Genomic DNA, 250,299 nt, shown 5'->3' on the forward strand with positions numbered 1-250,299 from the left:
GCGGGGACCCAACATAGCTGATTGTGAACTTGGAAATAATGTGTGAAAACATTTTGATTGTAAATAGCAAGACTGAAAATTACACCTGCCTGATCCAGGAAACCGGGTGAATATACAACCTCAGCTACAGCAGCAGTCAACTCTACCTTCCCTGTTCAAGGCTGTATCACCTTTCCTGAACCTTCTGCTATAAAGAACAGAGCTTCATTCTGGAGGGGAATCTTTTGTCTGAAGTTACTCAGTAAATGACATTTGTGATTCAGTCTGATAACTGACTTGAGTCAGAGCCTACATACTCCTGGGGACTTATTCTTGGTGCCTTATGTGTGGTCTGTCCATCCCAAATTGCACTCCTACAAAAAAGAACTCAATTAGTAGTAAGCTTACCTATCACTTATCAGCTGACCATGTAAATAGCCTGCAAAATAGTAAAAAGGCAGGTGGTAATCCAATGGGATAATAGCTCAGGGAAAAAATATGCTATTAGCCCTGCTGGTCTCCACACGGCAAACAGCCTTTTCCACTCATAAAACCATGAATAGATCTGCTTCACAGCAAGAGCACAGCCACGTTCAGCAGCATGTGTCAAGGCAGGGAGGGAGTGAACCTGCTCTTGTGAGACAAAAGGCTACACTGTGTGAGATAAACAATGCTAAGACAGCATGATCAAAGAATATTTAAAAATAACCGTAATAAGGAAATGCAGAGGGGAAGAAAACGTTCAAACAGCCTGAGTGGAATTTCACTGAAAAATAAAATATTCTTCATGCCGAAAGGTTGAAACTACTTCCGTGGAGTCACACTTTGTATTTTTCTTCCTGCTGTTTCAAGGCCCTAGGCAAACCAATTTAGAAAGTGAGGGACAGAATTTTAATCCCAGCCAAGTCACCCCATGTTGGTACTGGAAGCTGGAAAGCAGGTATAGGTAACCACTGCTGAGATTCACCCATCCCTAGCTCTGGGAAAGTGCAGACGAAGAGGGTAGAGGTTCTGAATGACTAAAACACATGTCAGTTATTTTGCTACATCAAGCTTTCAGCTGTGAAACAACAGGCTAAGTGTTTAGAAACAAAACTATGTTATTGCAAACCAGTGTGGAATTCTTCGTGGCCTTGCCCCAGCTTTCCTGTTCACCTGTAGCAGGCGAACAGAGCCAGCACAGGCAATCTCATCATGAATAGTTGGGTCTGGAGCCAAAGGAACAGCTGGCTAACCCAAAACTTTCTGTCACCTTCAGGATGTCATTTAACTTACCTTTTTCTCCCTTGCCTACCTCATCTGTAAAATGGAGATAACAAGACTTACTCACTGGCTATTACACAGCCACATTAATATCTGCATGGCAGTTTGGGATCCTCAGGTAGTCAGACACGGACATCACAGCGAGGATGATTAGAAAGCGATGAGCTGCCTGCCTCTTGGCGTCAGGAGAAATGGTGTAGGCAGCCCAAAGCTGCAGGCAGCAGGTCACCAACACAATGATTAAATCAACAGTAGATTCTCAGTAAACCAGAGTATTTACTAGCATTAAAGTCCCGGTTTTATGCAAGAAACTGTTTGATGTGTTTCAAGGAACAGTAAGGTATAGTACAGGCTGTTTTCTTGATGGATTTGTTTTACTTATCTGTCTCACATTCACAATTTTTCAAAGCTCACATATGTACTTACTGTAGCAAATATAAAACATTTGAATTTTACTTCTTTGGCTCTGGGAATGATCTGTATTTAAATCTACTAATTCCTAGTGTCACTGGAAAACATGCACCTAGTTTATCTGCTTATGCACAGCTTGATGCAGCTCAGCAGCAAAGCAACAAAAGATTACTTTAAACACCTGAAATAGGATTTTCTGGGGTGCTGAGTGTCCAAACATCCATATGTCCAATAACAGCTGCAGAAGTTCAAAGCTACAGAAAATCTACCTCTTTATTTTCTTGTCTGATGTAAACTAACTTAATGAAGGAAGGAAGAGGGAGTATGGAATTCAAAGTTTACACTTTCAAGGCAGATTGTGCTCTTGGAGGCTGAACAAAGACTGGAAAACAGTGGTTGATGGAAGAATAAGCAAGAGCAAACATCAGGAGCAAATCTGGAATAAAAAACACCAGCTGTGTGCTTTTTCCTTCAGGCACATCTCTCTCCATACATACAGACCTTAATATGTCACTAAATGAGCATGCTGCCTCCGTACTATTGAAGAAGCATCATATACAGGTGCAGCAGGGTTTCAAAAAATCAGCAAAACTTTTTGACATTTCAGAATAAACCCAGGTACAAATTCCATTTGCCAGACCATGTATTCACTACCTGGAATAAGTTCTCTGTTACTGGAGGAAGGCCTAAGGACACGGCTTCCAGGAGTGCTCTTCCCATTCATCCTTCAGTTTTCCTGTAGCCTTCTTTTGACTCATTTCAAGGCCACTGGGCAACTGTATTGGACTTTTCCAACAGACTAAATATTGATGTAAAATCATGTCTAATGAAGAGCAGGATTATGCTAACAAATTCCAAACAAATGGACCTTCCCTAGTAATGCCAGTGACCTCTGAAAGGTTTGAGCTCTACTATTTCATGACATACACGTTGAGCCCTGAGGACAGAACGCTACTTTTTGAAACAACAGTTGGAACATCCCCAAAAGTAGTTTTAAGGGCTGGAATAACTCTTAAAACCTTTACCAATAGTCATCACACTGGGGAGCGTGAGGTTAGCTGAGGGTATGGACATTCACCCTGCAACACTGCAGGGCAAGTGGCAGCTCTCATCAGCATAACACCAGGTGGGCAACAGACGGTGCTTCCAGAGCCTAAATAGCTGGGTCGAGGCTCTCAGACCTAGTTCACAAATTTCACCAGTGCCCAGGCCAAGGCTCCCTGTCTTGGACAAAAGTAGGTTCTTTAGCCCTCTCCTCCAGCCAACTCAAAGTCTCTTGTTTTGTTGTGAATCGATGCCACCATCCCCCAAATGGTGCCATGCATTCATCAGTAGCTAACAGCTTATCTTTGAGGGCACCTCACCCTTCCCAGTGACAGTCAGCCATCACCACTGCCAGCCAGAATCCTGACAGTGAGGAGTCCCAACAAGGACAAGAGAAGACAGTTTTCAACCTTCTCTTCCTCACAGAAAAGGCAACACCATGTCAGGTCGTGTAACAAGGACACAGAGCAAGCATAACAGTCATTTTGCATAAAACAAGCCGTACCTGCAGCATCTGAGAATATATTTTAGACTGTATTGCGAGATTAGATTATAAAGCCAGAACTGAATTATTAAAGGTTCATGGAAAAACAACACTAAAACTCTGAGAAGCCAGCAAAATATAAAATAAGGAAGAATAAGAGTAAATTTTGTAATTAATTAATAAATTAAATCCAATGTACACATTTAAAAATCAGGAGACTGAAGCAACAATGTTACCCTCAATTTAGAAACAGGCAGGAAATGAGACTTTGCCACAGGTAACACCATTGCAGACAGAGAGGGAAAAAAGACCACTTTCAAGTTAAACTGGTACTTACTGGTTTTAGAAGAGATAAGACAGCAGAATGTGCCAAGTCCCAAAAAGATAAAGGGGAAAAGTTAAGGGAATGTTCTCATCTGCTTTGTTCCATGGGTAGGTTGGGCTGTTGGATCACATCAACTCAAGTGAGCCTGTTACACTGGCTCCACTATTAACCTAACTGCTCTGTAATTACAGTTTGCTGTGTAAGTGCTTTTCACAACAAACACATTTTACTTTGTCAAAACAGGCTTGAATCAGCTGTGCTTCTAGCTGGAGACCAAAACACCTTCTCAGTGCTACGCAGGCAGCAGGACCCAAGCATCCTCCCTAGAGCAGCATCAGCCCCAGCCTGGAGAATAGAAGGCTCTGGAGAGACCTTATTGTGGCCTTTCAGTACTTAAAAGGGGCCCATAAGAAAGATAGGGAAAGACTTTTTAGCAGGACCTGTTGCGACAGGGCAAGGGCTAATGGTTTTAAATTAAAAGAGGGGAGATTCAGGCTAGATAAAAGGACAAAACTTTTTACAGTGGCCGTGGTGAGACTGTCCCAGGTTGCCCAGAGAGGTGGTAGATGCCCCATCCCTGGAGACATTCCAGGCCAGGCTGGATGGGCTCTGAGCAACCTGATCTAGTTGCAGATGTCCCTGCTCATTGCAGGGGGTTGGATTGGTGACCTTTGAAGGCCCCTTCCAACCCAAACTATTATATGATTCCAGCTGCTGGGAACACAGCTGAGTGGGTACCACACAAGCAGGGAGCATCATGTCTGGCAGCTCTAATAGATATAAAAGCTGTCCTGGCAAGACCACTGGACTATGAAGGTACCTTTCTTTTTCCAGACCTTCTTAGGTTCTGTCTATATTGCTCTCCCCTCAAAGGCCCTAGTTCTGAAAGTGAAGTAGGGATGTACAGCCCTTATCAACACTGTGTATGGGAGTCAGTACAGAGCAGCTGATTCACTGTAAACTCGTGCTCCTGCACACCACATACAATCTTTCCTGTGTAAATAAACCATTTAAATATCACTCTTGTTATTTCACCAAGGTGTTTACTGTGAACACAACACTGACAGCATGAAATCTCTGCACTGAGACTTGCATTTTAGTCTTTTATACTTCTCCAAAACAAAAATGCCAGCCATTCAGATTTGGTAAAGTTCTGTGTGAGTTCATTTACTTACATGTCTAAGTATCTACACAAGATACTATTCATAAGTATATGATTTGGAAGCCTTCTTGAAGCACTTCCTGTCTTACACATTTTAGAAACCCCCATGTATGGAAGCAAGAAGGCTTTGTATGCTTTATAAAATAGTCTTTATAATTACTTTGACTTCATGAGGTAGCATCGTAATATTAATGTCTATCATGTCATGAAAACAAACGTGAGAAGAGGAGAATCAGAGACAGCATTTTTAAATGTTATTTAGGAGGGACACTCTACCTACGAACATGAAGTCAGTGTTCAAGGATCAGTGTTTACACTATAATGGAGCAATCTTACATTAAGCAATATCAATCCCTCTGTAGCTGATTGAAAGCTTCTGAACTCCTTAAAGTATGTTTCCATCCTGAGAAATACAGCCTTAAAGCTAGTTTTGTATATTCTTAGTGAGAACTGATCTTATTTTCTAAAAAGATGTAATCACCAAAAATGTAAGGTACATCCTGAGAATATAAATTACTCAGGAAACTGACATCAAATACAAGAGTCAAAAGTCAAAATGGATGCAACTTTTTGCTATTATCAAGTTTGCACCTTTGCAGTCTTAGTGTTGTGAGTTTTGAAGGACTCAAGTATTAAGGGAATTAAAAGCACTTGCAACGTTGTGTTAAGGGAACTTTCATACGTATGTATGTACATAAGTGAAAGTAGGTGTAAGATGCTGTAAAGTCATAAAGCAGGTCACGTGGACAAATCAGTTCACCTTTCAGAGACCCTGAAGTAAAAAGAGAGAGAGAGGAGCAAAGCACCCATGTTGTCAGAAGAACATTTACATTCTGCAGCCACCTATTCTGTCTCGCGTGGGAAATGCGTGTGCACAGCTTGCCACTCCATGGCTTATTGCTGCCCTGTTTACTCCACACTTCTTCTACAGCACAGCAAAAATGAATGGGCCTCATGTGACAACCAAGTCAAATGTCTGGCTTAGTTTACTAAATAAACACGTAAACAGACTATGCCTCAAAAGCTGATACTAATGAGTAAAGAACTGCACACAAAAAACCCTCTTTGCTTATGCAGGTTTTTGGCTGAGTTTCTGGGGAGGTTGTTTTGCTTTGGGAGTTGGTTTTTTTTTTGTTGCTGTTGGGTCTTTTGTTTCTTTTTTTAACTCCAAAGGCTTTGTTATATATTCAAATTTAGTCATCATAGTTGTAATCAGTATTTCATAATACCCCAACTTTGTGGGTAGCTTGGCTGGCCATTTTTCCAGTCCCTATTATCTTTATCTGTTTAATGGTCCAGATGTCAGAACAATAGAACATGTTAAATATTGACACTGGGGAAGCATCAAGAAAATTAATATTGCTTCTGTTTATTTTTATATACTACTAAATGCTTATTTTGGTGAGTGCTACCCTAAATACTCTGCACTGTTATAGAACCTCTTTCTAAAAGTAACTGCTATTCACAGGTTATACCAAATTCAGATACCACAGATATTAACTATTTAACATTTTAATAGTTTGATTAGCTTATTAATCCCATTGCTTGAGGCTATTCTTGTCAGCTGCATTGTGTGACAGATATTTACTCAGCTGAAGAGTGTATATTGCTTCTTTTTGCAGTGACCTTACCTCCGCTAGTCCATTTTTATTTACAGATACTTGTATCAACACTTGCCTGGCTTTATCCTCATTTCTAACATCTACAGCAATCATGATACAGCGTCTCTAACTACAGCAGCAGCTGCTGCAGATCTAGATACAGCCCAGGAACTCTGCAAGCATCTTGTCAGTGTCCTATAGAGCCTACTTCATGGAATACTTTATTTAAGGGCAAAACCTGCATTTTCACTAATGTCATGCTGCTATTTAAAACTTGAAAATACATTTGAGATTGTGCTGTCTCATTGGAGAATGTGATGAACAGGGAATATAAATATTCTAAACAGAGTTTAAGTTATTCCTAGGTTTTGAAATGGCTGGTGCAATTAATTCTGGTTTTAATGCACAGTGCAGGAGCTGTGAGGCTATTTTGTGCCCTGCTACATCATCCTGTTCCTGTGGGACAAGCCACCCTACTTTTAATATGACTTTCTCGTAGGAGCATTATTAGATGTATTAAATGTTTGTTTAATGCTTTTAGAGCTCCAGAAGACAGAAAATGCAGATGGACAATGCACTGGTTTTTGTTTAGCACTGATGATTTATTATATTAAAACATTTAGAAAGAATGGACTATGTGATGCCTTATTATGAAGGTAGCTGATGACAGAGTTTCTGTAATATCTCTTCAGAAAGATAGATAAACATGAAAGTAACTCATGGTTTACTTCAATTTACCATAGGAAGATATCTTTTACAGTGGTGTCATGGAATAGAAGACCTTTGGATACAAACACAGGCATTCTTTCTGGGACTAAAGTCTTTTTAACCCCAGAATAAATCCAATTTGACCCAGCAGGGCTGAATGACTCTGCTAGACAGTTGTGCTGCTTGCAGAGCATGGGCACCTTCTGCTCTAGAGATACCACTGGAGGGGTGAGGCTTTCATGAAAAGAGGGCTATGTGCTTTGGAGACCATCATTGCTTCAAGGCCATATTGCAATAAGCATGTTTTCAGTTCAGGATTGTAAAGAAACATTTCATTTTCAGCCTTAGACCTCCTTATGGGCTTGAACTTGTTTTGCCAACCTGATCTGAAACCTAAGAAATGTATCCCAGCTACACAGCTAATCTCAGCTGAGTTAGGCACCTTGGACTAAGAAATGAGCTGTGACAATAGACGTTTCCTTCAGCAGTGTGATGTGCTAAGAATTTGCCTCTTCTGTAAGGAAATATAGTTTAATGCCAAATGCAGGGAGCCAAGGAGCCTCAAATGTACCCCAACTGGCAATAAAAAGTGGAAATTTCAAGATCTCTTCAAAGTAAATCTGGTAAGGAATCTCATACTCTCAGGCTGAAGCAGGAGGCCCAAAAGATCTGAGGATATTCAAGGGCTGATGGTGGGACTCCCATCATTTCCCCGCTGCCTCCTGAAAATGGGCTCAGCTGGGCCTGAGGGGCTTCCAGCACCTCAGAGTGAGGGACCAGAAACCTTGTAACCCTCATCTATGGGAGGTCTGCACCACAGGAAGAACTTTGAATAGCGAAACCATAAAGTCTGCAAGTGTTTTTCACACCAGTTTCTTTTCTAAACAACTTTGCTCAAATCAACTTGTCCTGTCATTTTGGTCTTGATGAGTACAGTGTTTTTTCCTCACGTAAACCCTTTTTAATCTATTCTGCCTGCAATGCTCAGGAGTGAACACACAGATTCTGCATCTCAGCCCTCTCTGGGCCAAAGCATCACCCCCCCGCCACTGAGGTCCAAAAGCATCACTGAGCAGGTTTCTGGTTGTGCAACAGAAAGGAGATAAAAGGAATAGCTATCAGACTAGTTTCTAGCTCAAGAATGGGTTTTGGCACATTTTGCAAGGACAGCAAACCACCAAGCACTGCTGTTTGACAGTGCATGTTATGCAATTTAGTTATATCTTATTTCAAACAAAGACAAGTAAACATTCACCATACACCAGAGCACTGTGGAACCAAACACACAATAGCTGCAGGAGTGTATAATACTTCATTAAGAAGAAAAACAAAAAACATGTTAAAATAATGTTCAAACAGCCTACTTAAGCATCCAGAGAACAGAAAATACCCAATATAGGGCTGTTTATACAGTGAGCAGGCTGCCTGTACAGTGCTCTCCAGAAATTCACTGGCTCCAGCTGAAGCTTCATAGGCTTCCCCGGCCACCTCTGCTCCCAGGACACACGGGGGCTGAAGGAGGAGCCTCAGATGTCCTCCAGCACAGGTGACCCTGTGTGTCCAGGCACACCGATACCTGGGGGGAGGGGATGGGGGGGAGGCACAGACCTGCTCTCAGGAAGCTGTGATAGAGGCAGCTGCAGAAGGGGCAGTACCTGGTTGTGCTGCATCCAGCTATGGTGAAAGGTGACAGCTGAGCACCCTAAAATACCGTCAGCCACAGTCTTTCCACATGACATAACAGGATGTCATCAAGCCTCAAGTGACTTTTTGTTCTTTGTTTCTTTTTTTTTTTTAGTTAACTTTTTATAACAGGGAAATGCTGTTAACTAACAAAAAACAAAACAAACAAAACCCAAAAGCCCAGCAAACAAACAAAACCCCTCAACCAACCAAACAAAACAACAAAAAACCAAACAGCCAACCAAAACAACAACAAAAACAACCAAACAAACAAACAAAACCAAACCAAAACAACACCAACAAAACCACACATTAACATTTGCTTTTCAGGAGAAAGGAGGGGCAAGTTCAAATGGCACACAGTTTGGGACGCTGGTTCAAATCAGCTGAACATTAGAGCTGCAAGAAATTAATCCACTGCATTTTTTCCTACTTTCAACGTGACTGAGAGGGATAAGTCATATCCTGATGCATCAAGAATTAACCTTTTATTTAATTACATATCTTTGTCTCTGTTCACATGCAGTTTTACATATTAAAAAGACACATAACAAACATAAACTAATTTTTCTCTCATTTACACTTTTAAATATTAGCTCTTGATAGGAACCCGTAGAATAAAGCATATTATAGCAACTAAAAATGTTGAGCCTAGAGTTGCTCTTTGCTGTTACACAATTTTAAAGAACGTACTGCTTCTGATTTGCATTCTCTGTCTTGTTGGTTCAACTTGATTTTTTTTAAGAGAAAAATTTGACAAAAAAAGACACAAAAAACACCATGGCAAAAGTAACTGGAATTAAACACAAAACCTTAACACAACAGCGGCTTTCTCTGCTAAAGTGAATTGATCTGTTCTAACAGTAGCTCTGTGCCTATGTTTAGGTCAGAAGAATAAAAAAAATTAGGCAGGTAAAGGTGAGTTTTGTATCTGGAATTCCAGACTAATCCTGGTAAGGAAAATATAAAAGAACTGTTGATAAAAGCAGGATGTAGGGATCAGGTGGGATGAAATACTGTCTGAAAAGATAAGTACTAAAGAAGAAATAGAAAGTTATACATTGGAGATTGAGGATACTGAATTTGATTCCAGAAGAAGAAATAAGCAATTAAGGGAATTCAGGAGTTGAACAACATTGATTTAGCCACGGGGCTTAAGAACTTTAATGTCTATGGCCTTCTCCTTTCAGAACAAAAGTGGAGAAAGCAAAAGAATATTCCTTTAAAAATGCATTTTGATGCTCATGGCCAAGCAGAAGGGCAGTGGAGAATACAGCAGTTCGACAAAGAGCTTGTGTGTAGAGGCCCCTGAGGTATCAAGTGCTGTAGATGCGAGACCTTTGTGGCTCTCTGTTCCCTTAACCTTTTGTCACTGTGTCACTCGTTTGGTATCCTAACCCCTGTCTGAGCACAAAGTGATCAGAGTTGTATTAACCAAAATTACACGTATTTTATTCAAAGTCCGCTTTTTGGCTTTAGGCTCAAACAATTCCTGTATCCATTGCCTCAGCAAAGTCTACATGCAAATCGTGGATCTGCACGGACAAAACTTGCTGGAGAAACTGGACACCAGCTCATCCACTCTCCGTCCCAGCTTTTACCGCCGTGCAGCTGGCACCGAGGAACGTTTTCAAGCGAGAAGCGGAGCTTCTAAACCCACTGAAACCTCCTTATCCACGTTTTGTTCTGAGCCGAGTCGCAGAACGGGTCTAAAAGCCGCGTTTCCCCCGGCGCCCCGCGGCCGCTCCCGCCGCCCGTCCCGCCCGCGCGCTTTTCCGTAGGGATGCGAGCGACATCTGGTGGCGGCGGGAGGTAGCGCAGCGGCACCGAACTCCCGCCAAAAAAAAACCAAACTCGCAACGCTGCAACCCCGTGACAGCCAACTTGTCGGTGGGAAAGTGTTGAGGCGGCATCAGGGGAGACGGCAACCTGACTAGTGAAGAGCAGAAGGGTCTTGTCCAGCCCCAATGATTCTAGCAAATGAGGAGATAGGACAAGAGAGTTGGGGTTGTTCAGCCCGGAGAAGAGAAGGCTCTGGAGAGACCTTATTGTGGCCTTTCAGTATTTAAAAGAGACCTATAAGAAAGATGGGGACAGACTTTTTAGCAGGGCCTGTTGCCATAGGACAAGGAGTAATGGTTTAAAACTAAAAGAGGGAAAGATTCAGGCTAGTCACAAGGAAGAAATTTTTTCCAATGAGGGTGGTGAAACACTGGCCCAGGTTGCCCAGAGAGGTGGTAGATGCCCCATCCCTGGAGACATTCCAGGCCAGGCTGGACGGGGCTCTGAGCAACCTGATCTAGTTGCAGATGTCCCTGCTCGTTGCAGGGGGTTGGACTAGGTGACCTTTGGAGGTCCCTTCCAACCCAAACCATGATATGATTCTGTGATTCTGTGACATGGAAAAAGTCCTAAGCCTGAATAGTACTAGGCTGCTCCAGGCAAATTCAGCATCATAGGGACCTCTGGAGAAAAGACAGGAAGAATAATCACTTTGTAATATTTGTAATGCAGCCTCAGCAAAATAGAGATCTGAACCTGGACCTGAACTTCAGACTCTGTAACAGGCTTTCTGTCATCAGGATGAGTATCAAGATAAAGAAAGTCGTTCAATGTAGAAAGAATAGGTCTCAAAAAATTACTTAAGATTTTACTGGAAAGATAAATTCATAGAATCATAGAATCATAAAACAGTTTGGGTTGGAAGGGACCTTCAAAGGTCATCTAGTTCAACCCCCCTGCAATGAGCAGGAATGTTTAAGTATATTTCAAACATAGCAAGCTTTCAAGAATTTAAGACTTTCATGGAATTTTCATCCTGCTTCCAAAAAGAAGCAAAAGACTCAGTGATTTGGAGGAGACCTGAAGGAACAGCGATTAGTCATCTTTCCAGAACAACTTTTCAGCCTATTTTTTACAGTTTAAATACCATATCTGACTCACATGGATGCTGCAAAGGAAACCCCAGCCAAAATTTCTGAGTTTTACCTGTCAAAACCAATCCCTAACATTCTGTGATTCTGTGAAATTCACGTGAATCATTTGCCGGGCTCTAGATCACATCTAGTTTGTCTCTGACATCAGTAAGCCCATACACTGACTGCTTTGAAATCGTAAAACCTTTACCCTCAAAACTGATAGCCACTGGAGATAGTTAAGAACATAGGCATATACATTTCAAACATGAACTAGGTCCAGCGAACCCTTTCTTGTCCTGATTTATAACAAAGGCCAATTGACCTTCCATGGTCATGTTGAGGAAAATAGAAATTTTTGGCTCACAGCCTTCTCAGTTCTAGTTTTGCCTCCAGTTAGAAGTACTGTCAAAATCCCCATGCAGTAGCAGGCTTGAGCCTTTCTACCTTAGAGTCCTCAGAGGAATTTTTGGAAGAGCCGTAGTTACTTCATAACTGGTCACATCTGGATATTTCTTAGTTTTGAACATCAGAAATATTCAACTACATCTCTAGCCATCTGGATGCTTTAACTGAACCTGATGTAGAGTCCACAAAACAGCTGAAAATTGATGGCTATTTGGGATGAACCTTCCTGGTGCATTCAACACCTCTACCCAAAACTAGAACCATCTCATGAGAATACAGAGAAGAAAAAGTACAAGTGATATATAATCAGAGTTTGGATTTGGCTTGAGAAATGCCTGAGGAACGGACTATAACGTGGTTAAGCTCAAGGACAAATTCTTTGCCTGAATCATGTAAAGATATAGCCTGGAAAGAAAAGATAGGGTCCCTTGCTCCTCTGAACTACAAGAGAGGGGGCTTCTCGTCCAGGGTAGTTTAGGACTTTAGAATAGATATTCCTAGAGAATTATTTTATGTTTCCTATGTATATCAATGTACCATGTGTGTATTGCTTTTCAGGAATCACAGACACTACGAAGAGAGGGAAGTGCAGTTGGAAACTCGGGAACCACAGCGTTGATGTGTTTCCACTTTTCAAAGAAGGCAACAATGAGTCATCCTTAGATAATCACTGCAGCCTTGACTCCGGCTTACTCGTCTGTTGTGAACAATCTGTAGTTCGAAATCAAGGAGTACAACATACTTTTCTCTGCAGTGGTAGGTGCATTGCTGAGAGTGGGGGGAAAGAGGGGACATGACAAGGACTCTCTTGCATCTCAGCGAGTCTTGACTGCTGGCGTGGCCTATTGACACTGCTGGCAGCTGATACAGATTGAAGTACTTTGTGAGCTGCTCCATCTTGCCTCACGGGGACTTCAACTCTACTCAGCCTTGGTAAGGCAGCGGCAAGAGTGTGATGTCTAGTATTGGGCACAGCACTTCAAGGAAGACCGGAGTCAAATGGAGAGAGTCCAGAAAGGTAACAAGAGTAAAGAGAAGTGTAGAAAACATAACCTGGGGTAACAATTAAAGGAAATCTTCTACAAAAGAGAAAACAGGAAAAAGAGTCCATGAACTGCCTTTAAAAATGTAATCAGTTACCACAAAGCAACAGAGAATATAACCTTGGAGACCAGAAAAGCAATAAAAGAATTAAACTGCACCATCGGTACAGTACAGTACAATTAAGGGTTCTGGTTTTAGCTGGACATGAATCATTGCAACGCTTAAAAGTAATCTCAACCGTTTTATTTCTAATTTTCCTGCATGCATTTTTCTCTACTGCTTTGGAAAAGTAATATATCCGTTCAAAATATATCACTCCCTAAAATCTGTTTACCAATGTAAACATAACCTTAATTTCTGTATACCTCAGTTTACAACATTCCTGCCTACTTCACAAGGTTGTTGTGAGACCTACTCAAATGCCTGCTATGCTATCAGAAAAGTACAAGTGTGAATAACATTATTTTACTCATATATGACAATACTGTAAATATTTATTAATATCATATATTAATGTATGTTTAATAGTGCTTTTTATATATTATTAACAGACCGGATACAAAATGAGGGAAATGAGGCCCCAAACTGTGACCCTGCTTTCACCAGAAATTTTTCAGTCTGGAGTTTTTTCATCATCTATAATTACAGAAAGCTGAGAAAAAGGTAGTTGGGATGTATTTTAATAGCTGAGGAAAGAGCCAGGGTCAGCACAGAGTTAGCATGCAGCTGTCTCAACAGACCAGCATCAATAACCCATTTTTCCAAAAGGGAGATGTAGTCAATAAAACATAAAAGAAAAGCATTTAAAAATTTTAAAAGCTCTTTCAAATACAGAAAGTCCACATTACGACAGCAACTGGCCACTTCAGGATACACATTACCAAAGCATGAAAGTGCTGCCAAGGTGACTGAAGTCACCCTGCCTTTAGCCTCATGCCTCCCAGCACACCCAAACCACACATTAATGGCCTAATGTGTTATTGCTTAATTAAATGATTAAACGCTTAATATGTGAAAGACAATCTGTTAAGTGGTAGCTTCTGGCATGCCTCAGCCTGAAAACACATTAAAAGCTCTTGCCATCTGAAACAGAAAGAGTTGAGGATACAAACATTTGGCACTACACTACACAAAATGAATCCAACACAAAGTGCCAAAATTTAATTACAGTGACAGTGAGTGCACAAAAACATGAACTTTGCTTCCAATCTCTGTTAGAAGGGAATGAGGGGAAAAAAAAAAAGAAAAAAAAAAAAGAAAAAATATGGAATCATATGCAAACCAGGTGGCAAATCCCTCCTAAATCTCTTGTGGACAGTGCCTGAGATGTCTTGTAGAAATACATACCAGCACTGGAATACAACCTAACCTTTACGCCATGCACTTTAATGTGTGTATTTTCACTAATAAAATCATTATCTTCATGATTTTACTACACCTGCTACACAGAACATCAAATATACACTATAGCCATACCTCAGTGCAATTGCCTTTGCCCTTAAGGGCAAATAATCATTATCTAGAGATTGCTGAGGCTAAGAAAACCCCATTAGCTCCCCCTTTAATTCCAGAGAACCAAAATTCAGTCCACACCACAGCGGATTACTAAGAGTTGGTGTTTAAGACTGAGCTTAATCACGAAGAAAGAATGGCCCAGTTTGTCCTCTGTGTCTCCTAACTACCATAATTAAACTTCTTGTATTCCAGTGGCAAAAGTGAAATGGGATTGCGTGAAGCAGAGGACAGCCCTTAGTCTTGTCAACTCTACAGAAAGCAACTCAGCTACTGTTTTACCTCCCCTGGGAGCTTCAGAGAGTTACATACAGTGCCAAAAAGGAAGCCAGAGGGACCTATAGACCTGATCCAAGGCCACCAAAAACCACAGAATGAGCAGAAATCCAACCAGTGGCAAAAATTTGCCTTCAAAACAAAACTGCAAAGAGACAGAGTCCGAGATAAAAACACAAGTGTTTAGGCCAGACACTTAAAGCATATGAAGATTTTTTTTTCCAAGGGTTTTGTTTTTCTTTTTTTCTAAAGAGCAGAGGTGGGGGATGACAGAGAATGTAGGCAAACAGCTCCAAGAAAAAAGGACCGAGGTGCCCAGTCTCCACAGCGTAGCTCAGTTGTGTAAATCCCAACAGCCAAGCAGGATGCAAGCCAGCAGCTAACAGTATTCCATGGAAAAGTACATTTCTCCCAGTGTGAGGCTGGACTTCACAGCCAGAATTGCTGCTGTTTTGGCAATAAGAAGCAGTATGTTTCTGCTCAATGGCTCCCTCAGGCAGAGGGAGCTCAAACCCATGTGTCACACTTCAAGGGAAGACCCCAAGCCCCCAGCTGGAGATGGGGCTGGAACAGGAGACCCTTCTTCCTCTGTCTAAGCCCAATTCACTAACAAATCTAACATCATGGTAGCTTTGCTTTCCTTTATTATTTTGTAAGATAACATGGTACAGAAGACGGGTTGTTGCTCAGTGAGAAGAGGGGCATTGCAAAATTCTGAGTCTCATCTTTAAACACAATGCAAATCACATAAACATCTCAAATGTCAGACTTTGAGAGTTTAATGTGAAAAAACATTTATATGAAAGACTCTCTAGCTCTTTCAGATTCTGTTTTTAATGTATAAAAAGTCACCTTCTAACAGTTTCATTTATGACTGCTGTGAACTATAGCCTGAAGTTTCACTCTGAATAGCAAAGGCCAGGAATATGTGCCATGTTATACTCCTAGAAGGCATGCTATTGTCTGCATGTGACAGGAATGCCCTAACGTGACTTATCTTCACTGATCATGGCAATCAGTGAAAACTGCTAAATTTGGCAGGGATGAATAATTTTGCAGGCTATATATATGTAAAGAATTGATTGTCAGTCTTTGTATTCTCTTTGAGTTTAAAATCTTGAAACAATAGTGTGGTCTCTCAAGGAGATGCTGAGTTTACGGGGAAGGTGAAATATATGCTCTTACCTGAGAAGGTCACATATTCATGATGGAAAATAAGGGTAGGAGAAATTTAAAGGAGGTGGGTTTTTTTTTCCATTTTCACTCATCCCTTTCTTTAAGATCAGATATACCCACAGAATTCCTGATAGATTTTTTTCTGGTCTATTTTCAAAACTCTAGACTCCATTAGCTTCTGTCAGAATAGTCATACGTGCTAATATGTACCTATATATACTATTAGAAAAAAATGGGGTTTGTCTAACCTAAGTTTGATGTAGTTTAAATTAACAGTTTCTTTTTCTGTCTGTACAACATGTAGAAAACAGTATCTCCTATTTTAGCAACTTTTTCATCTATTTGAAGACTAGATCACATTTCAGTCTGTGTCCTGGTTTTGTTAAAAACAAGACCAGTTCTCTTTTAGTGAATTTTTCCTTTCAGCTAAATTCTTCTAAGTACCTTCAAGTAACTGCACTTTTCTGAATTTAGCTGCATGTTTTTTGAGACACTGCACTCCAAAGCTGATAAGATGACCAATCGAATGCCGAAGAGGCCCATGTTTAGATTTGTTGCTATGGCAACCGAGGTTAACTGATAAAATTTCACATGTCCCATAAGTGAGAGGGGCATATTTGCAAGGAGGGGCAGACAGAATAGGTGACTAAAACTCACCATCTGAGTATTCCATCCCATACACGTCATACACCCTATCAAAGAGGGAGATCACGAGGGTCTCGCTCTCTTTGACAATGGCTGGCATCTGAAGAGGACCCTGCCAGTTGTGCCTGTGAATCCGAGGCCTGGATCCAAACCCTGCATCCCTGAATCCAGTTCCTGTTTACTGTGAAGTCCCACCCAGGACTTCTGGGTCCCTGCCCTGCAGCTGCTGGAGTGACGGGAAATTCAAGATTGGTTTTGTATATTTTGTATTATTTTCTCTATTTATTAGTAGCATTAGTAAAGCATTTAAAACTTTTCCAACTTGCAAGTCTCTCTCCCTTTTCCTCCTATCAACCTTTCCTTAGCAGGGAGAGTGGGGGGTTAACAGAGAGCATCTGCCACAGTTTATTGTTGCCTTGCAGTAAACTTTGACAGTCTGTTGTAGACTAAATAATTTCAAATTCTTTGATATTTAGTCACAAAGCTTTATTCTATCATTGCCAGTCTCATGTTTTTTTGCTGAATTTCTTATATTGTGATGCCTCCCTAGTGCTATACTAGGCATTTCAACACTACAAGTAGTTACCATCAGCCCTTAGTCTTGTCAACTCTACAGAAAGCCACAAGTAACTACCATCACTTTCTCTTTCCTCTAGATTGCTATGCCATGATCCAGAAGAATCAGTATTATCTCCTAGTCATTTTTTTATCCTGCTTCTAGTCCTTCTCTAGCCTGTTACTTCCACATGTTGGGTTTTATGATTTTTTATCCCTGCCCTCTGCTGATATCCCATATTTGGTGCCACCAAGGTTCATCCTGTTGGCAGTTTCTTTTTTCACCCCAGAGTATCCAAATCATTAAAATAATTCCAAATTTCTCTTCTGTACTGCCATGTTCTGAGCATGCCTTCCAGATTGATACTGCCTGCAAACACTACATTTCCATCAGTATTGAAAATACAGAGTAGTACCAAAGCTAGAAGACATTGCCAATATAGAGGTTACTAGCCAGGCAGCAGCTGGAGACTTAAAATGTCCTTATGCCTTCCCAGAGATATTAAGAAACTGATGGCCTTTCACTTCGGTCGTTCAAGGCCACAAGCATGATTCATCAACCCAAAAACTCCAACAACTTCCTTAGTTGCAATTTGATGTTTGTTCAGTTGTTCTCATAAAGACTGCAGCATCAGTCCTTTTGCTGGATAGAATGGCTCCATTTGTCACTGATCTGCTCAAAAACTAGACTACTATTTCTCATTATTAGTAAAAAGACAATTTCCTTAGCTGACTTCCAGCAGAAAACAAAAGGAGAGGTCTGTTTCCATAAAAGCAGCTCCAAAAGACTTATTCCCTGTATCATACTTGAGCCTCTTGTTGACTTAGTAGCACTTAGCTTTGTCCCTGGTGTAATATTTAAACCAGATGATTGGGCAACAGGCCCTTTAGAACTGCAAGTCAGCTATAATAAACTTAGACTAGTGGTAGAAAACAGATTGAGTTTGATTGCTGTAATATGTGCTGCTGGCACAATTTCATTCAGGGAAATCAGAAGTCTAGTGGATTGGTCAAGGTCATTGTTGTGATGATGCTCTCTCCCTCATGCCCCTGCTGTTGAAGGGATGCATACTGAGATAATGAATCAGATTAAGTATCTTGATGACACTTTTGATTATGCTCCTTCCCAGAAAGGTCATCAGATTTTGGCTGGTAGGTGGCAATCAGCTTCAGAAAGGAAGCAAATTTCAGAGGCACAAGCTGCCCCTTTTTCACAACACAGTGACCTAGCAACAGTAACATACACCTGTGAGGCCAGAAGGCTTGTTTAATGTAAATGTCTTAGCAGGACATTTCTAGTGCCTGCAGCTTGCAGAGGGTTCAGAAGCATGTACGCACACTGGACTAAGTATTACAACCTTCATGTGAACTATAATTTTGCTAAGGCAATACCTTCACCTAAGTCAATGGAGCTGCTGCACAGTCACTTACCTGGGCCTCTTCATCTGAACTGAGACAGAGCTTGGGAAACAAAATCTTAAAGCTGTAAACTGGCCCTATCTCCATATATTCCTGTGTTAAACACTTGTTAAGGAGTCCCTTCTCCAGGATCCAACACACATGCTGGGACCCAGGACATGACCACATAGTCGGTTGGGTTAAATGGTAGAAGTACAGCCACTTGGTTCAGGATGGCCATGGTGAAAAGCTCCTCTGGGCGACTGCCAGCTGGAGCAGTACAGCCCCACGGCCTCTCTCCGGTTCCTCCGCATTCACCTGTGGGCACCACAGGTTGTGGGAGCATTGGGCAGACCAGCTTGTCACCTTGGGCACACCTCAAGATGGGAAAGAAGCTGTGGCTGTTTGTAGAGGCTGTCTGAGGTGCAGGTTTAGCAAGAAGAAATAGTGAAGCTAAGGCTATTGTGCATAATGTTTTGACTTGTACAGGCAAATGTGAGGTTTGGTTGTTGGCCCTTAAAGTTCCATCCATCTTCACTTCTGGCTGAGCTTGTCAATATTGGAAGTTTCTTTGAGCTACCACATGAAGCAGATACTTTGGCTCTCCTATCTGAATAATTCCAAGCCAACAACTGTTAGTCAAAGCCTGTCTTCCCCCACCACTGTGTTTTCTTCTCTGTCAAGCCGGTTGTAAAGGCATTTGTAAGAAACCACACAGACATAGGTGGGACCCAAGGAAGTGTGTCTACTAAAACACACCAGCAAACGTGCAGAAGTTACCTTTGTGGACACTGACCAGGTGTAGATGCTGTGTGCGCGGACCAGGTTCTCAGAGTTTCTAAAATATACAGATCTCGATGTAAGACTCCCTGAACCAGTTGCACACTGTTTTTCCCTTGTGTTCAGATGAGAGTGATTAGTTTTATAGAATTTTTAAGCCTAGATAAAACATTTGAGGACTGTTCACATTCTCAGTGACACAAAGTGCTCAAATAATTTGCTAAGCCAGGCACAAGAAATAGGTACATTTAGCTACATTTTTTAAATTTCTTAAATGAAAATGATGACACTGACCAAATGCTTCACAGTGGGACATTTCATAAAAGAGGATGTGCACTGTCCATTTTGTGTTCATGAGTAACATTTATTGTCCTGACTGTTGGAGTTTTATTCATACTTAAACTTCTGGGTTGACATTTTTACTTCAAACTGCACTCAAATGCTCCCAGTTACATGAATGCCCTGCTCTAGGACTGCAAGGGCAGCCCATAGGAACAAATATGCTGAGTCTCAGTAAGTCTCTCGTGTTAACTTATGTGCCACAAGACACACAAATTAAAAACCACTGGTTCAGGACACACCTAGTGTACGGAGTGAATACAGAGTTGGGAAAGACACTTGGAGTTTCGGTACCGTTTAGTTGTGAGCAACATCTTCAACATCTCATCACTAGATGGCGGCGACCTTCACAAATTTCTAATCAATGAGAGCTTTATTCTCAAAAGTGCTTGCTAAACCCTTGCCTTTTTCTCCTTAAAACCCACTAGCACCTCTTTCCCTTCTACTTTTACACTTTTCTGCAGAATGATTTTGCAAACAACAAAGTGAGTCTGTTGTTCAGTACAGGCATTTTGGAAAATAAAGGTGTTTTTTTGCTAAAACTGCATTATGTCTTTGAAAGACGTCTGGCTGCACAGAAAGCAATCATCCTGTCCTGAGCTTATATCCAATTTCCTTAGGAGACATCTGTTTTCATTTTCAAGTCTATATGGACAGAATGTTTGTAGCCTTATTGTGTTTCCCCTGTGTTATATTTATGGGACTATCCCATGAGGGATAGTAAAGTCATCTATTTCCTTTCGAGTTTCCATTAATTTTTCTAGGTAAAAAAAAAGGTGTCTCACTTAATTTGTAGAAAAATAGGGACACAATACACGAAGGGAGAACATCTGTGTAACAGGTCTCCCCCATCTCCTCAGAAGGTCCTTTGGCCCTGTCTAGCAGTCCTGCCATGTGTCACAATTTTGCATGATAGTCACCCCCTTGGGCCAGCTTCACATTCCCCCCTGCCCTCTCTCTGCAGGCCTGGGAAGTCTTGCACCTCGCATGCAGTATTGTCACATCTCTCCAGCGCCAAAAGCCTGCATTACCACTGGTATTTTGCTGATATGTCAGTCAGAGGTACAACACACGTGGGAACCTGGGGCTGAGAAGAGGCTGTAGCACTGCAGAAGACCAGCATTTAGCAGGGACATGGAGTCTAAGGAGCCTTGTTGGAAGATTTATGCATCCCAGTCGCAGGCTTGAACCACAACTCCCCCATCCGATCACCTGACCTAACTTAGAAAAGGTACATCATCCTCTTCATGTGGAAACTGTCATGAGTCTCATGAACTGCATAATGACTGCTGGGCATTTTATATGCATATATATACACATATGTATTTTTTTCCATGCTAAAGGTGAGGCAAACTGACACAGAACAATTCTCCACAAAGGGACTGAGCAGCCCACCAGGTTTGTCCACAGTACCGAGATCACATAACATCTGGAGCCAATTTGAAGTTCAGTCCTGGATACCACCATAATGACATCAGCCAGGGTGCAAAGGTACTTTAATCTGGTCCTTCTGAAGATCAGAGTGGAAAGAAAGCCTGTCTAGAAGAAATTCCACCTAAATCTGCATGTCATTTCAGAACAGATCTCAACGTGCTAAGCATGAAGCAAACACTGGAAATTTCCACTATTTAAGACTAACAAACTGAAAGAAATCATAGTGTTTGTTAAAATAAATATCTGTTGTATTTCTAAGAATTTTTTAGCATATTATGCAAAGTACACATAATAAAAATAAAGAATCATGTTTTCAAAAGTAAACCTTTTAACTACATATTTATAGTCTTGTAATGTCACAACTACCCCATGTTTAATTAAATTATAGTAAAATATGTACCTAATTCAAAGACACTATTAAGTAAATCTTTGTGATTACTAATAAAAACTGCTTACTGTCATATTATTTAGTATAAGGATAGATTTAGTGGTGTTTGTGACAAAAGGGTCCTTGATTATCTGAAGACCGAGACTTTTGAGACATTTCTCAAAGTTTGTCACCCAAGAATCCTCCCCACCTTAAATATCTACATACAGATCAGCTATAAACATTTATACATGTAAGAATGACCATTGCAAGTCAGAGGACAGGCCCAACCATGGGTGGCTGATGAGCTAATGAGGGAGTAGCCCAAGAACACATGGAGTAAAGGGCACAAAAATCAAGGCGAGTATGAAGTGATCCTCCACCGTCCATCAGCTGATGTAACATGGGTGTGTGCAAAGGATGGGCCGTGGACACAACTCACATTCAATGAGAGGGAAAGCTTACCAATGTCTTCCTAATGTTCCAGTTGCTGAAAGCTGACATAGTCGATATAGTGTAATGATATGATATTTCATATCTCTATTTATGAGGTCTTCCTTTCTCTCCACTTCACTGTAAAAGGCATCTAAAAGACTGCCTAGCCTGGGAAGACAATCATCTTGTTTGTTGGTGGAATAATTCTCCCTCTGAGAATGGCCTTTTCATTGACTACAGGGGCTGCTTCGGATGACTCATCATATGGGCACCTCTCTGAGAGCCTGAAGTTAGAAGACCTTGCTTAAACCCTTTCTGACAATTCACTTTGCCTTCAGTCTCTGTGAATAAACATGCATAATTTATGTACTTTCTTGTACTGTAAAGCAAATTCTAACAAATTTCAAGGGAAAATATTTGCTTACACTGAGCAGGAAAAGAGATGGGAACGCTATCTACAAGCCTCCTGTGTTACCTTGCTCTCATATTGGTAACTTGTCACAATGTAGGCAGCGTATTTTACTCAGCCACCTCTATTTAATATGTCAGTTCTGCTTATTTTTGAGAATGAGAAAGTTACAATAAGGCAGCAGCTAAGAAGAGACCACCCAGCGCAGAGGAGCGCACAGGAACTATGAACTATGCTGCTCCACACTAAAGCCTCCGCTTTCTTCTGACAGCCATGGACAGTTTCTTTCCAGCAATAAAAACTGTGCATATAGAGAAAACAAAATATTGCTCCTTTTTTTGGCAAGGTGCAGTACGATATTAATTTTTCCCCTTTTGATATACTAGCTTTCACAGTGGTCCTTTTTTCACTGTAGTCTAAAGTCTCAGCTTTTGCTCTTGTAGGTGCCAGCGAGGCCCTTGTAGATAAAGAGATGCAGATGCAAAACTCTTACCCATTAGGAAATTTAGGTGTGATTATGGTCTACATGGTAAAATATTTAGGCATCACAATAACCTTTAAATAATGTTACATAATCTCTCTAAAGTACAAAAATATTATTGTAGCCATGAAGTAAATTACCTCCAGAACTAAGTATTCTCTTTCTCCATCAGAAGTATCCAAATACCAATGACAGCTTGTATATGTTATAGCTCTCAAATATTTTTAGCTATATTTGTCATTTTACAACATGATACAATCATCAGATATCTGCTGTGATCAAAGCTGGATTGCTACCTGTCTGCTTAAGAAAAACTGAGCTTGCTAACCATAGTCTGAAAACAAGTGGAGCAAATTGAAAAATTTACTCAGGCAACTCTATGGAATGTCTCTCATCTCCAGATCGAGTGGAAGGGTGACAATTTTTAAAGTTTCAGTGTAGGTTCAATCATTCTTCTCCCACCCATCTCTGCTACTGTTTACTTCTTTTATGAGTACATTGAAATTAGCCACTTCTCTCAAAACTCATTTTGCAGGGACCCAAATGTGTGTTATTTTCATCTTCTTTCATAAAAAAGGTTCCCCAGTTTCTCAGCCAACTTCGTAGCCTCCTTCCTTACCAATTCCAGCTTGAATTCGTTATTTTCCTGAATGCTCTGAAACAATCCTATACAATCATGGCTTAAGAACAGTACATAGCTTTTCTATCTCATTATCTTCTTGGTCTGCCCATTCTGTAAGTTCTCTGTTTCAACATCATGATTAAGCTTTCCACCTCTCACTTTCTGACCTTAAGGAAGGATATGGATATAGGACCAATTATTCTTGAATACCAACACCAGTTTCTGCGTTGTCGGTTGTGTTGGCTGACGCTCTCTACTGACTCAGGCAAGGAGCGGACCACAGCACTGAGAAGCACCGGGTGGTCTGCGAGGTTTGTTAAGGTGAGCATGGGCCTCTTTTCTCTTCATCACTGATCAATCTGATAGCAAAAGGCGAGCAAAGGCCTGCAACCACCACAGCGAAGCTCACACTTAAAACGCAGTTCTTGTTGAAGCCCAGCAGAGAGACAGGCCAGCAGTACAGAAGTTATGTAGTACAGCAAAAGGAGGGAGAAATTAGACCTAATACCTATGTCTAGCATCTCACAAATCCTCCTTCCTGGACCTAATGTACTTGCATTGATTGAAAGGTTTATGATTGCTTGGGTGGTGCTATATAAATGGTGGCAGCATGCATAGAGCAATAGAGCCTCTATGAGCAACCTTCAACACCAAAAAGTGTGATCAGGAAGGAGGTGGGAGGCAGATGGGGTAAGGAATTAAGAAAGGTTAAACCATTTCCAGTTCAGGTCCAAGGAGAGAATGAAGAATTGACTCAGGGTAGGAAGAGTCACCGCAATAAGGTACCAATGAGGGAAGACCACATTTATCTGAGGTTCCAGGTCCTTGTTAAGCCTCGTCCACCTTCAACACACACACTGAATTGATGTGTATGCTGTAAAAGGATATGCTTTTTGCCAAATGTTGGACAAAATCAGAAAGGAAGAAGTATTTCTAGCTATCCTAGCAGTATTTCAAACATGAAAGTTACAAATTGTTACACATCCAAAAGATATTCTCAAAGTCTATTTTATTGGATCGGAGTACAGGCTTGAAGGTTTCTCTGATTTCCTCAGACAGGTAAAAAGCACCATCCCAAAGAACATCCTGACATAAGACAGCCAGAAAGCACAGCCCACAAGGTTACCAAGTTCTGATGGTCACACCAGCCTCAGCAGAGGATGAAAATAGTTGGATTGCTAATGCCATTTTATAAATCATAAAAAGATGCTATACCCACAGTGCTAAAATCTATGGCTCAAATGACTGAGTCAAATACACAGTAATTCTAAGGCTTTTAAGGAAAACAAGCTGTCCAGTCAAATCAGAATCAAATGGCAACATGGGAAATGGAAAACTCTTCTACAAGAGTTAACTCCTATTGCTTTCCAAACCAGTTGTTGGGTGAAGCTCTGGTAAGACAGTCTTAACCAGTTCAACCCCCCCTCTTCTTCCCACATAGGATGTCCCATAACATTCTCTGGAAAAACAAACCAAATCAAATGTTCAATTTGCAAATAAGACTGTTAGCAAAAGAACACAAAAACCTCAGAAAATCTTTTTGCAAAAGCTTCTTTCTTGGCTTGATCTCCCTGGACTTTATTTTCCCTGGAATGGTCTCAATATCTCAGACTCTAGATACTTAAATATACCTAAAACTGCATTTTCCTGAGTTTAAGTTACAGTCTTATCAATATATTTGTCATTTATATTTCAGAGCAAATTTACATTTGCTTTGAGCAATATAGTTTTTCAGGTGAACATCAGTACTTTCAAGACTGAAGCCTAGGAACTGTTGAAAAAAATGTACCTAAAGTAAGTTAATAGAAGAGCAAGACGTCGTGAAACAAAAAAGTTGATTAGATGAATCTGCTTTCCACATTTTGGTAGAAAACTGAAAGGTTAATCTTTGCATGGATTATTCACTGCCTGAAGAAAGTAGTTTTGTGGTTTCAGTCTCCCACTGGCAACTTCATCTTTTATAGTACACTGCAACCTTTCATGATTTATGGCTCTGGTCTCAAGAAAGAAAATCCATGCTGTATCAGAATTTTATCTCTAAATTAAGAACTCATCCTACAGGAAAAAATGGAAGCAGAATATACTTGATCTACCATTTTGTGAAGCATAGTCCAGGATTTTTCAGACCAAAATTTTCATCTTTTAATTGCAAGTTTTCTTATTGAATATATCGCCCTCCTGCATTTGCTGCCCAGAAATCACTTGGTCATAAACTGCCAGTTGCTTTGGCCAAACTATTCTGGTGCTACTGCAAACTCAAGATTGTTATTTTCAGCTGCTATCATCATAACACTCAGAGACATGAAGAAAACCCAGGTCATATGACCAAGCTAAAACAAAACTAGATAATACCATCTCAAATTGCAGTCTGGAAGCTTTTAATCTGTCTATATAATTACTTACTTGTTTTCTTCAAATCGATTCTGACATCCCGTACCTTGTAGCTGACAATTACTTACTCCAAAACTTTAACAGGTGCTAGACTTTCAGGCGGTTTAAGAGATCAGATTTAGCTCATTATGTGAATGGGAAAATCTTCTACTTTAACAGGAAATGGGACCTGTGCTGAAAAGCTGCTTTGACCAGCAATATAGGTTGAAATTTTAATTAATTTCTTTGATAAAATAAAAATAAAGAAAAGAAAAAAAAAAAAGGCTGAGAGGCAGGGCAGGGAGAATCCATGGTTTTAAAACCAACCAGCCAAATAAACGAAAGTCTCCATCGTTTCCAACGTTTGATTTTTCTGAAAACTCTTAAATTCTTTCTTTTTCACATATGCAAAGAAAAACTTTCAGAGACACAGTAGTGAAAGTGACACTATACTCCCCCCTCCAGTTACTCACTCAATATTCAACCCTAAAATAGACACAGCAAAGTTCAAAGTCGTTATAACTAATTCCATCTTTTTTATAAACTCAGGCTTTTTAACTTAATCAGCACCTATAACTGAGGCTTTTGCCATGTGCTGTCTCCTTGATTTTGAAACATTGTACTTGTCAAACGTATCAGAAATTAAACCCAGGCAAATTTGCCTCAGATGTAATTTGAATTATATTGAGCACTTGAATGTATATACATCTTTGAAATATATACATTTGAATTACTTGAAGTACTTGATACTTCTGCAAGTATAAAATTATAAAACTGTTAACAAAATAATATAATTGTCATGTGTTCGTGCTACTACCTGAATGCTTACACTGGCATATCAAGATATATTTAGCCTGTAGAAATACCCATCCAGAAGTATTAGAGAAGTAAATGCAGGCTAACAGGTAATCAAGCATATGCATGATACAGGGCACTGACTTCCTTCAGATAATATAAGGTGCTGCAGGAAAAGAAAAAGAGTCAGAAGACATTTCCACAATGCATCTCTGTCATGTTTCTACAGAAACATATTCAAAACTCCTTAAAACGTAACCAGTCACACCAAAGCTCTGCTAAAGAACACAAATAGTTTAACAGAAGGGTAATAGGTTTTAGCTATATATGTTTGAAAGCATATTTTTAACCTATCTCCATGAGTTACATATTCAGTAGTACTGGACTGCATCACTTTCATCTACATGCCCATGTATGGGAGCAGGTTATCCTAATTTTTGCAGACCTCTAGCACAAAAGCTATGGATGTATTCTTTCCTGTTCCAACAAAACCGAAACCCAAGGGTCTTCGCCAAACAGCTTCTGGAAATCTGGCATTAAGAACTCTAACAAGATGACATTGGATGCTGGGGAAGAACAGAAAGGTGAAGCAAAGTTTCCCAACTCCTAGATCTAACCACAGGCTCACCCTTTTGTGGGCACAAGGCCTGATTTTGAATCCACTCCAGTGCAAAGCAGGATAGCTGCTCTTGCATCAGTAGCATGAAATTCCTGTGAAGGGTAAAGGAGATCCTGTCCCCTCTCTCACCATCGGTTGACTTCACGCACACTCCAGGACTTTGCATCACAGTCAGGGTTGAACAAGTGTGCCATGCAGCACAGCATGCACAGCTCCTGCATCTCCCATTCACATCATGGCTGTGTCTCACCTTTCTCCTCTTCCTCTGTTACTACTCTGCAAAAGTCCACATTCAGCTGTACAGAGATACTGAAACATCAAGGCAATAAGCCCCCAAAATAAAATTGAATCACTGACGGAAAGAAGAGCAAACCTAAACTCAGTTGACACTGAGAATTACTCTCTACTTTCCAAAATATAACAAAATTTTTCTGGCCCTAATTAAGTGAGTAAGGAAATAGCAACTGAAAACAATTAAGCTATTTTATATTGAAGCTTTTAACTTTGTAAACAGACTTGAGAATATCAGAGACTATTATTTTAGTTTTAAAACAGTTGTAGCTACTCTAAATGCACTGACGCATAAAAGAATTATTTTGCACGTCCCTAACATTAACAATCAGTCCAAGAGTTCAAATTAAAGACAAATTTCTTCATTAAAGGCACACATAAAATAACTTCCAGTCTAACTCAGGGGTGTCAAAGTAATTTTTACCAGGACTCATGGTTGCCTTCAAAGGGCCAAAGGTAGTTTTAGGTCTGTATAAATATAGGCCTGATTGATCCTTCTCACTGCACCACCAACTTTCTTTGGCAGTTTGAAAGCTAGGGATGCAATCCAGTCTACCTTGCACTGCGATTTCTTTGAATCTGTACCCAGTATGAAATGAAATAAATACTTTTATGTATGACACAAAGATAATACTGTCTGCGGAGTTGCAATAGCTGCTACTCACACTCTTACTCCAAAGAGTGCTCTCTGACATATCTTTGGCCTCCACGTGAAAAAAACCCTACATCAGTTAAAGCCCTTGTTTTGGCTGAGGTTTGTCCATACAGGGTAGTCCATACAGGTGCTTCAAGCAGTGGTAGAAAGCAGCAAGAACCCAGCCTGTTCACCCTACACTCACATGAAATCTGGTCACAGAAGCTAAGCACATGCAAACAAGTTCTAATTCTCTCAACTACTTCGCCCACACAAACATTCGGTGCTTGGTCTGCCTCCCTTCTCTGACAATAGTTTTCTTGTCTAACAATTTCACACCTGAAAGTGTAACCACCATTCACTTTCAGAGCATTTTCTCTATGGATGACCTCCTCTCACTAACCGGGATCAGCTAATCTCTTGTTCCCGTTATATCAACTCTACCGAGAGCAATGGAGAAAACTGGGAGCTCACTCTCCTTGGAGCCGTTCTCAGCGCCTGCTGCAGCCCAAGCACACTCTGCCTTTCTGCTCCTCACCTTCACACAACATAAGAAATAATCTACCACTTGTAAAACAGATTAGAGGAAAAGATGTGTTTTATGTAAATTTCAGTAAAAGTCTTCAGAACTAATTGCTTGAAGTGATTGGGAAAGCTGATGGAATTAAATTGCTGCAGAGATTTTTTTTCCTGTTCTACAACAGAGAGACCCCTGAGTGCCTAGGCTTAGTACAATATTTTGCATATCAAATAGATACCAAATTGCTAGCACTAAAAGATTATGCAGTCCAGCTAAAGACATAATACTCTGTATGACAATTATATAGCACATCCAGGTAAGCACAGGTGAACTTTGTTTTCAGAGATACTCATTATCTTTTCAATACATGTAATAAGAAACCAACTTGACCTGAGCAAAACAAAGACTGCTCCTTCAGCTTTCTGAAGTCCTATGTAACGTAAAATATTGACAAATTCAGGGCATGCAAGTTCCCATAAACATTTCACCGTGCCTGTGGTATGCTAGATGTCAGCTTCCTATGGCACTAGAAAGTAATTACATTATTTGGATTTTCACAAGTGACACAATGTGTCACCATTGTGCCTGCAACTACATGCTGACTGTAACCAGACTAAGAGCTCTGGGTTCCCACTCTTTGGTTCTGTCTGATCAGAGCTGACAACTTCAGTAAAGATAAACAGAAAAGCTATATAATGCTTTTGACACTTCAGCATTGTCAATCAATAGCTTTCTCTTTCTGCTGCACAGTAGACCAATTCTTTTCTTGATATTTCTCTGTCGCTAGAGGTACATTTCTGATGTCTCTTGCTAGTTATATCTCATTTTGTTCCTTTGGCATTTCTGATGTTATCTTCACCTGCTTACGCTCTCCTTTTATGCTGTCCTTTACAATGAGACTCCGTCAGCCTGAACTGTGTGTTCCCTTCTGTATATCAGAAGACAGAGTTTTCATTGTCTGAGTTTTTCAATGAACCTTCATCTTTTTTTTGTCTTTCCATCTTTGTTCATTGTGACCATTATTTTTCTTATTCTTCTGTGTATAGCCATTAAGTTTTATCTGTGTTTTCCAGAAATCCTGACTCTGTTACCATATTTTAACTGCTTCACTTTTGCTCCAGCTTCCTCTATGTAACACCATTTTTTTGTGCTTACCTGTTTTACATTGATATACTCCAAAATCCTTTTGAGTAAACTTGTTTATTTTTATGCTGATCTTTTTCTCATCTAGGTGTATTTCTCTTTCCAGGTTTAGTTCTCTTTTCCCTATACAGAGCTCATGAGAAAACCAGAACTGTTCATTTTCTTTACTGGTAGGAATTAATTTTTGCCTCCCTATCTTGCATCTTAATTCATGCTACCGGGACAAACGATGCTTCAGAAGCTATTTTTCCAGCCATGGCTACTTTCATAGTTCCAAATACCAAGTGTATGATACATCGTTGCTGGACAAAATACAACATAGACTGTCAGTCCTTTAGAGCTTACCTTTTTATTGAAGTTTGTTGTGCAGGGGCTGTAAATGTGTGCCTTAGTGAGGTATAAGGTCAGAGGGTCCATGTATAGCACTGATATGAATCATGCAACTCATACACCCTTCTGTCTTCTATTTGGAAGAAATTATCTGTATAGAAGCCTATGTCTGCTGGACAAAACTGAGAAATAGCAGATGACCTATAATAACAGACAGAGAAACATTGATGTGGTCCAACAAAGACCTTTTCTGTACCATACCTTGAGCAACTGAGTCCGATCAGAATGCTTCTGGAGCATGTTGTCACTACCTGGAAAGGATGTGCCACACAGGGAATACAAACATTCTAAGGCTTCTTCAGATTTTCACTAGATGTAGCACTGCGTAGGTCACTGCTGGATTTGTTCATCTGCTTATCCGTTCCTTGGAGTGGACATGAAGCTTGAATTGTGAAATTCCCACTTCAAGCAGAGCTAACAACTTCTGCCTGCCTGTCCAACTCAGTGATTGCTTAGCAACCAGCTTGTCCTCAAGCACAGCACAAACTGGCAGTAAGCAAGTAATGCCACTGCTACTGAAGCTTATTCCCACCAATAAAGTCACTTCTCGTTTCCTGACAGTTCCTCTATCAAGCATTGGTATTACCAGTATTACCTGCTCCAGCACAGAAGCTCCAACTTTGGTCCCAAGTTCTTTCTTGTGCAGACTGGTGAAGTTGATTTCTTTAAATACTGTCAACAGCATAAACTGCATGGTGGCCATTGTCAAAAATATCTGCTATATGGTAGCTTCTTTTGCATTTAAGAAGTCCTATATGGTTTTACCTCTGAAAGCAAATTGCTTCAATATCTAAAAAAGTAAAACAAACAAACAAACAAACCAACCAAAACAAAAACAAGAACACCCACTACACAGAGACAAGGAATCTTATTTTTCCTAACAGTTTTCAGACCAGCTCTGGTTTTGTGACACTTACTGATGTGTCATGTCATATCAGCTGTTTGAGATTTATTCCTGGTAGCCATCGTAACTGGTGTTCCCCGTTCACAGTATTCTATTGTCACTATGGGGCGAAGTCAAGGAAATGGAGGGATGTTATGGCACAATACAGGGTACAGTTTAAATGGGAATCCCCTCTTATGGGACTCACATTTTTACGCAAATTCAATATGAGTTCTTCTTATGGAAACTACAGAAAGCAACGACAAAATCATATGGCTTATGTTTTGAACGGTAATCTTGAAATAACTGGATTTTCAGAGAGGAATGGGAGGCATGTGTTATTTGGAAAGCAGATATAATTGTTAGTTAAGGCCACAAAATCTCCGTTTATATATAATAGTTTCATACTTTCAAGATTTTCCAGCTACTTATTTGTACTGTTTTCTTTTTTTTTTTTTTCAGTTTATTTTAATACAAGTTAACAAAAAAAAAAAAATCCTGTATGAATCAGGAAATATCATTTCAATGGAAGTCTAAAAAAAAAATCCAAAAAATCTCAGAGAGTGAGAGAATAAGGATTTTGACACACTGCTGCAGCCATCTGCACATCTATCTCCCTTTTTAGGAAAAGGCTCTTAAAGGCAAAATGATTTTTTTTTCTATAGCTTATTATTTGATCAGTGAAATAAGATAAGCATCCACAATCTGTAGTGGAGTTTGGAATGAAAGCATCAAGCCTAAGCCTGAACAGTTATTAAAACAGATTGCTTAATTGCACTTGGTCAGTTTGCTATAAAGAAACAAAAATTTGGAAGCAGCCACACTTTAAATGTAACAGAGCTCATGACATTACCCAGCAGTCTGTAAGAAAATTGCCTGAAAGCTTTTCTAGCAGAGTGTTGTTAAATAAGGTGTTTTTCCATTTTGAACAAAAGCAAAAATTCATACAAGGTGCAGTGTGCAACAGTGGGGAGTTATTGCATACTAAACAATTTTCAAAGGAAAAAAGCCTGTCCTTAGCAAGATTTGTACATGCTATGAAGCCTATTTAAATTAATCCAGCTCAGTGTATCTTTAATATGGAAATAATGAAAATAGATACCTGGAAAAAAAAAGTGATGTGAAATTCCACAGTGACCTAGAAGTAGAAGTCAGAGCAGATGGGGATCCTGGGCTTTTTTTCACAATGCATAGAGAAAAGCAGACAGCAGTATCACTAAATTTTAAGTACCCCAAGACCTAGAGTAATAGCACAACATAAATGACACTTTAAAGGAATCTTTGTAAATGTTACATGTAGCTCAAGATATTTTTTTCAGGATAACAATTGGATACTTTCTGCTGAGTGGTGAAGTATCTGTAGTGCATAATAATATTTAATGACCTGTTTCAAAGCATTAATAGAATGAAATAGTAATTAAGCGTCACTACATTCTGATTCCTTAATGCTAGACCTGCAATACTTCATAGTGATGGGAAAGGTTTAATACTCCTGTCATTCAGAGTTACAAAGACTTCTATGGTTGCTGTGGGTCTTAATTAGAAGCCAAACATAATTCTGAAAACAAAGTTAATCATCACTAAAAAATTCCCCCCAAAATTCAGCGCATGTTTTGCACTTAAATTTGATGCAGGTCGAGTACTTACACACACTCGCCCTGTTTAATTTATTCCTACCAGCTTTTGCAATGTTTAAAAGACACTCTGTAGTCAGGGAATTTGAAGACAGATATTTGAACGTCAAACATCTTGCCCTATGGTTTTCTGTCTATTTGACACCACCTTAACAAATTAAGTGATCTCACTGTATTTGTAAATGAAGAAAAGCATTTAGTACCAAGCATATGAAAAGATCCTGAGCGCTTAGAATAGAGTTAAATACACATGTAGATATGTCCATCCAAGACTTTCTTCATTATTTTGGGAACACCTGCTCTCTGGAGATGGCTCGTTTCTCAAACAGCACGTTTCACAGGCACCTAAAACTCAACGTCCAGAAGAACACTCGCATATTAGAGGGTTGAGCAAGGCAGAAGGGTGTGTTGTCCCACCACCCCATACTTCTTGCACAACAGGTTTCTGGTCCAAAGAGGACCCTGTCCCCTGGGAGGGACACCAGCCCGTCACTCACTCCAGCCTCCTGAAAGTGCCATGATGATGGCAGGTGGCTGGCGGGCAGAGGGGCCATAAGTGAGCACTCTTAACTTTCCCCTTGGAAGCTGTTCCATTGACATAAAAGCACTAATGATAGATAGATGTGGAGAAGGAGGAAAACCAGCACAATTTGGCAGCCAGCTGGCTAGGGCACTGTTTGACAGGATGGGGGAGCCCCAGATTAATTTGAGAAAGGCCAGTGGCAAGAACCTGGTGCTGAGGCCCACCCTGGTAGTGCTGGGAAAGACCCCGAGAGAGAAAGGGTCTAAATGAGGGTGTTGAGGCAGACATATGGCCCTTCCTCCCTTGCCATGCTCCAAGCTGTCCATATACGAGACACCAACCCCTTTCATTCTCAGTTTGGAGACTACTGCTGCCAGGTGGAGTTGCTATGCCCTAATTTAGGCAACCAGAAAATGGACATCCTCTCAGCTCCTTCTGCAGTTAACAGAGAGAAGCAGGCATCTCTAGAAAATTATTCCTTTCATCCCCAAACTTACAGACAGAGTGAACTATTTTCTTATGTCTGTTTCTCCACAACGGTTTTAAGAAGCCCTGAGCAGTTAGCTCAGAGGTAGAACTCTAAGGTGGGGTGCGATGAACTCCATCTGTAATTATCTACAGAAACAATCCTGCCCATAACTACCATAAATCTATCATTACAAACCAAAAGTATCTCCCACCTTCTTTTTGTAAAGAGAAATGTACTGTATTTATTCTAATGCCCAATTGGCTGCTAGATAGCACTTAAATCAGCAGGTCTTCCCCAAAACAGGTATTTAATTCAGCATTGTGATGTTCACACATCTCCATAATGATGTATTTGCTGCAAAACACATTCAGATAAAGAGGAAAGCATTAATCTGTGCTGTGCAGCACCATCAAAAACCATTGACATCACCCTTCTTCCAGTGTGACTCAAAAGCTAAAGGAGGATAAACAAAAGGCTCCCACCAAACCTGATGTTGCCACGGCCTTTTATAGTTCCCCATAGTGACTAATGCTGCTTTTGAGAGCTGAGCAGAGAAGCAAGAGGAGCATTTCTAGTTCTGTGGCACCTCAGTGTCACTGCTTTGTTAATGTGCTTCCTTTTCAGGTAACTATTAAGTGGATATTTAATGTACTTCAATTATTCTGAACAAATAACTGAGGCCTCCTTTAGTTCATATAATTAAAACTGAAGTTAATTTTGGGGTTTAAAAGGGAATAGACCTGCAAGTATTTAATTACTGAAAATATTATTGATAAAATACAATCAACTAAAAGGTGAAGGAATACAAACAGAGGCACTATGTTTTCTGATCAGCAAGACTGCATGGAAGAGAGAGTCTAGAAGTATATTTAGTTTTAGGCTTTTGGGAGTATTATGGACCAGGTACAGAAGCAGATTCATCAGAAAGTTGTCCTACTACTAAAACACTGAAAACCATTAAATGGTATTATATCATGTTATTACAGTATGATTTTTTTGTTTTGTATCATAAATAATATACCTATACCTCTGTGAGAGTATATGGTGTTCTATTTTAGGTAATATACTCCAAAATACAGTTTTCTCGCCAGAAAAATCTGTTGGAAAAAAACCTATTTACAATAGCAGCAGTTCCCTCTGACATGAAAGACCAGCGACTATAGACGAGTTGAAGAAAAGTGAAGAATCTCTGTTTGATGACACAGAGAATAAACAATTTTTCATCTAATTTTTTCTGAATTTGTGGAAGCAGGGAAGGAATAACTTCTCCCAACTACATTTCTTCATTAAGAGTATTCACAACAGCCTGAGCAGGAAACACCACCACATACCATCATACTGTCCATGCTAAGGAACAACAGAGGCTGACAGAGTTGGGAAAGTTCAGCCTGGAGAAGAGAAGGTTCCAGGGAGAAATTATTGTGGCCTTTCAGTACTGAAAAGGGGCCTGTAAGAAAGATGAGGACAGACTTTTTAGCAGGGCCTGTTGCAACAGGACAAGAGGTAATGGCTTTAAACTAAAGGAGGGGAGATTCAGGCTAGACACGGGGAAGAAATTTTTCACAGTGAGGGTGGTAAAATGCTGGCCCAGGTTGCCCAGAGAGGTGGTAGATGCCCCATCGCTGGAGACATTCCAGGCCAGGCTGGACGGGGCTCTGAGCAACCTGATCTAGTTGCAGATGTCCCTGCTCATTGCAGGGGAGTTGGACTAGATGACCTTCGAAGGTCCCTTCCAACGTAAACTATTCTATGACTCTGTGATTCTGTGAACCCCTGATCCCTGAATTCATCAGGATAAAACAGTGATTACAGACCACCAGAACTTAAAATCCACCACCCTTCTGAACGCACAATGCATGTTTGCCAGGTCTTACAGAGCACTGATATATTTATTGCAAACTACTCGGTCCTTGCTGGGTTGAGATGTCCAAGTAACAAAGACACATCTGAATGAATTTTATATACTTACCTCAACCCAGATCAAAGCTGTGACACTTTTTTCTCTGCTCAGCATCCATGATAAAACAAAGGACTGCGAGTTACAAAATATAAGCTCTACTTTTTCTCTCCAGTTAGTGTCATTGCTTTCATAAATACACCTTTATAGGCTGGCAACAGTCTAAAAATGCTTATACATTGTTACAATGGAACTTATTCTATTACTGCTTAGTCTAAAAGTGGTATTCAAATGTGGATTGTGTATGAATTCTGTTGTAACTGGGTAAGAAAAATGTGAATTATTAAAGTTCCTTTGGACCTGCAGCCTTCTCAAGATAGAGTTGAATAGGTTGTCATAAATATGCCTGTGGAATAATATGAAAACATTCTCTAGTCAATGTGTATTCAGCAGGAATATTGCATTCATGTTATTTTCATTTTATTAATTTTAATATGAAAATCAGAGGTTCATTACAGTGCAACAAGAAATACATAATAATATAAAATTTCAAAGCACACAAAATTATGCCTTACCAGCTTTCATTTCCCCACAGCACTCTGCAAATAATATAAACAGAAGTTGTGTTTCAGGATCGGTGTGGCATAACCAATTTTGCTCAGGCAGAGAGCCAAGAAAGCACAAGTTCTAATCCCTACCCTTAGGCTCTCAATTCAGCAAGGCACTTACATCCCTATGTAACTTTAAGAAAAAGCAGTATTGTTCAAAGTCAATGAGTCTACTTCACCATTCATGCATTTCCCAAGTGCCCTGCTCAGCTGAGGTATTAAGCTCATTTTGGGGTTTTTTTTTTGCTTATAAAGGGAGCAATACTTAACTGTGTCATAGTGGTGCTGTGAGATTCCTCATTAGTATTTCTGATGGACTGACATAGCCCTTACACCACAGAACAGCAGCAACTCATGGTCTTTAATATGTTTACTTTTTTAACATAAATACCATTTTACTAACAAAACACCTCCTGATTTTAAGCAATGCTGAACACCTCTGTCTCTCTTTCACATTAGAGATATTGGAGTTATTATTTCAGGATTGCAACTCAGTTATCCTCCTACCCTATTAGGCTTTGGTGAGATCATGTGAACTCTGCTATAGTCTCTCTGCTGCTGCGAACACACCATTGCTGTCCTTCCGAGCTTTTATTTGAGGGGATGTCTGTTTATGCAGACACAGCACCATTCTAAAGTTGGACCATCCTCTCCCTTCTGACATTGACTGGGCAAAATATGAGCTGAAGACTTTGGTTTCCTGTAAAATTAATTGCTATTCTATGCTTTCATTCATTCCCACTTTCCTGTTTCGTCCTGTGCAGTCCACTTGTTTTGTGGGCTAAGATCTGTCTTCTTGGTTGCTCATCACCACAACAACATCCACAATGTATCTCCAAACCTCAATTAGCCTTTCTAAAGGCCTGTGAAAAGTCCACCATGATTTATTGGGTCCAAACCGTATGAACAACCTCTCTATTCTTCCCCAAGTGGGCATCCTCCGTTGGATGCTCCCTGGAAGCCAGCAGCTGCCCATGCTGTGCTTTGAGGAAACACTACTGTCCCATGATCTCAGGGTTCAGGATTTTATAGACACTGAGGAGCATCAGCAGGTTACTCCTCAGTGTCGCTTGGATTTTGTTATGTGCCTGTGTCTGCTGTATATATTTTATTTTGATAAAAATAAAGTGTTTCAAAAGCCTTTAGATCTGTAACTAAATGTAAAAGCCTGTAATGCCTGAGAGGCAAGGCTGGAATGGATTCAAACACATCCTAATGATGGCAACAACAGAAGAGTCCTGTCTGATTTTTTTTCAAATATTGCTTTGTTTATGTGCTTTAAGAGTTCAAAGCACTGCCAAACAACTTTCAAAATGTTGCCCTTCATCACATGATTGTAAATTACATTAGCTGCATATTCCAGTTTTGCACCAAAAGTGGCAAAACACTGTCAATAGAGTCAAGATCTATTTCACAAATAAACACCGGCCTTGTTTCACGGTTTCCCAGCATAGCAGTCTTAGTATACATCTACTTGGAGGTCGTTTTTCTTTCAATAGCAGTCCAGCTGTAATAATGAGGCCAGACATCTATGTTCTGATGAATCCAAAACTGTCTTTAGTGTCCCTGTGTTTGAGATAGCCTTACATTTAATAACAAGTGCTTAATTTGAGGAGGTAAGGCAGGCTGACTATAGCCCCTCAGTCCTACAATTCTGACAGCACTGGGTCTTGAAGGATGCTTTCAGTGGGAACTAAAGAACCAACTGAGCAACCTGCTGTTCTGTGATTCACACCCGGGTAACTCCATTGATTTCCTGAAAGTTTCACTGGTACAAAATCAGCACAGGAAAGTGAAAATCAAAATCACTGGCTTCTCTACCACACAGAGGAGTCTGAGGTAACCCACAAGATGCAATTGCTACACACTGACATAGCTTGCGCTCATGCCTTACTGTGTATAAACAGTGAAAGACAACCAGCTTTCTGCTTTTAGCACACTTTCCAGCCCAAGCACACCACATTCAGTTTATTGTAATATTTGCACCTAACGCTAATAAGCATCTGTACACAGGCTTGCGTAGCTGTATGCACCTGGAGGAGCAGCAGAGTACAAGAGCTTTTGAAGCCTCACTTCATTATAGTGATGAAAATATTTCACCCACTGGCAAGTGGTGAAGCAGTGGTTCAGGATCACTGTTTCTTCAGGAAATGAGAAAATATTCACATCCTGGGATGCACTAGGGAAAATGTTGTCAGCAGGTAATGACAGGTGATCCTTCCCCTCTACCTCACACCGGAGGGACACATTCTTTACGCTGGGTCTAGTGCTGGGCTCCACAGTGCAAAAAGGACATGGATTTACTGCAGTGAGTGCAGAAAAGAGTCACAAAGATGACAAAAGGCTTGGGTCATCTACCATATGAGGAGAGGCTGAGCACAGAGCTGTATCAGGCATTTCCTCAGATACAAATCCCAACATTTCAGCTATAGAAAGATTTCTAATGTATCTTATCTCGGACCAACCTTAGCATTGCATTTCTAAACAAAATCCTCTCAGAAAAACACAGACAACAGGAGTCAGGATCCCACTAACCGCTATAGTTCTAAACAATCCTTGCAAACCTCACTTTTCCACTGTGAAGCTGGGCGTGGGACAGAAGTGAGCCATGAAGGTTTAAGCATCATGGTGTCAAGTTGCCTTTCTACTGGTTTTCACCTTCCATCAGGTTCCTAGTTTGCTGGGCCCTCCCAGACCATCTAGGCAATAAATCTGTTGGGCTCATGCTCATACAGATCAGTCCAACACTTTCTCACACTAGGGCATTTTGTGTAGCTACATACTCAGCCACTGTGCTGGCCTTCTCGCATCTTGGATTCCCATGGGACTACCTGCCTGCCATCTCTTTGAGGACCCCACACAGTGGCTTACTACCCAAATTGCTTTTCAAACAGTCCTCAACAGCAAACATTCAACTCAAATATTATCAAAATCCACAAAGAGGGACTCATTGCATCAAGCCTTCAAGGCAGATAGAATTTAGTGCATTAAATAACATATTGTCCAAGCTCTTCTAGTTCTGGGAACACAGATGACATCTCAGCACAGCCTTCAGTTTTATCTTTAGTTAAGCCTTCTATAGTTTTACCTTTGATGCCTCAGAAACGGAATAACACCGCTTGCATGTTGTTTTTTCCTCTTTTTCCATGCAGTCCACTCCTGTGCAATCAGTATCCTCCAAGACTGAATCCTAGTCAATCACCCAACCTCTGACAAGTCTACCAGGAAAGCAGAGAACAAAGTAGAAAATGAAAAATGAGGTCTTAGATGCCTCTAAAGAGTTAAGTTTGAAAGCTCATGATTGGAGAGGATTTGGCCCATTTTGTGAAAGAACAGGGCAAACAATCTAGTAGAGTCTTACTTCAACCTGAAAGCAGGTGAAACAGTCTTCCAACACCGAAAAAAGCTGTGAAAACCTAGAAGGAGCAGTAGTTAACCAGGGGATCAGTCTTACAGTAAAATATGCTCCATCAGATCTCTTTCTTCATCACTACACAAGTTTCAAGCTTCTTTTCCTACTAAAATCAGCCGATGACCCTTCATGAGCCCTAAAACTAGTTCTCTAACCACACACAAAAGCAGTACATGCCTTGGTACAAGCACCTGGAGACAGCAGGGGAGCCTGCAGAGCTTTGTCATCCCACACACATCAGCAACTGACTGGATAGCCTCAGCAGCACAGTGGTAAGAGTTGTATCAATCTTTTATGTAAATTTTATTAAAATTTTAATTCATAGAGTTACATGGAAGTTCTGTACTGGATGTATAACTCCCTATTTATCAACTTTCAAACTTGCTCTGTTAAATGGAAAATGAGGAACATGAGAACATGGTCATAACCCAGTCTTGATTATGATATTCCTTCCATCTACAGTATTTCTGTGAAATATTTATGATAATTTGCATTCATCCGTTGAGTCCCAGTTTTCAAGATTAGTCCCAGGATACGCATGTGCAGCACCCTGATTGGCAATGCCTGCAATTGTCATTTGTTACTGAAGAGTTTGGGGGCAGATTTCTTGCTGTATTTTTTAAAAGTCCCACATGCATGGGACATCCCATTGCATTAGCCTCAGCAAGGGGTGATGGCTCAAGGGCTCATGGGATTTTGTCTATCGTGCTATATTTTGAAAATCCTTCACATCTGGAGACAACGATTTTGCTTGTAGGTGAACTCCACTTCGTGCTACAATGTGATGACAAGGAGACTTCCCATAAGAATGACTGAGAGAAAACTTTTGTATAAAAGAGGGACTGATACCTGAGAGAAATCTATGGATGGCTTACTAATCTTTACGACACACTGCATTTGCAGAAAAAAAATTAAGAACTTAAGATGGAAAAGAAAGCTTCAGCAGTCCTCAGTGAGCAAACTTTCTGCTGCCTTCAGCTGAGACATTAGAACAGGAAAGTAGGCCTTGGGCTGGCACACTGGTTCCTGTGCTGAACAAAGAGAAGTCATCACTCATCACAACTCTTCATGAGCTAAAAATCAAGCAAAGTGTTTGCAGACGCAGTAAGTCTAATGTAACTATTGAAATTACTCCTTTTGCTACTGAAAAAATAATTAAGACAAACAATTAAGCCATTTCCATTTTTAAATTAATACTGACTATGTAGGGGGAAGATTTTTACAAGTAATTTTCTAAATTTTAACAGCTGATGTTCATATAAGTCAAAACCAAATATTATTGAGCTAGACTGCAAAAGTAGAGAGCAGATATTACAAGCAATAATTCTCATTTCTTATCAAGATCAGAGTAAACCCAAATTTATAAGCAAAGATAATCTGTACAGAAACTCTACTGTATGTTTGAAATTATTTAAAAATTTGCCTACCACTATAAACCCAAGTTTTTCAGCAATTCTAGAACAGCAAATTATCAGCCTTCTAAACAAGTACTCACAGTGCTGGGATAATACTCTCAAATATCCATTTCCAGAATATGTTCACATTGCATTTTCAAATATTTATGAAAATGAAAACTTCATTTCTTATGCCTGAGTGTTTCAGCAGATATGAAATTCCATGTGGTTTTTCAAGTGTAAAAATGCAGATCCTGATGCAATTAAATGAAGACGTTTATAAAGATAGACCAAAAGAAATAAGACCCCAAATAGAGAGTTTCATATATTCCTCAATTTTTTTTAGTCTCATCTTACAGGTAGTGTAGATATTTTCTTTCTCAAAAAATTACAACAGAATATGGGATATTTATACTTCCCAAAGTACTATCTTTGCAAATAATATGTTACAACTCCTAATTATGTTAATCAATTGCTGATTTTTTTCTCCCTGATATCCAGTGACAGGATGTGTGAGAATGGTTCAAAAGTGCACCAGAGGAGGTTCAAGGCTTTGAGCAACCTGGTCTAATGGAAGGTGCCCCTGCCCATGGCAGGCAGGTTAGACTAGATGATCTTTAGAGGTCCCTTCCAGCCCAAACCATTCTGTGGTTCTGTGTGGTTATGAGGAAGTATTTATTTACCAAGAAGGTGGTGAAGCACTGGAACTGGCTTCCTGAAGAGCTGGTCAATGCCCCAAGCCTGTCAGTGTGTAAGAGGCATTTGGTTAATGCCATTAACAACATGCTTTAACCTCTGCTCAGCCCTGAAGTGGTCAGGCAGTTGGACTAGATGATTGTTGTAGGCCCCTTCCAACTGAAATAATTCTATTCTATTCTATTCTATTCTATTCTATTCTATTCTATTCTATTCTATTCTATTCTAGTCTATCAAAATTTGCTATCACTAATTAAAACATCTATTAAACTATCGTTATTGGGTCATATGGTTTATTCTGTTTAATCTTACACTGACTTCATGAAATAAGAACATTTCAGGAATATCCCTGTTGTTGACTGTAACACACCTCCATTTAAAAGCCATAGCTAATTGTTTCTACTATAACTGCTGCTGGATTTCATCGCATGTTTTTCATAGAGAAATTATTAGCCCTATCAGATTAATATATGTGAAAACATGGCAATACTACATAGCTTCAACGTACAGAGGAAAATTACATATAGATACTCCTTCTGATAGTATCTTCAGAATAAAGCTGGTGGGAGTCGCTTGCCCAAATCCATTTTCTTTCAAAAGCACAGGGTCACTAGAGCACCCAGTCTCAGTCAAGAGCAAGCCAGGAGATATGCAAGTTTATGCCCTTTAGCTGTTTACATCAGCTGTTTTTGATTACATGGTTTGTTGGAGAAAACATATTTCATTGATCAATGCACATTAATCAATAAAGAGAGATGAGCAGGTTTTACTCCTCAATGAAGTAAAAAGAAGTTACTGGCATAACATGAAACCTCCAAGGATATGATACTTCAGTTAGGATACTCTATTTACATACTTCACTTGATACAAATGACAAGACTATTCCCCAAAAAACAATTTTAAAGTTTTAATCTTGTCTTTCTTATATAGGTATCTTCAATAAGTTTATCAGCTCCCAACATATTCTCCATGTTAGTTACAGAGTAAGTATCCACAGATGCTTCACAAACCACATGGTAACATGGTAACCCAGGGTCAGGAGAAGACCAGTAATGAGCAAGAAGACTGACAGGCAACAAGATATTGGAGACCACATCTGTACCTGAGTGTGTCACATATCTATGTGTTGGTGCTGGAATCCAGTAATACTCATATACTCATTCACAATCCCTCCTATGCTCCTGAGTTCCAAATGAGTACAACATTTGTACTGGCATTACCAGCAGGTTGCCCTTTTGACACTAAGTTCACCCTCATCTGTATTTAAGTCCTCACAGTGTTTAGGGATTAACATGAATCTCTTACTAAGAAGTGAAAATAGGCATATGGGGAAAACATAACTTTCCCATTGCTTCTGTGGGCCTTGTGGTATGCCTGCTGGGCAGCTGGACAGAAATCCAAAGATGGTTCTGATGTTTAGACACATATTTTGTGAAAAGCATGCTTAAAGAAGGTATTGCAGGACTAGTAATTTAGAGATTTTGCCCAAGTGATCAATTTCTGACAGATATCACACGACAAACATCTGTTAAACTTTCTGCAGGTAACCCATTCATTTGCTTTGTTCATTTAAATGAGTATTGGCTAATATAATACATCACCTTTCCTATTTGAACTTACTTCAAAGCCCTGTGTGCCAGCAGATCTAGAAGATGCATCTGCTGAAACCTGCTTAGTATTTACTTTAAGTACTAAATTGTGCTCCAGCCTTAATAGCATCTTAATATGAGCCCAAAGTAGGCATGCTTAACCTGTAACTGCATTGAAACAAAGACCTTTGTGTCAAGTCAGTAAGCTAAAAATCCCAAACCTGATACCTCACAGGTTCATGGCCCTGTACAAGTCAGCTTTTGCAGAGCTCCATCCTTGTTGAGAGTACAAGTCAGTAACATGGAAAAGCTCTCGCTATCAATGAGCAGCTGAAGACACTCCAGAAGGTCACGACCACAAATATATCAAAGAAGCTAAAGATGCTCTCTGCCAGTGTGACCACAGATCCCCAAACTGCAGCATCTTCCTAGCAGGTTAGAGATGACAGCATGAGTTCTGAGTGGTACAAGATTGTCAATAGCCTAAGGGTCTAGAAAGACTTAGCAGGATTTAAAGGACAAAAAAACAATGTAGAGATTTGTCCTCCTCCTTTGCTAACAGCAAGAAGCTAGAGCATCAAAAGAAGCTAATCTCTGTGGAGATTAAAGGATCCCAAATCTTCCTTGCCAGCAACTAGAGTAAAGCCAGCAAGAGAAGAGACAGTGAAGGAAAAGGAGATAGTCCTGATTTAGAGAGGCGATCACTACTTTTTTGACCAGTTTCTATAAGCTTAGTGGCTTTTTCTTTCCCCAGAATGAAATTCAGGCAGGAAAAGAGAGAGACTCAGTGCTTTCCTTTTCTTCTTCAATATTAAAAAGACGTGAGACCTGACAGCATCATCTTCTCTTAATTTAAGGATCCAGCACAAACTAAATGAGCAGTAGTTTCCCTCCATATGCCACAGGGCAGGTCCTGTGTGGGGAGGGTGTTAGTGAGGAGGGGAGCACACCGTAGTGTTCTGCACAACCCACGCTTGTGTCAGCCTCCTCGGAAATAATAATTCCTGTGCAGCCAACTAGTCTCCTCTACCCACCCTGAACACAAAAGATGATGCAATGTCACTGCCACACAAGGTCAGCATCCACTTGACACGCTACCAAAAGGACCTGGCAAGCTCTCATTGCTGCTTTTGACAATCAGCTTCAACAGAGCACAAGGCATTAGCTGTTCGTCTACTGAGAGACACATTATTGGATAAAGCTAGAAGATATTTCTCCCTCTCACAAAATGGAAATCATGGGACACGTAATGTCCCCTGGACATTTAGAACAGAAATGTAGTTTCCAGATAACAGAGTCACTACAACACGTGACCGGTGCTAGAGCTTAGTAACTGAACAAATATCTTTCTATCTTTCATTTTCTAAGTCATATCCAGTCTAAAATGAGAGCAGCTATAAATTATTACCATGTATGATTGTGCCATGGGCTATCCCTGATGACCAGTTAGTCTCAAAGTATTTCTGTTTGTCAACATTACCTAGGAAAATAGTCACTGGTGAATTTCCATGATAAAATAGGAAAAGAACTCATAGGCTTTAGGTTCACATATATTTTTACAACACAAAAGATACAGCTAGATCCATCCTTCCAAACAACAAGCCTAATGGTCTCTTCAGAGATAAATCCACTAATACAAGGATTTCATTCTCTGACAGTTTTGTACAGCAACTACCACCCCCTCCCAGATATGTGGAAATTGAAAACAGCCAATCTATCACAAACAGAGCTGACACATCCCTCTCTGTGTTATAAAGCCCAGCCTTTCATGCTCTACTCAGTGGTATTTTGGAATTACCCCTTATCCCTTCCAGTGCCAGATCCAAGTCACAAACGGTACAGTGATAAGATGTCACTACCTGTCGAAGTCTTCACTACCTACCATATATTGATATGATGAATAAAGCAATGAAGAGTATTCTGTTTGAGCACGTCTGCCCCTGCCAGGTAGAAACAGCCTTTAGAATCATCCAGCACGTCCACAGAGTGATGTGTAATGCTCATCAAAAGACGTGTTCTCTAGTATATGACAGGAAGTTTGTAAGTTTGTAAAAGTTCACAGATTGTACAGCATTGCCAGCTTCTGGATGAAACTGTCAGCAGACTTTCATCAACGTATGTGTCCTTTGGTTCAGGTTCTCTGTACACAGCTACACCCCCACTTTCAGGCAGGCAATTATTGTGAAACCACAGACTCTTGCAGCTTAAAGACTCTTGGCTTCTTTGAACAATACTTCTCCTTTTGCTGCTCTGCCATCCAAGGCAGCCTTGACACACACAAAAGTTTGATCTCTAAGGACAATGGGAATTCAGTGTTCCAAATAGTAAGCTCCCCCACTAAATTGAATACTTTGTTTTTAGCTTTAAAAATAACTGCAAAGATCATCTTTCTAAGCTCTGCATTCAACATTGAGGAGCATACTGAAAGAGGATCAATGCCATCTTTTTCCAACTCATACAGGTCTCACTACAAATCACCAACCAGACAGAATTTCTATAAAGTGATGTACTGGTGCTACTCTGGAGTAGGTTGACATCAAAAAGTTGACTCAAGCACTGTTTTTCAGGAGGATAAAAATCCAAACATTTACGAAGTTGAATATTTTTTTCCACTTAGTACCCCAAAAATGCTGGTCTGTTCTGGATTAGGTTATCATTGAGATATTGAGGCAGAATCTTCAGAAAAAGGTGGTTTTGTAGCAAATAAAAGACAAAAAATTGTCTCCTCAAACTTAACCTTAAATGGCAAGTTTCCCACTAGATTAGAGATCTGTATCAACTGAACCGTTTTCTATATCCAGCCAACCCAGAACATCTGCACTCCAACTTCAAGATCAACAAGGATGCCATGTTAATGCAATTTTTTTGACTTTGCAATGTCAAAGTCTCTGTTCCATACCTGCAATTCTGAGTAGCTCAAGTCTCATGTTTTTATTCTACTAGACTAAGCAGAGTATTAGTTGCACTTTAGTACTGCATTATTTTGTTTAAGATAACAGGCAGTAGAGTCTCATTCCAATTACTGTTCTGGCTTGAAGACCTGTTAAAACTATGAAATTTGTTTTAAAAACTCATCAAAGTGTGTCTTCTTACAAACTTTTGAACTGTTTTCATGGTTTCTGTACAGTTATGTAAGCTTATGAATTGTTACTCAGTAGTCCATTACCCATTTTACATATTTGTGACACAGCCTAATAAAGCAAGTGTAGAATCCAATGACATTTTATCCTTTAACATTTATTGGCATGTTTGTATTGATTTTGTTAAAATTTTTAATTAAAGCAACACAATGTCACATTTTCAGTATGATTCAAAAGCAACATTTTCACATTTCCAATATGGTTTAAAAGTTCTATGAAAGGCCTTGATGAAAGATTAAGACCAGCTCCAAAGTGGCATTGGAGACCAGCTCTCAAACATATAAATCAAGATGTTTTACTAGCTGCTATGTGATATTAAGTATTTGATGTACTTTAAAAATGCTTTGCAGCTGGATGTTTCATTCTGCAGGGAGACTGAAATTACACTTTTGTAAATCTCTGTAAGTTTTGTGTCTTTGCTGATTGGTAGAAGTATAAGCTCTGTTCTTTCAATGTAAGCAGTGTACAGAAAAAAGCTATTGAAGTGTCTGTGGATGCCTGTTTAATACTTCAGATGTGCTATCAAGCCTAGACCATGAAGATGATGACCCATAACACTTTGAATAATGATTGATCTTAAAAGTTGTCCTTTTGCTATGGTACTATGTATTGGATGTATCAATTAATTCTTGCCCCAGCTATTCTGACATGGCTCCTATTTCATTGGTTTCAGTGTGGCTGCAGGAACACAATTTTTTATAGACTACCTTAACACGGGCAAATACAGCTGGCTTAAGGAGCAAAACAGAAAAGTTGTTCAACTTCAATGCTTTTATATTTGGCAATAAAAAAGGTGATCTGAAAAACTTTTTCAAAGCTAGCATTTTACTCTGAGAACAAATCCAGTTTCCCATCACTTTCACACTCCTATAGATGTGATTTTAAATTAGTTACAGAGATTTGTAAGTGATTGAATGCTCTGGGGAAATCAGGACCAGTGCTTTTAGCAATGATAAGTTAAAACTGAAAGAAGATTAAATTATTTTGCAGCAAAGTAAGAAAACCAGTGAGGAAAAGAAATTCCATGGACAAGGAAAAAAAAAATACAACAAAAAACAACAAAAACCCCACAACTGTATATCACAAAGGCACAAGTAAATTTAGTAAAAAAACTGACTGTTTCATGCTGTGTGGGAGTCTTCTTCAGATTCCAAAGAACTGCCAATTTCTATTTCCTCCCCTCAGCGCTGTACATGCTCAATATACCAAATAACTCTTGGTTGGATTTTGCAACCTCTATTCTCTCTGACCAGTGCCTTCAGAGATGATACTGGAAATATTTCGAGAGCTCATTTAACCAAAAAATTACTTCCTTAAATATCTGAGCCTGATTCTTCACAGCTGTGCAAAGTGATTTATTAATAAAACTCCTTATGGTTGGAGTGAGCACTTTTCTTACATTTACACCACTAGTGTTGTGGGGCTGTCTATGGCCCCAGAAACTTGCTGTGCCCAGCCACCATTTCCTCCACCCCAACCCCAATTTTGTAATCTAACCTGGAGGATACCCTGGTCTTTGAACTACAATGCCGCCATTTTTTACTGCTTTCTGGAACCACCAGAGAAAATGCAAAGTACTAGACAGTGGAAAGTTAGGACCTTGGTTTCCCATTTGTAACAGCAAATTAGAGCCATTTTGTTCCAGCTCACTGTTTAGTTAATATTTCCCTGCTTATTTCGAGCCCATTTTGAACCCCTAAAGGCTACTAAAGTGGGACCCCTACTTTCTTTCAGCTCCTGAAGCCCTTTAAGTAACCCATCTGCCTGCAAAATGTTTTATTTTTATTGGCTCATACTATATTTGAGAGTCTCAAAGCAGAAAGACGCTGTTTTAACCTTCTTTAAGAACAGTCTTAGTAAAATGAGCTTAATTACACTGTAAAATAACATTACCATCAGGGCATCAGACGCACGGAGAATACTTGAGGGACCAACTCTACTAATAAAGTAGAAGATTCCTATTTCAAGGCAAGATATTGGTATTAAATAGCATCACACACCTTAGAGACTTGCTCTTTTTCCTGGCAACATTTCAGAATGAGGAATTACAAGTGTGTTTATAGCAGCTGACAATTCAAAGCCTGAGCATTGGAAAGCAAAGCCTTGTTTACACAGATCTTCCTTGAACATCTTAATAAAAATACTTGAAGCTTTTCATTTTATATGCACCACATGGATTCAAGTACACTGATAAGGCAGACTGCATTGAAAGTTGAGAAGGCAATAAAAATTGGAATTTACTGATCTTGTATTTTAGTAGAAAATAAAAAGTCACCCGTATACAAGCTCTTAGTTTTCAAGGACTGAAGTAGAGAGACACATGAAAGTATCGAAACTTGATGCTGCTCTGAACTTTTTTCTATGCAATCTACATGAAGAAGTACAACATTTTACTAAAATCTACTAAAGGTTCAGCAAACAGAAGAATTAGAAGAGTAAAAGTAAGAAAATCCATGAAACAACACTCTACAGACAGATCTTCATCCAAATGATGTGAGTTACAATTTGTGACCTCCATTACCATGATTATTGATAAGGGTTCTGTAATACATATTTCTTCTTAAGTATTATTTTTACACACTCAAAAGTCATCAGGTCTTTTCTAACACCAGAATTCCAATATGAATAAATTATCCAGGTATGACTTCACTGAATACTCTTCTTTAAAAAAAACCAAACAAACAAACACTAGATGCAAACCCAGTCAAGGTGATCACAAACTACTTGAAAAAAAAGACTGAAAATTTTAAACACAGTTAGTACAGAGAAAGTAGATGTGCAAAAATACATTTAAAAGTTCTCCTATTTATACTAATCTTGAATCTTAATTCACCTTGTTTACCTTGTTAAAGGTCAGCTTTTTTCCCAGTCTTAGGATGCGTTCGTTAGGTACGATATGCCAAAACTGATCATATAAATGTTTTTTTGACTACAGAACTTCAGGGTTTTCCATTACCTTATTGTCTGCAATGGCTGGAACGTGCTTTTTATGGCACAATAATTATGATCAACTTGTTTGCTTTACATCTGTCGAGAAAACTGTACTCAGTAAAGAATTTATGCTCCACCATCAGCAGATACTTAAAATTTCAAGGGAAATGTACAGTACATAATTCAACTAACTTGGCCAATAGTGGACAACTTTGTGTGCTGTAATATGAACATGTAATCTATGACTGCTTAAAGTGGAAATGTGTTCATTTGTGAACTTGAAAATTCTAACTGCAATTGAAAACATCTACTTTTGTGAGTTACACTGGTACATAAAGTTAACATTGTTAAACATCACATTTCCTTATAGTCTAATATAGGCACCAAGAGATGAGTTTGGAGGTCTTAGAGTGATTCACTACTGGGTGATTTTTCATAATTCGTAATACTGTCAAATAACAGAGTAGTACTTGGACATGAGATGCAACAGCAGTTCTCTCACAGAAAGCTTATACTTTCCTTAGTATACAGCTGTCCCACTCTGGTGCCATCAGTATGGGAAATATCTAACGTTAGTGAAATTTGAAGACTGAGTTTGCCTTCATGGAGGTTTATGCACATACCAGAGCTTCATTAGAGCACCGTGTACCTAAGTGAAGCATCCTTTCTGCATGAATCCCAGAACAAAGCGTTCATTTCCATGACAAAGGTGAATCCAGTATAAGAGACATTAGGAAACATACCGCACTTCAAACGTGTTCACCAAATCTTATCTAAATATAGCAAGAGAAGCAAAACTGTTCTTTTGAAAGCTGTAGACAAGATGGATTCTTTGGAAAACTTGTGATACCTATTTGGCACTAGGATAACAGCACTGTCCAACTGCAACCTAAATCTTTGCTCCTAGACAACTCTGATAATACAACTTACCACAACTCTGCTAAGCCTATAATTACAAAACTAAAATCACCACCACAACTGTCAGTTAACCAGTCTCCCAATGAAACAAATGCCAACAACACATTGGTAGATAGTTTATTTTTCAACAAAACAAAAAGGGTGGTTCTACTGAATAGATTCTCTGTTGTCAGATTAGCAAGTACCAACAAATGCTCTATTATATGCTAACATACATTTCATTCAAATGCACTTGAAAACGTTGTATTATCATTCTTTTAAACACAAAGCAATATTATTCATCTCAATTCAACTCCGGATGCAACATAGAGCAGATTTTCCAGTTGTGAAGAAAATCAGAATTGAGTGCATGCTACATTTTGTCTAACCAGCATTTACACACAAAAACAATTTTTCAGTTTAAAAATTTTCTTCTAAACAGTGATAAGCCAATGAGCAACAAAGATATAAATACACGTAATGTGCAAATATATTACTCCAATTACAGCAGTAAAACACATACCAGTCTTAAAACACTTGGAGAAGTAAAACATTGTATTTCTGAGAGCCAAACACAGAGGTATGTTAAGTGAATAATAAAAACACACTTGTGTGTACTAATTGGATAATGACATATAGTGCTTTGACTGTCAGTTACCACTGTGCCTTTAAAAGTTCCTTTTGTTAAGCATGTAATTTCACTGTTAAAAATGAATAAAAACCTATGCAACTGCCTCAAGACAGCTTTGCATATGGTACAGATCTAACTTCAATGTTACTTATAAAATAATCTCCATTGTAAGTCTTTGCACTTTACATTCTCATTTACTTTTTATCTGCCTAGAGTATGTTCTGGTTTGTTTTTTTTAAACTTTTCTGAAGCCTTGGGAAAGTTTATAGGGAGAACAATACAGCTGGTATTAATCCATTCCTTATTTTGGTTAAAAAGAGTGGGGTTTGCAGATTCTGGATTACATACCCTTTCATTGTAAAAAAACCCCGTGCAAAGCTGCTACCGACTTGCCACCAAGACAGGGTCTGTCCTCTGGTCCTCCCTGCAATCCATGGGAATCCACAAGTAATGGCACAGTTTTGACATGCTACCACGTCTCACGCTGCATCTCCCCAGGCACTCTGATGAGGGGCTTTAGTACTACCCCAGGCAGGGAGACTAGTCAAAATTAAACTAAATCCTGAAGCAATCTCTCACCTCAGAGTTGGTGAGACTGATCAAGTCTGCATCTTACAAGTAAACAGACCCCCCCCAAATCAGCATTTTTGCATGCCTGTGTCTGCTTGCATTTTTTTTTCTTTTAAACACCACTCAGAGCTCAAGTCTATCAAAGCTACCAACAATTTAAAACCACACACTGATGGAGAGGAGGGGGAGGGAGGTAATTTCAGGTACTCAGTCTGAAGTTTACCCTCCACTCCCCATGAGCTGAGGCAAAGAAACAGAGTCACAACAGACAGGACACGCTCCCAGAGTTTTCTGCCAGCCTCTTGCCTTTGCTCACACAACCTATCTGAGGAGCATCCTCCACCTGTACCGAGACCTTCAACGTCGAGCCACAAAACACAGATGTGACAACAAACTGTGCCCCAAAACACCAACAAGCACCAGTGCCAGATGAAACCTCCAAAGGATCGCCTGGCTAGTTAGGAAAAAACACCGAAACCCGAAGCAACACTTCCAAGAGCACCTCGCCGTGCCCTTGGCAATCCTCACTCTTTGCCCCTCACCTCCTCCTCCAGCCCCTGCTCAGCTCCAAAGTGCCTGAGCCCCACACCGTCCTCCCTGGCGGGGGGTGGGCTGGGAGCCTGTTTCCCCACCAGCACTTGGAAAGAAAACACAAACCCAGCCAAGTTCACCCACCGCTCTCTCCGCAGCCCCGGCTTCACGTCTTGAAGCTTACCCCGGGGGGAGAGGGCAGGCAGCCTTCCTCCCCGCGCTCGGCAGTCCGGCTGCGTGCAGGGCGCGGAGTGATGGAGAGCGGGGAACTCTTCAGTGATAATCAGCGCTGAGAGGCTGCTCCTGTGAATAGTGTACATCCTGTAGCAGCAGGCTCTGCTTCTAGCAGCTGGCAGCAGCCTTCGCCGGAGCAGTGATGAGCACAGCTTGAGATCTTCCACAATTAACCAAATATTGTATAGCGGCAACAAATCAACAACTAAAAAAACCCCGGCTCGCAAATAAAAGCAAAGTACAATTTCAGATGGGAGCTGAAAGCTTAAGTCACCGAATGCTACATTTCTTCTTCAAGATTATTCCAGCAAGCTCCTTCTGCTATTTTTACTGTACCATAATGCACTAGGTCTGGCTTTTACCCTATTGAAAGAACATGAATATATTATTATCCACACAAAAGAGCAGGTTATTGTTTATGAATTACCAGCCTTCCCAGCAACAAAGGCTATTTTCATAAGAAAACTCAATTTCATTTTAGCTCCAATTTGATTACCAGCTGAAGAAAAGCAGCCCTGCGCCTAAACCTCAAAGGATTTTTATTCATACCATTGAATGGGCTTTATTGCTTCCTTTTCAAAACTGATGTAGAAAGCTTTTAGAGTAAAACATTGACAAAAAATTATTGCGCTGCTATTTTGTGCAATAACAGAGCTGAAGAGGGGCAATGATTTCTCAGTCATCCTTCACTGTACTTCAGAACAGTAAAGGCTGGAATTAATGACAGACCATAGAGAGGAGCTAAGCCAAGGTCTCACAATGCATGTCAAATCTAAATGATCACTATACATTGAAAAGACCCAAAAAAGCCTGCAGCTGATTGATTCATGGCTTTCACAAGAAAGACAGGCTTGAAGAGTTTATTGCACCACAATTTACTCTGAATTATCATAAAAATGAATGTAGAGGCTGAATGTCACCCCGGCACACTCCAAAAACACACATCCAGGGACAAAGTTCACCCAGGAATTATAGCAGTGCTGTTCATGCTACTATAGTTAAGGGTCTGTCACTTTTCTCCTATTATAGGGGGTTTTAGCTCAGCTGTAAAGCTGTGCTCCAGAATAAAACTTGGCACAAAGGTCTCATTTTGAGGGAATATAATTTTTTTAAACAAATGCAAAAGAAGGAAAAAAAAAGCAACCCTTCCTGGCTGTTTTTAAGTTAAACATTTCTAAAAGCTGCTTGCTAATTTCTGAGGCTTTTTAACAATTGTATAACTCAAGACTGGGTTTAGGATTTGATTATTTTTTCTCTTAAAGAAATAAAAAATTAAGCTGTCAGACTATGAAGGGCACAAACTGGTTTTGCTGTATTGGACAAAAAGAGTTTAAAATCATTGATTTTTAAAAATGGTTTCTAGACCACGTATGATAGAAGAGTGGAACTGAACTGTTAGTATGTAGACTTTGCCAAAGACACCTGGATGCTGCATTATGAAAGCAGCCTCTGTACCACTACGATTTGAATTGGCTCAGCCACTAAATTAAGAAGCATCCCAAAAAATTCACATCCAGCAGCTCAGAATGAGTCAAATGCAGCACATTTAAGACTACTGATTCTGAGACACTCTTTCTTTACACAGCTTCAGTAAAAATACAGCTTATTTGTTTTCATCTTCCAATGGTTTTGACATCAACTTCGGAAAAGCAAAAGAGGAAAATAAACTGCAGTTGCTACCATAGGTCCCATTTGGGGCTCTTTGACTAACACAGAAATTTTGAAATGTGAATTAGCTTCACAAGTAAATCAACAATTCTCTTTTCATTCTTTATTCCTACCTTTGAACTCATTGTGCATTTTTTAACTTTATCTTTCCTGAGCAAAAACACATATTTAGGACATTCCTTTCAATTTCATACACATTTTGTGGACAAAAATGCGGTCTTTGAGTGTTGGTCACTCATAACCATAGCGGACCCCACACTTGGAACTGCAGAATAATCCGAACTTTTCTGGTTCTCTTGCAGGATGGGCACAGTACACACTAAAGAGCTAGATGAGTTCAGCTCCTGCTCAAGGCAAATACTATTTCTAAGGTTTATATCTAGGTCCAAATCCATTAAAGGTTAAAGGGGTTTGGTTCTTGACACTAACTTCAGTGAGTTCAAGTTTCCGTACTGGGATGATCAGACTGCTAAAGTCCTTTGTGAAATTCAACTAAGAAAGAAAAGATGAATCTGTTCTTGTAAATTTTGATATGGAGTGATTTCACTGGAAAATATCAAGAAAGCTTATAAAAGCAAAGCCTGAAAACCCCTGCTTCAATGTCAGAGAAACAGCATGTACATTAAAAGAACTATATTTTGAGTAAAATAGTGCAGTTTGGCTTTGTCAGAGATATCTCTCAAAGTCAGGTAGCTCCCTACAAAACTCAGTGTGCACACAGACCACTGTCAACTCACGGAAGCTGAGTGGGAAGAGGTATTTTAAAATTCCACTGTATGGCTATACTTGCTACACAATCTCGTCCTACTCACATCTTCAAGTGTTCTCATTGTTTTTACTGTGTTTGAAATATCTCTGAAGAGTTGGTGGCAATGGCTATGCATTCCTTTGAGACGCAACCAAACATTGGCAAATTGATGTGGGAAACACGACCAAATTCTGTTTCCAAACCAAGTTAAAAAAAAAAAAAAAAAAAAGGAATGGTATAAACCATGAAAAAATAAGTTCCAATTCCATGCTGGTTTAACACCCATAAAACACTGAGAAAGTTGTATGCTTGTGTAGGTATGCCAGGGAGAAGAAGGATACAACTACTTGCATTCTGAAAACTAGTAGCATTTAGGGAAATATACTGTAACTAGTGAAAAATATTTGTTCAGATACAGCAATTCCATTTGGTATATCAAGGCATTAAGAGTATCTGTACAATAACACCACCAAGGGATACAAATTTTACCACAAATTCTTACATTCTTGCCAACATTTCTGTGTGAAAAAGCTGCTGAAGATCAGAAAAGTACTGAGCACCAAAAGAGACCTCATTCCATTGCATAAAGTGTTTAAATGTGTGTATGTGTGCACATGCAGCCTATGAAAGTGGTCTCCATATATACCCACACAGAAAATCTAGCCAGTTTTGCAGTACTCTCATAATTTGTTTGTGTGTATCTATTATATGCAGCCACGTGCACATGCACACTTTTGTTTATGGCAGATGCTTTCTGAAAATATCTTTTGTCTCTAATCCCACATTTTTAAAACATCGAGGATCTGACAGATTAAGGAAGTCTTACAAATAGGTGGTATTTAAATACATTACCATACGAGGCTGAGCTGATACAGAATTTGGACCCCCTTGGTAATGGCTGCACCCTGCTCCTTCTCCCACCTGTTAACGTTTACTGTCATAGGTCAGGACAGGTAGCATTCAGGGCAGGTGTGAAAAGCCCCTTCACACAAGGCACCATGCAAACCAACTGCAAACAGGCTGCTGCCTGTTACAAAGCCCAAGCTGCAGAGATGTGGCAATGTTTGACATGGAGCTAAACCAGCCGACAACTTACTTGTATAAAAGAGAGCCTGGGGGTGGAAATCCATGATGAATTTCAGTCCCTCCGCATACACAAGAGCCTGACATTGTGGAGCAAGGAACACGTCCTTTAACGCAAAGGTCATGGATGAGCATGAAGCGCTCTGATGACAGTAAGTACGAAAATAGCCCCAGGATTTGTCCACACTGTTTCGTTAGAGTGTTGCACAGGGAAAGCAAGGGAAGCTGCCAAGCCACCAGTTAAGTACAAGAGATGTTTGAAACAGAAGGACTTGCCTCTACCAGGTCTTCCGCATTAACCTTTCCACAAGATTGATACAGACTTGTCCTTCCCATGCCTTCATCCTTCAACAAAATATGATTGGCATGCCTTTAAGCACACAGAAGAGCAACAACTACCAGCAGAGCATTTCCAGCAGACACTATACTGCCTCAGGCCTCTTATTCCCCCCATTTCATGTTTCAACAAGCCTTTGTCACAGACCCGTTTGGTGTTTTCCCTCCTCATAAGGTCTAACTTCAGCAGCAGCCTCAAATCACCTCCTCCCCTCCAAGCAAAGGCTGTGCTTGGAGGTCCTGACCCTCCTCTTCCCTTCACCTGCTCTTACTTAAGTGTCTTTAGTGGGAGTGGAGTGCCCTTCCACAGGAGAGAGGGGAATCAGTATCTCTGGGTGCAAGCCTGGGGTGTGAAAGCTGACCATACCTCACAACAAAAATGCTGAAGTGCCTGATCTGTCAGAACTTGATTAGTAAATTCACTACTTGGCCAATATGGTGAAACTGTCCTTTTTCAAAAGGAGCTGACAGAATCTGTTTTAAGCTGTGTGAAGCAGACAGTACCAGGTGATCCCCATTGTTCTGAAGATGGACATGCTGTTTTCTCATTGCTTTACAAGTGCAGGCCAAAGCACTGCCAGTCACCTTTCTGGTCTCCCAGACTGCAGGTCACCTTGCACTTGAGTGCTCAGCAGGTAAGGAAAGCCTTAGAGAAGTTAAACACAAGAGACACCAGAGGCCTCCTACAGCTAAAGGTAAAGGGGCAGGCACTGCAGAACTTCAAACTACAACTTAGTTTGCTCTCTTTATACTGTCTCCACTTCAGCTATGATCAGATACATTTAATTCAGAATAATTCATGTATTGACTAATATTCCTTTTTTTTTTTTTCCTTTTGTCTGCTCCCTAAGAAAGGCCTTAGACTTACCTGTAGCCAAAACCAAACATCCTCTCAAATGTTTTATTCCTCCCCAGCTGAGCCTTCTAGCAACCTTTCAGCCAGCACAGCTGCTCCCTTGCTCACCAGTATGGGAATCTCAGGCAGAGATAAAAGACCTCTATTTGGTCTAAGTCCATGAAGGTAAGAGAAGAAGCAGTAGAAGCTGGTACACACTGGCTAAAGCACTAACATTGTGTGAGTGAGGGGGTAAGTGTGTGTTCATCAACACCCTATTTTTTCCTCCTCTGAGATGAGAGGCATTTGATGGGATCTTTGAAAAATTAGCTAAGTACCACCTTGTCATTGCTGTTTGCATTACTGTAGGATGTAGGAAACCTGTCAATGGACTTGGAGCCCATTATGTCAAACAGAAACTGCTCTCTGGCATGGGGAGTGAACAGCCCAAAGCAGATATCAATGGACATGGAAGCAGGAGGAGACAAGGCCATACTGTCAGTCCGTGTTATTGCCTGTAGTCTCCCAGGACATCAGGTCCTTAATCACACTCATGTTTTTATAAGCATTCCCAAAGACTCTGATTTTCAGGTGGAAAATGGATCATGTTTTGTTACTGGTATAAAGTAACCAGCTTTTCAATTAGAGTGGGACAGGGAAGAGCACATAACCCGCTATGCATTTTTGTTATCACAGAGATAATCAGATCATGTGAACCTAAAGCCCAGTTTCAGCCTTTGTAAGGATACAGGTAATTGTCTGCTCCTTGGTAGAAATCCCCTCTCCCTCACCAGAAAAGCAAGTATTTACTTTAGAAAAGTAAATACTATTTATTAGAAATAGTATTTAAAATCAGAGCCAGTTACCAGAAAAACCCACGCAAAGTAATGTAAAAAGAATGTAAAGAAAGATTAGTTGTTGGTGGGAGGAATATTTGAAGACAGCAAGGAAAAAAAAGTGAGCTCAGTTCAAAGGAAGGTTGTGATAAATGACTGCCTGAAGTAGATTTAAATGGAAGAAGGTGACTTAGAGACACCAAAAGAAACTAATACTGACAACAGCATCCATAAGCTATAGCCATGAACAGTAGCTAGGTAGTTAAGAATAGTTCCAAACAACAGCAGCAGCTTTGGACCAGTCCTACGTTTCTGACAGAAAAAGATCCGCAGAGAAAATAATCCTCAATAACTAGTCTTACTTGTGGCACAAGGCAGGCAGTTACATCTTGCTTATCTGGTTCTTCTCATTGTGTATTAACATGTTGAGAACAGGTATGTTAAAAAAAAAAAAATGCACTCACTATGCCAGTGGCTCACTCTTTTATCTTTCTTTGTAGTATTTCAGAAAGAACGGAACCAGGAATACCTTTTCTACTGATATTTCGAAATAAAAGATAGTCCTCTAAACGTCACGGATATTGTTTGTGACAGGATGTGGGGATATCTGGTACAGGGTCACTCGAAGGAATTAGTTTTGTTTGCAGTGGAGGGGTCTTTTTTGAAAATGAACAAGGAGAATTAAAAAGAAATGGAAAAGGAAGCTGATAGCAAAGGTTGAGGAAAACACAAAGGGCCTATTGGACAGCACTTCTATTCTTCTCTGTATGGTGCATTAAGTGCATTATAGTAAAAATGAAGGAGATTTCTTTCCTTCTCTTTAAAGTCCGACATTATTGAACTTGAAACCTTTAACTGTGAGCAAAGCTGTGGTTTTTCTTTAATACGATTCTGCTATTGATTTCTTCATGCATTTCATCAGAATGATTCTGACAGTTTAAAAAAAATACATTACCTTGATGAAAGATACAATTTTTCTCATGAAGAAAGGCACTTGAGTAGGTATGTGTGATGTACCAGGCATGTGAATCTTAAATGATGCTTTGAAGTACAAAGAAAAAGGAAAAGAAAAAGGAATGGGGAAAAAAAAAATAAAAAGAAGAAAAAAAAATAAAGAAAAGTGATCCACTTCTCTGTAGTGATTGAGACTCTGCACAAGAATGTCCCACACTGTATCAGAGATGTTCATCTTTTGCAAGCGCAGTCACCTCTTCTACCTTTCTACCCCTTTTCCTCTATGCTAAATCCCCTTCTTGTCTATGGACCTTTTTATTGCTTTTCTCCCTCTCCCTTTACTTGACATCTGTTCATTGCAGCATTACATTAGCTTCCTCTTTATGCAACTTGTGTAGTTTTGTCTTTTCTGATGGAGAAAGGTGTATTTTTAATGTATCTTAACATCCTTGCAAAGCCCAGATACTGTTTTACCACCTCATAAGCATTATGGAAAAGAGTCTTCCCACTTCCCCTCACAGTCTTCCTATTTGCACATGTGCTCACTTCAGATTTGCTACAGCTTCAGAACATACTAACAAGGCTCCTCTTTCTTGCAGACAGGAGCTACATGAAACCCACAGACTTGAAGGGCAAAAATTAATCGTCTAATCCAGGCTTGTGCATTATGGGCACTATAAGATTTTCCCTTTATGTGTTATTTCAAGTTCAAAAGCCTTTCTTGAACTGGAATGTATACCTGAATTCATATTGAGTTGAAATTCGTGCAATGAAGAGCATCGCTGTCCTGGATAAATTATAACAATGGTTAATTTTCTATACTGTTAGCTTCCTTTATCATGCCCTTAGTTTTAGTCTGAATTTGTCTTTCAGACATTGTGAAGAGCAAGACTCTACTCAAGCCTCTGCAGCAAGAATGTGTCCTGATTTTGGTCTCAATCTGAGGACAAATTAATGTGAACCAACAATGCTGCCATCACTGTTTTTTTCCACACAACACATATCCCCAGCACACTTGGATCAATCACTTGTCCCCCCAGCATGCTGTCAGCTGGTCAGGTGTAGGCCTCAAGTAGTCTAGTAAAAGCATGGTGTGATACCAGCAAAACTCAACATTGAGAAGAGGTATCTGGAATTTTTGCTTCTGCAAAGTTACCTCCATGAAGATGGCAAAGGAAAGGATTTCTCGAGCAGCTCTGGCCAGCCTGCTAAACCATGATGCTCCTAAGAACAAAGTTTGAATATTTTCCTAAGAATATTAAATCAAGTTATCCATCTCCCTATCTATTTTCAGGAAAAGAGCAGCTGTTTAGATGAACAGCACTCTATTGGGGGCCTGGATCACAAGTTTCCATTTTTATTCTGAGATGTTCACATACTCTGGTGTCAGAATTCTTTGTAATTCTGTTACTAGCAAAAAGGTCTTTGACCTGTCCTACTACACTTATAAAGTATGACCTATAGTACCCAGAGTCTGGAGAAGCTGGAACGTGGCAGCTGTAAAACAGATCTAGTCTTGAAGTTTGCAACTACCTTTGCCTTGCTGCAATGAATAATGTTAAAAAAAAAGAGCCTTTGTATTTTTTTTCTGTGACACAGAAAAGTGTTATGTTAGTTTATATCATAAAAGCTCCCACAAAGGAGAACAGAGTGACAATAGCAGGCAGCGATCTTGAGTTAAGGACTCCCAAGGAATGGACACCCTGTCCAGGCCCCCTCCAGGGTTAGCCCAGCAGAGCCACCAGCCCTGGTGGCCAGACATGGAGCCCACCAAGATGAGCATCAGGAGCAGCTCTCCACATCATCTTTGCTACTACTAAGGGGAGTTGCTGCCTAGGAGGGGGACGTATTAAGGGATGCAGGGAAAGAGCAGTTTGGAATTATCCAGAAAGGACTATGGGATGCTCATGGCAGGAACCAAAGGTGAAGGGAGGCATCTAGGTGATTTAGGGAGGAACAATGTGGGCAAACAGAGGCATAAGCAGATAAAAAGGACTAGATGCATTTGAATAGGGGTCTGGTTGGTACACTTTTTTGTCCATGACCTTGCCTGATCAGTGCAGCCCGTTTTATTCCCTAATCAAATTCCTTTCTCCTTTCCTGGGTGCAGGGTCTCTGTTTTGTGTGCACATGTGTGTTACAGGGTCTAGGTGCAGCAACCAAAGTGGGACATCAGGTCACAAAGGCCAATATGTCAGTGCTGGCAGCAGTTGCAGCAAGTGCTGGTGAGTGTGTGTGCAAAGCAAAAATACCTATGAGCACAATAATTGGTCTGGGACCTGACCCTGTGTGCATCTGTCTGTCCGTCTGTCCATCTCTAAGGGTGAGACCATAGGAAGCACAGGTTACTGGTGGCACCAAGGGAGTCCCACCAGCTGCCAGAGAGGTGGTGGGGTCTGGGGGTCTCTAGGAGTGAGACTCACGTGTGTGTGTTTGTGTCTAAGTGTGAGACTGTGGGCAGTGGCTGCTGGGGCACCAGAGGAGTCCCAGCCAGCCCGGGGTCGGGGTATGAGTAAGATGGTCTGTGCCAGCAACTACAGATGGGCTCCAGCCATGGGGGTTTGTACATTCAGGTGCCAGTAACTGGTGAGACTGGGATCCAGGGACCAGCTGTGGAGCAGACTGAGTGTCTGAGCCCATCTGCTGGAGGGATCCACCTTGTACATGTGTGTGGGTACACTCTCACTACTGACCTCCATCCTGCTCAGCCAGAGAAGAGAGCAGGATGAAGCCATTTGTGCTGCCTATGTTCATGCAAGTGCTCTGTCTGTCTGAGGTGATCTTGTGGCTGACCACACACACACAGATGTGGTATATATGTGCACTCTATGTGTGTGTGCCTACCAGGAGTACCTTTCCAGCCTCACTACCAACTGGACCTTGTCATACATAGCTGTAGCATCCTCACCTCCCTCAGATTCTTCCATCTAGCATGACATATTTTCTTCTAAGAGTATATATCAGAGGAGTCAAACTCATTTTCATTGGGACCTGCATCAGCCTTGCGGTTGCCTTCAAAGGGCAGTAGGAGTAGTTACATTTATACAGTCCTAAAATTACATTCAGCCCTTTGAAGGCAACCGCAAGGCTGATGTGGCCCCCGGTGAAAATTAGTTTGACACCCCTGGTGTAGATTATCAAACCATTCTGGGCTATGAAGACGATCAGGGGTCTGGAGCATCTTTCTTATGAGGAAAGACTGACAGAGCTGGGTCTATTCAGCCTGGAAAAGAGAAGACTGATAGGGGTTCTATCAATGCTTATAAATATCTCAAGGGTGGATATCAGGAGAACAGACTCCTTTCAGTGGTGCCCAACGATAGGATGAGGGGCAAAGGGCACAAACTTAAGCAGAGAAGGTTCCACCTGAATATGAGGAGAAACTTCTTTACTTTGAGAGTAACAGAGCACTGGAACAGGCTGCCCAGAGAGGCTGTGGAGTCTCCTTCTCTGGAGACATTCAAAACCCGCCTGGACACATGCCTGTGTGATCTGCTTTAGGTGAACCTGCTTTAGCAGGTGGGTTGGACTGGATGATCTCCAGAGGTCCCTTCCAACCCCAACCATTCTGTGATTCCATATGATTCTGTATCTCTCTATTCTGCATTACAGAAAAATAATTGCAAGCTTTTAATATATCTTTGATGGAGATTCAAATTAAAGATTAAATTTCCCTTGTCATCCATTTAGAAATATATAAAATACCAGCTGATGACTACTATTGTGTCTGATTAAATAAGAGAAATGCAAAGTTTCTTGTGATCTTTACTCAATATAAGCGATCCTACAGTCAACTACAATTTGTAAGTAGATGGACTTCACTGCAGAGCAGAGGCACAGGGTTGTTTGGGGTTTTTTTTGTGGGGGCACTGCATATATCATTACTGCTTCATAAGGATGCCCAGTGTAGGGTACCTGGCCCCTGAAGTGTGAGCCAGATTGCCTTGTTTGGCACTGCAGTTCCCTTTGGAGGACATAGGCTGAGCTAGGAGCCTCCAAGCAGCAATCCAAACAGCTCCGAAACAGCCCCTCAAGGCAGAATTTCTTGCTGTGGGTTTTCACATGGGGTTGAGTTCTCACAGCATGTGTTGCACAGGCTTGTTCCTTGAAGACTGGCTTCATCAAGGGCATGTACAGTAGCTGACTGACCTTCAGCTAATTGCCTGTCTGCTTGAACTGGGGAACTTCACAAGGAAATGGGAGACACCAGATAAACCTCCAGGTTGAGCAGGCAACTAAGAAGAGGGAGCTTGGGTTGCAACATTAGACTTCAATGCCTTAAGTCTGCCTACATTTCAGTTTATATATCCCAATGTGCTCTATTGAAGCTTCTCCTTAGTTACACTGATACTTCAGAAAATATTGTTTGTTTGAGCGTATTTTCTCCACGGAAGCAAAGGGCTGTCACTGCTGATCTGTGCGGATTGAGGAGACATTCTGCTGGGTGCAGAAACCCAAACTGATTAAGTCCATCCATGAAAACAGAGTTTGTAACAACAATATTAAGATTGGTGTGAATGGAGGGTGAATGAGCATGCCTGGTTGCAGAAACACCAAAAGAAAAATCAGATGCAGGGCTGTAAGAATGCCAGGTGTTGATAGCACCCAGGTTAGCAGATCTGCAAGTTCCTAGCACCCAGACACACAGTTTCCCAGGACACAAAGATGGAGAAAGCACCCAGACTTAAACAAAAGACAATCTGAATTATGAGAGGATGACAGATAGATAATGGACGGGACCAGAGTGGTAAGACACACACGGATAAGGAGCTGAAAGGAAATAAATCCTAATGACGCAGGCAAGTGGCTCAGGATGTCCCAAAAGACCACAACCACTGTCAGCTCTTAAACGGCAGATCTTGGTGACCTCATCTTGTTGACCACGTGTTGAAGAACACAGGAGATAAGAGGAAAGGGTACCCTGGTACCCCTCATCCTCTGTCCTAGCCAGACCCTCTGGACAAACAGCTCAGTACTTGTGAATGGGAAAGCATGAGTAGAATTAGCCTTTTACAATATGTTTGGTTTTTTTTCTTTTTTTAAAGTCTTGTGTCAAGCTCTGCTACAATATCTCCTGGACTCTGGAGACACCAACATGACCTTTGGGTTAGACTGCAACTCCTGTCTCAAATGGAGTCTCTGAAAATACTGAAGGTCATTTAGTCCCTGTGCCTCTGCATTTCAGCCCACATCCTTCCTAGGTAAATGTTGAAATGAGGGATGGAACTATTCACAAAGCCAGCCTGTCTCATGAAGGGAAGCAGATACCTCATGGAGGCACAAATCACGGAAATTATTCTTGACTGACAAACGTGCAGCTACCGAGTGTCCCATTTTGGAGATCAATTGCTGAGAATCTGGTACTCATTCAGAGTATTCACAGTAGATCTGCCAGCTGCTATTAAGGAATTTAGGGGTGTTGGATGCTTTACACTTGGGAGGATACAAAATCATTCTTGGTCATGAAGGATAGTCTCCCTGTGAGGTTAAACTCAATTACTGTCAGTCTGATGGAAACGAAGCCTTGGGACAGTTGGTAGCAACTGCCTTTGCTCTCAAGATGTTTACAAGTGTTACATTCACAATTCCTTCTCTGCAATTCGCCATGAGTGAGTTAAGTGCATTTGTGTACCTAGGCTGTATTTCAGATGAGAAGTGCTACATGCACAGGCTAATGGAAAAATAGTCCCTGAGCCTTCAAGTGTATTACCTGTGGTAAATTAATCATTTAATATAGGTATACATTTATGTAATATTTGCCTAAGAGTTGCTCTGAAATTCTCTTTGAATAATACACAATTAGATTTAAATGTTTTCCTCAGTTTTCCTTTCATGAGCGTATTTTCCAAATTTTCTCTGATAATTCATTCCATAGCTGCATTTCAACTGGTTTGTAAAATTTTACTAACTCACAAAGCTATAATTTGCATAGAAATGAAACACAGACAAAAATGCTGAAGAAAAGAGAAGGATATTTAAACTAAGTATAGCGTCACAAACAGTTTATTTCAAAGGTGCTTTCAAGTGCAGTTGGAAACAGACATTTAAAAGAATGCTATCGAAGAACATGCTGTACCAAGAAATGGTATATTATAAACCTGTTTCAAACAGCCACATCTAAATTCTACATTCATATGGACTGAATGATTGACTGATTATTACTGGCATTTATTTCACAGAAAGAGGGAAGCTTAATAAAAGTGTATTATTCAGTCAATGGTGTGCTATGATGGATAAAGAGGTGAAAATCACAAACATTTAAATCCAACAAAAGGAAGAAGCCAAGGTAAGTAGTGAAAAAGAGTGAAGATGATTCATTGCTAAGTGATCATCTTTTAGGCTACCCTGTTGATGGTCTACTCTAGCAAGCACTCTCAGAAAACAGAATCACAGCTTGACTGTAATCCAAGCCAGGAGAAAAAGCTAAAGCTAATTTCTAGTCAATAATAAGATATCACACCTCTCCCTGAGGAATCAAAGGGCAGAAGTATCATTTTTTTTTTAAATCTGTACTTCAAGGTTTAAAAAAAAGCACGTGGAAAATTATGCCTGGGACAGAATTTAAAAATAACTCTCGGGCAAAGAGGGAGCAACTGCTCATTCTCTTTATTTCTCTCTATTGTATATCTGCTCCCACTGGTCTTCATTTTACTGGCAAGACAGGTCTTTGTTGATTAAATCTTGTACACACTTCCTAAAAGCAAATAAAATTAGAACAAATGTTGGTCTTACGTGTGTGCATTAGCATATTGTATTATGCAAGCCAAAGGCAACCTTCAAAGAGCGCTTTTAAATTATTTTTCTCCACATGCAAAATTCTCTAGCTCACTTAAAAGGTGAATCCAGAGCCTGAGTTGTGCTCCTCTCAGATCGCTGTCACTGATTGCTGGTCCTGGTAGCTCACAAAATCTGTGGGGAGGTAAGTGAAGTCTCTCACCCAGACTACACCTTCATAACCCCTGGGGTTCACACAAGAAGCGGCCGACAGCCACAGCCATCCTCCTTCTCACAGCCAGTGAGTTGAAGTGTTTGGCAAACACCCTCCCCATGGATCCCTCCTTTTCCATCAGCTCAGCAGCAATCCAGGAGCTGAAATTCAAGTCCCTTGCAAAGCCCCATCACCCCTCTTTTGCTTCTACCTGCCCTCCTGCCCATGTCCCTGTGAGGCCCAGAACTGAGGCACACAAGACAGTGAGGGAACAAGATTTGCAAATAACTCTCCTCCCAGCCACTCTGTGCTAGTTCATCTCTTATACATACAAACAGTGCTGGTTCACACCAACTGAAACCATGTTCTGCAAAGGCATTTCAGGGGGTTCTTCCTAAGGGCACGCTATCCTGAAATATTTGCACATTTTAGATGTCTCTTGCTCTAAAAATTTTGAAAATATTTGTCAGAAGTCAGCCACAGAGGCAGGAGAGAGAAAGCAGCTTGCTGGCTTTAAACTACATGCTAGTAAAAAACTACATGCTAGTAAAAGCTTAGCATGAGGAAATACAAAATCTGCCCACAAGTTTTCAGTCTTCCATCATATACTAAGGAAGAGACCTAGCTCAATTGCCGAGAAACATCTTTGTGTAGAATTCACTACACACTTCTTTAGTTCAACCTGCCCTTGAAGCACAAAGAAAACAACTTCTATCTAGAACAAAAATACATGGAATTTGTATTTTGAACTGAATGCATTTTTATTTTTAACCTAAGGTTTCCAGATATGAAGAAATCTTCTTTCACACACAAAGAAGTTTCTGAACAGCAAACACTGATCTCTTCCCAGACCTCGAATTATATGTAAACTATGCTGACAGATCAGAGTAATTGAATAACCTGCAAAATGCAGTTCACATAAGTCCAAGAGTTTGCACAGTTCTCAGAATTTTCCTTAAAGAAGGATGGAAAAGATTTACTCTACTTTCTGCTTGCTGTTCCAGTACTTTCTGCTTGCTATTCCAGTACTTTCTCAAACAATTCTCACACAAAGGAAGTTTGGAGAGCCAGTTACCTGAACAATGCTTTATAAATCCTTCCTAAAAATGGCATCTTGCTCGTATAACATCCAGTTTCTACTCAAGAGACTTGTTTTAATGTCAAAATAAAGAGAGATGCTAGAATTACATAAGTGAGCAAAAAGCAGTATTCATCTTTATAGTTCCACTTTCCTCAGTCTTGAGTTTTAAAAAATATACTGCCATAATAAAAGCTTGTATTTAAAAAGAAAACCTATTACAGGACATTTCTCATGGTGAATGAATGGAGGATGGCAGAAACTGATAAAATTGGCTAACTCCATTGCTCAGGGTTGGGCTTCAAATGCTAACAGTCCCCAGTACTAAAAGATATCCTTTTGTGCATATTCTTGCAAAAATGAACCTTGCGAAGAAGTCCTGAAATGCATTGCCAGCTATTTGAATCCTTGAAATAGTCTATTCTTCCACCATTTTGTAGATGCAGGGCAAATACTTGGAGTTAACAAAGAATTTCCATTATGCTTTTTTTCCTTTGCACTGGAACAAAAGATTGGACTGGCTGATCTTTCGAGGTCTCTTCCAACCTGGACTATTCTATGATTCTGTGGTCATTTTATACTGATTTATTTTGCTGAAAAGATATTGATTTGTAAGTTGTTGCCCTCTGTAAGTCTCCTTTCAGGTGAAAATGAAAATTTGGTGCCCATTTGGTCCTCACTGGAATAGCAATTGCATGTCTCATTCTCCCATTCTACCCCTGCAGAGGGGTAGTGTTCAAACAAGTATTCTTCTGATTACACTATCAGTTAAGTCCATGATAATCTTTCACATTTGCTTTTCATGACAGCAGTGCCTAAGCAAATAGAAAAATAATTAAGACTCTATGCCACGGGGGTCCTTATAACCATAGCTAACATGCACAAACAAGGACACATTATTTCAGTCTCTTGAACGTTTTCCATGAAGACTGATGCTTTTATTATACTGATAACACACCTCAGTCCTGTATCTCATGGTCAAATGGTGAATCTGAAGCATCCAGAAACACCAGTGAAAAGGATTTATCATAATCTCTGCTTTTCATTCAGGAAGAATGTAAGATCTTGGATGGACCTGAAACAAAACCAGAGAAAGCAAGATTTGAGAAGAAGCTGGCCCATGCAGCCTTATCGGGAGAATGATGTAAGAACTGCTGCAGATAGAGCATTGATTGACTCTGCACAGTCTAAAGGGAATGTTATTACATACTGTAGTTTCCTATCTACCTTAATTTCCCCTTGTAGCTCACTACACTTACTCAATACAACAGACTGCTTTTGCAAGTAAAGCTACCGTAACTATGCTATTATCGCAGGACTCAAACAAATCATGAGCCAGGTTGTTTCCACACACTCAGAAGTACAGCAGCTTCTTGGTCAATTAGGTCCACAGTAGTAACTTGAGAGAAAAGGTACAGTCGAGGCTATGCTATTTACCCTTGCAGGTAAATGGAAACATGCAATGAATGCATTTTTGCTTAATAGAAGTTTTTAAATCATATATACACAGAATCACAGAATGTTAGAGATTGGAAGGGACCTTGAAAGATCATCTAGTCCAATCCCCCTGCTGGAGCATAAACACCTAGATGAGGTTACACAGGAATGTGTCCAGGCAGGTTTTGAATGTCTCCAGAGAAGGAGACTCCACAACCTAGCTTAAAATTATTCAGAATCTCTAAAAGTAGAATGCAATGCTCGTCTTCTTCTTGTGTTTTGTTATAACATAACATTGGGACTTCACCCTAGTCAATGGTATGTGAGCGATAACAAAGAAATGAAGAAATCTGGCAGCTTCAGAATGATAAGTTCCTATCACAATATATATAGATTTTGGGATAACATCACAAGAAATTACATTTCATTTTCTAACAATGACACACTGCAAAAGAGTCATTTAACATCACATTTAATATACCTTCAAAACTACTCAACTCTGGAAATTAAAAGCCACATCAGAAATAAGTACTACGGGAATCACCAGCCAGCAATACTTTAGAAAAAGCAGGAAACCCTATATGTACCTGAAAGCTTTCACATGCCAGCTGCCAACACACAAACTCCTTCAGGAAACAGTCAAGTGATAATGACAAACCTGTGATAGAGAGGCTAGGGGATACCCATAAGAAGAACTCTTAGTAGGAAGGGAAAAACTAATCATTCCCAACATCTGGCCTAACACTACAGGACAGGGTGGACAAAGTTAGTTTCTGCTCCTGGACAACATCGCTGGCCATTACCATCATTCTGTGCAGAGACAGGCAAGTAGCACACTGCAAGTAGGTAAGGTGAGAGCACTTTTATTTGAGCTACTGTTCTTAGCTAGGCTTTTGGAACAAATGCTCAGGAAAGAGGGTAAAATAACTCCTTCTCAATTTGCATCATAACACACCTCATGGAAGTGAGAAACGAGATTGGGAAGAAAAAAAAAAAGAGAGAAATGCGAGCTCATACACATAGAAAGCAAGAATGGTTCTTGAGATTATGGGTCTGGGACAAGGGATCAAAAAGAGAACCTTGGACCTACTGAACAAGGAATGTGTGGGAGAATGAGAAGACGAGAACAGGAGGGCCTGGGGAGTGCCAAAGGAAAGACTGGTACAACGAGAGATTAAAGATGTCATAGAAGAGTGTAGACAGAAGAGAACATGCTGCCCATGCCCAAAGCTGAAGTATCTCGCCATAACTCTGCTGCCAGCAATGCACATAAAACTCTCCTGCAATTCCCACACCCCACTCTGGTTCATTTAAAGAGCTACAGTCTGCTACTATTGCATAATACTTGGTTCGTTCAATGGAAGATGTTTGCATGGTGGATGTAATTGTTCCTGCTGATCTCTTATTGATGACAACTTAGCATCATATGGCACATTGCTGGAAGGCTTTTCGGGGGTGGTCAGTTTGGGCATTTTTTTAAGAGTCCCAGAAATCCTCCTCTCTCAGATATACATATACAGAATTAAAGTATGAGATTAGCAGTAAAGTTAAGCACATTATACTATGGGGGTGTTGCATTTGCCTGCAACACTGTTAAAAGGCCTCCTTGTGTGTAGGCACTATGATTCTTCCTTACATCATCATGACCCACATACCGTAGGGCCCAGGCACATGTTGCACCCACTCCATCGTACTCCATCTCGCATTTCTATGTTCAGCGTACTGAGATCTTCACTATGCCACACTCTCATGCCAGCCAGCTCCTTCTGAGACTGCCAGCTGCCCTACTACAAGCTAAAAGTATACATTTCATCTAACAGAAATGTCTAAGGAGTTAATCATCCACCTTTTATGGTCACTTTGTTTAAGACATTGAGAAATTTAATAAAGACAAAGAAAGTTTTCTAAAAGAGGAAGAACAACAGGTCATGAGTAGGCACGGTTTTAGCACAATCATTTTAGCCAAGCTGAAAGCTGTGCTCTTGTGCATATGGAGGCAAGGCCTGTTGTTTTTGGTCTAGAAATCAAATATTGGGAGCATACAGTATATTTCTGCGTTTCATGTTCTTCCAAGTTGGTCCAGTTCTTTTACTGAGGCCTTGACAACACTGTCAGTTATGAATGTTAGGCTTGGAAGGTCTTCAAGATCTGGTCCTCTCTGAATAAATGCAGATCCTAAGAAATTATGAGCAGCCTTCCCTGCCCACCCAAACCATCAGGAATAAATGGAGCAAAACCCACTTCCAGATGCAAGACCAATGCACCCTGCTAGTGACAAAGTGAGAAGAAACAGCTACCGCTTCCTGGGAGAATGGATGTTTCAGTACATTAAAAGCTCCAATTTCAGATGTGAGATCCCCTGCATAGCTAAGGGTCTCTTCACTACCCCCACACACCCTTTCCAGACAGCCAAGTTTGGCATGTTCCACACTGGGGTTTCTCTCTGCCATCCATTCTATAACACTCCACACCTGGGCAGTCCCTTAATTGATAATGTAATTATCAGCATAGTCATATTACTTCACACTAAGCATTTTCAACCATTTATCATAATGTTGATCTTTATTTTAAATATAAATCAGGCAATCATTTATGTCTTTTATGTTCTTTGTATTTATTCAAGAATATTTAACTGTAGACAAAAGGTGACTTATTCATTATTCATCCTGAACAAGGCAAGTATGGCAATTTGAAAAGCCTGACATTTGAGCTTTTTGCCAACACTAGCAAAATTATATCCTTCCCATTGTAAATCAATGAAGTAGAATCATTGTGCACAAAAGAATTAAATTGCCTTGTCACTTTAATAAGGCCACCTTATATACAACCTTCAACCAACGCCATTGTGCAGAAAAAGGGTGCATCCTTTGCCTCAGCTGCCTCAGATCTCAGTAGGCTTTCCAATTAAATGAACATCCTCTTAGTCTTTCACTCCACTCCACTCTTTCTCTTTTTTGAGAGGCGATGTCAGAATGTCATAGGCAGAACTTGCTATCAGTGGCATGCACACATCAATGCGAATTAACTTCCTCCAACTCATGCTTTCTTTTGGCAGCCTCTTTAACTTGTTTGTCAATTCCAAAATGATGGAACTCCAAGAAAGGGGATTTTTTTTTTAAATTGTTTACTGGGCTTGGATAAAAGCTGCAAATAGCTATCTGCAAAACAAGAAAACTATAGAAATGTGAGAATCCTTTGCCAGTAATGTAGATAATGTAAAATGGCAAAGAAACAACATGTCCAATCAGGCAGAACATAAGTGGCATACGCCAGAAAGAGAACAACTTTGTGTGTTCTCATTTCACAGGCTAAGACCCTATTATTACAATCAGACCTGATTTTTCCCATCTAACACCCCTTGGATGCGTTTTACTCTGAGAGTAGAAACCTTTAACCAGCCATTTCCAGGCTTTTAAATGACTATCCAGAACAGCTATTTCATCATCCAACAACAGACGGCTGTCTGTAATAGTCATACACCTGCCTCTTCATTTCAATCGTAGCATACAGAGGTTGAAATAGTAACTTCAGCATGGATTTTTCTCAGAATCAGAGAAATGAAAACAATGAAACAAAGCTGTGCATGCCAGCAGCAGAAACAAGGTAATGTGAGTGAATCCTGGTATTTCAAAACATGCTCAAAAGTCTGAAGCTTTACAATTGTTTTGGAGTCTCAATATTTTGTCCTGTTTTGATAGTTAAGTGAAAGGTACATAGGAAAGAAAAAACCCATCTAAGTGTAGAAACAATGACAATGTTCTTGATGTTGTTAACATTTCGAGTTTAGTCAGAAAATGTTAATAACAAATGACCTTTTTCTGAAGGGTATTTTAAGGAGACCAAGCAATTTTCTGTAATGTGGTTACCATAGTGATTTGCCCTCTAAAAAGACCAGGAAAAAAAAATTATGTACATCTGTAATCAACCAGCTACTGCAACAACAAATGGTCTGATAAAGCAACACTTTGAGTTTAATTCCAAGCCGGAAAGATACAGGCTTTTGAAGTTAAGTATAAAAGAAAGTATTTATGGGTGGAAAATAGGTCCTCTAGTAACTATTACAGCACATTTGTGATGACTCAAAAGGGATTTTCCTTGAAAAATACATTAGTGCACAATAGATCTTTTTTTTTTCTTGGAAACTACTTCACCATCTGTACTGTACTGAGTCATTCAGAAAAAGAGCCCAGCAAGCACCTGGGGATGGCAAATGGGAACCTCTGCCTTCTCCACTCACTGTCTCTTGCCTTTTCTGGAGCATACCTGGAAAACAAGCAGTTAAAATAAGTGCTACGGTTTTAAAAATTTCTGCATCTGGACTTACAAACTAATAGCACAAATGTTTCAGCCAACCTGTCTAGGTAAAGTTGGTAACACCACCGAGTATTTAAGGATATGAACTTCAAATCACCCATTACAGAACATACGATTTCACATTTAATCCCAAAATTAGATATTTAAAACTTCAGTCATCTTCCTAATTCTCTTCATTGCTGCTTACCTCCAGGCAAACATCATGGACATCCCTTTTTCCATTATGAAGTTCCCTGGAAGCCTAACATGACAAGCCTTCACTTACTCAGACAAGCCCTTGCCATGGCAAGATGATGCAGCATGAAACCATGTAATGCCCAGAACTAGATACCCTCCCTTTGTAATCTTCAGGGCTTGGGACGTGTTTAACAAACCCCAGCACAGCAGTGCCAATTATTAAGTGACTTTTTGCTTTGTTTTAAAACATCTTTAACCAAAGTAAAAAAGTGAAAGAGTGACCCTCTTCTAATAGTTGACAATACAGCATATAACAATAAACATAGCATAGCAGCTCACCCTCATGGACTGATGTTGGGCTAGTTCTCAAGCTGGGATGTCCCACACCAAGGGGGTAGGGCCAAGGGTCACCTTGGAAAGTCAATTCAACTCTTCCCTATGTTCAGCTGTAGGTGTTCTTGGGGCTACATTTTGGTCTGGGTCTCGTCCTGACAAACCACTGGATGATGGGCAGCCCAGAGGAATGTTCTTCTCACTTGGTCTGGAACCAAAAGTATCATGCTCAAATCTCTGTTGGACACCTCCAGCTTCCTTTATTACCAAGGATGATAGGCATGTACACAGAGCAATTTACCTGACTTGGCTTTTGCCAAGAAAAAGTTGGACCAGATGATCCGTAAGATCCCTTCCAACCTGGTCTCCTATGATTCTAGCATACTCTGAGATACAATTGGTTAGATTGTAAAGCTTCCCTACACACCCACAAAGAAGCACAGAGAGACAACAGTATTTTGAGGCACTCAAACTGTACCTTGCATGGCTACTCAGCGGCCGATCCCAGGAAGAACCAGCCCTTCAAATTCTCACATCCACAAGCCCAGAAAAGCCCAAAGGCACAACAGTGAGCAGAGAGTATTGAAGTAGGGACCCAGGAAAAGGAAAACCCTGTCCAGGACTCTCTCAGGACTGTCCCAGGAGACCCTCAGCCTCATTGTCCAGGAGTGAAACACAGCAACATGGGTCACTGCCTGAGCACCTTTTGAACTGAGGGGTAGTTGCTGCCTAGGAGTGGGATATATTAAGGGATGCAGGGAAAGGTCATTCTAGTATTTCCCAGGACTTACTATGAGAGGTTTTGGGCAGGAAAGGAAGAAACAAACATGGGAAAATAGAAGGATAAGCATATAAAAAGGGCTGGACACATGTAAATATGGAGCTGGGTTATACGCTTAGCTACCCATGCCCATTGCCTGATCAGTGCAGCCTGTCCTCTCTCCTTATCAAATTCCCTTCTAACTCTTTCTTGGGTGCAGGCTCTCTGTTGTGTGTGCACATTCGTGTTAGGGGATTCGAGTGCAGCAACCAGAGTGGGACCTCCAGCCACAGGGGCCCAGGTGTCATAGAATCATAGAAACATTTTGTTTGGAAGAGACCATTAAGATTATTGAGTCCAACCATAACCTAAATCTAGCACTAGACCATGTCCCTAAGAACCTCATCTCTATGTCTTTTAAATACCTCCAGGGATGGTGATTCCACCACTTCCCTGGGCAGCCTGTTCCAATACCTGACAATCCTTTCCATGAAGAAATGTTTCCTAAAAGCTAATCTGAACCTTAATGTGTCCGTGGTGGCAGCAGCTGCAGTAGGTGCTGGGGAGTGTGTGAGCAAAGCAAAGATCTCTGCGAGTACATGAAGTGATCTGGGACCCAGGCCTGTGTGTCTGTTTGTCCATGTCTAAGGGTGAGACCACAGGAGGAGCGGGTTATTGCTGGGACCAGGGGAGTCCCACCAGCTGCCAGAGAGGTGGTGGGGTCTGGGGGTCTCTAGGAGTGAGACCCACATGTGTGTGTTTGTGTCTAAGTGTGAGACTGTGGGCAGTGGCTGCTGGGGCACCAGAGGAGTCCCAGCCAGCCCGGGGTGGGGCTATGAGTAAGATGGTCCGTGCCAGCAACTAAAGATGGGCTCCAGCCATGGGGGTTTGTACATTCAGGTGCCAGTAACTGGTGAGACTGGGATCCAGGGAGAAGCTATGGGGCAGACTGAGTGTCTGAGCCCACCTGCTGGAGGGATCCACCTTGTACGTATATATATATGTATACCTATGCTTTAATATACATATATATTTATAGGTATACTCTTACTAGTGACCTCCGTCCTGCTCAGCCAGAGAAGGGAGGAGGATGAGGCAGCTGGGCCTGCCTGTTTTCATGTGAGTGTCTCCATTTGGGCTGACCTGCCTGGCCAGCTGTGTATGTGTGCTCTGTGTGTAGGTTTCTACTGGAAATGCTACTGTTCGAACCTGGGGGTATGGAGCTATTGCCACCTCACTTATATCAGACTCTAGTCTGATAGACCCTAGTTTCCTAAAAGAAAAATGTTACTTTCCTTGTTGTAGACCACACACCTACAAGTTAGAGCTGGGTCTTGCACTTAATTACAGGCACTTCAGAGAAGTACCCAAGTGGGTACCCATGGCCCAGAAAAGGTGAAAGCTCTCCCCTCCATGATGTCCTGTAGGCATTTCCTTGTTTATCTGCATATACTTAGGATGGGGCACTTTCTGTCCCGTTTTGTTGTTTACAAGGTCTCTCTTGTCCACATCACTCTGCACCCTTAGCCTGCCCACCCAGTCCACCACTTCCTCCCTTGAATGTGGTCATCACCTCCCTCTGCTTCGTAGGGCAATGAAGATGATTAAGGGAGTGGAGCACCTCCCTTATGAAGAAAGGCTGAGGGAGCTGGGTCTCTTTAGTTTGGAGAAGAGGAGACTAAGGGGGGACCTTATTAATGTTTATAAATATATAAAGGGTGAGTGCCACAAGGATGGAGCCAGGCTCTTCTCGGTGGCAAACAATGATAGGACAAGAGGTAATGGGATCAAGCTGGAACACAAAAGGTTCCACTTAAATTTGAGGAAAAATTTCTTCTCAGTAAGGGTGACAGAACACTGGAACAGACTGCCCAGGGGGGTTGTGGAGTCTCCTTCTCTGGAGACATTCAAAACCCGCCTGGACATGTTCCTGTGCGACCTCACCTAGGCGTTCCTGCTCCAGCAGGGGGATTGGACTAGATGATCTTTTGAGGTCCCTTCCAATCCCAAACATACTGTGATACTGTGATACTGTGACTGCTGTCTGTCATTCCTAGTTTAAAGGTCTTCACACCAGGTTAGCTAGTGTCTTGGCTAAGAAGCTTTTGCCCTCCTTCGTCAGGTGGATCCTCTTCCTAGCAGTTCTTGATCCTCAAATTGATCCTCCATTATAATAAAAAATTGATCCTCCATTATGATGAAACCCAAATCTTTGTTGTAGGTACCAGCTGAAGAACTGGAAGACTCAGAACTGGCTATGTCTCAGCTGGGTCCTGCTTTTAAGGAAACAAGGACCACCAAGTAGCTCCTAATCTTTCTTTCAGACCTGTTCATAGAAAAGCCCCTCCTTTTGTGGTTTCTCTCTATATTAGGGAAAATAAATATATGCTCTTTCTTTCCATACTACTGCTGATTCCACCCTTATCTTCTTAAGTGGCCTGCTTAGGTTTATTTGTCTAGGTAATAAAATTACATCATCCAGGTGTGATGTGACTCTACAGATAAGCATTCTGGGTAGACACGTAATGGAAAACATTTAGTTTAGGAAAGTATGAAATTAAAAAACCTTCTCTGATTTCCAGTGATAATAAATAAGTATTTTTGACTTCGGACATATTAACAGGAGTCTCTCTGTTGATATATCATCACCTCTTTAAGGAGCATGAGTTTCTTAAAGAAATAAAACAAAGAAACCCTGAAAAGCACCAGGCAGGTGAGAACCGTGATTGACATGGCTGTTAGCTCATGAATACAAGTTGGTGTTTAATAGCAATCGCATTATTTTATTTTCCAGCTATCATTTAACTGACTTTAAAAAAACCCTGTTTATTTGGATAAATGTTCAAAGTCTCTCTACATTACTTAATCAGGTACTAATGACCAGTTTATAATGAAAGCATATCATGCTGCCAAAGTTGCCGTATTAGTTTGATTTTGATCTGATCCTGCTCTAAGTTTGTCTGAATAATCTGATCATTTCAATAACAAAATATGTTTGGTGAAAGCATACCATAGGAATGATTGCTAAGGTCTACCTCTGTCAAATGAGTCTTGATTATGAATTTATGATCAACCACAAAACAAATCCCAGTAATTTTTTTTAATTCCCACATACATATTTTTTAACCAAAATACCACATTTTTCATTTTCCATAGGAATTTTCCACACACAGATGTAGTAAACAACAGTTTGTGGGTAGAAACTAAAAGGAAGGAGACTTTCAAAAGTAATGCTTTTGTCAGGAAGGACAAAGTTGAATTCAATCAATGCAGGTGAACTAGCTTCTTTAGACTCCTGCTGGATGACCAAGAAATCCTTTCTAGAAATACGTGACTTTACAGCATTAATAAACCACCCTGTAATGATCCTATCCAACTCTCAGTTTTCCCAGTCATTATACAAGCATTAGTAGCTTGCACCATCCAAGAAGAGTTTAGTTTTAGATCTATATCAACCATCATCTGTCATTCCACCTTCACAGTCTCTCCATCTCTGCTCCAGGCCAGCTCGGATCAGACAGCACAGTCCTGAGGTCAGGCTCACACACTCAGCCCTTCAGAACACATTAGAACAGTTAGAGCAATTCTACTTTATTATGCTTCATATTAGACCAGTTATAGCAATGCTTCTACTAGCGTTGCTCTAACTGCAGCCTTTGGAGGTAATAGTTTGGGGGACATTCAGTTCCAGAATGGAATGGATAAATTCAGGTGTCCATGTGTGCTTCACCTCCAAGATCCTCATTGCAGCCAACAGAGATCTAGTCAATACAGCCCTAACTATTTACCCTAAAGTAGTTGCCAAAGTATGGGTAACTGTTTGGGGCCCAAAGTGGAGCTTAGATAGCATCAAACTGACCAAACATGGGTGTCTACTTGTAGCAGAATAGTGGAAGCAATGGTCTTGAGCCACTTACAAATGCAACAGGCTGTGACCCAGCAAGACACCTGCCAGTCTTGTGACTTCACAGGAACATGGTTAGGGATGTGTCTGGGAGGTCTTTGCTAGGGGATACAAAGAATCTGAGTAAGTTGTTCACCTGCAGAAATGTGAAGTCACTTGAGATTTCTGAGGCATCTGTGCAGAGCAGATGGATGGGACATGTCCTGCAGAAGGCTCATTTACTTCTGCCCGATTCTGAACTGAAGGTCAGCAAGGATGTGGAGGCAACTGAGTTAAGCCTGTGTTTGCTTATGCCTCAGTGACTAGACTGGGAACTTAGACAGTAAGCTTACGTGGAGCAACCTGTCTGAACATGGAGCAAGCCTTGCCTTGGAGCTCAGAAGCCTGCAGAGATCCAGGATGCCACAGGAGCAAGGAAGGGATGGGTGACAGACTAATATTTCAGGTGGAAGATGACAGGATAGATGAATTCCACCCTTCGAAAGCAAGAAAAAAAAAGTCACTACACAGAGGTTTTTTTATTGTCTGAGACATTGTAAGGCCAGAATTTTAGGAAGCAAATCTGAAAGCTATCCTCCAGAATTATAATTTCAAGTCGTGCCTGGCCAGTCTCCAAAAGCATAGAAATACCTGATGTGCTAGATGAGGGGAGATCCCTTTGGACCTTGTGGACTAGGACTTCTGAACCTCCCCTATGTTTTTTTTTTTCCCCCTCTTAATGTCAGCACAAATATTTATAAAGATCAGAAGAAAAAGAGCATCCTGGGCTAGACTGCAAGGACACTAAAGGAAGAATAGGAGCATCAGGGAGACAGAGCGTAGTCAGTTCCAGCTTTATAGCAACAGAGAATCAACAGATTTACAGACAATGGATTGGCTTAAGGCGGGAAGCCTGGGGTTACAGATCATAAAAGTTATCCCTGTTGGCCCTAAATATGATGTGCAAGGAAAGGACAGTACTGGGGCCTCAGAAACAGCACAATTTACTTTTCTAGGAGGAGTTCAGTCTTCGAAGTACACTCTTAAACCTAATCTCCCTTTAACAGCCTTGGCAGGATTGAAGAGCCAACACACAGAAAAGGTGATTCACAAATCAGAAATGTGAAAAGTCAGTTTCTGCAGTGGTTCATAGAATGAAAAAATACATGGGAAAAAGATACACCTTTCACTGCTAATATTGAAAGAGTATCATGTGTCCAATAAATAGGAATATTGAGAATGAGAAGATATACAAAATGGAAGTTAAAGTAGCACAGCAATTGACAAAGCTTTCATTTAGCTTGTGTCTATGAATGTGTTTTCAAATATGCACAAAAGAGGAAAAAGAAAAATCTGTTTGACTCTAATGCCTGCGAACAAAAAGGTAGGTTGAGAACCTCTTAATTTTTTTACTAAGCTTAGTGTCATTAATGGTTATTGCAAATCTTTAGGCTTATTGGAAAAAGAGACAAAAAGACAATTCTTGAAATAAGTTGAGAGCTTTTTTGGTAGTTTTGCGGGGGGTGTTTGGTTTTTCTTTTGGGTGGTTTTTATGGTTTGTTTGTTGGGTTTTGTTTGCTTAAAAAAAGGAAAGAAGGCAGGAAGAACCTTCAGGAGACAAGAAGAAAGGGTGCCAGCACAGGAGGCAGCATGGGAGAAGGCACCAAAATATTAACCGTACCCCAGAAGCACATCTGAGCATGCAAGAACCACAATATCCCACTTCAGAATGTTTGGCCTAGCATTCAGAAAGTGAGCTTGGAGTGGCAGGAAATGTGACTGGCACACAACTAAGCCCTCTCTACCTGTGGTACTTTTGCCTTACGAAGCCTGGAATATATTCAATATTGTAAGATCACTATCTTGATCAACACAAAAGAGACCAAGCAGGCTTGAAGAGTAGATGTTTTCCAGAAAAGAGACACAATACTGAAATAGTATGTCTGACCTGAAGTCATTAGAGATACCATCAAACATGGGTTGCCCACTCTTGACATTCCATCAAGGTAAGATTTGTGGGGACAGTGTCTTTTTTAACACCATCTGATGTATTTGGAAGAGAAAGATAAGAGCTTTTAGGCACATAAACCCTTCTTCAGGTCTGGAAGAAGCAGCACGCTTTAGACTAAAGACAGAATGAGCACAACACCTGTGAGTTTAAATTAAATATGTTAATTAAATAGTTAGGAGGAGTTGGTGCCTGTGGAGCAGAGGGAGTTTGTTAGCAGGAGTGAAAGCCTAAGGCAAAGAGAGGAAAAAGAGGTAAATATTGCCTATAGAAAGCAGAGACCATAACAGTGATACAGTGCAGCAAAAACTACAACATGGAAAATCCCAATATTGTTGTCAATATCTGGTTTAAGCTGTGTAACAGGAATAATAACTTCAGTCACTGTTGAGTCACAACCAAACAGGAGAACACTCAGCCTTTCCACAGCCCCACACCTCACCCCACAAGCATTTCTAACACCAACAGATGATGTGATAACCAAGTTCAAAACTTCTTCCCTCCTCCAGGAATTCTCCAAAGCCTTTGCTGAAATAAATATCCATCTCACTCTGTATTGTCATAAATAAATAAACAAGCCACAGATTCTCTGCATTTATGAGTACCAGATGTCCATAAAGAAGATATGTGTTGCCACAGGTCCAAAATCATTAACACAATAGTGAAATTTCCTCACAAATTCCAGACAACTATATTTAATGGGATCACTTTAAAGTGGTGACCAGTACCTTACAGACAAATGCCTTTTATGAATGAATAAGGAATACAAGAATATTTCGAGTTTATTATATTGGTGTTAGGAATATTTTAGGATCTATGCAAATGGCAGTCAGTGTGACAGTCAGAAGAAGATTCCAATTGTTGGTGTCTGGTTTTGTGCTATGTGGAGCTGCAGGATTTAATCACCAGTGGAGTTCTTAATTTCATTTTTTATTCTTCCTACACCATCTTTCAACCTTCTGCAAAAAAAAAGACAGCATTGTTAGAGGAGTAAGAGCCTCCCCACTAACCTTCACCTTTCACTTCTAATACTTTAATGTGTAAGCAGACTGAAGAGAACTAGGATGGCTGTCTTCAGGCAAGACAAGAGCTGAAGACTGAGTGCACCAGACCCTTCACCAGCTACAAATAAAGGCCAAAACTAGAAAGAGAAATTGTCTCCCCATCTACACGGGAGGCAATGATGGGGCAGCAGTTGTACCTTCTACCATGAAGGTCTGACATTGAGAGCTGGAACTCTGTGTCCACCTCATATGGTCTTGAAAGGACATATTGGACTGCCCTTGCTCTATAAAACTTTGAAATCTAACTCATAGCTTATATAAACATAAACTTTAGCCTACTTAGAATATTATAAATTGCATGAATAGTGGCAAGGCAAGCCACTTCTTTGCTAGCTTGCCAGGGAGCAAGAGGTAGGCACTGAGAAAGAGAAGTCTAGTGGGGATTCAATTTGAGGTTCAGTCACCTGAATCTAGGTGCTGCCATGAGCTGCGTCCCAAAGGTGCCATCACAGCCGACAGAGAGATAGGGGTGGGTTCAGTTGCTTAAATGTGGGTATCTGGTATTGAGTTGGGTTTTCTGACCGGCCTCCAGCAGGGCAGAGATTTTCCATAGGTCCTATGAAACATCTGTGTGAGGCTGACAGATGTCTGAATACCCTGGGGTACCAGATTTGGCAAGATATGTCTCTATCTAAGTAACTAGATCAAATTCCACTAAAGAGAAAAGTGATGGGAGCCCAGGGCAAGGTTTGGTTCACCCCCTAAAGTAGACATCAGATGGCTGGATGGTTCTCTAGGCTGCACCGACTATACTGACTTGCTGCCAGGAGAGCCCGGACACCTGGCACACACAAAGGTGCCCACATTTAGGTGTCTTAATTGTAGCTGAACTGCACAGTCAGGGCAGGATCCAGCTGCCTAAGCAGCTCAGGCCCATCCAAAAGGGCACAAACCATTTTTTTCAAGCCCTCTCTTCAGAGGGATAAAGTTATATTCAGCCTGTCATACTTATTCCACAGCTCAATGGAATTACTCACATCAAATCACCATCCAAGCTTCTAGGGCAGGAGACTCAAAATGGCTTTGTTGTGTCTCACCGCTCAGGTTATTCTCATTCCTTGCCTTCATTCTGTATTCCCTCGGCAGGAAGCACAGACATTTCTGGGGATAGATGAAGTGCAATATCTGTGAAAGCCCCTATCAACTGGAAATTAAGTTATATACAATACTAATTCAATTTTGCCAAAGTCAATAGAACTACATTTTCTTTATAGAGTAAAAGCATTCACGTGCTGAACATAAATACAATGAAGATGACCAGGACAGGCATTATCAAGCTGGCGAGCACTTTCCGTAGGCTGAAAAACAATTACACTTTGTCATCTACAACTCCTCAACATTATTTTTTCCTCCTTCTTTAAATAATGGTGGCAGCAGCCTGTGGATTACATGCGGGAGTGGCAATGACAGCGCACATTTAGTGACACGATTAATATTGAGTATCACAGGAACAGCTTGTCTCTACTGACATGTGCCACCTTTTCACAAGTTAGAGAAACTCCAAGGGTACTGTTGGAACACATATTGGTAGTTTAAACCCTTAGCTGGGAGTTCCTTTTAGTTTTTCTTACATAAAGAGTCTGGTCTCCGCCTTTGACTTACAACACAGGAATTATCTTAAGCACAAAATTAAGAAGTGATGGATTCCTTTGAAATATACACAGAAACGAACATCCAGAGAAATCTTGCTTTCAGCTTTTATAAGATATTTCATTTTTCCTGCAATCTGAAAGATAATTCTACCTTTCAAACCATCCACAAAGTCATACTTTTCAGCCTTGCTCATTGGGGAAAAAGATTCATGAAAACTATGTGCCAAAAAGTAGGGTGCTAAAAGAAAAAGCCCCCAAGTGTTTCATTAGAAACAGTAATAATATTGCTGTCTTAACTACCATGACATTTAAAACAATAAATAAGAAATTATAAGGTTGGAGATTAACTGCTGGAACACTGGCAAGGTCACGAAGGCATCTAAAACACATTTTATTTACCACAAAGGAATTAAATATCTGAATATCTTTGTACTGGCATGTAAGTAAAATATGAAGCATTTCCATGTTCTATGTCTACTTACGGAGCCAAGGCAAAGGGCCATGGGGTTCCCATCCCTGCTTTACAGACTCACCTGAATCAGGCCAAGGAAGGTTTGAAACCCTGTATCCCCACCAAATTCCCAAGTTACCACCCAGGAGAGGAGAAAAGGACCAGCGCATCCTCCCTGGGCAGATGGCACCTGCATTTCTCCATGAACTCACCCTGAAACACTGGGATGTTTTACTCTGGGGCCATTTGAATCAAGCGCTTCTATATGTTGTATGTTTTTCCCTCTTTTGGCCAAAGCTCTTCACCCAGTTACATTGGGATGTGAAACTCTGAGCAGCCTCAACGAAGCAGCACTTTTTGGCAAATACGCTTGTATGAAAAACAATACCCGTTGCTCAGCAAAAGATTTTTTTCAGCAAAACCTCGTATTGAGTCTGAGTTCAAGGTGCCCTGTGCCAGAAGAAGCAATACCACACATCATCTTCACTGCACACAGCATGAATCTGCTGCATCGACACTGAGTCAACAAAAACAAACGGGGAAATGTAGAGAAGTGAATTTTACACAACGTGAAATCATCCAGTTCTCAGAAAAAGTTATTGAAGGCCATGCACACTCATATGTGTGTGTTTCACACTGGTTTCCCAAAGAAAAAGGAGTTAGAGCGAGAAAAAATAAACTATGAGGGGCAGGGACGCTTATAATACCTTAATCTGAAGATGAAAACATGACCATGCGGTTTACTTTGACTGCTGTTCCTGGACTACCCTCAACTGTATGTCAGATGCCTTTTTCTCCACTCTTTAATAATAATCTGTCTAGCAAAGGTGAGCTCCTCACTTGCACAGTTCTTCAGGTTAGATAATTATAGGTCAGGAATTTTCCTGGTTTAGAGTTTCATTTTGTCCCATTACCTACTTCCACACATACTGTTTTAATTTTAATATATTTTTTTAAATGTTCTTTCCTATGGCATTACACCATTTTTTAAATTCTTCATTACCATTTTTGTAAGACACTTACACCAATCTGTTTTAATTGTCATCTGTTCGGCCAGCCCAGGTAACCTTTTTACTTGAAAACCACATGTTTTTAACCACAAGATTTTAAGAGAACAGCATTCCAAGTATCACAGAATTGTAGAAACACAGATTGAAATTATATGCATATGACGCATACAAAAAGGCAAAGGAAAAATTGTCCATCTCACTTCTCTCTGAAAGAGCTCTTTTGCAGATTTCTGTTCTCCATCATAGAGAAAGTATGCCTGCTTTACATTTTTACAAACTTCTTCCATAATTTTTCTGAGTATATTTATTTCTGCTTCTTTATTCATAAAGATCTGCTTCTCTAACGTGTCTTCTTCTTGTCGTATGGGTCTACAAGAGGAAGCCGAAACCTCTGAAATGCAACTACAAGTGAACCGATGAACATGCACTTAAGTTTTGGACAGAGCTGAAACACTAGTCAGTCTTTAGTTGTCTACAAATAGGTTGATTCCTCAAATATTAACACACACAGCCTGTCCTGAGCATTTTTATAATGAACTTCTAAATAAATTTTAATTGGAATCTGTGTATTATTCCTGCCAATTCTCCTCCCATATTAACCGCATGGTTGAAGAAAGTTCTCTTGGTTCATTTAGTATCAACAATGTGATGTCAGTCATTGGAGGAGGACAAAGGGACATCAGGGCATCGACCAGCTCAAAATGAGAACAGGAGGACTGTGCTATAGGCCCATCTCTTCCTGCCTAAGACCAGAAACACGGTCCACAAAAAGGCCTTAACTCCAAAATTAGAAGCAAAGTCTGAGATCTGAACAATGCTATCCTATAGTTTTAAATGCTCTCATGGCATAGGTTTTGGATAATTATCTTGCCCATAGAAGGAGCAGTCTGTGGTTACATACACCTCTCCTGGCATTTTTTCATGATGGATTTCAGAAACCCGATGCTCACAAACTACAAAATAGGAAAACAAAAACAAAAATACCCCACAGAAATAAAAGGCAGCAACTTTAATGTTAGCTTTTCATTTAATTCCACTGAGAGCAGTTGCTTTATTTTCATAATCACTGAAAGTGAAATCTGTAATTCATATCTAGAATAAATTAAAGTTTGAAGCAAACAAAATAAAAGTAGAATTGACTATTCATAGCGACACAGTCTTCAAGTCGTAATCCACTTCAGTGGAAGGCTCTTGCTGATGCCAGTCTGAATAGTCCAGCAGAACACCAGGCTGAAGACAATAGAAATTCTGAGACTCGATTAGTAACATATAATTATTCCATATTTTAATGTATTATAAGTTTAAATTATGCACATCAGAGGACGTTAGGATTTCAAGTCTGTGAAATGGAATAGAAATTTTTACTCCCATTTTGACAGGGAGAAAGATAATGAATATGTACTACAGAATAAGATTAAAGAAAAGTACCAATTCTGTGACTGACCGTTTTCAATATATTTACAAGTAGTTCAACATTTTAATCAAGAAAGCTTCTTATAACATAAAGTGGAAATGGAAATACAAAATTATTACAACCAGAAAAAAATAAAAAAGAAAGTGAGAAAGCTATATGCAGGCACATCCAGGGGCTCACACAAGACACTGCATGTGACAGAAAAGGGCACGTGGAACCTGCAGTAGGATATATCTCCCAGATGCAGAGCTGATATTAATGGAACACAAACATTAATAAGTCAAAATTTTAAAAGGATTTTTGTCTCAGCAGAAGCCCTTTGGCAGCTGCACCTTTGAAGGTGTCAGTGGCCCAGGACCGTAGGCATGAGCTGCCTCCCCTCAGCCACTGAGAAGGGAAAGTCCATTGCCCATTTCAGCTGTCAGCGGCACCACAGTTCTCAAAACCAGCTTCAGAACAACTCTACGCCAACCATTCCCATTAGCCCTGTCTTACACAGCATTTTAAAAACTATAGATAAATTACAGAAGTACAGGCATTATAGTGCACCGCCATCTGAGAGTACTTTAATGCTGCAGTACACAATGTGATTATGATACAGAATCACAGAATGTCTGGGGTTGGAGGGGACCTCTGGAGATCATCTACTCCAACCCACCTGCTGAAGCAGGTTCACCCAGAGCAGATCACAAGGAATTCAAAACCCAGGAGGGTTTTGAATGTCTCCAGAGGAGACTCCACAGTCTCTCTGGGCAGCCTGTTCCAGTGCTCTGGCACCCTCAATATAAAGAAGTTTCTCCTTGTGTTTGGATGGAAACTCCCATGCTTAAGTCTGTGCCTGTTGCCCCTCAACCTGTTGTTGGATGTACGGGAGCACGTGCCCTGATGCTCAGCATGAAGCACGTGAAGGATAGGGCAAGTAGCTGACTGCAGAGAGTACTATGTTGTTATTTGAGCTAGGACCCATACCAGTTCCATGGTAGCCTTGGAGACCTGCCCAGCCTACCTTTTGAGTAAAGTTCCTTCAACAGCATCAGCAGTCCATCAGCAGGGTTTCTCTGCTTAATTTTCCACCCTGAAGGGTTTTCAAGACCAAGCTGGACAAAGCCCTTCTTTTCCTTAGTTGTTACTGCATTCAGTGAGATTAAGAAAAAGTCCCCCTGTGGGTATGTAACTAGCAGAGGATCCGAAGAATGCACAAGTTCCCAAATTTCAAAGTAACTTCTCAAGTACCAAACAGATGTACGTATCTGTCAGTGCACCAGAGCCAGGATTCACCTAGATATACCAAAATGAACATCTGCTCTGCTTTCTCCTGAACTATAACCCTTTCCTCACATCTCTGCCCTGAATCCTACCATGAACTGTAGCCCTGAAACACCCACGCAAGCACCAAGACCCAGGAGGCTCAGTTTGGTACAGATGAATAGCGAGTCCCTCCCTCTCTGAGCAGTCCCACATAACTTACCTGGGGGTCAAAAAAAACCCAAACAACAAAACTGAAGATTATGACACCCAGCCCTCCTTCTGATCCAGCAGATGAGATGCGGGATGGGACTTATTCTTGGTGTCCCAGTTGCCTGTGAACTGCCATATCTCAGAAGCAAGATTCCTGCACAGAGTTTGACAGAAGAGTGAAGGAAAGTGAGACACAGCAGCACATGTCAGAGAACTCCATGTTTAGATGGTGCCCATTTTGTTTTCTTTCCTCAAGTCAACTATCTCCTCCTCCAGATAGTGGTCCCTCACCAACACCACTATCAGGTGGGAGTTGGGGAATCCTTTACACTAACCTTGAACGTGCACAAGAGCACATCTTGCCTTGTAGTCCAAGTATCAAGGTCACTGCAGCAATGGGATGATGAGACAGTAGGCGCATGTCCTCCATGACTACCTCAGCTTCCCAGGTGCCCTTGTACCACACACATGAGCCTCTGCAAGGAGAACCAAAGAACGATGAGGACAATGGTCCATCTAGGTTGGAGATGTTGCCAAGGTTAAGCTGGCCCTGCATCGAAACCACATCCATTAAGAACAAAGCCAGGTTATTGTCTTAGGAGATGCTCTTATGAGGAGAACAGAAGGCCAAATATGCTGATGAGACATACTTCTTAGGGAAGTCTGCTGCTTCCCTGGGGTCTGGGGTAAAGATGCTACAAGAAAACTTCTCACTCTGGTACGGCCCTTGAATTATTATCCATTATTGTTTTTTCAAGTAGGCAGTGCAAAGTTGCAATAAGTCCAAGGGTGTGGTGGGTTGACCCAGATTTAGTGCCAGGTGCCCACCAAAGCTGCTCTATCGCTCCCCTCCTCAGTTGGACAAAGGACAGAAAATACAGCAAAAGGCTCATGGGTCGAGATAAGGACAGAGATCACTCACTAATTACTATCACAAGCAAAACAGACTTGACTCACAGAAATTAATTTATTGCCAGTCAAATCAGAGTAGAGTAAACAAGAAGCAAAACTAAATCTTGAAACACCTTTCCCGCATTCCTCCCTTCTTTCCAGCTTAACTTTACTCCTGATTTCTCTACCTCCTTCCCTATCTGCAGCTCTGAAAAGCCTAGAGAATGTGCTTTTCTGTTCATAATGGCAGCAAAGTAAGTGAGACAGTCAGCAGATACAGGGAACCAGGTTTAAATGCTGAGGCAGAAATCCTTCTGAAGATCTGGTGGCCAAAGCAGGGTCACTTTCCTGAACCTGTATTTTCAAATGCTTAACTTCAAGTCCAAGGTCATCACCATTCTCCCTCTCTGCCACCAGGAAAGAGCACATTGCTCTCTCCCATTCCCAGCACAGATGAAACAGTCCTGTATCTTACATTCTCGGCAGAAATCTCCTGTGGTAAAGTAGACAGTAATGATAGAGTGCAGCGGATGGAACATGCATTGCATCATCCCAGTGTTTTCACAACTCAACCTCAGAATGGCGACTTCTTGTGGGAACTTGTAAGATCAGTCCTGTAGCAGTGGATGTTTCTCAGTTCCTCTGAAAGTTCTGCCTGCCTTAGTGTAAGGCCTGAAATGAAATGAGCTGGTGATCACAACCAAATTCCTTGCTTAGTTTTGCCTCACGATAAACCTGATCCTGTGTTACCTTCACATAGCACTGTGCTGAAAGAGCCCTTGTGATGCTGAACGTACAGACACTGGGATAAGTCACATGTGCTGCGGGGAAGTGCTAAAACCCCCATACAAATCCCGTAGGTTAAATGCTATGTGAACACTTCCAACTGTGGCTGCCTACTTTTGTTCTACAGGACAAAAGGTTAATAGACTGTATTGCCTGGAGCTCGAAAAGCAGCTCAAAAATATACAAAAAGCTAAGTCCAGGCACTTACAAAAGCATACAAAAGTACAAATATTAACAAATTCAGGGAAATGGTGAATAGTTTCTGACAAAGCAGAAGCTAACACAGTCCCCTGCTGGAAAAATACTGTAAAAACATGCTATTTCTGTATCGCTCATCTATGTCTATAGCAAATACAGAGCTATTATAGGCTGTTTGACAGGCAAGAGAGGTCTAACAAAACCTGAGTGGTACACTGGCTTAAAAAAATTGTTTGGGGAATCTCACCAGGCCTACACATACCATCAGATCAAACGTTAGGGAAAGGTTCTTCACCGAGAGGGTGGATGGTTACTGAAACAGGCTCACCAGGGCTGTGGTCACGGGACCAAGCCTGTCACAGTTCAAGGAGCATCTTAGACAATGCTCTCAAGTCCTGTGGTTTAGTTGTAGGCAGCCCTGCAAGGAACGGGGAGTTGGATTTGATGATCCTCGTTAGTCCTCTCCAATGCGAGATATTCTATGATCCTATTGTATCCTAGATGTTACATACAGCGCACTACATTCCTGGCAATGGTGCATTGCCGTAGGTAAAAGCTTTCTTGCTGTATCAGCCTCCTCACGATCAGACTCACTGTTTACTCGGAGGAAAGTCAGAAGGATGGGGTGAGAGCTGCCCAGAGCATCACCTGCCCAGGCTTGTTATGATTAACCCTAGTCCATGCTAATTGGAAAGCCAGTAGACGTACCTGCATGTGGACAGGAGACAGCCAGGCACATGGGGGACAGGACAGATGCGTGGCTGCATGATGGGGTAAAAGCATAGAAGTCAGCTCTGCCATGCGTAAAGGAGGGCCTGTGCACATCCAACAGAAGAAGGGAAGGAAATCAGTGAGAATATTCAGGAGCTAAGAGGAGCATCTGAGCGAATTTTGGACGGCTAAGATCTGCACTGCATAAACAGCCACAGAGTTGTGACTGCTCACAGTAACGCTCTGAACTGTAGCTCTCATTTCCTTCTGACAACACAAGAATTAGATTTGGGCCTGAACAGTGGGTTGAGGGCAGCCACTCCAATGAAGGAAAAGCTAGGGAAGCTAATTTGGTTCCAAACCCAGGCTTAGCTCCCCTTCTAAGTTGATATTTGATTCACATGAAGACAAAGCTCAAGTGTAGAGCAAGCAGGTGAAATATGGCAAGCCGACACCACTTTTCCAGTTTATGAAGCATGCCTTGCAATTTCATTTCAAATTCCACCTCAGCATTTCTTCTAAGTGCCAAATTCCGCATTTCCTTGGATCCTTCAGCAACAGGACTGCGGGACTCATGGCGTATACACAGATACATACCCCTTTCACCCACAGCTCCCCTGACTATTTTAGGCCTCTCATTCCCATAATCAATAGTTGTTACATGCTCCCTCCTTTCCCATCTCTTGTCTGTCACAGCAAGCAAAGGTGCATGCTGCGATTGGGTTCTGCAGATGGATTTCTCAGCCTACCAGGTGCAGAAGCTCCAACAGGGTGTAAATCAGTTCCCCCCTAGACAAGCAGCAGCAGCAGCTCAGAGAGGCATAACCCTGAACGGAAAACGCTGGTGGTTGCAGTCACATGTAGAGAAAAGCATCTCAAGATCTACTCAGACTGCTTCCTCGGAAACCCATCCCACCATGAGCAGATACTTGCAGCCCATGGAGAACATGGGGAAGCAGGTTGCTCCCCTGCAGCCCATAGAGGACCACACCAGAGCAGATACCCCCAGTACAGCACATGGAGGACCCCACGCAGCAGGAGCAGGTGCCTTGCAGAAAGCTGCAGCCCTTGTAGAACCCACACTGGAGCAGGAACCACGGCCCATGAGGGACCCACAATGGAGCAGGTTTACTCTACAGGACTGCAGCCCATGGACAGGACCCACACTGGAGCAGGAAAATTCATGAGGGGGAAGGAACAGCAGTGGTGAACCGCTATGGACAGACCACAACACCCCATTCCCCATCTCCCTTTGCTGCTTGGGGTGCTGGGAACGAAGGAGTGAAGTTGAGTCTGGAGAAGGAGCAGCTAGAAAGGTGGTTTATTTTTTTGTCTTGGGTCCTCCCCCTGCAACTCTTAATTGGCAAGAAATTAATTTTCCCCCAGTCAAGTCTGTCTTGCCTGTGACAGTAACTGACAAATCACCTCCATGTATCTCAACCCATGGGCTTCTCCATCTTATTCTCTCCCCTCCTCCTGTTGCTAAGAGAGCGGCTGGGTGGGCACCTGGCGGCCAGCCAAGGCCAACCCACTGCAATAAAACACACCCAGAAATAAAATCTGCAAAATATTTCTTACTGCAAAAGGCAAATGAGGATTTTTTAACTGTGGGGAAAACCTGTCTTCACAATGATGAGCCGAGAGAAAATTTGGAAGATATGAGATTTCTTCTGACTGAAGTTATAAAAAGTTATGATTTTTGTAAGTATACCTCCCAAGCCAACATAAATAAATAAATAAAAAGCACATATCTAAGCTCAGTTATTAATCCCTTCAAATGCCTTGTCCAAAGACTGAAGCCATCTTTCCAAATAAATTACTCCCTTCACTTTCCATTACCCATCCCATCATCCTGCATTAAGCAATACCGATGATGCTCCTACCATAAAAATCACTCCCCGCTATTCCATGTGGCACCAGCCAAGTCTCTATAATACGCACCACAAATCTCAGGTCTATCCAGATAAATCACGCATGCAGACAAGTATTTATTTATGCTGCAGTTTGATTCTCTGATATTTCTTGCTTTCTCCCCTTTCTTCTGTCTCTGACCTCCTGCATCTCTTACATCTCTCTAGCAGGTCAGGTTGCCGAAGTCAAAATTCCTCAGCGCAAGACACTTAAAATCCTCCTTTTCACCCCTCTAAACAAATCTTGCTTTGATTTATTTTCCAGGCATCAATTTTATTATTATAAAAGACCAATAAAAGGCCCTTTAATACAGTATATCAATTGTTAAATACATTATTTATATGAAAGAAAAAAACCCCTAAAGCAATTTTCCTTCTTAAACTCATAGCCCACGTATTAGATGAAATGCATTAATAACACTTCATAGGGTAGGGGAAAAAAAAATCATGGTTTAATTGCAACAGTGTAGCATAAACACTTCAGTAGTCGATCCCATGATATTGTCGCGATGTCTAAACTAAACTTGAGTTCTCCACAGATACCACAAACAGACGCTAAATTCCCTAAATGATTGGCATTCAGAAGGTTTATACAAAGGCGGTCAGTTGTTTAATCTTTAAGGTGTCAGGACACGGTGAGACAAACACGCGTACATCAGTAAGTACAGAGAAATGTTATGCTACATTTTGGACAGTACAGAACTGAAAGTGCTTCACATCTACAGGATAAGAAATGGCTTCATCTCCTCATCCCTAAATGATGAGAGCAAAGAAATAACCTTTTAATAGGTTAAATAAACAGTGCCCCATTTATCCATGCTTATATAAAGTTTCCAACAATTCAGAAGGTCCATGGTGAAATTTACAGTCTATATACAGTATAACAAATTGTCAAAGAAAAAGGTTCAGATATTCCTTGGTTCCCAAAAGCCTGAAGCTCGCTCTCCACACTAGAGACAAAAGATACCTACAATATTAGGTGGGCTTTTCCTTCTTTTTTAATTTTTATTTTTGTAAAAATTAGTCATCCCAATCCACCTTGAATCAAATCAGTCCTTAAATCCTGGTCGTATTTAACAACTGCTTAACCCCAGTGTTTAAAGCATGTTCATTAGATGTCAGTATAGGGGTACTGTCAGAAATTGTAATAATCACAGGTACTAAGAGCCAGCAAATTTACACAGCGGTGCTACTCTTTACAATATAGTGTAAAACAAATTGTTATGATGGAAGTTGTTCCTGAGTTAAAACTTGCTAAATACCGCAAAGATCCATGTTTTCCTTTTGTATTTCTTCCTCTGGAATGTCCTTTCACATATGCTCAATTGAAAATTAAAATTCACTCCGAAAACAGCCTGGATGTCAGAAAGTAAAAATGTTAGCGAAATTCTATCGGCATTCCCAAATCTAAATTTAGCCAAGATGCTATAAATTTGCAGGGTTTACCATCGCTCAGCTTTTAGCAAGAGTATTTTCTAAATATCAAGATAATCATAAATGTCAGGCCACATATTTGTGCAACTGCAAACAACAGGAAAAGATTTTGGTATCATGAATTATCAGAAAGTTCTGTGAATATATGTAACTCTGATATTGCAGATATTTTTAGTGTTCTTATCCAGCTTGCTCCTTTAAAGATATTTTTAAACTGTAAGAACAGAAATTAAAATACCTACAGACATATTCAGCTTTTTACACTGGACAACTAATTGTCTATTCAGATTCTTAAGTATCTATTCTCACAGAGTTGTTTCTGTAATCATTGTCATTCTTCCCTATTTAAAAAAGCTGTTCTTGGCTGACAAAAGTGGCCGGCTTTAAAAATAGATTTTTTCATTCGATTCAAAATGCGCACGACAATTCCTACCACCCTAATCATCCTGGCTCCAACTCATTAAAGTTTGTATAAACATTTGCTCAAGTCTGAGCACTTGATTTAATAGGAGTTAAAAAAATCTGGATGACAGAAGGTGCGACCCAGCCTGTGCTGTTATACCTGCATTTCTGACTGCCAGCTGAAGAAAAACCCCCTCAGAAAATTGCACTGTCTGGAGTCTGATGCAAAGTTTGCTGAAGACATTGAAACACAAATGAGCTTTAATGGGATTAGTGTTCTAAGTGCTCCAACTGAAGCTCAGCACTTGCAGTGACGCAGCATCTCCTACTTTAAATACAAGGAAGGATTGCAGTAATTGCACCTATCAGACTAGGGAATAAACGTTCATTTATGTATTTTCAAATCTGCCAGCAGTGCAAGTAATGAATCACAATATGATTTAAAAAACCAAAATCGTATTTCCAGATTTGTTTCCATTTAAATCCCAGCAGGACAGAAACCAGCAACATGTTGAGAAAACAGGGTGGGAAAGGAGTGACTCTGCTTCCACAGCCTGGGAATTCCAAACAGAGTCTTACATAGTGGTATAAAAACAAAGCTCTGGATGAAGTTTGGCCTAGCCCACGTGTCTTATGAACACAGGTTAGGTAAAATGTAATTGTTGTGACCATAAAATATAAATAGCAACAATTTATTCACAAAATTCTGGATTAGATTGGGGTTTTTTTGCTTTAACAAACGGTGCGATCCATCAATCAGCCAGCTGTATGTTTAAGCACGACAATAGAAAAAGTAGTACATAAACACCTAAAAATCACAGTCATAAAAAGCAGGCAAGTACATCAGTCTTTTGGTGGCCAAAGCACAAGAGATTAGTCTGCCAAACAAGTGAACGTGAATGTAGATCATGGGCATTAGCATTGTTAAAAATTGTTTCTACTGCCAATAGAGAGCTTTCTGTGTTTTAATACTGTTCTTAAAGAATTGTAAACTGTTTAAAAAGGTATGCACAGACATAAATAACAGTAAAGGATTTAAATACAGTGGTCAATAGGAAAAATGGTTTTAAATTTGCATGTGTGATGAGCGGGTCATTTGGAACAAATCCATAATTATCCAGAAAGAAGTCTGACCTTTCTTATGTAAGACAGTACTGCCGTCATTTCTAACACTTGTGACCATTATAATAACAAGAGAAAAAAAATAACATCGGCCCTGATACATCAATCACATATGCATTCAAAATTACAGATATTTACAAGAAAAATACATATTCAATTAAAAAGCCACTGAAAAACATGGACTTTTAGTCAGGTGCTGCACTTTCTGCAAAATGAGGTAATTTAGATGCAAACAAATTAAGTTTAGTAGAGTTCAGGATCCACGGTCTCCATACTTTAAGTACAGATTGCTTCAGTAAATGGCTTGACTTTTCTGTTCAGAGCAAGAAATCACTAGATCCAGTTAAGTCCTGTTTTTTGTAGTGCTCTTGATGCAACACTGACTAATGTCAGAAGGCTTCCCAGCTCAGTTTTACAACTGGTCTTTCAATAGAAAGAAAAAAGGAGAAAAAAAAAGGTTATAAGTTGGTTTCATCCCAAGATGGATCATTCATGTTCTTTAGAACTTTTCTAACAAGCTTCTCCAAGTCCTTGCGAGCTCTTTGTTCTTCTTCTAAGGATTTCTTCATCTTTTTGTTATCCTGTTTAACAGAGACACAAATATTATTATTGGTTTGGTTGTTGTGGGGGGGTTGTGTGTTTTGGTTTTTTTTTTAAACAGATCTTTTCTGATCACACATACACTGTCAATTACAAAATCTGAAGTCTCTTCTCAGTAAGACTGTTACTAGCTGCTCAAAAGCAAGTTACAAACAGTTACTCCACACAATGTAACAAAACCCATCAAATGGAAAATGAGCTATTTCCTATTTATACCTAGAGGTCCTTTATAATGCAAGTGCTAGTAACAGATGGCCAATAATCTCAAATTCTTCTGCTGAAATCTGATCAATGAACAGGAGAATGTATTTGTTGTTAATGGAGAAGGGAAATGGAGCACTAAGTAGGTTAAATATCCCCTCTAAGAGCCTCCTGTGATTGCAAGTAGTTTCACAATCTCAGGAAAGCTGCTTAAAACTTAATGCAAATTAACTTGCTTCATTAGGAAAGTAAATAGTCAAAAGAAGTATCTTGAAAACCATTGTGTTCTCTGGAAAGTGCTTTGTGACTAAATATTAAACCAGACAGATGACTACCAACAGGAGTCTGAATTTCAAGGAACACCACCACTCTGTATGGACAATTATGACTCAGTTCTCAATATTTAGCACCATCAGGCAATACTGAAATACCATGAATGACAGGACCATAAGGATTTCACTGACCAAACCAGAGTAATGCCCACATTGTTTAATCCAGTACAGGCCAAGGCAACACTGGAAACAGTGGGGAAGCAACTGGAAGACAAGAGAAAATTGTATGACAGTCCCAAGACAGCAAGTCTAGGGGTGTTAAACACAGGTCTGCAATCCAGGGGTCCCACCGGACTCTCACAGGCTGTCATTTACAGACATTTCTAGAAACAGGATGGGATCAAGAGCTGCCATCTCCTTAACTCCATTCCTTCCTCACATCTGTAGAGAAACTCAGAAATTTCATTCTTTTCTTTCAGGTACAGACTTAATTTCTTATCCTTTTCATTTATTCCTCTATCACCTGCCAATTCAGGACTGTATTATTCAAGTTTAGCACCTGTGGAGCAACAGCCATGGGTAACCTATGGAAGCTGCTACGGGAGGGATCCCACTTTGCGTGGTAAGTCCCACCATCAGGCATTCTGGTGTCTACACCCGCCAGTGCAGCGTGTGGTCCCAGAGAGCCTTCATCCATAAAGCCCTCAGTCACTTGGGACCTTCCCAGCTCAGAAAATGAGTTCTGCCACTTCTCGAGCTGGCAGCATCACAGCAGCAGACCAATAAATGCTTGTACGCTGAGACTCATGATATACAAGAAAATGACCTTTCATAGGTCTTGGCTTTGAAAATGTGATATTCTTAAAAGACCATCTACTTGGAAAGGCATAAGAAAAGAGGGCTGTTCTTTGAAGCTCAGGAGAAGGTGCCTTTTTTGGGTTTTTTTAGGGTCACGCTGAGATCTGCAGGACCTCAGTGATGCAGCATGTTTACCCTTTGTGTAAAAGCAGCCAGGCCACAGGAATACTAGTGGGTTATTATTGCTGCTTGTATTAAGTAAATTGTGTTTTAAAAAAGATCGTCAAATTTGCATCAAATGTGGGGTGCATGTGCTTCACATGTTGAAAACAGCAGAATTTAAGTATTTAAGACATCAACTGTCCTATTTCAAGGAACATGTACAACACCCTTACAAATACTGGGCACACTGACAGATGGGCAGAGAATTCTGATTCACATTTAAAGCCCAAAACCTAAAGTAATTTGAATACAAATCCTTTTTAAATTAACACAGGAGGTATTATCCAGCTTCCTGAGTCAGAACTGTTAAGGCCAGTTAGCAAATTCACACACTGGAGAGTGAGGATAATCGAACGCTTTTCCATCTCCACACTAAGCAATGACTACGTGCAGCAGCAGTAACATGTTTTGAACAGGCCATGTCCTGACAAGATATTCTTAAAACACCTCATTTTGGATATTTAAAACAAGCTTTAATCAGCTGCAACTTCCACAGCAGCAACTCAGGTGAGATCTTGCACAATTTCCCCATATGACAAACCAGCACCCTAAGCTAAGCTGAAGCCCTCATTAAAAAAAAAGCCATGTGACAGACACTGAAAAGGACTCTCATCCCTGGAAATGAGAGGTTTTAAGAAGTTATTTTAAGTCCAGGTTACTGAAAGAGCGTCAATAAAGGCCTAAATAGATCCAGACATTTATACTAGTAAAATTATACATCCTAGAGCAAATACTATTTCACAGTTTCTATAAGCTTATTTTGCTGGTGATACAGCAGAACTGAATTTGCTTAATGCTTTCAACATTTCACGAGTTGCAACATTCAAAAAGAAATCAACCACAGCTTAGCATGTCACTTCAGAGAGAGGATATTTAACACTATTCTCAAAGGCTGGTGCTCCAAGGACTGATGACAACCACAAAAGAGGGTGCTTTTTTGTCAAATCAGTATGTTTTATTCTTAGAAGTCAATCTAGTCCAAAATTCAAGTTCAATCCTGTCAAAGTGAATCAACTTACAAGCCCTATTTTTTTTTTTTACAATAAGCCTTCCATCTTTCCATTCTCCATGTTGCTATAAATGTAGCAAGTTACCAACCTGTCTCAACTCCTGTACTTCATCCTTTAACGCATATACTGTGTCAACAAGGCTTCTAAAATAAAGAAAAATACGATCCGTTACAACAGTTTGCAGAAATATGTGTCTAAATCTATTATTAGACAAAACTGTTACATGAAATGCATTTAAAAAAACCCCAAGCCCCACAGCTAACAGCTAATTTCAACTTGTGTTAAAAAAAACACCTGTCTCTTATCCAGATTCATATTCAGTAAGGCAAGGTCCTGTTACCAGTTTCTGTCACAGGATACACCTCTCAAGCATATACAGACCTATACCAGTTTCTATATTACAGTTCTGCAATAGAACTGTATTTCATTTCCAACATACACCTTACAAAAAAAAAAAAACAGAATGACACCACACACTAACTAGAAAGATGATGCCAATTTAATACTGGAATCCTACAGCACTTGGAAAAAAATATTGGCAAGGAAGCAATAAGCTGCATGGTATATATAAAGAAACCAGGCTATTAGCATTCAAGTGAAGGCCAGCTGCACTTGAAGGACTGGCAGCACACTCCAAACAGTTCTGTTCCCCACTGCACGCACTACTATTAACGGGAGAAGGAAGAAGAGTGCAAAGTTTACTGGCTTAATCTGTCATTCATTAAATGTTTTCTTACTTCTCTTCTATAACAGTCTGACCATTACTTTTAGTTTCTTCTACAATAATTTTTTCTTCTTCTGGAAGCAGGACTTGAGGAGCGGATTCTTTACGGGAACCTGTTGTAAAAATAAATTACAAAGTGAGCAATTAACAGATACTGTTGGGGCATCTTAAAGATTATTATTTCACTGATTACACGATACACCTGCATGACCAAGGTATATCACCTTCCATTTCCCCCTTCCCTCCACACACACGTTACTGACACATTTTTTACATCTGAAACCACAGCCTTACAACAACAACAAAAATCATCTGACATTCCTATCTTGCTGCTGACGTAACTCCTGTGTCATCTATGGGGATGCTACACCATTCCATGAACAATGCACCGGTCAACCATCAGTAAAAGCTCTACAAATTCACCACAGCTGACTTAGAAAGGGACAGATGTCTTTAAGTAACAGTGATTTAAGCCTCAAGGACAGATTCTGATCTCACACTGACACAAATCCAAGAAAAAATTCCACTCTAAACCAATTACTCCATCAGGAAGGAGCAGAATAGTGGTATCAAATGACACTGCGATAGAAGAAAAAAAATTAAAACCCCTCTCCCTTTAAACACTATAAACAACATAACTGTGTGCACACATATACATACAGTTGCAGACAGCCTTTTAGTCCTATAATAGATTCCTAACAAATGAAATACATACATTGAATGTAATGTTTTAAAAAGCACTTAACAGTTTGACAATAAAAATTCAAAACATTCCAACATCTTCAAAACATTCTGCACCATCATTACAATTTATAAGATCAAGATATAGATTCTAAAAAAGTAGCTCTGAAAGAAAAAAAACTACAGCTCAGAGATTTGCATCCATTCATATATAATGTATGTATTCTAGAAATGTTATTTAATTAAGCTGCAACAAATTACAAGCATTTTTTTTTTTTGAAGTCTGTGAATAAATTGCTGTCTAAGCATTTGTTCAGAATTCAAACCCAGCAGGTAAGGCATTAAAGTTCTTGCATATTTTAACCTAGACATCAGTTTTAACAAACAAGGTACACTTGCCTACCAATTCATTGCCATGAACTTTTATTAGCCAGGAATGTCTTATGTTTGAACTCAACTGGGTACCACAGAGTGTATGACGTCAGGAGAAACTAGTTAGCTCCTGCTGAACAGCTGCTTTGTGATAACAGTGCTTCTCTTCTATGGTTCATGATAAAACACATAATTTAAACACAAAAAAAAAATTAAAGAAATCAAGCTCAGAAAAATAATGACTTCCTTAACAGCTGTGGTATTGAGTTCTGAACAATGAGTTTGTAGGGATTGTACTTTAGCAGCACATGTTCAGCTATTTAAACTATTTTAGCAAACAATGACAAACATCTTGTAATGAAGAAAACAGTTTCCTTACGCTGACAGTAAAGATCTAATGTATCAGTATGTGACGGTCAAAATTTTTTGGAATAAAGATAACTGCAGATTTGAGAACAGAATCTTGTCCTTGAAAGCTGTAAGTTCTTCATCTTACAGAGTGAAGAAATCTTTTAAGGGTTAATGCTCTTCCACTCCCGCCTATTTTCCAGGGAAGGAACAACCTATAAAACAAGCACATCCACACTCTGTATGAAGCTCAAGGACATTTCCCTGTTTGCGCTGTCAGTCTCTAATTGTAAAAAGTTGTCTTATGTGTAGTTCAGTTAATTAGTTACTGCTCTGCTTTATTAGCTCAGGAAGTAACACAGAACACCGAGCTAAATATTATTTCAGGAATTAGTTGGCAGCAGCTGCCAGATCACTGCATTTCGGGTCTCTGTACCCACGCTGAGCAACTCAGCCCAGCACACGCTGTGACTCCCAGCATGTTACATTTATCTCTATATAGAGCTGCATCCAATTGTCTTTGCATGGTCAGAGTAACGCAAGTCCTCGCAAAGCAGAAATAGCATGGAGTAGACAGCTTTAAATAAAAAAATGTCCCGGCTGTACAGTTATATACACACATGCATATAAGACAGATGTCTACGCCAACATAGCTTGATGCACGTACAGCATAGCACAGTAAACAATACTACTGAGACACAGAATGCAGTTTCATTAAAAACAAAAATGTTCACCAACATAACACACAGAAGGAGACCACACAGTACACATCCACGATGCAAAAGTGTTGCTGTGAACACCAACCTTCCTGTGCAACAAAACACATTAACTACCGTGGGATTCAGGACATCACAAGTTTCACCCTCGCCTTCATTGCTCCGATACCCTCGGTCATGCAACTTTTTTATTTGCATCTCAGAACCCGTGCTGCTCTTGTGGTTTGTACTTACACAAAAAAAAACCCCACCCAACAAAAAAAGAAAACAAAAAAGAAACCCTACTTTTTCCTTTATCTTGGTTTGCTTTTTGTGAGTTTCGGTGCGTTTTTTTTTCCTTTGTTGTGGAGGTTTGTTCGTTTGTTTTTTTTCCTAAACCCCACAAGCACTTGCTAAGCCTCTAAGGTACAAAAACACAGCACATATACCCTTCAGCAAAGAACCCTATCATCAAATGAGTATGTGCACAGTAACATCAGACTAGATAAGTCAAATTCTAAAGAGAAAACGAAGCTACATCACTGTGCTGCTTTTCTGCACCATTTATGCCAGAAGCTTTTTTTTATTAAGATACATTTTTCTCGCAATTATACATCTAGAAGAAACTTCAAGCAGAGTCACCTCATTATCGGCACTCAGCAATACTCCCTATACTGCACCTTGTGCCTCCACCAGGTCCTCCATGTCTACTCTTTATGTAACTATTTCTTTCCAGAAGTTTACAAGCTACAGCTTTAGGACATGAACAGAGGGTTTTGTGGGTATTTCAGCTAAAAGGACAGTCCAAGAAGTTGCTGCAAGTTTGGTAAACCTAAGCGCCTCTTTGAGACATATTCCACATATTTTCATGAAGTAGTGTAGAAAAATCAAAAGCTACTTCAGTTTGTCATATCTGCCATTCCTCAATCCTAAATGTGTAAGTTTCATGCTGAATTTTATTAAGAGACACTACTCAGTCTCATTCGAATTCAAACAAGCAGAAAGACAATGCTTAAACTGACTTCCAGCAGCTCTGGCCCCAAATCACCTTGAGACAATATGAAGTACTAATTAAAACAACAACAACCTGGAACACCCCCTACCAAAAGCTTTATAAATCAGAGTTTTGTTTTCTTGTCCTTTTTTTGGGGTATTCAGGGAAGCAGGTGGATGGGAGAAGAAAATATATTTGGCAAACCCAGACATTTATTCAAGATTAGTGCACAAATGTTAAGGTTGAGAAAGCTGCTATCACTCTTTAATGGGGAACTCCTAAATTCAGGGTCATGGAAGAATGAAATACTCCAGTGTTTAGAAATCTGTTGTGTAACTGAAGAAAAGCCCAAACAACTGATCACTGAGATCAGAATTCAACTAAGTTTCCATCAATTAAATGCTGTCAAAAAAAAAAAAAGGTATCTGTTCAATATCAGTATCTCCCAGCCCTAGAGTGGTGAACGGAGCATTACAATGTTTTTTGCCAATACCATACCCTAAACTGTAGGTTTAGCAAATTCAGCCTCCAGAGTAAAGCAAATAATAATAAAGCCCAGCTGGCATTCAGATCAGGGCTAAAGAGTTTAGACAGGGGGATACAATTCAGATGGCTTTTCACTTTAACCAGATATTATGTCCCCGCCAACGTTCAAAGACCTTGCTTGTCCAGGACCCGTTTAAGCCAAGAGTAAAATGGAGGTGGGTATTCACATCTACTACTTAAAATTAGCTAACCTTGGGGCCTCGGTTAAATGCCAGCTCTCCCCAGTCAGTCAAGAACAGGGTTCCTTCCTTCAGCTGGGCATCTGGAGGAGAAGACTCAACATAGGTACTTCCCCGTAGTTACACTCTGCAAAGACTTTGCCTTCTTCCAGTGACTGTGAGGGTCCTAATTTAAGCCACGGAAGTTAGACCCATGGTGATGGTGGTTAATTTTTTTCATACCTTCGTTGGGTGATTGGGAGAAGTAAGGAGTGGAATGAGGCACAATAAAGCTCAAAAATTAGAAACGGTACTTGTAAGTATACAACTCTGGTTTTCACCAACTTTCCTAGGCGTTCTCCATAAGCTAAGAAGCTCTTCAAAATTATTTGCTTGAGTTTCAAAGACAGGAGTCTGACTTGCCACTGCGAAACAAGTACATGCATACACAACTGTTTAGATCTACCATTAACCACTGGTATGTACAGATGTGTAAAATTTCCTGGAGAAGCAAACATTAGACAGAAAATAAGAATTACTTGTCATTTAAAATGATCAGTGTTTCATTGCATCAGTTGTATTAAATATGTGAAAGTGGATGAGGAGACCTCCCAAATCAACCTTCTCTTTCTCAGTGAATCTTTGATGAGATCCTAGTATGAAGAACCTTAAAGACCGTACCCTCAGACTCTGCATGTGTTGAGATTAAAGCATTGAAAAAAACCAAATCCTTCATGCTACAGATGTGCCAAAATCAAAAGGGAGCCCTTTACTATCTTCTACTGATAAAGACAAATCAGAATCCAAACATCAGGCCCACCTTAAGTTCACTGTATAAAATACACCATTTTTTTTCCAAATTCTTGGGAGTAACAAAAAAAAGGTTTTGGCATAAAGTGGGTTGTTTTGTTTGTTTTTAACTAATAGTGATACACAAATAGAAAAGAAACCCCACATGACTCAGATCACAGATTTACACAGCTTACAGCAAAATGTTTTGATAAGTAAAATGAAAATAATTAAAGTGGACTGAAATACACACAACCCTATATGTCTGAAAGACACCATCTGCAGAAGTGGGATATTTCTAAGACAGCATTTAAAAAGAGCTGTCCCACTAAACTTATACTTCACTAACCAATACAAAAACTTCCACCGAGAGCTGCAGGGCTAAAACTAGAGTTGCTACAACCAAAGCAGAAAACATTAGGACCTTTTAACAAAAGCAGGCAATTCATTTATTCTGATGTAAAAATTTCAGTATGTATATCAGGTTATCATTTTATTTAAATTCACTCCTATACAAGCACCTTTTAAGTAGAAACACTAAAGATAAGTCTTGTTTTAAAGAGAAAAATGTTGTAATATTAAACTTTGAAAAATATATAAGGTTATAGAAACCAATATCACATTAATAAAATTTCTCTCTGGAACAGGACCTGCAGAAGTAGGTTTTAGATTGTTCCAACAACGCAGCCCATGCTTTTATGGAGAACACACCAGTTCAAAAAGGAAAAAGAAGAAAATATCAATTAAGGGAGAAGGTGGCAACAGAAAAACATTCTATAGATGGTGGCATCTCTGAATAGTTATTTTTTAAAAAGACAATACAGAAGGATACATACTTCACATTACATTGAACTTCCTGTAGTTGTCAACTACACTGAACAAAGGTTACGCACTTATGTCAAAAAAGCTTTAACTTCAGCATTTTATTCCTCCGGGAAAAAGGGAGGGAGAGAAAGGAGGCATAGGGGGAAGAGGGAATTAAGTGTTAACTCTGAAATTATGCTGTCCTTTCCCCCGTGTAATAATTAAATATTAAAGTCACAGTCTAGCAAATGCAAAATTTATTTCAACTGTACATAACAGATGTCCTTTTTATATAAAACAAAACACTTAATTGATATATGCAACCACAAACAATATGCATACTGTACAGTACAATGCAACATTCAGATATACATCCATTTCGTATTTTCAAAAGGCAGTCACCTACTAAAGATGGCTTCTCCCATTCACAAATGAAGTGCACAATATATATTTTTTTCTATGTTTTACGTCACTATATACACATTACTGTGTTTTGGCAAGATTATGCAAAACACCCAATTAATATTGGTTTGTTTCAATTTATGGCAATTACTAATATATGGAAACACTGCATAAGCCATGTGAAGAGGGGACGACAATGGCTTGAACCTACCTTCTAATTCAGATTCTCCATCCTTCCGGTGTGTTTGTAACTGTATACATATAATTTACAGAATTGCATAAACATAAGGTACTAGTGTTACCATGACTAAAGTTCCACAAAAATAGAAACACTGAACCTTTGGACTGAATACCACCATTTCCACATTTGCCTTTTTTTGTTTGTTTGTTTTTGTTAAGTATGTTGCATTAATACTCCTGATCAGTTCACAGTAGCTTATGGCCTGTAACACTGAAGACATGGAATGATTTTGAATGTACGTTGATGTTAACATGAGACACTAGTTAATGACTTAAATGCTACAGTAATTAATGGTGGTAAACTGTCAAAGCTTTGGTGCATAGAAAGTCAATAAAGTCTTCAGATCTGGATAACAAAACGTTCTGTGCGATAAGGAAAGTTCAAGTGCAACAACTGTATTTCAAACTCATATTTACACTATACAACATGAAACAGACATAAAGGAATTATTATTTATCCAATGCAGAAAACATTATCCAACAAGAACACCACAGCTTAATAAACAGGAAAAAAACAAAAAAACAAAAACAAAACAAAAAACCCCAACAATCCATACTTTCCATTTGTCAAAAAAAAAAAAAGAAACAACCCAAAACTGACTGAAAGGAATAGGGGAGTGAAGTGGGTTACAAATGCGCTGTGGAATGGTATGGAGCACATGTAATTATCTCATTTCTCTAAGCAACACTTCTCCACTTTGAAAAAAGTTCAACATACACAAGTTCCTGGTCATTGTGTTAATAGATGACTAGCAGTAAAATGTATGCCTGAAAACCCTCCTCAGTAAGCACTGCTGCTTTGCGTAGTCACATTTTCGAATTGCCAGCAACAGTGAGAGGATAAAGTGGGTGATCAAACAAGACTGAATGCAAATCTGCAGACATGAACCGCTTTGAAATAGCTTCTCCACGCTGACCACCTTCTGGAATCATGCACGTGTAGTGACTACTAACTTTCTGATCATGTAACCTGCAGAAAGGTATTGATTATTTTTTAAACACTGTGATCAAGATCTCAGTCGGCAGTTAATTGCATCATGATTATTCTGAACTCGTTCACAGAGTAATACCCGAACACTGGATAACATGCTTACTTGAAAAGGGGTAAGGGAATTACACCTAGGGACCCTGGTGAAAATAAGAACCATTTCTGTCCTCCTATGACATTTTCTAAATCTTTCTTAGCGTTAGGGAAAAGCATGTCAGTTTTGTTTGATGCCAATTACGTTATCCACAAGACAGAACAGACGCGCTTCACCCCAGCGGTGCCCCAGGTGCAGGTTGGAGCTGTGCACAGCATGTCACAGTTCTCTGAAAAGCCAACGCGGCTGCAAGGGAAAAGCTGCTGCTGAAAACAAATCTGCTCGTGAGAGAAGTTACAAGACACAATAAAATCCATCACAGACACGCTCCAAACAGTACAACCCAAAAGCCAAGCATTCTATTATTCAGAACTTCAGACAAGCCAACGTGATCGCAGTTGTACCTAGAGTTTCAGATGCTGAACACTCCAGCCTCCATCAGGGGAACCATTTTCATCTCGTCTTTTCAAGAAGAATGGTCAATTGAGAGTTGTCAGCTGTGTATTTTAACAGGCAAGTAAACATCTAGACCCTTGCTTTCTGCCACACTACTGCATACAGTACAGTGACAGTATGACCGTAGGTAACATGAGATTATCAAAACACTGCATGTGATGAGCATGGGCGGCCAGGATTTCATGACAACTGCCAGACTGGGGTGGCGGGGGAGCAGTGCGGTCCTTCATATAAACATCAAAGCAATGAGGAAAAGACAGCAGTATAAAACCAGAAATTTCTGTGGATTAGCAAATGCTCTTCCAAACGAATGGGCCAGAGCTGTGAATATCTGAATGATTTCGGAGCTCTTGTACTGCGTATTTTTAAGCTGCATCTTCCTTACTCTACCAGCTTTGTATTTTGTTAGTAACATGTAGAAAATCCAACCACTACGGCTAAGGTATTTCCATATTGCTGGCACTTGGCTCACAAACCAGTATGGTTTCAGTACAAAATACAAAAATGTGCTGTATCAAAAAAAAAGGACCTGTTGCTACACTGATCAAGTAAAAAGAAAAAAAAACAACAAACCATTCAGAGCTACAAAGTAACATCTGTCAGTTAAAAAAAACCCTCAAGAAATATAATCCTTAACAGGATATACTCTTTTTAGAATGACTTTTTTGTTGTACGTGTATTGAATTGGCAATAGAGCCTTCCACCAGGTATAACTGAAGTTTCAGAAGCTCCCTCAGAAGTTGTTAAAATATCACATTAAAGAGACAAGGAACAGCAAGAAAACATCTAAGAAAAGCAGGCTGTGATACAACAAGCATTTGTTAAGAAAAAGCTCAGAAGTGCATTAGTTCTGGTGAGAGATATATGAGCAACAGCTCTTACGAGATGTAGACCCCATTCTGTAACTATGGGCTGTCCATATACTGTCATAGTCAGAGTCTTCTGAGAGGTCTGAAGGCTCCAAACGAGAAAGACTACTGCGACGACCCAAGGAGTCTAGACTTGATTGGTCATCATCAGCCAAGACGTGATTATGCATCAGGTCAGTGCCTTGCCATGCTAAGGATGTATAGGTGAAATGAAATGGTGGATGTGGATAGGCAGAGGTGGGATGAGGAGGAGAACGTAAGGAATAGCCACAACCAAACACATGAAATAAAAGCAAAAAGGTGATGGGAAGAGAAGGAAAAGAGAAAATATTGTTAAAAAGGCACCAAAGTTTTTTTCTTTTTTTTTTTTTTTTTTTTTTTTTAGTTTGTTTGGGGTTTAAGTATAAATTACACTCAGCATGTAATAACGTTTGAACTGTTACAACACAATTTTTGAAGTGGTTTTTAAGCTTCTAAGCAGCCTCAGTTGAGAATTTTGAATAACCAAAATCTTGTTTGAAAGTAGATTTTTTTTTTTTCGGAAGAGGGAGTTAGGTTCTTTTGAAATATGGAGTCAGTTCTGGTCTGGGGGGATTTGACTGGGGCCAGAGCAATAAACACAGTAAGCCAGCGTGATCCAGTGCTGATGGGAAAAGCAGCAGCTCCTTCCCCACCACACATCTGAACCTCCATCCCTTCCTTCCCTTGCAATGACACAGGCATTTGTACGGCTGCTTGGTGAACTGGGTCAGAGAACACTTTCAGATGAAAACTAACCCTGCAAAAGATTATTTTTCAAGCAGGTAATTTCTCCACCAGCTCACAACACAGCCCCAAAAGTGTCTGTGGCACCACTGGAAAGAGGAAAATGCAGGGGAAAAAGCAAAGGTTCTCATGCAGAGCAGGGCTGCTGACTTCCTAAATCAGCAGCAACAATTTGCACCCACTCAAGGAGACTGTCAAACTACAGCTTTTCTGTGTCTGTACTCATTATTTGATTAACCATGTAGTAAATTAAGACATTGAAAAACAGGGCCAAGGGGCTAACAACAACACAGTCTGGTCCGCTCCAGCCTCTCACAGGCCTCTTCTACATGCATCTATCTAAATCTGTCTTCCCCAATTAAATACTTTAAGATGTCTAAGGTAGTGGGTCAAACATAGCTAAGGACTAAATATATCAATATCCCAAGACTGAAAACCATGCGGGTGGCCATGCTATGAGCCACCATACACATGGTTTGCAAAAGATTTTAAGCCTTCATTTGGAGCAGAAATGCAAAATCAACTCAGTATATAAGAAGCAGAAGAAAGCAAAACTGTTCTTTTATTTGCATTCATCTCCTCAAATTAAACCCCACATCTTCCTCATCCAAAAAAAACAAAAAAAGGGGGAAAAAAAGTTGCTCTGCTACCTTCTAATGCCACTCCCTGCCAGTTTGCACCAGTGCCATAGCTCTGCTGAGCTGACACTGCCAAAAGCAGCACCCCTTGGGCTTTGGGTTGAGGGGCAGGTAGGAGAATTGCCAAATGAGTGCTGTGAGGGACAGGCAGAATATTAACACAGAGTTAAGAAAGGAGCATGTAAAAAAAGGGTGTACTTCAGGGACGGAGGGGAACTCTTTCTTTCTATTGTTCTACACTGACTACTGCTCCCATGGAAGCAATTCCAGCGTGATTTTTCTCCCCCCCTGCCCAGTTCCATATCCAGTCTACAAATGGATCTTCTGAAACCTGAAGTCTTAGATGACAATGCCATTATTTCCGAACAGAGCAGCTGCATACCTAATCAATAAAAAATACGTTTCTCGCTGCAATTAGAAGCAAATAAAAGCTGCTGACTTCTGATGTATGCAATGATACCCACAGCACTATGTATATTTTTAAATATACATAGAAAAGAAAATATAGGCAAAAAAGCAAAAAAAAAAATCCATTTTATATCTGCGCACACACACTACTGTGCAAGTGCAAATGTTTTCCCAACCATTTCTTGTCACATTATGCTTGCAAGTAATCAACAGATCACAGTCGAGGCACTTAAACAGCAATCATCTCATCTAATTTTGTTTGGAACAACAGTATATCTTCAGAATTTTGAACAAATTCATTGCCTTTTATCCAATTAAATACACTACTGTTATGACTGTAGGGCTATAAAATAGATTAATATTATTTAAAATATATGTAATAGTGGATAATTTATGAAATTAATAGTATTATCACCTTGGAGACATAAAGTTCATTAAGACAAAAAATAAAATGAAGATTTTGCTGTTTCTACAGTCTAATACAAGGGCTACATTCCCATTTCGAAGTACATACAACTACAAAGTAGTTGGGTTTTTTTCAAGGTGATAATAGTAAGTAAAGACATATTAGAAAAATCCATAAACCAATGTGAACCAAAAGTTCACAACTGCATTTTGAGACTTCTCAACTGTCAGCATTGAATTGCTTTTGCTTGGAAGCAAAACAGGCACAGGCACTGTGGGTAGCAGTAACAGTGATTAATGCTGCAAATTTAAACAGCTTAAGTGAACAAGGAGTAAGTTATAATGTCCACTCTTCTAGTTCCTGACAACAGCAAAACCAAACAAGTACGTCAGGATCATTAATTATACTGTGTTCCAAGGATCGAAGAACAGTGCAAAACTGTGCAAAGTGGAACAAAGGCAACAGCATTTTCTCCTTCCTTGTGTAAATATAACACATGCTGGTGGACTCCCCTGCTTTGCACAATGTTTTACTTACAAGACAGAGGGACCTCCACATGGCAACCTTGATTTGGGTTAAATGAAGTAGGACCCCAGAGGCATGTTACAGGTTTGCAATATGCTTGGTATTGATCTGAGAAGCTAAAAATGGCTTTAAACAACACACAGATCTGAGAACAATTTCTCCTAGAATTATGAGATAGGATGAAAATCTGTAATTAATACTAAAAGCACCTAGTGGCAATAAAAGAAGAAGTTTTTATAGGTCTAGGTTACTTTTTCACAGCAAAAATCTTTGTTGAACAGAACAAGACATATAAACTCCTCCAAAATTAAGACTTGTTCTTCATTCATCCTCATTACTTACCAGCTTCTTTAACTTTATCAAAAAGCAGAGTGATCAACTGTCATATTCAGTTCAGTCACCTCTCCTTTATCAGTGAAGGTTTTAAACCATGAGAAGTAGTTACTGTTGTTTTGGTGTTTTGTTTTGGTTTTGTTTGTTTGTTTTGTTGTTGTTTTGGGGGTGGGGTTTTTTTGGTTGTGTTTTTGGTTGTTTGGTTTTGTTTTTCTTTTTTTAAATACTGAAAGAATTATTGTCTCTAACCAGGGACCTTGATGTCCAATTCTTAAACACTCAGCACTGATATTAAGCCAGAAGCATGTTATTACTTCTTCCTGGTCCAACTTGCTACTTGCAAATGCCTGAGAACCTCTCACTTTTTTGCAAACTATCTCATTTGTGTTTTAGTTAGCCACATCAGTATTTTCTAACTTACTTGAATTTAGTGTTTGACGTGTTTTGGCACTTGTGCAATATGCTTCAATGACTTTAAGAATTTGAGCATCTTCTTCTAAAGCAGCTGTACCTAGAATCAATGGGAAAAACAGAATTTTAAACATAATGTTTCTTAACACAGAAAAGCCTTTGTAAATCACTATGTTTCAATGGAGAACAAAGTTCAGTCTAATAAAAAAATGATATTAATCATCCCATTTTAAAGAAAACTTTGACGAGCAAAAGTAAAAGTTTAAAAAGGAAAAAAATACTACTTTGAAATGCTTGAAAAAATGCTTGGAAGAGAACTCCAAGTCAGAGTAATTACGCACACATTCAAGAAATTTTCTGAGCATCTGAAGTTGCAAAGAACATGTTTTAAAGCGTGATCTCTCCAGTTCTAAACCAAACCACCACTAAACCTAAAAAAACCACCCCGTATACCCTAGTTATTATAGACATTCATTATTTAATCAAAGAAATCAAGGAACAGAATATTACAGTATCACAGTATGTTTGGGATTGGAAGGGACCTCAAAAGATCATCTAGTCCAATCCCCCTGCTGGAGCAGGAACGCCTAGGTGAGGTCGCACAGGAACATGTCCAGGCGGGTTTTGAATGTCTCCAGAGAAGGAGACTCCACAACCCCCCTGGGCAGCCTGTTCCCGTGTCTGTCACCCTCACTGAGAAGAAGTTTCTTCTCAAATTTAAGCGCACCTCTTGTGTTCCAGCTTGATCCCATAACCCCTTGTCCTATCATTGTTTGCCACCAAGAAGAGCCTGGCTCTGTCCTCGTGACACTCACCCTTTATATATTTATAAACATTAATAAGGTCACCCCTCAGTCTCCTCTTCTCCAAACTAAAGAGACCCAGCCCCCTCAGCCTTTCTTCATAAGGGAGATGCTCCAATCCCTTAATCATCTTTGTTGCCCTACGCTGGACCCTCTCCAGCAGTTCCCTGTCCTTCTGTCCTTTCAAGACTCACTGAAATCTTGAAAACTTTTAGATTTTGTATATGTATCAGATTTAACTCTTTTAACATTTTTCTCTGCAAACCTTGAAGAAAAAAAAACAGTCTCTAAGATGTTCTGCTTCATGAATCTGAGCTGCCTTCAACATAAAAAGGTAGTAGTATTCTCTGTCAGCCAATGCATCCTGTTAGTTTTTGTGATTTGTTATCACCAGAACAAAGCCAACTGTCCAAACATTTGTCAGGATCAGCTGACAAGCTCACTGTTGAAGAAATTCTCTTGACCCAATACATTTTCCTCACAGTTTAAGAGATTCAGGTACTCCAAAGTACAGGCTATTTCTCTTTCAAGTTAGGAAAAATAATTGGATTTCATTGTGGCTAGAATGCAGCACTGTATTATTACAGTAGCAGCACAAATATTTAACTTCTGAAATTAGTATCCTGAGAATACTCAGTTGAAATACCTTCCTTATTTTGGTTTGCTCTTATAATGCTACTTTGACATAACAGTTTTCAAAACATAGCCCATAAATCCCCATTCCAGAGAAGTCAAATAATAAACCCAAAACTTGTTTATCAATAAGCTTTATGTTCAATAGAAGTTCCTCAGTGGAAAACTTTTACAGGTCCACAAGATGGAAAAGGTTGAAGGAGCGCTAGCACATAACAAAAGCTTCTACTTACTGACACAAGAGGGAACAAAATAAAGAGATATATACAAGAATCAGTATTTCTGTTATGTAACACACTTTGACTTACAGCCACCAAAAATCCCATTTATTAAGAGTTCTCTCGTACATACAAAATCCTGAAAAGTGTTAATTTAATAGGAGTAAACTAATGAACCTGCAAGCTATAAGAGCCCCTCCTTCCCAAAATACGAAGTCACCTCTTCTCACTAGGTGTTCTTTAACAATTTCTAAATCTGCAAGTTGACAGCTTTACTGCTGTCATTACAACTACTGAATCTCCATCGTCCAAAATCTGAAATTATACGGTATTGCAGTACTTCAATTTTTCCTGAACATACACCTTCCTGTAAGGAGACAGAACATCATGGATGTGCAAGGGGATGTTTCAGTTCAAGAACACAGGACTGCTCTGCCATACAAAATCCACATCACACTCAGAAGAACCTCTACCTTAGACAAACCAAGAGTGCCCTTAGGAAAAGCTTTTTCTCTCCAACCCTACATAAACCAGTAAGAGGCAATGCTCATGATAACACACTTCAGGCATTGAACACTCAAGGCACAGTCTCTATCTTTTTTTAAAAAGCCCACGAGCAAAAGACAGAAACTGCAAAATTTGCAGTAAAATAATCTGGCCTTCATATTAAATACCCTGTCTTTTACCAAGTAAGTGGATTATTCATTCAAAGTTATAAGGAAGAATTAGCGTGACAATGACAACTAAATGAATATTGTGTTTACTTGATAACATTAATATTCCCCCCATCCCAAATTACCCCAACATCCAGATTTTGACCCTTGTGCTTTTTATACATTAATCAATCACAGTTCAGTGCTGCTCTTCAGACTTCAAGCAATTTACAGCTCTGCAATTTATCTGGACACAGGCACTAGCAAATAACCTTATTTCTAAATTAGAGCAGACTGATCTCAGAAAGAGTGGCTATGGAAGCAACTAGTCTTAGAAGCAGCAGCACTACCCAGCTTTCCAACGCCCAGCTCAGCTGAAGCTCCTACCAGGATCAATTTAAGAACACAGCCACTAAGCATTCTGAAAAAATGGGATATTCTCTTCAAATTGTTTTTTACAGTCTTAAAAGACAGATTTACCTTACTGAACTTTACATGGCTCTATAGTCAACTTCACTTCCCTGTCTAGCATAGGACCTTCAGAAAAAAACATCCACTAGAGTCAACAGCAAAACTCTAGAAAGCAACTAATCCCATCATGACATAAGCACCCAATATTGAATAAAACCATCCTCTGCAGATACGTCCCCCCCCGACTCCCCTGAGAGAGGAAACCAGATGACTGGGTTACACCATACATTTAACTTTCACAGACTTTAAACTGATGTTAATTCCAGCCTTTATATTATGCAGACATTTGTGAAGTCTCTCTTACTTTTTCTCAGTGCAAACTCTTCATCTGATGGCTTCCGTTCTGGCTTGCGTTTGGGAAGCAGCTTTTTCATGGTTTTAGGGCTTTTACTGAGATCCTGTGTGGGGAAAATAAAGAGAGTAGAGCTTCTCTACAATATTTCAAAAGTTCAACCTCTGAGATGTACACAGTTACTAACTAGAAATCTTTTTTACAGCACCAAAATTCAGTTTACTATTTGTTGGCACATCTGATTTGCCCGAACTGGCTGATTTCCTCTGTACCCTTCCTCTGAGTATACATAAAGTCAGATATTTTATCTGTTCTACTAACAGAAATATACAGAAAAGTTGCTGCAAAAGCATGCAGGCTGTTTGGGAGCTAGAGCGAAGGGAAGAGGCAGGCACATATTAACACAGGTCTTTTTTCCTTAACTTTTGAAGGGACAACCCATTTCACTTGTGTACTCAGAAGCAGTTAAAAAAGAACCTAACAAGGAAGCTTGGCAGGTGGTATATTCTTCAAAGCCAGAATCTGTAAATATTTAGGTCTGTTCTTACAAAGCTCTACAGCAAAAAACAAAAAAAAAAATACAGCAACAAATACAGCATTTCTGCTCAAAACGTGGTCATGCTAATTCACAGGAACAATGCTAGGTTACAGGAACAGAAGGAATATACTGGTCTACCCCTTACCTTAAGGATATAAGACATCCTCTATAAAAATACAGAACAAGAAAGTAAAAAGGTGAATGAGCGGGACTGACCAAAGAAGATGAAGATAGGTTTTGAACATTATTGTATGCTAAACATTGGAGAATTTAGTGTCCTACACATGAAAGGCATTTAACTTAAATTACAAAATGACCATAGGGTACAGCCAAACAGAACCTTTTGTAGCAACTGAGCCTAAATACTAACCTTCCAATTGCAAATCAGCTATCACTTTTTCCCTGTTGTCTAGGGTATTTATAGAAGAAAACGAAGAGACACCACACACAGCCACCACAAAAGAAAAAAAAAAAAAACCACAGCCAGGCCACACTGAGGCACAGTTTTTAGGCTACAGTTTCTAAGAACCTGCAATTTACATGTGTGAAATAAAATCTTTCTGTCAATGTCTCACGCATGCAGAATAAAATATTCTTAGGCACAACTGCATGACTCTTTCTGGGCCTTGTTGCTTCACACTAAATCAGTATCATGAGCATGTATGACAAAGATACGGAAACAGGAGATATCATCAAGCCACAGAGCATTCAATATTCTCCTCCTTGCGCACACGCAGACTTCCAACGCAAATCTAACGTTTTCTTACTATTTACAAAACCACATAAAATGAAGGGGCAGAACCAAATTAACCTACCACCACACGTGTTTAAAACCATATGTTATTTATCTTGGAACAGATTCCTGTTTAATACCATATGCTAATTAAAAACTACAATGGCATCTTAAAATCTAAGCTTTTTCTTTTTTTTGCTAATAGTAACACTAGCCATCAGATTCTTTTGAGTACAAAAACATTATGTATCTTTGATAGTTACCTTTTTTTTTTAAATATGCTATTGTTACCTAGTAACAGTGGTAAATACTAAACCCAAGAGTCAATTATACCGCCACAGCTGTTTAGAATCATTTGCTGCAGCACTTTGAAGCACCCTTACCCTAGATACTTTGCAATGTGCTTAGCAAATAACTCACTTTGCAATAAGCATAGATGAACAACATAACAAACGAATTGCTAGTTTGAAAAAAATAATAATAATGAAAAAGTTTTATTTATTAACTGTATAAAGAGTGGAAATAAGTGGAAGCACTTGGGGGAGGCAGTTCCTTCTGAGCTGCAAGACTAAATCCCTGCATAAAATAACAAGCATACACTAGTCTATTACTACTGGTTCAGCATTGGCTGTTAAATCATCTTTATATAAAAACACGCACAAAGCTGTAAAACGGTGGTGTGTGAAAAAGAAAGTTAAACTCCCCATTATAGGCCTGCTACAGAGTCACATTTCTTGGCTGCTGCCTCTCACCTCTTTATAGCAAAGAGCTGCTGAAGGCCGTAATGGGGGCGCAGGCCGTAAGCAGCTCAGACTCCAAGGCTTGGGGGTTTTTGGAGGTTCCAGAGGTCCCCAGTTTATCGTGGTGTGTGGAGTCCCATGATGCGACGGATGAGGGAGAGTATGGTACGCAGGAGTCAGCGGTATCGGCTTGCTGTCTGAATGCTTGCTGGAGGGTGTTACTGGATGGGAAGGAAGCTGTCAAAAGACACAAAGGTGACAGGAGTTATTATTGTAATAAAGACAAAATATCATCAAGGATTGGTGAAATAATCTTGCTCGCCAGCTAGTGCTTCTGTTTATTACAGCTGACCTTTGAAAATTTCGACACTAAATTATTATTTTGAAAAATGGAGCTTAAAGGAATTTTTAATTGTCTACCACAGACAAGCAAACACTAAATGAGAAACAGTTATGAGCAGCCCTGCTCCCACTTCTCTCACAGCTAAGGACAGAGCTAAATTTAGATCCGTTCACATCCAACAACTCAAGTGTAGAACCCAAAAGAAGGTACTTAAGGCAATTTTTTCTCCACAGCCTGCCAAATACATACATAAACTATGGTGACATATTACTTGGTCAAAATAGAAAAAGTAATGATAATTAGTTTTCTTTTTATGCTGTTAAACTGTTATAAGAAGATGTAAGCATTTTATTCTTTGTTCACACAATTAAAAATCAGAATCATCTTTTGACCCACTAAATGGCTTTAAGAATGCTTTACATAGTGGTATATTTGCCAGATAGCCTAATTCTGCATATGCTGCTTATTTGCTTCAATGCAGAAGCTATTCCTTACTGTGTGAGATGGCACAGAGTGAGGTTTAATCGTGGGATTCCCGACAGTTGTGACTTTGGTTTGCTTCTGCAGGTGATCCACCCATTCATGTAAATCTTGTTGGTTGTTACAAGACACTAGTATCCTTTCAATCATATTTCCTAGGTGACAGAAAACAGGAGACATAAGAAAACACAGAAAAACAATTTAGTCAACCTGACATGATTATAAAGACATTAATTTCCTAAACCATTATATCCCCCTAGGTATTGAGCAAAAATTTTAACGTGTATTTTCAGTACAACAGCATCTCACTTTTCCAGATTATAATAATAGACGTTTCCTCCATGTATTTGTTCCTGTGCCAAGCACAGGAGTTCCACCTTTTTTCCCCACCTCTAATAATGAAACACAACCTTTAATGATAAGAAATAGATGTAAGAGACAGGCTGATCTAGCAGCCTTATGGTTCTCCATGTTCCCAAGAAAAGCAATCATATAGCCTAAAATGCCATTCTGGAGTCTATAAGCTACAATGTAAAAAGTTATAAAATCTCTCAGGAAAAAAAAGTATAAGGTTGGTCTGAATCTAATACTAAAGCTCAGACAAATGTCACTCGGGAAAACAATCTTAACTAAAAATTACTTTAATTTCTGCAGTTAACTCCATTTTAACCCATCACATTCCTCATGTGAAACCAGCTTTATAGATATAATCTCAGAAGAAAATGCACCATCGACAGTGTTTTCTCCTCTGCCTCACAGCACTGACGTGTGACACTGCCTGCTGCTTGAGAGGGTCAAAAATTACTTCACTTAAATGCAACTTGCTTGCTGGCAGAATTGATCCAAGAAACAAATGAAGACATGAAGTTTCACTGTGTGGACCCTGCTCCCACTGTCCTTTAAATCCCCCATGGAAATAAGGTACAAGCTGGAACAAATGACTTGACAGAAATTACCCAAAGTGAGCACAACTGCAACCATCATTAGCAGATATGCTAAAGGTCTCAGGAAAGAGGTGGACAATTTCTAAAATAAATCTCTTGCTTAAAGCCTTTCCAGAGTCTCTAGAATTTCTCTTCAACTGAGCAGCATACTTGGAACTGCTTCATTATAAAGGACCTTCTCCAAGGCTACTGTCTCCATTCATTAAAATACAGAAATACAGGGGAGAATCCCACACAAGGACCACTTGTTAACTGCCTAAGACAAGCAGTAAAAAGCAGCTTTCAAGCCAGAGCTTGGTCACCCTCACAATGAAAGTTTTTCCATCTGTTCAGATATAGCATTCAATGTTCAAAATGGCATATCCTGGAGAAAGTAGTAAAAAAAAAATATTTATGGTCAATACCTGATATTTCAAATGCATTTTTATGGTTTTCACTGTCTTCTAGCTTTGTGATAGTCATTCCTGTCGTTGGCAGTTTTCCCTAAATAAAAAAAAAAGGCAAAAAAAAAGCAGTAACACTGAAGTTAAATCCAAAATACACAAAAATATTACCAAGTAAAGAATACATACATTCAAAACACTGAACAAAAACATAAACACATGCATACTGATAGGCCTTTTTTAAAAAAAGAAAAGCTACACAAACACCTCATAATGGAAGTTTTTAATATGCCAAACTTTTGCAAATGACACCTGTGACTATGCAAGCTATGAAATCCATACAAATGTTAACAGTAGTCAGTAATCATTGCCACAGGTTCTTGGAACCGAGACCTTCAGGGTCATCCATATTACATGATTAGAGGCAATGGTGACTCATCTTTAAGCACATTTGTTTGCAAACAGTTTGATTAGCTCTCAAAATAAGGTTTGTGGTGCAAGTAGATTTAGAAAAGAAGATTTCACTAAACAAATGCATCAGTTACTTTGTGAAGATTTATGTCTCTAAAAACCCCACAACTAAATTCACTCACAGAAATATTTGGGGAAAGAAAGCAAAAGACGTAAAACCACTTTTGAATTTGTAAAGTTTCAGGAGAACATATTAATTTTGAACAAGATAACCTTTCATTTTAAACCCAGTCAAGCTGGAAAAAAAAATGTCAGTTTAGGCTAACTCTCTGAACCTTTAGAAACACAAAAAAATAAATAAGACTGAATACTGTCAGGATGAAAGGGTTTACCAAAAACGCAACTTTAATAATAAAGTTCTTTAAGACAGATCCTGTATTCTCCTGCACAGATACACTATTCAGCACACACTGGCAAAAGCGCAAATACTATGTACTGTGGAATTTTGGCTCCAATGGAGAGGGAAAAAAACCCCTACAACTTTTTTTTTCTTTCCTAATGACTGCAGAATAGACAAAGGTTTCTTAGAAGCTTGGAAACTAAAAATATCGGAAAGTTGATATTCTGTATGCACAGAACATGCTCAAGCCCAAGATGCCAAAGAGAAAAGACAAATTTTCTTGCAACAGCCTCCCCGCTGAAGGAAACATGGTGGTGTTGTGTGCTACAAGACAGCCTAAAACTGTCTCTTCTGGTTTCCTGTGTTTGCTGGTTCATGAAGAACACAACATACAGCCGCAATGAAAGAGAGGTGCGAGGACTGCTAACGGAGGTGAAGAGGGAATACGGGGATACACTAAGCAAAAGACTAGTGACAGAAAACAAAGATCACCTGAGCCACATGCAGAGGAAAAAGTACCAAGTCAGCGTAACACAGAGAAAATGGAACTGAACTCATGAATCATTTATATTCCCTTGCTTTCAACAAAACTGTGAAGCCATTTTGTATGGCTTGTGCACCTTGTGGCTTCGGTTTACCACTGCTCAAAGTTCTTCCAATGAGCTCATGCGGCAGATACCAGCACTATACACCAGAACATCTGAAGGCTGCTGATAAATGGAATATTCAGGAACACAGGGAGTATGTGCTGTGGGATGCTGCCAGCAGTTGCATCGTTTCCCTGGGAATGACTGAGGGAGCTGCATCATCTTCTGTGCCTATCCATCCCACTTCTGAGACAAGAACCCCAGAAGACGAGGTGGCCCACTTTCAACAATACAGACAGACACAAACAGTGATGAAATTACTTTGCCTGGCTATGAATCATTAATATCTGAGAAGTTCTCAGTGTTGGGAAAAATCATGTGAGAGGTTATGAGGAAATTAAGAGTTTTGCATTCCAGAGGGATGGACAAAAAACACTACGAAAGGGCTGTGGCTATAATGAACAATGCTGTGTGTCTGGGGGACAAAGTGGGAGTGAGGAGGAAGAAATCCAAGTGATGTCCAATAGTAGAGCAAAATTTTAGCCTAACAGATTCATTCTTTAACAGACTACATTTTGTTAACACACTACATTTCCAGCTGGTTGTCTTTGTAACCAGTAGAAAAGAATCTTCTTCTGTCAGAATTCTGGATGTGTCACCTGAGACAGAGGGCTCACCTGCCTTTTCCAATATCTTTTTTCCATCCATGTTGGGATAAAGCACTGCCCAAAATTTCTGAAGAGCAGCACAAACCTAAGACAAGCCTTATTGTGCGTTTCAACCACCTAATGCAACACAGTCTCAGACAAATCCCGCTCCTACCATGGCAGGTTAAGATATGAATCCAAACATGAATTTTGGAATTTAGCTTTTAAAAAGTTTGTGACTAGATGCAGCCAATCACATAGGAACCCCAAATGACTACTTGTCAGCATTCCTTCATGGCAGATGAATCACTGCTCAGGAGAAAGGAACAAACTGCTCAAGAGCCTGACTGACAGAAGTACTTACAGCAGGTGAAATCTCAGGGCTCCTTTTAGAACTTTTGGTGTTTTACTGCAATGCCTGGAAACCACATGACAATACTTGAAGAACATACATAAAGATTCCAGAAACTCATCAACTGTGCATTTAACTTCACCTCTCAGGGTTCTTTGAAACTGCACACCCAGAATGCAGATGCTTCTGCAAAACATGTCCTAGAGGTACAGGGGAGCCAACCTGATTGGCACTGACCTTCCCGCACTACAGCAGAGCTGCTCTGTTTCTGTAGTGGGGAAACAGGTGAGAAGAATTAAGCTGGGAAACTTGCTAGAGAGCCCAAAGACCATGTCTACCAACAGGAAGCAGTGGATTTGTGAAGTGAAACATGGTGCTAAGGACCTGAAGGGCACATTGTTATGTATTTCTGGTGGTGCCACACTGGGCTAAGCTCTAGGCTGGATCTTGATCTGTGCCAGTAGTTGGAGCAGATCAGGTGTATCTGAGGACCATACCTTCCAGTTCAGCTTCACCCAGAAGGAGACTAGCCTGAGAGCCCTGAGACTAATTCTACACTGTGACACACGTATCAGTCAACAATGAAAACCAGAAGATTCATTTCAAAAGTGCTCTGCTGATTCAAACATCGAATGCTCACGAAGACACGCAGTCTATGTAACTGTGTAAGACTGGAGCAGCCATTGGAAGGGCACGAACAAACCCACCTCACAACAGCATCATCTTCCTACATAGATCTGAAAAGTCACCAATACCTCCTCTTATTAGGTGCTACTAACAAGCTAGAAAAAAAAAAACCTTGCTGACAGCCACAGCTACAAAAATCGTACCCAGGCTTCTAGCCCAGAATTTTATAAAACTGACGACCAGTTCTTATTGCAGAAATTACCTTTTATCTTTATAACTGCAGATTTTTAATAATTTTTCCAAGTTTCTGTGAAATACCATTTAGAAGAAAGCCACCCCCCAACACATTTATACACATATATACATGTTATTACTTTACCTGATAGATAAACCCACTCATTCTCGGGCTGGCAGACAACATTAGCAAAATGTTAGGGAAGAGAAGAAGATACCTTTCATTCTTTTCCTTATCAAAAGAAGAAAATGAAAAAGTAAATACAACATCACAAGCCCCCTCCCCCCCTTTTTCTGCTTTATATTGCTAAAAACTACCATCAATGTTACAACTCCGTAATTACTCCACAAATATTTGGCTACAGAATTATTTGGTTTTCTATTTGAGAAGTGTTAGTAGCACAGGCCTATACTTCTTCCTGAAGAGTACAGTCTAATATTTTAAAACAGAAATTTTACAGTCTGGGTGAAATACTGACCTTATTTAACATGATAACAAATGTTTTGCTGATTTCAGCATGACCAAAATTACACATTGTATATATTTCTTAATATAATTTAGATGGATGCTGTTACAGACTGTGCTGTCAAGACTGTGGTCTCTCAAATTGGAGAGATCAGGTTTTTTGTTTGATGTTACATTATACCCCAAAGAAGAAAATGAAGATAAAAGTATTAATGCTTATATTTGCAACAAAAACACTCATTACTTTGTTCTGGTTTTAACTGCTGGTTTCACTTATGAAGCTGTCCTTTGTTTTTTGTTTTGAGAGTGTTTTTATGGAAGAAAGAAAAAGTTTACTCAATCTACTGCTATAGACAAACAATGAAACAGAGAAGCATTAAGGTATAATGTTCTAATTTTAATGACAAAACAAATATATCCATTGACAAAGCCATCATCTCAATTTCAAGTATCTTTGCAAAACAATGCAAGTCCTTACCGAGTTTTAATGTTTCTATCTGTTTTTCAGTAAACCTTTACAAATATAGATGTGATTTTTAAAAAGTCAAAACTAAAACAAATTGCTTTTACACAAACACTCTTCTGTATGTAGTCAAAACGTTGTAATATTAGGCAAAAACTTCTAGAAATCCCTTGCATTTGACATGTTAGCTCCTGATGAGAATGGGGGATGGGGTGGTATTTTGGTTTTAAGACTACAAAAAGAGACATGACTGCAGAAGATGCACTACCAGCTCTACTGAATCTTATTTAACAGCTAACAAAATATCTGAGAGATAAATACCAGGTGACAAATTTTGAGATATTCAGTTCCATAAACACTTTACTCTTTCTTCTTATTTATGCACATCTTTGTTCTAAGGGAGGAAACTGACTGAATGAGGTCGCAATTCAAAAGCCCCCACCAAGTTCAAAGCTTCATTGATTATCCAGGGGAAGAACTTACAGAACAAAAATGTCACCAATCTGTGTAACACTTCCTATAGCACTTGCTTTTAAGATTATTTTAACATTATTTCTGGTCAGACAACATTTTATTTGTGTTTGAAGTGTCACTTTCGACTTTTTAATGTCTGTTCTTATTCTGTTTTTCCAAAACCAGTTGGTTCTCAATCTTGTATTTCAAAATTTACTACTTGAGAAATATGCCCAATAAAGCAAGGAAAAAGTGTGCCTCGGACAACTGAAACTTTTAAGTTTTTGCTATTTAAAAACGCGCAATAATAACTGCTATGCAAAATGATCCTGTAACGTAACTGCATATGGAGAATCCTGTTTAACTATGCACTTTGAAAACAGTCCTGCAAAATCATCTTATGATGTTTATAACAGTTATATTTGGTTGCGTTTCAGTTAATTTTACAGACGAGACCATCCATCTTCAAGAAAATTTATTTCATTCTTTGTAATAAAAGCCTTGAATCAGCAAAGGTTTTAGTCCAGATTAGTATCTCTGAAGCACTTTGTTTATTTCTGCTGTATAATGATTACAATTAATTTTATTATACACAAAACAGAAAGAGAGAGCAAACATGAAAAGGACATTACCTCGCTTCCAGCGCACTGAATCATGACCTGGGACATGTAAATCACGTTGCCAAGTGTTTTAATATCCTCTCCCTCCCAACAACGGATTGCTTCTGTCAGTATCTGTAGTTCAAGTTCTTTCCGTTTCCGCACTTCTTGACATTGTGCCTAACAAACGTAGGGAAAAACACCATGTCCATCAAAGCCATCAATTTGGAGCAGGTTAAGGGTAGAAATACCACTACAGTTGCATTTACTGTAGTGCAGAGAAGACAGCATCTAACCTGAAGCATTTTCATTTAGGTGACTATTACCAATATTTCTTATAAAACTAGTTTTGCTAACTTCAACATTATTACTTTCCCTTTCAATACACTGGCTTCAATGACCACCCAAATTCACAGTCATATCTCCGTTTCTCAAATTTCTTCTTCCTTTACAATTTAGATGTCTGTACTTCCAACCAGAAAGGGCTGGGCTCAGCAGAAAAGAATAACACAGTTGTCGCAAATACACTTGACTACACAACAAAGCACCTTTCTTCAATAAAAAGAGCCACACGAATTGTGCAAACTATGAGTGTGTATAAGCCTGTGTTCCTATTTTTATTAAACGTCTCCAACCCGCTCTACTAGCTATACACACATTCATTTGAATTTTTCTCAAAAAGAATTGTTTCCTCTTGTTTGTCAAGAATGGGATCCCCAAAACTCTTCTGAACAGATAACACCAAATTTTCTGCTTTAAAAAATAAAAAAATAGATGTCAGCTTACCACCAGCACACACTCCTAACAAGAAGCACAAAACATTAAGTTTATTGTAACTGAGAGCACATTAAGTACACACTTGTAGCTGCCGCGTGGGGGCTTTTTCTGTCTGGTTTTTTTGTTGTTTGCTTGGTTTGCTTTTTACAGACAATAACAGACAGCTCATCTGTCCAAATTAGGCTTCCTGCTCCAATTACTACTAGAAGTTTTGTATCTTCTGAACTTCACTAGCACCTTCCCCCTCATCCTCTCTCCCCCAGCTCCACCATTCCCTAGACAAAACCCACTACAGAAAAAACAAAGAAAATATATTCAAGCTTTGCAAAGAAGCCCTTCTTCGTGACACCAGTTATGCTAACTCTAGTAGAGAGGGAGATGAAGCACAAGCGAGAGGACAGACCAAGAGGTGCAGAACACTTGTGTGGCTCTTAAATCAGTCTGTTTGCCATAACTCCCCAGCAAATTACCATCCTTACTTTGCCCACAAACAGCATCAATTTCCGGGCTTTCAAAAATTGCTTATACAAGCATTTATAAAAAAGCTTAAGTTTTTTAAAGCAATAGGAGGGGGATGATATTAGAAAGAATTCTACTTATAATGCATAATCTATATTTTATCACTCTTACTGAAAGATTTTTGAAGGCAGTCATGGATTTTTGAATATCTGGACGATCCGGATGATAATCCTAAAAACAAGAGAGAAAACACACAAAAACTTTAGTTCTAGTAATATTAATAAAAAATTTGTAGAGGCTTAACTAAAAACAAATAAACAATGCCGTAAAATAGAAGGTGTAGATCTATCTGCTCTCTTTTCAGAGCCTTCTTATTCTTGTATACTGGTGGCTTGCAGTAAAATTGAAGAGCCACTTATAACATTCCTACTTATGCTTGAAATAGAGCCAAGAAAGTTTGACAAGACCTAGTGGATAAGAGATTTTGAAATCCTAAAAGGAAAGTGCTTATTTTAAAGAATTTTATTAGGCATGTTAGCTTTGTGAAATTAGATTCCTTACAGACTAGTATGTACCATCATCACTGACTGACAAACCAAATTGTGTGACAAGAAAAGACACAAGAGCTTTCTGTTTCTATCCCTCCTTCACACTCCAAAGAAAATCTAACCTATAAAATGCCAAGGCGGAAAGCGTAGCTCCTCAAACATCTTCCTGTATTGGGAAGACAATTTTTGGATGGTGTTCAGTAGAAGTCAAAGTGACTGTTTGGGTGACATGCTTGACACACTGAGGTCCTGAGAAGCAGCACTCCTTCCAGAAGACAGAGTAGCCTCAAGCAGCATGCAGGAGACACATTCAATGTCAAGTAAATAAAAGATCCCGCACAACTGTTTTAGGAGTGAAAATTAGCTCCTCTGGCTAGTTTTACCTTAAACATTTAGCTTTTACAGGAATTTTTACCGAGTTTTAAACCATTGCAGCCCATATTTTTGATGGCTGACGGAAGAGCAAATAAATGTAATTTTGGGTCCCATCATGTTTGACATGTACCTTTAAAATAATTGTTGTCAAATCATCATTAAGCTGGAACATAAATGCTGATAAGATATACCTCCATGTGCCTTTCAAGTTCTTTGAGTAACGTGGGGTATTTATCCAGACGCATAAAAGGTTTGCTGAGGCCTGTGGTCAGTACAAGGATCCCAGGGCTGCTGGCACCTTTCATCTCCATGAATTCTCCTAGCTCCTCACTGCGTACACAAGATATTTGAGCAAATTAATATCAAATTACTAAGACAATGAAAACTACATTGGATACTTCATTTCAGTCTTTCATTCACAATGAAATCTGCCAACAAAACAAAAAGCCAAAGAAATCAAAAAGTAATTCAAGTACAAATTAAGCACTGTGAGCAGTTTCTGCATTAAATAAAATATGTGAACAAAGACATTTGCAGATTTGGGGTCCATCCAGGGAACAAGAGACATAGGATAAAACCCACCATTCTAGGCAACTGATGTTCAAAAACAGCTCCGAACAACAATTACAGAGTAAAGCCATTTGAACTATGTAGTATTACTGAGCCCTTTCTTCTAGTAAAATGACATGTAACCTTAGAGGTGGTTTACACAGGTAATACACAAGCATAAATGTGCTTATGGCTTCATACTTAACCAAGTATCAATATTTTTAAGGTCTCAAGGCACTAATAGGAAGACACAGAATGTTTCTGAACCTTTTCTCCTCCTACAGTTACACGTTTAATGAACTCATCTCACACACCCAAGGTGTGACTGCAACATGACCAACTAACCAGTAGCCACACAAATGGCACGGCACAGTAGAAATAATTACTGGGCAATCTATTATAAAACAAGTTCGGGTTTCACTGGGGGTGTACTTACACAACACATTTGTTTTGACAACAAAGCTGCTGTAAGAAATCCATGCTCTCCAAATACCATGAACTGCTACTTCCCCTGTCCACACAGTTTTTCATATTGGAATAATTTCCAAGAACTGGCCCAGCCCTTCAACTTTTTACATTAACTCACTTAAAAAAGCAGATCATTCTGGGAATTTCAAGTCACTTTGCTAACAAGGAAACTTAAAGTAGCTACATCTTCTGCTTCCTTATGAAGCAGAGGTTTCGGAGAACTATGGTGAGGGACAAGCTTTTCTTGAGAATAAATTACTGGAAATAAAATGAGTCCTCTCTGTGGGGAAACTAAGGTATGGCAGCATCTGGGCTGATTTCCAGGCTTCAGAAAATACAAGTTGCAGAAAAACTTGGGATTCTAAAGACAAAATCTAAATAAAGGAAATTCAGAAAGCTGCTCATTAAAAAGATAACATCTTCTTGCATTCAAGCTGTGTCATTCTAGATGTCTGCAGATGGAGCTGCTCATGTTTTAAGCCCGTGTTGTAGTAAATTAACTAGTTCTCCAGAAATCCCACAATAAAACGACTATTCTCATGTGACAGTCCTGTAAATTCTACTCTGAGGTATCCTGAAAGAACTTACTTTCTACTGACTAACAGCATTACACTCCTGTAAGTCAGAATTACTACTTAGAAGTTTTCTTCCCCATCTTGGTTATTGGCATAGTCTCATTTTTCAAAGGAAGCCTTAGCCAGCTACCAGATTCAGTACTTTTAGAATGTGTAAAAACAGCACCAAACAACAAACAGCAATAAAGGACATCATGGTCACATTAACGAAAAGGGAAGGGCAAGGATCTCCAAACCTAGGGTATAGTGTTTTCATGCAAAAGTAAAAGCAAATCTTGACCTGCTCAATTTCCCTAGTTAAAAAAGGGCCAATAAGACACTGCCATAATACACTCAATTATCTGTGAGTCATGCTATATAAAATCATTACACAAAGACAAAACAGACCTCCCTGCCTCCCTCTGAAGACACACACACACTCCTTGCCATGTCAGAAGTGACACTTAGCTTATTAACATCATTTGTCCAAACAGATGAAGAGAGGAGAATAAGAACATGAACCACGACCTTCCCATCCCAAAGTAGGTGCTTTACCCATCGTCCCACCCAGACCTCTCTCCTCCCAGCTGCTAAAATTCCCCAAGTTCACAGAATGCGCTTTTCCATACAGTTTACTTCAACGTCAACTTGACTTCAGATTAGTTAACTGGTATTTACTTACACTACACTACTTAAATACATTAAGCACCATTTCTGAATTATCATCACACCACCTGCTTCAGAGTACTTCACCCCCATTCTGACCAGGCCCAGGCACTCCTCAGTGCACAGATTTCTGCAATTCCTGCTGTACTCAACTGCAGAGTCAAGAAAGCAAGTGAGGGGACTTCCCAACACCCATTTTGCGTTTTAAAGACGGAAAGAGAGGGGCTGGGCACCCTTGGGAATGCCCACAGCTCCACCAGGCAGCCCTTGCTACAGCCCTCTCAAGAGAGACATGTCAGCAGCTCCAGGCCTCCTAAATTCAGCTTGCGACATGGTCAGGTTTTAGCCAAACTTAAAACCCATTGGAAAACCTTCTATAGTACCTTGCATGGAAAAAAATACAATAATGCAACACAGATAAACGTGAATACTTTCTAAGCTTAAATTCAGACTTAAGAAGTTGGCCAACTCTGAATACCTAGAACCTGAAGACCCACTTTGCCTTATGCTTTCTCAGTCACAGCCCTTACTCAGCACAAAAATCACACCAACTTCAGAACTTGACAACTGATTTGGTGGCACCCTAAACAAGACTCAGGATTTTGACTCATGTTTCAGTTTTACAGCTTTACCAGCTACTTAGTCACTGAGGATTCAGGGTAATTCACTGGAACACTAAGCTCAATGGTGACACATCCTCTTCTCCTGACTCACCTGGAAGCAGCTGTTTCCAGCAAGGTGATGGGGTGGACAAAAGAGGGTATGGCACCCAGTTTCCACAGGAAGCTTTACCACAGCTCACTTGAGAAAGCCCATTGGTCTTAGGGCACTCAGGGGTTTTAAATTTCAACTCACCGTGTATATGACACTGATCACATGTACACTACTGCTTTTGTTTCATCCATCAATTCTCTCTGTAAGCACCTCCAGCATGCCAGCATCCAAGTACCTGTCCTACTTGATATGCATCTTCAAGTCAACATTTAAACTCATTCTTTGCATCTTGTTTGCTCCAGCCAGATGCACAGCCTCTGCCGCCTAAGTTGATCAACTATTCCCTTTACACATAATCTGCTCTTCTTCCCTATTTCAGGCAGCACAATCCATGTGCATGTTTACGCAGCTTTTCTTTTCTCCCCAACAAACCAGCATGTTCTACTGGATGTGCCAATCGTGAATACCACAGGCCATTCAATTTAACATTTTTCTGAACAGCGCTGATTTTTGCCTTTAGATCTGCAAAGACACAAAAATCCTCATTCCTAATTACTTTGTCCATCTCCACATTGCTGGGTGCATACAAATGCACTATATAAATGGTATTCGCTGAGCTATCCATTAACACAATGCCTTTTTTTAACTTAATGTCTCTACAGTAGAATGAACACTGGCTACCATTTCACCCACATTCACATTTTTAATTTTCATTATCACTGTTCCCATGATTCTATGATTTCTTTGTGATTTAAGCATTATGAAACAGATGTGCCTGAAAACAGGAAAACACTCACTGTAGCCCAAATTCAAACTGACTACCTGGAAACCTGAAATAAAGACCTGGTATTATCTTGTTTTCACTGTCTACTCTGCAATCCCTTTAAGTAAAGGCAGTCTGTGGTTACACAATGTAGCAGCAGTTTCCAGGCCATTCACTGCTCCTTGACACAAATTACTTGGCTGTTTTATCACCTCCCTTTTACTTAGTCACAGTATAGGAACTTATATAGCAAGCTTAAACCTCAGCTCACTTGAAACAGACACAAAGTCCTGAAAAACACACTTAGCAATGGCATCATCAGGAAGCCTTTTTCACTGAGCAGTCTTTATAGGTGTAATTAAAACTGAATGATGTAGTTTTCCTCCCAACGTTCTCAAGAGGACAATGTTTTCTTTCATACGCTCCAGTGCTTCCTTCTGACAAGTTCTGACATGCCAGCTTGTTTTAACTCTGGTACAAATACACATGTACGGATTCTTTTGATACAATTGTACCCCAAATTTTGCCCGAGCGGTTCCATCACACAGACGCCATTAGCAGTCTGCTCAGGCTATATCAACCTGCTACCTCTACAGTTTCATGGACATCACACATTTGGCAAAATGCACATTATTTTAGCTCAGAGCTTAAAGCAAGCATCCTTTATTTACTGGCAAAAACCAAATACAATACAGAACATAACAGGAAGGTTTACCTTCAATGAAATATGGGTGGGCAAAAATACTGTTTGAATATGACAATAGTTCACAACTGGTTTTTTTAATTAACAGCAGCTTAAAAGCCAATGTTGTTGGCTTAAGAGCACAGCTGCTTTGCCAAAGACAAAGGCTCTTTCATGTCATAATTTCAATTGATGCCTGCAAGTACCACACTCTCCTAGGCAGTATATGCTAAATAAAACTCTGGCCCAGAGCTAAGCAGTTTTTTATTTTTTAAAGCATTATTTATCTGAACAGGAAAAAATTTTGAACAGTGAAATCATCAACTTAGTCTCAACTGCCTAAATAAGCAGCTTTTCAGAAAGAGGCAGCTGAGATTTGAATTCACTACTTGAGCCATTTCACAGAATAAAATGCAGAGCAGCATACAGAAGTGCCGTGCCTCATTTATCCTGAAATCTCAAGCTGAAGAGTTCTCTCCCCAGTCTGCGACGGAGTTAGTTCCCAACTTCAAATATTGTAAAGTTCACCATGAAAAGTGTCTCTGAGCCCTATTAATATAGGCAAATCTTCCCTAGTACAGCTGCCTCAAAAGCTGCAAATCAGACTGGGGGGAGGGAAGAAAACAAGTTCAGATGTGCCTACAGTAACAGAAGAAGGAAAAAAAAAAAAAAGCCATTTAACCTGGCAACTAAAAACATTTATGTTTAAAATTACAACTTACACTTCCGAAGCAGGTCTCTGTTTGTAATAGATGGAGCAGGAGCTGTCGCTGCTGATGGGTCTGAGGACTGCACACAGGCACCGCATTTTGCCAGCACGGTGGCACCGTTCAGCTCAGCAACCCCTCAAACCCGCTTTTCACCTCCCAGTGCTCAACCTCTCAGCCCAGCTCCTCTCCCTGGGACTGTTCTCGGTGTCTGACATCAGCCCACAACCCTCGCAGCCTCCGGGATGCGCCCAAGCGGGGGAGGCACAAAGGGGTTTCCAACCGGAGTCGATCGCTATTTCTACGCTCCAGTAATTTCTACGCTTGGAGTAATTGTGATGTTTCAGCTCCGCAAATTTTATCGAGACTGCTCAGTCTGTGATGCAAGCGTAGAATATGCTTGGGATATGTTATCAAAGAACAGGAGAATCCAGCCAAATTAATGCTTGAGCAAGCAAAGATTTGTGAATAGCTTGCTTTCAGCTGAAAACTGGCTTGATGCTTGCCACTTCGCAAAAATTTAAAATAAAAAAAGGCAGCCAAAAAACAGTAATATATGCCTATGTTTTAATCAAATTCATTTTTCTTTTGGAAACATTTTTCTTCCCTTTGTTTCAAAAAAATAAATGGTGTTGTTTAAACCCTCCCCCCAATAATTACATACTTTATGCTGATTACATTGGGTCTGTACTCTCCATATTTCCTCAAAAGAGTTTTATGTCCACTGAGCAGTGGGGCACATTAAGATTTTCTTTTTTTTATTATGTTATCCACCCTTCAGTGAGTTCTATACTCAAATATCTTTCCTCTTGTCGTTTTGGACAAAGTCCACATAAAATCCCAGCCCTAGCTCCTGCCTTGTCTTTTGCTTTGCTGGAGTTTCTCCTTGCACTGAACTTTGTGGCTTGTGATCTTCCGCAAACAGTAGGGAACTCCTGGGACTCCTTACTCAACTACCCATTTCTGGACTCTGCATCCAATTGGGTTTTTTAATTTGAGAGAAATTCATTTTTCATGCCTTAAGTTGCTGAGCCTATTTCTTTTACTGGAAGGCAAGCATTATATTTATGAGCAGAAGCGCACACAAAGGAAGCAATGCTATTTTGAATAAACACTATGCCCTCAAGGAAGTCCTGCTCTCACCAGCTAGAAAAATTCTCTCCTAAAAAAATAATACTGTATTATATTGGATCACCTGCCCTTGGACACGAACTGCGATTTTTTCAAACAAAACTATGGGATATTAGAAACTGACAGCTCATAAAATGGAGCTAAAGAGGTATGACTGTTATGAAATAAAGTAAATAAAATAGGGATCACGTACAGTTGCGCTATAGGAACTATGAGAGAAAGGAATAAGGAGAATGAGCCAGTGGAAACATGCAAAAGACCGAGCTCCGTCAGAGCCACCACCCAGCGCTACAAGGCAAATGCCAGCTCTAGCCAGTGGCTTAAGACACAATTAGAATACACGATGACAGACCTAAGGAAAAATGACTTAGTTCTTAAAATTCTTGGTTCATTACACAGAAAGAATTTTAATTCTGGGGAGGAGGGGATAAAAAATGCAATGGTTTGGAAACAATTCCCAAGACAAAAAGTACCCACCAAATTTCAAGACTGTATAAAATTGGAGAAATTATGTTGAATACCAACTCCTACACCTGAATAAAACTTACAGTGCCACAAGTGGAACCAAGAGGAGAACCTGTTCCCAAACTTAGATTTTTTTTGTTGTTGTTGTTCTTATTGTGATTATCAGAGGCAAATACAACCTCAGAAACATGCCGTTCTGGAACCTGAACTCCTGTATGGGCTGTATTAGGTTTTACTCCCATTTCTGCATATTCACGTACACTCAGGTCTCTGATGCTATTCATTTCAATAGCTTGACTACTAATAATTAACATACGGAAATGAAATATGTTTGCAGCTTTGAAGACTGGAACATGAAAAATATTTTATTCATTAAGTAATATAATTAATCCCCTTTACCTCCAACTGTGTATTTGTATAAACACACACACGTATGAACACATAGATGCACACATCCCCTTATTTTGTACTAATTGAATTAAAAACCCCCATGTTGCTGCAACAACTGATCACGAAGCAAATGACAAAGAAGTAAAAGAGGAGACACAGGCTGGCATTCATACTGAATGGCATTTAAAAAAAACCCACAACAGTCACATTCCAATTGAATGCCCCTTTTAAATCTCCAGTACTGTCATTTAGCATTGACTTCAGAAAAATGCTATTAAAAAAAGAAGCTTTTGACTAGAAGTCCAAAATAATTCTAAGTTAACATCAACTGGTTTTATCTATACATATGCATACACACACCATCTTTACCAGGTGTCAACAACATTTTAACAGGCACTACAAAATTGCTGTTACAGTGATCCAAGTGGTCAAAGAAACAATATAGCTAATGCTTCAAAATACAGCTGTTTTCATTTAAGTTGCTTTTAGACAGTGTCAGTAAAAATACAACAATAAAACTAGTATGTTTTACAGAATGTAAAAAAAAACCAAAATAGAGATAAAGTTTCATCTCAGGCAATTACATAGGAAATATTTTGTTTCTTTTTTGTTGGTACAGTTCCCAACAAAAGCAAGTGAACTTAATAAACTGCAGAAAATGCTGACTTTGTGACATAAGAATCTGACTTAAAATTATCTGCTATGCTTTTTTTTTTTAAAAAGGCTTCAGAAGTATAGTTAATGCCTATCTGTTGAGTTTATGAAGCACACAGAGTTCACAGCAAGAAATAATCTGCTGTAGACAGTAAGAGTTCACGTTTCAAATCAAACCACTCCAGACTGCTCCTTCTTCTCTCTCTAAAACACTACTGAATAGCACAGCTGTTACAACCATGATACTTAACTCCAACAATTCAGCAAACACCTATTTCTCTGCCGTATTTTTGCTGGTATTAAAACACATGTAATGCTTTTGGACCTTCTGGTAAAACTACACTGCAAAACCAGCCAACGAATCACTGCTGTTTCTTAAAACTCTTCAACCTCGGTCTCTGACATCTCTGAAAAGATCCAGTTCAATATTAATCTAGTATTCACTGCAGTATAGTTGTTTCATTATTATTATTACAATCATGACTATCCCCAACCCTCACAGTAAATTTTACATCATTTGCTAATGATGCTTTTACACAATAAAAGTGTTTCGACTAAGTAGACAAGGAGACAGTTCTTAGTATTTCCATTTTCTTTACGCCTTCAATCGGTTTGTTATTCCTGACAGAGGTTTTGATTTTTCCTACCTTTAAAACAACGTAATTAAAAGTTTTCCTGTATTCTGAGAGGAAAAGGTTCAGAACTGCTTAAAGCCACTGGCTGATTTCTTCATGGTAGCTGTCTCAAGCAGAATTTTTACTCAAGCCACTTGGTACCAACAGCAACGGTGTTCAACAGAAATGAAGTGCTTAGAATAAAAAGCTGGGGTAATTAAAAAAACCCCAGCATTTACTTCTGTTGACTCATGCCTGGCAACACAATAGCATTAAACAGAAAGCCGTTTATCACAACTTAACTCCACTTGAGCTATCTCTTACGAACCATACAATTGCTTTGAACCTACTTCCATATTTGTATTACTTAACTGCTCTATGACATAATACTTATATTGACTTCACACCAGGATTTGATATCAGGGCAACTTTACAGACCAGAAGCCAATATTTTTAAGACAACCCATGCTAAAAGCAACACAGAAGAGAAGAAATTTTACTCTTCACCATCTGCAGAACAAATAGCTTTCCTTCCATGCATTTCTATCACTGTTTCTCAGAAATGGCTATTCCCTCTTTTTTCCAAGAGTTCTCAAAGTTGCGATAATATTACATAAATATCTCCAAATCTTAAGAGATGTAGATGATCACTTTGCTACTACTTGCCATATTCCATCTATAGATTAAATCCCAGACCTCTGTATAGAAAGAACATAAAGGCACAAACAAGTCTAAGATTATTAAAAACTCCATAGGCATGGATCACCTAAATATTTTACCATTTACAGAAAGCGGTACTAGAAGTAGGCCATCTGAAAGAAAACAAACACTAAGGGGTTTCATCAGGGCATTTTAAACATATTCTGTCTTGTTTAATTTTAATTTGTCATTGCTTCTGACAAAGAAAAATCCTTCTGCTTAAATTGCAACATCAATATGCAGCTTGATTTTTCGAAGTGGGGTTGGAATACAGTTGCATGTGTTACTAGCAAAAGCAATAGCTCAGACTATTTGGTGGCTAGAAATTTTTTTATTTACGCTGTTATGAGTAAAGGTCACGAATTGTCACATATTGTTGCTGTTAAAACAAAATGCGACCTTTTAGGAGAAGCTAACACTTTAGAAAACAACTCAATTATGCTGCTCTTCGTTTAGGAAGACCTAAGAATACGCAAAATACATTTACTTTGGTCCATCACAAGAAGACAAAAAAAGGACGGGAAAAAAGCAAAAAGAACAGATATTCTGCATTTGTCCTATGTATAACGTTTAAGAAAAGGTCATGGTTCTATCCTGCACCACAAGCAAACATAAATAGCCCCAAATTAACAGTTGCTGCATCAAGTACTCATCAGGAGAATAGATAGAACAGGTCTGTGAAAGCGAAGTTATTCAATCAAATTCTGGTCTCTACTCTCTTCCCTCAAGGCAATATAAGGCATCTTCCATGCAAATTCAAGGTCAGTCCCAAAGCTGAGCAACTTACAACATCTTAAATCAGCATTCTACTTCTGACAAACAGGAAATACAAATTTTGTAAACCTGAAAAGCTCACACTCCTTCTATATCACTTGAAAGTAAAGCAAAGTGTATATCTTTATAACATTAAGTACATGCAAACATACAGGCTTTTACAGGGCTAAGTTACAGTTCACTAACTGTCCACTAGTAATCATGTCAACTATGCTGTAATCCCACAAACTTGTTTTGATCTTGACATTTTTTTAAACAAAGATGACAGTCAGTACAGTCTGTACTCAGAGTCCAGCATGCAGTATTCTTTAAATGAGAAAATGCTCTGAAATCATTGATATGTTGATAACACACTGACAAAAGTGACGAGCTGGTCCTGATCACGTGGAATAGCTTTGTGTTGTGAGGTTTTGTTGGTTTGTTTGTTTTTGTTTTGTTTGGTGTGTGTGGGTTTTTTTTTTAAATACACATTTTTTTTCTTGAACAAGCTCTAACCATACCAAACACACGTCAAAAGAGACATCGCAGCTTTACAACAAGTGTATTTTATGCAGTTTTTTTCTATCAGACTTAAAAGACTGCAAAGTAAACATACCTGTGTTCTGTGAGAACATTTACTGCTGATGGATGGTTGGCACAGTAGGCAAGGTATAAGCTTTTCATTTGTGGCATCAAATTTAGAAAACACCCTCCAACTCTCTGCTGAGCTTCAGGCAACCTAGAAAGAGAGTAATAGAGATGGAATTACTGTGGTAATTCTATTAATCTAATACCGAACAGACACAGAAATAAAGCCTGGAAAAGCAGTCTATGCTGTTTTGGTTTTGTTATGGTGGTGGTGTTGTCTGCTTGTCTTTTAAATACAATCAACTGATAGTTTTATGTTGTCACTGACCAGCAACAATACCTTTCTCTTCCTTCTTTACAGCTACAACCCTGTAACAGTCAAGCCTGATTATGCAAAACAGGATGGGCCGCATAAGGTACATATCTGTAAGATGGTCATTAAGCAAATTTTTTTCAAGAATTAGTGGCAATTACCAATTCTATTGGAGTCTGGTTTTCTATCAACTTACCAATCTGTCCGAACAGTTTACTATCCACTTATATATGTCATACCAAATCTTAGAAGCAGTATTTCAGCACTTGGACAAAAACTGGATGAAACAGCAACAGGATTCTCTTCCTCTACCATACACCAGAGAGGATAGGCTTAAAATATTCATTAAAAGATCTAAGTACCATATTAAGTTCTTATAGCACAAATAGAAGCCAGTGCTGTAACAGGCTGTTTTTAGACAATCGTCACTCATCTTGGTTTTTTTTAAGGACCATAAAGCATTTTTATGTTGGTTCATAACCAAGGTAAGAGTGCTACTTTACCACCAACAGTACAGAAATACTTCCTGTAACTCCTACTTTCTTCATCTTTCACGCTTAAATGAAACAAATTTACTAAGCAGTTAAGGAAAAACTCACAATTCTGTTCAGAAGAGGTTATTTTGTCTAGCATAAAATGGTTCTTAAATAACAGCAGTATCAGTGACTTCAGAAAAAAAGGTGACTCAGCAAGAGAAACGGCATTTAGCAGAAAAGCTTACTTTCACACAGTCTTGGTGAACCTAATCAGTTTTGATCAGGTTTGTCAGCAGAATATACACACGTTTATTCACATAAATAAGGGAGGATTGGGTATGAAGAAAGCTAAGATGAATATACACAGTGTATTTTTCGAAAGGTTGTAGCAGGAACTGTCATCTCAAATTGCAGTAAGAAAATATTTAGAGTATAAATAGCTGAAATTGGTTGTGTGGCACCAGCTTAGAACTGGTACAATCAGCAAAAAGTAGATGTCCGACTTCTGATTTTGCATCTCTATGGGGGGGGCGGGGGGAAGAACAAGAAAAATGCAACTTTTCCAGTCTTATTCTTAGTATCTTCTTAACCTGCAGACTTCAGATGCAAATAAAAGCACACTTTTTTTAGATCTAAAATAATTTTCAAGTTAAACACAAGCTGATGGAAAGAAGAACATACTCTAAGCAGCCACGCTTCCTTACTGCTGCCATAGCACCATTCTCAGAACTCAGAATGGTTCCTATGTGAGAAAGAAAAAATTGGACAATCAAGCAAACAGTATCGTAAGGGTGTCAGAAAGGATGAAACCCTATTATTTTCTACAGAGCAACTCCCACTTGAGGGGCTAAGCCTCTTCAGCACTATATGGCCAACTGCCAGCTGTATAACCCACGCTGAAGTTAACCAGAAGAAGCGACACCGTTTTCAGCAGTCCTAGAATACAAGCTTGTCCTTGATGCCTTTTCTAAACCTATTGTACAAAATGTGCAAGGAGATGAAATGTTTCAATTTCACCATATATTTCTTCTCCTTGCATAAAGATTGCGTCTCCCAACACAAATATGTCTAGTCTTTGCTTCAGTCTGTTTGCAAAACAAGATGAACTGAGGATTTTGTTTTGTTATCACCCATTTGACAATGCTCTTAAAACCAGTATTCCACACTGCTCTAAAGCCAGATGAGTCCTCAGTAAGTACTCAACAGATATACTGCCAGCACAGTCAAAGGGTTTCATGCTAACACTGGTTCCAATAATCCTCACTGGAAGAATATTATTTTTATTAAAAAATACATATTTTTTTAAAAAGTCAAGATTTTCTGCAATTGTCCTGAACATGTGCATGAAGTCTCTAAACATCAATATTCACTGTATTCCCTCTGAAAAAGTGAGATATGCTCCAGTGAACTTCATTAGAAAGAACAGTTCAGCTTTCCAGGACAGCCGCTCCCCCAGGCAGGGGATGTTTTCATCTTGCTCAAGCACAGTCCTCTTGTCCCACTCCATTGGCTTGCTCACAGGGATTAATTTCAAATGTCAAAACAATAAATCTGTCTCTTACTAAGCTGTTCAGCCCCCCCGTACAGCGTGGGAAGATCTACCCAGTATGAAACCAAAACTGATTGTACAGGTGTTCAGAACACCAGGCAGAGGTAACACGCTTCCATATTTGAAGGTAACAATCGTTACAGACACACAGAAAACAGCAGCTGAATCCCCAGCTAGCACATCATGGCAGACAGAATCATACAATCATTTTGGTTGGAAGAGACCCTCAGGATCACCGAGTCCAACCATAACCTAACTCTAGCACTAAAACACGTCCCTAAGATCCTTGTCTAAACACCTTCTAAACCCCTCCAGGGATGGTGACTCCACCACTTCCCTGGGCAGCCTGTTCCAAGATACACTCTGATCACATTATCAGTGCTCCTTACATTCAAGTCTAGGGCCCGTATTTTATTGTCTGCATCCTTCTTTCTCTTTCCAGAAAAGCTGAAATTCTGAAATCAATAGAGTGGCTGCTCTAGCAGGTTTTTAGGGGAAAACCAGGAGCAATCCCCAGCATACGATTCTTACAGCCTTGCAAGCAGTATTTCCCGCCCAGCAGCTGGTCCCCTTCAATAAATCCTAAGCATGAGCTAATAATACATTCTTTAAGGAAGAGATGCAGCAAAATTCTCGAACTTTGAAGACATACTCAAGGCATACAACTCAGTATTAAGTAATAAGAGAGGCCAATAAGCAGTTGCTGAAAATGGTTAAATTGTGTTTTCATGCTGTAGTGCTGAGAGTGAATTTTGGCTGTTTGCACCAAGCAGACATCTGTGTCTTCTCAGTCTGCTGTTCTTTTAGCAGAATGAAAGACTGACATTATTCTCTTTTACATGTTGCACACTCACTTCAACTTTATACTGCACATTCTTTGTTGAATTAAGATAATTAAAAGACTTCATGAGGGGGTGGCAACTCATTCGCTTTGACTTTTCTAATCCATGTATTAGTTGCAAGTGTTATACTATTTTTAGAGGAGGCATTAATAAATTATCTACTTCCTTTTAACTGTTGAAAAAGAAAAAAAAAACACACACCAAACAAAACAATTTAAAGTCTATCAGCACACTGCATAAACCTTTCAGTAGTTAACGTGTTCTGTAAAAAGCATAGTTATTTTACAATTTATTCTGAAATTGTCATCCCAGTATTGCTTTCATATTTTATACTTTAATTAAAAAGGAATTGCACATTAGTATTATATTTATACTTATATAAATGATAATAACTTCAGTTATAACAAGGCCAAAGCCATGTTTTGATTCCATTTACAGAATTAGAGAACCATAACAAAGCGTCTGCTGTTGTACACATGCTAGAGGCATCATCACACGACTGCATCTCAACTACCTAACATTATCTGCTTGTTGGAGCTACATCCAACAGCTATCAGTCCTGTTTCTCCAGACTTAAAACAAGTTCTCACTGTATGACAATTTGTGAAAAGAAGGAAAAAAACTTGTTGCTCAATCATGCTTACTTTAAGATTCTAATCAAAACCATCGATCAGAACTGAACTAAAGCTAGACTAGCAGTTGACCGAGAAATAATGACATTACAGAATATCTATTTATGTCCTGCAAGTTCTAAAGAAATGTGCCTTAGTTTTGGTATCAGTGGGCATTATAATATCCTAAGAAAGGCTGTGGAAAATGTGATGAATCCAGACAAATTTAAACACAGACTAACAGAAGCAATTTTAAAAGAAAACTAGATAACAAAATGTAATCAGCATTTTATGTTTTGTTTTTTAAGGAAAAGATCAGGTGTCCATAAATTTCACTTGACTGTGAGGTTACCACAAGAGTGTCATGTAGCAACATATGTCCCTGTATATATTTGTGTATATATAAACACACACCTGCAGAACCTGCCACAAACTGGAAACTTTCTGTTATCTGGGTGGCATTTTCTGCTCTTCCTCATCTCCTCCCACAGAAAACAGAATCTCCTGCCCCTCTCTCAGCCTCCTGAAGAAGCTGGAGCATCAATGACAAATTTACTATGTTTGCAGGAGGTCAGTACAGAGAAATGGCTTGAACATAAAAGCTGATGGCAGAAAAGACCCAGAACAAGTGAAGGTCTGAAAAATTATAAAGGGATAATTGTGATTAACAACTCTGCACAAATGGAGGCACTATGCAACTTATTCACAATCCATTGCTCTAATTTTCAGTTCTCTCTTCACAGCCATATCTTTCAGTATTTGTCTGTTTGCCTTCCCTCTCAAACAACAGTTAATACGTGTGCTTGTTTCAGACAATCTGAAGACACTATGTTCAAATTCACTTATGCTGATAGCCTCATTTCTGTTGATACAATAACCAAAACCAAGGGGTAATACCAAGATAAAACCTTAACAGACTTAATTAGCATTTGCACTCCAAAACCAGTCTTGAAACACTGATTAGTTTTGGATTACATTTAAGCAATCTCTGTTTCACACCCTGACCTCCTCCCCCCCTTTTCTTTTTTTAAATTCCCATTGCACTCCAGGATCATCCCAGAACATGAAGCATCTGTTTGCACTCCAACACAAAAGATACACAATACAGTTACTGTGACTGCAAGAGCAGGGACGTGAGGGAAAGAGAGAGCAAAACCCAGCTATGGCTGTTATGGCACAGAAAGAAGTCTGTGATACTCCCTAAAAGACAGACAGTGCCCCCAGTTTGCCATAGAGGGAATGATACCCAAGCAGTTCATGCAGGTTGGTGTCACCAGCCAGCCTGTGTTGTATGTGTGTCCCCTTACTGAGGAGCACAGCCATTGACTGGCAGCTTCTATTCCCAGGTGAACAGAAAAATTTTTTCTTGGAGCAGGAGACATCTGTTCCATCTCCTACTATTATACAATAATACCTAAAGAGCAAAATTTCCAACAGAGATCATCTAGAGCAGCCCAGAGATGACCTGACGGACACTGACTTTGTTGGTTCAAAGATTCCTCTGCTGCGTGTACCATGGAAGAGCTGAGCTTTGGCACTGGATCACAGATCTGGAAAGAGACCTAGAGGACCAGATCACTTCCCGTCTTCGAGAGACCAGAGCATGGAGTGCTCTTGCTCTGTTTACTGTCAGAAATCCACCCTTTTGCAACTGAAGACACTGGCAGCATCCCCCTGCCTTGTCAGTTACAGCTTTTCCTCATGCATCAAAGCGCATTTGATCAGTCAAAAGCCACACTTTTGAGGCAGACCAGCAGAAGACTCTCACTCACTGCTAGTTAGACTCCTTTCATATGCCACTTCTGTTTGGTGAATAAAGAAGTCACAAAGGCAGCAGTCAACCCCAAGCAAACCTGTGGGGTGGTGCCCGGCATCCAGAGAAGTGTCATCCCAGGGCTGTGACAGATGGAGCAGCCCACAGGAGCACCACAGGGACAACGCGACTGAGGCCAACCCTGACACGTTCACAGCGGACAAACCTTCAGCAACGCACCAGGAGAGTTTTAAGGCTGGGGGTGCCGGTGGGAGGGTGGCACGCCATCAAAACCAAACCACATCCCCAAACAACTCCTTCCCCCAAAACACACAAAAATCCCACTACAGCATTATGTGTTCTGAAAACAAAACAAAAAACCCACAACATTTGACATCATGAGGATTAAACAAGCCAACACGGCATAAAAAGTTTTTGTCAATGAAGTACATGCCTCTTAACTTGTACATTTGTCAAGAGAAAAATCAATTGACAAACTGACTCGAGTGGGGTGTGGAATTCAAAAAACATTCAAGTCTCACACTCAAGAAGAGGAATTTGTCAAGCAGTGTCAGCTGGCAGCACCACAATTGGCATTTGGTCATCCTGACACGTCAGGTTAGAAAAAATACCACATTGGCTGCTGCAGTATGAAGTGCTGAATGATGGAACTATAAGCCCTCTGCCAAAAATAAAATAAAATGATAAATCTATTTGCAGCCTGGGTGCTACTCTGAGTTTACAGAACAGGTTCAGCAGCCAAAAAAACATGGCAAAATGACAAAAAACAAGGCACCAGGGGAAGCATTCTTCTACATGATGGGAATTATGATGCATTAGATTCAAAACAGGAGGAAGGTGGACAATCAATTCAATATGCTATTATGAAAATTAAACTGAAAATACAACTTGGCATGACCAGCATATTTATAAAAAGAAAATAACACAAAACATTTGCAGCAACACTTCAATAACCCTGGGGCATCACTTCCTCTGCCCACCTACTAGCATCCATTATGTTCCTAAAGTATTACACAGCAATATTCCACTTGCCAGGAAGAAGAAATAAAGGACATGATGATGAGGTGCTCTAATACAGTTTAAATCAAGGAATAAATTCTAAATAAGCTTTCTGAGCTTGAAGCTACATTATGGTATCAATTAATCTACATACCAAGTTAAAAAGCTTGCATTAATATTTGTTTGAAGGCATGCACTCTTCCACTCTTGTTTTTAAGATCACCTTAATCAAAATTTTTTACAGATAACAGGTACTTACTTCATTTCCCAAACTTCTGATTCACAAGAACGAAATAATGGTAAGAAGACAGTGAGACAATAAAATGCAGTGACAAGAGAAGAAAGGAAACTTCTAAGCATGTGAATGAATGGTCATTCTCAGGGATTTAGACACCTAACTGATCAAGTCTAATTTGCCAGAAAGAATATCCTTCTTTCTCAAATGGTGTGGAAGAAAGGCCATTTCAAGAACACTTCCATTCCACTGCTGAATATTCATCTAAACTACACTGCCCTCCTTCCCATTCTCTCCAGTCCAAGTTGTCTACAGGCAGAAGAAAGGGTGAGAAGCCAAGTGGCAGAAGGACATAGGATCCAAATTCAGCTACAGACCCAGGCACACATTGCTGCCTCAGTAAAGACGCAGCTCATACTTTGTCATGACAAAGCTTCCTCTTCACACAGAGCAGCTCAGAGGAAAAGAGGAGGGAGAAGTCAAAATAAGACACACTGAGCTGATCCAAAGTCCACTGGTGCCAAAAGAGGTATTTTCTCCTCCACCCAAGACTTTCATTCCCTCTCACAGCCACATACTCCCAGCAGACTGAATCTCATCTAAACCCTCCATAGCAATTCAAATTACTAACTTGGCAGAACACAAGCAAATTTGGATTAGCAAGTTGCCTTAGCTCAACATGTGGTCAGACAAAACCAGAACACAGGCAAGGGAAAGGATGCAACTGAGTTCAAGAACGGGAACTACACTTTCAGTAGAGTTTAAACACTAGGCAACTGTTACAACAACTCAAACATGATATGGTCACCTTCTTACTTAGACCCCCAATTGCTGAGGTATAAGCTGAAAAATATCCAGGTACCACTTCAGCCTAACCTACGGAAGGAGGATGCGTGTCTTTATCCCCCTCATTCTGTGCTTCATGCTTCCTATATGGTACAATATAGGCATCAAGGCTTTTTTTTTATTCAGATTGCTCTTTCTGACTATCCTGCATGCTACTCCCAGCACATTTGGATGCCCACCATTGTTCAAGACAGATGAATACTAAGCTCAAGCATTCTCATACACCATCCTTCATCCAAGTCACCCCCTCCTCCACTGTTACACTACAACATAAGGTCCCTTCATTCTTTCTCTAAGAAAATAATTGAAATTCATGCTTCTAAAACAAAAAAACACCACTTTACTACGACTTCCCCAGTGCTATGGAATTGCACCTGGGAAATTCAGAAAGCTGTTTTCAAGCTACATTAAAATTCCTACATCTGCAATTGCATCTTAGAGCCAATACCTATCTGTGCAAGCAGTCGATGCATTATCCAAAAATCTATTACTGCACTGCTGTAGCAAATATCCTTTAAGTGAGAGGAACAAAAATTATGTCAAACAACATACATGACAAGTAAGATAGTAAAATATTTGCTTGTTAGAATTTTACATTATCTGGTATGCATAATACTTACTTGGTGCATTCTTCTAAAGACTGTACAAGCATTTGCTGGAAAGAACTTATTTCTTCCAGGTTTCCCATTAAGTATGAAGTATTTGTTGAGTTTAACCTAGAGCCAAAGTAAATAAAAGGTGTTTAGGTCTGCAGTTATTGACTAATTGTGCTGTAATAAAACCTACAACCTTAAAAGAAAATGCTTACGGGTTCTTAGATCAAGAACCAGACTATTTTAGTCAGCAAACAATCTGCATAAAAAGTAAGCCCTGTCTCAAGAATCTCACAATCCGCAGAAGAAAAGAGACATTGACATTGAAATTTTGACCATGTAAACCCTCCCCAATATAAGAAACATCTCAAACTTAATTTTAAAACAACAACAACAACAAAATCTCAAAACAAACTCACTTTTCACTGGCTTGCAATGATCGCAGGTAGTTTGAAAGCATTGTTTGTAGCTCCTTAGCATATTCGTTTTCTGTTTCTAGTATATTTTGTAGCACCTACAAAAAATGACAGTTGCTAATTGGTACTTTTAAGAGATACTTCAAAATGTTCAAATCAACACCAGTTTTAAAGCATGCTAAAGTTTACTTAGCACTAGGAAGACTTAAATGAGCGCTCCTACATTAAAAGTTTAAATATTAGCAAGAAAGCTTTGAATGCTATACATCTATGAAATTCACAGGAAAAACCCCACCACCCATACACAATAAGCCATTCTTTAGCCATATACCAAAACAAGTGGTAAGCTAACAGGGATTTCACTGCACTTACAACTTTTACTGTAAAATTTGAAAGCTATAAAGAACGTTCTTCTAAAGCTAGGGGCAATTATTTCTCCTATGTACTTCAGAACAGCCAAAGATCAGAGATTGGTAAAGCACAACAGAAGTTGTAAGAGAAATGAACAATTAGTGTCTTTTTCTCAGTCTCAATTACAACACATTACAACTAATCTCACTAGCAAAGTGTTTACTTATTCAGATGAGCCATTCTATCTAGAAGGTCTGAAAATTAACAGATTTATAAGTATCAAGTAACTGCCAACTTTATTTGGCAATATGATTAGCATTATTGCATTATTTTTAAATGGGGCTGGCTAACCTTCCACTGGGAGTGCAATATACACTACCAGGAGAAAATTGCAACAGACTGATGCAAAGCCAAGAATTGATAAAATATAGCACACACTTCGTGTTTTTGGTTTTGTTTGTTTTTTTTCACTGAATATAAATGAAACAACTGGAATACCCCCAAATATGTACAACAAAACATTTTACTGGGTCCTGTCCCAAGGAGCCCACTTTAGGATATCCTCCAACATATTCACATCAAGTTCTACTGTGCTTCTAAGCCAGCAACATATTTTTTTTGCCTCCAAAAAGTTAACGATTTAGCAAGAGAATCATCAGAATTAAATGTAGTTCAATGAATGTAGCTGAGCTTTGAAAACTTTTTGCTGTTCGCTGGTCGTAAGCCACACCACAAACCTCCTCAATTTGCTACATGCCATATTTGTTAAGTCTACAGTAATATCTCATTTCAGCATTTATAGTAACGACTGTAATCGAGTCCATTATGCACTGTTGTAGTCAATACTCTTTCTTAGGAAATAAAAAAAGCCATTCATTCCTAAATGCAAACCTGATGAAATAACTTTAAATAGTTCAGTATGTCAATGAAGAATTCACTGTTCCTTTCATTGGTGTCATTGATTCTGCTTACTCCTTGAATGCTGCTATTCATTTGGAGAGAGGGAGAGAGACCCCTTTTGAGTTCATTCTTTTGTTGGAAATCTGAATCCTGAACTGAAGATTAAAATGTCTCCATTCTCTGCTAAACACTGTGACAGAAGAATGTCACAGGGAAAGTTATGGCTTCTAACTAGGAAACTACAGCATAAAGTACTATATAAGCACACAGATTTTAGAAAAGCCAAGGTTTTCTTGACCACCTAGACCGAGGCAGGGGGGGAAAAAATTCCACTGATCACAGCACTAATTAAACCCCATACTCTCTTACATATATATAAACCAAAAAAAGTCACTGGTTGAAATGAAAATGTAAGAGTACTTAGGATCCATGACATCCAAAACTGAATGCAAGACCAATCTTTTCTAATATGGCTTTTCCTACAAAAATCTCCCAGCTCAAAGTCATTACACAGCCATTAGTAAAGAAAAGGAGATTGAAAGCTGAGAACAAAATCGCAGCATCCTGATGAAGCACTGAACAGCATTAAAAGACATTCAAAGATAAAAATCAACAGATTTCCTAGAGATCTTGAAAAGCTGCAGCACCGCTCCGTTTTCCTGAAGAGTATTTCCATTTTTTGCTATAAACATCTGTCTGAAAAGCTTGGAAAAAAAACTAGTTTCATATTGGACACAATTCCATTATTTTTCTCTGCTAGTTTGGATTTTTGAGGATCCTCTTTGCAATACAGAGAATGTGGGATTGGAGAAAAAAAGACTTAAAGGAGGGGAAAAACAAAACAAAATCAGGAAAGCTTAAAAACTAGAATTACCGACCTGGTAAATTACTGGAAAAAGAAAAGAAACGCAACTATAAATAAAACTATGCTACAAAGCCTATGCCGAGTACTAGATACACTTTATAGTGCTTTATGTTATTGTAGTTCAGCGTTACAAAATACTTTAGATATACACAGTTTTAAACACCTCCCAAAATACATTAAATCTATTTCTTTTTTTCTTCCACTGCATACAGCACATACAGCATTCTTTTGCTTTGAATATCTTTTTAAAAAAAATAATCTTGATAACATAGCTCTAAAACATGAGTGCTGTGAAATCTCACATCCTTCCACAGCTTGACTCACCCACCTCACCAAGAAGCTACGAGGATTAAACGCTTGGACTGTCCCTTGAAGTGCTAAGTAGTCAGTATCGCAACTCACTATTTTGGCACCAGAGCACCCTTACGTTCCTCACATCCACGTCTCGCCCGCATGCTCTAATAATCACCTTTCTTCCCTTCCCTGCTTTCTGTGCGTTCTGGCTGCTGCAAGACCCCATGAGACCTCGAAGACCTTGTTTCCACAACTGCACCACAACATTTGCACAGATGACAGCGGGTACCCAAAGAGCAGCATTGAAGTGGCAGCTTTTGCAACCCGTAGCGCTGATGAATGGCAGGCACAGACAACTGAGCTCATACAGCACGAGCTCCCTCAATCACACGGCGTGGAGAATTCAAGCGTGGTTAACAATTCCGTCACACAAAACGCCAGCCGCCTCCCTAAGGCAAAAAACTACCACCCGAAAATGTATTTTAAAAATGACCTACATGAAGCTGATCGCCTTCCAAATCAGAGGGAGAAAAGGCAGGTTTCACAGCTACAAAATCACAGAATGGTTAGGGCTGGAAGGGACCTCTAGAGATCATCTAGTCCAACCCACCTGCTAAAGCAGGTTCACCCAGAGCAGATCACACAGGAATGTGTCCAGGAGGGTTTTGAATGTCTCCAGAGAAGGAGACTCCACAGCCTCTCTGGGCAGCCTGTTCCAGTGCTCTGGCACCTTCAAAGTAAAGAAGTTTCTCCTCATGTTTAGATGGAACCTCCTGTGCTTCAGTCCGTGCCCGCTGCCCCTCATCCTATTGTTGGGCACCACTGAAAGGAGTCTGGTCCCATCCTCTTGACACCCACCCTTGAGATATTTAGAAACACTGATGAGATCCCCTCTCAGCCTTCGCCAGGCTGAACAGACCCAGCTCTCTCAGTCTCCCATAAGAAAGGTGCTCTAGGCCCCTAATCATTTTCGTAGTCCGCCACTGGACTCCCTCCAGTAATTCCTTGTCCTTCTTGAACTGGGGAGCCTAGAACTGGATGCAGTTCTCCAGATGCAGCCTCGCCAGGGCAGAGTAGAAGGGGAGGAGAACCTCCCTTGACTGGCTGGTCACACTTTTCTTAATGCACCCCAAGACACCATTGGCCTTCATGGCCACAAGGGACATTGTTGACTCATGGTCAACCTTTAGTCAACCAGAAGTCTCAAGTCCTTCTCTTCTACACCTGAGCATGATCCTGTAGCACACTACTGTTTCATGGGAGTAGAATGGCACTCAACTGAAACATCACATACTCCAGCAAAATGGTGATCCATGTCTCATTTCCCTAGATCATGAGAAACTGAGACATGAACCCCTTAAAACAGGCCCTCAAGAGGGGCAATGTAAGGCACCATACAAGTATACCATATTTCAAGGATCCTCAAAAACTTTCATGAACTTCAGTAAACACAAACTCTTGGTCCAGCTTCTAAAGTGTGGCCTCAAAAGGAGTACTTATTTTCTATCAGTTCTCAAACACTTAAAAGAAAAATGAGGTCATACAAACACTCACACTATGGAGAAATTTGCCAATTCCTTTTCCTGCTTTTAGAGTAGCTACCTAATCTCCAGACAATTGTCTTGTAAGTGGAGATAACCTAATTTTATTTTGTGGCACAAAGTTTTAAAATCTCAGTGGATCTCAAGTTAAAACAAAACTCAGAATAATGCCTGTTCTGTCTTCAGGGAATAACCTGCAATAATATTAACACTTCTTCAGTAACAAGTTACTAAATTACTTCTACATGCAAAATGCTTCACACTTGATCACAAATCTGGTTCATATTAGACACTGCTGTTAAGACCATCACCATTTTATGGAGGACAGGACCCTGCAGCACTAGTCATTCTCTACTAACCTGCATTCCCAAGCCAGGCAAAATATAAGCATATTTGGCCTCAAGTTGCACCAGGGTAGGTTTAGATTAGATATTAGGAAAAAATTTGTCACAGAAAGGGTTGTCAGGCACTGGAACAGGCTGCCCAGGGCTGTGGTGGAGTCACCATCCTTGGAGGTGTTTAAAAGGCATTTAGACAAGGTTCTTAGGGACATGGTTTATTGCCAGAGTTAGGTTGGGTTATGGTTGGACTCAATGATCCTGAGGGTCTCTTCCAACCCAAATGACTCTGTGATTCTGTATACCAAATGTGCTCTGTCTTCTCAGCAACACCTAATGCAAGGTGCAGCTAATGAAGCACACTGAGATCAGAAGGTATGTGATTTGTGTTATGAACTTCAGATGGAGTTCTGTGAATCCATAAAAATAAAGAACACATTTATAAGGGGGTGAAGAATGGAGGAAAGTGGTGAAAGCAGTCTCGTCTGTATATTAAGCACCTTTCCCTCAGCCTGTCCCAGCCCTTCCTCCAGAAAGGGAGACAGATCAGCAGAGCCTCTCCCACCATTTGCTGAACCTCCTCTGAGCTGCCCTTTGATTTTGCCCTCAGTCTGACAAGGGCACCCACAGGTGCTGCCGGCACAAATCCTTCCCTAGGAAAAACAGCAATAAAATATCAGGAGGTTTACAGGGTCTCAGTACATACCTATATGGTCGAAGACAGCCATAGCTTTAAAAATAGCAAGCTGTCCCACAGTACCAGCCTCAAGTGATGCTTGCTAGTCAAGAGAGCCTTTAACACAGATTTTAATGCTCACTCTTTAACCTGGGCTACATCCTTTTAGCTACCAGTAGTCAAATGTTTATTTGGAGCTGCTCTGGTTTTCCCTTAGCGTGAGCTCAACTTTGTTACCAGCGCAGACTGATGACAAGACTTCTAGCACGGGGAAGTCCGTGCATGTCTGCAGCTTATGAATTAAAATACAACAAAAACTCAACTCACAGATTAAACTGCTTACTCTTCAGTGAATAGGTTTGCTATCTGTCTTATCTACATGTAAAAATCATTATATATTTAATAATTATTTAAAATATTATATTGCCATAAAGCACTGTATTTTTCAATAAAACACAGATGCTAGCTAGTCTAATCTAGGATTTAGGCACAGCAGTAAAGTCTTACTTCTCTGAAACAAAGTGCATGCTACAGCACAGCCTCTCATTCTTCAAACAAAAATAATAAAACAATGAGCTTAAAAAAAAGGTGTGGGAGGTTACCACACTGTGGAATAAAGTGAAAATAAAACAATTATCCAAGTCACTGCAGGCAGACTGAAGAACAGCACTCTAGGGCCAGTGCTTTGATTTACTATAGATTATTAACTGGTCATTTCTGCTGCCCACAATGTATCATAAACAGTTAATGCATGCGAGCAGTCACAACAGTGGAAAATCTTATTACATCAGTTTAGTGCACCAAGAAGTTACATCTGAGCAAGATTAAAAATAATCTAATGCCAAGAGTAGGTATGATAGTTACCAGTTTCACAATTTGCTTTTTTTTTTTTTTTAATTAATCTACTTTAAAAGCCAGCTATGTCTGTTTTCCAAAGTATAGTAGCTTGAGTCTCCACGATTATGATAGTACGTTATCCAGGGAAAAAGTATAAAAAGCACACAAGCCAAATGTGACAATTCAAAATTGCATGGCCTTTTATAACTTAGCCACTTTACCTATGGTTTTAGGCAAATTCAAACATTTACTTCCTATAATTTTCACTGAAATACACTACCACCCCCCGAAACAGCCTGTATTACTCTTCCAAAGTAAAATATGCAAACACAAGATTCATTTCAGTTTGGACACAGTCAAACTGGTGTTTTAGGTAAGCCCAAATTAAGCAGCTGCAACCTGTACTTTTCACCACATTATGATCTACCAGGGAAAAGATAATACAAGATTATATATGAGGCATGTATTTACCATTGACTAAGAAAAAAACAAACAAACAAACAAAATCCACAGCCCACCAAACCCAAATCTAAAGGGTTGGCGTTCAAGAGAGCTGCCAATTTATTTTGATTAAAAATTCGATAGATATAAACATAGATTAAACAATATGAGCAGTCTTCTGCCTAGTGAAGGAACTAAATCTTTTCTTCGCTGCATTCACTTCAGTGTACTTCTATTGAAAAACACAGGTTTTAACATGACAACAACAATAGCGAAGACATATTTTGCTACTACACACTCCAATAACTTCGAAAAAGAAAATACTATGGGGTTATAGTGAAAAGCAAAAATAAAAAGGAAAACTATCTGATATTTTGTTGCTGGATGTACCTCAGTAAGATCATTACTTCCTGCAATTTGCAATACCTGTGCCTGCAGGGGTACTTTCCACTGTGGCTAGCAAGTGTGGGATACAGTAGCCAAAGAACTGCATCCCTCTCTTTACCACGGCACCAGGGCTACCAAGAGAGGCACCAGGTAAGCCAGGGGAAGGAGTAAGAGGCTACTCAATTAGAGGACTTTAGGCAAAATTGTTCCGTTCTTCCAGGTGGCTGGTGTTATTCATGACACAACCTCAAGAGATGAAAGCATAAAACGATGCCTTATGATCCCTGATAAAAAGTGACAACAATGACGGCTGCTTCAAAGAAAAGGGAAAGAAACCTTGTGGTTTGGTTTTACACCAGCAGGGAGCAGTGGTTAACAAAAACAGTAAGATGCTTTTCACTTCCCAATGTATACGTTAGTAAATAAAGGATTCTCAAAATGGTTACAACAACACTTTTGAAGACAGAGTTTGCTATGTTCCATACATCTACTAAAGATGTTCCCTACATCTACTAAATCTACTAAAGAATTCTGAATACTAGGTTAAGAATTCCTGGGAATGCCTGGCTATACTGCTTTTGCTATGAAATCTATTCACCAGTGCAAGGGAGACATTCCCAAAGTTAATAATTGAGCTGATTTATAAGCATGAATATAGAGGAGGCAAATTCATCAAAACTGTTCAATCTCTTGTTAAACAAAAAGGACAAAAATATTCATTTTAACACAGCAGAATTTCATTAATTCATAGAGACTGGGGAAGAATGATTGCATATTTAGGGGATGGGGGAGAGAAGGAAAATAAACAACTAGCAAAGCATATAAAATGAGCATGATATATTACATCAATGCCTATTATTAATTTAGTTTAGACTATAATTTTGCATCATGCTTAAGAATCCATATGTGTGATATTCTATTAAACTAATAATGATCTTGTTTATATGATCTTGTTCACTAAACCCCCTATCTAGTTTTGGCACTAAGGCTCTGACAAGACTGCCAAAATTTGTGCGGACAGAACATTTAGTTAAATGACGTTCTACTGTACATAACAGCTCACATGGAGGAAAAAGGATCACTCACCACATTGTAATAGCTTTTGTTAATTGCAGACGTATCAAAGCCTTTAGGTGGACTCTTCAATGTACCTGATTTGGGGGAGACCGGTTTTTCTGAAATGCAAGATATTTGTGTTTCAATGGGGTGCAATTTCATAGCTCAACACTAGAGGTCAAACAAACTGCTTTAAAATATTAATCATAAGATAGAGTGAAAACACTGCTTCACTGGCAAATGTGCATGCTTGTGCTCGAAATTACTGGTAAAGAATCAAAATGGTTCATATGTTTACAATTAATAAAACTCTGCCCTCAGTGAAGGCAAGTAGAAAAATTCCCATTCTTTCTCCTGAAACCAGAAAGTCAGTTAACAAACTCAGCTTTTCCAAAATTATGTTTTAAAACCAAAATATTATCACAGACTGGAATTTAAAAATAATCAAACAACAAACAAACAACAACAACAACAAAAAAAAGCCACGCACCACAACAGACATTTCCAAACACTACACACACTTTCAAACAAAAGTAGTATTAAGTTTTAATGTCAATTTAATGAACTTGGTAAAAGCAAATGAGCAATCAAAGACTGAACATACCAGAGGTGGGACATTACACTCAGTCTGGTTGAAACTGAGAATCAAAACACTATACAGATAACAGAGTTACTTACCAGATGCCTATCCCAGAATAAGCTCTTTTAAAACAAATTATCTTTTACTCTTAATGAAGTAAAAAATAAACATGCTTATGCACTTAAGAACAGAGTCCATTGTAACAATAAATGCAGTCCTTCCTATCATCCCATGGTGAATTTACCCCTCAGTAATGCATGTTCTTCCTGGAAAGACAACATAAGTCTGCAAGATCAAAACGACAGTCCTGAGAGTTAATTTGAGTGCTAACTCCCAGAATGGAGAGGCACAGAAAACACTCCTAAAGCCTCCCACCTCTACCATTCCTCTAAATCCATCACAGAGGAGTGAAGATGAGGGAAAAGACAATCAAAAGCATCATGCTACATGCTGAAGAAAGGGCAAGTAAGATTTATAGCCTCTCTTTTTGACCTCTCACACTTGACTCTGCACACAACCAAGAATGCTTGTGAGACTGTATTTATCAAATCATTAAAGACATTACAGTGTTTTGGTTTGTAATAAGCAGGCTTGTCTAATAGGAAAATTTCAAGTAAGTATTTGAGTCATTTGTATCCAACCAGTAAAATGGCAGATTGCCAAAAAAAGGCATCATCAAAATGTACCCACTGGAAGTTTTACATTTATTTTAACAGCAAGCTCCTGTTCCAATCACATTTTAATGAAGATATATGAATAATTTAACTCTAGTTTACCTGATACCTCAGGTCACTAAGAATAAATTACGCGAGCCTCAAATGCAGACTTGTCTTGCCAGGAGAAGCCCAGTCAGCCACGCTAAGGGCCAGCTATGGGAAATTGCCATGGACAGTAAAGCTGACCAGGGAAACACTGCCTGAAGCGGAACAGCCCATGCAGTCCCAGCCTTTGCTAGATTGTATCCTGGGTAATTTCAGGCTTCACCCTCAGCAAGTTTGCAGGCAACACTAAGTTGGTCGGGAGTGTTGATCAGCTGGAGGGTAGAAAGGCCATAGAGAGGGATCTGGACTGGCTGGATTGCTGGGCTGAGGCCAATTTTATGAGGTTTAACAAGGCCAAGTGCCAGGTCCTGCACTTGGGTCACAACAACCCCAGGCAGCCCTACAGGCTCAGGGACAACTGGCTGGAAAGTTGCTTGGTGAAAAAGGATCTGGGGCTGTTGATTGACAACAGCTGGATATGAGCCAGCAGTGTGCCCAGGTGGCCAAAAAGGCCAACAGCATCCTGGCTTGTATCAGAAATGGTGTGGCCAGGAGGACTAGGGCAGTGGTCATCCCCCTGTACTTGGTGCTGGTGAGGCCGCATCTCAAATTCTGTGTTCAGCTCTGGGCCCCTCACTACAAGAAAGACATTGAGGTGCTGGAGCGAGTTCAGAGAAGGGCAATGAAGCTGGTGAGGGGTCTGGAGCACAAGTCTGATGAGGAGTGGCTGAGGGAACTGGGGCTGTTCAGCCTGGAGAAAAGGAGGCTGAGGGGAGACCATATCACTCTCTGCAACCACCTGAAAGGAGCCTGTGGCTCCTGAGTAGCAAGCGACAGGATGAGAGGAAATGGCCTCAAATTGCACCAGGGGAGGTTCAGATTGGATATTAGGAAAAATTTCTTCACAGAAAGGGTTGTCAGGCATTGGAACAGACTGCCCAGGGAAGTGGTTGAGTCACCATCTGTGGAGGTGTTTAAAAGGCATGTAGATTAGGTTGTTAGGGACATGGTTTAGAGGTAGACTTGGCAGTGTTTGGTTAATGATTGGACGTGATGATCTTAACAATCTTTTCCAACCAAAATGATTCTATGACTCTTCAGGCTGCCCAGTTGCAGCCCCACAGATGCTGCTATCTCAGGCAAGCTGACTAGAGCTGCAGGCCACCTTTTCGCCTCCAGTGCCAGGAGCACCAGGCAGATCAGCAGGACCTGAAGCTTTAGCCAACAGCCCCCAAGGAGCAGCTCAGGCCCCACGAGCAGACAAGTGGTGTTATCCTTAACGGGATTTTCTCTGTATTGCATTGGGATTCTCCTCAAATAAGCTATTCTAAAAATAAAATATGGTCTTAAAACTGCCAAACATGGGCAAAACATTTCTCCTTACCATGTTCAGAGATGACATTAAAACTCTCTTGGTTAATATCCCCCGCCCACCCCTGCAAGCCAGCTATAAGCTGACAGACAGCACACAAACCATTAGCCCCAGCAGTTATCCAGCTGGGAACACTGATGCTGTCAGCCACCAGCCCTGCAGTATGTACGTGCTCTGCTATACAGCCAAGTAATTCCAAATGACAGGGCTCCTCCCACCCCTTTCAACCAAAACCATAACCCCAAGCAGATTTGTCATTAATCACTGAATGTGGAAAAAGAACTTAAAGTCATGTTGTATGTACAGCTACTCATTTATATATCTATATGTATTTTTATATATTGACACTCATTACAACTTGTTTCTTTGTACTGAATGACAAAAAAATGACATAGTTTGTTTAAACTTGGCAAATTGCTTTCATTTTCTGTGGAAACTCTTGACTTATCCTAAAATATTCAGTGACCTTCAGGTTCACCAAATACCTAAAGGTTTATTAATCATGCACCAAAAAGCATGAAAGGAGAAACAAGAGTTAAAGAAAAAGATAAATATTTGTTACTCATTTTATCATAATGCAGATGTCTGACCCTTGTTAATCTGGAGAAAGTTGGCTGGCCATAGAAATGGGGCTCTTCTTCCAGCTATTTTTTTATCTTAAAGGGTGTAAAAATACATTTCTTATGACTTTTTCTTCTCCTAAGCTGCTGTAGAAAGTGGGAGATTTTTTGCTGAATTATATAGTCACTTATATTACCAGCTGTTCAGCTGATTCAGTTATCCATCAGAGACACAAGAACAGATTCAGATTTAAACACAGGACACAAAAAAGAATCACACATTCAAATCATTTTGCCTGAGCAGCTATAATCAGCATTCAGCTTTTAGAATGCAAAGGCCATTTCTATTGTAGAAACACAGAATTAGACACAGCAAATTGATTCAGCTGTCTATCACGTCTAATATTCTGCCTTCAAGCACTGCCTTGCTTCATAAGGAGGAATAAGAAAGTCTTGTTGCAATTAGCTTATTGCACAATGCATTACACAGAAGAAAATCTAGATCTGGCACATAAGAAATCAATTTCTTAGCATAAACAAAGATAAGTGTTATTATCCTTCATGAGAGAATATCAGAGTACTTTTGCAAACATACAGCATAATTCATTAAACATTTCAAGCAGGTGGCACCCCAGTTCAGCATACTGGGAACACATAAAGGTCCAGCTCAAGTACTGGAAGAGACCGTATCCACCTGATAATTGAAACCAAGAGGTAAGTTACCTCTTTCAATTTCTTTCCTAACCAAAGCATTACATTCAGTTGCATCCAGTTACACTTGATAATGCTTTGAAGTGTCTAGTGTCTAGTGATAAATCAGATAGAATTCACTTAACAGATCATCTTTGGGTGGAGAATGAAGTTGGCACAGGTTTGTTAATATTATTCTTACAGTAAATAATTCTTCTCAGTGGAACCAAAACAACTTAGAGCAGCTGCTTCTGTAACCTTTCCCTAAGCAGTACCTATGATTCCACAAACTGTCTAAAATGAAGTTATCCTTTACAAACATGTACCTAAGTAACTGTAAAAGGACAATTTAACCAATCTTTCCCAATGTTCTGTTTCATTCTGTTTTCATTAATATGCAAGTAGTTCTTTTACTTGCCTCCAAATTACTTGTCATTCTCACATTTGTTCCTATCTCTCTGCTGTCATGTCTCCAGTTTATGTCATATTCATTTTCATGCAACAGTCTACCTCACGCTGCTCCACAGAACATTCCTCCAGGACATACTTTACTGAAGCATCTCAACTGTACTGCTGGCAAGATCAGCACCATGTGTTTCTATTACTAGGCTATGGTGTGTGTAATCTAGATGTAAATATCTGACTTGGGCTATTTCACCCTGCAGAATGTGAGAAAATAACAGCTTTTGGTGTCCCAATTGGCATATGTGGTTGCTATTAGTGAAGTGCCACAAGCAAGTTCCATCTCTCAGGACTACTCGGTTCCAAGTGCAACACCAGGAAGGTACACCTAAATTTGTTCCCAGTTCTCAAGCTGGTTTACCATCACTGTAACTCTACTCTGCAACATCGACACTACAAACAATTCTTCCCTAGTAGTATTCACTTGTCCCAAACTCTATTCTATTTATGCCTGTAGACTAACACTCAACAAGAGAACAAAATAGCCCCCAAATTGTACACAACTGGGCAGAGGAAAGCTTGGTAGGCTTATTTCTTTTTTAAATTTTATTTTATTTTTTCCCTCCCCCTGCAAAGCTAAAAGTGTCTCTCTCCTTCCCTCATGCACCACAGGATGGGAATAGGAGATACTCTACCCTTCCACTATACACTGGCCTTTTTCCATACTCTGATTTATTATTTTTTATTATTAACTTCTAACTAGAAGAACCATTAACACTGTAATTTGTGCTAGGCCTGATACTAACATAACTGTCAAGAAAGCATAACAGAAGAGAGGCCAGGACAGTAATAAGTGACACATTAATTTCTGTGAAGAATTAGAACAAAGTTTGTGACATAGCAAATGTTATTTTTCAAAGTTACAGTCTCTTCCGCATAATCTCATGCCATTTAAATGGATTACACTTTGATAAAACCCAGCAAGTGACCATGTGATTTTTTTTTTTAAAAAAATCTGCTTAACATCCGACAGCAGCTAAGCAAGCATATCCTATTCTGGCTAACCCATATTCTCTTCATGACAAGAGAATTCTCAAAACTAAGTCTCCAAATCACAGAATCTCTCCGGTGTGCAAGACTGTAGGTGGAATCTTGTCTCTTAAACCTTCACCCCTCCTGCTTTGTTTTATGTAAGAAAAAAAAAAAAAAAACAAACCTCAATAAGGCCATGCTGTCAAATATCTAACAAGCTTACACAGTGTAAATCTTTTACCCTCTGTCACGTATAACAGTACAGCAGGATGAAATAAAGTCCTCTCATTTCAAAGTACTTCCTGACTAGTGATCAAAGAACGTTAAAAAAAAAGGCAAGATGTTACAGGGTTTAAAAAGGGAAATGAAAACACGCATGCAGGGAAGGAGGGAAAGAGAAATGGACCATCCTTTTGATCCTTACAGTGTTGGCATATACCTGAAAATAAACTACTCAATTTTTTAATGGCAAGTTTTATCACAAGCACCAGAATTTCAAACAAATCCTCCTTTTCCCCTTGCTGGGGCAGCGGGAATGAAAACACACTCAAAAAACACACTCAGCCGAATTTCCTTCTCCCAAAACACAGAGTCATTGTCTGGCCTAAGGAAACTAAAGGCTGTGCCTTGCTCAACAGTCTCAATATCTGTCCTACAACCAATTCACAGCTCACCTCATACATGTATTAGCAATCTCTGCGAACACTAATCATTCTGGAGTAGCTTAGCAAACAAGTTACAAGGTAGTAAACGTGAGCACAGCTTTGTGATGCTTTAGCTGCTCTGAGATACCTTATCATGTAACATGCTCTGCTCGTGCAATATACGTAATGTAGTTTACTTTTCTTCCAAAGTCTTTAAGAAAGCAATGTGAGTAAAGGCAGCTGCCATTACTGAGCAGCTATTTATTCCTTTCCTTGACTATCTAACTTCAAAGCACCTGTACAAGCTAAGATTACAAATCTACAGTTATCTGACATTAGAGGATTTTAATTTAGAACAAAAACCCATTTATCGAAACATCTAATGCTAAGGAATTTTGTGAGAATTAAAACACACATGCATAAAAAACTATTTTCCTTTCTTCTGTTACCCAGTTTGCTGAAGTCAGGTTCCAGCAGATTGAAGGGATTTATTTAATCAAACCCACCATTCCCAGGAGCTCTCCAAATAATGAATCATCAAAAATGATAACAAACAGTGTTGCCTGTACAGAATTTCTAACTAGTTGCAGTATTTTTCAGCCACATTTGAGTGAAGAAAGGTGGAGTCATACTGTCAATGACAGAATATTTTACACACTATTCTGAAAACCTATTAAGTGTCCAGGATGAACATTTTGTTCATAAAGAGACCTTAATCAAAAGCAAGTATTTTCTTTTTTTTTTTTTTTAATAAATTCATTGTGACACTGACAGAAAACACATTTTGAATTTGAGCTTGCAAGAAAGCAAGTTCTGCTAATTTGTTTTAAAATACATCAGGAAAAAAAAAGCACTTTTGTGTTTCAGCCTCATGTTTAAAGCATGAGGGCACTTAAAATATTTTTGAATTAGGAAAATATTAAAGTGGGGTACATATAGTTGCCAGGAATCCAAGAAAAATGGGCAGTGAAACACTATCAACTCAAGAAATGTAAGCCAGCCTAATGAAGACTAGCAAAAAGAACAGGGGCACAGGAGTGCAACAGAGATTATCAACCCATGTGTATAACCTAGATGAAACTTTTCATGAACACCCACCAGAGCCATCCATGTAGCTTCAGAGCTCTGTGCTAGATGGCACTAAATTCTTGTTTCAACAAGGACAGCAGAACAAAGGAGGTCCAACCTCAGGATGCAGTGGCCATGCACTTTGATACAGAATGGAGAAGAATGATAGAAAAGTCCTCTCTAGCACCTCCAACAATACCCACAAAGCAGAAATCAGTTGAGAATAAAAATGTTGGTAACAAATTCCATAGAAGCAACTAAGAAATGGGAAAAAAAGAGACAGTAGCAAAATGAGAATAATGAACTTAAAGTAAGAAATAAGTAAACTTAAAAATACAGGTAAAAAAAGGATCTCCACTAGTGACAATGTAAGGGGAAAAAGCTTATGAGAATGACAAGTCCCTTAAAAATCTGGCATCTCAAAGGAAGAACAGGAAAAGTAGATGCAAACTGACATGATCAAATGTCACGACTACTACAGTGACCTCAAACATACAAAAAGAAGCAAATGTAACCAGAAAAATTCAGGTCACCAGTTGAAATACAATGAACACGGACAAAAAGGCAGTAGCAACAAAACATTCCATAGCGTACATACATCGGAGGGAAGCCAATCTGCAACTTAAGAAAAGTTATTGACATCAAGCAGCTCTTAGTATGTCACACTTCCTTCTACCACGCCTCCATGCTCATTATAAAAAGCTCAACTTCAGATACGTCAAACACAGACCAGAAAGGCATAAAAGCAGGTTAAGAGTAGTATTTGGATAAATTAAACAGTACCTGCTGTGCTCATTTGTCGGTAAGAGACCTAGCTATATCCATGTTTGAAACCACATAGGACAAGTGAAGTTCCATAAAGCACTGGAAAGGGCCAACCAAACACAGTAACCATCTTCAAGAGGAGAACGGAGAGAGCTACAGGTCATTTTAACTTTGTAAATGAACAGAAAACAAAGCAGTGGCCTCAACTTGCTGAGAAAGAGAAAAGTGCAGGCACACACTCCCTTCCAAAGAAGCACCTGAGCGAGTGCTCCAGCAACTCAAGAAGTCTCACAGAAGCCAGAAGAAACAAGTCCTTGTAGCACAGGGAACACTCCCGTACAGCAAGGGGGGAAAGAAGAGCTCAGCAGAAAACTTTTCTGATGGTAAGTGAATTTTAAGGCAGGAACTGGAAGCAGCTCATCTCAGCCTCCAGGAATCAGATGGGGTTGTGAGGACTGGCATGAATCAAACAGCACTTGGTACCAATCTCAGCCCCACAGCTTGTTGGTTTTCTTATTTAGGGGAGTTAGTTCACTCAAAGTGAATTATTCTTAAAATAGAAGAACAACCTTAATTTAGTTGCTGGTAACTCCTGGTTCTCACATGTTCACTGTTAAAAGCTACTTCCATTCTGGAGCGTAACTGCTGACCCAGGTTCCAGTCTCAGGAGCTGGAAGAGATCGAAACTGATGAAATCCAAACAAGACCTCTGCAGCAATGTTTTAGATGAATAACAATGGGACAGGACAGTCACCATGACTGAAAGAGACTGCTACAACACTACAGATGAGAAAAAACAGGCTTCAGGAGTTGCTTTTCAGGATAAGATGCATCTGAGAGATGTCTGAGGAACATTAAAGTTAATTCTTACATTGTGACTATGCCTAAGAGGATCTAGTTGAAAATAACAACGAAATTACAGATCTGAGATTCTAGTAGCCTGCAAAAATAGACGGTAGATAGAAAAAGAAGGGGGGGGGAAAGAGAACGTAATTGGAGGAGAAAGAACATGCTTAGAAATGCAATTTTACCCTCACAACTTCACTTTGCAATCATACATCTCTGTGGCTGCCTAAAAAAAAAATAGAAGGTAATGCCAATGATTTTAACGCAGCCTAGACAACATTGCCACTGGAGCTGTGACAAGGGAAAGAGTGGTCAAGCCTCTCAGAGTGTCCCTAGGTAGTTTTATCCTACCAGGTTTATCACTAATCTCTGGAAGTAAGCAGAGACAGGAAATAAATTAAAAAGTCACCCACATCAAGGTTCTAGTGGATTAAAAAGCAATGTTAGTTCTAGCATTCAGTCATGAAGATGACATTCACAGAAGGCGCTTTCCCTGTATGAAGTTAAAAATAAAACTTTAGTTTTATTTATTTTATTTAGTATTTTATTTATTTATTTAGTATTTTATTTATTTAGTAAAGTCTGTATGAAGAAAAGTTGAAGGCACACGAACAATAAAGAAAAAAAAAAACCACACAAATACATTATCTTTCAAAAACTGCCTCTAACTTAGTATATTTGATAGAGTTGGGGATTTTTCCTGCAGTTGTTTGCTGCTAAGTAATGGGACATGTTTAGAGATTTTTTTGGTGTAGTTTTTCGGTTGGGTTGGGGAGGATTGTTTTAGTTTGGTTTTGTTGTTTTTCAAGAGATTTGTAGGAAATCTCTCACTATGCAAACCCAGAGCCCAATTCAAAGTATGTCGGCACCAGAGCCAGAATCCAGCATTCTAGGAATTAGGACCAAGGAAGTCAGAGCAGCCCAACCATGACAGGACAGACAGAGAAGCAAGCAGAATGCAGGAGTTTTCTGCATGTTTACTCTTAATTCAAAAGTTTTAGAGCACTCTATATAGCAAAGTGGTGTGGGGGAGTATGAGTTTCTGAGCAATCATTGCTGTGAATGAAGTTCAGTAAATACAGACAAGCTTGAACAAAAAGCATTACGATTTGTAATGAATCAACCAACTATCAACCTCTACCCAAAGCAAGAATTTGTGCAAATACGCTCTCCTTCAAAACTCACCATTTGATTTTATTTCTCGTACGTAGTTACTTGGAAACCACCCTGTTTTGCCATTTAGAGTTCCTTCCCACCAGCCTCCTTCTTCCACTCTTGTAACGTGAATAATATCTCCTTTTGAAAAAGAAAGTTCATCTTCATTTGTCTGCTGAAAATTAAATTTCGCTCTCACCACCAACTGATGGTTGCTGTTATCTGTCATGTCCTAGGAAGTGAGAATACAAAGAACAAAAAGATCACATTAGAGATGTAAACAATTAATCCATGAACAAAACAGAAGTATCCGTAAAATGGAAATAGCCTCTCCTGCACACACAACACTCCGCACACGTTTTTACTGTAAGCTTTTGTAGGGGATTACTTCCACTTTTCTGTCATTTTTAATCTATGGATTTGTATCAGTCCAGGGAGCATATTGTCTTATTGTAGCCCTTTCAAATCAGAAGGGGTTAACAGAGCTAAAATTAGAATAAGTCTTACTCCCCCAAAAAACTCAAATTCTATTTTATATATATATTATAAATTGGAACTGCCTTTGGCAGCTACAAAGAAACAATGGCTTTATATTACAGAGTTGGTTTGCTTGTTTTGTTTTGTTTCTAAAACTTTTCAGGCTGCAAAGAAGGCAGAACTGAGTGGATTTAATTTAATTGTGGATATAAATAGTTTACAGCTTAAACTTTTTTTTTCCCCTCCTGTAACAGATCAGGTTGGAAGGTTCCACACTTGAATATGCAAGTCTCCATGGTCTGCCAACAGAGAAGGACAATGCTCTTCCACAAAACCTACAACACAGTTATGCAGTTTACCTTGAATAAGTACTCACAAATCGTTTTCCTCAAGGTCAGCAAAGCTGCAAGTCTGCAATGTCAGACTTCCAGCTGTCCATGTATATATGTCTATCTACACTCATCCCCTATCACAGATGTGAAGGCAGATTACCACTCTATTGTAGCATCTAAATGTTAATAGCGACTTCTAAGAAGTCTTTCATATTCAAATTCTCCATTTTGTTCTTGGATGTCCATTTTTAATATCTGCATCACATAACCATTTTCACAAGAGTTAGGACAAACTTTTATGCTAAAAAAAATGCTAAATAATGGCACAGTTTTAAATAACCCAAATAATCCATTGCATTGGAGCTGATAGAGCAGGACTATAAATCATGTCTCTCTCTATCATAAAGGATAAATACCTCTATTACTAAAAAAGTAACTTAGCGAGGAAATGACTCTGTGAGCAATCCCAGTCAGCTCTCCAGGTAGCAGAATTTCACATACATGTTGTCTATATAGTTGAGATTGTTAAAAGACGTATTACATAATGTCACTGGGATCATATAACAATGTCAGCTTAATTCCTATCCACAGCAATCACCTTATTTTATCACAACTCAATAATCAGACTTCTAGTGACTGACTAACTGGAGGAAAACGAGGGCAAACACAACTTTGAAAACATGCAGAAAGCCCCAAGATGCTGAAAGACACAATGTTCAACAATTAGATCAGACCATTTTCAAACAAGTGTGTCTGCCTGAGCCCTCTGCTTGTACATCATGAGCTTTCACCTGCTATGGCTGCTCAGTACAAGTTTTGCCTTGGTAAACAGTAAAAAGACAAAATAAGCAGCAACACTGCACAGTGACATCAATAACAGTCTCTTCACTCTGACAGGAAGGGTCTCCAGTAGAGGAAACTGAGTACAAATTCGGTGAGAACAGTTCCACACTGATCATCTACATCAGTAAAACCAAGCTTAGAATTTTCCAGGTCTGGCCACTAGCTCTCTTTCCCTCCTTGCACTTCTCTGCCCCTTTGCAACTTTCCGCAGAGCTGCCCAGCTCAAAGTGATAGAAATACTTAAGACTCTGTTTACTTCAGTAATCCAGCTAACAGCCAGTCCCACAAACAGTTGCATCAGCAAAACCGAGTGGGTGGTGAACCGCAGAGTGGGAGCTGGAATTAGCAGCCCAGGGCAAGAACTTGCAAGGGCTCTGCTACCAGAGAAAACATAAACCACACCTAAGAAAGCTTAAGCAGAGCACTGTGTTTAAGTTTCACATCACAATCATCACACAGTTCAAAACAGCCTCCTTCAAGCATGGAAAAAGTGGCTCACAGTAGGGATATGAACTGTCCTCACAAACCTTTTAGTCACTAAAAGTACCTTTCAGCACAGCTTCAATACAGTTCCCCAACCTGATTTTGGCTTAACTGTAAAACACCTGCTGACACCATTTAGTTACCTGAAGGCTAGCTGAAGGATTTATCTTGAAACATAACAGAAAACAGGAATAATTACTGACACTGCCAACATTAAAAGTACCACCTCTGCTGAGGTTTGAATATCCTTCAACCATCATCCCTAAACTCACAGACACAGAGAAAATGTGATTTTTGCGTTTGAAAAAGCAAGCCCAGAAAAATGCTGCATATGTATATATAGCATGGAGTGGTGAGGAAAAAAAAATAGTTGGAAGTTCACAGAAAGCTGCGTGTATTTTAGAACTTCACAAGAAACGCTGCAAAAATAGAATGTCACAGGCTTGAAATACAGAGGTGAAAGAGAAGAAACAGTTACTTTGCAATACTATTGTTTTCTTAGAAATCTTGTCAAAAGAGAAAAAAAAAAAAAAATCACAGCACAGCATGTTTCATTTCTTCGAGAACTTACCAAACTCCGATACTGTCCCTGAAAGAGTTTTGAAGTCCTACTGTGTAAAGACTGCGATCCCAGAGAATCAAAAGATTTTATCCGATGAGACGAGGGACGAGCACATACAGAGTCACTGCCCAGCCCTATGTCTGTGGGAGGGAAAAAGAAAAAAAAAGTACATATTAAAATTTGAGAAATCTGCATAAAACTTCTGCTTACTTCTGCAAAACTCACATGCTTAAAGCAGATTTGATGTATCTGTAAATCGCTCAATAACTCAAGATTTTTATAAAATCGTAGTAATAAATGATCTGAAATCCTGAGACACTAGCAGTTTCTTCCCCACACAGACAGGGAAACAATTTGAGCTGTTTAGGAAGAGAAGGGTTAGGGTTGTATTTCTCCATTCCTACTCACTACCAGTCTATTTGAAGGTAATTAAGCAGCATCACTTTAGATAGTGGCCAAGAATTTTGAATGCATAGAACGTGCTTGAAGTAAAGCCAGCCACATCTGTTTCTTAGCTCTCCCCCCCCATATCCTTCTCAATTAAAGCATTCCTTCCACTGTCTTTTCTCCTACGTTCCTTTGTCTCATCTCTTTTTGCCAACTAAGCTATTTCTTCTTCTTTGGAGGGAGGGGGAGGGATAGGAGGAGTAGAAAGGAAGAAAGCTGCTTGCTCAAAAAAAACAACATCCCCCCAAAACCTCTTTCCTTCGCCTCTGCTCTGAGAAGCACACCCATTTGCGAGATGTTCACCTGAAGGGCAGCGTTACGTGCTGTCAGCGTGCTGCTGGGGTCCCTGTGGTCCTGGAGTCACCAATGGGGCAGCCAGACAGGGTTCATCCCACCACTCCAGCCAGGAGAGGGGCAGCAGGGGCACCTGGGCAGCCTCAGATGTGAGGCACCTCCCTGGGGATGGGGTGTCAGCCCACCTGTGGGTGGGACATCCTGGTGCAGATTAGCAAGTTACAGCCAGGTCTGTGCTCGGCTGCACCCAAATTGGCTCCTAAGGGCTGTGGTCGGTGCTGGCCATGCATGGCCTCCCCAGAGTTATGGTGTGATGGGACAGGGTGCTGCTGGTTGCACCAGCTCCCCCAGCCCTCACAGCCAGCAGGGGGATGCTCCCAGGGCCCTTGCACAGTGACATGTTAATAGCAGACAAAAATTGCTCTTTTCATAGAATCACAGAATGTCCCAAATTGGAAAAGACCCACAGGGATCATCGAGTCCAACTCCTGCCCCTGCACAGGACATCCCCACAGTTCACACCATGTGTCTGAGGGCATTGTCCATTCTCTTCTTGAACACTGTCAGGCTTGGGGCCGTGACACCTCCCTGGGGAGCCTGTTCCTGTGCTCCACCACCCTCTGGGGGAGGAACCTTTTCCTAAAGTCCAACGTGAATCTCCCTGGCATATCTTCCTCACACTCTATTTTGCATGAGTATGGCAAGTCATTCCTTTTCCTCACATTTTCCCACATGCAAGAATATCATTCAGTGAGCATCTGAGCTTCAAGGAGCCCTGAAGGCAATGCAGTATTTTCTGTCCCAAACTTAGACATTTTTACCAGACTAACCCAACTGCTCTCCTGGTTTTTATGCCCCTGTTATTCTCTTTCCTAGGCATTTGTTTTGCCTCCAACACTTGACCTCCACATCAGGGGTACACACACACACAACTGCAGTCTCATACTAGTCACTGTCAGACTAAAGCAGACCATGATGATTATGCAAATCCAAGTTATTTTTGGTCCAAGGGAAATACACAGACAGGTGCAGTTCTATGAGGGGACTAGTGAACAAAGCATTTTGTGGTGTTCCAAGTCAAACATGAAGGGACAACTTGATTCATCTTAACTGGAAAGATTTTCAACTTCAGCATGGCACCTAACAGCAGCCAAGACACAGGAGGAGAACAAGGGCTTTAGATGGACAATGAGCATGAAAGGGTTGGCAAAGGATAGCAGAAAACAATCATTGAAGCTTAAAAAACATTTTTAAAATAAGTATCAAGGCCTCACATTTGTTCTAAAACTTTGTTTTATTTTCAGGGAATACTGTTTAATTTAATTGTCTTAATTCTGTTCCAAGTCTTCAGAGACTGAGCAAAAACCAACTTCCTTGAGTGCATCTTTTTTAAACAAGTCCTTGTCATCCTTCAAAAAAACCTACAGACTCTCAAGTAGTGCAATATTAGAACGATCCATATTAAGTTGCATATTTTGTATGGACAGTATCAGTACACACTGAAGTCACAAAAGACCTCATGCTTGCTGAACCTGCTTTCGTAAAAGTACTTGAAGGCCATCGTATAAACACTGATAATTACTGTCTGATTACAGAAAGAGCATACATCTTTGTTTTCACAGACTGCTGGGAGAGAAACAGGACTAGATCACGGTTAATTCTAATGCACCCAAAAACTATAAAGTTACCATAATCATCAGTTACTAATAGAACTTAAGGGTTATAAGTATCCTAAAGCATCTCCATGTCCATGTTTCCTATCTGCAGTTGAGTAGAAGAACAGATGCATCACATAATCCAGCATTATACCTTGACACAGTTCACCAGAAAAAGCAGGATCAGGTTTATTCATGGCAGTGTGTTCCAGCCTCTGGGCAACCCTAAAAAAACCTACCTAGGAATTCTTTTAGCAGGGCCTGATTCCCAAAGTTTCCTAGTTCACAACAGCAGAGCTAAGACACAACACAGGTGCCCTTTTTGAGGCTTGAATTAGAAACTGCATGTGTCTGAGATGAAAAGAAGGAAAATTCTTACAAACAAACCACATGCAAATTGCAAGTATTTTTACCAATATCTGAATACTTTAAAATTAATTTGAACTTTTTATAGACTTAAATGGTTTGCAGACCCCATGTGTCCATTAAAGTTTCCACTAAAATACCAAATAAACATGTTCAATGAATTTCTCAATGGGGTCATTGTGAGAAAATAATTCAGCTCTGCTGCTAAAAGCTCAAAAATCTTGAATGGTAACAGAACATGCATGTTTGACAAATATCAGTTTGGTACATTTTACAGAAGCTTCACACATCCATTCATCCAAAGATTTCCAGGGTTTGTAACAGCCTTTCTCCTCCACCATTATCTCAGCTTCCCTATCCCAGTTCCTCTCTTCTTACCTGTCTACAAATACCAACTGGTACCTTGATTCTATCCCTTCTGAACTTAAAGAATTTGTTGGAGTTTCTATCCATACGAGCCTTTTGCCAGTTCTCAAACTCATTACTCACACTCCTTCCACTGCAGTAAGACCCATCTCAGAAGAACACGTGTATACCTGAAATTCTTGCAGAAGCAGATGAGGATCTGAAAGCTATCTCCCAGTCCTAGTGTATGGAGATAGAGCCCAAAATGCCTCCTACAGTCACCCATTTAAAGAAAATTGTTTGGAAGAACAGTTGGTCAGGAATATTTATTAATAACAGGTAGTTCTGCTTGTTCCTAGCAATGAGGCAACACCACAGTTCACATCTGGTTTTGATTTTTGGTTTCCATGCCACCACCACTCCCTCCGTGAAAGGGATCAGCCTGTGTCCTTTCTGAGGCCAACTACAATTGTGGCTTTTTGATGTGGGTATTAATCTACTGACATCTGGACCAAACAGCCACACTTTTTTCCCCCTTTCAACACAGCTATAGTCAGCCTACAGTAAGCTTTAAAGATGTACTGAAACAATTTATATTTGTACTTGCAGTTAGAATGAAAGGCAGGATCTTCAACTTGTATAAGTAGCACCAAAGTCATCAATGGTATTACCCCATGCCCATTCACTAGAACTAAGGATTTGGTTGTAAAACTCACTCCCACAGGGTGTTATCTGATACAAGGAGAGAAAAAATCCACTAAAAAAAAAAAAAATATATATATATATATATATATATAAAAATCCCTGTTGTAATGGACCAGAGGAGTATTAGAAAAGTGACAAGCTAGTTACCATATTACTATTTAACAAAATTACAGTGATTCACCACTGAAATTTTCCATCAGCTTCCTTTTCCTCCCCACATAAAAACTGACACGCACGGTCTATTTTTTAATAACTTCTCTCACCAGACTCTAAACTGATGACCATTATTGGAACTTGCTGCTGACAATGTAAAATCCCAGCATGCAGCAGCAAAAAGAGCCACCAATCTTAATGTGTGGCTCCCGAGGCCCATTCTCCCGAGGCCCAGGTGACAGCATGCAGTACAGCCTTGCCCTACAACAAAGCACGGACACCTCTCACCTGTGCGCTATTTCTACAGCTCTCTCTTGCCCCCAAAGAACTTGAGGTAGATAGTTTGTGACTTCTAGCTACTAACTAAATGAAACACATGTGGATTAAGGGATCAGAGATGTTGGCCATCTTCTTCTTACTGTCAAGAAAGGATGGTAGTGGAGAATGGGGGGGACACGGGAACAATAAAAACATTGACAAAAGTGTTCAAACATGGAAAACGATAGTGGGGCAAAAGTCAACTTTTAGTTCTTCACACTGAGGGGAAAAAAAAAAAAAAAAGAAAAGTAGAGCCTTTTTCTAAGAATTCTTGTCAGCTTTAAAGGCTCAGCCTTAGCTCTGCTGCAAAGCATCCATCTTCAAGAAGAGACAAGAGAACCCAGAGAAGCCACTGCCAAAATCCTAACAACAAACTACAACAAATAAGCTCTTCTGAAACACTGTGCATGTTCATTTTATCATAATTATAGCAACAGGTATAAATACACATTGATTGATGCAAGTTGAAAGTAAGGTAACCAAGCACCAGGACAGAGAAGAGCCTACTTACCTGCAGTCACCTTATTTAAAGCCACAAGAGAGCTGAGAACTTTGCTGAAATTCTGTCCCTGATACAGGTCATTTGCATCAAAAGTCTGAAAACAAAAGAACATACAATAAGTTGTAAAAACAAGCCTTTAAACTAAGCATTCACGTAAACCATGACTGCAGAAGCTATTGGCCTGACTAACGTGTCAGACTTTCAGCTGCTGTCACAGACCAGTAAAAAACTGTGGAGTTTTTCCCCCTCCCCCTTAAAAAACAAAAACAACCAAAAAACAACTAATTTTTAAATAGAGAATACAGAAACAGCTCCATTTGAGAAAAAAAATGAAGAACATACGAAGAACACAAAGTGTTATTTAAGTTACAGGAAAGTTGAATAAAACATGTTATCAAAAGAGAGCAGCTTTCCTTAGGCAGTTTGGCCCAAAAAGTTACAGGGTACCAGTACTATTGGCATACTCTTCTTTTTTGGTAGCAGTTCACAGGCACTGTACCCGATTGTTCACAAAACATTTTCAAAATTACTAGAAATAGTTTATTTAAAAGTACTACAACAATGTGCATGCTATGTCTTCATTCTACAAGACAGAGGAAAGCAACATTCCTGAAAATGCATAAATTTTACGAAGAGTGAAGTTGCTGGGTAGGTTAGATGAGAATGAAGTTTGGGAAGGGGAGAGATGAAGGCTGAGGGTTATTTTATTTTTTAAACTGTGGGAAAGAGATCCAAACCTCTAACTATCCTGTAGAAAACACTCCAGTGACTTTCAAGCTCTGGGTGATGACATTAAACATCTGGATTTTCATGGGGGAAAGAAGAGATTAAAGAAAGAGACCCATAATATTTGCCTGAGGTAATGGAAACACTTGTCCAAAGCCTCACGAAAACAGCTCTCACAACAGACTCTGCATAGGTTGAAAGGAGTCGCAGTATTCCCTTGTGCAAGAATAGAAGGAGGACAATAAAAGACAACTATTGCAGTTGTTCCAACTGATTTAAGAAACAGAAAGAGATTCAGTTTCCTGCAGCGTAGCAGCTTTTACCTAAAAAGTCAACAAAAACCTGTTTATTCTTTTGATAAAAGACACATCCCACAGGCACTATCAGAAAGTCTGTACCCCAGAAATCAGCCTTCAGAGGCAGGAGCAGGGGAAAAAACAGAACAAAACACCACTACCACCCCCCCACACACATTCCCAGGGGAGAAGAGAGAAAGGGACAAAGAAACACTAGTTGAACCCAAGAGAAGTGAAAATTTTCATGAAAGCCACCTAGAGTTGTGACCAGTTATGTGATATACTGCCAAAGGCACAGCAGATTTGGGAAACATTTAATGACAGCGTTATTCAGTAAGGGAAAATAAAAAATATTCCAAAGCATTTAAAATATCCAAGGTACTTGCATATTTTGACATCCACATTTTTTCCCCTCAGACTGAGGGTCATCTCTGGTCCCAGTGAGCAGCAGCTCCACCTTGGCTGCACATCCCTCAAGCTCAGGTAGCTCGTAAGCAGCTCAGAAGACCAAAGCCACAAAACAGATACAAAATTCAAGCAAACACTAATATACTCCAAGCAGTTATCACTCGCTTAAGTCACGTAAGTACTTCACCAAGCTACACTGCACTACAGAAAATGTAAATAGCTACTTTTATTTATTTGAAATTGTAAAGAGTAAGGAGAGGAACCAGGGAATTGCCCAGATGTGTATTTTGTAGGGTTCATCCTGAAACGTGAGGAAATATTTAAAAACTATGTACGCAATAAAAGACATTAAGCAAATAAGAAGTTATCCGATTTGACACAAACTAAAGATACGTTACGTTTTATTAACAGCATAATTTATAACAGAGATAAAAGATACCAATAAGGTGACAGCAGGATACATAAAAGCAAAACCAGACTGGAGATAGCTTAACCACTGCTCAAATTGGGGAGGAGTAAAAAGCAACCAAACAACAACAACAAAAAAGCCCTGTTATGGAATAAGGAAGCATCAGGAGCGTAAAATTTTCATTGCTAGCTATATGCTTATTGTGGTACCTTTCAAACAAGCAAATGAAAACTATAAACAGAATCCTAAATCCACTTTAAGCTCACCTTCATTCTGGATTCTGCCAGAGCCAAGCACCCTCCAAAGTCAGGCTAACTGGAAAACAACAGGATGCAAGGAAGCCTCGTTTCCTGCTACACGGACACTATAGGGGATACCAGGAATGATTTGATTGGACCATCCCAACACCTATAGTGCTATAAAAAAAGCCTGTATCCAGGACATGCATCCAGTCTGCCACTCCACGGGAAATAACACAATGGGAGGATACGAGAAAAGTTTGCTTCCTTGCGATTTTAGAAAAAGCAATTCCAACAGGAAGCCATTTATGGTCAGTATGTTCATTAGCAGCGTTTGATAGAGGGGGAGGGCAACATGACACCCTTCAGAGAGACTTTTTTTTCCTAATTTAACAAATGTTTAAGAATAATCTAACCTACCAAGATAAAAATTCCATCTTAGGAGGCTCATCCCCATATGCCTCTTATGATCTTACTGTTCTTTCAGCATCTCCCTCACATCTTCTCTCCTGGATTTCAACATCCGACATCAATACCCCGAGGACACATCCATATACCAGGCAGATGCTGTATTCCAGAAGCAGACCAGACCAAACTGTCCAGTAACAAGGGGTCTTATGTGATCTACAGCACTACACATACACCCTGGCCCTTTTGGTCACAGGACACTCCAAAGCCCCACTGATTGCCTGCCCTGACCCACAGATTCTGGCTTCCCTTTCCGTAACCCCCACCAAGTCCCTGTATACAAGCCCAGCTTTCCATAACTACCCTGTCATTTTTTACCCTTAGGTTTTCAATTGGATGCAAACTCTATTGATAACAATGCTATGAACCCTTCCAGGTCATTAATGAATTGTTAAATAACATGGTTGAGTACCAATGGCAGCAAATCCCCTATAGCAAGGTGTACATTGGATGGTCATTCCACATTTGTAATTGTATTAAAGCCTATTAATTAGCAAGTTTTTTCATTCATTTCATATGAACCATACTTATTTTTCTACCACTAACATTTCTTAAATGCCAAATGCCTTAGAGATGCATTTCATCCACATATTTGTTGTTCAACTACCAAATCCATCCTCTTGTTTTAAAACAAGACTGACCCCTGCATGCATCTGTTTAAACTCCATCAGATTCCAGTGGTTACAGTAATACATTCAGGTCATTTTAAGTCATCTAAAACATTAACCTTGAGTGGATGGAGACTTCTGCTCAAATGGTGTTTATGACCTAATAATAAGAAGAAAATAAAACTAATATAGCAATTTCATCCCTCATATCCCTGCAACAACCAGTACCTACTGAAACTGGAAAAACATTAACTGAGGAATTAGTGAAGAGAAAATCAGAAAATAATGTTAAGCATATATGTGGCGAGAGCAGACTAAGGCACACAGGAAGCATGCAGCAGCACTCTTTTATTCAAATCAGTTCCAAGGCCTCAGGCATCCTTTATACTATTTTATTGCCCCCTTCTAGCCCATTAAGTCAGATGGCAGTTATGGAGGAAACAGATTTAAAAATAAGATAAGGCAAGGTCTTTAACCAGGGAGAGGAAAAAAATTGGGGCTGGTTCAGACAAGTTTCCAGACATACACTTCTACCAATCTTAACTTACTCATATTCTTAAACAATCAGAGAAACAATAAGGCTGTATCTAACAGTCACAGCAAGAAAACTTCATGTACTGGTTAAGAATAAAGTAGAAATGTTTTCCTTAGTAAGTATTTATTTGCTAGACAGGTACCGCATTCCCAGTGAATATTAATGTTTTAAGCATCTGACAAAAATAGACAACAACTTGCTTTCCAGCACTGCACCATCAACTGCAGCAGCTGAGGAGCTGACTTAGGAGCAGCCCAAGCATCTGTGCAGCACAGATAGGGCTGCCACTGCTAACCTCGCCAGCCAGCCCTAAAATAAGCTGTAACCCCCTAGGCTGTGTGTACTAAACTGGCAGGACACTTTCCGGCTCAGCTCGGTGGCCTGGGGCCCGTAGTGCAAAAGATTACAAGAACATTGGCTCGCTCAGCCAGAGGAAATGAGAGGAAATGAGCAGGGCGGCTTGGCAAAGCACAGCGTGACCACATACAACGTGTCGCACCACCTGCTCCTAGCGCACAGGCTGCGGCGTTTTTGGCCACAGGAGCATGAATAAACAAGTGGTAGGGAAGGAAGGAAAGAAAGAAAGAAAGAAAGAAAGGAAGAAAGAAGAGGAAAAAAAAACCCACGCAACTCACAGTTAGGAACGGTGACCTTCTTGAAATTACTAAGAACCTCCAACACCTCACTCTGTTGCACCACCAGTGTATTTCTACCCTGAGAGCTGATGGCAAGGGGAAGCTACAGAGACCATCCAGGGTCCACCTTGCTGTGGTGACACCTAGTGCGCCCAAGCTGGAAAAAAAAAACCCGTAGGTCAGCCTACATGTGAAGCCCAAATTTCTTCATTTGTCCTCAGACTAGGTCAGCTGCAAGCCGTGCTGAGTCTCATTCAGCTATTATGCAGCAGCTGCTCCTTGAGCCGTGGATTATCATCTGAAAGCTGCGGCAGTAAAAGGAGAGATAAGAAAAGCAGGGAACTATGACAACTGATAGAGGAAGGGAAGGGGGGGAAGAAGAGATGATTACAAATGTTCTGGAAATCTCTGTGAAGCATAATGTTGCCCAAATCCTGTATGCACAGCACAAGAGAAGGGGAAAAAAAAAAAAAAGATTAGGTTCTGTTTCAATGATTAAAGAGTTAGACAAGAGGAAAAGTTTCAAAGCAACTGAGACAACAGACCTGCAGTGCAGGATTTCTATGTGATTTGGTAACAGTTCACAAGAAAAATTAAAACTCAGTAGTAAAGAAGATATAAACTTAAGAGACCTGGAATAAATTCTGCTGCTTATAAAAACCTGTTCCTCAAAAGGCTTAATTGTGTAAGAACACCACATCACGTAGAAAGCAGTAATTAATTCCTACAACTCATAATACTTTTAAGACCTACATGTTATCTACAAAAGCAGGCACAACCAGGACCAAAAATGTGTAAGGAAGTTTTTAGTGTGTGTGTGTATCCAAATATGCATTTATAACAAATCAGAAAAGCAGAAAGAATTTTTTTTTTTTAAAAAAAAAAGGTAGTTTAGAGTCCCTGAAGATGTACTAAAGTTTTCCAGCTCCAAAAATTTTTTACCCAAACCAGCTGCAAAGGACTAATGATTCCGCAGAGTATCAGTTTCAAATACTATATAACATTTTACCTAACCCACTGCTTCAAAGTCGAAGTCTAATCATTGCAAAACTAAGCACATACAACTTACTTTTCACCAACTCCAGCAAAAATGGCTTGAAAAGAAAATTTACACAAAGAAATACTAAGTTCCATATTGGAAAGGAACTGTACAATTTCTGAAGCTTTCCGAATCTGTTTTTAGAATGTGACACGGCAAGTTACTATCCCCAAATGAATTCTTTAGTAAGGAAGTCATAGAATTTGGTATTTTTAGCCATAAACTTCTAGCAGTAGCAAACTAAGATGTACTTTAAAAATAGAAGTAAAAAGGTTAGCACTGCCTATATTTCACAGTATCACAGTATGTTTGGGATTAGAAGGGACCTCAAAAGATCATCTAGTCCAATCCCCCTGCTGGAGCAGGAACACCTAGGTGAGGTCGCACAGGAACATGTTCAGGCGGGTTTTGAATGTCTCCAGAGAAGGAGACTCCACAACCTCCCTGGGCAGCCTGTTCCAGTGCTCTGGCACCCTCACTGAGAAGTTTCTTCTCAAATTTAAGTGGAACCTCTTGTGTTCCAGCATATTTGTAAAAGCACATAAGAAAACTCGAGTCTGTTCCAAATTTGTACCTGCACAGCAAAACAAGAACAACATCTATCACACCCTCATCCTAAATCACTTTCAAATTGCTTTGTAGGTTTTGAATCTTACATATGATACCACACAGTGATAATCTCAGCTGTCACTGAAAGAGACATCAGTGGCATCCCATCCTCATAGCCTTTTATGAGAATGTAACAAGGTGGATGGGTGATGGCAGAGCGGTGGATGTGGTCTACCTTGACTTCGGTAAAGCCTTTGACACAGTCTCCCACAGCATCCTCACAGCTAAGTTGAGGAGGTGTGGTCTAGACAATAGAGTAGTGAGATGGGTTGCAAACTGGCTTAGGGAGAGAAGCCAGAGAGTGGTAGTCAATGGTGCGGAGTCTAGTTGGAGGCCAGTACCTAGTGGAGTGCCTCAGGGGTCAGTGCTGGGGCCAATATTATTCAATATATTCATTAACGATTTGGACGAGGGAATTGAGTGTACTATCAGCAAGTTTGCTGATGACACCAAGCTGGGAGGAGTGGCTGACACGCCGGAGGGCTGTGCTGCCATCCAGCGGGACCTGGACAGGCTGGAGAGTTGGGCAGGGAATAATCTAATGAAATTTAACAAGGGCAAGTGTAGAGTCCTGCATCTGGGCAGGAACAACCCCAGGTTCCAGTATAGGTTGGGAGATTACATATTAGAGAGCAGTGTAGGGGAAAGGGACCTGGGGGTCCTGGTGGACAACAGGATGACCATGAGCCAGCACTGTGCCCTTGTGGCCAGGAAGGCCAATGGCATCCTGGGGTGTATTAGAAGGGGGGTGGTTAGTAGATCGAGAGAGGTCCTCCTTCCCCTCTACTCCACCCTGGTGAGACCACACCTGGAATATTGTGTCCAGTTCTGGGCCCCTCAGTTCAAGAAGGACAGGGAACTGCTGGAGAGGGTCCAGCGTAGGGCAACCAAGATGATGAAGGGAGTGGAGCACCTCCCTTATGAAGAAAGGCTGAGGGAGCTGGGTCTCTTTAGTTTGGAGAAGAGGAGACTGAGGGGTGACCTTATTAATGTTTATAAATATATAAAGGGTGAGTGCCACAAGGATGGAGCCAGGCTCTTCTCGGTGGCAAACAATGATAGGACAAGGGGTAATGGGATCAAGCTGGAACACAAGAGGTTCCACTTAAATTTGAGAAGAAACTTCTTCTCAGTGAGGGTGACAGAGCACTGGAACAGGCTGCCCAGGGAAGTGGTGGAGTCTCCTACTCTGGAGACATTCAAAACCCGCCTGGACATGTTCCTGTGCGACCTCACCTAGGTGTTCCTGCTCCAGCAGGGGGATTGGACTAGATGATCTTTTGAGGTCCCTTCCAATCCCAAACATACTGTGATACTGTGATACTGTGATATTAATACATGATGGAGTACTAAGGCTTAAGGAAGCTCACACTCCTGGAACTACCAGCAAAAATAAAAGTTGTTGGAATTAAATTATCAAGGATAAAATTTGATCAGGACACTGAAGCTGATGTGCCTCAGTACTTGCCAATGCAACAGGTTATACCTACTTGTTTAGCCAAAATAAAGCAATTGCATAAGGAGCACCTTCTAGTGTCCATGAAGAGGAACTTCAAGAGGGAAACTTGGCCAGAAACATACCCTGAGGAAGATTCGGCCCAGTAAAAGGCACCTCTCTTTCTGATATGCACAGACAAGAACTATGTAAACTACTCTCCTAAAATAAGTTAGGAAACAGCTGTGGAAATCCAGGCCAAAATGCACGGGGAATACCATATGCAAGTAAAAAAACACATAGGACCAAAAAAAAAAAAAAAAACAAAAAACAAAAAAAAAACAAAAAAAAACCCACCACTCAACAAACAAACAAAAAACCACCACACACCACACACACCAAAACACACGCTCACACAAAACCAACACCAAGCACACACTTGGAAGGAAACAGAGACAGCTCTGCTATGAAGTAGCACAAGCACTCAGTGACAAAAATGGTAATTAGTTTGGGGTTTTTTTTTGCTACTAAGCACACAAGGCACAGACTACCAGCACATCCGATAAACAACGACATGGTTAAATAGTCCTATGTTCTGGGGAAAACCACAAGAGAAAGGTGAAGGATATCCTACTGAACCATAACTAGTTTTCTTCCTAAAAATAAGAACTGAAAACTCCACCTTACCCTTCTCCCAACGCCACAATTTCTAAGAATGGAAGACCCAAAGGCATTTGAATAAGAAGTACAAATTAGACGCAAGCACTTCACTCAGTTTGAAGTATGTCTACCTGCTCAGATAAAGGCCTGCTGTACAGAATAAAAATGATACGTTCAGATGATCAGGACTAGGTGCTCAGTTAACTACAAATTACATTAATGGGTTCTATTTAATCTTCTGCGCTCTACTAAGCCACCTGTGTATCCTAGCAATGTTCCAGAAGCCAAAGCTCTCAAGTCTCTGCGTTGACAAAAGTACCTCGCAAGAAATCAGCAAGAAGTTTAAGATTGTCACAAAGTATTTTGCTTCCTGGAAATGATTGTGTCAAATGACCCTGTTATGAGAAAACACATATACATCTGCAGTGCTTATCAGCAGAGATATAACAGAAAAGCGGCAATGTGTCAGTTACCTTTTGCTAGAAAGAAGACTCCTGTTCTCATAGCGTTTCTTTTGGACGCCACAGAGGACAAACTTCCTCAGGACTACAGGGTGTGATTGGACTATAAGCCAAAACTGCTGTGGGGACTGGATACAGTGCCACAGCTAATAAAAAGGCTGGCCAAAATTTCAGAAACAAAAGCAAACAGCAGCAAAACCAACACAGCCAACAGGAGACTTTACCAAAAGAAAACAGGCTGCAGAGAAGGAATGCAGCTTCTAGGTCCTGCTTTTCCCCCCTCCAGAACAACGTTAGTATCTACTCCAAGGTTAGGACTCTGAGAGCAGATGACTATACTTAATGAAACCAGTTTCTTCTTGTACAAATAGTTCATTAAAGATCAATGCAGCAGGAGAAAGCCTGCAAAGTCTGTTTTTAGGCCTTTCTGTGAGACAGATGCTAAAAAGTAGTTTGAATTAGTTTGTCAATAACTTGCAATTTCAAAACAAAACAAAAAGTAAAGGCAAATTTTGGTCTTCCAAATTCATGTCTGTAACAGTATCAGCTGGTCACACTCTGCAAGCCTACAAGATCCCTGTTAGATGTGAACAACTGCATGTGATGTGAAAAACTGGTCGGTTGAGTGGCTGTCCTTTTCTTCTTTTTCTAAAATCACAGTAGTAGATCCTGATTTTGGGAAGCTACTCCTTCATCCCACAGCTTCTGCTACTTCAGACCCTGCTGGGCCCTATCCTGGCACTAACCCCAATCAACACCACCAAGACAGAGCAGCATGGAAACAAAAGCCTTCTTGAGTTCCAGTTCATAGGATGTCTATCATGCCCTGAAGCATTAGGCAAAGTTCACAGGCAGATATCCACCTTCTCCTCTGAAATTTATAGATAAATGTCATACTTGCAAGCAAAGTTACTGCAATGGAATCTGCAAACTGTTGCCCATCTTAAAGTATAAACATGCATTATGGCTTCATAATTTTCATACATCTACAGTTTCTTCTTGACTTTTCTTTTTTTTCCGCCAGTAATAAGTCAGAAACAAGTCAGGAAAAAGCCTTAATGAAAGAACACCACAAAAAATGGCTCTGCACAGACACCGAACAACTCTTCATGCTAACTGAAATGAGAGCACTGAAAATGAAGACCAATCTCAAGCAGGTGACACATAGTCACAGCAGAAATCAGAATGACAGGACAGCAACAATGACAGTCACTTAAGACTACTGAAAACAGGCTGCCCAGCTGGCCGGGCCAGGATCTGAAAGCTGATCCTGAACATAAACATTCAGAACCAAACCACCTCTGTGCAAGGTTTTACAAACTGCCAATGGCTGAACTCAGTAGTGACGCACAGAATTTTTTAAGGCTCCAAATAAACCAGCTCCTAAGGGAGAAAGAGTTGATATATTCAGGAGACTAGCAACGAGATTACAAACATTAAGAAAGGAGATGTCTCCTTTTGGAATACTTGAATTTTAGATTTATTTTCTAAAATAATGAAGTATACATCAACTAAACTGTGAACGTCTCCATAGTCTTACCTAGAAACACAGGAAGGATGGCTTGCCATAACTGATTTCAGATGCCTTCTGTCTAGATACATGTTCTGCCAACATTTCTCAACTCATTTCTAAAGTATCAGCTTAGTTTCAAAAGCCATGCTGTAGGGAGTGAGAAGAAGTCAATACAATGATGCAAAAAGTATAATTTATATCATTAAAAATTTTGAAAAAAAAAATTAAGTAGGAAAATCAACTTCTCTGGGTCCAAAATAGGTAACATTACCTGCAATCCAGCTCTCCATTTGCAAAACAGGGAAAACAGCAGCTAAATACCAGTTTAGGTCATTACCACCAAATCGAAGTATCACAGACACATAGTAAGAGATGGACTTTCTGTTTTAAAACAGCAGTGTTCATAGACACACACATTTCCAGAGCATGCCAGAGAGTAAGAGCTGGGGGCAAGGGGGAGGAGTCATCTTACTGCAAAAGATTTTGTACTACATGAGGTTATCATCTGCCCTCTTAAAATAGCCTGCTGGCTGTTTTACTACATTACCATGTGCTCTAACCACAACTTAAGCACTATCACATGCTCACGTTTCATCTGGAACAAATACATACAGCCAGAGTAATCAGATGATGCACAGATTCAGCATCAATGGAGAATGAACCACAGACAAAGCACGAGCCACAAAAACAGCCCCACTGACCTTAAAAACGCTATTTTACCTACTCCTCATCATCATGCTTAGGAGTCTCACTTTATTGTGCACACACACTTTTTAAAACAAAGGTATCAACAGGAGAAACAGGAAAATGCTTGTAGCATTAAATATGTATTATTAGCTGGAGGAAAAAGACCGAAGGGGAATTGATATTTTGGGATTTCTGGCATTGGTCATAATTTGACTAAGCATGATTAGACAGATGGGGAAAAAATAAGTGAGAAAGGGAAAAAGAAAACTTAGAAATGCAAGAAATAAGAAAGAAAAAAATAAAAGAAAGGGCTGTTACACCCTTCTGGTAAGAAAGGATTTATCAGAAATCTCCATTGCTTCCTGAATATGCTATGGAAAGTGCCAAAAATGAAGGTATAGCGAATTTCCACATAACTTGTTGAAGCTTTGATTTAAAATCACCCACTGGAAAAAGTAATTTCAAAATACTTAGGAGAATTGAATAAGCCCCCAAAAGCAAGATTTCAGGTTTCAACTATATCCAAGTGAATTCATTTCATTACTTCCATTTTAAAAATTCCCTGAGGAGCACAAAACTGCACACTCCCCGAGCTACAGCTCCTCCCAAGCGAACACTTTTCGATTCACAGCTTACCATTTTTATTTCAGCCAATACAAATACTGTTAAAAGGGAGATACAGGCTGCATATTTCCCAGGCACCTACAATAATAATATGATCCAGGATCCTCCATCATTTATAAAACCTATCTTGAAAGAGCAGGCACAGGACTTTACCCGGGCAGCAGGGACAAGCTTCACCACCAGCAGCTCTGGTCACCACTCCTGTGTTGGGGCTGGTGGAGCTGTCTGAGCTCACACTTAGGCAGACACTAAACCCCCACAGCAACCCAGTTCTAGCAGCCAAACTGGCAGAAAATTAATCCATCAAGAATCGTGAAGTTTGCTGCAAGTTTCACAAGCTAAACCAGTTCAGTACCAGATGAGATTAGCACCCGAGCCAATGCATGGGAGAGAAACATCTGTCAAGGGAAGAAGATTCACTTCAGGTGCTGGGAAACATCACAGTTGTTCAGATACTTTCCAACAGAAAAAAGAAAAAAAAAAAAAAGAAAAGAAAAGAACCCACACAGCTTAGCTACAATCTACCTCCACCCCCACCCCAATCATCCAGCATCATGCTGATTTTCAGTAATAAGCTTCTGTAAGAAATTCAAACTTAGGGTTTATGGGAATATCTATAAAAATTTCCACATTCCAAATATTAATAAAAAATGGCCTCTAGCACGTCAGAAGCAACAACAAAAAATGAAATCCACGCCAATTCTGCTTATTCATAGTAATGCCTGGGGACACAATCTGAAAGAAATAAAGATAACTTTTCCAATAAACTCGCTATTGCAGAAATTTTATAGTTCAGATTCATCGGCTGACAGGCTACATGATGGGCTTGGGTAGCAAAGCTGGCAAGGGCAGCCAGAAGTGTTATGATGAGCATCCACGGCCTAACAGCCTATCTCAATTCCTCCTCTTCTCCTAAGTATTCTCATCTCCACAGCCTGGGATCCTTCTGGCCTCACGCCACCACCTTCCCCGTTGCAGATACCCTGGCTCCAAAGCCGTCTCTAAAACACAACCGCTCACACCCCAGCCTTCCCCAGAGTTCAGTGACTGGCAAAGATCGTTTCACTGTGATCTCTTTTGCCAATATAACCGCTGCTCATGCAGCAGAACCCGGGAGTTAAAGTTGCTCCTCTTGACAACAGATATTTCTAGCAGAGGGACTCCTCCAAGCAGCACCCAGGGATGCCATCTGTGGAATCAGGATGAGCACTCAAGGAAAAACAACAAAACAAAACAAATCAATGACAGCCTATCCAGCCCCAAAATCTGCATCTAAGAGGCGCCAATAAGGAAGAATATAGAAAGGCAAATATTACCTAGCAATACTTAACCGAGATGTTCTTCTAACATTTTGTCTCAGGGACTACTTGCATTTAAAAGCTTTAAATGGATTTTTTAGACTTCTACAAAAACCCACAGAAATCACTTGCACCACTCAGTTACAGTGTGAAGAATCGGTTTTCATTTGTTATGACTTTGCCAATTGCTTGCTTTTTCTGAGTAGCTCTTAGCTCCTGTGCAAGGAGAAACAGAAAACAAGCTTCCTATCTTCTCCATGCCACCCGTTAGTAAGACCCTATCAACCTCAGATACTCATCTCTTCTGTGGACAAAAGAGCTGATATATTTATCTGCAACTCACATGGACTCTGTTCCTTCCTCTTCTTGTAACAACTTCTGGTATGTCTTGAAATGGCAAACTATTCCATTTTCTTTAAATACAGCATTTCTCTTGGGCATTGCGATAAATATAAATCACCTCGATGCTACAACTCACAGAATAGTCAGAGAGAACAACCAAGCACAGTATCTTGGTGATTTGCCAGGACTACATTATACCTGTCAGTTCAAAGAACTCAGATACTAAATTGAAATTTTAACTATAGCGTGCAACATAATACTTGGCACAGCCTCACTAGCAGAGGAATGGAAGGCAGCAAACACGAACCAAGCCTTTAAAGTTCAATGAAAGAAAGAAGGGAAGAGATCCAGAAAACTAACTACAGACCAATAAAGCAAATGCCTAAGCCTAGTAAATTGATAAAAGCTACAATGAAGAATTGGTGGGGTTTGCGTAAATATGGAAACAGAAAGGAATTAACATTGCTTTGGTAGAAGGAAGTAAGCTTTCCAAAAATGCATCCATGCTCCTTGAAGCAATTATATATAAACATAAGGTAGTCTCGTTAACACACCATATCTGAACATCCTTTGAAAAGACACCTCATCAAGGGATGTGGGGTTTTTTTTGTTGTTTTAAGCAAAGGTAATATAAGCTAGGAGACTCTTCTTGACTCAGGACTCACACTCGCAACACACACACAATTTCACAAAAGGCATGAAAAGTGAACTTTCTTTGTTGATGATACAAAATTATTTAAGGTAGTCAAAACTTGAACTCACAGCAAACAGCTACCGTATGATCTCGTAAATGCCCAAATGTTAAAGCAGCAGGTGAAATTTAGTGCTAATAAATGCAAAAACCACCTTCGGTCAAAATAATAAAAACCCCAAACCTCGTCATTATACTTGCATGAATATGAGTTCTAAATTAGCTATTCCCACTAACAAGTAAAAGACTACAATCAGCTAACAGCTTCAGATCAAAGATCATCCATGTCAAAAGACATAATTCTGGAGAATTAGAAAAGACAGAAGCAACAAACAGATGGCTTTCATTATTTCCATAGTATCTCTCTAACGCAAATACAGCTCTGGTCCACCACAATACTATAAAACATGCAAGTGTACAGAGACGTATGTTGTTTAAATCAACTAAATTAATGCAATGGTTTTCATACAGGAAAGACCAAACAAAGTGTTAGTCTTGGAAAGACAATAAGGGACCTAGCAAAGTCTACTAGTGCTGTATGAAGTCACGAATAGCATGGAGAAGATCCATAACGTAAGAACAAAGTCACCCGCTGTCGCCAGCTGCAGCAGCTGAACAAACAAAAGGAAGTTTCTATAAGATGTATAATTTAACCCTGGAACTTAACCATAGGATACTGTGAAGGTAGAAATCTCAAAATAGCTTTGGAAAGCTACTTAAAAATACCAGCCATAGAAGGAGGACCAGGGAGCTGCTAAATACACAGCGATACAGGTATCACCCTGACTCTTCAAAAAGCTCCTCAGCTATGGACTGTCAGAAGCTGGGAAGATTTAACAGAAGGTGTCATGCTGTATTTTCACTGGTTTTTTTACACCTTTTCTCACAGGCATCTACTGCAGACCCTTATCTCACAGGATAAGAAGGTTAACTTGCATAGTTTACTGCCTTTAAGGACCTAAGGATGATTATTTGATCTTTACATGATTATTTCCTACATTTTTAAACTCTAAAGCCAAGTAAGACAAAAGAAGTTTGTTATGCTAACTTAGTCACTGCAGAAAACCCCTCAGTAAAACACTGTTTGAGCAATGATAATAGCTTTTATTCCCCAAATTCTCAAAACCATGCATCAGACTTCATTTTACAACTAACGCAGGATTTTAAAGTGGAGTTAGGCAACTGAATAGTCACATTGCAAAGATGCAGAAACATTATAATGACAGAATTACCTTTCAAAAATTTGAGAAAACATTTACCTAGACCAGTGCAACTGCATCCCGTTACCCAAAGGGGCAATGCTGACTCAACGCCACCCACAGACATACCCCACACACCTCCCCAGCGCAGGATCTGCCCACAGGGAAATCGAGGGGCTGAGTCACTTCAGCTGCGGAAAGTGACTCAGCCTTAGCTTTCCTTCTCTGGAAACATTAAAGACCCACCTGGACACATTCCTGTGTGATCTGCTCTGGGTGAACCTGCTTTAGCAGGTGGGTTGGACTGGATGATCTCCAGAGGTCCCTTCCAACCCCAAACATTCTGTGATTCTGTAAGATCAGCTCACTGAAACAACTCGCTGGGCAACGGCACAGCCTGTAGATCTGACACCCGGGAAGTGGCAGGACTGCGTGTAGAACTGTGGACTATTGGGATTTCTCTTCACAAGGGTAGCCCACAGCTACAGCAGATGTGCAACAAACCACATTCACCATGAAGAGATGCAAACACAGCAACGTTAATAGCGCTAAATGCACCACTTAAACACTGACGTGAACTTCACACTACTTCAAAATTAGCTAATTAATAATTATGTCTGGGTTTAAATGATAGCAAGGAGACTAGCAAGAAGAAACAGCTCCACGTATTACTATACCAATGTGTTAAAGTTATAGCACAGAACAAGAATAACGCTTATAAAAATTTCATGGGGTATATTAATACGTGAGGTTTTTTCCTCCCCCAACTTAATATTTGCTATTGAAATACAACAAAAATCAGCCTCAGTCTAGAAGAACAAGTTATGGATTACTATACTGACCCTTCTTCACATTTGGTACTAATAGAACTTCTGCAGGAGGCTCACAATTTTCTCAGATGCATCAGAGTTAAATATGTTAAGGATGAGGCTTCAAGCACAACTGAAACCCCTACAGGTAAGCGCTTAAACCTGAAACTGTCATTTACATAACACTTTCAGAAGAAATTATACCAACTGAATCACATGGAGCTACAGCATCCTCAGAAACACAACTCATAATAGGCACCACTGTAAAGGAATAAATGTCTGTAACACTCTGTCACTTAGCACAAGTCTCAGAACAAGCTGAAGTCAGGGCACATACAAACCCTTTTCGGACTGTGATCTCCATTACAACACATGTGAAACTCCTGCTGAGGTCACTGATGTGACTCACACGGGTCTTAAGACTTCAACCTTCTAGCTGTGAGATCAGAGTAGATATCCTGTTATTACCAGAGTAATACCGCACTGGAAACACTAATTCTACAAGAGATGAAGTCTGCAAAATATACCACTATATTAACACAGAAAATGCTAACACAGTGTAAAGTTCCCAACTGAATAAAAGAAACAGAAAAATAAGAGGTCACGCATTAAAAGCGGTAACTAGGGCAGTGATCGTAAAGATCCAGCCTCAGTGGAGTTCAATACACGCAAGGAAAGCCACCAAGGTGCTCTGCAGACGGTAAAGCAGGTATCCCATCAAGCAATTCCCAAAGTGGCGCCCTCTCATTTCACTTGCTTCTTAAAGTAAAGGCACATAATGGCTCCTTATACCTAACCTGGCTGGCAAAAGAAGCGAAAGCTTTCCTGTGTCCAACCACAAAGTGCAGCCTGTGACCTAAGGGTAAGAGGTTGCCAGGTACCACACTCTACCAAGCACCTAGTACAGATAGTTTCTTGAACTGCTAAAAGCAAAGGCCTCTCCCTTGCCTGTGAATGAGAAACAGTGGAAGTGCTCCAAAGCCACCAGGCTGTCACAGAGAGCTGTTTGTGCACGGTGGGATTGCTGTTGGAGCAGAGGTCAGCTGTCGCAGTTTCATCCAGGCCAGGACTGGAACAACACAGAGCAACATGACATACAAAGCAATTACAGCAAGACTTTGTTCTTAGGAAACACAGTAGCTAAAAAGCTGTCGATACCTGTTCAGAAGCACAACTTCCATGTGCAATACCAGGTTTGTTCCCTGCATCTGAACAGTGATGACAATACTTGTTATCTGTAATGCATCTTACACATCCCTGGCTAATTCAAATCTCTCCTGGAAGGTGTATCTTTCCTCTTTCTCAATCAACAAATGATTGCAAATCCTTGCAAACTGACTGTTTTCCAAAGTTACTCCGTTTCCTCCAGTGAAAAAAACAAGTGACACTAGATGCTACGAGCAGGGAAAAATGAAATTAAAAGAAAATATAATGGAGTGGAATGTGCTGTTCCAGAAGTGGGTCAAAACATTAAGCAAATCTTTCCAATCGAATGCTCCAGAAGCACTTCAGGAAATAAAGATGTGGTTCTAATACAGCAGAATTGCTTAGAAGTCTCCAGCAATGTTCTCTCACAAAGCTGGTGCCACAAGCACCATCTTTATGGAAGACAACATCAAGAAGGTGACTTGTGTTCCAGTGTCCTGGTTTTGTTAAAAAACAGGTTTCTCTTTTAGTGAATGTGCCTGTCAGCTGAAGCTTTTATATTAGCTGCATTTTCCTGGAGCACCAGATACATGTTTTGGTAAACATAGCAATGGAATGCAAACTTATTGATAACGAATGGATACAGCTCTCGCGAGAGGGGCAACGAGAAACAGGTGACCAAGAAACCGACCAACGAAGTATAATATCCCATTCATGCGAATACTTCATATAAAAGTGGGAGATCACAAGGATCTCATCCCTTTTTTCCCTTCTGCTTATGGCCGACATTAGGAGAGGACCTTGCCAGTCATCCCTGTGAACTGAGGCCTAGTGAGAGACTGAATCCAGCTCCAGTTGGCTGCAGAGTCCAATCCAGGACTTTGGTTGCCGGCTCTGCAGTTGCTGACACTTTCAAGATTGGTTTTGTATATTTTGTATTATTTTCTCTATTCTTATTAGTAGCATTAGTAAAACAATTTTTCCAACTCTCTTCTCTCTGCCCTTCTTTCCCTCCCAATCGCCTGTCCTGAGTGGGAAGGGGGGAGAGGGAGGGGCAAAAGGGAGAAAGGGGCAGGGGAGAGGGGGTTAACAATACATCTGCCAGGGTTTTATTGTCACCCCGCAATCAAAACCCACGACATCCAAAATGAAAAAAAATAAGTTTTCCTACAGGTGAGAAACCCTTTCAGATACATTGCAATAAACGTAACACAAAGATAACAAATTAGGACAATATTGCAGTTTTCCAACAGATCACAGTTCCTAGCAAACAATTCCAAGTGAATACACTTTTTAAACTATTAGAAGTAACAACAGTAACTCTGAAAGCAAACATATAACTTTTAGACAAATCTGACCCATACAGTAACTATTAAAAAACATTTCTTGTTTGTTTTTAAGAACAGATTGAAAATGCTTATTTTGTACAATCAGTCTGTCAAGCCAAATTTGTTTACACAAGCCTCTGCAAAGCTTCTAGAAAAGTCTGCTTTATTTTGTACAAAGATTGGCATGGTGCACAATCCCACATGCACAGTACATACTCCTCATATTTAGTGCCCTGCAACATAATCAGTTTTAGGGTACCTAGGCAATAAATCCAGCTATGAAGATTTTTCTTAGAGCATGCAGCAGTAGCTTCCACAACACCTTTTACCACCTATAAAAGCAGCTCCTTCCAGACAGACATTTGCACCATAATCTCTAACATCATACCATCTTTTGAAATGGAGTTACTACAACACACTTCAAATAAAGCCATGATGTAGCATCTGGATCATACCAAAGCAATGCAAGTTTTCCTCCACGGCAACTCACCACCCTAAACTCCACGAGCCTTGTACTTTCCCAACAATTTAACCTACATGGACCTATGCAAAGCAGTTGTGGCTTTCAACACAAGGACATCCCCTTCCCAGTGTCATCCTGTCACCCCCACTACTGGCCGAGGTTTTCTGTCCAAACCTCTGTCAAGTCAAGACAGCAGGTGACCAGCTGAGCCCCCTGCAAGCTGCTCGACCAAGAAGTTCTCCGACTGTCACACACTCCACAGCTCGGTGCCTCAAAAGGCAGAATGCGTCTGCTCGCATAAATTCCCTTGGAGAGACTGTTTGAAAATGGCAGGAAAACAAAGGAGGAGAGAGTTCCATGTTGTGAGGGGAATTTCATGCCCTTCATTAACTCACATGAAGGGCACCTGAGGCTGCTTCTTTGAGACTACAAAGCCTTCATATTCTACAGAAGAAAAAGAAACGCACAAAGATGAAAAAAGTTGTTTTAATATTAAAATAAGGATTATTTCAACCAAACCTCAACGTACCTCACTTCAAGCATTGCTATAGTTACCTGAGGGTAGACGCTGCCATGAAAATAAAATTATTTCACTTGGGTAGCTTATCTAGTGAAACTATTAGTATTCAGTAGGGAGGGAGGACACTCCTTAATGAGACCTGCCTTTACTACCAAGAACCGACTCAAACTTCAGAGCAATTACAGACAGCAATTAGGTGGAATTCAAACCAGCTTCAGGACTTCCAGTAGCGAAGCAAAACCACCAAGGCCCTATTTGAAGCACTGAGCACTGCAGTACAACATCACCCCAACAGTTAAAGTCTCCTCAGGAGACACCAATAGATATCTGACAGGCTTTACTGCACATCAGAAGCCTGCAGGACCAGGAGCTGGTAGCCCTGTCAACACTAATATTTTCCATTATCAGATCTTACATTTTCTCTTAAGCTTTCCTAAACTGTAAACATTTGGACTAGTATTTTTCACGTAGTGCATGTACCTCATGCTTCACTTCATCATTATCAGTATTTTGTACAGAACTTCCCTATTCTGTCATTACCAGAAATGACACCAAGAAAATAATGTTTGCCAGAATTCAACTTTGGGAAATCCACACCTTGAAATAATTCAGCTCCTTTTGCTTTGGAATAGAATTTTTAAAGGCTCTCTGCCCTTTCTATCAACATTTCTTTCAAAAATGCACCAAAAAGCACCAGAAAATTTCTTTTCAAAATGCACCATGAATTGTCCCATAGAAAAAAAAAAATTAAAATCCATCCAATTTTGAAAAGCTTTTTGAAAGGCCTTGAGGTTTGTTTTGTTCATTTCTTCTTTAAACTAGTCTATATGCATGCTTAGTACAGACTGAGCCTGTCAGATTCAACACAATTCAGATGCTAACACTAAAAGAAGGAGCTGCCAAGAGAAAGCAACTGCCCAGTTCAAATGCCATGAAACAAAAGCTACATCCAGAACTGAGTAGCTGGGGGTGGAAGAATGACAACACCAAGACTAAGTTTAACCTAATTTTAGGAAACTTGCTTTCAGATGCCTAGGTTTGTGCTGCCTCCTTTTGTATCTCCAGAGGAACATGTATCTCATCCACTGTAGGTCATCCTCTGGAGAGGCTTCTGTTGTTGACTATAAAAATGAAGCCTCCAGAACTAAGTTTAGCTGTGTTCTAGGAGACAGGGCTGAAAGCAAGGGAAGGGAACGACAACGTTAGAGAGAACTGCAGTCTTTGGAAATCCTACTCCTCCCTAACTACGCTCTGAGCTACAAAGCTGCACCCTCCCTTTCCCATCAGTTTTTGAGACCATCACACCCTTCACGGTAACAAACCAAATCTAAAGACACCAATGGACTTTTTTGCTAGGATAGTTCTCTGCTGCTTCAGAAGCCTGACCAGCACCAGAGCTGGTCTACAGTAAGTAGCATGAACAGAAAAAACACTTTTCTCTTTGAGCAGAGATGACACTGACTTACTTGTCATGGAGACCTGGGAGACCAGGGCTAAAGGGCTGATGCTAAGCTAGGAATGAAAGACAAGAGAGAGAGAAAAAAGCGAGGCAGATCACTTGTGAAAATGTGCAGAAGTGAAGATCAAGACTAAAAACCCAAGTGGGAAAACAAAGCCAACAAGAAAGAGATAACAGGAGAGGAGAAACAGAAACAGTTGTCGAGAGATTGGTGTAGAAGCCAAGACACATCATCCCTCTGCTATCAACAAATACTCAGAAAATGCAGCAGTTGAGAACGAGCCCATCTCTTCCCAGCTTGGCAGAAATAAGCAGCATGAGTTTACCACCGTTAGTAAGTGTGCTGACTGCCCAGGTACAGAGGCTGAGCAGAGGAAACAGCAGCTCCGCTCCCACACTGAGATTTTTCTTATTAGTTTTTCCCTCTCCCTTTTTTTAAAATCTAGAATCACCTAAAGATGATCTGCATATTCAAGGTACAAACCCCACTATTACCATGTCCCTCAACATCTCTGTCCCCATTCAGTATGTAGGGCAAGGCTGGTCAAAAGATGGATGAGGAAGCCTTAAAAAAGGATTTGCCTGTAAGGACATTTTCCCAGGCCTCAAATCCCTCCCATACGAGATGTTCTCCTACCTACCACGTTCTACACATTACTCAAGCAAATAATTTCACTTACCTGAAACTTCACAAAATGGGTCCCGGTTTGAAATCTAGCTCCAAAATGAGTTGAGCCTGTAAAACAAGGAGGCTGGTGCAGTGGTGTGTAGTGCTATTGCCACTGAGCCAGAAGCTCCCAAAACCTACGCCTTCAGGTGCCCATGTAATTTACCGCAGAAATCAGAAGGCATGGTATGACACCAGCAAAGTGCATGTCTCATAGTGAAGCCAGCTGACAGCTACAGCAGAGAAATTAATTCCTTCTATCTGCAACAACACTGCTATATCACTACAAAAAAGTCATCGCTTCATTCAAGTTGATTTGTTGCTTATATCAGCTGCTCAGAAACCAGGGCTTTGAATTAAACAAGAGTTTAAATTAATTTAGAATCATAGAACGTCCTGAGTCTGAAGGAACCCACAAGGATCAGAGTCCAACTCCTGTCCCTGCACAGGACAACCCCCACAGTTCACACCATGTGTCTGAGGGTGCTGTCCAGTCTCTTCTTGAACACTGTCAGGCTTGGGGCCGTGACACCTCCCTGGGGAGCCTGTTCCAGTGCTGCACCATCCTCTGGGGGAAGAACCTTTTCCTAATGTTCAACCTAAACTTCCCCTGGCACATCTTCCTGACATTCCCTTGGGTCCTATCACTGGTCACCAGAGAGAAGAGATCAGCACCTGCCCCTCCTCCTCCCCTTGTGAGGAAGCTGTAGCCGCCATGAGGTCTCCCCTCAGTCTCCTCTTCTCCAGGCTGAACAAACCAAGTGACTTTAGCTGCTCCTCGTACAGCATCCTCTCCAAACCCTTCACCAGCTTCATAGCCCTCTTCTGGACACTCTCCAGTAGCTTTATATCCTTTTTATCCTGTGGTGCCCAGAACTGCACACAGGGCTCCAGGTGAGGCTGCACCAGTGTAGAGCAAAGCAGGACAATCACCTCTCTCGCTCGGCTGGCCATGCTGTGCTTGATGCACCCACGACACAGGTGGCCCTCTTGGCTGCCAGGGCACACTGCTGGCTCATGTTCAACTTGCCCTCAGATCCCTCTCTGAGGAGCTGCTTTCCAGCATCTCATCCCTGAGTCTGCATGTACAGCCAGGGTTGTCGTGTCCCAGGCGCAAGATCCCAAGAACCTGAGGCAGCACTGCAAGCATCCCCTCACTTTGTGCCAGCCCCAGCTCCCTCCTGACCACACAGTGAGCCAATTCAGTGGGAAAAAGCAGGTTAGTGCAGGTTACCTCTACCAGCCCATCTCACCTTGGAGCTCGCCAAGCACTTGCGCTAGAAGAATGAACGGCAAGGAATATGCATTCAATAGCGTGAGTCGCTGCTGCTGCACTGCTGCAACAGGTTTTGTAGAGTACCGGGTAGGAATGGACCACAAGGATCATTTGGTCCGGGCTTTCTTGGCACAAGCGTGACCTGGGTTTAAGCTACCCTAGGACCAAAGCCTGGCTTCAGTCCACTCTGCGGCACATTCAGCACTTGCAGCTACAACTGAGTCCGCGGGAGCTGTGTCCAACTACAGGCACCTCAGCCTGCAGCTCAAGCACTGTGAAACAGGCATAATACTACTCCTTCATCAACAGTCTTAAAACCATACCAAAATAAAAAAGTGTAAATATCTGACACTGTTGTGGAAAGTAACACAGAACATCCATGCAGAAGCTAATAATTCTGTCCCTAAACTAAGACTTATATCCAAGAAAAGCCTGAGACCACCCAGTGAACACAGGAGGAGCACTGAACAGCCTTCCAGCTGAAACCAAGCAAGGTTCATACAGGAAACCAAGCAGCTACCTGTTATTACAATGAACACACAGAGGGGGCCCAATAAAGCTTATTCATTTTGGTGTAACAATTTTTCTTTGGTCAAAGCCCTAGTAGCATCCACAACAAAAATGGATTTGAGGAAAGTGTGATACGCAGAAAGTTAGTCTATGGTTGTTCTAGCCCCGAAAAGCTTTTACAATATAGACAAAGATAAGTACCCCACTTACCTACTTATCAGCTGTACTAATAAAACACCTGATTTATTTACATCTATACACAAGGCCAAATTACATTCTCTTGAACGTGTAAGTTAGGAAAAACAGCCTGCAGCATTTTAAGTTACAATATACTCTCATTTCTATCTCCAAGAGTACTTCCCTGAGATGTGAGATTTTTGGACTGCTCGAAAGGCACAGTTACATTTTCTTCTGCATTTGCTGACAACAGCTATAAATAAAATCACAATCATTCACTTAATTAGGAATGATATATTGGCACTGGAAAATGAGCTACTTCTAGCAAGCAGCATTAACAACAACAAAAAAAAAGATAAGCCACCTTAACAAACAAGTACAGGCAGGAAAGAAAGAAACAAGCTGACAGGCATCTTCGAAACTGCAAAGCCCTCCAAGCCATCTAATTAACTTAGGCCAAAAATAATACCTAGATGCAGTCAATTTAACTATCAGCAGTTTACAATATCAAAGTTAGCTAATTACAACAACTTTGTATCTTAACAATGAAGAATCGCTCTTTCAGTATCACTGCCAAGTACAGAAAATACTTTACCTGTATTAATACATGAAAGTTATCTTTGGCAAAACATTCACGTGACACCAGGGTGAAGAACTAGCCTAAGGCAAAGGGTGTGAAAATAATGCATTTTCTTGTAATTTACGCTGCTCAAAAGCCTGCAGGGTGGATGGATTTAAATGGCCTATTTGAATAATGATTACAATAGTATAGATGAGCATCCATATTTGTAGTCCAAGAACTTTCCTAAACATTGGGTATCAATCTTCAGGGAAAAAGAAAAAAAAAGTGGGAGATTACCCTATTTTCACACACTTAAATACTTGAACATGTATGAGAACAAAGAATTTGATCGAGTAACAGAAAATTATTAACTATGTTGTGATTTCTGCACTGAAGCTGCCTTTAGAAAGAATATGGTAATCAGCTAAAGTGTACATTTTGAAGGCACTCTATGTAGCTAATAAACATACAGAACCTGCAAGAAAAAAGTGTTTCAACATGTTCTGCAAGGAAAACCAGTTAATTTAACAAATAATAAGTGTTTGTGCCTGCTGATTTAAAACAAACTGCTTCTAGGCACTTTCTGCTGGCAGATATTACAATTATGAATTGTCTTTTTCTTAAACCTCTTTTTTATTCATTAAGTGAATAAGTGGGGTGGCGTGGGGCATGATGAATTTCACCCCTTCTCCCAGTACCTCTGCTTTGTACTGACTGAATGAACTCAAACATTTGGAGAACAGACCAAACCAGCTGAAAATTAAGTAAAGGTCTATTTATTTTAGGTTGGGTTGCTGCTGCCCAAAGAAGAGGTCAGTCCCCTCCTTTCTCCGCTGTGTCCTTTGGGCCACAGTCACTCAACTTATCCACTCTGATCCAGCTCAGGGTGGGCAGTTACACTGGCAGAACAAAAGAAAAAAAAAAAAAAAAAAAAAAAAGGAAAAATTCAAACCCACCAGAGACCCTCAGGGAAGCAAAAATCAACTGGGAATCTGGCACTTCATCTAAAAATAAAGCAAGGGGTGTTTCTGCTCATATTTCACTAGAAATAAGCATGAAACACAGCATGAACCCATCCAGATGAAGTAAAAATAATACTCGAGCAGTATGTGCTTGCTGCCAGAGTTGTAAGGAAAGCCAAACGCAGAATTGGTGGATGCCTGGCTAGGGGTGTTTCCACTGCAGCTCACATTAATCTAAACAGCCCAACACTCCATCCCACTCCCCGACCAACCAAATCATCCCCTGCCCTCTACACAGACAGATGCTTGAGCAATTGCCCAACAACGGGATTCTCAAAAAGATTACTTATTTTGTTTGAAAACGAGAGCAGGATTTCAAATTCCACCCAGACATCTGCTGAAAGACACAGTCTGGCTCCTCACATGTGTCCCTAACACCACCCTTGCACAAGCCAGGCACTGGGACCCCACGCTGAGGCAGCCTGGATCACCACCCCATCAGCAAAGGCACTGGGGAAAGCACCATTTCCCGTTGTTGTTGGGTTGGTGGGGTTTCTTTTTTGGGGGGTAGGGAGAGGAAGGTTGGATTTTTACAGATTTACTCAGCCAGGTGGCTCCTGAAGGCAGTTGGCACATGTGAGAACCAGCATAAGATGAAATGGCCATGGCACGGAGGGCAAGAGAAGACAAACGCGGGCAGCAGACCCCCTTTTTTGGCAGCGGGGACCAGTTAAATTGGTTCATGTTGTTACACATAAATTTCACCACCAGTTACTGTCACACTGAACCACCAACAATCCCACCATCAAATACCTTTGTGCTATTTCAATTCCATTTCATTCCCCTGGCTTCAGAGAAAGGAGCCCACAGCACAGCTACGCACAGAGCCACTCATCACAAGTTCTGCTCAGTCGCTGCTGGGCAGGTGGGCAAGGGGAAAGCATTTTAACCAGCACTCACACCCCGCCCTGGGACACCCAGAGTCCCCACTCTTAAAATTTTTCAGAAGGAAACTCAATACAAAAAAAAAAGAAAAAAAGTGCTTTCAGCACGGAGACCAGAGCCCTATTTAGACAAATAGCAACACACTTAAGTCACCCTAAAAAATGGAGGACTATTTAATTTGTTCCAATAGTGCAAATGCCATTAAAACAAAAATGCTCCTCACACACCCCCCTTCCATTCATCTGCTGAGTGATCTGCATGAAGGAATCGAACCAGTTAAGGCCCCTTTTTGGCGACATGGGAGAAGAAAAAAGGGAGGGATAATTTGAATAATTTAATTAAAGCTAAGGCAGTGGTTCGTTTGTCAGCAGTGTCAATCTAAGAGCACAAGAGCTACTGTTTTTGCTGGCACCTCCAGCTAATAAGCCCCCGAAATCATCATGCAAAACAGCCTAGGAGTTCTTGTGAAGCAAGAGTGGACATCACAGGGAGAAGACTTGATCAGGCAGGAATTTCACAAGATATCTAGCAAATATAAATATCTCCAGAAAAAGCTATTAAGCATGTCATCACCACATTCTCACCAACCATCACTAGTCCTTTCTCTGATAACCACTCTAACACTCTCCTCTTTAAGGAAAAGAAGTCAGGGGTAGGGAGTAGAAAATAAGACAGTGCCAGGAGGGGAATAAAACTTTATATATATATTTAAAATTATTCAGCACTACCAGGAGGGGACCTGTGAAAGTGTCCTTCACAATCAAGAAATACACCCGCTAGTAATGGCATACATTTGTTGCTGGTTTTCCCCTCCCACCATCTGTTTTTTCCTTTATTAGTTCACCACCTAAGGCAATTGCACTACTAAACTCTAGGTTTCATCAGGCTGGTGAAGCAAGTAGCATTGAGGATTTGTATTGGAGCAGGGGCTTGGCTCAGTTTTTAATGTTTTGTTTCTAAATTGGACTCAAAAGCAACTACTACTTAATAGTTTCTAAATACTTCATTCAAAGAAGTGCAGCCAACTGGATGATGAAACAGAGCAACACTCTACACTGTGCAAAATACACTCCAGTCAAAAAAAAAAAAAAAAGAAAGTTATGAGTCTTTTGACTTTAACTGAAGTTTAGGGGGGAGAAGCAGCAGTCAGGATTTCATCTGCTAAATATGAGCCTCTATCCGCAGCCCTTCAGGAAGCGCAGGGTGCTCTGAGAACACCTCACCCCCTTCCCCACTGGCCCCAAAGGTGAAGCCGGCAGCTGCTACACTGCCCACACAGGCTCCCCCCAGCAAAGGCTGCCCGAGCCACCTCCAGACACCACCCAGGCAGTCCACCCTATGCCAGAAGGGACACCCCTGTTCTTGCCAGGTCACCAGTGCTCAGGCTCGTGTCTTTGTGCTTGGCCCACAAGATGGCACTGACAGAAAGGCTTTGCTCCCTCCACTGGCTCTGGACAGACCGACACAGAGAAGGACTGCCACCTACTGAAACCATCACACTGGCTTCCCACACAGCTGGCTTTCCCTCCTCACCTGCCCTCCCGTTACCCACCCAGATACAATAGATCCTGCTGGCTCCATCAGACAGGTAGGCAACGAACTGAGGTAGCACAGCTGAAGACAGCTTATTTTCAGTAACAAGAGTCTGAGCTTCTCAGCACTACAATTTTCTCTTTTACCTTGGATTTTTCAGTATTTCCTGAACAAGTGTAAATACCTGGAAAAAGTAAGCAGCATCAAAAAAAACCATGATGCTTCCTACACAGGCAGACTCCAGCTCGCAGTAATACTGACAGGACCAGCCCAGCATCTGATGAAACACCTGAATACAGTTAACTACAGCAAAATAGGGAGTTCAAGCTGAAACATGCGAGAGCTAGACCTGTCTGGATATTCAGCTGAACACAGTAAGATAAGATTAATTCCCCTTAAGGAAAAGGAAAAATCACCATATTAAAATACGCCTTTTCCTTTCAATTAGAGGAAGTGAGCAAGACACTCTTCTCCTCTCATCAACACAAATCTTGCAAAATCAAGTCTGTGAAACCTCCTCTCCACAGCAAAGTACATATCACCCTTTCCCACACATGCCAAGACATTTACATGCAAGCAGAAGTCAGAAACAACTGCAAAGCTGGAAGCATTTAAGAAATCAGAGCAAGTCACAGAAGACCTAGATTTGATACTGCATCATTTTCACATAGGTGAAATGATTTATGTTGACTCTTAAGTACCAAGTAAAATCAAAAGAAGATTCTGCAGAGGTCACAGTAAAGAAAAGCAGCAGCCTGTTTTGCAGAGCTGGACTGTCTTCTGCATGGTGCTCATCTTGGGTAATCTTCAAAGCAACCCTTCTGCTAGAATTCCTCCCTTGCCAAAGAGATGCAACATGGTCATTGTCACAGAAAGAGGGAGTTTTCCAAGTTCCTGCAGAGACCAAGCACTGCCATCTCCCATATTGCAAGATGCACTTCAGCTACAAGGACATTTTTAGTTCAAAAGCATAGGTTAAAAACATAAAATGCTACATCATTTGATCTACAGGTACTCATGTTTTCTTCACACAGAATATCACCACCTATACCACATTATGTATAGAGGTAGATCTTTTGTTCTCCCTGTCACACACAGGCTTGAGAAATTCAGTTGTCACTTAATAACAAGGCAATTGCGTTGAGTATACACAAGTGTGGTTGCAGAGTCCAAGTTTTATCTACATTTGTATTTTCAGTATGCTTGCCAGATTAAAAAAAAAAAATCTCTTACAAGTCTTCAAACTAGTAAAGAGAAGCATGTGTGTGGGGAGGGAGCCCGAGACTTCTGACATCCAACTTCACAAGTCATTCATAAAAAACACAACAGCAACTAACAAAACCATAGCCATCCTCCGTGAAGGAGAAAGGCAGGCAGGCCCTGACATGTACACAGACCTGCCTTCTGAAACACACTTCACTGCTCAGCACTCACCTCACAGCAGGTGGAAACGCTGCCCTGATGCCACCTCCATTCTCCTTTCTCACCACCCAACCTGCTGTACCTGCTGTCGCTCCCTTGCTGGGAAGGACGGAGCAGCTCACCTACTCCCCTCCCAAGAGCTGCCTTCACACCTGGCATCCCCACCACTGCACAGCTTGCTTCTTGCTCAGGGCTCATCAGAAGTCCCTCCTCCAGCAGCTCTCACGCTTCAGAAAGCCAGCAGATGAGCCCTTCCTCGCCGCACTTCACACCAAAGAGCTGGAAGGCAGGAAAGGGCTAAATAAATCAGAGCAAGAACTCCTCTGACAAGTCAGGAGAACAGGGTAAGTCAGCAAGCAGCTTCTCCCTTTTTTCCCCTAGGGACTCAGAAGCTCTGCCCAAAACCCTCCTCCCCTCCAGCCCTCTCTACCCACTGTTTTCTCCCAGTTTTCCTATTTCCACGCTTTGCCCTCACATTATTAACTCCTCTTCTATCAAAGCAGCACTGAAACCCTTTTGTGAAAACAGTTTGCTATATTAGAGCATACGAATACAATGATTAAATCTTCTGTGCATTCTAGATTAATAGCGCAATACATTTTAAAAATAAAATGAGCCTTCATCTGGCAATTAAGATCCAAATGAATGCCATAAATGAAGGAGTTACACAGAAGCCTCTGTCAAACCACAGAGTAACTCATTTGCAAAACTGCTCCAAACAGGTCTACACTAGATAACATTTACAGCAAACCAAAGTGTGTCACTGCAACTTGCCTTGTATGTACTGACCTCCAAGATATGATTGAAACATTGTGGATGTATCGTCCATGCAGTGAAGACAAATGGATCTGCACCCATGGCAGATCCGTCGTGTCACACAGACTCTCTACATGCACAGTCACTTATAATTTTGCATTCAAAGTATCATGCCAGTGTGCAAAAGAAGTGGCAGGAATGAACATATTTATAGGCCAATTCAAAATGTCATACTCCAATAAGGAGAGGCATTCTTCCTATTCAATGAAAGCCGCTGGAGTCACTTTAGTCAAGAAGCGATAGCACGATACCACACTCGTGATGATGCAACAAGCTTGGCAGAGCCACAAGAAATAAATTCTCACGGGAAGAGAAGGAAGGTTTAAGTGAGCAGGGAACAGTGTGAGGATCCGAAAGGCTACCATGCACATTCATGGTTTTGACTGTGTTTTACTAGATAAAACTGTAACAGCTGCTGATACTACCATTCCTCCCTGTCCAACATCATATGTTCCTGCCTCTGTGTCACCTCCTCAGCTACAGTGATACTACGCGTGATGAGGAACTGGTTTGACCTTAAAAAAAAAAAAAAGACGACTATTTTTCCAACATTCATCTGTAAGACACCCTAAAAGTAGTATTCAAAGCCTTCTCCGCAACGGGAATACAAAGATTTGGTAAACACATGAAACATGGTCACAGTCCCAGACTACTTCTTTGTGCATCATAAGAAACACTCACATCATAAAAAGAAGTCATTCTATAAAAGTAACATAAATAGCCAATTAACAGCATCTTCTTGTCTGAGCACATCTTGGGATGTACTAACATGGCCTTCTAATCACGCAAGTCAGGCTGTGCTTCTCTATTATAAGTGATGGACGAAACAGACCAAAAAGAAAACATGTGAGGACAAACATCATGAAATACTGATTTTTCAGAATTGTCATATTAACACATGGGAAAAAGGATAGAAATCAGGGAAGCAGCAGTCGTGTCTTGGAGGTCAGTATGTACAAGGTGAGTTGCAGTGACACACGGCACTTCGCTTAAGTATTAACTAGTGTAGATCTGTTCAGAGTAGTTTTGTGAACTATTAAAAATCGTGGGGAAAGAGAGGGAATACAGTAGACATATTGGTAATAAGAGATACAATTTATTTGTACTATTTTTCCCTTTTGAAAAAAATCTACCAGTAAGACCTCAGCTTCCAAATAAAACCTTCAAATGTGTGGTCTGTAGGCACAGAATGGTAACTTCAAAAGATCAAAATTCTGGAAATGTTTACAACAAAGAATCATGAAGGCATTTGGCAGCACACCTTCTGGGTCAGAAAGACATTCTGTTGGAATAAAACCACGATAAAATCTAAAGAAAATATTGTTCTTGACAAAAAGACAAAAAAAATAAAAGATAGCCTAAACAAGGACTGAAAGGAGTAGGTGGGTCACTGAATTTCTAGATCATCATCATAAGACTGGCCTAATGCTCTTCAGTACTAGAATCCTGGAAGTCATTCCTAATTCACTAATGGAGGTGCCATGCTAGCAGCTTAGCTCTACACCTTCCTTATAGGTCTCTGAAAGCCAACTAGCAGAATGCCTTTTCAAGGCCACAATGGCAGTAGGACTGTTGCCATAAGATCTAAAGAACTGTGCTCAGAAAATGAGCATCACCTGAGGGATGAACTGCTATGGTGGGTGTGAGCTTGCGAGCTTGCTCCCAAAAGATGAGTTTGTCTACAACAGAATGACATTGCCACCCTTTGCAAACTTTCCCCCAGGGCTAGAGCTGTATTACAGACATTTACAGGCATTTGTATATCTTGGTATAATTCATAGCTCACGAGCTTTAATATCCCAAATTTGCATGCCATGTTCTGAACCTTAAGGGCAAATCCTTCCTATACAAGAGATTTAATAATAAACAAACAAAGGATTTTCTTAGACTGTATGATACTGCCAGGTTTGCTTTATTTCTTCTTTGGCTGGTTTACTGTAGAAACAAAATCCTGGGTTTGGCAACGCTGCCTCTGTAATAAAATGACCATTCTGAATCCCAGAGGCAAGAATGTCTCTTGACAGGTACAGAAAAGTCTCTCAGATCCATGGCTTGTCTACCTTTTTTTCCATTTGCCAGTTTCCATCATCGCCATCAGTATAAAAGTCAGAAATACAAATCATTTTTGAGCTTAAGAAACCTGTTAACACTAGATACTTGCAGATAAGCAGGCATTAATCTTTCATTTGATGAAAGCCAACAGAAAAATGCTGCAAGACACTAATCATGAAATTTGATCACATAGAGCTTTGTATTGTTCACAGGATGTATCAAGCATTCTGCCTTTTAAACAACATACACTAACACGGTTTTCTATTAAACCATTTTTGCTTATTATCCTACATTTAACTGCTCCCCAAGCAAACCTCTCTGCTGTTGAACTATACAGTGATTTCTCCAAGGCCTCTTTTCAGCCCTGCAAGCTGTCAAGCAGCTCTGGTCAAAAAACGAGGAAAGACTGTGTTATATTCAGGAAGCTGAAACTCATTTGAAAGGGAACCAAAGTGCAGTAACACAACACAGGTACAAGATAATAACTACAGTAAAACTTATTAGGGCTTAGATAGGAACAAATGCTCTGTGACCCCCACCTTTTCATTTCTGCCTCTTCTGCCAGATTTCTGTGGAAGACACTGCATAACTGCAGCGAGTTCCATATCAACTATACATATCAACCCATATTCTTCTAGAAGAGAGTCCAGCATGTACAACAACTGTCTAGGACTTTATTCTGAAAAGTGGGTCATTCTTCTCAGAAGGGAGTACACTTAAATGTCTTCCCACCCAAAATAAAAACTGGAGGGGAAAACAGCCTTTAAAGCAAAAATGGCAAGGGCAGTATATAGCAAAAATCCTCTGCCTAAGGAAAAAAAGTGCACAGTAAGTTGTGAAGTGACAATGTGGGTCACTATTCCACAGTCCCTTCTATCTACACTCATCACAGACAAAGCTTCGAAGCAGAATAAGCTGCTCAACACTACAATTACTCTAAGCAAACACTAACCATTTCCAGAAGGGAAAAATAACGTAGAATTGCAAATTCAGTCCCCGGTTGAGGTCTTAAGAACATTTTTATTTCATTAATAGATTTCAGTTCTTTGTATCTGCATAGAAATAAAAAAGCAATACTTGCAGAACATTCTTCTGGTTATTTCTTCAAACACACTCTCCTCTATCCACTCATATTTCATCTTACAAAGGACTGCTGCAAGCTCCAGATTAAGTACTCTTTTTGCTCTGGAACACTTAAACATCAAAAAAATATCAGGAGGTGTGGGAAGGGAGCCACAGGCTTCCTTTGAGGAATAGCAATACTTCTCATTAGAATTTGAAATATTCTTCCTGAATATCCTATTATCTTTCTAACAGCCCAAACTTACTGGGAAGTAAGAGGAAGAAAAGAGAACAATACCTTTCAGACAGCAGAACATTTCCAAACCAACAGAGTTTCTCATCTCCACCCCTTATTTTTAGGGTAGGAAGAAAACAGTCATCATGTCCTCTAATAAGAGGACGCCACAGATGAAAGCACCTCAAAGAAGCTACCTACTGCTGCATAGCTTTCCATTAACTGCAGCAGTTTATCAAGTTCTCAAACATGCCATAACACAGTCTCCAAAGCTGAAACCGTACAGAGCTCCAGCAAGGCAAGGAGCTCTGATGCAGTTTCATAAAAATACAATCCTACTGCTTCCAAGATGAGTTCAGATCTGGGAATAAAACAAAAAACACGCTTGTACAATGCTGAACCTAGGCTAACCAAACCAGTACCATGTTTTCACCACACTCACAAAATTATACACAAGCACCTGATCCACATAAAACTCAGATTCAATGCCAGGCTCAAGCGCACCCCTTGTAGAGCCATACAAAGCTACACATTGCGGAATACTTGTTAGGAAAAATGTCAGTGCAAAGAACAAGGTTACATCTACCCACACCACTCCAGAGCTTCCTCTAATACCTCTATTATCCAAATGTTCCTACTATGTAAGGTATCACGTACACATCCACCACTTTGTCAAATATTTATACTCACAATTAACTCTCAATTAGCTAATTTGCCCACGCTGAAAATATCCCCTTCACCTCTTCCAGAGATCCTCTTCGCACCCTTCGCTCAACACAATCTCTAAACCTGATTGCAACTAAGGAAGAATTACACAGACGGTACCTAGAGGAGCTGTGGCATCTCCTGAGTTCCCACAGCGAGGAAGGCGGAGATACAGGAGGGCTGACTCACACCTTGCTAAAGGAGACATGACAAAGAGCCCAGGATTAGCGGATGGCCAAGAGGCTCCTGCCAGCTACTCACTGGCTGAACCCAAACTGCCATCCCTCTCTCATCTTTGGCCGCAGCCAGGGGGTTGGAAAAATTAATGAGAAAACAACAGGGAACAGCCAACGTACAAGCCGTAAATACACACACAAGAGAGGCTCCATAAGCCCGAGCATTTGTGCTCTTTCCTGCCAGCCTCTCAACTCTTCTGGTTGCTTGGGAGTAACTCCTGTTCCAACATGCTGAGCTGGAAGCTACCACAGCCAGTTACCTCCACATAAGAAAAGAGTTTCCGGCAGTCTTGCTGAGAAGCCCCTGAGGCCAGTTTAACAATCTGACTATGCCCAAAGATATTCAAGCTCTGAGAGAAAGATGAAATTTATCTTTTCTTTTAGTCATTTTTCAGCACTTTCTTGTCACTCCAAGGAAAAGAGCTGACAAAAGCTTCCCGCAACTACAAAAGAGAGACTGAGTTGCAATGCTGTGACTCTTCCCAGCCTGTCACAAATGAAAAAAAAACCCCAAGCTTAGTGACAGACCTGCTTTAGGAAGGGGGGAGAAATAGTAACAGTATTCTTTTTTCCCCTTTTGCTTCAACATTTGCAATACTCAGTTTATTTCCAAACTGAAATCTGGAGTGCCTCCCTAACCTAACTCTCTCTAGCTCATGCACGCCTACTACTTGGACTTTCAATCACCTCTCACAGATGAATGTCCAAAATATGAAAAACTTAATGCAGCCTTAGAAAGACAAATTGACAGCCAGCTGCTTTAAGGCAAAACAGAATGCTTGCGTCAATACAAAGTCCGCCCCAGAAGCTGGTTTCTGAAAATTTTAGAACTTAATTCGGTTTTTCTCTCCCAACAAATCTTAGAAGACTTTCTATTAATTGGGAACAGGGAGGTGAAGAAAGGCAGGTAAGAAATGCAAAGTCTTATTTCACAAGGACCAGTGCTAAACACTGTCTTAATTTCCATCTTTCCCTGTGACGAAACCTCAGCTTAAATGCAAGTCCTGTAAGTATCATTAATTTCACTAATGATACTTCACTGTTTAGAGGCCTCAGGAAAGCAATCAGAGTCTTTTTAATGATATTCTGTTACTTCCTGGAAAAAAATCACAGGCAGGACCAGAGGTACTGTAAGAAACTGAGAACTACTTAAGGCAAGACTTCATTAATTTTATTTCAGAAGCACTAGAAACCATTTCTTCCACCCAAAAGATGCCTCTAAGAACTGAAATTACAATACCACTCACTTTCCAATGCAGTAAAGTTGCAACTTGCTTGTAATCGCACCGGTTCCTTCCCCCACACGTATGAAGTAAACTCGACAGCAGCATGTACTTGCTATAGCTAAATATACTGGTAATATATAACTACCTAATTTGCAACCCTGTGAACGCATGTTTGGAAAATATGGCAGTTTGCTGGGCTTTTATGTAACGTAAATTTAAAACAGAAGAAACACCACCTACCATTTTCCTAAATTAGCATCTCATTCGGCTGTTACCAACCGCGTTTCCACAAGCCAACTCCGGCGCCTCAGAAACAGTTCCACAAATAAATCGGATAGAATGTATACCCTTTTTTTTTTTTTTTTTTTTCTTTTTTAAACCAAGAAGCCGTTTTAACAGCAAAGCAAAGGTTTCACCCGCAATGGAGCCGGACAAACCCCATCGGCACACGGAGACCCGGCAGCACATCCCCGCTTCCCAGCATCAGAAGGACGGGGCTCCCCCTGCCTCGGCGCCCGCGGAGGAGAAGCGAGGCCCGTCCCTGCCCCTTCCCCGCGGTACAGCACGTTTTCCGCTTCACCGCCCCTCAGCCAAGCCCTCCCGCGGCCACGGAGGGCCCAGCCGGGGCGCAGCCGCCACCGCGACCCAGCGGAGGCAGCCCCGGTGCGGGCAGCGGCGGTTCCTCCGGCTTCTTCCCCCGCCGCCCCCCGGGCCCGCAGCCAGGGGAGGGGCGGCCGCCACCATCTTGTCAGCCGCCCGCCACCGGCCGCCCCCGGGCACAAAGGGTGGGCAGCACCGCGTCCCCGACCGGGCAGAGAAACACTCCCTCCACCCTCCTTCCATCCACACCCGGGGATCGAACCACATATCTCCCCTCCCGGGCACCCCGCTCGCCCCCGCCCCGACTCACCTCCAGGCGGAGGGAGGCACCGCAGCCCCGCAGGAACTCGCGGATGTTGCTCAGGCACTCACCCTCCGTCCGCGGCTCCGGATACACCTGCAAGAGAAGAGGCGGACGGCTCAGCGCGGGGGCCAGCACGGCACGGCACAGCCGTCCCCCGCCGCTCTGCTCCCCTCACCTCCCGCTCCCTCCGCAAACGGCGGCGGCGGCACCGATCTCTCCCACTGAAGGGGTTGAACCGGGAAGTAAACACGGAGCACAGGAAATGGCGTGCGAGGGCAGTGGGCGGCGGGCAGGAGCGCAGGCAGGGGTGTCCCGGGCCAGGCGCGGCCCTGGGCGGCTCGGCTCGGCTGGGCTCGGCTCTGCTCCGCTCCGCCGCGGGGCGGGCGGTGACGGGAGGGCGGGGAGGGAGGCGCGGCCCCGCCCCGGCCCGCCCGCAGCCGCAGGGGGGAAGGCGGAGAGCTCCGCTGAGAGCGCTCCCGGGCCTTGCCGCTTCGGCGTTTTTTATTTCTTTTTTAGATAATAACACACACACCCCCTGCCCCCGTGCCGCGAGGGGTTTGGGCAGCAGGGGCGGCCCCTCGGGCCCGGGCTGACACAGCCCCTGCCCCGGCTGACACTGAGCCGCGGCGGTGCCCGGGGTTAAACACCCGTGTCGTTCGTGGGGCTGCCAGCGCCCCTCTTGTTTTGCCTTCACCCTTAGGAATCAGGTTTTGCAACAAGGAAATAGATCAGAAATGCCCCAAAGACCTCGGTGGAGAAATACCGGCACCCGGAGTTAATGATCTACCAATTGCAGGGTCCGATGTTAACGAGCTTCGTTTATCTGTAGCTTATTAAACAGCTGCAGTCTCCTCCTACCCCAGAAAAGAAGCAGCTTCACAAAGAGGAAAACCTTGACTGAATTGAAAAGAGCGTTTGGCAACGCAGCCATGTGCTTTCTGCAGCCACATTCATGCTGCCTTCAGTTCAACCTCCACCGTGAAGTGTAGACCTTCCACAGAAAAGCAGCCAGCTCCATAGGCTTCGGGGTTGCAGCTTAACTTAACAAAGCTTAACTTGAATTCTGTGCATACACAAGCATCATTTCCCAATAAGCTCATTGATTTCTATGAAGTAGTTTAGCAAACAAAGCATTTCCCAAACCCAAGAGGTAAGCAGACCCGCAGCCCTGGCCACCTCGTTCTGCTGGAAGGGGACAGCCCAGCACACAAGTGCATTGCAAGTCGCTGGAAGCTGAGGCGGCAACAGGCGGCATCATGTCCTTTGATTAGGTGTTACACTTGGAAGTTTGGTTGACTACACACGGATGTGAAGGCTACACAAGCTCACAAGCATAATCCATCTCCATGGCATTGGGAATGTCACATAATGTTCAAAAGTTGTATCAAGCTGAAACCAGTGTAGTGCCTTTCCCTATGTTTATACAGCATAAAAGTTATTTCTGTCCCTATGACACCACAAAAATTAACAAATACAACAGCATGACAGGGTGAGCCTGGTACAAACAAATTTAAACACGGGTCACTATAACTTTCTAAGCACAAAATTCAATTGAGTTTTAAATGAAAGCCACTATTTCATAATATAAGGAGTTTGGTAGCCATATTAGTTGAACGATTTTCTATTCCTCAAGCAAGCACCACCCTCCCACACCCCCAAACCTCCTCAAGTTGTTTGGTAAACTGCTGTGGGTTAAGAAAAACCCTCTTACTACACAAAACCATAAAGGGAACACCAAAGAAGTCCTACATGAGTACAACAGTCCAAAAGATGATCTCAACAAATTCAGAAAGAATACAGGTGGTGAGAGAACCCTCCTGGAAACACCAAGAGCTTCATCCTTCTTGCATTGTTTTTGCTGGTTTCACATTAATTGCTTGTTATACTTTTTGATTACTCTGAGTAATTTGCTTCTTAATTCAGTAAGAAATCTCAAGCATAGTCAATCATGTCAGCATCCCTTGTTACAAAGGGTTCCTAAGAATCCCATTAGTATTTCCGTGAAAGCTGATGCTTCTAAGGTGCTCCCATCTCCATATTCCTAATATTTACACAATAATTACAGAGTTGCAGCTTTCAACTTTTTTCTTTAAATTATTTGCATAATAACCGGTTTCGATCTCCCTTTATGGATCAGACTTCCTCATCTCTTTTTTGCACCAGTGATTTTTTTGTTGCTTCTACTTCATCAAGACCTCTTTTCATTCTGAGAAACCTTAAAATTACTTCTACTCCCCACACAAGAATAACCTCTAACAAGAAATGACGGTAAATCTAGATATCACTCAAAAGAAGCAAATTACTTGTCTCATAAAATAATCCATGTTAACACTCCTTATTCCCAAAGTTCCCACATGTTAAGCACATAACTCGGTAATTGTAAAAAACCCAGACACAGCTGCTACTACCTCCTAAGAGACTGCATGTACCTTATACCTGGAAACAGCCAATAAAAAATAGGTAAGGAGGAACATCTGATTAGAGGAGGGCAAAAGCTTCCACTTAAAGATTAAAGAAACAACAAGTAAAGAAAAACCAAACCCTGCAAACTGTCCTCTGTCAGGTCTGGAAGTCTACATGCCAAGTATAAATCTGTGAGACCTCAGCCCTACCAGCACTATAACGCGTGTTTCCAGTTAAAAATCATCTTCCCCAAAAAGAATAATATAAGTTACAGTAAATCTTTAGAAATCCTCTTGCACAAAACAAGGGAACAGATTTTAGCAGCAATGCTAGAAGCAGACTATGCTTTCTCAGCTCTGTGGCTATTGTGGCATTTTTAATCCAACAGGAAACAGAAGCATATGGGTAACAAATCTAAAAATATCTTAGCATTTGTATCCTGCTAGAAATATAAAGTGTTAATGATCCCTTAAAAAGAAGCAAACCCATTAAGTTACTTACCTGGGAAACCTTAACATGATTCTGGTAACCTTCTCCTACAGATGGTTGCGAAACACAGTGACCTGAGTAACAAACTTGGAAGCTCTGACAGAATCTTAAAGCTCAATTATGTGGGCCAAGCCAGTGTGAAAATCACACCTATGGTCTATGACATCCTTTACACACAGTTAAAAGGAGCTTGGGAGGGTGATGTCTCTCTCATGGGTCACGTTCATAGACTCACTGACTATTCAAAATATAACAGAACATAACGCAAGCAGACCACAGTACTAGACTGCCTGAAAAATGGCAAATACATTCGGAGAGAAAGGATAAACAAAATAAAATTTAAATAGCGTCATACTTCAAAATTACTTAGCTTAATAAAAAACAGATTGCATGTACATAAAGCCAGTGAAATAAAGAGGTTATGTATCTTCCTCTCCAGTATTTGCTTCATCCTCTTCCTTTCATAGACCAACACCGTTAGTTCATAAATAGGAAATGTCTGCTTCTTAGATGTCTATGCAACTCCTATTACAAAGAGGCCTCAATGTCCAACTGGAACCTCTATGTGCTGTAGTAATACAAATAAAAAAGGTTAACAGTAATTAGAAAATATAAGGATTCCAGAGGGATCTGACAGATTCTTAATTAGGGACCAGGGCTCCACAGCAGAATCCAAAGAGACAAGTGGAAGGTAATACACAGAGCAGCAACAGTTTAAACCACTTCTTCATAGTTCAGGGACAGGTTCTGATTAAGATTTAATCTCTCAGGGAGTAGTTCTGGCAATCACAGCTAGTTCAACGAGGACACTTGCATGATGCACTGCAGCTATCAAGGAGCAGAGCACATTTTCCAGCATCCAGAGAAGACGGAGAACAATGTGCGATACAAATAGACGGTACCGAGCTAAATGTTAGATTCATTTTGACCAGTTTAAATCTATGATTTTAATAAACAACTGCATTAAAAAAGGCAATGCAGAGACAGGCAGTACCAAGGTTTAACAGGGATAGTCTTAGAAAAAATGAAAAAGGCTACCATTAGTTCATTTGGACCGGGAAAGTATATGAAGAAAATAAGCAAGGAATGTGTAAAATAATGAGTTTAAAAGAAAAATTAAAAAAAAAAAAAAAGAAACAACAACAACAACTTTGATTGCAATGAGTAAGCACAAGAAATCAATAAAAAGTAGGAGACAACTTCAGCTATACGTACAGGAAACTAGCTGTTCACTTGCATTTATCTGCTAAACAAGTTGACAAAATGAGTTAAAGGAAGAGAGGTGTATGACGTCTTTAAATATAAACTGGAATCTACCAGGAGGGCAACAGCAAGAAACTGAATTACAGCAGAATTACAACATATAAGTTAAAAAAAAAAAAAAAAGAAAAAATCATTTATCTAGCATGACATATAATACGTACAACAGGGTTTACTATGTAAGAAGACTATCTCCATTACTAGAAAGCAGAAACTAATAGAGAACATAAAAAGCAACTGCAAACTAGTAGGCATGTCCAGAGACACTTAAAAATGTCCCGTTTAGGAGCACAGCTGCCAGCATCTGCAATACAAAGACTCAGCCTTGAAGGAGGGGAAAACCCCCTAAAGAGGCAGCCCTGCACTGTGAAGAGCATTGCAAAAGGATGCAATCCCAAAGGGAGGTGTTGTAGGGACACGGTGAACAAGGGTGCTGTCCTCTGTCACAATGTACCAGATCATCTTTCCTGCACCCTGCTTATTCTCCCTGGAGTCTTTTACACTGTATCGACCTCACAGCCAGAAAGAGTTTTCTCTCAATGTTTCAAAACACCTTGTATACACCAAGCATTACCACACTCTGATCAGTAAAAATACTATAAATGAACAATGCAGCAAAGCTAGTGAAAGGGTCCTATTGATCACACGCAGTCCCACAGCAGCTGTGTTTTGCATCCAGCCCCTTTGAGTGGCTAAGCCACAACAACATCAAGGGCAAATGATCTTCTGATGGAGCATGGTGGCACAGAGGCCAATACCTCCTGCACAGACACTGCAGCCTGGGGTTTGTTGCCACAGTTTGTGTCCAGGGATAAAAAATGAGATTTAAAAAAAAAAAAAAAAAAATCATGAGCAGGAAGTCAGGCCATTTTCACTCTAACTTGGGCTGTGAAGCTGTGGGTGATTCACTGCCCAGCAACTCCTGCAGGTTCCTTCCCTCACCACCACCCGAGCTGCGTTATCTCCTGCCTGCTCCTGCACCCACACCCAGCAGGACCCATCCTTTGAGGCACTTGGGTTTCTCACTCCATCCTCCATCCCAGAGCACCCGCCCTCATAAATTGCACCTGGCAGGGATGAAAAAGAGAGAGCAGCATCACAGTGGCATCCTCCATAGCTACACAGGAGGACATAATCTGCTTCTTGAGGGAGTATCCATTGCTAGGGGCTGATGACAGGTGCAGTGCCCCCTCTCCAATCAGCAAACAGAGGTGGGCTCAGAGGACTGTGCATGGAGCTTCTCCCAGGACAGCAGGAGCCACAGCTGCACTTCGAAGAATTGCATCTTCCATGTCTCCAAGTGAGGGGCACTCTGCAGTTCGAGCCAGCCACTTCATGGATTGCACATCTTGCTGGCAGCATTAGGTGACATTAGCAGCATGCTATATTTAAACTAAAAACACAGATCAGGATTCTCAGCAAGGCACAGTTTTGTTTTAAAATTAGGTGCCTTGATGGAACACCAGATCTTACCATGCTACTGTTTCTGTGGCACAGTAGCTCTTTAGTACTGACTTTTCCCAACCTATAAAACCTGCTGCTCACAAACTTTTCAATAATAACCCCCGCAGCAGTTACTGTGTGTTAGATACATGTATTTTGGCATAAGGAAACCCGTGCTCTGAGAATGCAGCAGCAGGCAGTCAGCATAGATAGTAAGAGCTAGATCCAGTAACACACTGAAGCTCTTACAAGCCACTGAAGCTCTTACAGTGCCCAGATTTTAAATTTGCAGGGTTTACGCAAGAATTCACCCAGGCTCTGCGCATGACACAAAGGGCAAAGTAGGTACCTTAACATACACCCTAAAATTCTTACATGCTGAGAAGGATACCTGGCCTTGAAGTTAACCTAGAGCTAAGACAACTCAGCAGGCAAAAGCAAAAGTGCATCTATGCTCATGGCCCCATCCAGGACTTTAACACAGTGTGCCTCCCTCTACTTAGCATCCCAAACTCCAGTCGCCTCCTAGACTTAGGAGAGTCTTTTGAGTGTCCTCTGGAAGAACTCAACAGTGCATCCTCTCTGAGAAGTGGCAGGTGTCCAGTTCTTATTAAGTAACTTCACATGGAAATTCCCAAACCTCTTGGCCTTGGACACCACTATTAATGACACCTGCAGCATCAGCTCTTACATCCCACTGCCTTGCTCCACAGCTATCAGCACAGCTAACCCCACATCTGACACTCCTCTGGTGCACATCCTACCTCACCACACCAGCGCCTGTACTCCATCCTTCCCCCTATCCCACCTCAGACCACACAACATCACCTTCCCAATCAGCAACTCCAATCCCACATTTAGACCTACTCTTCTACCACACAACCTTATCCCACCACCCTTCCTTTGCTGCCCTACAGGCCATACTGACTCATCAGCCACAGCTCCATGCTCCTTCAACTTCCACCTTGCTATGGCACCTGGAACCATGTGGTGGGTTGACCTCGGCTGGATGTCAGGTGCCCACCAAGCTGCATTATCGCTACCCATCTTCAGCTGGACAGGGGAGAGAAAATATGATGAAAGGCTCATGGGTCAAGATCAGGATGGGGAGAGATCACTCACCAATTACTGTGGTGGGCAAAACAAACTCAAGTTGGGGAAATTAAATTAATTTATTACCAATCAAAGAGTAGAGTCATCAGAAATAAAACCAAATCTTCAAACACCTGTCCCCCACCACTCCTTTCTTCCCAGGCTTAACTTTACTCCTAATTTCTGTACCTCCTCCCTCCCAGTGGCACAGGGGGATGGGGAATGGGGGCTGCAGTCAGTTCATCACATGTTCATCCTTCCTCCTCAGGGGAAGGACTCCTCACACTCTTCCCCTGCTCCAGCGTGGGGTCTCTCCCATGGAAGACAGTTCTTCATGAACTTCTCTAGCATGGGTCCTTCCCATGGGCTGCAGTTCTTCACTGACTGCTCCAGCGTGGGTCCCTTCCACAGGGTGAGGTCCTTCAGGAACAGACTGCTCCACCATGGGTACCCATGGGGTCACAAGTGCTGCCAGCAAACCTGCTCCAGCCTGGGCTCCTCTCTCCACAGAGTCGCAGGTCCTGCCAGGAGCCTGATCTAGCTTGGGCTTCCCACAGGGTCACAGCCTCCTTTGGGCATCCACCTGCTACTGTGTGGGGTCCTCCATGAGCTGTAGGTGGATCTCTGCTCCACTGTGGACGTTCATGGGCTGCAGGAGAACAGCTGGTCCCATCATGGTCTGCACCACAGTCTGCAGGGGAATCTCTGCTCCGGTGCCTGGAGCACCTCCTGCCCTTCTTCACTGATATTGGTGTCTGCAGGGCTGTGTCTCACATTTTCTTACTCCTCTCTCAGTCTGCTGTTGCACACCAGGTTTTTTTTTCCTCCTTCTTGAATATGTTATCCCAGAGGTGCTACCACCACCACTGATGGGCTCAGCTTTGGCCTTGGCATTTACTCTGTCAGACACAGAAGCTTCTAGCACCTTCTCACAGAAGCCACCTCTGCAGCCTCCCACTACCAAAACCTCGCCATGCAAACCCAATACAAACCAGGAGCACTTTGAATGAAGACTCTTCCAGCTCTTCGAGTTCTTCGCCTGCATGTATTCAGAAATGCTTGTCTGCTTGACCAGCCTTCATTAACAGTGACCTACCTTCAAACACACTGATGTTCTGGTTTAGCTGCCTCAGTCACTTATTGGAAATAGCCCTCAAAAACTAAGTTCTGCCAAGTTTGTAAAGGAAATGTGCATTTTGTTTAAAACGCCAGCCAGGTCTGTGGCAGCCTCAATAAACTGGTTCTTTGAGTCTTACACAACAATTACAGCCACATTTTTCTTTAATCTTCCCCGTGAAAATGATACTCTAAAACTGATACAGCTGTTTCAGCTCATCCTTTCAGATATGCACCTGTATTACACAATGTTCAAGGAAACAGTCCGCTCTTTGCAGTCAAAGTACAGTACTTTTGTTACTTCCCTTGGACACTGATCAAATTCCCATCAAAGGCTACAAACTGACTCCCAGGAGACAGGTATTCAACCAAGCCCTAAGACACAAACATGGTAAGTTAAGGGCACTGGGACATTCCAGATGGTATTTTGTTTTCTCAAGTTTCCAATATATTTATATTTTTCACCAAAAAAAAAACCACAAAAAAACAAAACCAAAAAAAACCCCTACATTAGACAGCATTAAGAAACTGAGAATGCCAAACATGTAAAATTTAGCAAACACAGGACAGACAGCTGCCTTTTTAATGGCAATGACAGTCCACTTGCACACCCAACTTGTGAACTGAACCAGGCAGGAGTCCTACTGAAACACATGCACAGGAGTGCACATGAAGAATTTAATATATATGCATGAGAGCACTAGTTGTAGCTGCAGGAGTCATCTTCTTTCCAGTGCTTCCTAAATGCTGTGAACTACAGAGTGTTTCAAATATATGGACCAAATTTGAAATCACTATATCTCTGCACCCTGTGACTTGTTCTTCTGGGGATACACCAAAGACTCTGGTTTTGTGCCACCATTAGTGACTAACCTGGATGACCTCAAGAACAGAATCATGGCAGCGGTGATCTCAGTGGAAGAACACATTCTGAGAGGTGTTTGGGGTGAATTCAACTACCATCTGGAGGGATGTCGCTCCACTATTGGTGGAGGGAACATAGAGCATTTTCAAAAAGGTTACTGAAACTCGGTAACTCATCAAACCATTTGTAAATTTTTGTGTAAATGCAACATGTTGTCATCGTGAAATACACTGCTTTGAAATTGAGCCCATCTTTTGAAACACCCTGTATTACCCCTAATTCCCATGTTTTTGATTACTTTCTTGCTATTTTAAAGACAAAGAGGAAATCAGCTAGCATGCCACTGTCACCAAGCCCATGCAGTGTTACCAGCCCGACGCTGCAGAGCTCCAGGGGGGCCAGCATTAGGTGCCTGCAGGAAAATGTGTACTTCCCTGAAGTCAGTGAGTGGAAAAAGCCTGATGAAGTGCTGCTCCAGATGCAGGCAGTACTTGGGGAGACCCTACCTGAGGAGGTTCCCCAGTGAAGGGAGGCTGGTGGGTAGGGATTCTGCACCCTTTCCCATATAAAGCCTGCAGCGCTTCCCACACAGCGTCGCTGTTTTGATGCGGCACGAGCTCAGGCTTCAGGAGTCCAATCACTCAGGGTTTGTTTACACTGGGAGAGCTCTGCTGCTAGATATGCTGGCATCGCTCCTCAGTGTGGATGTAACATATGCCAGAGAGGGAAATCCTCTGCCAGTCTAACGGTACCGCTTCCCCCAATGACTTTAACGAAGCCAACAAAAGCACTTGTCTGTCAGCACAGCTGCACCGGCGGGGGGGGTGTGTGCACAATTTTTACTGCTTTTTCCCCTCCCTCTCTGTGTGTGAAAATATTCCATAGGACCACCAAAGCCCTATCATGGAGACTCTCTCTCCTGGGCAAGCTGCCAACATCGTTCGACGGCGCTCACTGCAGAGCAGGAAAATGGAGAGCTGGACGAAACACTCTTAGACCAGAGCAGCATTTTGCAGCTGGACAGGGAACTTTGCCCACCGGGTGCCAAAGGTCCCGCAGTGACCAGCCAAGCGACGGGAATGTCTCGCAGGCGAGGCCAGTGATCCCTCCCCAACTCCGCAGTGCCAGCGGTGGGTGACGGTGGCAACCATATCATCCTGAGAGATGTGCAGAGAAGGTGGCTTTGCTCCAGGCAACGAAGCCGGGGAGGGCCTGGGAGTGTCACACTGGCTGAGGATCAGGCAGCAAAGCGCAGCCAACCAAGGTGCAAGACCGACACCGCTTCCACGCTGCCAGCTCACAGTATTTTTTGCAAGACCTGTCACACTTGAAATGCTTTAAGGTTCCAGCTCTTCAAATCACAGCCACTGGGTAACAACTAATTAAAATTGTTATTTAAGAAAGATGTGTATTGAATTCCCCTCAGTGGTTCAAAGCCAGATTTTAAAAGTGTATCTGTATAAATACGCTTATACACATACATAATTTGCAAACTTCAATGCTGAAGCCAGACTCTCAGTTTTTCTAAGGCTTGAACTATAATCTTAAACATTTTCAGCTGAACAAGGTGGTGCCCTCAGCCACAAGCACGCAGTAGTAACCAGAAGGAGCATGCTGGTGGCGTCCCCGCAGCTCTTCCTTTCCCCACACAGACACAGCATTCGGAGAATGCTCTTGGTAGCAGCTGGGCACATGAGGGCTAAAGAATTGCTTTTTGTGTTGTCCATGTTAAGCACAGACATAGAAAGAATGTATCCAGAAACTGTGGAAAGAACATTAATGAGAGTAAGACAAGCAAAACTACATTATCTTTCTGTGTTTTCTCACAAAAACGATTTAATTACCAACCATTTTCTTAATTTCCCCCTCTTCTCAGGGTCTGTCATGCCCTTATTTTATTCAGTCTAGATCTTTCCACGTTAACAGGATCTGACAGATGCAAGTCCTCTGCTTCCTCAGCACACACAGGCACACCATGTTTCTCTAGATAACATCCCTGCCACCAGAATTACAGAGCCAGCACATTGACGGAAAAAGCAAGGGTGTTCTCCTTCAGTGCACACATGCACCATTGCTCCCACAAGGCAACAGGAGTAATGTGGTAAATGGCAACCTGGCCAAAGACAACTCCATAACAGAAAACGATGCCATGAAGAAGCTCCCAGTAACACTTATGAGCGCAGCATCTATTCAGGAAAAAGGCACACTAACGACTTTGCTTGGGATAACTTTCCCCCAGCACTTGGCTCATCCTTGCGGTGCTTCCACCCCGGAGCAACAGCATCCGCACAGACGCCAGCGCTCCCCAAGCACACAGCCACGGCAGGCACAGCTGCCCAGCATGGATTATTCTTGCCAGAAACACAATAATCTCCTTGGGAGGCTCTACGTAAGGACTATTGCCGGGGGGGAGAGAGAGAGCATGTGCACATTAAAATGCAGATTTTGCTTCCTGCCTCCCAGGTCTAGTCCTACAATGACCTTCTGCTGTTGCTGTAATACCAGCATCTGCAATACCTTCCCAATGGATTTCAGCAAGCAAAGGCAGGACAGTCCTTTGGTTCAGCCAGGCAGACCCCAACAGCCTCACAGAGGCTGCAGGGGCAGAGCCATCATCCTAGAGGAATATCCCAAATTCACATTGCTCAGGGACAACCAGCACCTGGCCACTGCTACCTTAGCAGCAACCTCTAAACACAACTGGTGGGAAGCTCACCACGGTTCCCAAGCTCTGCCTGGGCTCCACAGCCAGCTCAAGGCCAGCACTGCACCCTCCACATAGATACTGGGCTATAAAAATCACCACTTGTTATTACCTCTGGCTCCCCAACACCTTCCCTTTTTTCTTCCTTCGCAATGCTTGAAACACCACATTCAGGTCACACCTCATCACAACAGGACAAAAGTATTTAGCCCTGATACATCCATGTGAAATCAGAGAGGACAGAACATAAATCTCACTTTGCCAGAGCCGCGGTTGCTCACAGCCATCGCACCAACAAGGCTGGCAAGACAGGTGCCACACGTCGCAGCCTGAACCCTCCTTTTGGGGACTCTGACTCTTCTTCAGTGCTTGTGCTCATACACAGCAATTCATTTGCCCTGTGAGTTGCAGAGAGTTAATTTCTTCCTAAACTACAATTCAGAATGCCTTGTTTAGCCAAAGACCTCCATCACTAAAAAGAGAATACTGGTATACAAGGTATTTATAGAAAGATCCTTATCTTTGCTGCCATCAGTCCTGATACTATCCCAATCAATAGCCAAATTAATGTCGAGGTGCCCAATCCTCCACACAGAGAATAAAGTTTTCTTCCAGCCACGCACTGAGCTTCAGCCAGTGAAAGAGAACTGATTTATTTTCCCAGGGCCGGCCTCATGCCGGCTCCCCTCACCTCCCGGCGATGCGGGAGCAGCATGAGGCGGCGGCTGCAGTTCGGATCAGCCCCCCACAGCCAGCAGAGCAGCTTCTGCGGCTCTTCAGTCCCATGCTCGGTGCAAGGGCTGGGGACGGTCTGTTTGATGGAGGGGGGGCAAAGCGTGTGAGCCGCAGCCGCACAGCCGGCACGCGTCCCCGTCCCCTGGCTTGAAAGCGCTGACCCAGCTGCTCTCGTCCCCTCCAGGAGCCCCTGACACGAGGCGGGGGCGGGGGACACACCACAAAGTGCCAAACAGCTGCTGCGTCGCATCCCCCAACGTGTCTTCCCTTATTTTCCCTGAACGGCACAAAGCTGTCCTCAAAACGATGCTTTCTGTCGAACAGCTGACCAAAAATGAAAGTACAAACAAAACTTAATGGAGCGCGAAGCCTCATATGACAAGGAAAATTCCCGCTCCAGTTCTGATCTCTGTTTACAACGTCAAAAGTGGGTCAAACTGGTCTGCGATGGAGGAATCTGTTTGGAAAATGATCTCTGCGAGGAAAAACATCTAAGCGGCAGACAAGCGCACTGCAATGCTTCCACGGGGACCCTCTCCCCTGCCATCAAAGTCACTCAATTTTACAGCGCGGGGTTGAAATCCTGTAACTTGAAACCGCGGCTTTTCATTCTAACAGCCTTGAATTCAGCAATTCCCCGTCCTTTAGAGCAAATCAACCCATCAATGTGTTTCAATACAGATCTCTGATCCTAAATAAAATTAAGACGTGGCTGGGTTTGGTCAGGGTCGGGGAAGCTGTTGTGGTTTTTATCAGGTTTGTGTTTTGTTTTGTTTTTAAAATAACTGCTCTCCCTTTTTGTTAATTTCTCGTGTTTAGGACAAGGTTATTGAGCAGTCCCATCACACTGCCTAACCCAACTATTTTGTTTTACCCTGTCATGGTTTCTCTCAAAATGCAAAGGAATCATAATGACATTAAATAGGAGCTCAAAATTGAGACAAACAGTCTATAATAACATTACTTTCCAACATATTTTAATTCAGAGTTCTTGGAATCTGGTGAATTTAATATTTGCTATTTACTGTTGTTCAAGATAGAAAATGACTGTAATGTAAACAAATTTAGCCAAAACTTCCTGACAAGCAGCTCCGTATGTTATTCTGTGCAAGGATGGTATACAAATACACAGCAATCTAAAGGAAGAACATTCTAACCAGCCTTGAAACCCACTAATTTCTTTTATTGACTTCGGAAAAATGTGATTTTTGACCTTCAAGTGTTTCATTCCTTTCATGGTCACACAACCTTTATTTATGAAAAATCTTCCACTAATTACTCTGAAGGTACCCAGAGGCTTTAAAAAGCACAAAATGCAAACAAAATTTATTATTGCATTCCTACACATATTGAGGTCCCTTTCTAAACATTTTTTGAAAGAAAGAAATACATTTGTACTATTTTCTAGAAGACATGAAAAAAATCAAACTGATAAACATTTCTTCTTATTTATAATTTGTATTTTTTTATGTTCTCTGTGGTTTTAGTTACTACTTTGCATTTACAACAAAATGAGCTCTGTGAGTCTTCAAAGTGTCTGCTGATGTCAGATATTTATAGAAAGTTATAACCTCAAATGATCTTAAGAACTCTATCAGTCTACATCTGTGGGACAAATCTTGTATCTTTCAGACTTCAAAAAAGTCCAGTTTGAACTGGAGGCTTTCAGGACAGACAAGGAATAAAAAGACTCATTTAAAGTGCACACGGTATAAAAATAAATTACTTAATGAATAGTAGCAAAAAAGACATTGAAAAAAATAGCATAATACAGTGAAGATGTAATGTTTTTATTAGCAAACAAATAAAAAGAAAGTATCGTGGAAATAGCTCTGACTTATAATGGTAGCTGAGAGCATGAAAGAAGTATGTAGTATATACTCTGATTCTGTAGAAAACGACTATTCACAATGTTGGATGTGAAAATGAGTTCATGAGTCTCTCAGATGCATCTATGAGTTAGAAAGTGCAACATAAAAGGCCCACAGAAATAAGTGCAGTTCTCCTTACAAAAATAAAAAATAAATAAATAAATAAATAAATAAATAATAAAAAATAAAATAAAATGTTGTTTCTCCCCAGACTTTACCTAAGCCAAAGGAGACATGCGAGGTTGGCAGGGACCTCCAGCAGCCACCCGTCCCAGCACCACGCTCAACGTGGGGCGAGCTCAGGAGGTGGGATGCGAAAACCTCCAGCCCTCTTCCCGCCCCGGCAGCCATCCCAGCCCGAAGCAAAGCCCACACCTCCGCACCACGATGTCCATGAGAAGCCCCCTGACAGCTCCTTGTGTGCCAGGCTGGTGGTGGGGTAGGCTGTGGGGAGCTGCTCCCCTCTGCACACCCTCCTCTGGGTGTGGATGTCACCAAGAAACCCCTTGCCTGGACATCAGAGGTATTGCTCCTTTTGACGTGAAAAGAAGAGAGAGCCTCTCATTCGCACTAACTGAGCTGTCCCTAGCTACACTATACACAGGAAAGCATGTTAAGTAGGGAAACACTTTTCTAAAACTTATTTTTGTCATGCCTTTTTATTTATTTCGTCGTTTGGTAAAGCCCGTTCCTCAAACCGAATTCACGACCCCATAATACTAAGCCTGACATCAGCACAAGGGGAAAGATCTTTTCTGCCCCAAAGTCCAAGATTATGGAGAGGTGCTCAGAAGGGATGCCTGGAGCGGCACAGTGGGATGGGCTGCCAAAACCCTTCTTGGGCTTGGTGGCACCAGACAAGAGAGCCCAGGAGCAAGAAGGCAAAGGCAGAGCCTGCCTGAGAAGATGGGCGGCCAGGCAGGGGATCCTCACATTGAGGGGGTCTCTGCCCTCAGCCCCACATCACATGCATCATCCTGGACGGTGGACCAGGACATTTACCCGCTCCAGAGCCACTGTTTACAGCCCAGTGCACTGGACAGCAGTTTGCACCTCACGTACCAGTGCCACAAAGCTGCAGCGCCCCAGGAGCAGACACAGACTCTTCAGCTCTATTACCCCTTCTAGCAAAACAGTGGCAGGGAAAGCTGGCGGTGGCAGCAGTGGCTTCAGCTGTCCCAGCTAGCTCCAACAGACACCACAGTAGACCCCAAGTTTACTCAAGCTCACACCACCACCAACACACTGCCCTCACCCTCATTGCTTCCATTGCCCATTGCACCTGGGACTCTTGTAGGGTTTCCACAGCCCCGCGCTACCTCCTGTTTTGCTTGTGAATTCAGGGTGGCAGGAGCTACCTACATCCAGTAGAGAGGGACTCCAGAGCAGAGGCATAACCTTGATGCTACAGCACCACACAAACCAGTAACAGCCCCAGTCAGTAGCGAACTGAAGAACTGAAGGGAGATAGCCCAGCCCAGTGCCTTACTGAGCTCAAGGTACTAGTTTGCAGCTTTGTGTGACAGTGGACTACTTGAAAAAGAGCCACAGAAGGTAACAAAAGCCCACTACCAGCAGGCTCCAATGCATGCAGTGGTCTGACAACTGCAAAAGGTGAAAAATACGGTGTTACTTTCAAGCAAAGAGTTGTCCCACCAGCATAGCAATGACCTTCATCAATCTTCTCTTCACCACCTCGTATCAGCTCACAAGGAAGTTTTGTCAATACGCTGGTCGCTACGTGCGCTACGTTGTTGAACGCCAGGTGGAAACAACAGCATCGTCCCAAGTCTTGAGGCACACTATCAAAAATCAAAACCCTTCCCTCTAGCTGAACTACGACAGGAATTACGTACGCACACATAACACATGAAAGTTACCTGACAGAGTACATTTTCTTCAAACGCAACACCAAATAGAGCTGTAGCGCATTTTTTTCAACCCAAAAAGAACGAGATTTTTTTCCCAGAGGCTACCAAGCAGTTAAAAACCCCAAATAACGCTAAAATAGCTTTCAAGAGAACTAAGCATCAAACATTAAGATGTCCTTCAGAAGCTGGAAGGGATGAGCTGAATCACCTCCCAAGCGAGGTGAGACACCGACTATTCCAGCAGTTGCGTAGACAAGTTTGCGGCCGGCTCATAGCACGCCAGAAAAGGTCCATAACACGCTCCCCTCGCCCCCCCCGAAAAAAAAAAAAAGCTTCTCCAATGTACATCCAGCACTTGAGAGAGTAAGGCACTATTTTGCTCTTTTTCCTGTAAAACACTCTTGCAGAATCCTGGCCCTAAATGGGGAAGCCCTTTTCAGCCAGGCTGCCCATTGCCGCTCCCCGCTCTCTTCCCGGCCCCCCCGGGGCGCACGCCCGACCGGGGCTGACTCCCCCCGCCCCACCGCGCCCTTCACCCCCCCGTGGCCGCGGGGACCCCCTCCCTCCCGCACGGGCGCAGGCGACGCGAGGGGACCGGCGGCGGACGAGGCCGGGTCCGGGGGCGGCGGGCCCGGCTGCACAAAGGGCGGCGGGGCGGCGGACTGGGGAGAACCGGGCACTTACTTTGTCTATGGTGCCCGGGAGCAGGCGGTCGAGAAGGCGGCAGAGCACCACCCCGTCCTTCAGGGAGGACTGGAGGAACCCTTCGGGGTCGGAGATGGTCTTTTTGGGCGACTCCAGCACACCCAGGGCGATCAGCCACGTAACGGTCTGCTCCGCCGAATTCATGGCGGCGGCAGCGGCGGGGCGGGGGTCGCGGCACCCCGCGCCTCGCGTGGGTTTTGTGTCTCCCCGGGCGGGGGCTTCAGGCGGAGGCCGGCGCCGCCCCCATGTGAATGCAGATGACGACGCCGCGGCCCCGCCGCCGCCGCTACAGACACATGCAGCTGCAGTGCCGCCCCCTCCCCGCCCCCGCCGCCGCCGCCGCCGCCGCCCCATGACATCACTGGCAGCGGCGGCAGGCGGCCCCGCCGCGCGGGGGGGGCAGCGCGCCCGCGGAAGAGGCGCGCACCGCTCCGCACCCCAACCGCGCCGACCCGCGCCCACCCGCGCCCCGAGGGGCGGGCGGCGGCTGCCCCCTAGCGAGCGGACGGCGCCTCCGCGGGCGCGCAGCGGGGCGACCGCGCCGCAGGGAAGGAGCAGCCGGTGGCTTCCTTAGGGGCGAGGAAAAGTTACCGGATCCGCCGGCCCCTCATCTCCTCGGCCAGCGCCGTCGTGCTGGAAAGAAGCCCCGACGGGCCTTTACTGCGAGGCTGTAGGAGACCGATGTGGTACCGGCTCCCTCTGGGAGCACCGGCAGCGGGTTCTCGGCCCGGCTGACGCGATTTTTGCATTATGCTCGTCATTCTCACACACAAGCCCGTTAGGGAGCCTCAGCCCAGCGGCCGGATCGCTGGCTCACCTCGGTGTGCTCCGTCACAGAATCGCAGAATGGTTGGGTTTGGAAGGGAGATCACCCAGTCCAACCCACCTGCTAAAGCAGGTTCACCCAGAGCAGATCACACAGGAATGTGTCCAGGCGGGTTTTGAATGTCTCCAGAGAAGGAGACTCCACAGCCTCTCTGGGCAGCCTGTTCCCGTGCTCTGGCACCCTCAAAGGAAAGAAGTTTCTTCTCATGTTTAGATGGAACCTCCTGTGCTTCAGTCTGTGCCCGTTGCCCCTCATCCTATTGTTGGGCACCACTGAAAAGAGTCTGGTCCCTTCCTCTTGACATCCATCCTTGAGATATTTATAAACATTGAAGAGATCCCCTCTCAGCCTTCTGTTCTCCTGGCTGAACAGACCCAGCTCTCTCAGCCTTTTCTTATAAGAAAGATGCTCCAGACTCCTAATCATCTTTGCAGCTCTCCGCTGGACTTTCTCCAGTAATTCCGTGTCCTTCTTGAACTGGGGAGCCCAGAACTGGACGCAGTTCTCCAGATGTGGCCTCACCAGGGCAGAGGGGGAGGAGAACATCCCTCGAGCTGCTGGTCACACTCTTCCTAATTCACCCCAGGATACTGTTGGCCTTCTTGGCCACAAGGGCATCACACCTGAAGCTTGCCATGTGCCCCCCCGGTGCTCCTCCCTCCAGCTCCCACCCCTACCGTCTGTGGCACTAGTTGTGAAGCCAGTGTAAACATTCCAAAGGATGGGGAAGGATAATCCGAAATAAAGTGGTGAAAGCACTGCTGTGCTTTTTATTCTGGCGAACCCCATGCCTCAAGACTTGGCTTGGACTGCACTCAGTGTGCAATCTGTATTTTTTATTGTTAAGACCTGGTGTGGGCTTTCCAGGGCTCCCTATTGCCATCAGCCTCTCTGATGCGGCACACATGCTGGAGAGGCGATGCTGCCATGACCCACACTCTGCCCCCATCCCCTTGTACCCCACCAAACCCCTTTGAGGGGCAAAACTGCCTTCAGCAGTGTTAGAAGCGTCATTGCCAACACTGAGCTCATCTCTCAGTTTCTGCTTCCAGCCCAGCTTGCCACATCCACCACAGCCCAAGAGCTGCATCTTTGTTGGGTTCTTTTCATGGTCCAGAGTGCTCTCCTGGACCCACATGCTTCTCAGAAAGACAGAGGTCCGTTTGGGTATGAGATAATGTAACTCCAACATTTTATCTCCTTCTAATCCATAACAGAAGCAGATTTCTTAAACTCTGATGCCTGAGGTGTGGTACCTCTTCCAAGATTAGTTAACATTAGCTATTTGAAACTTTGTCTTTCCTTTTGCCCCTTCCATATACATTTTGAGCAACAGCTTCCTACCCAATAGCTGGTTAGCTACAAAGAACACAAACATGGCTGGTTTTTGCCATTGGAAAGTTATGTGGATGACCTACCTGGAGAGCTTTGAAAAACGCTTATCACAGGTGGGGGAACCATTTCCAAATCCTCAGAGGAAAAAAGTGGAAGTGCCCAAAAGATTTAGGAGTATGACAGTCCCTTCCTGGCTTCCCTCCTTGTCAGACTTTCCCTTACAATGTATTTACTGCAAACCATCCAAACCCCCTGCACTGCTTCCTTGTTTTATCCATTCTTCCTGTGTGCCTTAGTACTGACCATTTATAACACAAGCTCACAGGACAGACGGATATTTTGCATCTGCACTATCCAGCAAGTGAAACCCGTGCCGTGGTGGGAGTTTTGAAGCAACAGAAACAATGAAACATGATTATTGCCAATCCGCACTCCTTTGTTTCACAATTAAACTGTGCTGATTCTCTTCTGTCCTGACTATGCTTCCACTTTTGCTTCTAAATCATAAACTAATAATATATTTCTTTAAGCACCCTTTATGATAATGTTTAAGCAACCTAAACTCTTTCTGAAGGCATCAAAAGGCATGATTTTAACCACTTTTTTCTGCAAAACATTTTAAATATATGCAAAGCTGAAAAAGTCACTTTGGTACAGATTCTCATAAATAAAGGATAGATATGGAGCAGGTTTGTATGTTCAGGTAACTTCCAGGTCTTAAATCTCTTTACGCAAGTAAAGAGGTTTTTATATCTTGATTTTTTTTTTTTGTTTAATCATATCTGGACACTATTTTGAACAAGAGAGAAAGAAATATGTCAGCCATCTTTGGCAGAGACCTAGTAGATTTAACAGTGCATCATTTTCAGTAAATAAATATTAAACAGTTGACAACTTCTTCGGCCTTTCCCAAGCTTTTATCATATTCTTATGAGAAGTTACTAAGGAAACCAGGTAGGCATGAGGTAGAAGGTAAATTTCTGCCATGGATTAGCAAGCAGTTGAAAGACAAAACAGCAGGAATAAATTGCCAGTTTTCAATTTGACCAAAAAGTTGCCAGTAGAGATATCTCCTATATTTTATGCCATAAATTAACTGAAAGTCACTAAATAGCAATTGTACTTCTGCAGGTTTTATTTAGTCCTTTAGCCTGAGCAACAGGTTTTAGAAGAGGGAGAGCAGGAGAAGAAGGAAATAGGAGGTAGAGAAAGCTGCTGCTTCATTTTGGACTTTCATTTGACATTTTTCATTTTCAGCTATTACTATCTCATCTGCCTTTCCCTGGAGCAGCAACGAGATGCTTTGGCCGGATACACGACTCATTGTTTTCCTGGTGCCAAACCAAGGTCAGGATTCCAATGGGGAGGAGGCTAATTAAATATTGGTCTGGCTTGAACAGAAATTGCCTTGACAGTCTGTAATTAGCTATGTAAGGGTCATACTGGATCAACCACTGTGCTGGGATTCACGTGCTGTATGTAACTATCACTGTAGTTTTAGCCCAGGGAGGTTTACATCCCTCTGAGTAAAAATACTCACCCCAACAAAGCAACACTTCTGAATTAAACTCAGAGATATATTTCCATGTCTAGTTAAACCTACCTTTCAAAAGTATCTGGAGGCTTGCAGGGGAGCTAGTCTTTTGCAGTTACTGAAACCAGCTATCACAAGTTCAATATCACCAGTTCTCTTTGCTGTTGATTGACTACCTGTCAGCTGAAGGTGTCAGTTAAAATCTATACGCCAAAGATGGTGTTGCTGAACTCTGGCAGGCAGATCCATGAGCTGCATGGTACTGGCACAGGTGGCAATGGAGAAAAAACACCAACAGAGAACCAATTATTTCATTATCTTGCAAGTTTTTAATAGGCAGATGCAAAATTTCTGGTCCTGAGAAGCCTGTCAATCAAGCTGCTGAGCTCCAGGGCAGTGTGATTGTTGATCTTGATTATGTTAAAGATCTTTTCCAACCAAAATGATTCTATGTTGGTTGGCCAGGTAGGCTTGGGCCTCTCAGACAGGGTTCACAGTATGCAGTGTCCTGAATGCAGAAATGTCCAAACCAGTCCTAAAAAGAAAAAGCAAAGAAAAAGGTGTTTCTAAACCTTTTTCTTCCATGGGAGCTGCAGGCACCTGTCACAGGGTCTGAGGGAAAACAGGGCTGCTGAGATGGTTAGGGCTTTTATCTGTGAGAGAGATACCTCAGAGCTCAACTCCCTGATTTATTTAGCCCTGGATATGGATTCCAAATCTCTCAAGCCTCTAGCCCAGTTGCTCTTCTACTTCCTGGGCAAATGCCTTCAAGGTCTGTTCAAAAGCTGAAATACTGTCACCACATCTTTATTTCAAATCATTGCAGCCTATTGACGCCATGCTCTCTGAGCTCAGAGTCCAGGCTGCTGACAGATCCTTAGCTATCTTAGTCTTAGCAGTCAAAATTTTTATTAACAACTGCTTCATTTGATGGGGCAACTAAGACAATTCTGTGCATTACAAGCTTTATCATAGTCATTAGAATCATTGAATGTCCTGAGTCTGAAGGGACCCACAAGGATCATCAAGTCCAACTCCTGTCCCTGCACAGGACAACCCCACAGTTCACACCATGTGTCTGAGGGTGTTGTCCAGTCTCTTCTTGAACACTGTCAGGCTTGGGGCCGTGACACCTCCCCGGGGAGCCTGTTCCAGTGCTCCACCACCCTCTGGGTGAAGAACCTTTTCCTAAAGTCCAACCTAAACCTCCCCTGGCACATCTGCCTGATATTCCCTTGGGTTCTGTCATTGGTCCCTAAAGAGAAGAGATCAGCGCCTGTGCCTCCTCCTCCCCTTGTGAGGAAGCTGTAGCTGCCATGAGGTCTCCCTTCAGTCTCCTCTTCTCCACGCTGAACAAATCAAGTGACTTTAACTGTTCCTCATACGACGTCCACTCTAAACCCTTCACCAACTTCATGGTCCTCCTCTGTAGCCTTATATTAATATATATTATATCCTGTATTAATATATATTATTATATGTATATATCTTTATATATTAGTGCTTTTGTAGCTTTTACCCTGGCTATGATCTTTAGATGGAAATATCCACAGAGTCCTCTCACAAGTTTGTGGTAGCCCAAAATGTAGCTCTGCTTCCATGCTCTGAGAGCATCAATTCCACAGCCACACTGCCTTTGTCTTCTAAGTGCAGTTCAGGATAATGGCATTGATCTGCTACATTCTTTATACTTTCAGAAACAAATAATGTCTCTGCTTTAGGCAGAGACGTTTATAAAATGAAGGTTCTTGCCACAAAGGACTTAGTCTAAATCACAGATGATAGAAGATGAAGGATAGACCTGAGAAAGGAAGAAATTAAGGAGGACAATAGGCAGTAGTGCAGTTACATAGGCTTTCTCCACGGAAAGAAATCTATTTTAATTGCCATTTCAAAAGTTTTTTTGACGTTTAATAAGGACTGAGAAAGAAATGAAGAGCAAGAATTGAATGGCTAGAAATCAAAATGGCTAAAATGATTGAAAATGTTTTGAATTTAAACAAAAAGGAGCTGAGATTTTCAGATTATTATTTTTTTTTAACACAGGCATACTGAATGGATAGTATTTGCCAAATTTTTCCCTGTATTTTGTTAGCATGAGATGGAGTAAGTGCTTTTTCAACATTGCAGACCGGGTGGAAGCGAATCAGTGGTTCCCCTGGGGAAGGTTTTGGGGGAGGGGAGTTGGCAGTGAGCTCCACTATTTCAGGCCAGCCACAGAGAAAGCTGTGTCCTGCAAGCTGAAATATCAGATGCAGATCCCCAGCTGGTGGAAGTTGTCACAGCTCCCTTGAAGCTGATGAATCTGTGACATTTCTTAAACAGAGAGCTCTAAAACTTTTGCAATGAGCTCTGATTACAGAGGACCGACATGACCATTCATAAAAAAGGGCAAATTGGATTCTAGGATGTATTTGATGAAGAATTTTGGGCAGAGTAAAGGTAGAACGTGTTACAGAGTCATTAGTAAAACCTCATTTGGAGTATAGCACAGAGACTTGGACACTTGTGTTCCAGAAAAATTAAATCACACTGAAACAGAGTCATTGGAAGACTGCCAGTGATCTTACGGGACCTTGGCTTGTTTGCCCTGGTGAAACAAAGCCTGAGAAAGGGGGCAGGAGGGCTGTCTATAAATACATCAGTGGGTAAATATCACAGACAGACAGGCAAAAGGTATTTAAGCTTAAGGACAATGCTAGCGTATGAACAAATGGAAATAAACAGGTCCTGACTAAATTTGTGATGGAAATCAGAAAAATATATTTGATTCTTCTAGCCATAAAAATCTCCAATGCTGCTAAGAAATAGTGGGGCAAATAACCCAACCATTTTTAGAAAGGAATATAACGAGTGCATTAAACTGATTATATGACTTGACTGCAATAGCAGAGACTGGACTTCACCCAGGTTTCGTTCCTCAGCAGACTTTGCCTTATGCCTACCAGAATCAAAGTGGGCCAAGCATTCGTCATGATGGATAAGGCTTAGTGAGAGAAGTCAAATAAGCAGAACCACAGTCAAAGCCAGTCTTTCACTCAGAGTGAATGCTAATGATGCTCGTTCACTGCCTTGTGGAAAATTCACTTGGTAAACTAGGTTAATAGAAGAAAATCCTTTTCTCTGAGATACAGACACATTGGGCTGGAAGCTACATGGAGTGACCCTTGGGTGTATTTTGTACAGTCCTTTTCTATTCATATTTTTCAGTCCCATAAAAGTTTGCCAGAGCTTTATGCCCGTTTTGGTTTTAAACATTCAGTGCTTACCAGAGGGAAGTAGTGTCCTGCTACTGGTGTGAATAGCCTGTCCCCCACTTTATTCCAAAGTCTTTGGCAGGAGACAGACAGTTTTCAAGACATTTCTGAAGTACAGGAGGGTGGAAAGGCAGCACATGGCATGGGAGAGGAGAACACAGAGAGGCTAGAGGCTCTTGGTCAATGCATTGAGCAGCAGCAACAAAATGTACCCATGCGTGTATTTATGATGACATGGCCACACTTTGCTCAGGTAAAGAGGAAGAGGATTGGGCAGGTAATTTGGTGGGATTTATTGGTTATTGAGGTTTACAAGGGCATTCTCATTCGCAGTTGCAGGAGTAGTCAACATACTGGCTACATTTGATAAAACTATAAAACTGGATTGGTCCCCATTCACATGGGAAATCACTGTGTCCCTGTGACACAGCAAGTGTTACCATCTGCTGGGCCATCCTTGCTATTTTTCGGGTCCGGGGTTTGCACTGGCCAGTACTGACACCAAGGCACGCTCAGGGGAGGGTTCTGGGAACCTGCTCCCTCTGGCACCCGGCCAGAGCCCCAGCCTGGCATGCAGCAAGGCTCAGCCTAATGCAGCAAAGCTTGGCCTAAAGCGTCAAGGCTGAGCATTACATCTATCACTTGACCAAGCTTTCAAGTGCTCTCCGGACTATTTTTGCATCAGACCACATGAGTTGATGGAGCTTTTATTTTTAGTTCTACAATTTGTTGACTCACTCTGTTTCCTATGCAGTAGGTACTGAAGTGCCAAGGCAATAGAAGCCTTTTAATGATCCGTCAATAAGTATTACAGTCAATAAATGTTACAGTCGATAAACGTCACCATCTGCCTTACAGTTAGCATCTTCACCCTTCTAGCCCCCATGATCCCATATTTATATTCTATCCATTTAGGTTATAGACCTTTGTATCATCACCGGTTCACTTCAGATTTACTTCTGACACTGTCAGTGAGCAGTAAGATGTTCTCTTAGTGCTCCTTTTGAAAGAAACCTAAATTAACTCTTACAGCACAAGCCCTGCTGAAGGCTTACCTAACTTACTGGAGCTTCACCTCCCTAGATGAAGGGTTTGCATGGGTGCTGTTACTGCCCTGTCAGACAGGATACACCAAGACAGCAGCAGCTGAAATCTTTTATTTTGCCCCAGAATCTCTGTGCACCTCTGGCTGTTCTCTTTTTTGTTGATCAAAACTGCAGCCACCCAACAGAGACAGACTATGGCAGTGGTTATTTGACTCAGCCCTCTGCCTGTTTCCTTTTCAAGCCCCCAGTGCTTAAGAACCCCAGTCTTGCCTATTTTTCCTCAGCTTTTATAGTCTTGTTTGCAGCAATTATCACTTTCAATGCTTTTAATTTTGGCCAAATAAAACCACAGAGTATGTTCTGATAAACGAGTAGGCACTTGACAAACAGCTTACCAAACAAGGACTTCCAGAGGCCTTGAATCCTAAAAATCTAAAACTTCATAAAAGCCAAGGGGCACACACAGAGTCACACCAGAGCTGGTTAGAAAGGAGAAATAAGGGAGTCACTGACATGCTGCACTTCTGGAGTTCTCAAGTTTAGGTCACCTAGTCATTTAGCAAACAAACCATCTATAAGGTCTGGCCTCCTATGCCATATTCTCCTGGCACATTTCAGGTGAAATCCTTCTTTATTATTTAAGTTATTACCCCGCATAAACATGCCTGTTGTAAGGAGAGTGTCAGGCTTTTATTACTCCGTGGCCTTGTGTTAAGCCTCGTGTTTCCCACAAAGTAATGGGATATTCTTGCTTTTAAACACAGGAACTGGACTATCAAACATCATAAGAACCGGGGGCTGAAGATTGTCTGAAATTTTTGTCTCCTTTTTCTTTGTCCATGTTTTCTATGCTCCCAATGGAGAGTTTCTGTATTCATGTAGAGTATATTCTGAAGACAGCTCTGCAGCAGTTAATTGCTGCCCCATCTTTCAGACAGTTTCCAGAAGGCATATGCCAGCTCCTGATCAGATACATCTGTTACACAAAAAAAGGAAAGACACTGCATAGGTAAGATAAAATCTCCTTTTAAATTAAGCAAAGTAAGTTTTTAAGTGTTTGTTTTGGATTATCTAGGGCACCTTTAAAGCACTGCAGAAGTCTATGTATTTTCATCATGTTACATGTGATAACTTGATGTGATGATATTTATAAACCTGCATTACATTAATCAGTTCTTGATATAATTTACTCTATACCTAGTTACTTTTCAATCTAGAGAGTGTTTAGTCCCATTTCTATTAATAATCGCTATCTGATCAGTGAAACAGTCCATGATAAAAGCTGTGTAAGAAAGCTTCCTTCTTTACTAATTGGACTGGACTTGGAAACCAGAGGCTTTCCTGGGAGCATTGCCTATTTTTCTCATAATTATTTGCATATTCAGTTCACCAGCAGAACAAGCCTATAATTGTTCAGTTCAGAAATGAAAAGCTTCTTATCATGTATGTCGGTCAGAAAAAAAAAAAACATGTGCAATTGCTACATCAATACCAAACAGTACTAAATCAGTACTACCTGCGCTAATTTAGGATTAGGAAGTGTATTAAACAATAACTTGAGAAGCAAAGGATGTTAAGGGAAGGAAACTGGCTGGGGACATTGTTTAATGTATCCTTGTTAGTACAAGGAAGAATTTTTCCACTGCTCAACATGTAAATTATATTCACCATCTAATCTCACCAACTGGGGCAATCTGAGGTAGTTTAACATTCAGAAATATTCTGTAACCAATTTATATTTGATGCGTAACTCACAACAGTATTGACATCATCTTTAAATTTAATAATATGGGTGAGGTTAGACCTAAATGTGAGCCTCCTGCTTTGATGTCTGACATAACTAATGTACACAGAGATCCTCAAATGCTGCTTGGCTGTGCTGCTGTGGATTGAATGTCACGACTTAATGCCACCAGGAAGAAATAGCACCACCAAAATAACTTGAGCTGGCTATTTAACCCTCCAGATATATACTAGGAAATGAGACAAAGCCTACCAAAAAATGGTGGGGTGGTGATTAAAAAAAAAAAAAGAAAAAAAAGCCTGAAATGGAGCATAGTCCTTGCGATTCAAACCCACATTGTTTTCTCATCATTTTGTCCTATCCAAACTCACAGAACTGTCTGGACCAGTAACAATTAGTTTAACACCCTTACATTCCAGTATATACATTTGTGTCTACTGCTCAAGTCCTTCTTGAGAATATGATTATTTACTTAGTTGATATAGAGGTCAAACACCAAAGTCCATGCTCAGGCAAATTCTCACAAAGTAACTAGGAGTTTTACATTACAAAAGAGTGACAAAAAAAAAAACCAAACCCCACTTCTAGCTCTTTTTCTATCTTAAATCTCAGTGCAAAATAATGTATGAAATCTCATATTATCTTTTATTCACAAGACATAACCATAGCAGACCAATTTCATCTGTGGCAACTTCTGCTTGCAACTGCTGTTGACAAGAATAATCTCCTCTGTCAAACTTGTGGCTGAATAATATTTAAAAGGTGGCACCCCATTTTCTTGGGTGCAGTTTCCCAGGCTGAGGAGTTGATCGTAGAAACCTGTATAGAATGAGCAGACACACAGGGGACAGATTTTCACCAGGACTACTCCATCTTTGATTTCAAGCTCAGACAATTCGGCCGATGCAGCACAGATGAGGTTGGGCCACCAGAAAGCAGATCTTTCACAAATCGGCTCCCCTGTGGCAGTTTCAACTTCTTGTTCTTGACATTAAAGCTGTTCAGAAGTTAACTTCAAGCTTGGGTTGTTTTCTAAACCAGCTAGGAGAAACATGCCATCAGCCACTGTCATGCCTGTGCGACTGCACTCCTTGTGCTCAAACCAACATAAAGTAAGTGTTTTGAGCATCTCCCAAACACACATGAAATATTTCAAGAGAAAAGGCAAACATTGCTGTTTCCTGTCATTCATAACGTTCTGAAATGGCAAATGAAAAGTCAGAGACATTGTCTGCTGCTGCTATTTCCTTGAAAGCGGAACTGGACCATTGACCAGCTCCGGCAAGGGAGCACCCCTCCGAATCTGCGCTTAGCATCTTTCCAGGAAGGATGTTTCTCCGTTGGTACAGAAGACTGGTCATACAGCACCGCACACCATCACACTGTCCTGCCGCACAGAGAATGGATCCAGAGACTCAGCTGTGTGCAGAGTGATGAATAAACACCAAATGATGCAAAATGATGAAATAAACACCAGTACAGGAAGACTGTAGGTTTTCCAGGCTCCTTACCTCATTCTGTTGAGTCCCAGTTTTGTGTTTCCCGAATTAAAAGTCAATGGAGAGAACTCCAAAGGGAACTTTATAGGGATTTTCCTTCCTCACTCTCTCCTCTTGATTTTAATGCATGGAGAAATAATCCATGTCCAGGGAAAATTGTTCTGAATCTCTCCAGATTTTGAATATTGATATAAATAAAGGTTGGTCTCCATACAAATGTTGCAACAAATTATTAATTTAGTAAATATAACATTGTGTTTGGACCAGAGCTACAAATTTTGCATACCTAGAAAATGAACAGTGAAAATAATGAAGTAATGAATTCTGCAATTACGTGAGGTCTTTATCTATGCTCTTTCAGCTAGTATCTGAGTTTCCAACTGGTGAGAATAATGAATTAAGTAGTCTGACACCTTATATACTTACTTAAGCACAGCCTGTAACCCGTTTGACTTAAAACTATAGCAGCTACAAAATGACCCCACAATTTTTATTCAGTCCCTGACAAATACACTGAGATCTTTGCCTAAACAACTGTAAGAACAGGTCTCCTATAGTAGTAATGAAACATAATTAAATATTGGGTGACAAAGTTGGATAGTCTTATTCACATGGAAAAGGACATTACTCCACAGAAAAACACAGCAGGACTGTTTGAGGAGCAGCTACTATTCCATACAATAAGGACACCAAAATTTGAGCCCAAGACGTTTTTATTTACGAGTCTGTTTGTATCATTTAATTAGCAAAGCACAGGACAGACTATTGGCTTTATTTTAAAGCACATTTTTGGGGTCTGTTTATGAAACGGTACAGCTCTGTCTGAGCTATACTTATATATAATGTGCAGCAAAATAACACAATGAAATGCACAAGAGAAATTATGACTTGTCATGCCTGCAGGACTGCAAAGCTGGATGTAATTCAGCTTCCTCGTCCAAAAGGAAAATAAAAACTCAAAAAACTAAGCAAACAAACTTTGAAATAATTCAACTTTTTGTAGTCAAACATTGTTCTTTTACTAGGTTTGTAAACACTAGTATCTCACATAAACAAATTTAGCTTCAACAAAGGCACTGAATTGTTTACTGTAAATTACAGCTGTATATATTTTGATCACCATTTCAAGCCAAGAAAAAACTTGTTTCAAGTTAAAGGACCTAAAAATAAGATGACTGTCAAGAAATACTCCCTTTTAGACCATGAACTTTGACACTGCCCTTTAGTCATAAGTCCAAGAATAAATTTAAAAAACCCTATGTGCTGCAACTGTATTTCCTGTAACATATGTTCATGATTGAGGTATTTCATTAGCACAGGATGTGCTCAGATGGAACGGAAACTGCCCCTCCGCAACAGCCAGTTGGGCTCCCAAAATAAAGCATAGATGAGTTTGCCGACCACAGCGTGATTAAGCCTCAGGTTTTGAATCAGGCAGGGAGGCATTAATACATTGACAGCAGGAATGCTGCAAATAATCTGAATATTCAGTTAATAATATTGAAATGTATTGTAGAAGAAAATAAGATCTGCAGACAGCTATTGCTTTAAAGGCTTTAGACGATGCAAGCCTGCAAATGGATTGATGTCCAGCATGGTCATTGGTTACCACAATCTGTTTAAAGACACAGGAAGCGTTTGGCACTGGTAGCACAAAGGACTGAAAAACTACTATTTGAGAGAGGTGTTCAAATGGATGCTAAGCTCTAAATAAAAGTTATATGCATGGGGGCTAAGCAAAAATATTACTCATTCCCACAGAAACAGCCTGAAGCAAAAGGGGAAAAAAAAAGAGTAAAACTTTAAAATCCATACAGGAACTTTATTTCGGCTCCATTAACCCTCTGCTGCCTCAAAGACTCAGTGTTAGAGTGTAGAAGGACAGCGATTTTTCTTCTCTTTCTTGTAAGGCCGTTCCTCCCATTCGTGGGGCTACATCTGGAGTGGTGCATCCCATCCCGGGCCCCCCAGCACTGGAGACTTGTTGACAATCTGGAGCCAGTCCTGGTCCAGGGTCTGCACGAGGGACACAACGCAAAATAGAAAGCTGAGAAAGCTGGGCTTGCTCGGCCTGGGAAAGAGCTGCTCCATGTATCTCAGGTAGAGGAGACCAGACCAGACACCTGTAGTTATTTAAAACCTGACTAGAGAAAGCCTGGCATAAGCCTGGCTTTGAGGCAGAGGTTGGACTAGAGACCTCCAGAGGTCCCTTCTTACCCAAGTTATTCCATGGTTCTGCTTCAGGATTGTGTGAGGTGAAATGCTCCAGGTCCACCATGCATGGACCACAGATGTTTCACTGCTGGAAGCTGGGCATGGAAGGGCAGAACCATCAAGAAGAGCGACCTTCTAGGGGCAGACTAGTCAAAGTCTCTGCTAGCTGGTAGCACTGGCTGTCTGGCTAATTCAAAGCTAAATCTTTCTGAGGGACAAGATCTGTGGCCCTGTTGCCCAAAGCTGTTTCCCTGGAAGGAACAGCACGTGCACAGAATTGTCCAGTGTGACACCCTGAAAACAGAGGCAGACGCGAGGGATGCCCACCCTCTTTTCGGCTGCAGAGCTGAAAACAGAAATCACTATTAAAAAAGAAAAAAGGGCAAAAATTATTTAAATTCCACTGACTTAGCAAAAAATTCTTAATGTACTGACCTAATAAATCTTGTGTCTTTACCAGTATGAATAAAATAATCCAGCTAAAATGTAAAAGCAAGTTTTGATCATTCACTACCAAGAAGTTATTCACTGTGAACATTCTAACTTTAAGTACTTGAGGCAAAAATGAAAGAACATAAATAAGAACAGCTACATGTGCTAAAGAAGCTATAAATAATAGCAAGGGGAAAGTGAGAATGCAAAGCAGGAACAACAGCACGGTACACAAAATATATGACCTATGCAAAAATATGGAGCAAATTTTCAAATACACAGAAAGGCTGTTGTGAACCAGATGGAAATAATGTGTTTTTCATGTCTGTGGTGCATGAAATGAGAAAGAACAGGTTTAAACCACAGTAAGGCAAATTCAGATTGGACACTGGGAAACATCTTTACAGCTTTTCTAGGGAGGTGCTCTAACCTTAGCATTGTTCACAACCTCTAAGAAAACGTGAGACAAGTATCTGTCAGAAGTGATATATCTACACATGTCCCTGCCTGGCAACAGGAAGATTCACTAGATGAACTTTGATGTCCTTTCAAGCCCAATGATTTCATACAGAAGCTTCTATATATCAAATATAGGAATAAAAAAAATCCACAAAGTCTAAATTACAGTCAAAAATACAATCTGAACTAGAATTACAGTTATAAATGAAAGATCAGTAATCAATGAGTTTTAGAGAAAAATAGCTAATGTTTCCTTGTAATGATATTTGCTAATGAAAATTCATAGTATTCACCGTGACATTAAAAAACAAATATCAAGGAATAAGCTGAAGGCATTTTATTACTCAGTACTGAAAAAGCAGATGAGACAGCAGCCAGTTATCAAAGGGAGCCTCCATGAATATGACTTAAGATGTGACCTGTGTTACAGAGAATGTCAGACTAAATAATCATCTCTCTGGGCTTAAAATGCAGGCATAAAACAGGGTTTCTCTTTGGTCACCCAAGACCAGAAAGACTGAAACAATTACAGTGATTGCTTCTGATTTTCCAGGATGAGAGGTTGCATTTACAAGAATGGCTCTGATTTACTCTTCAAGAATTTTCAGGGAAACAAAACAGAAGAATCCCAATTTGTTAGCATATCCTTCAAGACACAGAAAAAAAACAGTCCAAAATGTATCTCCGGGTGTTAGCCAGGGGTTCCGTGATTTCTTTAGCAGCATGATGTTAGGCAACCAGCATCTTTTCTTCTTTCTCTTCCTCCCAGCTATTTCAAGAGGTGACCTCATCCCTATATCTAATAAAATCACAAAAGCTGAAAAGCATAGTATGCTGAGCTCACTGATGTTCTTAGCTCTGTCTGTCAGTAATTCCTTTTACAGTGCCTCCCCTTACCAGTAAGATGAGCTCGATGAATGGGAGTTAACTTCATTATTTGTCTTTGCCAGAAGTGGCTTCTGCTTCCTGTGATGGTCCTGGTGAAGAAAGGCTCTCCCCAGCTTTAGACACAGAGCTCAGACTGCTATGTACATACAATTTTTTTCCAGGAAATATGAGTCTTATCAGTCCACAAAAGCTGATTTTACACACACGTGTGTAACGGTAACTCAAAGCAATATAGCCACCGCATGGTTTTCTTGATTCTCTTGTCGTGTAATTGTCCTTCTGAATTTTAGCAATGGGCAAAGGCATCTGTGCAAGCAGTTAAAAATAAGTGTATTTGGAGGCTAACCTGGAGCGAATAAATAGTAATAAATGAAAAATGTTTATATAAAGGTCTCACAAAATATCCAAACATAACTAACAAATAAACCTGTTGATTTTGTAAGCATTAAAATAAGGTTAATAAAAAGAATAATCTTTTTGAAGACTTACAGTCAGTGGTATTTGAACAAATATTATTTAAAAAATATGTGCGAAACAAGCCCATTTCATGTTGACTTTTCCTTAGCCTTTATGTACAGCAGTAGTGTTTGCGCTCATAAAGGCTACAGCACAAGCAGAAATCACTCCATGCCTTTATTCTGCATCTGCACAATCAAGAACATTTTTGAAAATATGAAAGCCATAGTGTTGTAGCCAACTCACTGAAAGAAGCAAGTATGAATGATGTCTTCCCTAAGAATATCCTGTCTTATCTATAGCTGTTATATACTACTTTTATTTAGTTGGAAGGTAATACTGAATACATAAACTATCTTAGCTGTCTTACCCAGCATCAGTGCCAGGCATCAAAATCACTAAATGAAGAGAAGGCTCAGGATTAAACCCCGGGTATGATCTTTCCTTCTCTAACTCCAGTCACATAGCACATTATTTTCTTCTGTCTAGCTTGATGCTTTCTCCATCCTTCATATGTGCTTTACTTATCTCTTGTCTTTTTTTTTTTCCCTCTTTGTCTTTTGTCATTATCAGTAGTTACTGTGAAAATGTAAGCTTTTCTTCCCAGAAGGATTTAACTACAAGTACATTAGAAATCAGTAGTTAGTACTGTCAAAACCATTTCTGTAACCAGAGGTTGGCCGAGCCCAGGATTTTAAGGGATACAGAATGCCAGCAAGGATTAAATACCAATGAACACCCAAGCCACCTTTTAAATATATATTTTCTATAAATTAGGTGGTTTGGTTGGGAGAAAAACTTGGTATTCGATCTGCTCTTGAAAACTAACCAGTAAGACTGGTAAAACTGCCGTCTGATGGAAAAGTGTACAAAGTGTACAAAACCCTACAAGTTTTTAAATATGTCTTTGTTTTTTTTAAAATGAAAATACTTTGTCTTTCTCCACTTTTAAGCCAGATTCTAGGGGCATTTTCCAATGAAAAGTTTTACTTTTATATAGTGGTCTATACCTTTTAGAGAAAACAAATCTGCTTGGATGCATTGTCCAGTTTACTCTAGAGATACATGGAACATCAGGGTTTTTGTTCTCACTGTTTTTTGTTGCCATGGCTTTCCCTTAATAATTATTAGGGGTCTTATTTTGATGTAGTGGCTCAGGCATGTTCTCAGCTGTACCTCATGTAAGGGGCATAAATGCTTCTGGATTTGGTCCAGTTGGGTATTTTTTATCCTTGAATTTTTTTTCTGTCCTTTTATCCCTGACTACCAGCTGTGTGTTTTTTTGCCACAGATTGGTAACTACAATCACAGTATTTTGCTGGCATAAACAGTCGTTCAAACAATTTCCAGAAGGTAAAGGCTTTCTACCAGCTAAAGAAGAACAACTCCACCTGTTCCGGATGTGCTAGGTCGCAGGTTATGGTTTGGAAAAGCCTGTCCTAGCACGGACACATGGCATCAGCACATCCCTCAGCTGCTTTGGCCACAACTCCAGGTCTGGAGCACAACAGGGTCTTGCCAGCACGAGTGTGCCAGGTGGCTCCTCTGCAGAGAAGCTGGTCATCCCTGGAAGTTGTACCCAGGAGGGCTGCTGCAGGTTGTAGAGTCATAGAATGATTTTGGTTGGTTGGAAAAGACCTTTAATATCACAGAGTCCAACCATGTCCCTGAGAACCTCACTTACCCATCTTTCAAACACCTTCAGGGTTATTATACCTGATTCTGCCCCAAAGCCTTCAAACAGGCAGCAGAGCCAATGTAGGACAGAGGACCAAGGGCATATTTTCTGTGTAATGAAGTGATGACCAGCCAGAGAAGCGGGAACAGAGACAGCAACTGCAGTTTAAAAAAAGAAAGGTCTTGTGATTACTGAATGTGGGCTCCACACTCAGACAGGGATGCCTGAGTTTGATTCATCTTTGTGGGTCTAGAGTGTCAGCATAAAATAATATATGATCAACAGAGTCCAAGCAGGCAACATGTATGTTTAATAAATAGCTGAAAATCATAACAAAAATTTGACAGTGTTGATAGCTGCCTATTTGGCAGCTTAGAAGGAGCATGAATGACTTTACGACTTGCTGCTCAGATACAGTGACAACATCCAGTTGTCTCGGTCACTCAAGTGGACGTTTCGCCCTATCTGCACCATCCTTCAAGAGAGTAACGTGAACCCATTACTAAACATGATCCTAAAGTGTCAGCAGTCCAAAAAATGCACTAATCCGTTTGCTACACTTGAGGAGCTTCACATTTTATTGGAAATATTAGACAGATAATGAAATACCTGCAAAGTGGAGATGGATAGACACATGGTCAAACTTGGACAATTTGGAGCAACATATAAATCAGGATTTCTATTGAGCTTGCTCTTTCTCTTCTCCATGCAAGATTCCCAATCATGTTATGTGAAGTAAAATAGCAGAAAACATGTAGCCCCTGTGTAGGCTAGTGACCCTTTTAAATGGCATAATACATTTCATACAACTTTATGACATCCACAGACCTGTTTAGAATTTTTTATATTTATGTATACTTATGTCTTGATCCTCCAAATAAATTTATGAAATGCAGCATCTTCCTTTTCAGGATACAATAATTTTAAAAAACCTATCAAGACAAATTTTGCTAGTCTGCAAAACACTCCAGAAATAATATCAGCATCTCTATGAACTGGCAGAGTTTCATCCATCTTTGACCCAAATATAAGACTTAGCAGAACACACAAAACCCAGCTCTCTGTCAGCAGATTAAGAGTAATAAAATACGGTTCTCTGGAGGAATGGCAGATAAGGAAATTCACAGTATTCACATATCTTGCTTCAAATCTTCATCAGAAATGAAACGTGTTAAAAAATCATGAGATGGGCTCTAAAATAATGAGATTTGAAATATGAATAAATTTGAAGTTATCTGCCATTGAGATTTTGAGCCTCTAGAGTGTGCTCCAGTCATATTTTCAGGCATTTCCCTAGAAACTGGAATGTATAGATACTTAATTTCCAAGGAAGGCTGGAAAGCATTCATAAAGCTAATAATTCAGAAGTTGAGGCCATCAGATAAATCTAAAGTTTTTTTTTTTTTAATTCCTAAAATTACATGACTACAACACAGTAAAATATTATAAATGTAATAGAGGAGAAAAATAATCAAACTGACAGCGAAAGGCCTGGAAACACACAAGCATTTCTGAAAAGATTAAGGAAAAGTTATTGTGGTGCCAAGGAATATAAACTCTAAAACTTAGCAGGCCATTTGCAGCAAATGCAGCACTGCAGCAAAAAGAGATTTTTTTATTATTTTTAACACCCTACACCTTTACAAATTCCAGACTGATTCCTCAAATATAAAAAGGACAGGCTTGCAGAAAGTTTCAGATTCGCTTTCCAATAATTCATTCTCAGCTCCTTTTATTTGTGCTCCAAGGCTCTTCCTACTTTATTTTTAACATTTTCAGGCACTTCCCTTCGCTATGTTGGGCCAAAGACTTTACTTTTATTTGAAATAAAACAACTTTTTCAACCATCATAGAATCACAGAACTGCCCAGGTTGGAAATGACCTTGGAAGATCATCTGGCCCAACCTTCTGTGGGGAAAGGGAGCCTTGATGAGATTATCTAGCACCCTGTCCTGTCACATCCTGAAGAACTACCAGTGATGAGGACTCTTCCCTGATCCTGGGGAGGTTGTTTCAGTGAATGATTGTTTTAACTGTAAAAAAATGTCTTTCTTATATCGAGATAAAACCTCTCCTGGTGGAATTTCTACCCATTGCCCCTTGTGCTCTCCAGGCAGCTCCTTGTGAAGAGAGAACCTCTGTCCTCTTTGTAGCCACCCTTTAAGTGGCAGCTGGTATGCTATGATAAGGTCCCCCCTGACCCAACTCCTCCAGTCTTTCCACAGAGGGCAGGTTGTCCAGCCCATTATCATCTTCATGGCCCTTCTTTGGACCCTCTCCAGTCTGCCCACATCTTTCTTAACATGTGGGGAGCAGAACAGGACGCGGTGCTCCAGGTGCAGCCGGACAAGTGCTGAGTGGGATGGTCATGTCTCTGTCTCTGCTTGTCATGCCCCTGCGGATCCAGCCTGGGATCCAATTTGCCTTGGCTGCTGCAGCAGCGCCCTGCTGACTCGTGTTCGGTTCACTGTCTACCGGGATCCCAGGTCCCTCTCAGCAAGGCTGCTCCCCAGCCACACAGGTTATTCTGTCCCAGGTGCAGGACTTCTAGTCTCTGTTATATTTTACACTGTTCTTGCTGGCCCAGCCTTCCAGCCTGTCCAGCTCTCTCTGTAAGATGGCTCTTCCTTCTGACCCGTCCACTTCAGCACCCAGTTTGGTGTCACCAGCAAACTTGGTGAGGGTGCTTTCAGTCCCATCATCCAGATCATTTATGAAGATGTGAACAGCGTGGGGCCCAGTATCACTCCCTGGGGGACCCCATTTGTGACTGTCTTACAGCCTGAGTAAAATTGATCACCACCCCCTGAGTGTGACCTGTTAGCCAGTTTCCTACCGTCTCATAGACCACCCATCCAATCTGTATCTTGCCAGTTTGTGCAGGAGAAGGCTGTGAGAAACAGCGTTGAATTCTTTGCTGAAGTCCAACAAGAGGCTGAAGTTTAAGGGAAAATTCCAAATGTTGCAATTGAATCATGAAGGTTATCAACCCTGCGTCTTCCAACCTGAGCATTAACTCGAGACCAAACTGACATGAGACGGCAGTGCCTCTTGGCTCTCTCAAGTCCACCCTGAGTCCCAACCATTCCGTTTACAAATAAGAAAGCAAAATTCCATATTATGCATTAGATGTGGAATACAAATTAACCATGCCAATAATCTCTTAATTTACCCAGTAGTTCTGCGATATGTAGGATTAACCATGGTAACATGCATAAATACATTCAATTAATATTTGTTCATTGACATGACATATTTGCGAACTGAATGACTACATGATAATTTGATAAGCTAGAAGCTTCTAAGCGGGGGAAACAGGCAGGGTCCTGTGCACACTTGTCTTACGTATCCAGACTTAAAGATGGCCAGTTTATTTTCTATGTAAAGTTCATGTAAATCTGAACCCACACATTTAAAAAATGGTTATTATTCCTGCTATCCCCAAGTTGAACATATAGCACTTCAGATTCTCCTCAAGCTTCACATGTCACACAGCAGATAAGCTTCAATAAGAATGATGAATACTTTTGCCCTCAACTTGGCCTGTAGCCCAGTACCTAAAACACTCCTATAGGTGGTAGGTGTATATCTGACTTCTCAGTGTGCAGCTGCATCTGTGGTTTGTGATGTGTGTGCTCCAACTTCCAAAAATCAGAGTAGGGAGATTCCTTCTAATGACCTGGCAATAGTACAGATTGCTATCAGATTTATTTTCCTGTATCTCAAAACTATGGATTTACCTATTAATAAAGGTAGTATTTGACTTAGACCAGTAGAAGAGGATGAAAACTCTTCCTTTCTTGCTCAATATGAGAGAACAAAAATTCAACCACCCCTTAAAAACTAGATAGACTTAGATCTGGTAGCAGGTAATTGTTGAATTGTGAAATAATGACTCCATGATCATAAGATACATGTCACGCAGCCCTCACCCAGGTAATGCTCCCATAGACTTGTTCTGGAGATTTACTTAAGCACTCACTTCTGTATTCATGTGTACACACTTTACTGTGCAAAACCACGCTTTCAAGCAGGCTGGAACGCAGCCAGATTTCTCCATACAGTGTGGAAACACAGATTTCCTGAGGGAGAAAAACCACTGCTCCGAGTCTGACAAACTGTTCCAGATGCATAAAGCAGTTCAGAAGCACAGAGGTGTGGCAGAGGGCCCGGGAGAGAGTGATGAACAAGGGATGGTGAAGAAATCGTGGCAGAGACACGGCCAGGAAACAAGCCCACGTGACGGCAGGACTTCAGGGTGCGTGGCAAATCGCCAACAGGCTCTTGTACAGAAAAAATTAACAGGAACTGGCGTTGGCTTCCATTTTCCCATTCATAGCCCGTGCAGGGCTCCATCAGAATAGCAAGCACAATGCCTCAGCTCTAAACCAGTACACAATAGCCCCACGCCAGGCCTGTCGATCTCAGAGAGCCTTTAGCTTCTGCAGTCTCTTGATGAGGTCCTTGATTAGGCCTTTTTCACAGCACTAACACAAAGATGTACTCTACTTACCCAGCAAGTTAGGCTATGTCCTCCCCTTCCTTACACCCTCAGCATGTGCTCTATATATTATAAAGGCATGGAGCTTTAAGGCACTTCTGAAGCAAGCAGCATAACACAACGCTTCCATTATTTAAATAAAATACTATTAATAAGTAAATCTCACACTGCTCATGAGAATGTGCATCAACTTGTATTTAGTCAAAGTCATTTTTAGCTGGGCTAAAAGAGAATAGGAAACAGGCTGGCAAATAACAGAAAGCTGCTATTGAGTTCACAGGGCACTTCACCCTAGAACAATATAGAAAGAACTGAAAAAATATACGCTTTTATCCACCAGTTACCGAGGAGCGCTACTGAATGCGCTCTGTTAGTGAGCTCCCTCAGTGATTGACTTTATAATCATCATCAACTGCAGAACCACGTGTATACAAAGAATACATCTATGGAGAATCAAGTTACAAAAAAATCAGGGGACATGATTTTGATCACTCTGAAAAATGACAATTTAAAATATTCGGGAATTACACTGAAAAGTATAAGGGGAATCGATGTGAAAGCAGGATGGAATTGGATCAAAAAAATATAGGTGAACGACAATTCAATATATGACTTTTCAGCCCTCAGTCACCAAAAGAGTCTTGGTAGTGAGGGAAAATTATTACCTGATAGCTGTTTATTATGATTTGTAAGTGAAACTTCCCAACAAGCCTCCATAGGAAAGTGCATACACTACCAAATTATTGTTGCATTTGGTAGTGTTTCTGCTTGATTTTTAAGTTTAGATGGGTAAGAATTCAACCGATATGAGCAAAGGCAGATCATGTGTAAATTACAGACTGTACATTAGGGAATATTTCTAGCTGTAGGAAAATGTAGGGTAAAAGTCTTGACCTAATTACATATATATATTCTTGTTGCAATAAACATTTCCTTGCCTAGCTACACAAGCATCAATAACTGCCTTTCCCATACAAACCTACTAAGAACTAGTCAGGTTCCTAAGCATGACTACAAAAAGCCACACAAACTGTTCTCATTCATCCATGTGGTAACTTCTGTATTTTGTGAGATGGTTTTGTCACAATAAAAATGTCTCTCATTCTTACAGTTGTTGGCAAATATGACAAAGCCATACGAAAACAAGTCCAGTTTTCTACTAAAAGACATGTGAAATTCTGTTCTAAGGCTACATATGTTTATCTAAGCAACTGTACTGAAGATTTCTCCAACTTGCTGAACTAATTTTATGAAATTCAGCTGACCCAGAACTGCGGTTTTGGTATCTTACTAAATATTCCCAATAGAAAGAAATAAAAAATTAGGTGACTCTTTTAATATGCTGATTACTTCAGGATCTCCCTCTCCCCAACCCTCCCATAACTATCAGCCGCTCTAAACACCAAAGCAGCCATATGTTGATGCAGAATGCTCCTTTATTAAAAAGCTGTGCTTTCCTTTAGATTGACTGCAGGCACAGAAGTTCAGCCTTGAAAAGCTCGTTCAACATTAGTGTCTAGACATACTCTCTCCAACATATTCCACGTCCATAGATGGGCTTTTGGCTCTCTGCGCTTCTGACCATCTGTTGGGAGGGCAGGATGCCCACTGATAAGTTAGTTACCCAGAATCTGTGTCAGTTGCCAAGGGAAGGGGATATATCGTCCTGCAAGTGACATCTGTTTCACCAGAAGCCTTTTTCTCTCTGAACAATGTTTCTGTTTAATCTCAGCCACACTTGTTAAGAATAATGCTTAAAAGAAAAACTAATGAAAAATCCTGGAAAGTATTGGAAGGGAAACATAATGATGGCCAGCATAAGTGTACATTTCACAGACCTATGGAGAATCCTTTTAGTATTAAAATGATGGGAATATTGGAAGAATATTGTAGGTGCTATGGCTTTACAGGCAATCTCACGGCAGATGAAGTCAACAAGGGATAAAGTGAACCACAAAGACTCACTGTAACTTAGTCCGAGACAACAGCTGTGCTCTTCAAGAGAAGACTGAAGGGAAAGACACAACTGAATGATGAATAAGATAATGCCTTTTCACGTGGGTGAAAGAAAAAAGAGCATACCCTTATGTACTCTTATTGATTCAGTGACATAATTAACAGTTTGTGTGTGTGAGGAAGGATACCAAATTATGCAGGTTGCCTGTCTTCTGCTCATAGCCTTAGCGTCTTGAGCCAAACCAGTACATCTAGAAGTTGAGTCCATAACATAGAGCAAAAACTATTCAGTCCACTAATATTAATGAGATTCCTGCAAGATAACATGAAGTCTCTGACAGTTACATCCCAAACAAACTTGAGAAGTATTACCAACAAATGGGAAAGAGAAATAACAACGAAGAAAAGAGGCAAAGATCATCGAGGAGTCATTACTACTTACAGAAATTGAGATGAGTGTGATTCACAGACTGTTATTGCTGGAACAGTCAATGAAAGGAGAGGGTATAATCCAACAAGGTACAAAATTAGTCTCAAAGCACCATTCACTGTGTTCGCTGAAACTTTTGCACATTAGGCATACACTTCACATGTAGAAATCTACATTGTAGACATCTAAATTTAGCTCTGAATCTGGAGCTGACTCCCACTCTAAGAGTTCTGACTCACTGTCAGAGGTGACTTGTCCTGGATATGTGTTTCATGTGAACCTGTAGCTAGGTTAAGGCTAGGGCATGTACTCACACCGAAGAGCCTAGAAATGCTCCTGAACTTCTCAGCACAGAATACAATATGATTTTTTTCCCATCCAACATCTTGACCCTTTGGGGCCATTGATAAAAGTCCTGTCTCCCTTTCCCAGAGATTTTTTGTTCTGTTGCAACCATATCTCAGTTGGAGAACAGCTGCTGAAATACTACAGTTGGCAGATCAATGTTTTAAGGTAAGCCAAAAATGATTTGGGGTTACCTTAATATGCCTGGCTGCAAATTATAGACATTCAGCAACTGCTACATATGCAGCTGAACCATCTCTGCACTGAGGGTGGAAAACTGCATGTCATGGGGTGGAAAGGACAGCTGGGAGCAGGAATTGTCACTTGGTGGGCATCACCACTTGTGAGTCAGCAGCCTCAGTGCTCCTATTCTTGACATACTGCTCTTATAAATACATAGTTTGGAGAGACGGGGTTTCCCATTTACATTTCCAGCAGTACGTCATCTGTATAATAGTAACTGTAAAGTCCAGGTAATATTATAACACATATATTGTGCAAGAATTATATCAGTATTGCATGAAAAAAATCATAAAGCATCATACAAACTCTTAACAGTTATGGGTTCTTTCCCATAATATAAGACACAGGGGAAAACTGAGTTACTCTCCTTTAAACTGCCTGGCAGTAAAACCATGGAAATCCTGAATAAAACTGAGCTAACACTTTTAAGTAATAGTTAAGTATGTCCCAAATCTAGACTGCTGAATTAAACTTGAATAATGGAACTTATTACACAAGACCTGCCTTGGCAGAGCTCTTTAGCATTTGGCCAGAACAGTCCAAATAGGTGGCAAGAGGTGAGAAGCATAAAGTTAGGCTCAAACAATCACCATTGCCTTCCTGATTCTCATTCCCAGGACACATCGCGTTCATTTGAGACTCTAGCACTGTGACCCTTCCCAAACTGTCTGCTAGCTACATCTCCCTTCAGAAGCTCTGCTCCTAAATTCACTATAGGCTTGATCCCTGATTATGATTACAATTCCTCAGTGAATTTCTGAATTCATACTCCTGTTTTAGCTAATCTTTTTCCCCAAACTGAAAAGTTTATATATACTCTCTTTTCATCCCAAACCCTATACATTTTGGAAAGCATGAACATTCCTAGACAAGGTCCCAAATACAGATGGGACATGCATAACTTTAACTTCTGAGGTCGCACACCTCAACACAATTAAGTCTAGAATATTTTAAAACATCAACAGTGCCAGGCATCCTTTTTTCTCCTAGCATTTTTACTGAAAACTGAAGGTTGAACAGACATTGACAATGAACCATCAATATTTTAGTTTTTGGTCAAGGCTGAGAGAGACTGGCAGGGCAGTGATTCTCAGCACTCATTTCCTGCTGCTGACTTTGCCATTTCTGTTGCTGTACAAGGGATGAACTTGATTCCTCAGTCTAGTACCATCAAAAACCTTATACATCAGTTCTACAAACTTATTTAGGGGGAGCACTATAACATATAACCTTGAATGTTTTTAAACCCAAATAGGTGCCTTGGCTGTTATACAGTGCAGCTTGGAGTAGAGGGCAAGCCTAAGTCGGAGTGAGCAGTTTAAAATAGCGGATTTTCTCCTTGCCCTCCCCCAAGAGTGGAAATGGACCCACTTGATGCATGGTAGCAGCAGCTGGACGAGATCAAGCTGGATGTAGACCAGAAGAGTGCCACAGTGTAAATCTGTTTAGATTGGAATTCAAAACAGAAGGTATGCAGAATTTGGACTGCCTGACCTAGCCAGTAGTGTCACTGGGGGAAAAAGCATCACATATCTTTACGCCATACCTATGTCAGAAATTGGTGGGCCTTAATCTGAGCTCCAGTGAGGTGATTGCTAGTAACTAGTCACCTACATTCTTCCTTCTGTTCAAAAGGCAGCAGAAATACTTTTATAAGAGGAGAAAATGTGACAGTGCCATTTTTCCTTTGGAAAATAGCTGTTACCTGGTGAGAGGACCACAAGTTCAAGGTCACACATTTAAAAAAAAAATCATAAATATTATTTTTAAAAGTGAAAAATATTTCTGCTTGATTCTGACAAACATGTGAACAAGTATTAATAATTGTTTAGGTTATGATTTAATCATAACTTGCATGAAGCTAAGAAAACATGTTAATAAATGTTACTTCATATTGCCAGAATTTCACATAGTGAGTGTTACATTTTTGGAAAGCAAAGAACTATTGTTTTGTATAACTGTATGTATCACAACTGCCTGGAATTCTTTGAATAACACTTCGCTTATAGAGTCAAATTTTGGGATTCTTTGAGGCAAATGGCTCTTGTCCACACACAGGGCTTTTATTTTCCTAGCATTTCCCTGAGAATAAACAAGGCATTTCCCAAACATACAACAGATTTATAGCTTGTACTTTTGTTTGTTTCTTTGTTCTTTTTTTCAGTAGTAATAAGCCTTATGATATAAATATATTAGAGCTTTAGTACCAAAGCTTTTTCGTGGTTGATTAATACGTATTACAGAAACTTGTAAGCTTTTATTTATGTATTTCCATGTCACCGGCTTTTGTAGTAGGTGAGCACATCACATTAATTATACTTTGTCTCACAAACCTTGGGAAATGGAGTCTCAGCTGTTCTCCTAGACTTTATTTCCCAATAAATATGGACCTAGGCACAGACCCACAAAAGTTTTTAAGAAAGTAACTGCTATTTGAAGTGGGTTTCAGCTGCTATCAATAGGAGCAAGAAGCCTTTGTGGATCTGGACCAGTATGCCTTACCCAAGATAATATAAGAAATCCATAACAGAAGATGAACCAAACCTGTTCTACCATCATGCAGGCTGGTATCCCAACTACTTGAATATTCCTCAGCTTCCCAAATGCTTGAAAGTCAAGGCTGATTTGCAAGTTGGGTCACCCATTTCATTACTGTGATAAGCAATTATTCCCCATGTAGGGAGAAAATTATGTTTCATAAAAGATAACACATTTTAGACACAGTGCTATCTGTCATTTTAGAACTTCACATGGCTAAAGATTTCAGCATTGACTTTCATGCCAACATGTGCTATCAGACAGTCTCTCATGTCCTGTCTGATTGCTTAAAATAACATGTTGCCATTCCTTTGGGGTTACTCAATTACTTTATGTTGATATAAATAATGGCTGTGGTTTAAGCTTCCTTGTAAGATGCTTCATAAAGCTTGCTAAGTCTAATTTCACGAACTTTTTCAGAATGGCAAGACCAAGACCAAAACTATATAAAACAGGCCTTCCTTTTGCCCTAAAATGTCCGTGTATCTGTCAGAGAAAGCCTGCTCAATAAAAAGAACATTTGCATGTTAGGATACTAGATTTTCATACAAGAATGTTGCTACTACATCTACTTGAATAAATGGAGATGGAGATGCTTCCAGGATGCTTCCATGCTACATGGAGATGCTTCCAGGTTAACATGCTGGTTTGCACTGCCTAAAGTTTTTGCTTTCAGGCCAGCATTTACTCTTGGTACATTCTGCTCAAAACTGTGTTATTTCAGAAAATATTCTAGTATGTATCTAATAAGGCCACCAAGATGATCAGAGGGCTGGAACAGCTCTCCTATGAGGACAGGCTGAGAGAGTTGGGGTTGTTCAGCCTGGAGAAGGCTCTGGGGAGACCTCATTGTGGCCTTTCAGTACTTAAAAGGGGCCTGTAAGAAAGATAGCGACAAACTTTTTAGCAGGGTTAATGGTTTTAAACTAAAAGAGGGGAGATTCGAGTTAGACATGAGGAAGAAATTTTTTACAGTGAGGGTGGTGAAACACTGGCCCAGGTTGCCCAGAGAGGTGGTAGATGCCCCATCCCTGGAGACATTCCAGGCCAGGCTGGACGGGGCTCTGAGCAACCTGATCTAGTTGCAGATGTCCCTGCTCATTGCAGGGGGTTGGACTAGATGACCTTTGAAGGTCCCTTCCAACCCAAACTGTTCTATTATTCTATGTCTAGCAGACAAAGAAAACTGTATTGAAGTTGCACATAAGGCAAGGTCTTCACAGTAACAGACTACAGAGCCGAATTTGGACTGTAACCATTTCTTCAGTCCAAGCAATTGGCACAGATTTATCTAGTAAAATTACCCATGTAATTAGCAAAGTTAGTATTTTTTTTTAAAGCTGTTCTGCTTATTTTGGAGAAGTTAGTGAAAATTCACCTCATTCCAATTAGATCAGAACTGGACTTGGATAACTGCAGAAGAGATGGCACCGGTGAGGGACAAGCTGGTGTCTGCAAGAACCGAGGGTGTTCAATAGACTTTTAGCAGTGTTTAGCTGGTTTAAATGATATCTAGCATCTACTGGACATGGTAAAAAATATGCTATGCTTCTCAGAATTAAATTTAAAGTCCTATAAAAAGAGAACAAGTATTCACTTGTTATACTACCAATGTGAAAGACAAAAAGAGACAACACTCATCTGGAGGTGCATTCACAGGAAATATCACTGATTATACCACAATCTCACACTGTATATTCAGAACCATGCGTATAACATCTGAGCTTTTCAGGATACAAATAGAGCTCATATTCCTGCACAGATGCATGAAAAGTTTCTCTGTATTTTTAGCAAACCAGTAGTTTACTATTGAAGCAAAAGGTTTCAATCAAGAAAATTAGACATTCATTCAATATGCTAAAGTGGAAAAAGAAGCAGTGAGACAAAAAGTTTCTTGTTTAGCTGAATTTCCAGAT

At 40.8% G+C, this 250,299-nt stretch overlaps 1 protein-coding gene across 5 annotated transcripts; it reads right to left on the reverse strand.

Annotated features, from left to right (window-relative positions):
• Positions 1–93,327: 93,327 nt before the first annotated feature.
• Positions 93,328–221,460, reverse strand: ARHGEF7 (Rho guanine nucleotide exchange factor 7). 5 transcript variants are annotated; one of them, XM_082075917.1, is made up of 22 exons: positions 220,981–221,460; positions 204,454–204,540; positions 168,560–168,644; positions 163,775–163,905; positions 161,099–161,300; positions 151,224–151,312; positions 143,511–143,605; positions 143,119–143,214; positions 134,882–135,004; positions 124,648–124,786; positions 123,705–123,764; positions 122,331–122,477; positions 120,462–120,548; positions 117,080–117,158; positions 115,747–115,886; positions 114,921–115,145; positions 112,910–113,003; positions 109,838–109,927; positions 106,355–106,531; positions 97,919–98,018; positions 97,270–97,324; positions 93,328–94,659 (listed from the first exon to the last, which is right to left on the reverse strand). In XM_082075917.1, the coding sequence occupies exons 1-22, from the start codon at positions 221,353–221,355 to the stop codon at positions 94,537–94,539; spliced, it is 2,799 nt and encodes a 932-aa protein (XP_081932043.1). In that variant the 5' UTR covers positions 221,356–221,460; the 3' UTR covers positions 93,328–94,536. The 5 variants fall into 5 exon arrangements, with proteins under 5 accessions (XP_081932043.1, XP_081932039.1, XP_081932042.1 ...); XM_082075913.1 differs by lacking the exon at positions 106,355–106,531; XM_082075916.1 differs by lacking the exons at positions 106,355–106,531; positions 220,981–221,460 and adding an exon at positions 204,623–204,688.
• Positions 221,461–250,299: the final 28,839 nt, after the last annotated feature.

Source organism: Streptopelia decaocto (genome assembly GCF_964273445.1).
Source record: "Streptopelia decaocto genome assembly, chromosome: 1".
NCBI classification, from domain to species: domain Eukaryota; kingdom Metazoa; phylum Chordata; class Aves; order Columbiformes; family Columbidae; genus Streptopelia; species Streptopelia decaocto.

Excerpts from the sequence above, each read along its gene's own strand:
- ARHGEF7 (XM_082075917.1), bottom strand. The coding sequence starts at position 221,355 with ATGGGGCGGCGGCGGCGGCGGCGGCGGGGGCGGGGAGGGGGCGGCACT. Across the intron at positions 120,549-122,330 it reads TTCAGTGCGCTGGAAGCGAG|GAAAAGAATGAAAGGTATCT; the intron begins GTAATGTCCTTT and ends TCTTTTGATAAG. Across the intron at positions 113,004-114,920 it reads CAGCTCTTTGCTATAAAGAG|GATCTCAGTAAAAGCCCTAA; the intron begins GTGAGAGGCAGC and ends TTCCCCACACAG.